The 288,358-nt window shown below is 42.5% G+C and overlaps 1 protein-coding gene across 1 annotated transcript; it reads left to right on the top strand.

The window, feature by feature from the left end:
* Nucleotides 1-101,711: 101,711 nt before the first annotated feature.
* LOC124776888 (J domain-containing protein) lies at nucleotides 101,712-204,757 on the top strand. The gene is made up of 4 exons (XM_047252074.1): nucleotides 101,712-101,924; nucleotides 109,269-109,370; nucleotides 180,824-180,940; nucleotides 203,497-204,757. Exons 1-4 carry the CDS (start codon nucleotides 101,838-101,840, stop codon nucleotides 203,710-203,712), a joined length of 522 nt encoding a protein of 173 aa, XP_047108030.1. The 5' UTR covers nucleotides 101,712-101,837; the 3' UTR covers nucleotides 203,713-204,757.
* The last annotated feature ends 83,601 nt before the right edge of the window (nucleotides 204,758-288,358 follow it).

Genomic DNA, 288,358 nt, shown 5'->3' with positions numbered 1-288,358 from the left:
CTTATTTGCTGATACTGAAATTGTGATGGGTCGAAAATTACGAGTGACGGTTCATATTTCCACGGAAACCGTCAGCTTGCGTAATTAGTAGGCCAAAACTATTGGTTACAGACGACTTCAATTTGAAAGATAGCTAGCGGTGACCAGACTATTTGCACGAAAAACGAGATCCTTGTTATGGTGATATCGAAATAAAGCAGCTCACACTTACAGAACAATTACATGTATCACGTCGAAGTGTCAAGGAGAGAGAGAGAGAGAGAGATAAATCAGCCCTGAATCATCCTTTTGGAATGATTACATGAAAAATAATGTCGGCACAATGATGAACATCAGCCTACTTTATTTGGATTACGGTTACATTTCTTTGACAAATGACAGTGTTATCAAAGTTACTTTGACGCTCCCATAAACACTTTACACCATTTATTTAACATACGTAGTTGCAAACAACGGATTAAAATATGTAACTGGCTAAAATAAGCAAAAGGAGAGCCACAGCGCGCGTTCCGTTTCATATGGCTTTGTAACGTCACGCCCTTGATATTCATTAGTGTTGTTATATCAAGCAGCACATCACTAATATTTTATTTTAAAATCAGATGAATGAAACAGCGGGATCTGTTTTCCAGTCTGCTAATTGCTGCATCAAATAATTTGAAGCACTTTAGCTGAGTATCGCTGCAGTCCTCAACTGGTAGAAATCCTTAGAAATCTGAAGCCTTTGGTCAAATAGCATATTTGCTTCTGCACTCGCTCGCCAACCTTCGAGATCCTACGATATCTTATTGAAGTACCAGCAGGAACGAGGGATGAGAAAAACCGACTGGTTAAAATCAGTACCAGTATTTTAGTTCCCAATAACCGAAATTTTTCGGTATTTGTTTGGTCTCGGTTATAACAGGTATTTTTATTGTTTACTGACAAACTGATATATCAATCGCCATAGTAGCGGTGCTAAAATTTTTTGCTTCTAATTAGAAATTTCTTTTAAAAATGAATTTTCAGGTAGTTCTCCGACTTCTGATAAATTGGTATCATCTTTGTATGATGATGTTTCTGATGAAAAAAGCCAACTTAAAGATCAACACATTATAGAACGAGTATTTATGAACAGATTGGAATATAAATATTGCTCAATGGATTAATTCATTCTTGAAATTTTAATTATTGGCACCTAATTATTTCTGGTAAATGTTACACTTTGCCTACTATCTAAATTGTTCAGCTGTATGTCTGAAGAGCATTTTTTGTTTTCTCAGTAAAAAATCATTTGTATTAAAATTCCCACTAAAAAGGAAGGACATACATTTGACAAAAAAATGGGTTTTCCATTCGTAATAATGAAAGAGACAGAACACAACTAATTGCATACAAAAGCTTATTATTTGTCAGTCATTTATATGAAAAAAATAAAGGAGGAAGGAAGTTACGACAAAATCAATAAATTAAAAACTTACCAATTCATTTATTGTAAGCGTTCAAAATAGAAAGTAGCTGATCTACTGTCTGTATCTCCATTACTGATATACGCCTTACCTGCTTGTATTCCTTGGAAACGGGCAACTTAACAAGAAATATACCGTTCTCCAGCCTCAATTTTCACCCAGTATCACTCAGTATTCGTAATCACCAAACGGTGGTATGATCCTCGATTGGAACAAGATTTTTCAACGGAGATCAAAAAACTTATAATCTCTAAGAGAATACTTGTGAATTTTTTGTGGTGTTCAGTCTCTCATTATTTGCCGAGAAAAGAGGCGGACGAAGGACAAACTAACTTTTGTTTGTCTATTTTATTTGGTATTTTGATTCTATGTATCTTGAAACGTATAGCGCAGAAGCCTAAGTCAGTTTTCCATTTTTTAAAAGCTTCTTCGATGTCTACGATAATTGCTGGAGACATAGCAATAAAAAATTGAAGATCGATAATTCCAGAAACCGATTATTTTGAGCTGTTTAAAAGTCAGGTTAAAATGGAAATGAAAAAATAACGGTATAACCGAAAACCGCCATCCCCAGCAAGAACTCCATTGTTGAGCGACCTGTGTAGACGGCAGCTGCTTAAATCAAGCGCATTGTTGCCACATAAACTATGTTAACGGTAGACACGTCTGTTGTGTAGTAGTCCCTTCTTTATGATGCTACTTGGACGAAATGACTCTGTAGAAACGGTACTGTGACAAGAGAGCGCGTTTAAAGTTGCGGGACGAGGTAAAGACTTCTCCTCATAGAAAAGGGCAGGAAGAGGAACCCACGTTCATCTCCTTGTTTAATTATAAACCATACTTCTTTTTCTGGTCTGTTTTTGCGCCCCTCTCTGTGTCTGCGCCCTTGACGGAAGCCTATCTCGCCACCCACTAGGTACGGCCCTGTATTACACCTGTGATGCCTGGTTTGGGACGGCAGGGCCCAACAGTCACTTCGTAACCATTACGGACTTACACGGTAGACACGGGTACTGTATTGCTAGATTGACACTAACGGTTTCGGTTAATAGCCATCATCACACTGTTATAGTTCATGTATTATTTACATATACTGATATGCCACGACATTGAAGGGTCCCACACATAAGACAATACCAAGCTTTCAGCAATATATTAAAGTTTTGTATGTCTTATTGACGAAAATATATACAAACTTAATTATGTACATAGATAGTTCATCCGTCCCTGGAATCGAGAATCTCGACGATTTTTGGCTGTTATCGATATCGATACTGGCAAAATATCGGTCCCAGGAACTCGAAGATCCTATCAAAATATTTGCAGTAGTCAAAATATATGACATAAATGGCAGTATCTTTCGACTGCAATGACATAGAAGCTTAACCTTTTTATTGCCAAGGGACCGTAGATCTCAGTATCTGACGTAAATCTGAACTTGATACGCCTTCCCGTTCCAGAGACAAAACGGAGGTTCAAAGAGACATAGAGAAGGACAACAAATAGATCCTATAAGGCAGTGGTCCCCAAGCTGGTGGTAATTACCCCCTGAGGGGTAAAATGAAATTTTCTGAGGGTAAAAGCCACTAGTTCAATTGTGTTTATCATGAAACTGAATTATTTTTAATTTTTATTACACTATTTCTAAGACTGTAATACTGATTGTGTAAGTTACCAAACAAAAATTTTTTTCTGCAAATACAAGCAGTTACGTATGATACAATATGGTGGAAGTTACGGCTTGTCAAACGAATGTATGGACTTCTTCTTCCTCCCATAGTCCACCCACTATACTACTATGTACTTGGTACTTACCGCTATGAAAGCAAAATTGAGACATATACATCATATTTGCTTAAATGATGAATATGGCTTCTACGAAGTGTTGGTAGTTCCCATAATGGATCAGAAATAGCTTTATCATTCGTAACAGATAAACGAAGTAATTAGCAGCACAACACAGCAGTAGCTTTGACTACTACACTGTTATAGGGCCAACACAGAATAATAATAATAATAATAATAATAATAATAATAATAATAATAAGGGCCTCAGTCTGCCTACGCATTGTGTATGACAAGTATCACTAATAATAATAATCTTTATTATTATTGTTATTATTTTATTATTATTATTACTATTATTATTATTAGTAGTAGTAGTAGTAGTACTTGTCATACACAAAGCGTAGGCAGACTCAGATCTTCAATCGCTGCCAGTTCAGAAGTAAGGGATAGAGCAATCAATTGACTTAAGAACTGTAAGTCAGGTTCGAATCCTGCCTCAGGCATGGGTGTGTGTGATGTCCTTAGGTTAGTTAGGTTTAAGTAGTTCTAAGTTCTAGGGGGACTTATGACCTAAGATGTTGAGTCCCATAGTACTCAGAGCCATTTGAACCATTTGAACTGTAAGTCATTCTATACAAAAAAAGGGTTGTTAGATATAGGCGGCACCAAATTGTCTCATTGACTTATTAATTAGCGGTTTAATAAAACACCTACAAATACTGAATATCATTTATCTTTCACCATTCCAAAAATAAGAGTTCAAAGAAAAATTGTGTTTCATTCCAATGTTTAGTTAGGCTCTAATGATGTTGATGGTAATGGGAGCGGGACGAGGCAGGGAAGGTAGTAGCTGATATGTGATTACACTCGGTGGTAATGATCTCATAAACGTAGGAAACCACTGCTACAAGCGTTCCGTTTTTACCGACTTTGGTACAGAACCCTAAAGATAAGGGAAAAGCATTAGATTCGAGTAGTAAGTGGATCAAAGCTCAGGCACGTTAATTTTAAATTTCATCCATAACCAGGCATCTGCTAAATACGTTCAGCCGTTGCCTCAGATATTCCAACTATACTCCGTTCGTCATAAGAATAAACCAGATGTAAACAAACACAAACGCGATGATTGGTCAGAAGCCAGAACACACGTACACTGGTGTTGTTACGCTCTTGAAAGTAGGTCCTACTTATGTGTTAGATATCTTATTACTAAGTACGTTGAACGAAACTATAAGATATTCAAATGTATTAACAGCCATCAAAGTTTTTCTTAATCACGCTTTAGCAACGTAGTTTTTATTTCAAAAATCATGTACAGTCACAGGCTCTACAGCGTTGTACTCTGATTGTCACGTTGTTAATGCGCAATATAAAAATGGCTGAAGTTGAGTTCTGTTCCGTAGTGAAACACGTGCGTGGAACACGGTTAAAAAGTAACGAGCAATAGGCTGTTCTATACATTTTTCATAAATTTACGGAGATAATCGGCTATGAAGTTTTCCCAGCCTTCTGTATACCGCAGTCGGAAGCGCAATGGAATGTGAAACGAATGTGGTTATTTGTGTGTTGTTTGAAATCTTCCCATAATCATTTTTTTCTCGTTCAATGTGAAATACCTACGTCTCGTAATTACAAAACTCATCATCATTTTTTATGAATAATGCACGTCTTCTTGTTTCTAATTACATATTGGACACAAAATTCCTGTTTCCATTTCAAATATAAATTCTTAATCGATGTTTTATGAAGGACTGTTCATGAAATTTCTTTAAATTAAGAAAACTTGACAATTTAATTTTTAAGGCAAAAATGAAAAACCTCTTTATTTGGACTATGTCCGTCGTTTTATACCATAGAGGTAAGTAACTATCGTAGGAACATGAAAAACAATCATTTTCACAGCATCGAGGACATCATACAAACGCCACATTTTTACATTTGCTACTGTATCATTACAACATGAACCCAAAAGAAATGATCTGGAGCCAAGCTGCGGGACTTGACCCGAGAAGTAACAAGACTGTTAAGCTGCCAGACGTACTGGAACTAACGCACACAGCTTTCTCACAAGTCGGTGCCGAACACTGGCCGGAGAATAGAACGGATCGTCATAAAAGAAAAAGAGAAAATGCTGCGCCTGGTTGGCTTCTTGGATTCTGTTGTTGATAGGCTCGTTATCAACGTAGCAGGTGACATTTCCAGAACTGAAATATATTTCTCGGATTCGAATAAGGAAGGAGCTAAGAGATTACCAGACGATTGTCTGTAATCAGTATCTTCAGTGGCATCAATATTTAGCTATACGGTGAAACCCTTCAATACTCTCTTACTTACACACAGCTTAGGCAGAAAAATTTCTCTGTGGTTAAGTCAGGAATTTTCATCATTCTTGTTTTTAATTACAATAGTACATTAGCTAAAAACGATAACATGTTGCGGTTTTCGTCTAGTCGTCTAAGGAGCGTATTGTGGGAGATTTGCAGTGCATTATTTCATTCTGCTTTAAAGAGATTCAAAGCTGTATTGCTCCTGTGCTCGTCCCTTTTTACGTGTGAGCTGCAGCTGGCCACGTCACTGTAGGCTAGCTGTACTATAGTTCAATTCTTTTATCTTGGCGGTTCGCGCATGCCCGCCCAGACGCGGGAGACTGCTGCGTTGCCAGTTGTACGCGGCAAGAGAAGCAGTGCCATAGTATAGTTCGCAAACTTACGTTTAGGGGGGAGCGCGCAGTTTATGAAGTAAAGCCACCACGGCCGCATTAACCCTTTCGCTGCTACAGAGACGTGCTCCCCGCATTACGCGCTGTGCGCGATTTTGTCATCATTGCAAGCCTGTGCAGACACATGGTGTTTCGACTGCTTTGTAACACTTTTATCATTCGATTTCACAAAACTTATTTGGCCGAAAAATTTGATTTTTACGTATCTTCTTGACTGATACCTTCCCCCCATAAATGACTTAATTTTGTTTCGATGTTCAACGCATTTATTGTGCAGCATTAGATGTAGTAAACCATTGCACGCAATTTTGAAGAGTTTGCAGTGGTAAAGTCCATAGCGTATACTTTCCGTATGGTCGATTTTAGTTGCTACTAGAAATTTCAAAAAAATACATTCAAACTAATAAAATTCGTGAAGTAAGACACTTCGATATTGTTTTTAAACAAAGAAAATATTAAGCACTGAATAAGGTTTGAACTCAGGACCTTTCACTTAGCAGCCACACACTTTAACCATTGCACAAACACAGCTTGGTATTCTATAGAATTCCCAGAGGACTTTAAAATGTCACGCAAAATACCAACAAACACTGTTGGTATGACTATGAATTACTCACGTTTCGTCGAAGTACAATAGGAAAAAAACAATTACCGCTGTTCTTTATTGCGAAAAAGCGGTTAGTGAGAATGATATAAACACCTTTCCTTGCTATCGCCTGAATTAGGACACTTATTGCTTGTTTGGTTTAATTAATTATGAAGCAATTGGTATAAAGAATGCTTTTTCCAAACTTTCTATAAAACAAAGTCTGCTATCAAGACATTGCTTTTATTCAATTGCTTTATTTATGACTGAACGTTTCTAAAACTGAAGACACTCGTCCGTGCTCTGCACTGCAGTCGAGCTCTGGCAACGTCGTTCTCTCTTCATTGGCTGACTGTGTTTTGCGATGTCAGATGTGCAGAAGAACCTAAACTCGGCCGCCGTCGTAGATGACGCGTACTTTAGCTGATCGGTCAGTGCTGTCCAAGTTAAATGCGCCGGTAAAGGAGTTGTCCCATATTACCGCCCAGTCGATGTGCGCGTAATGCACAGCACGAAACGTACCCTTATTATCGTACTTGACAGTACTTGAGACAGCTTGGCTGCAGTTCCAAGTGAAACGGAAATCGAATGAGATTCCAGCAGATGCGGAAGAATACAAAGTGCAACGTTTACATCTGGTTTATTCTTATGATGAAAGGATTATAGGAGGAATGATCGCAGCAGAGTATCGCGCTGTGCACGATGACTGGCGTCTGAGCCCCGTGTGAAACTTCTAGATGGACACTTGAAGTTGGGACGAGTGACTAAATTGAGGGCGAACGCCAGTGTGGAGCTGAAGTTTGGCTGAAATCGGTCACATGATGTCCCTCGTTCACTACTTTTGAGATGCCATATTGGATTCATCGTATTTCGTTGTTTCTGTATTACACCTGGTGTGTTATAGCGGTATGGCGATTCAATGTAGTGGCGCACTGAAGATTTTTTCACAAACAGTTCACTTTCGGTGTCATTTGTAATAATTATGCTGTCAGTTAATGACCCAGTGGCGGAAAAGCCTTTCTGAGACCTCAGAGTTCTAATCGATTGCTATTGTTAGAGACGTGCAATTATTGAGGTGAAGGAAGTAGGTTCACATCTTGGTGCATACTAATACAGGGTTATTACAAATGATTGAAGCGATTTCACAGCTCTACAATAACTTTTATTATTTGAGATATTTTCACAATGCTTTGCACACACATACAAAAACTCAAAAAGTTTTTTTAGGCATTCACAAAAGTTCGATATGTGCCCCTTTAGTGATTTGGCAGACATCAAGCCGATGATCAAGTTCCTCCCACACTCGGCGCAGCATGTCCCCATCAATGAGTTCGAAAGCATCGCTGATGCGAGCTTGCAGTTCTGGCACGTTTCTTGGTAGAGGAGATTTAAACATTGAATCTTTCACATAACCCCACAGAAAGAAATCGCATGGGGTTAAGTCGGGAGAGCGTGGAGGCCATGACATGAATTGCTGATCGTGATCTCCACCACGACCGATCCATCGGTTTTCCAATCTCCTGTTTAAGAAATGCCGAACATCATGATGGAAGTGCGGTGGAGCACCATCCTGTTGAAAGATGAAGTCGGCGCTGTTGGTCTCCAGTTGTGGTATGAGCCAATTTTCTAGCATGTCCAGATACACGTGTCCTGTAACGTTTTTTTCGCAGAAGAAAAAGGGGCCGTAAACTTTAAACCGTGAGATTGCACAAAACACGTCAACTTTTGGTGAATTGCGAATTTTCTGCACGAATGCGTGAGGATTCTCTACAGCCCAGATTCGCACATTGTGTCTGTTCACTTCACCATTAAGAAAAAAATGTTGCTTCATCACTGAAAACATGTTTCGCACTGAACGCATCCTCTTCCATGAGCTGTTGCAACCGCGCCGAAAATTCAAAGCGTTTGACTTTGTCATCGGGTGTCAGGGCTTGTAGCAGTTGTAAACGGTAAGGCTTCTGCTTTAGCCTTTTCCATAAGATTTTCCAAACCGTCGGCTGTGGTACGTTTAGCTCCCTGCTTGCTTTATTCGTCAACTTCCGCGGGCTACGCGTGAAACTTGCCCGCACGCGTTCAACCGTTTCTTTGCTCACTGCAGGCCGACCCGTTGATTTCCCCTTACAGAGGCATCCAGAAGCTTTAAACTGCGCATACCATCGCCGAATGGAGTTAGCAGTTGGTGGATCTTTGTTGAACTTCGTCCTGAAGTGTCGTTGCACTGTTATGACTAACTGATGTGAGTGCATTTCAAGCACGACATACGCTTTCTCGGCTCCTGTCGCCATTTTGTCTCACTGCGCTCTCGAGAGCTCTGGCGGCAGAAACCTGAAGTGCGGCTTCAGCCGAACAAAACTTTATGAGTTTTTCTACGTATCTGTAGTGTGTTGTGACCATTTGTCAATGAATGGAGCTACAGTGAATTTATGAAATCGCTTCAATCATTTGTAATAGCCCTTTATTTTTTCCATCCTTGTATCACATTAAGGAACTTTCTTATCCATGTTGCAAGAACGCGTCATTCGTACTAAAACTCCATAAATGTCTCAGTTTAGCCTGTGAGTCATGCTGGTATAAGGGCGTACAGTACCACTGGCCACGTGTTCCCACACGAGTTTTGTGATAATTAAGGCAGTCCGTCCTTGAACTGCTTTAGGGAGCCGCCTCATAGGAATTCTTCATACGTGTTATGTGGAGATGCTCTCGTAGTTTTATGTCCCCTCGCATAGCAGTAGCAGCGCCATCGAATTCTGACAGTCTAGTACTACTGTCTACGATTTAGGTAACGAAGTGGGGAGAAGCTTTTTGTACAAATCATTTTTACACGGAATGCCATTATGGTGCATTTATTTAAGAAACGCCGTAGAATGGACTTGTGCACTCTGATTATAAGGTAGAAGAGCACAAGAGCATGGTCTACCGCATGACTAGATCGAAAGACATCAAAAATGTTCAAAAGTGTGTGAAATCTTATGGGAATTAACTGCTAAGGTCATCAGTCCCTAAGCTTACACACTACTTACCCTAAATTATCCTAAGGACAAACACATACACCCATGCCCGAGGGAGGACTCGAACCTCCGCAGGGATCAGCCGCACAGTCCATGACTGCAGCGCCTTAGGCCACTTTTTTTTTTATTTTATTCGTTGTTCAAATGGTTCAAATGGCTCTGAGCACTATGCGACTTAACTTCTGAGGTCATCAGTCGCCTAGAACTTAGAACTAATTAAACCTAACTAACCTAAGGACATCACACACATCCACGCCCGAGGCAGGATTCGAACCTGTGACCGAAGCGGTCTCTCGACTCCATACTGTAGCGCCTAGAACCGCATGGCCACTCCGGCCGGCGTTCGTTGTTGATCGTTGTGTTTTGTCGTTGCGGACGTCATATGACATCCGTTAAAGTTCGTTTTGTTGATCCTTCCACTCAGTTTTTTATCACAGAGGCTAAAACAGCTCTCTGGCCAAACACTACCGTGCCGGCTGACCGCTCGGCTAATCCCGCGCGACTCGAAAGACATCCTACTGACGATTACAATCGGTATAGTTCATAGAACAGTGTACATCTTCGGTTATGCCAAAATAATTCATTTATTTATTAATATCAACGTTTCCTGCCATTGTAAAATTACTGAAAGATAGTGTTTACGACCTGTAGACTCTTCCTAACGCCTAAGTCACAAAAGGCAGCTTCTGTTAGCACATTTTTAGTAATAAAAATTACCTGACTAGCGCCAGAATAAATGTCCTTACCCTATGTATTCTTCTGCTGACGTCACGAGCGATTTCTGCATCGTCACCTCATCCCACCGGCTCTGAGAGCGCCACATGGCCAACCGCCTCTGCCAGCCAGTGAGGCAACCTACTGCAACTCGCTCCTTACTCTATCCGTAATGCTGCGCTGATACATCCACGTGAAAAGCAGAACTGGAAATAAAGTAAAATGCGTTCTTGCCTGCGAGTAAGGCCTACCTTACAACGTAATAGAAGTATGTTTCGCAATGTTCGGTGTTATTTAAATTTAAGAGCGTGCTGTCTTTGGAATGGGTTTCTTCGATTTTGTGATTTCAGTCTGACCAAGAAACGGAAGATAAAACTGCCCTGAGTGATACAACCAGCAACACTTTCTTGTCAAAATATTTGGCCGTTTTTCCGAATATGTCGTGGTTTCCAAGTGTATGATAAGGGAGGAACATAAGATCAATACGTTTACGGTATATTTTTGCTTGGCACAAATATTTAGGTGCGATCAAATCCTTAACAACGCTTTCGTAAATACGGCGCTCGAAATAACAATGGTCGCACCACACAGAGACCAAGAAAGGTCACGTGACCCGAACGCCAGCCATTTATACCTGTGCAATTCCTCCTGGCAGAGGGTTCTTCGAACTGTATTCAGACCATTTCTCTACCATTCCACTCTCTAACACCGTATGGGAAAAGCGAATACTCAAATTTTTTTGTGCGATCTCTGTTTCTCTTATCTTATTATGATCATTTCTCCCTTTGTAGGTTGGCAATGATAAATTATTTGCACATGGTGATCGAAATTTCGTGAAAAGATTTCGCCACAAAGAAAAACGTCTTTGATTTACTGATTGCCATCCCACCTCGCTTATTATATCCGTGACTCTCTTTCCCCCATTTCGCGACAACACAAAACCAGTTGCCTTCTTAGTACTTTTCCGATGTCCTCCGTCAGTCCTATCTGGTAAGGATCCCAAACTGCACAAGAGTACTCTAGCGGAAGACGAACAAGCAGAATGTACAGACTCTTCTAACTCTACTGCCAATAAAACGTAGTCTTTGGTTTGCCTTCCCCACAAAATTACCTATGTGAGCGTTAGAATTTAAGTTGTTCGTAATTGAACGTCCTGGGTATTTATTCGAATTGACTGACTTCAAATTTATGTGATTTATCGTGTAATCGAAATTTAACGTTCTCTTTTTATACACATGTGGATGACCTCACACTTTACGTCCGCAGCTCGTGGTCGTGCCGTAGCGTTCTCGCTTCCCGCACCCGGGTTCCCGAGGTTCGATTCCCGGCAGGGTCAGGGATTTTCTCTGCCTCGTGATGACTGGGTGTTGTGTGATGTCCTTAGGTTAGTTAGGTTTAAGTAGTTCTGAGTTCTAGGGGACTGATGGCAATAGATGTTAAGTCCCATAAATGCTCAGAGCAATTCACACTTTACGTCATTGAGAGACAATTGCCACTTTTCGCGCCAGTCAGATGTGTCTAAGTAATTTTGAAATTAGGAACATTAGAGGACCTATAACACTTCCTTGGGGAAAGCCGGATATATCTTCTGTTTTACCCGATAGTTTTTCGTTGACTGCTACGTAATGTGGCCTTTCTAAGAGGATATATCGGATCCAGTCGTACAGCTGAAGAAATACTCCATATACGGTTGAAACTGCTTCGCTACACCAAGGATATCTACTTATAAGTTGCTCATGTTGGCAGCTGTTCTTGATTTGAATTATGGAATATTTACTTCACTTTTGTGAAGGAATTTCGGTGAACTGTGTTTAAAAACTACGGTTTACTGGCGCTGTCATCCGTAATATTACCACCGGTGTCGCACAGTGAAGGTATTGATTGTGAATTGCCACTGGTGTACTTCACACACGACCAGAATCTCTCTGGATTTTCTATCAGATTACGAGACAGAGTTTCATTATGAAAGCAATTAAAAGCATCTCACATTGAGGTCCGCACTAAGTTTCGAGCTTCTTTAAAACATCGCCAATCTTGGAGACTTCGTGTTCTTTGAAACTTGACATGCTTTTTTTCGTTGCTTCTGCAACAGTATTCTGACCTGTTTTGTGTACCATAGGGGATCAGTACCATCTTTTATTATTTCTTTCGTATAAATCTCTCAATTGTCTCAGAAACTACATCTCTACATGTCGTCTACACTTACATAGTTGGGAAGTAGTGGAGGCTGTCTCTTACGAAAGAGTCAAGTGAATTTTTATCTGCTTTTTTTGAATAGGTATATTTTGCTTTTACTTTTGGTGGATTTGGATGTTGAGGTGGTCAGTCTCGCTACAACGGTCGCCAATTCCTGTATCCGTCATGATGTTTCGTCCTATCTGTTCAGGATTACTTGTTGGTAAGAGGTCAAGTGTATTCTCACAACCGTTTACACTTCCACTGGTCTTCTGAACTAATTGTTCAAAATAATTTTGGAAGAACATGTTTAGAAAAATTTTTGGCGATGTTTCGTATCTACCCTGGCTTTGAAGACGTATTTCAACCAACAAATCGAGGGTCGATAGAAGTCACCGCCAACTATATCGTAAAGTGGGGCTTTGAACAAAGCGGTGCAGGGAGGGGGGAGGGGGGGGGGCGTTTTCTGGCCACGAAGAAGATGAGTCGTTGGAAGATATATGATAGTGAGATACTGGGCAGTCAAGTTGTTATGGTGAAAGGAGATCCATCGCTAATCTGGTGAGATCACTCCATTACAAATTAGCTTGCATTGTAGAGGATTTTATAGTCTATTTTGTTTTTCTTCTGCACTTAGGTATCTCGGCAGTAATGATGTAATGTATTTGAATTTACCTTTTCAAAGAAAATGATTGTGGAAATTACAAATGTGATTTTCCTTCTGAGAACACTGTGGCCTTCAGGTGAGTGAATAAGTTAAATTTTTTATTTAAGTTACGCATTGTAAAGTCACACACTTTAGTTATGTTATCTAATGCTGTGAGAAGTTGTCGCACATGCGTAGCACTGGAGGTCTTATCAAATTGCTTGTATGGATTCATGTGGTAGTTGACTCAGATCCATGGGTACTGCAGTCCATATTCGCACTGGTTGTGCATTTAATAATTTATGCAACATCTGCTTCATAAGAGAGTTCGTGAAAGTACATTTTATGTGTCTCCTGATTTATAGGTAGCATTTCTCTGTCTTTGTCCAAGCGACGTGCTTATTTGAGACGTGTGGGAAATGAATTCTTATGTACAGTGGATGACTATCTAAGCAAGAGTGTGTTTATGAATAGTAACTCGAATGCTCAGTGATTTTTGTGATTTCAAATAGCTGTATGTCTTTCTTCTTTATTTTGATGTGAAAGTCGTAAATTCAGTTTGTTTCGAGATATTATGGCGAGTGTTGCAGGAGAATGGAACTGTAACATTCAGCGCACGGTCTGTACAAACACGCATGCACGCTGCTACTCTTTATTTCAGGTGGCAGTCCCTGCTAACAATATAGCAGTTACAATGATTATAAGTTAGTCGAGCAACAAGAGCAGTTTAAAATAGACACGGAAGCAGTTTCAGTAGTCCAGTTTCATTTCTGTAGCGCGCTACGTTCCTGAAAAAAAGGTGAGTTTTTGGTGGCACTCAGTAACTTGTTCATGACTGTATGCCGGTGCATTCTATTTTACAAGTGTTAAATATTTACTTATTTATTGCTTATTTAGCCTGAATAGATTAGGGCCTGAAAGCCCTCTGTTACATCTGACCAGGTACAGCACGCATAGCAATATATTACATAACAATCACAATAATAATAACTTGTCTTATTTATATAAACAGTAACTGGCAATAATAAAAGTAACACTAATAATGATGCCAAAATAATGAGGAATTAAGAATGAAATAAATTAGTTATTACATAATAACCTCAAATAATAATAACTTGCATTATTAAGAAAAGTAATAACTTGTAATAATAATAGAGATATAAGAATGATATTGATTAGATTAGCATTATGAAAACCTTCTTTGGTATTAGAAGTGGAAGGGGTAATGAAGGAGGAGAGGACTGAAATTAAAGTGATAACGGCTACTATGAAAGAAAAGAGTTTGTGGATAATTCTGAAGACAGCAAGAGAGAAAAGTGAGAGGAGGGAGGGTTGATGAGAGTAAGCTGCAAGAAGAAATAGCTGTTGTGACCGAAGATGGGCCATTAGCTCTCTATTGAAGTCTGAAAGATTTTAATTTCTTCAAAATTATGAGGACTATTGTTCCAGAGTCGGGTTCTCGATACATAAAATGATTTAGAGAACATTGTAGTGACTGTAGTGGTACACAGAGGATATTACTTTATTAAGAACTTGTATTTCTGCTATGTTGTTCAGATACTAGTGTAAGGGTTGTTGAAGATAAATAGGCAGAAGTACAATGTTTGAGAAGACGATACAGCGAACACAGGTATGACAATCATTAACATAAAATAAGAAAAGTAATGTGTCTAATACTGATCCTTATGGGACCCCTGACATTACAGTCTTTCATTGTGGGCTCTTTGTTCCGATCATTAAACATGTAAGGTATGAGTGGAACGACTGTATAGCACTAGAAGAAAAGTTTTGACTTTTATGTTTAGCAAGTAGCTGAACTCCAAAAAGCACATAATAGTCGCCCCTTGTTTCGCCGTATTTTAGTTCACGAGAAGCTTTTATAAGAGCAGTTGTCGTGCTGCGATTTTTCCGGAAACCAGATTGGTTTTCATCCAGAAGGTTATATGAAGTTTAGTAACTCGTAAGCTGATCGTGAATCATGTATTCTAGAGCCTTAGATAATGCTGGTAGAATGCAAATGGGCCTATAGTCAAAAGGTTCTCTGGCAGATTCATTATTGGGTAAAGGTTTTATGAGTCCCTTTTCCAGACTATTGGGAAGATGCTGGAGGTCAGAGAATGGTTAAAAATATACGTTATTATCGACGGTAATGAATGGAGGAGGAAATTAATCATTTATATCGTAATACTGTCGTGTCCTGCAGTTGCAGAACGAATTCATGTAATTGACTTCCTGGTTGTTTTTAAGGCTTACCAGCTAGAGAAAAAATGTTTCTTTTGTACCCAGCGCAGATACTTGAAGAGAGTCGACGGTCTGTGTTCTTGACCGTTGGTCAAGTAGAGAAATATTGTCAGAAGCGTTCTTTTCTATTCTTTTGGGTTTGTCAGACAATAGTAACTTTCATATCTTTTGGGTTGATTAATTATGAGTGTGTGATTCTAGATGTTCAATGATTATATGACAATGCACATCTCAATAGTCAGATTTCTAATATTCCATTGCATAACTTCCACGCTGAGAAAAGAGTAGAAAAAAAATCCAGTTACACTCACTACATAAGCGTAACAACATGATAACGTAAATACTGTACGAACTTTAATACAATGATTATAGTTGTTATTCAACCTACTAGTGATGATAAAGGACATCGAGAAAGCTGCATGCGGTGCATTTCATACAATATAAAATCTTAATTACTCGTAAAATATCCTCTTAACTGATTGTTTTTAGATTTTGTCATTGGTAAGGAAAAACAACGGTATGAACATTGAAAGTAAACCATACGTATATTTTACTGCTCTAGCGAACATGTTCAGATAAGAAAAACGAGTCGGCCGCTGTGACCGAGAGGTTCTAGGCGCTTCAGTCTGGAATCGCGCTGCTGCTACGGTCGCAGGTTCGAATCCTGCCTCGGCCATGGATGTGTGTGATGTCCTTAGGTTAGCTAGGTTTAAGTAGTTCTAAGTCTAGCGGACTGAGGACCTCAGATGTTAAGTTCCGTAGTGCTTAGAGTCATTTGAACCATTTTTAAGAAAAACGAAACTGTCTTTAAAATGGCACTAGCAATTGTAAAGGACACTGCTTTTATTTTGCGCATTGTCTGTTCCGATACATCAGCAAAGTAAATGGTCTACCGCTCTGGAACTGGTACTTTAATGAGTTGTTAATTAATGTCTCGTTCTTTCGCGATAATTGTTTATGACATCACTGTGACCATGTTTTTAGCTGGACCAAAAATGTATTTGACAAAATGTAAAGCGATTCACCTGTCAAAAGATAAGCTGGCCACGATTTCATACTATTTAGGCAGTTCGTTGTGCGTTGGCAATCAGTAATGGAAATATAGACATATTCTGCATCAATCACAGGTGAGTTGTTAGAGAACGAATTTAAAATTACATGCAAAATTAGCAGATACACCAATTAGTCTCTCTCTCTCTCTCTCTCTCTCATACACACACACACACACACACACACACACACACACACACACACATTAAAAGTTTAAGAGTTGTACGGTTGACAGCATTCTCTCAAAACAAATCTATTTAAAATAGTTCCAATTGCCCAGTTCCAACAAAGTTTTTGGGAGCTTTCCCTCGTCGTTTCGCGAATGTCAGCACTGGAAATATTCTACCACATATTTACAGTTTGGAAGCTCTTTGCCAACTTTCCAGGTCGGTGGGTTTGGCTGAAAGGAACCAATTTCTACAGAAACCCAGTCTACCCTCTTCGGTATGAGATGGAAGATGCAAGGAAATAAAGGGGTCACATACGGGCTTTTAAAACTGATGGCCCCTCAGAATAAAGCCAATCCACATGCAATAGGCAGCCAGCCAGATTCAACTTGAAAGGAGAAGAAATACAAAAATAAATGACATAAAATAGAAATATAGGATGCGGCACCTAAAACAGGTGTCAGATGGCTATTTTTTTGATGTTGTTATTGGATGTGTTAATATTTGTACAGGAAAATGATGTATTTGAAGAATTGTGGTCAGAGAAACACTTGTTAGGCAACAGTATCTACGTCTGCGACGGCAGCAATGTGGAGTCGTAGAATCTTTGACAGTTTGTAGTGGATAACTGCGGTGTGCAGCAGACGGGATTCGTTGAATATAAGTGTAATAATATACAGTGTAATGCATGAACGCACTTCTGGAACTACATGAGTTGCAGATTTATTACGCAGAGAAATGATGAGTCAGAACAATGGTCGGATAGCAAACGAACGTGAAAAAGGTTTTGAAATAAACAAGGTATTATTTGAAGAGATAAAAAGTTTATTTTTAATTTTGTAGACCGCACTGTTGGTCCACCTCGTCATAATCGAGTCTTTGATAATTCTTCTACTGATTGATCTTCTGAGGACATTTACTGTACCATGGGAGTTATTAGATTAAATAAATTTTCGTATTAGAGTCTATATTTTTTTTACAAGTTTCTTCCTAACTGAAATTTCAGAAATTAAAGGTTGAGTCATGTGTTTCATTGGCATTCTGTTCCAAGATTATCAACCCCAATATTCTTGGACAAATTGTAGTTTTTAGCAGTATTTTTTTAGCCGTTGCGGAGTCTTTCTCTGTTGCTGTTTCTGCCAGTACTTGATTTTGCAGGTGAGATTCATAATACATGATTGTATTGTTTCCTTTCCTTTGCGCAATGTAGTTTCTGTCAGTGTCATTATTTTACCAGGGCCATATGTCAGTGGAGAAATTTTCGTGTATTCATGTTACATTCTTATACCGGTCGAAATTACAGTTTCTTTCTTTTTTTTTCGAACAGTTCGCAATGACCAAGCCTACTGAGCGTGAAATTTTTGGTTTGCTTCTTTATTTGCTTATGAATGAGATCTGTTTTCACACACACACACACACACACACACACACACATAATTTTCTTTTCAATTTGATGTGAATGATGTGGGTTTGAGCTCAGTAGCACATTTAGGTTGTCAGTTTACATTCCCTAGTTTGTATTTAGGATAACACAAACACAAGTAAACGCTACCCACTTACGCCGGCCCGTAACTCATGTGCATAAAATGAAATATAATGTCTTGAATACCATTACTCACCTTCACAGTAGCCGCTGAAAGTATTCTCCGCCCGCTTCAGCACACATGTGAGCACGCTTGTCAGTTCTTGTGTTGTGATGCTATTGATGACAGTCTGGATCCTTGTCTCAAGTTCTTCAACTAGTGTCGATTTGTTTCTTATGCTCTTCCCTTTAACAGTCCCCACAAGTAAAAGTCCCAAGTGGGCAAGTCTGGTGGCCGAGGAAGCCACAAGCCTTTGCTTGACTGTCTTCCGGTGTGAACATCTCATGCACACAGGGCAATGGTGTAACTGATGTATGGCATGTTGCACCGACTTGCTGAAAGTAACGTAACTGGCGCTCTTCTTCTGTCAAGTTTGTAAAAACTCTTCCAGGATTCCCAGATACAAGCCACAGTTCCTTCTCGACTCAAAGAATATGGGCCCCATAACGCTTGTAGTGGAAATGGTATAGCAAATAGCAATCTTTTCGTAATGCAAGGGTACCTAGTGTATCACGTGTGCGTTTTCTGTCTACCAATTCCTGCTCTTTTGGGAATTTATGTACCCAGACAGGTGTAACCAAGCCTCGCCATTCATGATGAAGTTCAAATGGCATTGAGCACGATGAGACTTAACATCTGAGGTCATCAGTCCCCTAGAACTTAGAACTACTTAAACCTAACTAAGCTAAGGACGTCACACACATCCATGCCCGAGGCAGGATTCGAACCTGCGACCGTAGCGTTCGCGCGGTTCCAGGCTGAAGCGCCTAGAACCGCTCGGCCACACCGGCTAGCCCAACATTTCTCAACAGCCATGAACAGAAACGCAGTCTCTTCTGCAGGTTAGGCTGCATCAGTTCTTGCACAACACTTATCCGGTACGTTTTGCGTCAGTCCCCTTAAAACACGTCTGCGACTTCTCTCACTCGCATGAACCTGTTAACTCAGTCCCCGGCTGACTTACGAGGACTTCTTGTCATTGTCTCCTGCACTTACCTCTTTAATTCAGGAGGTGAGCTGTTCCTGGTAGCGTATTGAAGCAATCCTGTACCCTGCCATTTCTCAATCAATTCCTGTGTGGCGCTTTCCGCTGGCACAGAACGTCCTGGAAATTCCTCCTGAAACAAATTCCTTGTTTTCGCAAAAGATCCAGTGCGAATGAACGCTGCATCAATGGCAACACGCTCAGGTAACGAATACGGCATTATCATACATTCACACTAACCCGGCTTGACACAACGAGGCCTTTCTCTCATCTGGTCTCGACAAGTTTTACTGGCTGCGGCTGCAGCTGCCTTACACAGCAACAAAGATCCACGCAGTATCGTTACACGGGAGAAAACGGTTAGTCGTGGGCGATTGCTTAGACGCCGCTTCTCGTTTTCCATTATTATTCCACGCACTGCAGCATTAAAGTTGCTTATGACAGGCTGGTTTTCCGTGCCGCACCCTGTGCTACGTGTAAGAGTACACGGCCATTTACAGAGGGAGTGTCAGAGATGAAAGTATTGCTAGCAGCTAGAGTGAGGTTTACGTGAGAGCGAGGAGAGTGTAGCCAGCAGGATGGAACCTACCGTGGAGCGAAGGGGAGCGCTGCCCTAGCTGGGCGCCGTGCCAGCTCATAAAGACCTTCCAATATATCGGACCGCAGCACAGGGCCAGCGCGGATTTACGTCGTTCGCCGCCCGCTAGTTGAGCGAGCCGTGAATCAGCCAGAACGTACTGCCCAACTGATGGCGAGATGTTGCGTAATAGAGGGGTCGCCAATTTAATAACCACTCCCAAGACGTAACTACACTAAAGTGCCAAAAAAAAACTCCTATAAGCATGCGTTTTCAAATACAGAGATATGTAAACAGGCAGAATTCGGCGCTGCGGTCGGCAACGCCTGTATAAGAAAAGTGTCCAGCGCAGTTGTTAGATCATTAGCTGCTGCTACATCTACATCTACATCTACATACATACTCCGCAATCCACCATACTGTGCGTGGCGGAGGGTGCCTCGTACCCCAACTAGCATCTTCTCTCCCTGTTCCACTCCCAAACAGTGTAGTCTTTCCGCGAAATGTAAGTTGACGGCAGTAAAATTGTACTGCAGTCAGCCTCAGATGCTGGTTCTCTAAATTTCCTCAGTAGCGATTCACGAAAAGAACGCCTCCTTTCCTCTAGAGACTCCCACCCGAGTTCCTGAAGCATTTCCGTAACACTCGCGTGATGATCAAACCTACCAGTAACAAATCTAGCAGCCCGCCTCTGAATTGCTTCTATCCCAAACGCTCGAGCACTACTCAAGAATAGGTCGTATTAGTGTTTTATAAGCGGTCTCCTTTACAGATGAACCACATCTTCCCAAAATTCTACCAATGAACCGAAGACGACTATCCGCCTTCCCCACAACCGCCTTTACATGCTTGTCCCACTTCATATCGCTCTCCAATGTTACGCCCAAATATTTAATCTACGTGACTGTGTCAAGCGCTACACTACTAATGGAGTATTCAAACATTACAGGATTCTTTTTCCTATTCATCTGCATTAATTTATATTTATCTATATTTAGAGTTAGCTGCCATTCTTTACACCAATCACAAAACCTGTCCGAGTCATCTTGTAACCTCCTACAGTCACTCAACGACGACACCTTCCCGTACACCACAGCATCATCAGCAAACAGCCGCACATTGCTGACCACCCTATCCAAAAGATCGTTTATGTAGATAGAAAACAACAGCGGACCTACCACACTTCCCTGGGGCACTCCAGATGACACCCTCACCTCCGATGAACACTCACCATCGAGGACAACCTACTGGGTTCTATTACTTAAGAAGCCTTCGAGCCACTCACATACTTGGAAACCAATCCCATAATCTCGTACCTTAGTTAGGAGTCTGCAGTGGGGCACCGAGTCAAACGCTTTCCGGAAGTCAAGGAATATGGCATCCGTCTGATACCCTTCATCCATGGTTCGCAAGATATATGAAAAAAGGACGAGTTGCGTTTCGAAGGAGAGATGCTTTCTAAAGCCGTGCTGATGCATGGACAGCAACTCTTCTGTCTCAAGGAAATTGATTATATTCGAACTGAGAATATGTTCGAGAATCCTGCAACAAACCGATGTTAAGAATATTGGTCTGTAATTTTGAGGATCCGTCCTTCTACCCTTCTTATACATAGGCGTCACCTACGCTTTTTTCCAGTCGCTACAGTGGCAGGTTGTCAAGATTTAAGTTAGTCTGAACGTATTATTATAGTCACAGCACGAGCGATACGACACAGCGTCTCCGAGGTAGCGATGAAGAGCAGATTTTCCCGTACGACCATTTCACGAGTGTACCGTTAATATCAGGAAACCGGTAAAACATCAGATGTCCGACATCGCTGCGGTCGGAAAAAGATCCTGCAAGAACGAGACCAACGGCGACTAAAGAGAATCGTTCAACGCGACGGAAGTGCAACCCTTCCTCAAATTTCTGCAGATTTCTATGCTGTGCCATTGACAAGTGTCAGCGTGCGAATCATGCAACGAAACATTATCGATATGAAACTTCCTGGCAGATTAAAACAGTGTGCCAGTCCGAGACTCGAACTCAAGACCTTTGCCTTTCGCGGGCAAGTGCTCTACCGTCTGAGCTACCCAAGCACGACTGACACCGCGTCCTCACAGCTTCACTTCTGCCAGTACCGCGTCTCCTACCTTCCAAACTTTATAGCTCTCCTGCGAACTTTGCAGAACTAGCACTCCTGAAAGAAAGGATATTGCAGAGACATGGCTTAGCCACAGGCTGGGGGATGTTTCCAGAATGAGATTATCACTTTGCAGCGGAGTGTGCACTGATATGAAACTTCCTGGCAGATTAAAACTGTGTGCCAGACCGAGACTCGAACCTAGGACCTTTGCCTTTCGCGGGCAAGTGTTCTACCATCTGAGCTACCCAAGCACGACTCATGGGCCGTCCTCACAGCTTCACTTCTGCCAGTACCTTGTCTCAAACCTTCCAAACTTTACAGAAGCACTCCTGCGAACCTTGCAGAACTAGCACTCCTGAATGGAAGGATATTGCGGATACATGGATTAGCCACAGCATGGGGGATGTTTCCAGAATGAGATTATCACTCTGCAGTGGAGTGTGCGCTGATATGAAACTTCCTGGCAGATCAAAACTGTGTGCCAGACCGTGGCATCAGCTATCCAGGGTTAAAATTTCGTGACACTGTTTTTCTCCATCCCATATAGGCGTTGCCGACCGCAGCACCGTATTCTGCCTGTTTACATATGTCTGTATTTGAATACGCATGCCTAAATCAGTTTCATTGGCACTTCAGTGTCTATGACTTACGATTACCAAATTAAAAACATAAACATGAGCTTGAGTATAATTGACGTAATTAGGGTTTTGCGTTTCCAGCTACAAAGCTTTTACATGGTTAACGTCAAACATTTAACATATTTGCTCTCTTGTATAGTTATTAGACGTCTGAGGATGTTTTATACAGGGGAGTATGATTCTTCAAAAATCGGGGCTTGGGGTGGGGGGTATGTAAGAGAGGTTACTGGTTATTTACTATTATAGGTTCTGAGTTGTGTTGATTGGCCGTTGTTACTTTCTAAAAATTAGTTACATCTTTTATTGTTATTCATGTGACATCCAATGGCTATTTCATGTTCGAAGTTTGAAGTGGCTGACAAATCCATTCTGCTGTTCAGCGTCTCTACTGACAAAAAAAAAAAAAAAAATACTCCCATCGCCTCCTTTTATATTGGCGGATGTGCCTCTCTGACACCTGAAAGTGACGCTTAGGAAACAATAGCCAGACGCTGTTCACAGATTATTACGAAACACATTTTACAAACCATTATTATAGTCTTTATCGCTGTCAGTTCTTTATAGGTCTTGCCAGGAAGACAAATCTCGGAAAGGGCTCTAGAGTCACACATTTCTGATCAGCGTTTTCTTTAATCGGAAGTTTCTATGTAGCTGTATTTTTATCCTTTTGTATCTCTAATATTATTCTACGTATTTGTGTAGTTCTGTAGCTATATTTGTGCCACATGTTACCTTGTAGTGGTGTGTGTCTGTTTCTGTACCGCTATATGATGTTTCATTTTTACTATTGTTATTGCTGGCTGTGTTTAGTCTGGGTGCGGATCTATACGGCTTGTCTCTTGCGTATTTCTTTTGTAATACTGTTGAAATATTAATTTTCATGAATCATTGTTTCCCATTTAATGCGTACCGGCATATCTTAGTGCCACAATAGGAATAGAGACCCCCGGCCGGTGTGGCTGAGCGGTTCTAGGCGCTTCAGTCTGGAACCGCGCGACTGCTACGGTCGTAGGTTCGAAACCTGCCACGGGCATGGATGTGTGTGATGTCCTTAGGTTAGTTAGGTTTATGTAGTTCTAAGTTCTAGGGGACTGATGACCCCAGAAGTTAAGTCCCATAGTGCTCAGAGCCTTTTTTTTTTTTTTTTTTTTTGTACATGACTGGCTGTTGTACCAAATGCTGGAGCCAGACACAAATGACGGTTGCGTGGTTGCATGGACAGAACGCGCGTAGCGGTTCTGCCTGCTCCCGAAATTCACAGGCGTGGAGAACCGTAGAAAGCGTGTTGGCCAAGGGAACGGACCTCGTGACGCAACAACACACGTCACTTTCACACAGCTAGCGCCGGCAGCCCAATCTCACTGTCTGCAATGTGGAACAAAAACCCAGTCGCCAAGTTCATATGTGATACAATCTGCGGGAAACGAGAACAGAATTTCGGACACTGGTTTTCGCTGTCGTGTTTACAAGTTACGCTGCGGTCACAGGGGCACCGATAACTTCGGCTGACAACTTCGTCATAGTGCGTTCGATCTCCTCCGGCAGTTTTTGGCGGGATGAATGTCCCGGCGAGTGTGTGTTTATAGACGTGTACTTATAGACGTGTACTGTATTGAGGCTTTTCCGAATAAAGCGATGCCGAACGTATATGAATGACTGAGAAAAACTTCGCGAGTACCATACATTCTCTCCTCAGTTACTAAAACAATCAGATAGTTTTTATGAAAATATGAGAATCAAGAGATAAACGATTTGTAAAATGATTAAATGATGATGTAAGTCCATGTGGAGAGCATGTAGATAAATTTTAATGGTAGGAGGACTACACAGGATGGAACGATAAAGAAATGCGAGAGGGCAACCCAGAGTAGTGCTACTGCAGTGGATGACCGCTACCTACGGATTATGGCTCGGAGGAACCCTGACAGCAACGCCACCATGTTGAATAATTCTTTTCGTGCAGCCACAGGACGTCGTGTTACGACTCAGACTGTGCGGAATAGGCTGTATGATGCGCAACTCCACTCCCGACGTCCATGGCGAGGTCCATCTATGCAACCACGACAACCTGCAGATGGGCCCAACAACATGTCGAATGGACCGTTCAGGATTGATATTACGTTCTCTTCACCGATGAGTGCCGCATATGCCTTCAGCCAGACAATCGTTTGGAGGCAACCCGGTCAGCCTGAACGCCTTAGACACGCTGTCCAGCGAGTGCAACAAGGTGGAGGTTCCCTGCTGTTTTGGGGTGGCATTATGTGGGGCCTACGTACGCCGTAACGGCTGTACGATACGTGAATGCCATCCTCCGACCGATAGTGCAACCATATCAGCAGCATATAGACGAGGCATTCGTCTTCATGGACGACAATTCGCGCCCCCATCGTGCACATCTTGTGAATGACTTCCTTCAAGATAACGGCTTCGCTCTACTAGAGTGGCCAGCATGTTCTCCAGTCATGAACCCTATCGAACATGCCTGGGATAGGTTGAAAAGAACTGTTTATGGACGACGCGATCCACCAACCACTATGAGGGATCTACACCGTCTCGCCGTTGATGAGTGGGACAATCTGGACCAACAGTGCCTTGATGAACTTGTGCATAGTATGCCACGACGAATACAGGCATGCATCAATGCAAGACGACGTGCTGCTGGGTGTACAGCAATCTGGACCACCACCTCTGAAGGTCCGCTGTATGGTGTTACAGCATGCAATGTGTTGTTTTCATGAGCCAAAAAAAGGGCGGAAATGATGTCTATGTTGATCTTTATTCCAATTTTCTGACAGGTTTCGGAACTCTCGGAACCGAGGAGGTGCAAAACTTTTTTTGATGTGTGTATATACACAAAAGAACAGTAGCATTCACGTTAAGAAAATGATAAAACTGAGGCCTTGTGGTCTTATCCCACATTCAGTCTGCAATCTACCAAGCTATGTTGCTAATCGCAGAAACTGCTACAACATTAACATGCCCTTATACCAAGAAAAGATGAGAATATACCGTGAAAGCAGAATATTCTCCCCGTCCCTTTTTTGATAAAAAAAATTAAATAAATAACACTAAAGTGCCTCTAGAAGATATAAGGTGAAAGCATTACACTGGAAACTCAGGCTAAAGTCAGTTAAAAGAAACACCAAATAAACTACGTATCCCTAATGGTTGAGAGACAGCTGGTATAGCAGAGTTACTTAAACCTAAAACTCTAATAAGCAACATGTTGCGAGGGAAACAGTACAATTTTGAATAGGAATACAGGGCGTAAAATACACAAGGGAACTGAAGTTGCTTGTTCCAACAGACGACCTGAATTACTGTGCTTAGGCCAGTCCCCTGCACCACAGCAGATGTTAACAAACAACAAGACAGTAGCATTCACGTTAAGAAAATGATAAAACTGAGGCCTTGTGGCCTTATCCCACATTCAGTCTGCAATCTACCAAGCTATGTTTAATTAGCCATATGAGCACCTGAGTCTAAAGTCATTTAAATTTACTAGTTGTATTTACTGCAGCTGGTTATTTTAGCGGTTACGTTTTTATTTTTTTTATTTGTGGGCGTGTGGATTTAAACATGATGCGTAGAGAAGTTGGATGCAAGCTGGCTCAAGTTAGTGCTGTTAACAAAAGGCACTACATAAGTGAGGGCCAAGGACAGCTTAACAATTATACATGAAACCCTTACGAGAACATATCGAAGTGCGCCAACTTGTCTTTAACTCTCGTAACAAAGATCTCGATTCAAGAAAAGGGAACATGAGAATTAAAGGCACCCTCAAGTTTTAATCAACTGGCTAGTCACAGCTATAATCAGAGGCTTTGCGACAAACACAGGCGATAACCGTTGGGCCACCAAGCCGTTTGTTGGCGTTTATTACAATAAGGCTAGAAGAAACGAGCTTACTTCTACGGAACTGGAACCACACAGATTCTCATGAACATTAGCTGCTTACGCGACACTTTAAGCAAGGAAATCTATAACACAATTTGCACACGCATTAGACATACAATGTTTAAATCCACACGCCCACAAATAAAAAAAATAAAAAGGTAACCGCTAAAATAACCAGCTGCAGTAAATACAACTAGTAAATTTAAATGACTTTAGACTCAGGTGCTCATATGGCTAATTAAACATTTCAGTTCAATCAGAATTTCACACAGCCATCCATAAGAAAAGTCAGACCCAGTTACACTACAAAGTTGTTTATAGAATACTAAAGGACTGAAGTTCAATTAACAACAGTATTATTAAGAAAGGGTGGCCACCAACATTTAAATAAACATGGCAAACCTCAGAGTAATTACCAATACGATAAAAGATGTAGATAATTTTAATGGTAGGAGGTTGCTTAACTTCTGTAAGGTTCCGAAGTGTACTGTTCTGAATGGTCAATTCTAGCACAAAGAAATTCATAAATACACTTGGGCTTATCCGTCAAGGAACCTAAAATCAATCATAGAGTATTTAAAAGAGGAAAGACAGTGGATGATAAAGGTACAGTAATAAGAGTAAAACAAGAAAGAGTGTGCCTCAGATCATCACATAGTCACTTCAAAAATTGCTTTTCCGTTTAAGACCAAGATAAAACAGGAGAAGGAGAAGTGTGTTGGAAATATACTACCAGAGGATTCAAAATATAGGATATACTAACCACAAGCAGAAAGTGTGAAAAGTTTGTATCAGCAAAGATTAAATCTAAGAGCGGATGCTATGGAAGAGGACTAGAGAGCCAATGAATTACACGGTTTCCTGAGACAGTCGATTAAGGAAGCAGCGGTGGTGGCTTTAGGAAGGGAAAGGGAGAGAAGAGTAAGAACTGAATGGACGACCAGGGAGTTGTTGGAAGTGGATGAGGGAAAGAAGGAAATTTATCACGTATGTTTAAGCTGTGGGAATGAAGGAGATTGGAATAATTACAAGGTATACAAAATGACGGCTAAGAAATAAACAGTAAGGTGTAAGGAAAAGGCATAGGAAAGACTTCGTGGGGAAATAGGGCGTTCGCTTGGATACAGGAGATCGGCGGAGGCATGGAGAATGATAAGGAAGATGAAAAGTGCTATTATGGTAGCAAAAGGAAGGAATTGTGAAAATATGGGCCCCCCTCAAAATGTGAAACTTACGCGTAAATTATTCAGTCATATTGTTGGGGGAGAGCAAATAAAAAATGGAAACCGAAAGTACCCAACCAGTTTTAGCGGGGACAGTGTTACGGTATCTACAGCAAACATTTTAGTGCTATACTGAAAAACAGGCTGAAGGGAAGATGAGAGAGAGCGAGGCAAATCTCACGGTTGTACAAACTGGTACAGAGCATATTTGTAGCTTTAAACAAATAAGTGAGAAACCGCATTCGAAGGGTCATGAGCTAACTTAGTATTAATGGATTTAGAAAAAGCGTATGATTCAATACTCATTAACGCGTTTAGGGAAGCGATGGAGTGTATAAGTGTAGAAGCACAACAAATATTCCTAATTTGGAGAATACATCAGCAATCGTATGCAGTAGTTAAACTAATGTGAAAACTGAGTGGCCCAGTCCGAACATCGAAAGGACTTAGAAAGGCCAGCAGTATGTCGCCGACCCCGTTTAAAATTTATATGCAGTATATGTTGGAACGATGGAATCAATCATAAGGAGGTATGAGAATTCTTTTCCAGCACGGTAGTATCTACTCATTATTATTTGCCGATGATCAAGTGCTAATAGCACACAGTAGAGAGGATGTCAAATTTATGATGAACAATTTAATGTAAGCATTTGAATCAGGCGGGCTTAGAATAAATATGAACAATACAGAATACCCAGTAGTGGGAGGAGACAGAAGGGATATAATATGGCGGCAAGGAACTGTTAAAGCAGTAAAGTAGTTTCAATATTTAGGATCTATTATCCGTACCTCAGGAAGCTGCGAAGCAGATGTGAAAGGCAGGATCCAGCAAGCAAGACGAGCAATTAAGATGCTAAATGGAGTTATGTGGAGCGGGGCAATACCGAAGGAAACAAAGAAAACGATTGTGCAAACAGTAGTTGAAATCGTACTATAGTATGGTCCCGAAGAATGGACTGTGGTGGAGCGGCAGGGAAGCAGAGTACTCGCATTAGAGATGGATGGAATGAGGAGGGCAGCCAGGATATCCAGAACAGAGAGGAGAAGAAATGAGGCAGTTATGGAAATGGTGGATATGGAACAACCAGCGCTGCAAAGAAATGAAAAAAAAGCTCTTCAGTGGTGTAACCATGTACGAAGAATGCAGCATGACCAAAAGCAGTCCCGCAATGGTCGCCGCCGGGAAGGAGTAAGTGCGGGCGGACGAGGTCAACGCGGTGATAAGGAAACTTAGGAACGATGAAGAAGATAGGACTGAAAGAGGAAGACTTCCATGTTCAGGAATGCTGGCGAATGGTAATACGGGGCAACTGATGAAGAGTGAAGAAGCGCTTGAACGTAAAAGTAAGAGGCAAACCTTCTATTGTATACCCCAAATTTTTCGTGGTGACACTGGAAAATAGTCCAGTAAATGCATCTCAGTAAAAGAGAGACTAGTTGTAACCATATGGTAACTTTTTTTATTAATTGTATTTAGTATCTTATTTCAAAATTGAGGTTGCTCTACATTTCTACTAGAGTGTGTAAGTAGGCTGTTTATGTTTTCTCTATGTAAGTAGGCTGTTTATGTTTTCTTATTGGCAACGTTACAAGTAGGCTGTTTATGTTTTCTTATTGGCAACGTTACGTAGCGCTCAATATGAAAATCACTGGCTGTGCTGTGTGCAGTCTGTGGCTAGTTTGCATTGTTGTCTGCCATTGTAGTGTTGGGCAGCGGCAGCTGGATGTGAACAGCGCGTAGCGTTGCGCAGTTGGAGGTGAGCCGCCAGCAGTGGTGGATGTGGGGAGAGAGATGGCGGAGGTTTGCAATTTGTCATGAACTGATATATATATTATGACTTGTGATGATATTAAGGTAAATACATTGTTTGTTCTCTATTAATATCTTTCATTTGCTAACTATCCCTATCAGTAGTTAGTGCCTTTAGTAGTTTGAATCTTTTATTTAGCTGGGAGTAGTGGCGCTCGCTGTATTGCAGTAGCTTGAGCAGCGAAGATTTTTGTGAGGTAAGTGATTTGTGAAAGGTATAGTTTAATGTTAGTCAGGGCCATTCTTTTGTAGGGAATTTTGAAAGTCAGATTGCGTTGCGCTAACAAAATATTGTGTGTCAGGTTAAGCACAGTCATGTATAAATTGTTCAAAGGGGAAGTTTCATATGTCGACCCTTAGCCGAGGATACCTCACTGGAATCTTCTGATTTTTTCTTGTAGTTTGTGTAATTGATGTAGCTATTGTTTATTGGTAGCGCGTAATCATAGAGAGAATTTCCTTTGTAGTTGTAGTTTTTCATTGTTGTACAGTAAAACAGTTGTGGCATGCATGTAGATTTGCACCAAGTATTTCGCAGCTGCGCTTGCAGTTAACTAGATATTATTTTCAGTGCTATGTTAATGTGTTCTCTTATTTTTGATCTTCAAATTGTGTTTTTCTGTGTTGTCGTGTGAAATACTGTGACAATAATGGCGTGTGAAAAACGTAATACTAGGCTCCAAAGTAAACTGAGAAATGACAGTGAAAATGAAAGCAGTGTGTTAGCGCCACCGAGTAATGAATTAGCTGATGTTCAAAGTAGTAATTTGGTAACTGTTCATAGGGAAATGGAGCAGGCGGCAAACAATGGCGTGGACAGTGAAACAATTAGTGAAGGGGGACGCATTATCGATCGATCGGTCGGCAACAGCTTGCCTCAGGAATCGGGAATGTCAGGACACAATTTTGCGAATACTGTAGACTCAGGTTTTGGGTTCTCGCCGTTTTCTCAAATAAGTCAAGACACATTTTCTGCATGTCAAAATGTCAATGTTGCCGGTGCAAATTCACTGCCGAAAAGCACTGAGGAACATGTTTCAGACACCAGTGCATTGTTATTACAGTTAATGCAACAAATGGGACAAAAGCTACAAAAGTTAGACACAACACTTGAACAAAATCAGAAACAAATGGGACAAAATCTTAAAAAGTTAGACACAGTGGAACAAAATCTTAAAAAGTTAGACACAATGGAACAACACCAGAGACAAACACAGCAACAGCTTCAAAAGTTAGACTCATTGGAACAAACTCTTGAACAAACGCGTGAAGATTTAACTACTGAGTTACATAACATTGAATCGAAATGTCAAAAAGTCTGTAATGACGTAAAAACACAAATTTGTGAGCATTTTCAACCTATTTTTTCGCGGCATGAAAATGCATTACAGAATCACGAAGCAGCCATAAAAGAGCTGCAAACCATTGTTCATGAAAATCATGAGACCTTGTGGGCTAAATTTGACTCAGTTGCATCTACCGATTCGGTTACGCAACTTGCAAAAGCTCAGGAAAACTTAAAGGACAAAGTAGATACTCTGAAACTTGGTTCAGAAAAACACGCTGAGGAAATAAGTACACTATCGGAGAAAGTAGCCGAACTTTCGGATCAATTCACTAACTTATCTACAAAGGTAGATGATGATCTGAATGACACAAGACCCGTAGCCTTCACTGACACAGAAGAGTATGAACAAATAAGAAAATTCAAACAAAATCAGAATCAAATTAATACACAACACCAAAGAGAAATCCGGGAAGTACAAGATCAGCTGACACAGGTAATACAAGAATTACGTATTTCAGAGGACACTCGCGCTCCAACACGGGAAGAGGGACTTAGAAACACGGAAAAGCTGCAAAATAATAACACAGGGCATTTCGGAAGTAATGAAAGAAATTGGGAATGTGCACCGAATTTTGAGATGGAACGGCCGACACGACCTAACAATGACCGATATGCGACTCGCCGACATGATGATTTTGACTATAAGCTGTTCATTACTACACGTAAATTCAAAACATTTAAGAATTCTGGCAACGACATTCATCCACAAGCATGGCTCCATCAATTCTCGCATTGTTTTCCTCCCAACTGGTCGTTGGAACACAGATTAGAATTTATGTGTGGCTACTTGGAGAATGAACCAGCTGTAAGAATGCGATCGGTAATTCACGATTGCCACAGTGAGGGAGAATTTTACCATGCCTTCCTCTCAGCATACTGGTCTCAAGCTACACAAGACCGACTAAAACATAGCATCATAATGATGAAACGTTTCGAACAATCTGAATTCTCCAGTCTTGTGAAATATTTTGAAGACATGTTGCACAAGAATCAGTACCTGTCAAACCCATACAGCCCCTCAGAACTCATCCGCATTTGCTTAATCAAATTGCCTGACCATTTACGACATATTATTTTAGCAGGACGTTGCAAAGACGACATTGAAGCATTTCAGGGACTGTTACAAGAACTGGAAATTGACACATACCGTCGCGGGATGCGAAAACAGGAAAACAATCACTACAGGTCACATCCGTCACAATTCCGTGACGACAGAAATGATAATTGGACGCGACAAGGCTATTATCACAACACAAATCGTGACCAAAACAGACACCACCCGTATGACAACCGTTGGCAGAGTAGTAATAACTACAGGGAAAGATCACCTCTCCGTGGTAATGACTATCACAGAGACAATAAGAGAAACAGACAATATGGGAACCAAAATAAATACTATCAAGGGAGACAGAATAATTTCAGACGCAACAGTTCAGCGCGCAGCTACGATTCAGGGAGAAATTCTCCACCACATGACCGACACGAAAGAGACTGTGTAAACTACCGACAAAACGACAGACCTGAATTCCATGAGAACTGGCGAGCTTTAAACAGAGCTGGGCCCTCTCGGCAAGGCGAATTTGTAGAAGTTAGGTCTCCTAATCCCAATAACAACGCGCGCCAACAAAGAGACAGACAATGACTCGCACCGCAGGCATCCGCGTGCGCCGGCTGGCTCAGAGAAAAATAACATAGACGCTAACCTTGAGAAAAATTCCGGTATTCTTTACCGACGTATACCACATGATAATTGCGTTGAAGTTGAAACTCTGCGTACTAGGAAGAGTAAAGGTTTACACCACATTTCACATGTAAAACCGTTTATTGAGAGATAATCTGCTTTTTAACTTTGTCTTTGCCATAAAACTTTTCACTTCACATCTCTAGTATGCTTTGTCAGACTTAAGAAACTGTTAACATGCAACAATGTTTGAAGTTAAATATCCAGTCTAGAACCTAGAGAACTTATTTAAACAGAAATGACGAATGCATTGTTATAGTGAACAGACGTCACAGTGTTATTGTGTGTGTACATTCTTGCTTGTTTGTTGCACGATTATGGAACGACTATAAGGCTTACATACTTAGAACATTTACCAGTACTGCTAATGAGATTTTAATGCAACATTTTGGTTTACTTGAAAATATATTCTGGATTTAAAGTACTTTCAGTGAGATACCAGATGGCACAGTGGTTAGTTTATGTGACAGCTACACGATTTTTATCACGACGCTACTAATGAGTGACAATTTACAATGTTGCTTTTGCGGTGTATCTGTTTTATATCTGCACAGTTTTCTGAATTCTTCTGGAAAGAAAAACATGTTTTAGTAGTAACTTTTGTGGTATAGCAACAATGAGACAGCCTTTTTCGTGGCACAACATTACGTTACTGTACAGTACTTTCTTCATCACGCCAATAAGCATAATAACTACGATATCTATACGCAAAGCATTTCGCTTTTGTTTATCATGAGGTAAGTACATTGGCTTCTGCAGAACTTAGCTTTCGGAGGAAAATAACTACGACACTTCCACAGAGATTATCTTACAACAAGATGCACATTTAGCGCTACAGGACATGCATTTCAGTGATCAATTTTATACTTAAAACATTTATTTTTAAAGATTTTTGAATTACAAAGAAAGTTTTCCGTGATATATTTCATTCCATTGGTGTAATCTGTAACACCTGAGGGTATAATTACATTAATCCTCAGGGGGGTACATGCTTACTTTGTGTACCATGTGTGTGGCAACCACAAGGAACCCTAGCTAATATGGTATTTGCTTATACAACTTTACACATCGGTACCATATTTCTCTAACACACAATTTACACAGCTATCTGATCATTTAACTGAGAGAGACAAACATTTATTTTTACTACATCAGTGACACATGTTTACGTAATTACACCGTTGGATAACTTCACACTTACGAAATTGTATTTTGTCTGTACTGTGTGAACTCTTCATATTTTTTTGGAACCATTGTGATACTATGAGAGCTTTGAATGATGTATTTGGTAAAGGGATTATGATTTTTAAAGTACGTTTGAGGCAGATGACACTTTTGACATGAGCAGAGAATTTTTTTAATTATTGGAGGAAGCTACGACGATTTTGAGATTTGACCGAGGTGTTATGATGTTATTTTTACGACGACGATGTGTATTATGCTGCTGAGGTATGTTTACGATTAATAGGCTGAGGCTATATGAGTTATTTGATTATGCTTCATATTTATAATGACGAAATATTGACGAGTGTCGATGGATACGTATATGTGTAATAAGGTAAGGAGTAATGAATAGTGGGTAGGGACTCTTGACTTGTGAAAAAGGATGTTGGAAACCAAGAATCGTACTTTAAGAGTTATGACATGTGTGAATCATGTGTGAATGTATCACAATGCCACTGAACATTTTTTGGACACTGTTATATTCATAGGATTTTGTTTCTACAGATTTGCAACGCTAATTCTTGACCTGTGAAATATTTTTATGTGAGGCTGTCACTGTAGCGGTAAATATTTCCGTAAGAAAGTTAAGTGACCACCTGCACGTAATGCGTCGCGGGCACCCAGCTGTGTCAGATGCCTGGAGAAAAAGCCATTATTGCGAGCCCTTTTCAGCGGCACAGGTAGAAAAAAAAAGGGGACGTGGGACGTGTCAAACACCTGGAGAACAAGCCATTAGGGTGTGCCTTTCATCGCTAATGCGACACCCTCGTTACTTGAAAACATATGATTACTCGCACTTTGTGCTAATTACTGAAATGCTTATGAATTGATGGGAAATATTCGTACATCTGCACACCTGATTACGACAAGCGTCTTTCTACGAGAGTTGAGAGAATTTCTACTAACTTATGAAATGTCACATGACTATTGAATGATATTTTTATGCTTTGGTTTGCGTAACTGCTTATTTCATTTGATACCTGTTTTTCAGCTGTGTTGCAGCATTGCTTTTATAAAATGAAATGCATTTGCTAATGTGAACACTTTCTGTCAACAGATCTATTAAATAATTATTTTATGATCCACATTCTTTAAAAAAAAGGAGCACTTGGAAAGGAAAGAACAATAAGAAGGAACTAATAACAGTAACACATAATTTTCTTTTCAAGTACTTGGTAATTTCTTTTGTAGAATAAATTGTGATGCATCACTCTAATGTTAAGATGTGACATAGGTATTAGACATGGCCATTTTAGTGTAATATTTTTTCTGCTTGCGCTATGTCATGTTTAGGTATAAGTTGCTGCTGTTTGCCAGGCATAGTGTTATTGAATTTGACTTTTGCTCATTTATGCTGCTAGCTTTGCCAATTTGCATTTTTTGCATTGCTGTTTATAATAATTGTTTTACGTGCTGCTGCATTGCCTCGTCCCTTAGTTTAGCATCTGAGCTCAGTAGATTTAAGTTAGCTTAAGAGGAGGTAGACTATATGAGAAACTGACTATGGAGAATAGGTAAAGAATGCATTGCGAAGTTATATAAAAAGGATTTGGGCCCAAATGAGTATTGTACAATCAGAAATAATTATTTTGAAAGAAATATGAACAGAATACAGAAAGCATGCTTGGATAAGATTTTTTTGGGGGAAGCAAAGGTTGAAATAAGAGGAAAGATATATGAAGTTTTGGGTTGGACTGCAGTACCAAATGTTACACTGAAAACGAACCCTGTCCTTTCCTATTGGTGTTATCCCACTATGAGTTTGTGTACCCTTGAGTATTTGTTTTCTTCCTGTCTCTGTGTAGTTTCATAGAATTTTTTCTTCTTTTAATATTAAGCTACATTCACTATGATGAGGAATACTGTTATCCTCAAATATAATTGGCATTAATAATATGTTATTTACTTTGTAAAGATATTAGACATTATTCATTCTGTTTAAATGCTCATGTGTGAAGTTGATGTTTCGCAAGTTATTCTGATCTTCTATGTATGTACTCATGTCATAATTCCACTGATGTATATGTTTATTTCTATTCTTTTGTAAAGCCTCTATTACTACAAATGTTATCTGTATTATTATGTTTTTAATGATGTATTTTGTACCTTTGTTATTGTATTCTTATGTTATAAAATTGTAATTGTCACCAGTTCATGATATTATTAACTTGTTAGTTACATTTCACTGCACACGTTTCTGTTGGTCATAGTATATGGACAATATGTGAGAAGTTGGGACTGTGAGTGTTTGCACGTGTGTTAATAACTCAGCAAGGGACTGGATAACAGCATTGCTGGTTCTAAGGACAATTCCAAAAACTTTGTGAGCGCACAAGTGGTGGTTATGGACTTGCTACATTATCCGCAAGACACTTCAATGGTGATTGTGCACCTGCACAGTCACAACAGATGGCTGCTGGCTATCTCTACAAGGACTACAGTGGGTCTACATCTTTGATGATCCATCAGTATCCTTATTTCTACAAGGACTGCAGTGGGTCTGCACCTCTGATGGCCCACCAAACCTGTAATCTCTACCAGGACTACAGTGGGTCTGCTCTGTGATGACCTACCTACAACATTCTTCAAAACGTCGAATGAACTCTGCTGTGGGTTTGCTCTGTTGTGGCCCATTACCTGTCAGCATGTCAAGAGTCAGCACTGTCTTTCCGTTGGAAGGACAACACTACTTCTTCAAGACTGCATGGAAATCCACTACTTCTGTGTGCATTGTCTTTTACTGCTCAGACTTTGAGAAAAGAAACGGCAGTTTCACTGTGATGAATGATCAAGACTGTCTTTATAGACTGTGAGAAAATTTGAGCTTTTGACCAACATAATATCAATAAGTGTGTGCATTTGATTTCTTTGTTATTGTAATTACGATGGTGAAAAATTTTAACAAATATGTATTGGCCACTGCCCAAAAATATTTTGTAAAATTTTTTGTGGGGAGCATGGGGGCTATGTAAGTAGGCTGTTTATGTTTTCTCTATGTAAGTAGGCTGTTTATGTTTTCTTATTGGCAACGTTACAAGTAGGCTGTTTATGTTTTCTTATTGGCAACGTTACGTAGCGCTCAATATGAAAATCACTGGCTGTGCTGTGTGCAGTCTGTGGCTAGTTTGCATTGTTGTCTGCCATTGTAGTGTTGGGCAGCGGCAGCTGGATGTGAACAGCGCGTAGCGTTGCGCAGTTGGAGGTGAGCCGCCAGCAGTGGTGGATGTGGGGAGAGAGATGGCGGAGGTTTGCAATTTGTCATGAACTGATATATATATTATGACTTGTGATGATATTAAGGTAAATACATTGTTTGTTCTCTATTAATATCTTTCATTTGCTAACTATCCCTATCAGTAGTTAGTGCCTTTAGTAGTTTGAATCTTTTATTTAGCTGGGAGTAGTGGCGCTCGCTGTATTGCAGTAGCTTGAGCAGCGAAGATTTTTGTGAGGTAAGTGATTTGTGAAAGGTATAGTTTAATGTTAGTCAGGGCCATTCTTTTGTAGGGAATTTTGAAAGTCAGATTGCGTTGCGCTAACAAAATATTGTGTGTCAGGTTAAGCACAGTCATGTATAAATTGTTCAAAGGGGAAGTTTCAAGTGTCACACGGTATAACATCCCGCACTAAGCCTTGTGAAGTAATACAGGTTGCCCATAAAGTAAGTATCCATTTTGCAGAGAACGTACATCTACATCTCCATTTATACTCCTCAAGCCACCCAACGGTGTGTGGCGGAGGGCACTTTATGTGCCACTGTCATTACCTCCCTTTCCTGTTCCAGTCGCGTACGGTTCGCGGGAAAAACGACTGCCGGAAAGCCTCCGTGCGCGCTCGAATCTCTCTAATTTTACATTCGTGATCTCCTCGGGAGGTATAAGAAGGGGGAAGCAATATATTCGATACCTCATCCAGAAACGCACCCTCTCGAAACCCGGACTGCAAGCTACACCGCGATGCAGAGCGCCTCCCTTGCAGACTCTGCCACTTGAGTTTGCTAAACATCTCCGTGTGGATTATTTCTGTTACAGGTTCCGAAGAGACATCACAATGTTAACAACTGCCGAAAGAATCACAATTGTGGAACATCGTTTACGTGGCGAAACCTAGGCTGAGGTCTGGAGGCTGTTTGAGAGAAAGTATCGGAAGGATACCCCTACAACACTTGCCATTCGGAATCTCGTCAACAAATTCCTGCATACACGATCTGCAGCTGATGAGAAACGCGCTGGGCGACCACCGGTCAGCCCACAATGCGTACAGCGTGTGAGGAGAGCCATCGAAAGAAGTCCAACGGCATCTACCCGCAGGCTGAGTCGTGAACTATCCATGCCGAAATCCACAGTGTGGAAAGTGCTTCACTACACCCTTAAAAAGAAGGCATATCATATCCAGGTGCTACAGCAGCTAGAGGATGAAGACCATGTGGCACGAGCAGCCATGTGTCATGATCTGTTGGGGGCTGTAGCTGAGGAGGATCTGATGAATCATGTTATGTTTAGCGACGAGGAGATATTTCATGTCTGCGGCGTCGTCAACAAACACAACTGCCGGATTAGGGCAGAGGAGCAACCCCATGAATACACTGAGTGGCAAAGGGACTCTCCAAAAGTCAATGTGTGGCTTGGTCTCATGAAAAATGAGATCTATGGGCCGTTTATGTTTGCTAAAAAGGCAATTACCAGAGCAATGTACCTGGGCATGCTGCAGTTGCTCTTGGAGCCACAGTTGTAACAGGATGGTATCCTTGCCTCTGCCATGTATCAACAAGATGGAGAACCACCCCACTATACAGACATTGTCCGAGAATAACTGAACGAGATCTTTCCTAACAGGTGGATAGAGCTGCAGTCGCATGTGGCTGCTCGCTCCCCCGACCTCACTCCCCTGGACTTTTTTGGTGGGGTTTCATCAAGAGCCGAGTTTATGCTACGGGGTGCCACATTTGAGTAAACTGAAATGGCGAATACGACAGGCATGCTTGCCCGCTCAAATGTTACAGCGCGTGTTCCACGCAACCACAAGGTGATGTGAACAGTGTGTTGCCAATGAAGGTGGACAGCCGGCTGGAGTGGCCGAGCGGTTCTAGGCGCTTCAGTCTGGAACCGCGCAACCGCTACGGTCGCAGGTTCGAATCCTCCCTCGGGCACGGATGTGTGTGATGTCCTTAGGTTAGATATGTTTAAGTAGTTCTAAATTCTAGGGGACTGATGACCTGCGCTGTTAAGTCCCATAGTGCTCAGAGCCATTTGAACCATTTTGAAGGTGGACATGTTGAACAGTGTGAGCTACTCTCTCTAAATACAATGTTTATTTTGTTGTAGCACATCTGGAAAACGAAAATTGATACTTACTTTGAGCGCACCCTGTATAATGTACAAGATCATTTATTTTACTGAATTTGCTGGCAAACAACTGCATTCCTCTACTGATGCCATCAGTTAATGATATGATAATAATTTTAATTTACCTAAACACATATTCATATTTAATAAAGAACCAGTGTTGCGTATTTGAAATGACAATGGTATGAACGCAATTTTGTTATAAAAATATCGAATTACATTTTACAAATCATTTCACAATGTAGAAAAAGATATTAGTCATTCGGTCAAATCAAAGAAACGTGTTACATCGTTGTGATATTTCCCATCATTACTCATAAGTTTCTCAGAATCCGTGTTTTGCATGTAGAGCCGTTTCCCGATTCGACAGAAGAAAATAAACTGGCTTGAATTCCGCCTTTTGTCGTTTCAAATTTGTACTTTCTATCGCTGAGATCGATTACACTGAGACAACGAACGTACTGGCGTGCTAATTTGAAAAGATCGGCCGTCTTCGGCCAACGTCGGTCGTCGGCGGAATACCAAGATTTCAGTGCCATTACGACCGCAACCTTACGAATGAGTCTATTTTTCTAGCCCAGTCGAATACCAGTTTATTTAGCATTATTTGTCTTACACCAATGGTGTCTATAAATCAACTGTTCAGGATTTATCGCCACGATGAAACGAGATTATCAACACTTTCGGAAATTTTTTTAATAAAGAGAGATAATTATTTCCTTACGAACGTCACTGAACTCTTACGGGAGGAGGGGGAGGTAGAAGAGGAGGAGAATGGAAGGATTGTTCAAGGAAACATGTTTGAAAATTTCGTCAACGCCAATTACTGCGTGCAAAACTATTTTAGGACACCCGCGATCAGATTACGCGTATTGTGGAAAAGATGCTAAGTCCTAACTTGCCGAAAGTTCCAACGTTCTGAAAGCCTGAAACGAAAACTTCTTCGTGAGATGGTGTTCATCTTAATGATGTACAGAGAATTAGCGAGCGTTCTGTCACCAGCCACTGACTGTGTGCAAAATCCTTTACTCATTAAAAGCGAGAGTGGGAGTAAAAATTTACAAATGAACCAGTTAGCTAGGACTCAGTCTCATTTTGCTAATGCAGTAAGTATCAGAGCATTCAAATATTTCTACCCCTCTTATAAGGAAAAAACATGCGAAACTGTTCACAGGTGAACGGTTGGATGCCAGAGTTCAGTTGTCTGTTTGACAGTGACATGAGGCGGTTCACCCGTGAGCTATTTTGCTATAAATTACACCAGGAAAAGTTGAATAATCACACAAAAAATGAGCTTCTCGGCAATTAAATACAGAAAATAAGTGGTCAGTCCAGTTTTACTATTTTCCCGTCACTCCATACAAAATCATTTTGTCCACATTCGCAAACATTTTAAAAAGGAAATAACAATCTAACAACCAATCACGAGTCAAACGCGGTATGGTGTTTACATGGAGCGAAAATCAGTTTTGTATAGTGGTCGGGGAGAGAGGTAATGTGAACGGTTCAGAGCTGACGAAGTTATACTAATGCATGTTTAGCCGCTCCAGAAATTGTAAGTACAGAAACGCACGTAGGTATGGATGCGTGCGAGTTAAGAAACGTTGTGGGAGTTCTGGAAAAGTGGTTGAAGATCAATTCCTTTGAGTTTCAGTGTACTGCTTCATACAATACTGGCCATTAAAACTGCTACACCAAGAAGAAATGCAGAGAATAAACGGGTATTCATTGGACGAATATATTATACTAGAACTGAAATGTGATTACATTTTCACGCAATTTGGATGCATAGATCCTGAGAAATCAGTACCCACAACAACCACCTCTGGCCACAATAACGGCCTTGATGCGCCTAGGCATTTAGTCAAACAGAGCTTGGATGGCATATACAGGTACAGCTGCCCATGCACCTTCAATACGATACCACAGTTCATCAAGAGTAGTGGCTGGCGTATTGTGACGAGCCAGTTGCTCGGCCACCATTGACCAGACGTTTCCAATTGGTGAGAGATCTGGAGAATGTGCTGGCCAGGCCCGCAGTCGAACATTTTCTGTATCCAGGAAGGCTCGTACAGGACCTGCAACATGCGGTCGTGCATTATCCTGCTGAAATGTAGGGTTTCGCAGGGATCGAATGAAGGGTAGAGCCACGGGTCGTAACACATCTGAAATGTAACGTCCACTGTTCAAAGTGCCGTCAGTGCGAACAAGAGGTGACCGAGATAGGCTACAATCCGACCTTTATCAAAGTCGGAAACGTGATGGTACGCATTTCTCCTCCTTACACGAGGCATCACAACAACGTTTCACCAGGCAACGCCGGTCAACTGCTGTTTGTGTATGAGAAATCGTTTGGAAACTTTCCTCATGCCAGCTCGTTGTAGGTGTCGCCACCGGCGCCAACCTTGAGTGAATGCTCTGAAAAACTAATCATTTGCATATCACAGCATCTTCGTCCTGTCGGTTAAATTTCGCGTCTATAGCACGTCATCTTCGTGGTGTAGCAATTTTAATGGCCAGTAATGTATTACGGAGATAATTATTTCTGTTATGATCATTACAACTATTGCGGATATTATTATTGTTCCCGTTCTGGTATTCATTTCACTTGCTACTGTTCGAATTATGTGGCTCGAATTTCAACGCCTGTACAAATTTAATAAAATCTAAACACTCGTCAGTGAAATTTGTCAGACTGTGGACAAGATCCCATTATAAAAATTCCAGTAGCTGTCCCTTGAGCGTCGTAATCTCCGTCAACACTCCCAGCGGACGATTTATATGAGTCAACTTAGATAGTTCACACACATAAACTATTGCTCTCAAGACGTCTTTTCGCGAATTTAGCTTTTGCCTCTTCTGACATTCCTCATACAAAACCATCTCTACATACAGCAGCCAAGTCAACAGGATGGTACTTTCTATCGCCTGCAAAACATTTCGTTGTTCCAAAATTACCCTACGGAACACCTATCACTGTAGTATACTGACTCTGTGAAAAGAATTTAATCCAGCCCTCATGTCTTTAAACTGCTGTTCATGCTGTACAGCTTCTTTATTTAATACAGCTTCAAAATGTATCTGTTATTAAGCACGTCTTTCTCACATTCTACTGCTCTTTGTGATAAATTGTTAACCGATTTATTGACCACTTCCTCAAGTGCATTTGCCTCAGCATACAATTCTTAGCATCGTCACGCAGCTCGTGCCCCATCTGTTCCAGCTTTTCCCCGAAACGTTGTTAGTAGGCTGTTTATGTTTTCTTATTGGCAACGTTACGTAGCGCTCTGTATGAAAATCACTGGCTGTGCTGTGTGCAGTCTGTGGCTAGTTTGCATTGTTGTCTGCCATTGTAGTGTTGGGCAGCTGGATGTGAACAGCGCGTAGCGTTGCGCAGTTGGAGGTGAGCCGCCAGCAGTGGTGGATGTGGGGAGAGAGGTGGCGGAGTTTTGAAATTTGTAAGACTGGATGTCATGAGCTGCTATATACATTATGACTTTTGAACACTATTGAGCTGGCAGTAGTGGCGCTCGCTGTATTGCACTAGTTCGAGTAACGAAGATTTTTGGTGAGGTAAGTGATTTGTGAAAGGTATAGGTTAATGTTAGTCAGGGCCATTCTTTTGTAGGGATCAGATTGCGTTGCGCTAAAAATATTGTGTGTCAGTTTAAGCACAGTCATGTATAATTTTTCTAAGGGGACGTTTCATATGTCGACCCTTAGCCTAGGATACCTCACTGGAATCTTCTGATTTTTTTCTTGTAGTTTGTGTAATTAGTGTAGCCATTGTATATTGCTAGCGCGTAATTGTAGAGAGAATCTCCTTTGTAGTTGCAGTCTTTCATTGTTGTACAGTAAACTAGTTGTGGCATGCATGTAGATTTGCACCAAGTATTTCACAGCTGCGCTTGCAGTTACCTAGATATTATTATCAGTGCTATGTTAATGTGTTCTCTTATTTTTGCTCTTCAAATTGTGTTTTTCTGTGTTGTCGTGTGAAATATTGTGACAATAATGGCGTGTGAAAAACGTAACACTAGGCTCCAAAGTAAACTGAGAAACAATAGTGACGACGAGCGTAGCTTATCAGTAGCACTGTGTAGTGAATTAACAGACATTCGAAGTAGTAATTTGGTAATTGTGCATAGGGAAATGGAGCGGGCGGCAAATAATGCTGTAGACAATGAAACAAGTAGTGAACAGGGAAGCATTATCGATCGATCGGTCGGCAACAGCTCGCCTCAGGAATCCGAAATGACAGAACACAGTATTGCGAATACTGTAGACTTAGGTTTTGAGTCCTCACCGTTTTCTCAAATGAGTCAAGACACATTTTCTGCTTGTCAAACTGTGAATGTTGCCGGTGAAAATGCACTGCCAAAAAGCATAGAGAAACAGATTCCAGACACTAATACATTATTATTGCAATTAATGCAACAAATGGAACAAAATCAGAGACAAACACAGCAAAAGCTTCAAAAGTTAGACACAATGGAACAAAATCAGAGACAAACACAGCAAAAGCTTCAAAAGTTAGACACAATGGAACAAAATCAGAGACAAACACAGCAACAGTTAGACACAATGGAACAAAATCAGAGACAAACACAGCAAAAGCTTCAAAAGTTAGACACCACACTTGAACAAACACGTGAAGATTTAACTACTGAGTTACATAACATTGAATCGAAATGTCAAAAAGTCTGTAATGAGGTAAAAACACAGATTTGTGAGCATTTTCAACCTATTTTTTCGCGGCATGAAAATGCAGTACAGAATCACGAAGCATCCATAAAAGAACTGCAAACTATTGTTCATGGAAATCATGACACCTTTCAAGCTAAAATTGACTCAGTAGCATCTACCGATTCGGTTACGCAACGTGCAAAAACTCAAGAAAACTTAAAGGACACAGTAGATACTCTGAAAACTGGTTCAGAAAGACACATGGAGGATATTAGTTCATTATCAGAGAAAGTAGTTGAACTTTCGGATCAGCTAAATAATTTATCTACGAAGGTAGATGATAATCTGAATGACACAAAACCGGTAGTCTTTAAAAACATAGAAGAGTGCGAACCAATTAGGAAATTCAAATAAAATCAGAATCAAATTAATATGCAACACCAAAGAGAAATCCGGGAAGTACAAGATCAGCTGACACAGGTAATACAAGCATTACGTATTTCAGAGGACACTCGCGCTCCAATATGGGAAGAGGGACATAGAAATACGGAACAGCCACAAAATAATAACACAGGGCACTTCGGAAATTATGAAAGAAATTGGCAAGGTGCACCGAATTTTGAAATGGAACCGCCGAAACGACGTAACAATGACCGATATGCGACTCGCCGACATGATGATTTTGACTATAAGCTGTTCATTACTACACGTAAATTTAAAACATTTAAGAATTCTGGCAACGACATTCATCCACAAGCGTGGCTCCATCAATTCTCTCATTGTTTTCCTCCCAACTGGTCATTAGAACACAGATTAGAATTTATGTGTGGCTACTTAGAGAATGAACCAGCTGTAAGAATGCGATCGGTCATTCACGATTGCCACAGTGAAGGAGAATTTTACCATGCCTTCCTCTCAGCATATTGGTCTCAAGCCACACAAGACCGAGTAAAACATAGCATCATAATGATGAAACATTTCGAGGAATCTGAATTTTTCAGTCTTGTGAAATATTTTGAAGACATGTTGCACAAGAATCAGTACCTGTCAAACCCATACAGCCCCTCAGAACTCATCCGCATTTGCTTAATGAAATTGCCTGAACATTTACGACATATTATTTTGGCAGGACGTTGCAAAGACGACATTGAAGCTTTTCAGGGACTCTTACAAGAATTAGAAATTGACACTGACAATCGTGGAACGCGAAAACAGGAACACAACAATTACAGGTCACATCCGTCGCAATTCCGCGATGAAAGAAATAATAACTGGACACGACAAGGCTATTCTCACAACACAAATCGTGACCAAAACAGACACCACCCGTTTGACAACCACTGGCAGAGTAATAGTTACAGAGAAAGATCGCATTTCTGTAGTAATGAATATGACAGAGACAATCATAGAAACAGACAATATGGCAACCAGAACTGTTATTATCACGGGAGACAGAATAACTTCAGACGCAACGGTCCACCGTGCAGTGATAATTCAGGGAGAAATTCTCCACCACTTAACCGACAAGAAAGAAATTACAGGAACTATCGACATGACGACAGACGATATAATCGTAACGACAGACTTGAATTGCATCAGAACTGGCGAGATTCAAACAGAGCAGGGCACTCTCGACAAGGTGAATTGTAGAAGTTAGGTCTCCTAATCCCAGTAACGACTGTCAGGCTTACATACTTAGAACATACACTGGTACTGCTAATGAGATTTTAATGCAACATTTTGGTTTACTTGAAAATACATTCTGGATTTAAAATACTTTCTGCGAGATACCAGTAGACACAGTGGTTAGTTTATGTGACAACTACACGATTTTATCACGACGCTACTAATGAGTGACAATTTACAATGTTGCTTTTGCGTTGTATCTGTTTTATATCTGCACAGTTTATCTGAATTATTCTGTAAAGTAAAACATGTTTTAGTAGTAACTATTGTGGTATAGCTACAATGAGACAGCCTTTTCCATAGCACATCAATACGTTACAGCACAGTACTTTCTTCATCACGGCAATAAGCGTAATAACTAAGATATCTATATGCAAAGCATTTCACTTTTGTTTATCATGAGGTAAGTACATTGACTTCTGCAGAACTTAGCTTTAGGAGGACGATAACAACAACACTTCCACTGAGATTATCTTATAACAAGACGCACAGTTTAGCGCTACAGTACACGTATTTGAGTGATTTATTTTGTACTTAAAACATTTATTTTTAAAGATTTTTGAATTACAATGATACAAAGGTTTTCCCTGACACATTTCATTCCATTGCTGTAATCTGTAACACCTGAGGGTATAATTACATTAATCCTCAGGGGGGTACACGCTTACTTTGTGTACCATGTGTTTGGCAAGCACAAGGAGCCCTAGCTAATATGGTATTTGCTTATACAACTTTACACATCGGTACCATATTCCTCTAACACAGAATTACACAGCTATCTGATTATTTAACAGAGAAACAAACATTTTTTTTACTACATCAGTGGCAGATGTTTACGCAATTACACAGTTGGATAACTTCACACTTATGAAATTGTATTTCGTCTGTACTTTGTGAACTGTTCATATTTTTTCGGAACCACTGTGATACTATGAGAGCTTTGAATGATGTGTTTGGTAAGGGAGCATGGTTTTAAAGTACGTTTGAGATAGATGACACTCTTGAAATGAGCAGAGAATTTCTTTTAGGTTTTGACATTATTGCAGAAAGCTACGACGTTTTTGAGGTTTGACTGAGGTGTTATGATGTTATTTTTACGACGACGATGTGTATTATGCTGTTGAGGTATGTTTATGATCAATAAGCTGATGTTATATGAGGAATTTGATTATGCTATGTATTTATTAAGATGAAATATTGAAGAAGTGTTGACGAATATGTATATGTGTAATAAGGTAAGGAATAATGTGAAGTGGTTAGGGACTCTGACTTGTGAAAAAGGAAGTTGGAAACCAAGAATCGTACTTTAAGAGTTATGACATGTGTGTAAATGCATGAATGTATCACAATGCAGGCAAAAATTTTTTGCACACTGTTATATTCATAGGATTTTGTTTCTACACATTTGCAATGCATATTCTCGACCTGTGAAATTTTTTATATGAGACTGTCACTGTAGTGCAAACTGGTGTCGTAAATATTTCGGTAAGAAAGTTAAGTGACCACCCGCACGTAATGCGTCGTGGGCAACCAGCTGCGTGACAATCGCCTGGAAAAAAGCATTAGTGCGTGCCTTTCAGAGGCACAGGTGGAGAACAAAAAAGAGGCCATTATCCTCGCTATTGACATTCCTTTGTAGAAAGCATCGCAAATACGACACGCTCAAACTTGAAAACATCTGATTATATTGTGGAGCGTGTACTTTGTGCTACTTACTGAAATGCTTATAAACTGATGGTAAATATTCTTATGTCTGCACACCTGATTATGACAAGTGTCTTTCTAGGAGAGTTGAGAGAATTTCTACTAAATTATGAAATGCCACATAGCTATTGAATGATGTTTTTATGCTTTGGTTTGCGTAATTGCTTATTTCATTTGATATCTGTTTTCCAGATGTGTTGCAGCATTGGTTTTATAAAATAAACTTAAATGCATCTCCTAATGTGAACATTTCTGTCAACAGATCTATTAAATAATTATTTTCTGATCCACATTCTTCGAAAAAGGAGCTCTTGGAATGGAAAGAACAATAAGAAGGGACTAATAACAGTAACTGCATGTATAATTTTCATTTCAAGTACTTGGTAATTTTTTGTAGAATTAGTTTTCGTGGTGCACCACTTTAATTACATAGAGATTAAGATGTGAATAGACATTTCCCTTATCTGCATTGTTGTCTTTAGTGTAATATTTTTTCTGCTTGAGCTCTGTCATGTTTAGATATAAGTTATTGCATTTGCTGCTGCTCTTTGCCAGGCATAATGTTACTGAATTTGACTTTGTATTACTCTGTTAAGCCAGTTTTACTACTGACTTATTTTTATTGTTTGCTGCACATTGCCTTATATTAGTTGTAATATTGCAATTGCTTTGCTAATATCTATAATGCTGCTTGCTTCGCCAATTTCCATTTTTTTTGTCATTGCTGTTTGTATTAATTGTTTTGTGCTGCTGCATTGCCTCGTCCCTTAGTTTATGCATCTGAGCTCAGTAGATTTAAGTTAGCTTAAGAGGGGGTAGACTATATAAGAAACTGACTATGGACAATAGGGAAAGGATGCATTGAGAAGTCATACGAAAAAGATTTGGGCCAAAATGAGTATTGTACACTGAGAAATAATTATTTTGAAAGAAATACGAATAGAACGCAGAAAGCAGGTATAGATAGGCCTTTTTCGGAATAATGATGAATGAAGGGAGATCTCCAAGAAGTAAAGAAAGTTTTGTTTGCAAATTACTGCAGTAAAACAATCCCTGTCCTTTCCTTTTGTATTATTCCGCTATATGTTTGTGTACCCTTGTGTATTTGTGTACATCCTGTATTTATGTGTTTATCTGATACGATTTATGTTGTAGAATTTTTCTAATACTAAATTCACTATGATGAGGAATACTGTTATCCTCAAATATAATTGGCATTAATAATATGTTATTTACCTTGTAAATATGCTTAGACATTATTTATTCTGTTTTGTTTTAATGCTCATGTGTAAAGTTGATGTTTCAAAAGTTATTCTGATCTTTTATTTATTTACTTATGCCATAATTCCTGTAACACTCATGTATATGTCTATTTCGTTTCTTTTGTAAAGCCTGTACTACAAATGTTATCTGTATTGTTATGTTCTTTAATGATATATTTTGTACCTTTGTTATTGTATTCTCATGTTATAATATTGTAATTGACAACAGTTCAGCAAATTAAGTAACTTGTAAGCATTCATTTCACTGCACACGTTTCTGTTGGTCATAGTATATGCACAATATGTAAAAAAAAAGAGGACTGTTAGTGCTCCCACGTGTGTTGATAAGTCAGCAAGGGGCTGGTTAACAGCATTGCTGGTTCTAAGGACAATTCCAAAAACTTTGTGAGTACACAAGTGGTGGTTTATGGACTTGCTATATTCTCGGCAAGACTCTTCGATGGTGATTGTGCACCTGCACAGTCGCAACAGTTGGCTGTTGGCCATCTCTACTAGGACTACAGTGGGTCTGCATCTTTGATGACTCACTAATACCATTATTTCTACAAGGACTGCAGTGGGTCTGCACCTCTGGTGGCCCACCAATACCACAATCTCTACCAGGACTACAGTGGGTCTGCACCTTTGATGACCCACCAATACCATTATTTCTACAAGGACTGCAGTGGGTATGTACCTCTGGTGGCCCACCAATACCATAATCTCTACCAGGACTACAGTGGGTCTGCTCTGTGATGACCTACCTACCAATATTCTTCAAAACGTCGAATGACTCTGCTGTGGGTTTGCTCTGTTGTGACCCATTACTTCTCTGCATGTCGAGAGTCAGCACTGTCTTTCCGTTGGAAGGACAACACTACTTCTTCAAGACTGCATGGAAATCCACTACTTCCGTGTGCATTTTCTTTTACTGCTAAGACTTTGAGAAAAACACTGCAATTTTACTGTGATGAATGATCAGGACTGTCTTTATGGACTGTGAGAAAATTTTAGCTTTTGACCAACATTGTATTAATAAGTGTGTGCATTTGATATCTTTATTACTGTAATTATGAAAAAATTTTTCAAATCTGTATTGGCCAGTGCCCAAAACAATATGTAAAATTTTTTGTGGGCAGCATGGGGGCTATGTTAGTAGGCTGTTTCTGTTTTCATATTGGCAACGTTACGTAGCGCTCTGTATGAAAATCACTGGCTGTGCTGTGTGCAGTCTGGGGCTAGTTTGCATTGTTGTCTGCCATTGTAGTGATGCTCAGCTGGATGTGAACAGCGCGTAGTGTTGCGCAGTTGGAGGTGAGCCGCCAGCAGTGGTGGATGTGGGGAGAGAGATGGCGGAGTTTTGAAATTTGTAAGACTGGATGTCATGAGCTGCTATATACATTATGACTTTTGAACACTATTGAGCTGGCAGTAGTGGCGCTCGCTGTATTGCACTAGTTCGAGTAACGAAGATTTTTGGTGAGGTAAGTGATTTGTGAAAGGTATAGGTTAATGTTAGTCAGGGCCATTCTTTTGTAGGGATCAGATTGCGTTGCGCTAAAAATATTGTGTGTCAGTTTAAGCACAGTCATGTATAATTTTTCTAAGGGGACGTTTCAACGTTTTTCTACTGCATCGACTCTGGTGTTTATCAGGCCAGCCTCCTCAAAATACATGCCGATATCTGTCCTTATAACGCCTAATTTTGTATCAATAACCGCTTCAATATCTGATTTAATTTTTTCACTTCAGCTGTTACACTTTCATTATTTGGATTGAGACCAGAATTTCTCTGTTCCATCTTGTATTCAATGCCCCTATACTAGATTGTATTCCTAGCAAAATTTGCCTTAATTGTGACAATGTATTGCCTAAAGCTTACTTTTCCTCTTTTATTTTGGACTATCTGCCTCACTAATATCATCCCTATCAACACCACCACGTGTAAGGTGTCAAACAAATAACACACCTTACATTGAATTCCTGAAACCATTCCGGTTAAGTCGAGATGTCACACGACATAGTTGCGTCAAACTGAACGAATGTTATTAAAATGCTGATGAAATAAATAAGCCAGCATTTTGTGAATATGCACCACTAACACTCACATTAGTAATTGCACGCAAGTAATTTCCCCAACCGGAGCTGTGAGGCGCAATTCTAAGGGAAAGAGAATTTTACAGCCGCAATGCCTGTCCCACGTAGACCAACATAGTTCGCCAAGGGGCATCTAGCAGACACAATGAGATTCCCGCCGCCACTTCGTAAGCTGTCGGCAAAAGCCGCTCCTTTCCATGCTTTTAACGACGACGCTTCGGAAAACCTTTCCACATGAACACGGTGGGATATGCGAGGTAGGACGCCCGGAGATAAAACTTCCGGAATAACCCAACACAAAACATAGTTGACCCATTGTAGCCACCTGCATTAAAAACTCACGAGAAAGAAAAAGCTGTTTATCTCGGTATTATACCGCAAAAGTTAAACTCCGCTCTATGAAAGAAAATACACCTGTGATAGGCTGCAAAAACTCTAGTGGGTGCAGCTATAACAAAGTACAAAAGTTCTGATTGGCCAGATAGAAAACGCGTGGCCACCAGCTTTGATATAGGCATATTGTGGACAGAGTAATTGTCTCTTCTCTTGCAGAAATCGTCGGGCGTTTGTGTAAGGCGACTCGTATCGCACTGAGACGATTGCGAGAGTCATTATGTGAACACTTTTCACAGGTTCATCTTAACTCGTAAGGAGTTAACCTGCAAAGTCTCCTAGTATAGAAATAGCACCGAGCACTGACAGTTAACACTTCCGAGCGATTTGAGAGCAATGACGTACGCGCTATTCCAGCCAAATAGCATGTTCAAATGGCTCTAAGCATTGTCGGACTTAACATCTGAGGTCATCAGTCCCCTAGAACTCAGAACTACTTAAACCTAACTAACCTAAGGACATCACACACATTCATGCCCGAGGCAGGATTCGAACCTGCGACCGTAGCAGTCGCGCGGTTCCAGACTGAAGCGCCTAGAACCGCTCGGCCACACTGGCCGGCCAAATATCGTGTACCATGTCAATTAACTTAGTTATGGAATAACTCGGAGTCTCATCTTCACCGAAGATGCAGGAAATGTATCCGAGAGATTTAGAATAGATTTTCAGGTTCACATTTCGCGCTGACAGCAGCCACTGCCGCCGCCGACGAAAGGTAAACACACGCGCGCCCACATTGAGATCAGTGTCTGATTACGTCACTGTCCACACTGCTGCACTCTGCGTGTGTGAGATGGTGTCGTTCTACCTTGCAGGTCATACAGGGTGTTTCAAAAATGACCGGTATATTTGAAACGGCAATAAAAACTAAACGAGCAGCGATAGAAATACACCGTTTGTTGCAATATGCTTGGGACAACAGTACATTTTCAGGCAGACAAACTTTCGAAATTACAGTAGTTACAATTTTCAACAACAGATGGCGCTGCGGTCTGGGAAACTCTATAGTACGATATTTTCCACATATCCACCATGCGTAGCAATAATATGGCGTAGTCTCTGAATGAAATTACCCGAAACCTTTGACAACGTGTCTGGCGGAATGGCTTCACATGCAGATGAGATGTACTGCTTCAGCTGTTCAATTGTTTCTGGATTCTGGCGGTACACCTGGTCTTTCAAGTGTCCCCACAGAAAGAAGTCACAGGGGTTCATGTCTGGCGAATAGGGAGGCCAATCCACGCCGCCTCCTGTATGTTTCGGATAGCCCAAAGCAATCACACGATCATCGAAATATTCATTCACGAAATTAAAGACGTCGGCCGTGCGATGTGGCCGGGCACCATCTTGCATAAACCACTAGGTGTTTGCAGTGTCGTCTAAGGCAGTTTGTACCGCCACAAATTCACGAAGAATGTCCAGATAGCGTGATGCAGTAATCGTTTCGGATCTGAAAAATGGGCCAATGATTCCTTTAGAAGAAATGGCGGCCCAGACCAGTACTTTTTGAGGATGCTGGGACGATGGGACTGCAACATGGGGCTTTTCGATTCCCCATATGCGCCAGTTCTGTTTATTGACGAAGCCGTCCAGGTAAAAATAAGCTTCGTCAGTAAACCAAATGCTGCCCACATGCATATCGCCGTCATCAATCCTGTGCACTATACCATTAGCGAATGTCTCTCGTGCAGCAATGGTAGCGGCGCTGAGGGGTTGCCGCGTTTGAATTTTGTATGGATAGAGGTGTAAACTCTGGCGCATGAGACGATACGTGGACGTTGGCGTCATTTGGACCGCAGCTGCAACACGGCGAACGGAAACCCGAGGCCGCTGTTGGATCATCTGCTGCACTAGCTGCGCGTTGCCCTCTGTGGTTGCCGTACGCGGTCGCCCTACCTTTCCAGCACGTTCATCCGTCACGTTCCCAGTCCGTTGAAATTTTTCAAACAGATCCTTTATTGTATCGCTTTTCGGTCCTTTGGTTACATTAAACCTCCGTTGAAAACTTCGTCTTGTTGCAACAACACTGTGTTCTAGGCGGTGGAATTCCAACACCAGAAAAATCCTCTGTTCTAAGGAATAAACCATGTTGTCTACAGCACACTTGCACGTTGTGAACAGCACACGCTTACAGCAGAAAGACGACGTACAGAATGGCGCACCCACAGACTGCGTTGTCTTCTATATCTTTCACATCACTTGCAGCGCCATCTGTTGTTGAAAATTGTAACTACTGTAATTTCGAAAGTTTGTCCGCCTGAAAATGTACTGTTGTCCCAAGCATATTGCAACAAACGGTGTATTTCTATCGCTGCTCGTTTAGTTTTTATTGCCCTTTCAAATATACCGGTCATTTTTGAAACACCCTGTAGGTTCAACACCAAATTCCTAAAACACTCACAGAGCGTCCTTGCGCAACTGTGGAAGAAAGATAGATCAGAAGCACTCACACATGTGTTAGACACTTTCAGATTTTGGACTAACTGGGAAACTAACGTTATCTGAACTACACATGCTGGGTGGTTGTTTATGCATTGGAAGCTACATCACTGACAGTAACTCCGTGGGTTCACACGTATTAACACTATCGGCGCAAGTACTCGACTTGTTCGTCATTCTGGGTGCTTCTGCTGTACTGTTGCCGTAATTGTTGATACTGATGAACTCGAATTCCCCGCCGTTTCCCTCACTGCTGTGGCCGCCACAGCCGCTACGCTGCCGCTGAGGTCTCTGCTGTTACTGGCCTCTGCAGACTCGATCTCAGCTCGCCTCTGCTTAGCCTTCTTCTTCTTTCTTGAAATTCCGCGGCGAACTTCCCGATAGCAAGTTTTAGCTACCGATTCTCACATACACGACAACTGCAAAATTTTATCCTCAAAGCCACCACGCATACTGCCTATCACACAATAGATAATGGACCTGAATAACAGAATATTGTTACGTATTAGAATTACAACTTCAATTCTAAAAGGATTAGACTCATATCCCTGATGAGCCCCAAACTGCGACTGTTCCTAAAGGTTACTCATAGCGTAGTGCCTCTTCTACACAGCATTCCTTACAAGCAAATCAATTGCGTCTTTACCTGTGGTTACTCGTAGTGTAGTTACTTCTACAGCTACCTGCGTGATTACTCTGCTAATCACAATAAAGTGCCTGGCAGAGGGTTCAATGAACCACATTCAAGCTGTCTCTCTACCGTTCCACTCTAGAACGGCGGGCGGCAAAAACGAGCACTTAAATTTTTCTGTGCGAACCCTGAATTCTCTTATCGTGATGATCATTTCTCCCTATGTAGGTGGGTGCTAATGTTATCGCTATCGGAGGAGAAAACTGGTGATTGAAATTTCATGAGAAGATCCCGTCGCAACGAAAAACGCCTTTGTTTTAATGATTGCCACTCCAGCTCACGTATCATATCTGTGACATTATCTCCCCTATTTCGCCATAATATAAAACGAGCTGCACTTCTTTGTACTTTCTCGATGTCATCCGTCAGTCCCACCTGGTGCGGATGCCACACCGCGCACCAATACTCCAGAATAGGGCGGACAAGCGTGGTTTAAGCAGTCTCTTTAGTGGACCTGTTGCACCTTCTAAGTGTTCTGCCGATGAATCGCAGTCTTTGGTCTGCTCTACCCACAACATTATCTATGTGATCGTTCCAATTTAGATTATTTGTGATTGTAATGCCTAAGTATTTAGTTGAATTTACAGCCTTCAAATTTGTGTGACTTATCGCGTAATCGAAATTTAGCGGATTGCTTTTAGTACTCATGTGAATAACTTCACACTTTTCTTTATTCAGGGTCAATTGTTACTTTTCGCACCATACAGATATCTTATCTAAATCATTTTGTTAATTCTTTTCGTCATCTGGTGACTTTACAATACGGTAAATGAAAGCATCATCTGCAAACAATCTAAGACGGCTACTCAGATTGTCTCCTATGTCGTTAATATAGATCAGGAACGATAGAGGCCTATAACACTTTCTTGAGGAGCGCCGGATATTAATCCTGTTTTACTCGATGACTTTCCGTCTATTACTACGAACTGTGACCTTTCTGACAGTAAGTCACGAATCCAGTCGCTCAACTGAGGCGATATTCCGTAGGCACGCAGTTTGGTTAGAAGAAGCTTGTGAGGAACGGTGCCGAATGCCTTCTGGAAATCTAAAAATATGGAATCAATCTGACATCCCCTGCCGATAGGACTCATTACTTCATGAGTATAAAGAGCTAGTTGTCTTTCGCAAGAACGACATTTTCTAAAAATCCGTGCTGACTACATGTCAATAAATCGTTTCCTTCGCAGTACTTCATGATGTTCTAATACAGTATATGTTCCAAAACATTACTGCAAATCGACTTTAGTGATATGGGCCTGTAATTCAGTGGATTACTCCTACTTAACTTTCTGTGTATTGGTGTGACGTGAGCAATTTTCCAGCCTTTAGGTACGTATCTTTCTGTGAGCGAGCGATTGTATGTAATTGCTAAATGTTGAGCTATTGTATCAGCATACTCTGATAGAAACCTGACAATCTGGACCGGAGGCCTTGGCTTCATTAAGTGATTTAAGCTGCTTTGTTACACTGAGGATATCTACTTCTATGTTTGTCATCTTGCTGTTGTTCTTCACTGGAATTCAGGAATATTTACTTCGTCTTCTTTGGTGAAGGAGTTTCGGAAAACGGTGTTTAATAACTCTGCTTTAGTGGCACTGTCATCAGTGACTTCCCCGTTGTTATCCCAGAGTGAAGGTATTGATTGCGTTTTGCCACTGTTGTGCTTTATGCATGACCAGAATCTCTTTCAGTTTTCTGCCAGATTTCGAGACAGAATTTCATTGTGGAATTTATGAAAAGCATCTCGGATTGAAGTGCGCGCTATATTTAGAACTTCTGCAAACATTTGCCAGTCTTGGGGATTTTGCGATCTTTTAAATTTGGCATGCTTTTTTCGCTGCTTCTGCAAAAGCGATCTTACTCGTTTTGTGTACCATGGGGGTCAGTACCATCACTTACTAATTTATGTGGTATATATCTCTCAATTGCTGTTGGTACTATCTCTTTGAAATCATTCCACAACTTTTCTAAGCTTACATGATCAGATCAAAAGGAGTGAAGACTGTCCCTTAAAAAGGCGTTAAGAGAATTTTCATCAGCTTTTTCAAAAAATAGATATACTTTGCGTTCCTTTTTGATGATTGTAGGTGTTACGATATAATCCCTGTATTCGTCACAATACTCACTATCTGTCCAGGATTATTTGTTGCTAAGAGGTCAAGTATGCTGTAGCAGCCAATTGCGCTTCGAGTGGGCTCATGAACTAATTGTTCAAAATAATTTTCTGAGAAACCATTCAGTACAATTTCGGATGACGTTTTATGCCTGCCTCAGGCTTTAAACGTATAATTTTTCCAGCATATCGAGGATAGATTGAATTCACCATCGACTATAACTGTATGAGTGGGGTACCTATTTGAAATGATACTCTGGTTTTCTTTAAACTATTCAGCAACTATATCTGCTGACCCAGGGGATCGGTAAATTGATCCAATTAATAGTTTAGTCCGATTGTCAGGTATAACCTCTACACATACTATTTCGCAGGAACTGCCTACTTCAATTTCACTACAAGGCAAACTACTTCCGACAGCAGCAATAAATACTCCACCACCTACTGTATTTAATCTATCCTTTCTGAACACTGTTAGATTGTTTGAAAAAATTTCGGCTGAACTTATTTCCCGCTTTTACCAGTTTTCTGCACCTATAACTATTTGAGCTTCAGTGCTTTCTATTAGGGCTTGGAGCTCCGGTTCTTTCCAAACACTGCTATGACAATTTACAACTACAATACCGATCGCTTCTGCAACTACCTTACTGTGTTTTACCTGCCCCGTTTGAGACGGATGCCCTGTCTGTGGTTCCCTGAGACCCTCTAATCTAAAAAACCGCCCAGTCCCTTCCACACAGCCCTCACTACCCGTGTAGCCGCCTCCTGTGTGTAGTGGGCTCCTGACCTATTAAGCGGAAGCCAGAAACCCACCACCCGATGGCGCAAGTCAAGGAATCTGCAGCCTACACGGTCACAGAACCGTCTGAGCCTCTGATTCAGACCCTCCACTCGGCTCTACACCAAAGGACCTCAGTCAGTTCTGTCGACGATGCTGCAGATGGTGAGCTCCACCTTAATCTCACAAGCAAGACTGGCAGTCTTTACCTTTTCCGCTAGCCGCCCGAAACCAGAGAGAATCTCCTCCGAACCAAAGCGAGACACACCATTGGTACCAACATGCGTCACCACCTGCAGTTGGCTGCACCATGTACTCTTCACGGCATCTGGAAGCACGCTTTCCACATCTGGAACGACTCCCTCCGGTATGCACATAGTGCACACTACCTTCCTCCCCTTCCTTTGCAGCCATGTTCCTAAGGATCTCCATTATGTGCCTAACGCTGGAGCTGCCAACTAACAGCACATCCACCCTCTGAGAGCGCCCAGACCTTGCGGGCCGAGAAGTTTCCTCTGGAACAGGGTGGACGACTGCATCCGGCTTAGGGACGTCGTCAGCGACAGGTATCGCCCGAAATCTGTTCGTCAAACGAACTGGGGAGGCCCTACGATCGGCTCCTCAGATAGTTTTTCGCTGCCTGCCAGACTTTGGAATGATCTCCCACTCAACCACGGGTGAGGGATCAACCTCAGTGCAGGCAGTACCTGGGGCGGCCACAGCAGTGGACCGATCAATAGACATGTGGGACGAGCTCGACGTTTCTCGAATCCCCGCGTCTAACCCCCCCCCCCCCCCCCCACAGTGATGCCCCTTGACAGCAGCCTCAAGCTGTGTGACGGAAACCAATGCTGTGGTGTCACCGCCAGACACCACACTTGTTAGGTGGTAGCCTTTAAATCTGCCGCGGTCCATTAGTATACGTCGGACCCGCGTGTCGCCACTGTCAGTGATTGCAGACCGAGCGCCGCCACACGGCAGGTCTAGAGAGACGTCCTAGCACTCGCCCCAGTTGTACAGCCGACTTTGCTAGCGATGCTACACTGACAAATACGCTCTCATTTGCCGAGACGATAGCATAGCCTTCAGCTACGTCATTTGCTACGACCTAGCAAGGCGCCATTACCAGTTTATATTGAGATTGTTATTGATGTATCAACAAGAGCGATGTTCTCCAATTATGGATTAAAGTTAAGTATTACATCAACTACGTACTTTATTTGCTACTATTAATTCCCTTAACTGTTCCAGACCTCAAGCCAGTCTGCGTGAGCTAAACGCGTGCCTTTCGGCTACCTCCGAGTGGCTTGGCTGCCTTGCCAAGTCACTACAAATGCAGCCTGGAACTGTGAGCAAAGTGTCGCCAACTCAGCTCGCATCTGTACACAGCAATCACAGTTCCTACCCACTTCTGCAGTCGCTCCTGTTTGAAGCTCGTAAAAATATGTAACAAACGAACGGTGTACTCGGCTTATTAACAGCAGGAATTGTAAGTACTCTCTCACTGTTGGTCTAACCGATACTGGGCTATTCTACGAGGGTCGATAACAATGGCGATACTGTATGCTATACTGTTATTAAAATTAAAATAAAAGATTGTGCCTAGTAAGCACTCGTACTCGCAAGAAACTACAAAAATAATCTGGTAACTACACAGGTACCTGTAAATAATTCGCTCCTGTTAGGAAGGTCTTAAAAATATATAACAAACGAATGGTGTACTCCCCTTTTTAGCAACAGGAACACGAGGTGCTCTGTCTCTGATGGTCTATCCGACACTTGGGATATGCTCTGTTTAAAAGAATAGCTCGTGTAGTCATAGGATCGAGTTGCGCACGTCTGCTTTCATCTGCCACAGCTATATACGCTGCAAATAGTAACTCGTAGCTGTGATCCTGCAGTCAAATAGCCTATGCATATGCTAGGATTGTGAATTAATAAATTACACATAAATATAAAATGAAAGTTAAATATTTAATTTAATAACAACGATTCTATTCTAACGTATGTAATTGATGTAGACAACAGGGAATTATGTTGCATAATGTTTATTCAAGGTAGGATACCCCAAATAAACGGGAAGCGGTCCTATGATATTCACTTAAAACACAGACAGAAAATATCTTCTTCAAATGCACTAAACTTGTATTGAGAGCGTTATAAGAGTGGTAGCAAAATCCCCAAACTAAATTGTCATCAAAGATACATGAAAACTAAGTCCATTTTGTGATCATAGTACATGAAATATTCATCATCTCAAAACAGTTCAGAGTTCAACATGGTGATTCACAAACTGACACGTGTGATACAAAGAACAGTAACTCATCCTCTGTCTATCCTCAGTTCCTTAGCACAAGCGGAATAAGTTGGAGTCCTACGCCGGAGCACATTCAGGCCCGTCGCGGCAGTTAACCGCACACAATCAATCACCTACATGACTGATTCACGCTCGTTACATGATAGGCAGGTCTGTCTTCTTGCAGCTCTCGACACAGTGTCCAGAATCGCTCCCTTGCGAAGAGTCGAAGAGGCCCAGTCTCCACTTCCACAGTGTTCTGCTACTATCTGCTTTTTCACTGATTGACGGCCATTCCCACCGAAAATACATAGTTCTTACGTGTTGCAGACATGATTTGACTCATCTTGACTACTTTCCCGCGCTAAACTAATATATTACAATAATATTTAAAGAACAAGTGTTATATACAGGGTGTTACAAAAAGGTACGGCCCAACTTTCAGGAAACATTCCTCACACACAAATAAAGAAAAGATGTTATGTGGACATGTGTCCGGAAACACTTAATTTCCATGTTAGAGCTCATTTTAGTTTCGTCAGTATGTACTGTACTTCCTCGATTCACCGCCAGTTGGCCCAATTGAAGCAAGGTAATGTTGACTTCGGTGCTTGTGTTGACATGCGACTCATTGCTCTACAGTACTAGCATCAAGCACATCAGTACGTAGCATCAATAGGTTAGTGTTCATCACGAGCGTGGTTTTGCAGTCAGTGCAATGTTTACAAATGCGGAGTTGGCAGATGCCCTTTTGATGTATGGATTAGCACGGGGCAATAGCCGTGGCGCGGTACGTTTGTATCGAGACAGATTTCCAGAACGAAGGTGTCCCGACAGGAAGACGTTTGAAGCAACTGATCGACGTCTTAGGGAGCACGGAACATTCCAGTCTATGACTCGCGACTGGGGAAGACCTAGAACGATGAAGACACCTGCAATGGACGTGGTAATTCTTCGTGCAGTTGACGATAACCCTAATGTCAGAGTCAGAGAAGTTGTTGCTGTACAAGGTAACGTTGACCACGTCACTGTATGGAGAGTGCTATGGGAGAACCAGTTGTTTCCGTACCATGTACAGCGTGTGCAGGCACTATCAGCAGCTGATTGGCCTCCACGGGTACACTTCTGCAAATGGTTCATCCAACAATGTGTCAATCCTCATTTCAGTGCAAATGTTCTCTTTACGAATGAGGCTTCATTCCAACGTGATCAAATTGTAAATTTTCACAATCAACATCTGTGGGCTGACGAGAATCCGCACGCAATTGTGCAATCACGTCATCAACACAGATTTTCTGTGAACGTTTGGGCAGGCATTGTTGGTGATGTCTTGATTGGGCCCCATGTTCTTCCACCTACACTCAATGGAGCACGTTATCATGATTTCATACGGGGTACTCTATCTCTGCTGCTAGAACATGTGCCTTTACAAGTACGACACAACATGTGGTTCATGCACGATGGAGCTCCTGCACATTTCAATCGAAGTGTTCGTACGCTTCTCAACAACAGATTCGGTGACCGATGGATTGGTAGAGACGGACCAATTCCATGACCTCCACGCTCTCCTTACCTCAACCCTCTTGACTTTCCTTTAAGGGGGCATTTGAAAGCTCTTGTCTACGCAATCCCGGTACCAAATGTAGAGACTCTTCGTGCTCGTATTGTGGACGGCTGTGATACAATACGCCATTCTCCAGGGCTGCATCAGCGCATCAGGGATTCAATGCGACGGAGGGTGGATGCATGTATCCTCACTAACGGAGGACATTTTGAACATTTCCTGTAATAAAGTGTTTGACGTCACGCTGGTACGTTCTGTTGCTGTGTGTTTCCATTCCTTGATTAATGTGATTTGAAGAGAAGTAATAAAATGAGCTCTAACATGGAAAGTAAGCGTTTCCGGACACATGTCCACATAACATATTTTCTTTCTTTGTGTGTGAGGAATGTTCCCTGAAAGTTTGGCCGTACCTTTTTGTAACACCCTGTATATTGTCACACTCAGATAATTTACGATACTTATAAATAAAGGTCTGTCCATAAAAAAATAAGCCAGTATTCTGGTGCGGGTGCGCTCATGACAAATGACAGCAGACTGTTCTCATACATTGTTTTTTAGGCCTCCTTGATGGAAGCATCTTTTGGTTCTTTGTTCAATTGTGGTGTCCACTAACATGTTTTGACTGATCACTTTTTAAACTATCACAGTTCTTTAATAGCACTTGCAATCAACATTTGAATAAAGTTACTGGCAAAAGAGTAAGTTAGTTAGTTAGTTACGTGTTCCATTGATCAATAGCACGGAAACCGTTATGATGTGGAACGTGTCAAATGCACAAGAAATGAGCACAGGAAACAAGTTCTTTTTTAATCTATTCATTAAATAAATACGCAAGTATGACAATATGAGAGGCATTCGTGCTGTATTCATTAGCTGTGTAAATGTGGAGAATACGATGTTCTGACAGACACCTGGATAATAGAAGAGTTATAAAAGACGTCATAAGACAACCCATAAAATACAGATGACCGGGTTTGTTTATAAATAAATCTTCTGCTACCAGTCACGATTTTTCTGTATTTTACTTTTCACACGAGGCGTTTCGGGAAATGACACCCATTTTCAAGTGCGTTTCTTGTGTATATTAAGCCATTTCTATTGATGTTGTCAATGTGTGAGAGTCTGCTTCATTTCGTTGACTTTTGAGTTTTCTAATGGTCCATTTGTGCAGTCTCACACACACTAAACATTACACACAGATGGAGCATTAGAAAACTTAAAAGTCAACGAAATGAAGCAGACTCTCACACATTGACAACATCAATAGGAATGGCTTAATGTACACAAGAAACGCACTTGAAAATGGGTGTCATTTCCTGAACCTTTTCGTACGAAAAGTAAAACAAAGAAAAATCGTGACTGGTTGGTTCAAATGGCTCTGAGCACTATGGGACTCAATATCTGAGGTCATCAGTCCCCTAGAACTCAGAACTACTTAAACCCAACTAAGGAAATCACATACATGCATGCCCGAGGCAGGATTCGAACCTGCGACCGTAGCGGTCACGCGGTTCCAAACTGAAGCGCCTAGAACCGCACGACCACACCGGCCGGCTCGTGACTGGTTGCAGAAGATTTATTTATAAACAAACCTGTTGTTTTCACAGACGGAGGCTTTCAAAAACCATTTATAATGGATAAAATCAGAGACATGACTGGCTTTCAGGGACAATAGCTATCGAGCAATGCTATCATCGGAGATATCCCATGTTGAAATCGCATGAAGCGTTTACAAGTTGTTAATGCAGAGGTTCAATGTGAAAATGTTTATTCGCTGTGAAACGTTAACTTCTGCAGTTTTAAAGATATTGAAATACTGTTGTGTCGTCGGATGTGTCTCATTTTTCTGAGATCGCAGATGTATTCAGATACGGTTTAATATGTAACTGTGATTCATTGTCAAAGTTCAGGGAGCTGTAACGCAGCTGTCTTTAAGATCGTCAGACAGTCCGCCATTTCTTATCGTCTGCCCTCACCGACCGTCTGTAGCCAAACTACCCCGTACTGAGATTTACCCGCATCCGGACCTTCGCTGGTGCAGCTGGCTCGTGTGGGACCGTCGCGGCGGCCCGCCCGAGCGCGACATGCTCTTGGCCCTGGGGCCGCATAGCTTCGCAAACAAGTTCACTCTAAATTGTACCAATTCTAGGTGGCCGATTAGCTCGCCCAGATACACGTAACGGTACAGGCTGCACAATACGTGGGGTACCCAGAAAGCAATCCACCTCTATTTTTTTTTTTTCTCAGCCGAAAGCTATGCTACGGATGTGAAACTTTACGTAAGTATTATTTGAAGTCTCTTGAGTGAGCGTGCCAAGTTTCCGTCACTTCCGACAGACACCGTAGCTGCAGGACAGTTTCAAAATGGCGCCTGTAGCTGACTTACGTTACAAGCAACGTGCCGTCATCGAATTTATCACTGCACAGAAAGAAATTGTGGGGAATATTCACAAATGCTTGTGCGAAATTTATGGAGCATCTGCTGTCGACAGAGGTACAGTTAGTCGCTTGGCACGGATGGTGAAGTCATCAGAAGACGGTTCGGCCGAGCTCCAAGATTCGCAAGGGACTGGGAGACCGTCCACGGCTGTCACACCTGACATGCTGCAGGGAGCTGATGTCATTTGGGAGGACAGATGCATTACTACTAGGCAGTTGGTGCTGCATCTGTCAATCAGGAAAGGAAGTGTGGATCCCTTTATGCACACTCTTGGACATTCAAATGTGTGTGCAAGATGGGTCCCAGGATGTCTAACCGTGGATCACAAATCGCACAGAAAAAACTTTGTCTTGATTTGTTGAGAATTACACATAGGAACGAATGGTGTTTTATCTACACATTCTATTCCACGTTATCTCCATCCCGTCGTATAGCAGCAGCAGTGTTTATCTATAGCCAGTACTGTGGTACTATCTTTGATGCCAAGGCTAGTATTCCGGGTCGTCGTGTGTGTCAGGCAGTTCGGCTTGGGCGGAGCAGCGAGGAGGTCCGCAGCACGGAGACAGGCCGGGACAGCTGGCAGCGTGCAGGCACTGTCGGACCGAAGGGCTGTAGCCAGCGACCGAACCCAGGACGTTTGAAGTTGAGTGAACCGTATCCAGAACTGAAACCTCCACTGTTTCAGATCTCGCTGTTGTTTGCGTATGGCTGCTCCCAGGATCGGTAAGACCAACTGCAACAAGTCGAGTCTGTCAGGTTGACGGAAGCTACTGGCCGTCTTTCTACTCCTTGATGTTAGTTTGGATTTAGTATTATTCTTATTAGTGAAGTGCAACCAGCGGTATTTTCTGCCTTGTGGCCGCTGACGCCCCAGTTACCTGCCCTGGAGGTTAGCGTACTTTTCCGGCAGTGTACCTTTCGGGGTTGTGTTGATGATGTCCGACACGGCGTGCAGTTCGATATCCTCTTGAATTGTACTGTGGATATGTTTTTGGGAGGTTTACCTTGGTTCTAGAGTTTCCTTCGGCCTTGGGTGTGTTTCCTGAAGACGTGGTGCTGCCCATCTCTTCGCCCTTGCCTAAAAATATTCCATCGTTGTACCGGTGATCGGACGTTAGGCGGATTGGTTAGTCGGTCGGTCAGTGCTTAATCTATCCCTAGTGTGAGTTGCTATCCTGTTACATGAGTACAACTCTTGGCTGCCTGTCTCACCACTTACACAGTTGTAGTCACCTTCCTCAGGTCGTTCGAGGGAGCAATGTCTGTGGATCACTCCATCTTATTTGGTTGTTCGAGATGGTCTCGATGGATGGGTCTCTGCGAGAAAACAGGCACCGAAGCAAGGCGACGAGCAGCGCCCGGAGTTGACACGACGCAGGTGCACCACAAGCTCGCGACCGTCCTGCAAAGTAGACCTGCCGAGCCGCTGCTGTCCGAGCCTCGTGTTTTGCTCCTTCGTCCCCTCAAGCACGTCTTAGCGCCTCGTAGCGAGTCCGGCGACCAACTCGCCGAGCGCAAATACCCGCCGCGAGATCACAACAGGGGCAAAGATCGTAGTACAGCCGGGTAATCGATAGTCGTGCCAAAGAGCTGGTGTGCCAGAAAAGGCGCCCCACAGCTCACCTATGTTTCTAGCATTTGTAGACTTAGAGAAACCTTTGAAAATGTTGACTGGAATACTCTCTTTCAAATTCTGAAAGTGGCAGGGGTAAAATACAGGGAACGTAAGGCTATTTACAATTTGTGCAGAAACCAGATGGCTGTTATGAGAGTTGAGTGGCACGGAACGGAAGCAGTATTTGAGAAGGGAGTGAGACTGGGTTGCAACAGCTGAATCTGCCAAGGTCATATTCAAATAAAGCCAAATATGAAGAACATCGCATAGAATGTACGACACGATACCAACTGTTAAAGCTTGTGTACACGGCCAGAATTTTAGTTCTTCTGTTGGAGGCATTTCGTAATTGGTAAGTGCAGTCTCTGTTCTAATAGACATGACTTTCTGCCAAGGCTATTCCTTGAATGAAAAATATATCTGACCGCATTTGATCTCTAATGCTTAAGCGCATCTCTCCTACCTCTACTAAAAGAGCCTTCGTAGGCGTCGAAGGCATGGCACCAAGGAAGGTACGAATGGTTCTGAAGATTACTTTGAGAAGTGAATCTTAGGCACATTGGTATATAGCATACAACCATAATCCAGTCTCAAATTGGTGGTGGCAGGAAAATAAAAATGCAAAATGTCGGTGGCGGTAATTTAAAAATGCAAGATGGCTTTAGTTGGAAACTTAGAAAGTGTAGTACGCCTGAACTAGGATAGTTTTCATTTGTGACCTCTCCCCTCTCCTCCACCACATCAATCACTGCTCCTCTTCTGACCCTATCAGTGTAGTATAAAAATTAGAGGTATTACAGCAAAGAGCTCTAGAGAGAATTAAAATGTATTCACAATGAAGCATCCGAGCAGGCATCTTGACTGTGCTCAAAAGTACATGTAATATATTACTTTCCACATCTAAATTCGTCTATGATGCTTATCAAGTACCACAATGTTGTTTGCAAGTATAAACTGTCTGAAAAAATTCCTCAGCAATACGAAACGTTCACTGTTTGTGTCAAATCTCACAATATTATTTCTCTCAATTTAAATATTTTCCACTTCTAAATTATTTTATGATGCTTTTCATGTGTCACAATGGACTTTGCATGAATAGAAAGTCTGCAAAGCGCGCACACACACGCACACACACACACACACACACACACACACACACACACACACATCCATCAGACTGATGTCAGTGTGGACTCTCAAAGTAATCGCTTCATTGCTATTTTCATACCTAATCACGTATGACGAAAAATAACACGCTACACATACAGTTGACATTTCGAGCTAGGAAACACATGGTGCGTGAAAAAACTACACTAAGCAGACAAGCACACAAAAAAATCGATAGTCTGAATTACAGTGGGCTACTGCAAGAACGTAAATAATTACATTATTTAGGAATGCACTTAATGAAAGATACAGTGCACCGTCAAAATAAATATTTCCACATCTAAATTGCTCTATGGTGCTTGTCGAGCGTTACAATAATATCTCCACGTCTAAAATACGTCGAGGATGTTCTCATTTCAATCTGAGGTTCATAGAACGAACTGTCATCACCTGTCGGTTTCAAAAGTTTATCAGTAATGTTTTAACTAAACAAATCATTTTACGAAGAGGGAGGCAAAAGTAATGCATCATCTTCTTGAACAGAAAATGTAATCGATGATGTTGACTGGTATTATTACTTTTTCTTATAAGCGATTGGGCCTAGTCCTATTGTACAGTAACAACTTTCTAGGAAGTTTGCAATTTTTACATATCGGAACTATGCTGCCACAGCTCTATAAAAATTTATTTCCCCTATTTTTCCAAAAACTAATACAGCCGAAAGAAAAACTGACGATACACGCTTTTTGCACGGAAGGAAGGAAGCTGGTGTATGATGACATTTTTACTGTTGTTGATCACTTAAACTGCATATTTTCGTAATACAGAAAAAGAACTTCCGCTATGTTTACACTCAACAAAACATGACGAAAACTAGTGTCTTACAAGACAGAGTGAAATATAGCTGAAGATGATGATGCAACAGGAGTGAGATGGAAGGTCGATAAGTCGGAAATATAACATTTGGCAAGAATATAAAATTATTTATTGAGTTCATACACACACACTGTGACGTTACAGTGCCTGGTTTCGATGTGTAAGCGTAGCAGAATTTCAATTGTCAGTTAATCAGCCATGCACTCAATAAAATATTTGAATTAGTGTTTCTTGGGAGCGTTCGGATCTCTGACACTCAGGGTGCAAGACGCAACTAAATTATTTTAAGTCTTCTGATAAGTAATTAGCACATTAGAGTATCAAAAGACTATCTTGAGCAAAAGCACTTTCAATTGCCCTGGTAAAAATGTTAACTTCACCAATGTCCTCGTCTATCGTGCCGCCTCCTTTCTTTTTTTCACCTACATGGTTAGCGTACGGCTGAGCGCAATAATAAGCATCATCGTTAGTTGTCTTAGTAACACGCCAATCAACAGGGCTAACGTTAAGCAAGATTTGAATAGGAATTTATACATGATAAACATAGAATCGACTGGGCCGCTGCTGTTTTCCAAATTTTAGACGATCCGACAAGATTCTTCGAAAAAGAGAGTGATTACTGACCCTGAAGTAGCCAGGGCATTTCATTTGGAGCGCTGAATGTAAAATATTACGACAGAAAAGTTATTTACTTAAATTTTGAAAAATTTATTTCTGAAGTCACTGTTCATTCTATGTACCTTTCTTTAAGTATCCCTTAACAATCATTTAAAGCACATAGATTCGGTGAGGCTTGCAGATTGGTGTATTTTCTGAGAATACTGAGTATGTGTGTTACAGTGTCCCTTAGAGTGGTGTAGACTGTAACTGGCATGAAAACTACATTCATATTACCACAACTTGTATTATTCAACTGCTTCAGAATGCACGCTAAAATTAAATACCAGACAAAATTAATATCTAAAATCTTTAAAAATATTTTCAATTTTTATAATATTCATTGAACATAAAGATTTTGGACGGACATCCGATTTAAGACATTGCTTCCGTCTTCTGATGTTCCCCAAGCTAACAGTTTTTGCTATTGCTTTCATAGCAGAAAAGTCATACTTATTAAATTATTCCAGGCTATTGTGTTGTGGTCAGATGAATTTCTTGTTCAAAACCGACAGCAATAAATTCATCCGACCATGACATAATAGCCCAGGATAATTTAATAAAAACCACTTCTACATTTTTTCTGACTCTCACATTGTATCAGTTGTATGCGGATACATAAATCCATTTGGATTTTTAGTCCCCCTGTAGAGAAACGTCACTTCAGACTCAGCATCATAATCCTTATTCCTGATCATTTTACCATTATAATGACTTCAGCTCTTGTCATTAAAATCTATTAAAACATAATCGATTCGTACAGCTGGTCTAGTGTTTTCTTCTTTACTCTCATTTTGACCTTTAAGATCTCCGTTGCCTGAGTAAATTTAAGACTCACATATTTTGTCTCTCGTTGTTCCAGGCAAGTCAGAGTCCTTAGAAAACAGAATTCGCTTTTTGGTTTTAGTTTTCTTTTCCTGTATCTTGAATGATCCTCAGACACCATTTCTACTGGCTTATTCCTTGTAATTCAAGTTATTCCCCTCTTTTTGTTTGTTTGCTCGTTCTTTCGTGAGCTTAACGGAAACCTCGAAAAATACGAGGAACAACCAGATCTTAGCTTCTCAGATGGTATATTATTACATAGAAGCGTCTTCCTTTCACTCAATTTGACTCTCATCATTTGACTCCTGGAACAAAAGTTGCACTGTTCACATCACAGTAACTGTGCTACACTGTGCTTCACACTGAAACGGTACACTGTGCCCCGTAGGGCAACTTTATATAGTTTCTTAAGTCTCGAAAAAAATTCAACGCATTACGAATTTTTGGCAATGCAGTATGCTGCACTAGTATACGGCTGTGGCTATAATACTCAAAATTACAGCAATTTTTCGTAAGTAGGCCTATAAATGACAAGGAGATTACTATACGTTGATAATAATTTACTTCACATACCTCAAAACATAATTTTTGCACTACACAACAAATATGAATTTTAATCGCTTCCAAAGTACAAAGTGGTAACAAACGACAACTGTAAAAAGGTCAAACACAAGGCTACCAACATAACAACTTACACACAAATAGAAATGTTACACTGTGCCCCATGTCACACTATACCCGACCTTCCCCTGCGAGTCGTAGCACTGCACGTGCCTCCCTGTTGGACAGGAGAGCAACACTTTAAAAGCCCCCTTAGCAGCGCAGCGCGCCTTCTGCTGTCGATCGCGGCCAGACGCGGCGACCTTCCCAACTGGGAGAAGGGACAATTGCGGCCCAGTGCCCTTGATCGAGTTCCTCCATTGGCTTCGCTGCCACTTAACAGCTGGGTTGCTGCAGAACGCCGAGGCTCGCCACAAGGGAAATCGGTCAGCTGGCGCGTAGTTCGGCTTCTCGCCGCATCGGTTACGCTTCTGGCAGCACCATTGTTAATAGCTACCACTGATCAACTCAGCACTCACGAGCTGTTTATCTCGTAACCGTGGAACTAATTTTGCGGCATGCGGCACGAGACTGTGACACAGTTTATTTGACACTGACACGGGAACCACACCTACATGTCATCATCGATCTTCTCCAAATCTGTGGTATGTGCATGGCTTGACCAGAAATGAAAGTGAAAGAACTGTGAGTTCCAGATGGCCATGCGTTTAGAAAAAATAAAGTAGCGTTTCTGGCATGAGTCGGCTGAGGAATGAGCCATTTACGTTAGTGGCATTCGCTGGCATCGGTTGTCGCAGACTACAGAATGGTAAACCGAAGGTCATGGTTTCGAGTCCCTATCCGGAGACTTTTTATTTTCATTAGGTTTCCGTGCCTCAGTCTCTAAAAGTCCGTGCCTCAGACTCTAAAAGCAGAACGCTTAGGATCGCTTTGTTATTCTTATGTCTCTCTGTCTGTCTGTTCGACTGTTAAGAACTGTTTTTCTCAGGGACGGATAGATGTACTTATTACAGTCCATGGTCCATTGGCGGCGTAAAAACTATAAACTGCTAAGTCAGTGAAATGAAATGAGGGTTTGGCATCGTTGACCGGCAGCCCCCTTACGGGGCAGGTCTTATTACATTCGACGCCACATTGGGCGGCCTGCGAGCCGGATGGGGATGAAATGATGATAAAGACAATACAATACCCAGTCCCTGAGTGGGCCAGAGTTCTGCATCACGGGTCGCTGTGCGGAGGTCACGCGAGACGACTGGGAGAGTGGCCAGTAAAGTGCGTACATCCGCGCTGGTTCCTATGATATAAGTCATGTGTCGTGGAGCGCTAGGTCACGTACCAGTGTTTGTAGAACCGGGCATGGGACGTAATGCGGTTTCTGATCCTCGGGCCGCAGAACACTGTTAAAATCCCAGCCCACTATGTAATGGTCCATATTTCCTTGCAGAAATGGGGCTACCTCCTCCGAATAGAAGACAAACCTGTCACCGCGGTGCGAAGTACCGGTGGGTGCGTAGACGTTAACGAGGCGGACTGCGCCAAGTGTGAGAGCGATGTCTCGCCCGTTGGGTAAGTACGTCACGTCCGTCGCGTCTAAGCCATCTCGGAGAAGGACGACCGTTCCTCCAGCGCCATCACCAGAGGGTAGGCTGTAGGTGGTGTAAACATATAACGCAGCTCGGGACGGACCTCCTGGAGAAGGGCAATGTCCAAGTCTGCCGCTCTGATCATGTCGTGTAACATGTGGATCTTGACAGTGAGTGGACACCACTGACACTGACTGTTCCCACACGGTATGACTGAGACACATCAAGTAGCGGAGGCAGTGTGCTGGGGCACGCCCAAGGTGAGTTCGAACACCACACAGTCATCCAGCCTCATGACGTGCATAACTGTGCCACATGGTCCCTTGATTGGCAGAGCCGTCCAGGCTCAATGTCAGCCATGGACCACAGAGGAGGTATCGATGTGTGCTGTGCATCGTCTGCCCAATCACTAAGACAGGATTGGGAGGTCAGTGGTGGCTGGCCACTTTCACAGGAACGCACACTTTGGGAGTCGATCCGACGCGCCTCGTTTTCAGGGCCACCAGATGTAGGAAAGTGTTCCTTATCGTCAGGCGCCTTCTGGTGAATGAGACCACTGGAATCCATTGACGCGTCAACAGGGCCGGTATCTTAACTTTGGTGTGGAGTCAACTTGGACTTCCAGTATGTGGTTGTTTGCAACTGGAAGTCCAAGTTGACCCCACACCAAAGTTTCAAGCTAAAATAAGAAAATGTCTCAACGACAGTAACTTCCTTTTCAGTATGACTGAAGTACGAGACCTTATTGTGATGAACCCATCAGACCCCAAACACAGAGCACAACCGAAAGTCCATAAATCCAACACACCTGTCAGGCCTATTTCAAACTCAATTAATAGCCCAGCCCCAAATTAATGAGAGAACTAAATGACATACTTGTAGAAAAATACACATTTGAAAAATCATATTCCATAAAGAACAGCTACGAACTTATTAACAGTTTGAAAGATTTGACAGTACCACCTCAAGCCAATCTTCTATCCCTAGATATTGTTAACCTTTGCAGCAGTATACCTGTAGATGAAACAGTTGAGATAATAAGAATGAACCTATTGAGAAACAAGACAATGAGCAAACCAGAAATCATAGAACTTGTAGATGTACTTAATCTAGTGCTCTCACATAATTACTTCTCTTTTAACAATAAAATTTACAAGCAGGACCAAGGACTAGCAATGGGAAGCCCTCTCAGTGACCTATTAGCTGAAATATTTATCAACAATATAGAAAACAAAATACTAACACTAAATGATAATATCACAAGCAAAGTTAAATTCTATAAGCGATGTGTAGATGACACTCTCATTCTATTTGATGGCACAGAGGATGAAGTGACAAGCCTTTTTAACAAATTCAACAGCCTATGTAAAAATATTCAATTCACGCTTGAACATGAAGAAGACAACACCATACCTTTTCTTGACATAAAAATATCAAAACAGAACCAAAGGTAGCTTTCAATGTTTACAGAAAACCTACTGGCACTGACACCACTACACCAAACTCCTCGAGACATCCCTCCTCCCACAAAGAAGATGCTTATAGATCAATGCTGTACATAGCACACAAATTTCCACTTCAACATACATAACTCCAACAAGAAATAGAAACCATATATATACTGCAATAAACAAAGGATATGACCCTTCTCTAATTAATACCAAGTCACAACAGATAAAAAATAAACTGAACAAACAACATCAAACTACACTCACAACTGACAGTGCTCTGGCAGTCAAATATGTAAAAATTCCATATCTTGGAATAGTATCTGACAAATTAGCAAGAGTCTTCAAAAACACAGAAGTAAAAATCAGCTTCAGCACCAACAACAACCTAAGTAGGGAGTTTATTCACAATATAAAACCACCAGGTACAAGTCTTGATGCATCTGGCATTTACAAAATTACCTGCAGCCAATGTAATAAGTATTATATCGGCCAAACAGGCAGAAATTTCAGAACTCGATTCAAAGAACATTTAGACTGCTACAGGCTTGATTAATGTAACAAATCAGCAGTAGCAACTCACATTAAACCACCCTTTGAAAATCTAAGACAACCTCGAGATTTTACACAAAATAGGAAAAAGTAAAAGAATGGATATCATGGAAGAAATGGAAATTTTCATACATAACACAAAGCATGGAGACAACATTCTTAATGAAATAATCGAATTAAAAAACTCAAAATTCTTCAACGGTCTTAAGCCAGTTCTAACTCGATAGATTCAAGATATGTCAATGTAAATAATTGACTACAAGTCTGTCAGTACCAAGAATACCGATACAAAACCTCGATAATCGAAACAGACTCAGATGCTACAGTCCGCCATCTTGAGTTGTGTGTATAACATCGAAGCAATTTGTGCAGTGAATTACGTTGGCAGTCAGTGACAAAATATAATGTGCAATAGTGTAATGTCAATCAACAGCTCCGCCATTACACCAGTGATGCAAGTGAAGCAGCAATATGATGAAATTGTAAGTGATCAACTGTCATATAAAAGCCTTTCACACTATTTTCGTAACACATAACTAATGCAAATCTATCTGCATCCTATACAGTTTGTGATACACATAGTCAACCACAAGGAAGAAAACCAGCAGAAGACATCACTGATTTCGATCTCTAGCCATACACTGCCCCCTCCTTCCCCCCAAATGCCACACCAGCAGCTACAGTAAAAAACAGTGGACAAAGAATTCTAGATTAATCTAGTTTGTTTATTCATAAGTAACATTTCTCTATATGTATGTATGTATTTATGTATGTATAAACGCCTGAAGATGAACAGAACATGTTCGAAACACGTTGCATTAAGTTACATTAATCATAAAATAAAAAGTGACTGGTAGCAGAAACTTGAAATAAATAATTATTCCACACAGTCACGGTTCACAAACATAGCCATCATGGCTGAAAATAATCATATACATGAACGCACATTCATGGACTTCATGTTCCCTAATAATGACAGAATTTTTATAGATGACAATGTGCTATACCGCTGGGCCACTATTATTCGTGATTGGTTTGAAGAACATTTTGGATATTTCGAGCGAATAGTTTGGCCACCCAAATCGAAAATACGTATTTAGAGGACCTGATGATGACGAGGTGTATCGTTGAAACCGGTTGGCAATAAACTAATAACGAAATTACAGCTGATGGTTGTGTTGAAAATTATAATATCCCTATCTAAGTAGTCCATGCCCGGAGCAAGGCTGCTGCAGCACGGCCCAGACATTGGTTATTTCAGTATTTAAATCTGTTACATATATTATAAGATGATGTGTCGGAACATCCAGAAGGGTTTTAATATTTTTTTCCTGTGGCTTTTTCTTCAGGACCTGTAACAGAACGCACATTATTTCAGCCGCACACAGCTCGTTTGAAAATCTCACACTTGCATATCCGCCATATACACGCTCACCATGATTCTGAATCAGAATGTACATTACTTTAGCCGCACACACCTCGTTTAAAAATTCCACACTTGCACATCCGCCATATATATGCTCACCACTATTCTAAAACAGACATCCTCGTCATGTGAGAGTTACAGAAGACTCATGCCAGGTCGTTTTATGCAATCTGGGCTTGCAGAGAGATATCTGAGTTCTCTCAAATGACAGCCTAAGCCGTGAACTTGCAACTCTATCCTACAATACCATCTGCGCTCACATTACACGAGCAAATCCCACTCGTAGAACGAGTGCTGCGTTTCATCGTTCTAATCAGCTTTGCTCAATCCTCTTACACATTCGCTCTCCGAAGGTTCATCCTCCCATTTCCTCGAATACTGTCTTCTGACTGCTGAACATGTACGCTCGTGGGCAACGCATTTAAGTACACCTTTTTAGTGGCATGCTCAGACAGACGTTCCTTAAAGTGTGCAACAAAATACGTACAAAGTGAATAGGAAAAGGCGCGTGTGGTTTGGTGCGCCACACAGCGCACGTCACTGCCGCACGGACAGAGAACAAGCTACCATGCGTCGATTACTTAAAGAAAATCAGCAATTCTTATTATCTATGCGGCCGGTGCATCATACTCTATGGCAGTGAGCAATACGAAAAGAAGGAAGCGATCACTATCAGTGAAAAATTAGACGCGTAGGCGTAATGAGAGGGGTAGGTTGACGCCTCTTCTAAAATAATTTCTTTTAGAGGAAGAAAAGTGCCAGCAAGTACAAATATCGTTTCGTACTATATGTTGTGCAACAAAATTTTGAAGCAAGTCACTGTGATGGGAAGAGTAGTTACTTTTTCTGAGAAGTTATTAGCTATTTTAAGATTCCATACCGCTTGTGAATCGTAATCTATCAAAAAACTTTACTTTTGGTACGTAAAAATACTAAATGCCAGCAGCACTTCTCTTTGAAGTCTCACGAACGTGTCTCTCTCGGCAGTATTTTGAAAGCAGAGCTTTTATTTTATTTTTAACGTCATACACTGTTTTCTGCGGCTTACATTCTTTTATAGTCCAGCACATTTCGTTAAATCTTGTATCATGTTTTTCAGAAAGACTCAACTTTCGTTCATTTTGAAATGTTGAAACACATGTTCCTTGCACAATGTTGCCGCATTCTCCTTTTATTGGTCTCTATCAACGTGTCAGCGCGCCATGGGAGCTGCTAAGTGCGTAGCTGCACACGTCTTCATCCAAAAATAAACGAAAAATATACCTAATCAAAAAAGTAAATAAAAATTTACTTCACGCCTTTTTGAGAGACAACCTCCACTCCTTCCAAATTAACACTGTAAGTGTAGACCACATATGCCTTGAATTCAAATAAATAGTTCGGCAGAAATTGAGAGATTTATACCAAATAAATTAACAAACGACAGAGCTGATCCCCCTTGGTACACAAAACGGGTCAGAAACAACGAAAAAAGCATGCCAAATTTAAACGAACGCAAATCTCCAAGATTGGCGATTTCCTCAGAGGCTCGAAATTTAGCGCGGACGTCAATGCGAGATGCTTATAACGGTTTCCACAATGAAACTTTTTCTCGAAGCCTGGCAGAAAATGCAAAGACATTCCGGTCGTATGTTAAGTATGCTAGCGGCAAGACACAAGCAATGCCTTCTCTGCGCGACAGCAATGCAATGCCAAAGCGGAGTTACTAAACACAGCCTTCCGAAATTTATTCACCAAAGAAGTAAATATTTCAGAATTCGAATCAAGAACAGCTGCCAACATGAGTAACTTAGAAGTAGATGTCGTCGGAGTAGTGAAGTAACTAAAATCACTTAATAAAAGCAAGTCATCCAGTCCACTCTGTATACCAATTAGGTTCCTTTCAGAGTATGCTGACGCAATACCTCCGTACTTAGCAATCATATACAACCGCTCGCTCGACGTAACATCCGCACCCGAAGACTGGAGAGTGACACAGCTCACAGCAAGGCAATAGGAGTAATCTACTAAACTACAGGCCCTTATCATTAGCGTCGATATGCAGCAGGATTCTGGAACATATAATTGTGTTCGAACATTATGAATTACCTCGAAGAGAGCGACCTATTGACACATAGTCAACAAGGATTTAGAAAACATCTTTCTTGTGAAACACAAGTAATTCTTTACTCACACGAACTGTTGAGTGCAATTGACAAATTGATTCCGTATTTCTAGGTTTCCAGAAGGCTTTTGACAGTGTACCACTTTCGCGGCTTGCAGTGAAATTGTGTGCTTATGGATATCGTCTCAGTTATGTGACTGGATTCGTGATTTCCTGTCCCGTTCGTAGTAACTGACGGAAACTCATCGAGTAAAACAGAAGTGATTTCTGGCGTTCCCCAAGGTAGTGTCATAGGCCCCCCGCTGTTCCTGATCTGTTTAAGCGATTTAGGAGACAATCTGAGCAGGCGTATTAGGTTGTTTGCAGTTGAAGCTGTCGTTTATAGTCTAGTAAAGTCATCAAAAGATCAAACCAAATTGCAAAACGATTTAGAAAAGATATCTGTATTTTGCGAAAATTCGCAATTGACCCTAAATAATGAAGAGTGTGAGGTCACCCACATGTGTGTTAAAGGAATCCGTTAAACTTCGTAAATTCGACTAAATACCTAGGAATTACAATTACGAACATTTTAAATTGGCAGGAACACATAGACAAAGTTGTGGGGAAGGCAAACCAAAGACTGCGTTTTATTGGCAGAACACTTAGAAAAAGTAACAGATCTGCTAAAAAGACTGCCCACATTACGCTTGTCCGTCCTCTTTTGCAGTACTACTGAGCAGTCTGGGATCCTTACCAGATAGGATTCATAATTACCGTCTTTGCTAAAGCTTATGATCTATTGGTGTTTCAATTTTTTGTTTTTTAATAAATATTAACTTTATGATATCCTGGAGGCCTTTCATCATGTACCTACAGAGTACGTTCAGGCTGTGCCAGACAAAATAAATTTTCGTTGTATCGGACTACATAGATAGCACAAAAACTTAAATTTTTGCTGTTCATTTTTTAATAGGCACCGATGGAGAGGGCAGAATATAAATGTGGAGAAAATAAAATGAAGGAATCCGTAGAAAAACTCCCTGAAATGACGACTGGGGAAACGAGATGGAAATACACAAAGCTGTAGACTTACAGTTGTGAGGCAAAACAAAGAGGTAACCTTCAAAACTGTTTTAGAAGATAACTGAACGGAAAACAGTATTCTACGATCATGTTAACGGTTTAAAAGGCCAGCTTATGCCTTTGAGTAAAGATGTGTAGGCTACTTAAAAGTAGTGTACCTGCAGTGTATAAGGGGTATAAGTGCAGATACTTATGTTGGTGACTGAGGACAGTTACTGAACAACATTGCATCAGTATTTACTTCATTTTCAGACTAAAAATTGTAGCTATAAGGAGTAGTATGTTTTAGGTTGGTTAGTACCTCCAAGTACATGTGCTACAGGTCAAGTGCACGTGGACGCCAAGTGGTTAGTAAATTACATGAGATGTTTGCGGGAAGACTGTTAGATGCAGTGAAAAAGCAACTAATATATTAAAGTGGGTACATATTAATGTACCTATGATCACAATATCTCCATTTATACCACTAACCCAGTGTGTATGCAGCGTATATGAAAAATGAAGCATCCTTTCAATAAGACAAAAATTAAAGTGCTTAATCACTTTTAAAGTAACTTTTATTGGAAGACATGAAGATTTAAGGCTGATGACAACTGTCTCCTCAAGTCTGCACCGAGCAAGAAGATTCATCAAGGAACAGCTCGACAAATTCTTTGAAACACTAGGTGAACTGATGGACAAGTTCAGGTTTATAGCCATTTACCATTCAATTAAAACTCTTTCGAACAAAAATGAAATTTTTACACATTATAATTTCAATGTGATACAACCCTTCAAAAAATTAAACGACCATGTTGCAAAGGATGGAAAATGTATTACATAACCAAAAAATTATATTCTTATAACAGTTATTTTTGTGTACCTCTTATATAACTATCATAGTATTATACAGAGGTGTCCAAGAAAATGTATCCACTGTTTAAAAGTCCACAACTTGCAAACTAATTGACAGAGTTGTCTCATTTTTGGTGAAAGTGTAGCTCGAAGTCCAACTTAAAGTCACTGTAGGTGTTCAAAATGGTCACCATTAACATCCACACACAAACGATGCCGTCGAACTGCAGCACGAACTACTGACTGCAACGTGTTCAGCTGGATATTTACACATGCATGTACGATGGATTCTCGAAGGTCATCCAATGTGCGTGGCTTTTGTCGATAAACGACGTCCTTTAGTGTTCCCCACAGGTAAAAGTCCAGAGGAGTTATGTCTGGGGAATATGGTGGATACTCCACAGCACCTCTACGGCCTATCCATCTTCCTGATAGATTTTCGTCGAGATACGCCCTAAAACGATTTTGGTAGTGGGCTGGGGCACCATCTTGTTGAAAGTAAACTCTTCCGTCTCCATACAAGTCTCGGATGGTAGGTAAAATGGATGTCTGAAACTTCTGAAGTACATCTCACCGGTAACTGTGCCGTCAAAGAAGAATGGCCCAATCAAGCACACATTTACTCCTGGCAAATTCTCGGCTTTGTCTACATGGACGTTCGGATTTTCGGCGGCCCAGTAGATGCAATTGTGGCGATTTACTGTACCATTGAGTTTGAACTGTGCCTCATCAGACCATACAATCACCTCTGCAAACTCATCATCGTTGCGCACCATGTTAACAAACCACTCGCAGTGCTCCATTCTGCGATCTGGGTCGTCCTCGTTCATTGCGTGTAGCAATCGTGGGATGTAGCACTTCCACTTTGCTGTCATCAAAATTCGCCGAACACTTGAGCGACTCACTCCAGTTTCACGGGCACACTGTCTCGCAGACTTCTGTGGTGAACGAGTGAATTGTAACACACGACGGAAGTTAGCTGGACTTGTTACTGTTACAGGTCGTCCAGATCGTTGTTTTTGTACATCTTTAACACAGGCTTCGGCTTCAAATTTGTCTCGAATGCGACGAAACTTTAAACGTGTCGGTGGCTCTGTTTATACTCATTTTGCCATTGCCGTTGAACCTCATTAATTTTTTCGTACTTAAAATACCACTTCAAAACTAACTTCCTTTCATCGAATGTAAGCCTTGTGCCAGCCATGTATACTCGATTAACTAGGTGCAACTAAGAACAAAACACTGACTATCTGGCGCCGGCCGGAGTGGCCGAGCGGTTCTAGGCGCTACAGTCTGGAGCCGCGCGCCCGCTACGGTCGCAGGTTCGAATCCTGCCTCGGGCATGGGTGTGTGTGTTTGTCCTTAGGATAATTTAAGTTAAGTAGTGTGTAAGCTTAGGGATTGATGACCTTAGCAGTTAAGTCCCATAAGATTTCACACACATTTGAACATTTGAACATCTGGCGAATGTCACCTCACAAAACAAAACAACGCAATACAACGCTTGTGTGGCGATTGCCGGAACTACAAACTATTACACTACCAAAGATGAGACAACTCCGTCAATTAGTTTGCCAGTTATGGACTTTTAAACAGTGCATACATTTTTTGGACCCCTCTGTATAATGTGACGAATGTTCTAATACAATTTTCCAAAAATATTATATTTTCGAAGAGGCTTGCATATCTGACACTACCATACTCCCCCCCTTGAAGTGTTTCAGGAGGAATACTAAATATTTATGAGATGGTAGTATAGGTAAATTCGGGTGAAACAGTCCACATAAGGCATGTCCAGTTCTTTTTAAAGAACATCATATTCGCCGTTGGCAGCAGAAATTATTTATTTCACAACTGCAATTTCATCCTTAGTGTAATTATCAAGTGGCGCTGTAGAAAAAAATTGTATTGTACTACTGCCTACATGTTTGTGCAAGTCTATACAAATTCTCTGTCCTTTATTTTTGGTATTTTTAAGCTTTTGCAGTCCCGCTTGATAACGGCCCAAAGATCGAAAATGCGTCTGTGTAATAAATAATTTCTACAGTCAACTGTGAATATGATGTCCTTCAAAAAATTCTGCGTGACTCTGAGCCCCGCACATGAGAAGTTACTATAGGTTTATTTATCGATTGTCATTTTTGTTTCTAAGATCAAGTTTTGAATCTGTTCTTGGCTTTACATAACTGAATTATTAAACGGTGACTACAATTGTAATTTGTTGGACATTTCTACTACTGTACCATTTGAGACTGCTGCAGGTGGTTAAAAATCCTGTCGTCGCCGACATGCTATGTGTGCACTGGTTTTGTAATGGAAACGCTGATGCTGCTTTTAGATAACATAGTAGATGATATCCTAATCGCAGAGTACCATTTTTAAGAGTGTTTACTCGTATTTTTACTAAATGTCCAGCAGCCATTTCTCATCTGAACGTGTCAGTAAGGTTAGAATAAAGAAGAGATGTTATCTATGATGAGCACAGACGTCAGTTGAAGCCTTTTCGCCATCTTGCGTGAGTCTTATCGTAGTGCAGAGCTTCATTACGAACACTTCGCTGACACTCAAACCTCCAGATATCAGACACTCAGATCTGGGCCAAACGTTGTATGTTGGTAGAGTATCAAACAAAACACTGATTTAGTTCGTGCTATGTGCTGTCGTCCAGCAGAACAAGCGTAAACGTTAATTAAAAGTGACACCCGAACTACCAGAGCACAGAAAAAGCCTGTCTGTGAGACGCATTACTTGTGGCTTCCGAGGGTGACTTGGTAGAGCGATAGTTCGTTGAACCAAGGGTCTCGGGTGTAAATCCCAATGATGACAAATTTTTTTACTGTATTATGTGTGAAACGGTTACATGGGACAACATTTTCCTGACACGTAAAAAGACTTTTCGGAGTTGTAGAAATTTTCTTTCGGCAGTCTGCTTTCGCTTCGTTAGTTGGAAGTAGCAAACCTATAGAATACATTTGTATAGATAGATGTGGCGTTCTGTCGGACATGTGCGACAGAACAGACACGATTAGTGATGAAGTGCATTTGTAGTTTCACAGAATAATCAGAAACAATTGAACAATAGAATAAAGCAATAATTGGGGAAGTACTAATAGTGATAATAATAATAATAATAATAATAATAATAATAATAACTGACTGCATATGGCAGCGCGGTGTACACTAGATGCATTATTTTCTTTCTGTTTACAACTGTCAGTTTTATTATGTGTATTATTATTATTATAACTTCCGCACGTGCGATGCAATTGTTTCTGTATTTTTCTGTTCTGATTGTATATTCTGTGGTATTACAAATGTACTCTACATATTTGCTACTTCCAAAGAAACTAAGCGAAAGCATACTTCCAAGGAGACATTGTTGTGAACTCTAAACAGCCCTTTTACATATCAGGAAAATGTCCCATATAACACTTTCACATACAACACAGTTAAAAAAAATATCATCATTGGGATTTTAACCGAGGACCCTTGATACAATAACCTATCTCTCTACAAGCAATACAGCTCAAAAATTATCAGCATTGGGATTTGAACCCAGGATCCGTGACCAACGGCCTACCGCTCTACCAATTTACCCTTTTTTTGTTTGTCTCATTTTGTTCTATATTGTTCGTTGAATTTGTTAAGGGCGGACGTCCGAAGAACCCGTTTAGGTTCTTAGTTGATCCATTCACTCAGGTGGTTTTTTTTTTTTTTTTTTTTTTTTTTTTTTTTTTTTTTTTTTTTTTTTTTTTTTACAGAGGGTAGCTATCCCTCCCACTGAACACGCTGAGCTACCGTGCCGGCATCTCCATAGAAGCTACGCTTACTAGGTATCACAGATACTCTTTTCCTATGCTCTGATAGTTCAGGTGTTACTTTCAATTAACGTTTACGCCCGTTCTGTTGGACGACAGCACATAGTACAAATTAAATCGGAGTTTTGGTTGATAGTCTATCGACATACAACTGTTGATCTAGATCTGAGTATCTGACATCTGGAGGGTTTGGGTGACTCACCAAAATGGCGAAAGCAGTCTTCACTCTTTGGGCGTAAAGGCGTCTCCCTTTGGAACGTCGAAATGAACTATGTTATGCAGTTGGTAGAACGTAGTTCTTCAATGAGCACACTCCGAATTTCTGCACGTATCGGCGTTCAGCGTTCAAGAATGTAACGCACAATACGTATGCGCGGACTCTATTCTTATCACTGACAGTGCATTCAACATTTACTAGAAGGAAATGAAGGTAGACGATCGGAATTTTGACGTCGGCTAATGGCAAGTCATCCGAGTAATCCTATTAACTGATGAAGCCACTTTCACTCGCGACGGAATCAATAACACGTCTAACTCACATCGATGGTCTTACAAAAACCCATATGCCTTTGTGGAGATATATTTTCAAGAACGCGTTTCCGTAAATGTTTCGTATGACAGAATCATTTGATGGTGTCTTGTGTTACGGCTTCGTCTTGTAGAACTCCATTAGCTAGACTTCCTTGAAAAGGAGCTTCTTGCATTAATGGAAGAGAATGGGTATGTCCGTCCCACATGAGTGATCCCCTGCTCAGTCTAGTCGTCATGTAATACATCACCTAAACCTGAAATTTCCCGGAAGGTGAGCCTGGAGAAATGGTCATGTTCATTGGTCAGCAAGGTATCCGGATCTTATCCCTGTATATTTTCGCCTGGCGGATGGCTGAATGGCGAAGTCTACAAAGGAACATAAACACAGGAGGCGAAGTGATCGGATTGTGAATAGAGCTGCTCTCATAAAAGAATGTCAAGACGACCTCAGATAGGTTAGGGCGTACACGTGATTTGTCCAGAGAAGCCGAACGAACGCTGAGTCGGAGACGGAATTTACGAAAATCAGACTTAATCACTTTCCCTATCTTATAATTTTCTATGAGTATTTGTTTTTGTTACATACTGATAGTTGTATATCTGTACCCCACTAAAACTGAGTACGTATTACATGGAATGTTTTATTCGAATTTCTATACTTACTAGGACTGTTGATAAAATATCGGCACACCGACGTATCGATATATCGAAGTTTATCCCACAAAGCACCGATATACTCGCATGTCGAAGATATATTTCACCGATACATCGATATCGAAACAGCAATATTGCGTGCCGATATTTTTATTATATATTATTCGCAATTTTCGGTAAATATTTGAAGTTGTTATTTTGAAATTGTAGTAGAACATACACTACTGGCCGTTAAAATTGCTACACCACGAAGATGACGTGCTACAGACGCGAAATTTAACCGACAGGAAGAAGATGCTGTGATATGCAAATGATTAGCTTTTCAGAGTACCTACAACGTGCTGACATGAGGAAAGTTTCCAACCGATTTCTCATACACAAGCAGCAGTTGACCGGCGTTGCCTGGTGAAACGTTGTTGTGATGCCTCGTGTAAGGAGGAGAAATGCGCATCATCACGTTTCCGACTTTGATAAAGGTCGGATTGTAGCCTATTTATCGTATCGCGACATTGCTGCTCGCGTTGGTCGAGATCCAATGACTGTTAGCAGAATACGGAATCGGTGGGTTCAGGAGGGTAATACGGAACGCCTTGCTGGATCCCAACGGCCTCGTATCACTAGCAGTCGAGATGACAGGCATCTTATCCGCATGGCTGTAACGGATCATGCAGTCACGTCTCGATCTCTGAGTCAACAGATAGGGACGTTTGCAAGACAACAACCATCTGCGAGAACAGTTCGACGACGTTTGCAGCAGCATGGACTATCAGCTCGGAGACCATAGCTGCGGTTACCCTTAACGCTGCATCACAGACAGGAGCGCCTGCGATGGTGTACTCAACGACGTACCTGGGTGCACGAATGGCAAAACGTCATTTTTTCGTCATCGCCATACTGGCATATCACCCGGCGTGATGGTATGGGGTGCCCTTGGTTACACGTCTCGGTCACCTCTTGTTCTCACTGACGGCATTTTGAACAGTGGACGTTACATTTCAGATGTGTTACGACCCGTGGCTCTACCCTTCATTCGATCCCGGCGAAACCCTACATTTCAGCAGGATAACGCACGACCGCATGTTGCAGGTCCTGTACGGGCCTTGCTGGATACAGAAAATGTTCGACTGCTGCCCTGGCCAGCACATTCTCCATATCTCTCACAAATTGAAAACGTCTGGTCAATAGTGGCCGAGCAACTGGCTCGTCACAATATGCCAGTCACTACTCTTGATGAACTGTGGTATCGTGTTGAAGCTGCATGGGCAGCTGTACCTGTACACGCCATCCAGGCTGTTTGACTCAATCCCCAGGCGTATCAAGGCCGTTATTACGGCCAGAAGTGGTTGTTCTGGGTACTGATTTCTCAGGATCTATGTACCCAAATTGCGTGAAAATGTAATCACATATCAGTTCTAGTATAATATATTTGTCCAATGAATACCCGTTTAATATCTGCATTTCTTCTTGGTGTAGCAACTTTAATTGCCAGTAGTGTAATTTTACTTTCACTGTGTGAAGGAGTCTTACTACTTTCTGAGCTTTCACCACCTCCAGTCTTTCTCTTAGACTGTGGAAATCAAGTACAGGTGGCACAAAGAAGAAATCCAATTGTACTGGGGAGTGGTAAAGTGATGAGAAGAAACAGCTCACCATTTGCCTTTTTAACGCAACTAGTGTGTTATTTCTTCACATCGTCATTCTTCAAAAACAGCTGCTGAAAATGATGAACAAACATTCAAGCTACAACATTGGTCTTTGTGGAGTCACGAACGATGGCGGTCGTCTTTAGGCTTGTTCTGCGCACCTACGTCACGCATTCTGCGAAAACCAATGAGCGTTTAGTAGTATTGTGAGCGCTCTGCTGTTAATGCCGTAGCTAATGCGAGCATTAAACGTGATAATAGCGAATTGTTCAGTGAATTTCTATCCCATTTGTTGCGAATTGTCATCGCTGATGGTGGTGGTACGCGATGAATTCTGCAGAAGCAAGCGAGAGACGTAATTTGCAGGATATACGCTTTTTTCAAGCGGAAAGCACGTGCATGCGCGTACCGCGTTGTCGTTTAGAATGGCCAACAACACAGTCCCCATCTGTGCCTCGACATGCGCCATCTGCCGTAGTTGGTGGATCGGACTATAACAGAAACTGCAACGTTTGACTTCATCAGGCAATTTTCACACAACACCTGCTAGGAGGCTGGCGGTTGTAGAAACGAAGAAAAACGGGGAAGTCGACATGATGCGCTCCCGACAAATCCGCTATGTGACGAAAGCGAACTACGGGCCAATCGGACACCTTTTACTCTATCGCTTAATGGAGTTACCGTTGTTAGCAAAGAGGATATCGCCAAGTGTGAACGTGCATCGTTTTCCTTTCAATTCTTGCAGGCTGCTAGCTTGTTGATGTAGAGAATATCTAATAATAAATCAACACTTAAATATACCGTTCTAAAACGGGCGTATATTTACAATGTGCAACCGATATGTTTGCAGGCAATTACGTAGCTACTTTTACCGTCGATATATCGATACTTTCGTTCGATATATCTACAGCTGGTAATGATATTTTATTAAATTATCGATATATTGTATTCCCGATATTTTTAAAAATGTCAACAGTCATATGTACTAACACCAAAATATTTACTAAATCTCCTGAAATAGACTAAACGCACATATATTCGCAGTACTAAAAGTCGCCTGTCATCTATTGCATACACATAGTCCAGATGACAGAAAAGGTAATTGCAGAAAGCTTATGCCTATGCCTATGGAGAATCGTCGTCACAACTAGGGTGTCAAAATACAATATTTCGCAAGAGCTGTGGCCTGGCCGATATGAACGTGTGAGACAGAACATGCTACGTCGCGTACACGCAAGCGTTGAGGCACATGGAAATCATTTTCAACACATACGGTAACTGTGACTGCATGGTACAGCGCGTATTAAGCCGTAGAGTCTGTAACAATGTATGATCGAATAAAAATAAATGGTCTCTAGCATGGAAACCTTGCATTTCCGGGCAGAAGTTCATTAGATCTTTTTTGTTTCGTATCCTCTCGTCGATCACACGGTGGAAAAAATGACCCTGTGTATGTATTTATAGAAATTTATTTTGAGTATTCTGAAGCTAAAGCTAAAAAGTAACAAATTATCAAGAACTAGTAAGTTTATTGATATTTCGCCACACCGATCCGCTACACTGCCAAATCCAGGATCGATGGCTCCCTGTTATTCCCCGTCTCACAGGTAGTGCGGAAAGTTGAAGTTGATGGATTACTTCAGGGGTGTGCGGGAAGCAGAGGGAAAGTAGTACGGCCGTTTCGGGGGAGCGAGGACGTGAGGGGGGGGGGGGGGATTTTCTTCTTTGTCTTCCAGTGTGGACAGGTCACGGACATACAGGCTTCGTACCGATCAGCTGCAATGGCGAAAATGACGCACGCAGGTAAAATGAGTTTGTGAATGCACATTATAGACACTATCGTCTTTAAATGTGGCACTTGCTTGTAGCTGTTTATTCACCACAAGTAGAAGACACAATGTGTGGGTGACATAAAATTTCGACTCGATCCTAACGCCTTTGTGTCACATATGATTTTGTAGAGCCACAAATCTCGTGCACGTGATAACTGCCTGCGCAGTGTACGAAGGGTGGAGCTTGTTCCCCCGGGGCCAGACCAATTGCCGCGCAACTGATTACGAAAAAGAACACGATTCTGGAACCTGTCAAGTGCGAAGATTTTTTAATCGTGCAGAGGCTGGGAATTATCGTTAGAGTAATAGCTGTGTTTACATTCCGCCTGGTTTCACAGTATTGCAATGCAAACACATCAGTACTACATAGGAAGACATGTGAACGTTACAATGAATGCAAGTCAAAATGAAGGTCGTATAGCTAGGAATTGACTTGCTTTGTGCAATGCTCATACAGCCAAAGTTACATAAGCCTCGCTACCAAAATGTTCGTAGATGTACACAAAGTAAATATCCTATTGAATTAACTACTGTACTGTTGCCAACGTTTAAATAATTTCGTAAGGGCAGAAACATTGTCTTAGCAGATGAACGTTACTTATCTTGCTACGGCTGACATGTTGACTAGGGTGTAGGTTCCTTTTTATGCTTTCCAATTAACAAGTCCTAGGTTTTTTGTTTCAGTAAAAGGCGCTTGAATAATATTGCTTTTTGACATGGACAGCATTTATTCATAAATTCTTGACACTTTCTACAAAAACACCTCTTAAGAAAATGCATTGAACATCATTTCAGCATATTAGAAAGAATTTGTTAGTCACACTGACCACTCTCGACAACAACTGGAACTATTATAGTGCGTTTGGAGAGTAAAATTTCTATAATTATTACTTACGTAGCTTCCAGATCCTTCTAGAACAGGATGTATGGTTCAAATGGCTCTGAGCACCGTGGGACTTAACATCTGAGATCATCAGTCCAATAGAACTTAAAAGTACTTAAACCTAACTAACCTAAGGACATCACGCACATCCATGCCCGAGGCAGGATGCGAACCTGCTACCGTAGCAGTCGTGCGGTTCCGGACTCAAGCGCCAAGAACCGCTCGGCCACTGCGGCCGCCAACATGATGTAGTTCAAATGAATTTTATTGTGACTTTATAATCGAAATTACTTTTCAGGTATAATTTACGTAATGTTTACTGGAAATAATTATTTATATAAAGATTTATGTGCCTAATAATTAATAATGAAGGTTGCAAATTTTGAACGATATAAAAACTATTAGCTTCCTGTCTTTTATAATTGTCGGTTGAGTTACCGATGGTAATATTAGGAAAATTAAAAATGAAACAAAAATTTCGTTTACATGGAAACTAAAGCATAATGATATTAGTTTCAGTGTAAAGTGCTTTTTGACGCATTTCAGTTAACAATTTTCAGTGTTAAAGATCGATTTTGCTAAATGGATCAATGTGAAAAATAAAATTATATTATGTAAAAATTAGTGTGTTGGTGATCAAAAGTCTGCAAAATTATCTTTAGATGTGGAATATATAATTTAAGTATGGGAATTAACACAAGTCAGGCCAAATTTATACGGAATGGAACATTTCAATCGAAGTACGAAGTTTATGAGGAGGCAAGATTTATTACAAGTCCCATTTATAAATGTATTGTATCAGTATGAACGTGTCCGCCCCCGTTTACTGAGTGGTCAGCGCAATAGAATGTCAGTCCTAAGGGCCCGGGTTGGATTCCCGGCTGGGTCGGAGATTTTCTCCGCTCAGGGACTGGGTGTTGTGTTGTCCTAGTCATCATCATTTCATCCCCATCGACGTGCAAGTCGCCGAAGTGGCGTCAAACCGAAAGACTTGCACCCGGCGAACGGTCTACCAAACGGGAGGCCCTAGTCGCACGACATTTACATTTTACTTATTTTTTTAGTGTAAACGTGGATTTTAATTCCTTTGTTATGTCAAACATATATTTTGCTTTGCTTTCACTAAATTACTCAGTATATGAATTCATATTTTTTTCTTTTCAATAAGCTCGATCCCCCCATTTAGCGTTATCACGTTCACCTAGAAAGTCGCGGTCCACAGGTTGAGAATCACTAAAGTAAGCGATAGCTTTTTTTTTATTTCTTTATCTTGGGACGGAGGGCGGAAAGGTTTGAAATTACTTGTGAAGTTCGTTGGAACTGACTGAGTCCTCTCATTATGAAATATTGGATGAATATAGTCTGGCTCATTTGCGTGCCGTAAGTTACGCTACCTCATGACATACACACAGTTTCTAAGTTTAATACTCTGTCTTATTACGCTAAACCTTTAACGTAAGATGAAATGAAATGAAATGTGTGGCGAGGGCTTCCCGGCGGTTGGACTTGATCGCGTGGTACAAGTCTTTTGAGGTGAAGCCACTACAGTCGGCCGCTGTTCCGAGAGGTTCTAGGCGCCTCAGTCCGGAACCGCGCGACCGCTACGCTCGAAGGTTCGAATCCTGCCTCGGGCATGGATGTATGTGGTGTCCTTAGGTTAGTTAGGTTAAAGTACTTCTAACTTCTAGGGGACTGATGACCACACATGCTAAGTCCCACAGTGCTCAGAGCCATTTTGAACCAACCTTTTCCTATTCCAGTGCTACACAGCCCTCTAGTCCACCAATACACTTAAGTCTTTTTACTTCTCTCTTCTGCTACTCTCCCCACCCACCTACCATCGTCTAATCACACAATGGCACCTAGCTGCTCTACCCTCTCTCCAACTCGTCCCTGTGTGCTCCTACAGGCAGCACTTTACAGTCTCCCACCCCCACCCTGCTATCCCTCCCCCTCTCTGCGCCTACCTCCTCCCCCCCCCCCCCCACCAGTTTGCTTCTCCATTCAGGCAATGCACTCTTCACAGAATGCTACTGGCTACGAAAATGCTACTGACATCCAAAGATCACACTGCTTGTACTCAGAACCTCTGCGACGTTACCATGTTGACTATTGAAGTCTTCTGTTTGAAAAATATCCAGTGTACAAATACTTCATATGACACATGGAATAAAAATAGAGGTCACATCAGCGTCATTGAATACCAAAAAATAAGATAATAACCTCAAAAATGTAAGGGACATCGGTGACAAGAGGAAAAAAATTGAAAGTGTCTACATGTCCCACATAACCTAAACGCCATATTACAGTGTGTGGCAGAGGATAATTTTAAAGTCACCACAATTTCCCCCTTTTGTGTTTTACTCGCGAATGGTGTTGCAGTGTCACAAACTTACGAGGTGCGGCTAGAAAAAAACCGGACTGATGCTGGAAAAAAACATTTATTTACAATTATTTACAATTTCATGTTATCTCCTTCAACGTACTCTCCTCCTCGGTCTCTACACCGCTCCATACGAATTTTCCACTGTTCATAGCAATGCTGCAGATCATTTTCGGTAAGTCCATACATTACTTCCGTCGCTTTTTCTTTTACTGCTTCAACAGTCTCAAATCTAGTTCCTTTCAAAGCTGACTTGACTTTAGGGAAAAGAAAAAAGTCACAGGGGGCCAAATCAGGTGAGTAGGGTGGATGATCTAAGATGGGAATGTTGTGTTTTGCCAAAAACGTCTTCACTGACAACGCACTGTGAGCTGGGGCATTGTCTTGGTGAAGGATCCATGACTTTTTTCTCCACAAATCGTTCCGTTTTCTCCGTACTCGCTCACGTAGGGTAGCATGGACGCTAATGTAGTAATACTGATTCACTGTTTGTCCCTCTGGTATCCAATCAATGTGCACAATCCCTTTGATGTAAAAAAAAACAATCATCATTGCCTTGAATTTCGATTTTGACATTCGTGCTTTTTTTTGTCGTGGAGAACCAGGGGTTTTCCAATGCATCGATTGGCGTTTAGTTTCGGGATCGTAAGTAAAAAACCACGATCCATCACAAGTAATAACATTTTGTAAGAAGGTGGGATCACTTTCAATGTTTTCCAGGATGTCAGAACAAATCATTCTTCGGCGTTCCTTCTGTTCAATTGTGAGACACTTTGGAACCATTTTTGAACACACTTTGTTCATGTTGAAACTTTCATGAAGAATCTGCCTAACACTTTCCTTGTCAACTCCTGTCAACTCAGACACTGCTCTGATTGTTAAACGGCGATCTTGTCGAACAAGTTTACCGATTTTTTCAATGTTTGCATCAGTTTTTGCTGACAATGGTCTGCCAGTGCGAGTGTCATCACTGGTGTCTTCGCGGCCATCTTTAAATCGTTTAAACCACTCAAACACTTGTGTTCGCGATAAACAATCATCGCTGTACACTTGTTGTAACATTATTAACCTTTCACTTGCAGATTTTCCTAGTTTGAAACAAAATTTGATGTTAACACGCTGTTCTTTCTGTACACTCAACATTTTCCGACGCACAGACAAAACGTCAACTACTTAAAACAGACGCCACGGGCAGACTGAGTGCAGGAGGCAGATGAAACTCGAGCAGTAGGCGGAGCGAGAGTCACGTGACAGGCCACGCGACTTTCAGCCTTATTGCATTCGTTTTATTGTTTCACCAGTACTAGTCCGGTTTTTTTCTAGCCACACCTCGTATGTGAGGCACTTAGTACTTGGAAACAGCTGAATGCATGCACTACACAATTTTACACTTTTATTGTTTTGAACCAGATACACGTTTACTGTTTAACTACAAAAAACTGTGTTTTTATTTTCAGGTAACAGCTGTTCATCGGGAGAATGCTTTACACCTCTGAAGACCGAGCCGTGCTGTAGAGTGCCTGGTCACCAGCTCCGAAGCAGGGAAGGCTCTCTCTTCTCATAGAAGTGCTCGCGTTTTATCCCTGCAATCTCCAGTCAGTATCAAAGCACTAGAATGTTTATTATTAAAAATGAATCTGTATCATTTCTTGTTCTGGTCAACATGTTTTAACAGCTAGTTGATGTTGAGACTCTATCAAATTAACTTCGATGTGAATAAAAGTTTGATGTTGTGCGGAAGTTGATGATCAAAGACGCATATAATCAACACAGAGAGGCTATCTGTGCGTTACTGTGCTCCGGGTGGGAGCAACAAACAATGGCCGCCATATTTTGTAACGTTTACCGCACCGAACATATAATTTGGGAGGATCCAACAGATGCTGGAAAAACATACGTTTCTGTGATCGAAAGATAAATTTTTAAAAAATTTTATTCTTCATATGGCACAAATAATATATGTTCAACAGACAATTTTAGTAGGAATGAAACAGTTGGAATATCTTACTTTAGGTGAGCATCAGAACGTTTTCATTTATAACCTTTCTTGTACGTAACTATCGAATTTAGCAAATTTCTACATTGTTTTTTCTGAATCTCCATGGTCATCAAGAATCCCATTCGAAGCGCTTTATCAAGTTATGTCTCTGTACTGTGTTTGGTGTGGATCAGTACATCTATTTGTCCAGGGTAAAATTACAAGTGAGACGTGGGAAGCTGTGAAAGCAAGTGAAGCATGCAAAACAACGTATCTCAGGGATAAAGAAACAAACTGTAACTACGAACCGTTGGTTACAGGTCTATATATGAGGCTTCAAGGCTGTGGCTATAGTATTTGGGTGCGACGTTTTGAAACAACTTGTCTCATTGCAAGGAAAATGCTCCACTTCTGAATATCCCGAAGAAGTAAGATGCAGTCCTGTCTTCCATTAGAACTGCTGAAGTCTACACGACAGCTTCAAAATCAAAGATTATTAAGCCTTTGAATCACGCCTTAAAACATTTATTTACATCAACTACCGTTGTTTTCTTTATAAATATCAAAGATCTGTATAAATATACCTCTTTGATAAATTCGTAAGACAGCACACGCTAGCGTGAAACACCAATGCGCAATTCGAATCAGAGGTATAATAACCATAAGTAAACATTATAAACAAATTCACCAGTATTTATAGGAACATGCTTACATTACTGTAAAGTCACCGGAATAATGCAGCTGCTCGCACATCGCAATGTCACGCTGAAGATCTCACAACACCCGAAAAATGCACTTCATAACAGGGATCATTCCTCGAAAAGCGTCGTGCGGGAAATAGATAAAGAAAAATCTTGACTAGGAGTAGCATATGTTCTTGTATAACTAAGAAAACCAAATGAGTCCGTACTTAACAACGGTTAGCATCACTTAACATGACGTTGCAAAATGTGGCTGCTATTTTCCAGTTGGCTTTAAAATGACGGAGACTTCGTAGTTTATATTGCTTATAAAGTCATTGGCGGTGATGGTAGACCTCGGATCGGCTTTCGATCGGATGCCACACGACCTAAAGTGGTTAACGTTTCTAGAACATGACATCCCAGAGTGTCTTGTTAACTGGATACAGCTTCTGTGTGTAGAGCCGAGGATCTGCGTCCAAGCGGCTCCAGAGCATCAAATGACTTACGCGTCACTGCTCTGCCCTATCACCATTGCTGCTTATTCTTGCAATGGACACTATCACAACAAACCTGCACATGTCACTACTATGGACATTTTTCTACGCTGATGATGTCATGATGGCTGCAGAGGACAAATTTTATTTCCAGCACCAAACACAAGAGTGGAATGCCCAGACTTGCGCGATTTGGTCTAAGGCTGAACGAAAAGAAAACTAAGTACGTGACATCAGATCCACCATAAGATGGGACCATCAAATTTGATGGTTCTATAGTCTCTAGCGATGGCCAGCTTATAGACGAGGTCAACGCAAGAACGCAGGCAGCCTGGATGATCAGGCGAACGACAGCATGCGACACCTGCGATCGTCGGATTGTGGATCATCTGAAGTCAAAGATCTAATGGATTGTCATCCAACCCGTTGCTCTCATCGGCACCGTCAACATAAGAGGCAGAACGACTATTGCGGCTCACACACTAAGATCCTTAGATGGACAGGCAGCATCATTCGACTGGAACACGTTTCGAAGACACTATAAAAAAAATGCTTCTGCGCACTATGGGACTAAACATCTGAGGTCATCAGTCCCCTAGAACTTACAACTACTTAAACCTAACTAACCTAAGGACATCACACACATCCATGCCCGAGGCAGGATTCGAACCTTCAATCGTAGAGGTCGCGCGGTTCCAGACTGAAGCGCCTAGAACCGCTCGGCCAAGCCGGCCAAGATACTATCGGGAAAGGTTTTGGGGTCACACCGATCAAGAATAAAATGCAAGAAAGTAGTGTGTGACGGTTTGGATATGTGCTGCGCGCAAAGAACGCCACCATTGCAAAGGCAGCATATACAGTGAAAGTCACAGGAAAAAGACCCAGGTACCACCAAGACAACGATGGGTCAGCACACTGAAAGCTGTAAACTTTCATCCAGACATGGCTCACAATCGAACAAAATACAGAAAGGGAATCGATTCAGCGGACCCTGCCACCAGACGGAAAAAATGCTAAAGAAAAAGAAGAATATTGGTGGTGATCATTTATGTTAGACTAGTTGACTGATTTATTGAAATTATGAAGATTATTTTTCATCCACTTATGTACAAGGCGTATCAAAGAGAAATATCCTCTTTGGCATGTCTATATTTCTGAAACTAATAAACATATACAATGAATTTTGTTTTTTTGATGAACAGGAAACTCAATAACTTTTTTTTTCCATACCTTTTCAAAGGTGTTCAATAAGCCGTTCCCCTCCCCCCCCCCCCCCTTGACACGCATGGGATATGTCAATGCTGTATTCAAACTGTTTTGAGTTACAGCTTCCACTGCTGCTGTTATGCGATGGCTCAGTTCATTCATTGTTGTTGGTAACGGAGGCACATAAAGAGAATCTTTTATAAACCTCCACAAGAAATAATCACATATGGTCAGGAGAAGTTCTCAAGCATATCGAGATATATGCTTCCTGTAACAGTGTTCTCGGCAAACAAAAATGGACCATACATCTTTTCCCGTGAAACTGCACAAAACACATAAAATTTTGGAGAGTCCCTCTCATGTTGAATAACTTCATGTGGCTGTTCCGTACCCCGTATTCTCACATTAGGATAGTTCACCTTCCCGTTTAAATGGAATGTTGCCTCGTCACTAAACACTAAGCGTGGAAGAAAGCTGTCATCTTCCATCTTGTCAAAAATGAAATTACAGAACTCCACACGTTGTTGCTTGTCGCCTTCACGAAGAGCTTGCAGTAGCTGAATTTTTTATTGTTTCATGTGTAACCGTCGACGCAACACACGCCCGACGGACATCGGGGGCATGCTGAGATGTCGAGCTGCACGGCGAACGAATTTCTGCGGACTCCTTGTGATACAATGGCGGATGCGTTCGACGTCTGTGCCAGACGCTCGGGGACGTTCCGGTGATTTGCCTTCATACAAACAACCTGTTTCTCGGAATGGTTCATGCCATCGTTTGATGCTCTGTGCTGTAGAAGGATCCACACCATTCCTAGCACGAAAGTCACGCTGAACAGTTGTTACTGACCCGCATTGCGCAAAACTTACAACCCAAAACGCTTTCTGTTGACCCGACACGATTTTTACTAGAACTAAAATGGGCTCACACTGCTGCTACCTAGCGGGAACCATGTAAAACTAGAGAGTTTACTCCTTCCAACAGTAGGTTGTTCACGCACATATCTCAAGTAACGTAATAGTTATGGTTTTTTATACATCGAATGATTCTTTTTGATACACCCTGCACTTTCTTTTACAACCACTGAGCTCAGGAGAAGTCTGTACAGACTATTTTCAAGCAGAAGAATCTGAGTGCATTTTTACATGAGCGAAGAATTTTATTTACGTTTTTTACTGCAGAAAAACTACAAGTGGTAGAGAACTTCAAGTACCTGGGAAGCGTGATTGAAAGTAAGGGGGGAAACGCAATGGAAATAAATGAAAGGTGCAGAAATGCAGGGCAGTTCTACGAATGCATTAGGGGGCTTATTTGGAGCAAGGAGGTGCCACAGAAATCCAAGGGAATTATATACCGAACCTACTTTGTCCCCATATTGACATACGGAGGTGAGACATGGGTAACGCACAAAAGCGACAAAAGTAGAATACAGGCTAGTGAAATGAAGTTCCAGAGGAGCAGGTTGGGTGTAACAAGACGAGACAGATTGTAAAATGTGTATGTGAGGGAAAGACTAAAGGAGGAACCAGTACAGGACAGGATAGAAAAATCAAGACTGCAGTGGTATGGACACATGAAGAGAATGGATGAGGGAAGAATTCCAAAGAGGATGTTTGATCTGCAACTGGAGGGGAAGAGGCCCAGGGGAAGACCAAGAGATAGATGGGTGAAGGGAGTGAAGGAATGTGTGATGAGAAGAGGAGAGAACTGGACGAAGGTGGAAGAGGGGGAATGGTGGAAAGACAGAACACGATGGAGAGGCTTGTGTTCCCGACAGACCCAGCCAGTGGCTGGAAACTGTCCAAGATGAAGATGATGATGACTGCAGAAACAATCTCTTTTTCACTCTGTGACGAATAATTGAGTTAACTGACGACAATTCAAACTGAAGCAACTAATTAATGTTAGAATCTCTGCTACTCTCCTAACGACTTTCCTCTTTCGTGTTGGTGACAAGAAAAATTGCAGCACTGTTTCTGAAACTAAATTTTGATTCAGTGATTTACATCTTGAAGAGAATCGAGTTTCGTCGGAAAGAGAAATTATATACAAATGAATTATTAGACCTCTTTGCGACTGAGATGAATGTATGTGGTTATGGAAACACATGGTCAAGTACGAACCCAAATTTGCATTCAAAAACTAAATATCTAACATAACACCATAGTGTGCGACGAGAACTGTCGAGAAGCCTTCGTAGGAGCTCTAATTTGTTTGCTTTCCTCTTAGTGGTCATTTCGCGAGACCTGTGATGGAGGACGTAGCATGCTATCCGATTTCTTTGGAAGTACGCTCTCGGAATTTTAACAAAAATCCTCTCCGTGATGCCCAACTGCTGTATTGTTGTAGAGTCTGCCACTAGAGTTCGGTGAGCATCTCCTTTACACTCTAGCACTTACTAAACGACCACGTTACGAAATACACGGGTCTTCTTTGGAGCTGCTCTGTTAATCCTATGAATAAATGAAACGATAGTGTGGCATTGTTGGCCGGGAGACCCCAACTGGTGGAGTTCGGCCGCCGGTTGCGAGTCTTATTTCAAGTGACACCCTATTAGGCGACCTGCGCGTCGTTGATGTTGGGTACAACACAACACCCATCCCACGAGAAAGAGAAAATCTCCAAACTGGCCGGGAATCGAACCCGGGCCCGCTGCATGTTAGGCAGACACGTGCCCACCCAGCTAAGCAGGCGGCCATCCTACCCTGTTAAGTATTCCAGACAAACCAGCAATATCACGGATCGATCGAACGAGTGTTTTGTACGACACAATGGTGAATCATAATTCCTAAAGATTCCTCGAATGAATCTCAGCCTGTTACCTGCTTTTCCTATAGATAGTTTCCTGTGCCTATTCCCCTGTACAGATTGATCACAAAGTCCTATTAACCCCTACGTATTACACACATGTTAATCAATTGTTGCTTCTTATTGTTGCACGTGCTGATATATACAGGGTGTTTCAAAAATGACCGGTATATTTGAAACGGCAATAAAAACTAAACGAGCAGCGATAGAAATACACCGTTTGTTGCAATATGCTTGGGACAACAGTACATTTTCAGGCGGCCAAACTTTCGAAATTACAGTAGTTACAATTTTCAACAACAGATGGCGCTGCAAGTGATGTGAAAGATATAGAAGACAACGCAGTCTGTGGGTGCGCCATTCTGTACGTCGTCTTTCTGCTGTAAGCGTGTGCTGTTCACAACGTGCAAGTGTGCTGTGGACAACATGGTTTATTCCTTAGAACAGAGGATTTTTCTGGTGTTGGAATTCCACCGCCTAGAACACAGTGTTGTTGCAACAAGACGAAGTTTTCAACGGAGGTTTAATGTAACCAAAGAACCGAAAAGCGATACAATAAAGGATCTGTTTGAAAAATTTCAACGGACTGGGAACGTGACGGATGAACGTGCTGGAAAGGTAGGGCGACCGCGTACGGCAACCACAGAGGGCAACGCGCAGCTAGTGCAGCAGGTGATCCAACAGCGGCCTCGGGTTTCCATTCGCCGTGTTGCAGCTGCAGTCCAAATGACGCCAACGTCCACGTATCGTCTCATGCGCCAGAGTTTACACCTCTATCCATACAAAATTCAAACGCGGCAACCCCTCAGCGCCGCTACCATTGCTGCACGAGAGACATTCGCTAACGATATAGTGCACAGGATTGATGACGGCGATATGCATGTGGGCAGCATTTGGTTTACTGACGAAGCTTATTTTTACCTGGACGGCTTCGTCAATAAAGAGAACTGGCGCATATGAGGAACCGAAAAGCACCATGTTGCAGTCCCATCGTCCCTGCATCCTCAAAAAGTACCGGTCTGGGCCGCCATTTCTTCCAAAGGAATCATTGGCCCATTTTTCAGATCCGAAACGATTACTCCATCACGCTATCTGGACATTCTTCGTGAATTTGTGGCGGTACAAACTGCCTTAGACGACACTGCGAGCACCTCGTGGTTTATGCAAGATGGTGCCCGGCCACATCGCACGGCCGACGTCTTTAATTTCCTGAATGAATATTTCGATGATCGTGTGATTGCTTTGGGCTATCCGAAACATACAGGAGGCGGCGTGGATTGGCCTCCCTATTCGCCAGACATGAACCCCTGTGACTTCTTTCTGTGGGGACACTTGAAAGACCAGGTGTACCGCCAGAATCCAGAAACAATTGAACAGCTGAAGCAGTACATCTCATCTGCATGTGAAGCCATTCCGCCAGACACGTTGTCAAAGGTTTCGGGTAATTTCATTCAGAGACTACGCCATATTATTGCTACGGATGGTGGATATGTGGAAAATATCGTACTATAGAGGTTCCCAGACCGCAGCGCCATCTGTTGTTGACAATTGTAACTACTGTAATTTCGAAAGTTTGGCTGCCTGAAAATGTACTGTTGTCCCAAGCATATTGCAACAATCGGTGTATTTCTATCGCTGCTCGTTTAGTTTTTATTACCGTTTCAAATATACCGGTCATTTTTGAAACACCCTGTATCTATATCACGGCTGATGAATTCAACTACAGCATGGAAGAACGAATCTCAATTTGCACGTAGGCTCATGAACGACACCACACAGGAAATAATCAGTAAGACATATTCAGAAAGATTTCACTATAAGGTTTCACAAACCTTCTCTACCAAGACCAACAGTTTTACCGTGGAAGAAGAGGCTCTTTGAAACTGGTTGCAGAAAAGATAAGACCCGTTCAGGAAGAGCACCAACACGACTGGAAACGTGTGTGGAAGCTGCAGCATCTGTCGAACGTTTGTTCGCCAGAGAAGTCTATTCGTAAGTGGTCACAGGAAGAGGGACTTCCATACTCGACGTTAGAAAAACACATAAAGAATGATTTGAAGTAAAAGGCATTTAAACCTTCGTTTGTAAAAGCATCCAGTGATAATGACATAGAAAAACGTTATCAAACTTGTAGGCGAATGCTTGATGTCTCTACAACTTTTCCTTCCAGTGGAAAAGTGTTTTTCCCCAACGAGTGTGCAATATATCGTAATGCAAAAACGAGAAGCGTTTATTTCTGGGGTAAAGAAAAATCCACGTGAATACATCTCGCCACAACTCGTGACCTTGGCTGCAATATCTGCAACCCATTTGGTAAGTCCATATGTTTTTGACGCTGCTGTGGATCACGTTGCGAATCTCGCCATGTTACGTGATAGGTTTATTCCACGTCTGCATGATCAGGGACTGCTCGGTTGCGAATGGTTCCAGCAGGATGGAGCACGAGCCCATTATGCGACTGCCGTCAGACAATATCTCAAAGAGGTATTTCCTGATAAAAGGACTGGACGTAGTTCTGTTCATTTGCCCGTACCACTGGAGTGGCCACCCTGAAGTCCTCTTCTGTCATTTTGCTACACTGTATTATCGGAAGGTTACTGCCACTCGCTACGAGACACATTTACTTAAACCCTTCGGTGGGCGCGCTTGCGGCAGATAGCCGCAAGATTTAGTTTTCTGTTAGTATCACAGATAGCGTTACAATTACATCCACGTCCAGATACGGATTTGTTGTTCTCAACGGACGTCACCACCTGCTACGTTTGTGCGATTCATGCTTTCAGCAGTTTGGTCGCTATTGTTGTTTGAACCGTGAGTGTTGCTTTTGCGATGTGTTTGCCGCTCCTTATGATGTATTTTCTGTACTTGTGTTTTTCTTTCGCCTCAAGGCAATCTTTCTTTACATTAGTATATAATGAATATTCGAATCGAATCAAAGTTCCCATATGCAATTTTCATTACTTTTTATCGTCTTGGATATTGATTTGCTACAATATATTACTTTCACAATAACATGTGTTTCATTAGATCCCATAAAAGCGTGGAAATGAAGAAAAAGAAGGCATTTGACAGGCACCGTCTAATTGTGCGTCCTGAAGACTATGAGAAAGTACTGCAGAATTGTCAGAAGAAGAATTACAAGAATTGCCAGATTCATGTGAATCTGAGTCGGAAGAGGACGTTATTGAAGAAGAAAACCACAGCAGTGACCCCGAACAATCAACAGAGGAAACAGATGACCACCTGGTTGACGAGGGGAGACAACAAACAGAGGATTACCGATTTTACGTAGGATTCGATGAAACTGTTTGGATAAGTGAACCGTTTCGTTCTTCTTCTAAAATGAAGGCCAAGAACATCCTAAAAGTTTTGCCAGATCCAAAAGAAAGTGCTGAAATTACGGAAAAAGAAATTGATGCATTTTACCTATCTATTACTGATGGGATGATTGTTTCTCCTTAGGTTAAAATGTAAAACTAATTGCGGTGCAAAAGCCGCAACGCGCCCAGTCATGGAAGTATGAAAATCGCGCCCACCGAAGGGTTAAAGATGCTATTGACGTGCATTTACTGCCACGAAGTCGGCCATGTCGGGGAGAATTTCACGTCGTACATAGAGGAGAATCATATTCCGCGATTAAAACGATTGTGTACACACATACACTCTGGAATAAATAATAGTCTCATTCCTCGAAGTTATCCTCTGTAATGGTCTCACATTAATACAATGTGACCAACTACGAATATGAGGACACGCGATGGGGGGTAATTGGACCTTGTGTAGCTCTTAAGATCGAACCGAACTGTTACTTCTTGACTGTCTCCAGCAGTTTATCGCCGATAGAGTAATTGAACAGTGATGATCCGTTCGCATATTTGTGCCCAGTACATTACGTTTGTCGCTCTTGAAGGTCAATTTCTGCACAGTTGTACGTAATATACAAGCAAATACCGAAGTACAATACATCAAATAAACTCTCGATGGTTGTATCGTTAGTTCTATCAGCCATTTACTACATGTTCTTTAACTGTTCTACATATGTAGTTTAGTATTATACAGTAGTCTAAAATACGTGCATTTCTTATCTTACGCCGGCCGAAGTGGCCGTGCGGTTAAAGGCGCTGCAGTCTGGAACCGCAAGACCGCTACGGTCGCAGGTTCGAATCCTGCCTCGGGCATGGATGTTTGTGATGTCCTTAGGTTAGTTAGGTTTAACTAGTTCTAAGTTCTAGGGGACTAATGACCTCAGCAGTTGAGTCCCATAGTGCTCAGAGCCATTTGAATCATTTTTTTCTTCTCTTACGACATTGGCAAAGTCCAACTAACATTCTCGATATCGTTCTCTTTGAGCGTTATTACTTTCTGTGAAACGTGGACGTCAGACTGTTGCTTGAGACTTTTTATCATGAAAAAGACGCTTTACCTGGAAGCAGAAATTCATAAATCGTCATACTAGTCTTTCTGAGAAGCTTTTAGGAAGAGACAGGATAATTGACGTGGTAACTGTGGCCATCCGTACTCTGCGGGAGGATTGTAGCGTTATCGTAAAGAGTGTAGAATGAAGAGAGAGCCACGAGATCACTCAGCGATAGCTCCTTCACTACAAGAAATATATCAAGCGAAACCGCAAACTCGGCATGTCGTGGAACTGTGAAATTGTCGATACGGACACTCAAAGAGTTTCTTCGCCGGTCAGGCGTAATCGGCACACTTTACGTACAAACGGGGTCACGACCTTCACGAAGTGGTAAAAGCCACATGAATGTATCGGAATTTCTCAGGCAGCGTTACGTGTTCCAAGGACCTTACAGGCGGAGTGAACGCTAGTGCTTCCCGCACGGGTGCTGCTCCTGGCGGTGATGCTGCGAACTTGCCAGCGCTCGGCTGACTTTCCGAGAGCGAATCGGGCGTTGTCGCCTGCACCGACCAATGGCGAGACAGCGGCGGAGTTACGTCGTCTGCTGCCGCTCAGTGTCGGGGCAGAACCGCTAGCGAGCGCGGCGGTATTTCCACGGCTGCCCGTTAACAGTACAAGGAAGTCGAGCGCCAAACACAGGCGGAAAACAAGAGAACACTTCAAGATGAGCGCCATAGACAGCATTCTCAATTACACCCGCAAAGAGGAGGAGGATTTCTACGCACTGCTCGGCTGCGACGAGAATTCCACAGTAAGTCCGTCTTTGATTCGGTACGCAACTGTCAAATCTTTCTCGCAAATCGCCAGCAGTAAATTTTTTCAGCACAAACGCATTTCGCTTGCCCTGCAGCGTACTGTTTCTATCATACTACATCTATTACCATCTTTCTAATCATTCTTAAATTACTTGTATCTACGTGTATTCTCACTGCAAAGTGTGTGGTGAAGGGAACTTTTTTTAGTAACAGTATTAAGTTTTTCTCTCATACAATTCACATTGGAGAGGAAAAGATTTATTATACGCCGTATTCTACTTTCACGAACTCTAAGTGGGCTATCTGTAGGATAGGAGGGGCCGCCAGGGAGGTAGTGGAGTTAGATATTCAATTCTGCCCAGAGACTACCCAACTCGTACTTTTCTAAGTAGGTTTTCGCGAAATATTATAAACCGTGTATAACGTGTGTGTTTCATATTTCACACCTTTTCTGTTAACCCTTCGCCTTTGACTGCCCTCTGAGGTCATTTTTGATTGGATTGCACTATTTCTTAATTTTGTTCTCTTACTTTTTTCTGTAGTTGCTAATCCTTAATAGTTTAACATCTGATTGTATATGACTAAAATTTTGTGAGACTACTTCTTCGCAGACAGTAACCTCATTTAATAGCTCTGATGTAATGACAGTTTACATGTCATCGGCTGTTTTCAAATTAACATGAGCTTAAGCAGATTCTAATCAGGGTAATAATTACGTAGTGTCCTCCCACTTTGCATTTTTCGTAATTTGTGTCCGACAATATATATATTGCACCATCTCGTAGGATACTTGTGTATTATCTAATACAGCTTTTCTGAATTTACCCCGCATGTTTTTTAAAAAACAGTATATAACAAAGTATGTTAAATTTGGCGCCAACGTAGACGTCGGGCTATGCTACAGATAAATCTGTTGCCGCAATCAAGGTTTCAGGAGTGAGGAACACTGTTACAGTCTAGCGTCCAGCCAGTACTGAGTGTGCTATCTAATGCATTGATGGCAGTATTTGTCTTCACTGATAAAAATAGCACCTTATCGATAGTCTATTTCGTTCGTGAATTACGTTAACAACACAAATACTTCTTGTAAACAAACAGTGATAGATGACACAGAGGCCAAGGCGCGAGTCAGGAGAATTGGGAGTTCAGGTCCTAGTTTTATCACGAAGATTTATGTTTTACCGTAATTACCTTAAATCGCCTTCATCGTCTATGCTGGGATGTTTCCTTTGAAAAGACCAGACCGATTTTCTTTCCCACATCGTCCTTATGATTCATCTCTGTTGACCTCATCGACGGGTTAAGCTTTTTCCAAATGAAGTTAGTTTACCTCCCCTGTGGAGATTCCTTCATCTCTATATAGATATATGTGGTACGCTGAGCAGTCACAATGACCCTTCGCAGATTTCAGTCTTTTGCATTCCTGATTCCGTGAAACCCAGGTCACTAAATATCTTTTCTATAATATTAAATACATAAGTTGGTTGTGATCAACCATTGAGAAATCTTATTCTCGTTCTGAAACAAGTTTGTTTGTACATACGCTGACACAGAAGAAAAGAGACTATTACATCAGTTAGGAACTATTTGCCGTCACCTATTACTGAGCAACCTTTTTTTTTACCAGTCATTGCCTTCAGAGCGACGTATCATCAATTTTACTCATATGTCGCACTATTGTAGTACATATTTAGGTGTTAAACATGAAATCTTAGTATGATACGCTCCTCAAGCGTTTTTGAGCAATCGAGGTAAAAATTTTTATGAATCTGTTGAATACCATACGAGAGTGCCTACTACCGAACCGCGATCTTATTGAATTTGGCTAAGGCTACAGACGAAAAGTCTATCCGCACTGCATTAGATACACGTAATTTTCTTTGTTTCCCTAAACTCCCACCAAACACTAATATTGCTACAACGAATGATCTTTCTATGGAAAGAAAAAATAATAATAAATAAAATGTCATGTGACTAGGGCCTCCCGTCGGGTAGACCGTTCGCCGGGTGCAAGTCTTTCGATTTGACGCCACTTCGGCGACTTGCACGTCGATGAGGATGAAATGATGATGATTAGGACAACACAATATCCAGTCCGTGAGCGGAGAAAATTTCCGACCCATCCGGGAATCTAACCCGGGCCCTTAGGATTGACATTGTCTCGCTGACCACTCAGCTACCGGGGGCAGACAATAATAATAATAATAATAATAATAATAATAATAATAATAATAATAATGGCAGTAGAAGTTGTAGTACTGATAATCATGGTGTGACATTCGTGTATAATAATAAATCGTGATGAAACGAACATTTATTTATCGATACATTCAGGCGAATATCGCAATGGAGTCATAACGAGCTGTACCTGTTTCGAATAATGAACACTGCATTCGTATTGCTTTTGAAGCATCAATCGAAAGCAGCTGAGTGCCGTGTTCATGGAGTCGGCCGGGGTTACCTGCTGTTCTACCTGTTGTGTTGCAGACCGCATGAAGTGATCGTGTTGGCAGCCAACAGTTCGTAACGCTTATGATTAACGGAAACCATCTCAGCTGTATCATGTCACGACCGGTTTCGTTCGTTACATCTTCATATTGCCTGCAGTTAAACAGAACAGGAAAACGTCATCTTAACGAATAAAATAGGCGACTCACATTGATAAAAGCCTTATATTAAATCCTCACCGAGTTGGACTGAAATCGTGACACAAAAGGTTTGATTATCATATCTCATGTTAAAGACCAAATCCAAAAACACTGATCATAAACATTCTGCTGACTGCTTGGCAGAAGTGTGGCTGCGTACTGTAAATTGCCCAGCCAGGATCGCTCCACGTCGGAACTGAACATGTAAACATAGTACTTGGCCTCTGTCAAGTGCGATAGGCGACTGTGCGATCATAATCGTTAAAAGTAGTGACGAAACTTGAAGTACAGAACTGATATTAAAGAGTGCACAATTAATCCAAACAATTGAAAAGTAGAACCGAACAAAAGTTAACAACACAATTATGCGCAATAACAAGGCAACAAGAGACAGTGCATATACTACACTACATCGTCATTTGACAGCTATGACAGTAAGTGAATAATTATAAAGTATAGTTGCAAATGAATTATGTAAAGTTTATGAAAAACTATAATTATGATCTCACAGAACGAATTCATTAATAACGTAATTACAAAATATGCGTTGTCTCTGAAAATGTAAAAGAACTAAAGCAACCAAAGTGGTGATTATCGTATGCTGTTACTGTACGCAGCATGCTGTAGAATGCTTATGATCAGCGAGGTTCTTTAACATCACATACGGCAGCCAGGCTATTTGTTACGCCTTTAGTACAGCTCACTGAGGATTCAGTATAAAGCTGTTATAAGTGTGAGTTGTCTGCTTTATTTGTTAAGATGTTTTAGCTATAGCCTAATTCCCTGTTTTGTCCAACTTCAGGCAACCTGAAGACGCATAAAAAGTTCTCAATTTACTTGGCGCGTCAAATTCGGATAGCGAACGAAGCCGATCACACCACAATAAACGTGAAGTAATACAGCTGAGGTGGTTTGCAGTAGTATTAGTATCAGCTGTAGAGCTCGACATCATCAAAATTAGTTCGTAACTGGTCAAGACGATCGTTCATTGCTGTACACTGCAAAGATACAGGTATATTTACTATATTTCTGAAATTGAGCTGATACCGGGGCCTTCAATGGTCACTGAAGAATCATCATACGAATGTTTGATGGCAGATAAGGGGAGAGGGATAAAAAATTATGAGTCGAACGCAGTTAGAGCAGACTTCGCTGCCTTAGCCGGTTGCGCCAACATCGTTGCTGGACGGCTGGTACTCCCATAGGTCTTCAACATCCTCGCGAAATTTTAAACATTTTTCGAAAACGCTTGAGGAGTGCATCATACTAGGACTAACTGTGCACTACAATCGTAGTGAAAGGAGGGCAAAATCGGTGGCCTTTTGGATGTACGCTTCCATTGTTAGAGCCGTCGAAGTCCATCAACTCAAGCGGCAGTGGAAGGGTAAAACATTCGTTCTATTTCTATACTCCGCAGTCCACCTTGCGGTGTGTGGCGGAGGGTACTTTGTGAATCAGTGTCAGTTCCCCCTTTTCCTGTCCTAGTTGTGAATGGTTAGGACGATTTTTTGCAAGACACTGTGTGGGCTCGAATCTCTAGTTTTACGTTCATGGTCTTTCCACGAGATACACGTAGGAGGAAACAATACGTATATTCGTTGACTCTTTTAGAAACGTACGCTCTCGGAACTTCAAAGTAGACCATACCACATGATGCAGAACGCCTCTTGCAGAGTCTGGCACAAGAGCTGACTAAGCGTCTTCGTGACACTTTCACGCGAACTTAATGAACTATAACTAAGTGCGCTGTTCTTCTCTATTCGCTCTGTAAATCCTATCGAACGAGCTTGCTATAAGCTACCTCCGTTATGGGTGGACTAAATTTCATGAGGCTTATTCCAGTAAATCTGTTTGGCATCTGCCTTACCTGCGATTAGATTTATGTGCTCGTTCCACTTTAAATCGCTCCCTATGCATTCCCATAGATACAGTAGGGATCTTACTGCTTCCATTGATTGTTCTGCAACTGCGTAAGCCGGCCGACGTGGCAGAGCGGTTCTAGGCGCTTCAGTCCGGAACCGCGCTGCTACTACGATCGAGGTTCGAATCCTGCCTCGGGCATGGGTGTGTGTGATGTCCTTAGGTTAGTTAAGTTTAAGTAGTTCTAAGTCTAGGGGACTGATGACCTTATATGTTAAGTCCCATAGTGCTAGAGCCGTTTGAACCATTTTGCAACTGCGTAATCATACAGTAATGGGTAATTCTGTCTATTTACGCGCAATACATCATATTCATGTTGACGATCAATTTTCACTCCCTGCACCAAACGTCAATTTGCTGCAGGTCTTCCTGGATTTCGCTACGAGGGGTGCCCAGAAAGTAGTGAACCGAAAACAGTGCTACGAATGCGAAACGTTACACATGTATTATTTGAAGTCTTCTGAGTGCGCGCGTCTAGTTTTCGTCACTTCCGACAGATAGCGTAGAAGCAGGACAGTTTCAAAATAGCGTATGTAGGTGATGTACCTGCACCTTACAAGCAACGTGTTGTCATTGAATTTCTCACTGCAGAGAAAGAAACTGTGAGGAATATTCACAAACGTTTGTGCAAAGCTATGGAGCATATGCTGTCGACGGAAGTAAAGTTAACGGTGGGTGAGGCCATCAGAAGGCGATCGGCGGAGCTCCACGATTTGCAGCTGACTGGGAGACCATCGACGGTTGTCACACCTGACAGCCCTGGCCTAGACCCCGCGGGTTTCCACTTGTTTGGGCCATCAAAGGATGGCATTCGTGGAAGACACTTCGAGGACGACGAGGTGATTCACTGGTTCCGCCACCAGGGTAAGGATTGGTACCGACAGGGCATACACGCCCTTGTTTTGCACTGGAGGAAGGCCACAGAACGGTGTGGAGATTAAGTGGAAAAATAGGGTGTGTAGATGAAACGCCATTATTTCGTGTGTTTAATTCTCATCATGTTCAATAAAGAATTCTTGAAGAAAAAAAATGCGGTGCATTACTTTCTGGGCAACCCTCGTACAATTTTCTAGCGTTCCGACTTATCTGTATACAACAGCATCATCCTCGAAAAGCCTCATAAAACCTCCGATGTTATCTGCTAGGTCATGTATATACAGAGTGATTCTTATTAACATTTAAAAACCTCCGAAGCGACGAAGGTGACATTGTGACACGTAATTTGACACATGGGGTCGCAAATGTTGGGAATGTCGTACCTCGCCTCACTTGCGTCGGTGGAGCTTATCGGTCTGTCGCGTCTGATCATTCCAATCCAAGTCAAGTATTGACGTCGGTGTGACTCTGGGCCCACGTCTATGGTGGAGCTCACAGTTCGAGCCTTGTGTCTGGCAGGTTGTATTTTTTCATTGCGTTAGACAATTGTGTGTTTACATTTACGTAAGATATATTATTCCATTTACAGTCTCCGGTGTTTATTGTGAAGTACAGTACAACAAACCCTACCTGTCACAAGTAAATGAGTCGTTACCAGTTAGTGAGCTACGTCTTGTTTACTAAATAATGTTTGTAAACAAAAAGACCGGACAGTAGAAAAGGAACATAGAATAAGAAAAGCTTTTATTTGGTTACAGCGACGACAATAATTTTTTGACTTTGCGTTTACAACCAAGCGCATTTACAAAAGCTGTTGGAAGTTTGGACCGTTTTCAAATATTCCATCGCTCAGTTATCCCTTCACGCCCAAGCCCAACAGCTGCACTTGGGGCGAGGTACGTCATCTGGTGACGTCTCATATTCTACATTTATCTCCATTTCTGGAGTATTTCCCGACATATACGACCCCATGTATCGTATGAAATTACTTGTCAGGGTCAGCTACGTCGCTTCGAGGGTTTTTAACGTAAATATAAATCACTCTCGTATATTGTGAAGAGTAATCGTCCTATAACACTCCCTCGGGGCACGCCTGAAGTTACTTCTACGTCTGAAGACTTCTCTCCGTTCAGAATGACATGTGCTCTATTTGCTAGAAACTCTTCAGTCCAATCACATAGTTAGTCTGATATTCCCTACGCTCGTATTTTTTTCTCATCAGGCGCTAGTGCGGAATTGTATCAAACGCCTTCCGGAAGTCAAGGCACACGTCATATACCTTGCTGCCTGAATCTACTGTTTTCTCAGTCTCGTGGACAAACAGAGCTGAGTTGTTTTCCGAACCCATGGTGATCCCTATAAGGGGGAAATTTTTGGTACCCACAAACGTCATAATATGAGCGCATAAAACATGTTCCTAAATTCCACAACAGCTCAACGTCAGATGTAGACCTATAGATTTGTGCGTCTTTTTTCTCGCGTTTCGTCAGGAAATGTGTATGAAAACCGATAAAAACAATCGATCTATAGTGCAAATTTCTCTAATTACCAGTTAGAGGTGATCGACTTCAAAGTACCATCCATTTGAGTCCACTCTTGATTGGCTTTGGTAACTCCCGCTACTCAGAACATTCATGCATGTGGTTTTCCGTGAGGGTTTGCAGAAGGTCCGCAGTTTTTCCTCACAGTGTATCGAGTGAATATGTCTGTAGTTAGCTGCTCGGCAACCACCACGAAGTCGATCACTTTCGGTAAAACTCGTCACAGTAGAAGGTCGAAAAACAGACGCTGATTAATACGCGACTGCAATCCAGTCTGTTTTTTTCAAAATTATTTCACATGTTGAAGACTTCTGTACGAGTTTAACTAATTTCTGTCGTGTACTTTGTCTTCCAGACAGAACAGATTGTCGCTGAATACAAGGTCAGAGCTCTCCAGTACCATCCGGACAAGAATGAGGGCAACAAAGAAGCCGAAGCGAAGTTTCAGCAGTTGCAGGTAAGACATGCAGTTACTGTCTTCCAGTTTTTCCAGGCTCCTTGGTTGTTTTGATAACTTCCATCTTCGTCTGTGTGTCTGTGGTGTACGTAATTGTTTTCAGAACACTAGTGGTGTCTCATATCAGTCTTCGCAACTGCTAAAAACGCGTATTTACCCTCTTCATTTCACATCTACCTGCCTCCTTCGCCATTGCTCCAACTCATAACCAACCCACTTTCCCTTCCTTACTTCTGCATTCACCATCTTGTATTCGTCTTTGGCACTCCCCCCACCCCACCCCCAATTCTCACTGCTTCATTAATTTCCCTTGATGCCATTCACATAAATTAATATATAGCAACATAAATAAAACGATACATGAAAAGAGCGTTTCTGGACCAAAGGAAAACCAAATTGACGACACTAAAAACAGAAAATATAGGCTTATGTTCAGAACACACAAACATTAATGGTGCAATACCTCATAGTGTTTCATGTGAGAAAATGTGAAGTGCTGCAACACGATGATGATAGGCCACAGCCGGCCGGAGTGGCCGAGCGGTTCTAGGCGCTACAGTCTGGAGCCGCGCGACCGCTACGGTCGCAGGTTCGAATCCTGCCTTGGGTATGGATGCGTGTGATGTCCTTAGGTTAGTTAGGTTTAAGTAGTTCTAAGATCTATGGGACTGATGACCTCAGAAGTTGAGTCCCATAGTGCTCAGAGCCATTTGAATTTTTTGTTAGGCCACAAACATGAATGCTAAACCCAAGAATACCTGGGAAATGTGCGTTCACACGGAACTTCTAGATGTAAGCAAAATTAAACTATAATTTCGATGTCGTTTAAAGCGAACTGTTTTAGGTTTAGAGCCAAAAATAAAATTGTAAATATGTTCGATTCCAGGCAACTGATCCAGATATGGTAAAATAAATACTCATTTTTAGTAGTTGCAAGTACGGTTCTGAGATGCCTTTAGTATTTTCTTTTATATTTTGAACATAGCTGCACAACAGCAGCGGTTCCACGTAATAAAATTATAACCAGCCGACCTAGGTTCCGACAAATATAAATTTGTCTTCTTCAGAAGGTTGCAATTTTACGTTAGTAAGGACTAATGTACCATCGCCGTTTTTACAATTGTCGGCATAGACCCATTTGTCAAACATGAAAGATAGCCCTAGATTTGTCACGTAAATACAACCGACTCGTTTGTGAGCTCTGCAAGATCCATGAACTATTTTGTGTTTACGTGACAAACCCTAATTCTAGGGCTATCTTTCATGTTTGACAAATGGATCTATGGCGACAATTGTAAAAACGGCGATGGTACATTAGTCCTTACTAATGTAAAATTGCTACCTTCTGAAGAAGACAAATTTATGTTTGTCGAAAACTAGGTAAAGAATTTCTTGCAACTGGTCGGCTGGTATTAATTTTAATTTCTTTTATGTTCGTTGCTTTGAAATCTTGGCACAAACATGGCAGATTTAATGCGAGACGTAGTTCAGATTTCCAACAGGTGTTCGTCCGTGCGCCTAGCAGTGTTTGTCTCGTATGACAGAACAACGCGCTTTTGGTGAACGCCAATGTAACTCATCGCGCGCGAGCTTTTGGAATAACAGAGGAATCCCCCACTTAGTGTCGCCTGACCTTACTTATCTGCCAGGGCAGCTGAAAAGGCCTCGCTTATCGTTTGGATCCGTACTACAGACCTCAGTACTTAATTACAACGCAGTAATGTTTCCGGCGCGTCAGCGAAGTGACTCGTCGGGGAAACCAAAGACTAGTACTGTTCTGGAGCAGGGTTTGAAGCCAACACCGGCCATCGTGGCTTAGTTTTCGCTATTTATATAAACTGCTCCGTGTCAACGCCATGGTCACGACCTTGGCAAAGCCTCAACACGGTACTTCTACTTTTTTTTTCCATGACTCGTTTTGTGTTTATATCTTCTGACAAGGAAAGTACCGAAGCTCGAACTGTTGAAATCTAATAGAAATCATTTTAAAATACGAAGATGTCCGTTCAATCATCAGTAAGTTCATTTACGCGGAAAACCTTGCATTTCCGTATAGTCAGTGTTTGAAGGTTAACGACTTTCAAAAATACTCAAGGACAAGTCACTATAGAACAAAAAGCGTCTTGTAACAGACAGTCATGACCATCAGGTTCACAGGGGTCATAATAATAATGGCGTGTGACGAGGGCCTCCCGTCGGGTAGACCGTTCGCCTGGTGCAAGTCTTTCGATTTGACGCCACTTCGGCGACTTGCGCGTCGATGGGGATGAAATGATGATGATGATTAGGACAACACAACACCCAGTCCCTGAGCGGAGAAAATCTCCGACCAAGCCGGGAATCGAACCCGGGCCCTTAGGATTGACAGTCCGTCGCGCTGACCACTCAGCTGCCGGGGGCGGACACAGGAGTCATAAATAAGGTATTTGGGTAAAGTTAAGCATTTAGTTGAAACAATAAATGCTGGTACAAGCAGAAATAAGTCATATTTCCAATGATAAAAGTTGGGGTATCGTCATACATTGTTCCTTGTTCGTTATACAGCTGCATTTGTGCAATTTCAATGAAGTGATATGATAAGCACACAGCGAAATGTAGAAGTTTCCTCACTTGACACGAACGATACGCGGACACGCTGCATGAATTTCGGCATATCCTCGCTGCAGTAGTCGAGATCGAAATCCACAGCGGTCGTACTATCCTGAAATCTGAAACGAGCTGTTTCATTTCGCTATTTTATCACTTCATGGAAACTCCACACTTGCACTCTGATGACGAAGGACGTACAACAGAGCCACTTGTATTTCAGAAAATACAACTTTGTAAGTTTTGTTAACTACATACATACGCCAATGTTCAGATTTTTATGGTAAGCTGTTTATAATAGTCTGTTACACGCTATTGTTTTTCAATGACTTCGGCTTCTGTAGTGTTTAGAGTAGTTCATTGTCAAACATGGTTTGTACACAAACACAGAGGGCTGCAAATAAATATCGATGGGTGATAAAAATATACATAAAATATAAATGTAGTTGTTCATCTACCATTATGCAGAAGAGCAATCTCTGAATTTGAATAAAATGTAATCTTCTTACACAAAACATATACACAACTAGTTCCTTCAGTTGCTACCTACAGATCTAAAAAAGTATTACAACAAAATTTTACGGTCTAACAATCGTTGCTACAAAGAAGATATTCTAATACGTTTTATATACCATCTACGTACATAGACCATTGCACCACTCTGCGTACTGTACTGTCATTTAGCAATGAACATATTGCGGAACAACTGTAACATAAGTACAAGCAGTTATGGAAAATCCAGCGTTGAATGGCTAAGTGTTTTTGATCAGAAACTTTCGTATTTGGCACGATCATGATTTTATTGTATAATGTATATCGTCACCACGGAGTGTCTTCTTAAATGAGGTATGTTCACCTCAGTCATGTTACGTTTCATATTCTTCGCAGTGGATTTTCCATATCCGTTTTTACTTATTTCGCAGTTGTTCCCAAAGACTGAATGACACTCGACTACGAAGAATGACACAATGGTCTATATATGTAGATTATATGTAATAAATGTATTAGAATTTCTTCTTCATGACAAATGACGGTTATTAGACTGTAAAAAAATTCCTGCAATACTTGTTCAGATCTGATGCCAATTTAACATGCCAACAGAACAGCTGCTCGGCAACCACCACGAGGTCGATCACTTTCAAAATTACTTTACATGTTGAAGACTTCTGTACGAGTTTAACTAATGCAGATGATAAACGGGTATTCATTGGACAAATATATTATACTAGAACTGACATGTGATACCATTTTCACGCAATTTGGGTGCATAGATGCTGAGAAATCAGTACCCAGAACAACCACCTCTCGCCGCAATAACGGCCTTGATAAGCCTGGGCATTGAGTCAAACAGCCTGGATGGCGTGTACAGGTACAGCTGCCCATGCAGCCTCAGCACGATACCACAGTTTATCAAGAGTAGTGACTGGCGTATTGTGACGAGCCAGTTGCTCGGCCACCATTGACCAGACGTTTTAAATTGGTGAGTGATCTGGAGAATGTGCTGGCCAGGGCAGCAGACGAATACTTTCTGTATCCAGAAAGGCCCGTACAGGACCTCCAACATGCGTCGTGCATTTTCCTGCTGAAATGTAGGGTTTCGCAGGGATCGAATGAAAAGTAGAGCCGTAACACATCTGAAATGTAACATCCACTGTTCAAAGTGCCGTCAATGCGAAGAAGAGGTGACAGAGACGTGTAACCAATGGCACCCGATACCATCACGCCGGGTGATACGCCAGTGTGGCGATGACGAAAACACGCTTCCAATGTGCGTTCACCGCGATGTCGCCAAACACGGATGTGACCATCGTGATGTTGTAAACAGAATCTGGATTCATCCGAAAAAATGACGTTTTGCCATTCGTGCATCCAGATTCATCGTCGAGTACACCATCGCAGGCGCTCCAGTCTGTGACGCAGCGACAAGGGTAACCGCAGCCGCGGTCTCAGAGCTGATAGTCAGTGCTGCTGCAAACGTCGTCGAACTATTCGTGCAGATGGTTGTTGTCCTGCAAACGTCCCCATTTGTTGACTCGGGGATCGAGACGTGGCTGCACGATCCGTTACAGCCATACGGATAAGATGCCTGTCATCTCGACTGCTAGTGATACGAGGCGGTTGGGATCCAGCACCCTCCTGAACCCACCGATTCCATATTCTGCTAACAGTCATGGGATCTCGACCAACGCGAGCAGCAATGTCGCGATACGATAAACCGCAATCGCGATAGGCTACAATCCGACCTTTATCAATGTCGGAAACGTGATGGTATGCTTTTCTCCTTCTTACACGAGGCAACTCAACAATGTTTCACCAGGCAACGCCGGTCAACTACTGTTTGTGTATGAGAAATCGGTTGGAAACTTTCCTCATGTCAGCACATTGTAGGTGTCGCCAACGGCGTCAACCTTGTGCGAATGCTCTGAAAAGCTAATCATTTGCACATCGCAGCATCTTCTTCCTGTCGTTTAAATTTCGCGTCTATACGATCTGGGCAAATAAACTTCTCTAATGAGAAGTTTACATTATAAATACGATCAAAATATACACACATTCGATTGCAGCCATTAGGTCTTGAGCACTTGCCTTCTCCAATTATACTGGTTGAGAGAATGACTTAATGAAACCTGATGCGTGACAGTGAACGGCGATTGTTCAGCAGGAACGAGAGGAACTTGATGTATTGAATCGCTAATGTACTCAAGGTAAATATAAGTTTTATTAGGTACCATCAGTAACGCTCTCATTGTTCGGAGGTGAAGCAGTGGTAAGAAACTGGGCTCGTATTCGGAAGGACGTCGGTTCAAAAATCCCCGTCCGGCCATCCTGATTTAGGTTTTCCGTGATTTACCTGAATCGCTGTACGCAAATGTCGGGTTGTTTCTTTGAAAAGGACACAGCCGATTTCCATCGCCGCCTTTCCCCAGTCCGAGCTTGTACTGTCTCCAATCACCTCGTCGTCGACGGGACATAAAATCCTGATCTTGTTTGTTCGGTGAAAACGCTGCTGCATACGGGGAAAGTATTGTCCGGGGTCTGTTGGTAAGGAAAAGGAAATGGACGCTAATTCCATACGATGTTCTATACTGCAGCTTCCTTCAAATACGGTTAAATGCAACATGTCGTCGTCATTGGCCCAAAGGCCGGTCTATGCAGTTTCTATTCGCTTATTGCGTTCACTGTTTATAGTCCACATTTCACTTTCGTGCAAGACTGCACTTCAGGCAAATGCTTTCAGAATGGGTTTTCTGACGGATTTGTGTTGGATGTTAAAATATTTCTCTTTCTCTGAGACGCTTTTTTTTACTATTGCCAGCCTGCATTTTATATCCCCTCTATTTCGGCCATCGCCAGTTATCTCGTAACGCAGACAGAGAAACGCATATGCGACATTTAACGTCCCAGTTCATCTAATTCTCTCGGCATCATCTTAATTTTGCTGCATTTCCTTGCGTCTTTTTTGTTTTTATTGCCTCTTTTCAAGACACTGTCCTTTCCGTTCAACTGCTCTTCAATGTCCTTTGCCGTCTCTGACAGTTACAATGTTATCGGCAAACTGCAGAGTTATTTAATGTCCCTGAACCTCAATTTTCTTTCCAAATTTTTCGTTTGTTTTCTCTCTGCTTGCTCAATATACACATTGAATAACATGGGGATAGGCTACAATATTCTCTCACTCCCTTCTCAGTTGCTGCTTCTTTCACGTGATGCGACGCAGTAAGTACAGTCTGTTTCTGTAAAAATGGTAGATAACCTTTCGCTCGGAGTCTTTTATATATAATTGCCGACATATTTGTCGCTGTACATTCCCCAACTGTGTTGAAATTTCAGTTTAACAAGTATTTCACTGTCCCAGTTGCATATTCATTTTTACGGTCATAAAAAATTAATGCACAGTTGAAATGGTGGAAAAGGATAAATGTACGACTGCTATTGACATGGAATTCTTATGATTGAAATGAGGTAATACAGAATAATTTTTGCGTAGACCCCATGGCGTCTAACACTTACTTCAGAAGTGCGTGGAAATCTCGTGAGAGAAATTCATTTGGGTGTGAATGCAGCCATTCGTGCGTCGTGGTTTTCGCCTCTTCAGCACTTTGAAATGCTTACCCCCCTGAGTTGTCTGAGCCGTTCAAACACTTTGGGGCGACGTCCCTGACCTTCATTCTAGAAACTACGCATAGTCTCACAGGCGTCGACGCAACAATCTCAACTCAGCAGTCAACAAATCCCATCTCGCGGACACTTTATTGAATCGCAGCACATCGTGGACAATATTTTGTGGTGAACGACCACTAACAGTCCAAAAGAGAGGCTATTTAGATTGTAGTAATAGCCTTTTTCCTTGACCAGCTCTTCCACTGCGGCATAGTTTTCGTTAGTACTTGAATGGTATGCCTAATGCGAAGCATCTTCGACAGAAGTTCGCCTATTTTAAACTTTCTGCTTCAATCCTACATTTGCTGCAAGTACACACAAGAATCACTGTGCTGTTACTTCCAAACGTTTAACAGCTTCACAACTCAAAACAAGTAACACAGATTACTACTCCAGCGCAGGGCAAGTAGACAATCATAATTATTAATGAGGGGCTTACACCGGAAATGAAAACAGCGTCCATCGTTCCTCAAGGTAGTGATGGTAGGACCGAAGGACATGGCGTAGTTTGGACACCCATAATATTTCGTACACGGTTGTAGGTATCAACACGAAACTTGTGGCGTATGATGGTACGCAAAAGGACAAAACATATGCTGTACCACTAACAGTCATATCTGAAGAGATACTGAAGCAACAATAGACTAGTTTAAATGTCTATCTTCTCGTCCTTTTCTTCTTCTTCTTTTTGGCTTCTAAGGAGCTGTAAGCTCTCCTGCCGATATCATACTCTGAAGAGCCAAAGAAACTAGTACACCTGCCTAAAACAGTGTAGGGCCCCAGCGAGCACACAAAAGTGCTGAAACACGACGTACCATGGACTCGACTAATGTCTGAAGAAGCGTTGGAGGGAACTGGCAACATGAATCATGCAGGCGTCGATGAATCTATAAAGGTACGAGGGAATGGACATCTGAACAGCACGTGGCAACGCATCCCAGATACGCTCAATAATGTTCATGTCTGGGGAGTTTGGTGGTCAGTGTAAGTGTTTAAACTCAGAAGAGTGTTCCTGGAGTTACTCTGTAGCAATTCTGGATGTGTGGGGTGTCGCACTGTCCTGCTGGAATTGCCCAAGTCCGTCGGAATGCACGATGGACATGAATGAATGCAGTTGATCAGACAGGATGCTTACTTATGTGTTACCTGTCAGTCGTATCTAGTCGTATCAGGCGTCCCATATCACTCCAGCTGGACACGCCCACCATTACAGAGCCTGCACCAGCTTGAACAGTCCCCTGCCGACATGCAGGGTCCATGGATTCATGAGGGTGCCTCCATACCCGCACACATCAATCCGCCAGATACAATTTGAAACGAGACTCGTCCGACCAGGCAACATGTTTCCAATCAACAACAGTCCAATGTCGGTGTTGACGAGCACAGGAGAGGCGTAAAGCGTTGTGTTGTGCACTCAAGGATACACGAGTGGGCCTTCGGCTCCGAAAGCCCAAGCCGATGGTGTTTTGTTGAATGGTTCGCACGCTGACACTTGATGGCCCAGCATTGAAATCTGCAGAAATTTGCGGAAGGGTTGCACTTCTGTCACGTTGAACGATTCTCTTCAGTCGTCGTTGGTTCCGTTCTTGAAGGATTGGAGATTTGATGTTTTACTGGATTCCTGATTTTCACGGTACACTCGTGAAATGGTCGTACGGGAAAATCTCCACTTCATCGCTACCTCAGAGATGCCGTGTCCCTTCGCCCGTGCGAGGACTATAACACCGCGTTCAAACTCACTTTAATCTTGGTAACCGATGTAACAATTGCGCCAAACACTTGTCTTATGTGGTGTTGCCGATCGCAGCGCCGTATTCTGCCTGTTTACATATCTCTGTATTTGAATACGCATGCCTATACCAGTTTCTTTGGCGCTTCAATGTGTGTTACCTCCAAATCCTTCTATCGTATGCTGCTTCCTGGCAATTATTTACGTTCAACCGTCCGCAAATTGCTGCAGATTTCAATGCTCTGCCATCAGCAAGTGTCAGCGTGCGAACCATTGAACATCATCTACCGATGTATTCCTGGGTCTTCCCTTTGGTATCTCACCAAATACGATATTGCAGTGCCAGCGTTTGTAAGAAGTACGATGCAATGTGCGAAGGGACAATGCATAGTACTTCTTATAAACACAGTCCACTGAAATGTATTTATCTGCGAATACCAGGCGAGCGACTTTGTATTAAATGTCTCCCCTGTACAGGAATTACAGTACAAGGACGAAGACGTACGGAGATGGGTCTCCCCATGAAGTGTGCACGGGTAGCCGAAAGTTAAGACGACCGCTCGCGACAAGTGGGAAATGCCAGTCCGAATCCTGGGCTGGCACTAATTTTCAATGCCGCCATATCATTCTACAGTTGGAGGTTGCCCGTAATCGCAACTGCGAATATATTTCGTGTATCTTACCAAACGACTTTTTCATGAATGTTCTTGAAACCACTTGATCCTCTTTTAACTCTCATCTGCTGGTCTGCCCGTTAAAGTTTTCTGCAATTTATTATGCTCATCATTGGTGCTTGTTTGAAAGCATGTTGATTGATCTGTGTGTCTTGTCTTTCCAGCTTTGCGATTCATTAATATAGTTTCCTGTAAACTTTGTTTCAGATATTTGCAATTGATCTTCCGTTTTAGCTCAACTACTCCAAACGTTAAGACTGGTCTGGTAATTGTTTGTTTTTCATGTCAGTAGTTTAGACCCTAGAATTTTTTATGTGGAGTAGGACGCTCTATTAGTATTTCCAGTCTCATTTTTATTCTACTTATCTCTGATTTTGTTCGTCTATCATTCCGCCCAGAAATATGGACTGCTAAAGGCATCCGAATTTCTTTGCTGATTCTTTGAAACGATTGCTTGTCTTGTGCATCTGTGAATCCTTAAACAATAACGTATTTTGTTTTCAGATCTTTTAAGTAAAGTTTGCATGCTTCTCGCACGAGCTGCACAAATAAGTCTGATCTCTAGTTCACTTTTTCTAATGAGCACTACACCATCCGCATACGCTAAAACCTTAACTTTATTTCTTGGGAGGATCCCAGGGGATACTAATTTGTTTCGTCTTACGTCTCTCCAAGGCTACACTAAAGAGAAGAGGGAACAGAGCATCTCCTATCTTAGCTTAGTTTAGTTTTAAAACAGTCAGATTTTATTCCATTTAACAAAACGCTGCTTATGGTATCGTCCATGCAAATTTTACAGGAATTTATAAGTTTAATCACCGCCTTCTGCAAGCCATCCTAGGCGCCAACTTACACTGTTCCTTTCTAGAAGCCTCCAGGTAAACGAAATCGAGTATTCGTCTTCCCTACTGGCTGCCTTACAGGCTCGTTAAATTTCATGTCGCCTGGATATTTAATCGACTTGAGTGTGTCAAGCAGCAGCTGTATTCGAAGGTCAAAGGACTCTGCCTGCCGGAGTGGCCGAGCGGTTCTGGGCGCTACAGTCTGGAACCGCGCGACCGCTACGGTCGCAGATTCGAATCTTGCCTCGGACATCGATGTGTGTGATGTCCTTAGGTTAGTTAGGTTTAAGTAGTTCTAAGTTCTAGGGGACTAATGACCTCAGAAGTTAAGTCCCATAGTGCTGAGAACCATTTGAACCAAAGGACTCTTTTTCCCACTCACCTGCATTAAGTTCTATTGTCCTGCATTGGGAGCAAACTGCTGTTGATAAAACAAAACGAGAATTCTGTCCGTCACCCTGCGTCCACCTACAGTCTCTCAACCGCGACACCTTCCCATCACTACAGCATCAGCAAAGAGTCGCAGATGGCTGCATATCTCATCCGTCAGATCGTTTATGTGTACAGAGAACAAAAGCGGTCCTATCTTACTTCCGTGGGGCACTTGAGAAATAAAATATGCGAAAAGCGTATGCAGATAACGAACGTTTGGAAACGAATTAAAGGAACTGAACTAGATCGATGGGGGTGAAATCAGTGAATGTACACTGTGGCGACAGTCGTGGGATAGCAATATGGATATATACATATGGCGGAAGTACCGCGTACGAAAGGAATAAAAGGGCAGTGCATTTGTGACGCTGTCATTTGTGCTCAGGTGAACGCGGAATAGTAGTTGGAGCTAAAAGCATGGGACATTTCCACTTCGGAAATCGTTGGGGAATTCAACATTACGAGACCCACAGTGTCAAGAGTGTGCTCAGAATATCAAATTTCAGGCATTACCTCTCACCGCGGACGACCCGATGGCCGAAGGCCTTCACTTAACGACCGAGAACAGCGGCGTTTGCGTAAAGTAGTCATTGCTAGCAGACAAACAACACTCCGTGAAATAACGGCTGATAATGGACTTACAACGAACGTATCAGTTAGGACAGTGCGGCGAAATTTTGCGTTAATGGGCTACGGCAGCAGACGACCGACGCCCGTGCCTTTGCTAACAGCACGACACCGCCTACGGCACCTCCGCTGGGTCGTGAGCGTATCGATTGGACTCCAGACGACTGGAAAGCCGTGGTCTGGTCGGATGAGACCCGATTTAAGTTGGCTAGAGATGGCGGTAGAGTTAGTGTCACGCAGACCCCGCGAAGCCATGGACCCATGCTGTCAACAAGGCGCTGTGCACGCTGGTGGTGGCTCCATAATGGTATGGTATGGTATGGTGTGAACCGATCATTGAGTGAAAATGGTCATGTTCGGCCACTTGGAGACCCTTTGCGACCATTCATGGAATTCATGTTCCCAAACAAACAAGGACTATGGATGACAATGCGCCATGTCACCGGGCCACAACTGCTCACGACTAGTTTGAAGAACATTCTGGACAGTTCGAGTGAATGATTTGGCCGCCAAGATCGCCCCCGCGTGAATCCCGTCGAACATTTCTGGGTCATGATCGATAGGTCAGTTTTGCACAAAATTCCGCACCGGCAACACTTTCGCAATTATGGACGACTGTAGAGGCAGCATGGCTCAATATTTCTGCAGGAGACTTGCAACGAAATGGTGAGTCCATGCCACGTCGATAACTGCGCTATGCTAGGCAAAAGGATGTCAGACATATTAGCAGGTATGCCATGACTTTTGTCACATCAGTGAAGTAGATGGATTGTGGATGGAGCTCCTTGTTTATTGCCAGTCGAGTGTTAGTCATAGATATTTTATTGTCTCAGTTAGAAGGATAAGGTAAGATAGGAGGTTGAAGATACAGATGATTCGCCCCATAAGTAATGCCTGGGTTTTGCATGGCCTAACCTCGAGGAACCACCAGTTGCACAAGGAGTTAAACTAATTAAAAGTGGATTTAGAGGTATCGTTGCGATTTCTGGAGTGTAGGGTGGAAGGCTAAGAACGCGTTGTCATCAGCATATTGAAGGAGTTGGACCAACTGAGGTGGTTTGGGTGTATCGGCAGTGTGAACGCTATAAAGAAGCAAGGAAGGTTGAACCTCTCGTCGACTTCGTTGTCATTAGAGACGTTGCACAGGCTCAGACTGTGTCGAGGACTGGGAAGGAAGTCGGCCATGCCCTTTCAAAGGAACTACCCTGGCATTTGCCTGGAGCGATTTAGAAAAATTACAGGAAACCTGAATTTGAATAGTCAGATGCGAATTCGAACCGTCGTCCTTCTGAATGTGAGTCCAGTATGCTGACCACTGCCTCAACTGGTTCGGTAATACACTGTCCAATCACAATAATGTGACCAGCTGTCAGACGTCTGAATAATCACCTTTTCCAGCGCAGACTGCTGCGAGACGTGTCACTGAGGCTCTGGAAGCTAACGACAGGTATGTGGAGCCATGCTGACTCAAGTGTCATGGCCAGCTGCTCTAGGTTTCTCGGTTGAGGATCCGTTCCATGAACAGAGCAATCCGAGGTGGTCCCTCATATACTCGATTGGTACTAAATTCGGGGAGTCTGGTGGCCAGGGGAGTACGGTAAACTCATCCTGGTACTCTTCGAACTATACACGTACAATGTGAGTTGTGTGACACGTTGCATTGTCCTGCTGGTAGGTGCCATCGTGCCGGTGAGAAGCGAACTGCATGTAGTGGTGGACATGGTTCCCAAGGATAGGCGAATACTTAGTTGATCCATTGTGCATTTCAGAATGATGAGATCACCCAGTGAATGCCACAAAAGAATTACCTAGACCACAACGCTGCCATCTCTGGCCTGGCCCCGTGCGACGATCGTAGTGGGTGTTTGCTTCCAGGTGTTACACGCCAACGGCCATCTGCTCGATGGAGTATAGTACGTGATTCACCCGAAAAAGCCACGTGTCGCCAGTCAGTGGACATAAAGTATCGGTACTGGCGTGCAAATTCCGACCTTCATCCCCGATGGACAGCAGTCAGCATGGCTGCCTGAATCAGGCGTCTGCTGCGGAAGCCCATAAGCAGCAACGTTCGGTGAACAGTCGTTGAGGAGACATGTCGGTAGGTAACCTCTTGGTTCATCTGGGCGGTCAGTTGCTTAACAGTTGCATGTCTGTTCGCCAGTGCAGGTCTCCGCATATGTCGTTCACCCCTGTCCGTTATGGTCCGTGGTGCACCACATTTGCTTCAACGCCGGTTTTGGATAGCACCATTCTGTCATGCCATGTATACTTTAACCGTGGTGGCACGCGAACAGTTTACAAACTTCGCCGTTTCGGAAATGCCTCCACCCTTGGCCCGAAAGCCAATGATCATGCCATTTAGACGTCAGATAATCGCTCCGCTTCCGCATTACGACAACCACTGCAATATCTTCCGCGTTCCCCGACACGCTTTATATACCCTCCACTTCTAGTGCTGCCATCTATGAATAGTTGTTGCACTTTGACGTTGAACATAGGCGGTGGACGCATTGAAATGACTGGACTGTCTGTGAAGGATAGGAGGGAGGACAGAGCATTCGGGCACGTCCGCAATCGGATAGAAGGTATGGGACTTGGTACTGTTAATAGTGACGAATGAGTTATCGGTAAAATTACTCACGCTACTATAGGTGAGTCATCTTCATAATGACAGCATTTAGTGAAAGAATGAGGGACTGTTATGAAAATTTTGTCGTTAGGTAGCTTCCTGATTGATTGTTCCTCGCTGTCCTTGGCTGGGCAGTTGCTTCCTCGACGGCGGGAAGCCACGAAACAGGATGCTTACAGCCTTAAGCTGTGTTGAAATCGGCGTCATTTTTGAGAGACCTCAGCTGCTTCCTGGACGCTCCCTCTATATTACTTCCATTGACTGTCACTGGAATGTTATTAAAATCTATATCAAGGTGTGGTGGTGTTCCACTACCGCAGGTTTCACTTTGTTTTAAATGTATTTGAACTTCGTGATCTTTTACTTATTACTTTAATAGCTCTGCGTCTTGCCTATACAACTTTGCACAACCACAAGCCTCTTTAGGATCCAGCAGTGTGGAAGTGATCTAGCATTATCGATATAGGTCGGAATATGAAGAGGTCAGCTATCTTAGCAACTAACGGCAACCTTGCAGAATGACATGGTCCTCGTTCTGCTTTCGGCTTCGCAGCTTTCCGCCATCAAGGAAGTGGCGGGAACTACTTTGCTCACGTGAATAATTAATCACATACCAGTTCAAAGTAGCACCCTTTGTTACCTCGCAGTGCGACCGTAAAAAGTTATTGCAGCAAGTTGCTTCTCTGGAATCTGCAACAGCTTGTTGTTCAGTCATTAATTTTACTGACAATGAGAAGCAAAAAGGTGTCATAGTTGCGACGGAAGCTGCAAGCAAATGATAAGCAGAGGCTGGGTCAGTGGTGTGAGAATTACGGAATGAAAGGCACTATGTCGAATGGAGGATTCCGATATCTGCCCCTAAAGCACGAAGAGTCGACACAGTAAATGTTCATTATGATAGAGGTAAAGGTGTTATTATAGATAGATAATGAATAGTACAAGAAAATATCATATCTGCGAGAACTTCGTAGTTTTCGCACAGAGCTGAATTTGCAGACTAGCAAAGAAACTCCGAGAAAAACTGTTCCATTTAAGGAATTCACGTTTGTTTTAAAATTGCCAGAATGAACGAGTCATTATATGCGGAAGAGAGAAATAAAGTATACGACGTTAAATTTTTTTCGAAAAATATGAAGCATCAGAATTAAAGCGGTCAATGGTTTATTTCGACTAACTGTGGGTGTACACACATTATACTTGGGAACAAATGTTGCACAGTGGCAGTGTGCGAAAAGTATTGTCAAGAAAACAGTGCCAGACAACGTTAGATTGTTGTTAATGAAGAGTTTAGTTTCTTGTTCACATCTCGTCAATGGCTAAAACAGGAAAACTTCTGATGTAGAATTGGACAAGGAAAAAAAATAAAGAAAAACAAGGTAGGCCGAACTTTTGGCATTGATGGGTATCAACATTCTTCTTTCTATTCCACTGATTCAATTTTGCAAGGGAATGGCTACCCTCTTACTGCTGCCATACAATCTACACTTAAATCCTTCAGAACTGGTACGGAATCTTGCAAAGAATAACATACGCTATCGTAATACGTCTGGTACCTCACTCCCTAAACTGAATAAAATAACAGCTGATGCGTTTTCTGCTAATAAATAACAGTCGTGTCTCACCCAGCCTAGTAAAAGTCTTCCAACGGAACGCTACCTCGCCGACTTGAGCGTCAGTTTCTATGCCTTTATTTTCAAGCTGCTTCTGAGTTGGCCTCACAAGGCTGAATGGAGCACCTTACAGACCTTTCCACTAGACAACTCAGATGTGGTACCGGCAGTGAAACCCAAATTGTCATACTCTGCTCATTATGAGGTACAATATTACTTTAAAGGTTTTACACAATAAGTATTAAAATTAAAAACTCTGTATGTGTCTTCAGGTAACCCGGGGTCTAGGGTTAGCGTCTTTGATTCATAATCAAAACGTCTTCGGTCCCGGGTTCGATCCCCGCCACTGCCTAAACTTTGATAAATAATCAGCATTGGCTGCCGAAGACTTCCGGCATAAGAAGTCAGCCTCATTCTGCCATCGGCCTTGTCAAAGAGGGCGGAGGAGCGGATAGAGGTTCAGGGCACACTCTTGTCCTATGGGTGGGAAATTGCCCCTAAAGGCGGAAGAATCATCAATTATCAACGACATGAGGATGCAGAAGGCAATGGAAACCACTGCATTAAAGACACGTAACGTGTATCCACAGGACATGTGGCCTGTAATTGAAGAAGTGTCATGATGATCTCTCCATTGGCAAAAGATTCCGGAATAGTCCTCCATTCGGATCTCCGGGAGGGGACTGCCAAAGGGGAGGTTACCATGAGAAAAAGATTGCATAATCACCGAAAGGATAACGTTCTACGAGTCGGGGCGTGGAATGTCAAAAGCTTGAACGTGGTAGGGAAACTAGAAAATCTGAAAAGGGAAATGCAAAGGCTCAATTTAGATATAGTAGGGGTCAGTGAAGTGAAGTGGAAGGAAGACAAGGATTTCTGGTCAGATGAGTATCGGATAATAACAGCAGCAGAAAATGGTATAACAGGTGTAGGATTCGTTATGAATAGGAAGGTAGGACAGAGGGTGTGTTACTGTGAACAGTTCAGTGGCAGGGTTGTTGTAATCAGAATCGACAGCAGACCAACACCGACAACGATAGTTCAGGTATACATGCCGACGTCGCAAACTGAAGATGAACAGATAGAGAAAGTGTATGAGGATATTGGGAGGGTAATGCAGTATGTAAAGGGGGACGAAAATCTAATAGTCATGGGCGACTGGAATGCAGTTGTAGGGGAAGGAGTAGAAGAAAAGGTTACAGGAGAATATGGGCTTGGGACAAGGAATGAAAGAGGATAAAGACTAATTGAGTTCTGTAACAAGTTTCAGCTAGTAATAGCGAATACCCTGTTCAAGAATCACAAGAGGAGGAGGTATACTTGGAAAAGGCCGGGAGATACGGGAAGATTTCAATTAAATTACATCATGGTCAGACAGAGATTCCGAAATCAGATACTGGATTGTAAGGCGTACCCAGGAGCTGATATAGACTCAGATCACAATATAGTAGTGATGAAGAGTAGGCTGAAGTTCAAGACGTTAGTCAGGAAGAATCAATACGCAAAGAAGTGGGATACGGAAGTACTAAGGAATGATGAGATACGTTTGAAGTTCTCTAACGCTATAGATAAAGCAATAAGGAATAGCGCAGTAGGCAGTACAGTTGAAGAGGAATGGACATCTCTAAAAACGGCCATCACAGAAGTTGGAAAGGCAAACATAGGTACAAAGAAGGTAGCTGCGAAGAAACCGTGGGTAACAGAAGAAATACTTCAGTTGATTGATGAAAGGAGTAAGTACAAACATGTTCGGGGAAAATCAGGAATACAGAAATAAAAGTCGCTGAGGAATGAAATAAATAGCAAGTGCAGGGAAGCTAAGACGAAATGGCTGCAGGAAAAATGCGAAGACATCGAAAAAGATATGACTGTCTGAAGGACAGACTCAGCATACAGGAAAGTCAAAACAACCTTTGGTGACATTAAAAGCAACGGTGGTAACATTAAGAGTGCAACGGGAATTCCACTGTTAAATGCAGAGGAGAGAGCAGATAGGTGGAAAGAATACATTGAAAGCCTCTGAGGGTGAAGATTTGTCTGATGTGACAGAAGGAGAAACAGGAGTCGATTTAGAAGAGATAGGGGATCCAGTATTAGAATCGGAATTTAAAAGAGTTTTGGAGGACTTACGGTCAAATAAGGCAGAAGGGATAGTTAACATTCCATCAGAATTCCTAAAATCATTGGGGGAAGTGGCAACAAAACGACTATTAACGTTGGTGTGTCAAATATAAGACTCTGGCGATATACCATCTGACTTTCGGAAAAGCATCATCCACACAATTCCGAAGACGGCAAGAGCTGACAAGTGCGAGAATTATCGCACAATCAGCTTAACAGCTCATGCATCGAAGCTGCTTACAAGAATAATATACAGAAGAATGGAAAAGAAAATTGAGAATGCGCTAGGTGACGATCAGTTTGGCTTTAGGAAAAGTAAAGGGACGAGGGAGGCAATTTTGACGTTACGGCTAATAATGGAAGCAAGGCTAAAGAGAAATCAGGACACTTTCATAGGATTTGTCGACCTGGAAAAAGCGTTCGACAATATAAAATGGTGCAAGCTGTTCGAGATTCTGAAAAAAAGTTGGGGTAAGCTATAGGGAGAGACGGGTCATATACAATATGTACAACAACCAAGAGGGAATAATAAGAGTGGACGATCAAGAACGAAGTGCTCGTATTAAGAAGGGCGTAAGACAAGGCTGTAGCCTTTCGCCCCTACTCTTCAATCTGTACATCGAGGAAGCAATGATGGAAATAAAAGAAAGGTTCAGGAGTGGAATTAAAATGCAAGGTGAAAGGATATCAAAGATGCGATTCGCTGATGGCATTGCTATCCTGAGTGAAAGTGAAGAAGAATTAATCTGCTGAACGGAATGAACAGTCTAATGAGTACACGTATGGTTTGAGAGTAAATCGGAGAAAGACGAAGGTAATGAGAAGTAGTAGAAATGAGAACAGCGAGAAACAACATCAGGATTGATGGTCACGAAGTCAATGAAGTTAAGGAATTCTGCTACCTAGGCAGTAAAATAACCAATGACGGACGGAGCAAGGAGGACATCAAAAGCAGACTCGCTATGGCAAAAAAGGCATTTCGGGCCAAGAGAAGTCTACTAATATCAAATACCGGCCTTAATTTGAGAAAGAAATTTCTGAGGATGTACATGTGGAGTACAGCATTGTATGGTAGTGAAACATGGACTGTGGGAAAACCGGAACAGAAGAGAATCGAAGCATTTGAGATGTGGTGCTATAGACGAATGTTGAAAATTAGGTGGACTGATAAGGTAAGGAATGAGGAGGTTCTACGCAGAATCGGAGAGGAAAGGAATATGTGGAAAACACTGATAAGGAGAAGAAACAGGTTCATAGGACATCTGCTAAGACATGAGGGAATGACTTCCATGGTACTAGAGGGAGCTGTAGAGGGCAAAAACTGTAGAGGAAGACAGAGATTGGAATACGTCAAGCAAATAATTGAGGACGTAGGTTGCAAGTGCTACTCTGAGATGAAGAGGTTAGCACAGGAAAGGAATTCGTGGCGGGCCGCATCAAACCAGTCAGTAGACTGATGACCAAAAAAAAAAAATATGTCTTCAGGTAGCGAAACTCACAGCTGTCAGATTGCCCACGCTGTATTCTTCCAGTATTTGAGAATGAGAGTACTTAGCGACTGCCATCAAGCTTTACATTTAATTTCAAATCTTTTAAAAAATTTTACCACAACCCCACAAAATAATGAAAGCAAGTAAGTGTATCGCTTCCTACTTTTTCGTTGTCCATGTAGTAGAACTTCATCTATATCTATAGTCCGCAATCCACCTTACAACAGAGCATGGCGGAGGAACCCCATACCACTATTCCCCTTGCTCACCAGACTGCAGGATTTTGCGGCGAGAAAGGAAATTCATGGAGTAAAGGACCCTGGACCAACTGACCTACACTGAGGCCAAGAGGAAATTTGAATGCCTACATCCTGTGGCTATGACCTCCTCTTATGCCGCCGCTATGAGAACAGTTGTAGCTCCATCAGTTCCGGGAGACTACACCTGCCCCCTTGATGGTGAGGGGGGGGGGGCATTTCCCTCCCTGTTGTTCCCGCACCACCTACCTCGCACTGTCCCCCAACCATCGGGAACACCAGTCCCCACTTCTCAGCTGGAGAAGCGTAAGTCTTCTTCGGCTCCTCTCGCTAGGAAGGGGTCCCTTGGGTCACTCTCTTCCCAGGTTTCTGCTGGTGGGAAATATGACACCCACCAGTGGCTGAAGTGCCCAAAGGCAGCTGGTTGTAGGGCTTCACGATCACCCTCAGTCCCGGAGACTGAATCAGTGCAGCCCTCCCAGCCAGAGAAACCCAAGGATCAGCGAGAGAAATCCAGAAAGAAGACTCCCAAGACCAAGGGAATTGCCGTGGCACCCACACCACAGATGCCTACAAGCTCTGTGTCTGAGGATGAGGTGAAGATTATAGCCTGTTCAGGAAATAAGTTGATGGCAGCAGGTGACCCTGAGACGTAGACTGCCTCATTGAGTGTTTCATGCCTTCCCATAAGCTTTGCACCTGCTTTCTGTATTGCCCTCCAGGAAACCTGATTCACAGCAATGAAAACTCCTGCCCTTCACTGCTACAGGGGATATTGCAAGAACAGTAGCGAATGTAAGAGTGTTCCAGGTGGAGTTTGGGTTTGTCCTGAACTCGGTATGCAGTGAACCTGTGCCCCTTCACTCCTCTTGAAACTGTAGCTGTCAGAATACAGACGACGCAGGAAATAACTGCCTGCAAGGTATATCTCCCTCCAGATGGTGCAGTACCCCTGAATGTATTGGCTGCACTGACTGATCAACTCTCTAAACCTCCCCTACTTTAGGGAGATTTTAACGCCCTTAACCCCCTTGTAGGGTAGCACCATGCTTACTGGCCATGGCAGAGACGTCGAAAATTGGCTGTCCCAACTCGACCTCTGCCACTTAAATACTGGGGCCGCCACACATTTCAGTGTGGCTCATGGTAGCTACACGGCTATTGATTTATCAATTTGCAGCCCAGGAATCCACCCATCTATCCACTGGAGAGCACATGACGACCTGTGTGGTAGTGACCACTTTCCCATCTTCTTGTCACTCCCCCAGCGTCATGCCCACGGACGCCTATCCAGGTAGGCTTTAAACAAGGCAGATTGGGTAGCCTTCATCTCTGCTGTCACCGTTGAATCTCCCTCACGTGATGCCATCGATGTTGTGATTGAGCAGGTCACTACGATAATTTCTGCGCCAGAAAACGCGATCCTTCGTTCTCTAGGCTGCCTCCAGCGAAAGACAGTCTCTTGGTGGTCGCCGGAAGTTGCTGAGGCAATTAAAGAGCATCGGCGAGCTCTACAGCGACATAAGTGGCACCCTACCCTAGAGCATCTAAAAGCCTTTAAGCGACTCCGTGCCCGCATTCGCCTCCTTATAAAACGACAGAAACAGGAGTGTTGGGAGAGGTACGTGTCGACCATTGAGTGCCATACGTCACCTTCTCAAGTCTGGACGAATATCAGACGTCTTTTTGGGTACCAGACCCTAACAGGTGTCCCTGGCGTTAGCATCCTTGGCGTGCTCTCTACCGACACAAACGCAATTGCTGAGCACTTTGCTGATGCCTCTGCGTCGGAGAACTAACATCCCCCCCCCCCCCTCCCCCGCAGCCTTTCGCACCAACAAACGGTGGATGGAAAGGAAAGCCCTCTCGTTCACTACATGCCACAGTGAACCCTACAGCGCCCCATTTACACATTAGGAGCTCCTCAGCGCCCTTGCACATTGCCCTGGCACTGCTCCTGGGCCGTATCGGATCTACAGTTAGTGATTAAACGTCTCTCGTCCGACTACAAGCGACATCTCCTCGTCGTCTTCAACCAGATCTGGTGCGATGGCGTCTTTCCATCGCAATGGTGGGAGAGCACCATCATTCCGGTACTAAAACGCGGTAAAGATCCGCTTGATGTTGGTAGCTATCGGCCCATCAGCCTCGCCAACGTTCTCTGTATGCTCCTGGAACGTGTGTGTCAGCGGTTGGGTTGGGTCTTGGAGTCGCGTGACCTACTGGCTCCATGTCAGGGCGACTTCCACCAGGGTCGTTCAACCACTTATAATCTTGTGTCCTTCGAGTCTGCCATCCGAACAGCCTTTTCCAGACGCCAGCATATGGTTGCCGTCTTTTTAGACTTGTGTGAAGCATACGACACGACCTGGAGACATCATATCCTTGCCACATTGTATGAGTGGGGTCTCCGGGGCCCACTCCCTATTTTTATCCAAAACTTCCTGTCGCTTCATACTTACCGTGTCCAAGTTGGTGCCTCCCATAGTTCTCCCTGTATTCAGGAGAATGGCATTCTGCAGGGTTCCGCATTGAGTTATCTCTATTTTTAGGGGCCATCAACGGCCTAGCAGCAGCTGTAGGGCCGTCGGTCTCCCCTTCTCTGTATGCGGATGCCTACATGGAGCCATTAACAAGATGCTGTCATGGGCTCTAGCCCACGGCTTCCAGCTGCAAAGTCTTGTGTCATGCACTTCCGTCAGCGTCGTACCGTTCATCTGGAACCTGAACTTTATCTTAATGACGATCATCGATTCTTAGGACTGGTTATCGATGCCCGATTGAGTTGCCTATCTCACCTTCGTCATCTTAAGCAGGAGTGCTGGCAACACCTCAATGCTCTCCACTGCCTGAGCAACACCAATTGGGGTGCAGATCGCTCTACCCTGCTGCAGCTCTACAGAGCCCTTGTTAAATCCCGCCTTGACTATGGGAGCCTGGTTTACGGTTCTGCGGCGCCCCCTGCGTTGCGTTTCCTCGACCCAGTGTTCCTCTGTGGCGTTCCCCTAGCGACGGGAGCTTTCAGAAAGATTCCGGTGACCAGTGTCATGGTGGAGGCTGGTGTCCCTCCATTGCGGATCCGACGTGCACAACTGCTCGCCAGTTATGTTGCACGCATTCGTAGTTGTCCTGAGCATCCGAATTACCGACTCATTTTTCCACCCGCGGCAGTTCATCTCCTGAAACGGCGGCCCAGGCCAGGGCTCACGATTGCGGTTCGCATGCGACCCTTCTCTCGAAACTGGAGTCCTACCCTTAACGACCTCTACCTGAGGTCCATTCACGAACACTTCCATGGTGTACACCTCGGCCGAATCTTCGTGTGGACCTTTTGCATGGCCCTAAGGACTCCGTTAACCCCGCTGCTCTCTGCTGTCACTTCCTCTCCATTCTTGGCGTGTTCGGGGCTCTGAAGCTGTTTACATCGACGACTCGATGTCTGATGGTATTGTTGGCTTTGCCTATGTCCACAGAGGCCATATTGGACAGCATTCCGTGCCCACTGGCTGCAGTATGTTCACTGCAGAGCTTGTGGCCATATCTCGTGCTCTTCAGTAGATCCGTTGCTGTTCTGGTGAGTCGTTTCTTCTCTGTTCTGACTCCCTGAGTAGCTTACAAGCTATCGACCAATGCTACCCTCGCCATCCTGTGTAGCGGACGTTCCGGAATGCATCTCTGCCCTGGAACGGTCCAGTCGTTCAGTGGTGTTTGTGTGGACCCCAGAACACGTTGGGATCCTAGGCAACGAACTTACTGACAGGCTAGCCAAACAGGCTACACGGAAACGCTCCTGGAGATGGGCCTCTGTAAAGCTGATCTGCGTTCTGTCTTACGCTGCAAGGTTTTTCGGCTTTGGGAGACAGAGCGGCATAACAGTATGCACAACAAAGTGCGTGTCATTGAGGAGACTGCGAATTTGTGGAAGTCTTCCCTGTGGGCTTCTCTTAGGGAATCAGTTGTCCGTCGACTCTGCATTGGCCATACGTGGCTCACACATGGTTACCGCCTCTGTCGCGAGGAGCCACCTCAGTGTGGCTCCCAAATGACAGTTGTCCACCTCTTGCTGGACTGCACACTTTCAGCCGCTCTGCGGACTTTTAACTTTCCCAGCAACCTACCTTTGGTGTTGGGCGACAATGCCTCAACAACAGCTTTAGTTTTACGTTTTATTCGTGAGGGTGGGTTTTATCATTTGATCTGACTTTTAGCGCATGTCCTTTGTCCCTCTGTGTCCTCCACCATGGGCTTTTAGGGTGGAGGTTTTAATGTGTTGCAGAGTGGCTGACTTCTCCTGTTTTATTCTCATGGTCAGCCAGCCACGGTAATCTGCTTTCTTGTTTTTAATCTCCTCTCCCTGTTTCTTGCATCTCTCTGTGGTTTTGTTGTCCATTGTAGTGTTTGTTGTCTGTGTGTCGTTCTTCTGGTTCTTCCTTTCTCCTGTTATTGTGCCGTACTTGTTTAATCCTTTCCCTTGGGGTAATTGTTCTACTGGGAACAGGGGACCAATGACTCGTAGTTTGGTTCCTCCCCCCCCCCCTCCTTTCAAACCAACCAGTCACCACTGGGCTTCCTCCCTCTCTCTCTCTCTCTCTCTCTCTCTCTCTCTCTCTCTCTCTCTCTCCCTCCATCATCATCAACGTTAACAAAAACAATGATGATGATACACTGAAGTTACACACACACACACACACACACACACACACACACACACACACCCCGAACGCACCTGTGTCTTGTTGCGTTACGTTCCTGCAAGGGCCGGTTTGGTGAGGAATCATCACAGTAGACAGCAAAGTCGATATCTCCAAACAACTCCTATAGCTGCTAGTCACTTGCAGGCAGAACGCAAGTTACTGCTTAATGAGCTTCTCTTTTAGCCGCCGGTACACACCAAAAGCAAAGCAAATGGATTCTCTCTACGTCAGCAAACGCCGAACCCAATTCCTGTTCCCTAATGGCGTCGTTATCCCGGAGAGGCAACGTTGCCGTGACCTATGTCATAAAGCTGGAAGGGAAGAGGAAGTTTGCCCCCTTATAATTGAGATCAAAGGATGGGATGCACTCTGTCGGCACCAATTGCTGCCCTCTATACGTAAATAGTTATGGGCTTGCTCTACGGGTCAGTTCACTGGTTAACAAAAACCTAAGTTTTTAGTGTTCTGCGCCAGACTTATCTCAAGATATTTTCTGACATTCAGCTTGACTTTAAACTCGGCGCAAATGTTTGGTTGTTAAAAGCTGAAGTCGAGCCAATGTTCGAATTTGTAGTTTCATGTTAGGAACGGCTCAGCGGTCCACCAGCTGACATTTTCCTTCATCTGTAACTATTGGAGATTACCGATCGGACGACTGTGATAACTGAGTACAGTTTGCTCAAAATAACGTGGCACAGATGCAGAACCGCATTCTCCTCGTGAGTGCTTGGCGATTACATACCGTCGTTCCAAAGGGCTGCCTCAGTTGCGCGACGCGTGCCGAACTCACACTTAGATTTCCCGTTGCTATCTCTTCTGTATACAGCATGTAACTGCAGATCTTCATTATCTCGGAGACAAACGAGTAAGCAAACATCTCTCCAAAAACTGTATCTGAGGGCGATGCAGGAACCGGTAGCTATTGTATTCGCTCAATAATAAGAATAAAGCATAGCCAGTAGTACTTCCAAGGCTTCATATCTTCGGGAAAAAACGGAAAAAAGAAGGAAGTGGTATTTTTAAGTATTCTTCCCCTGTAGGTTCTCAGGGGACTGGTACACTGTTCCGACGTGACACATTCTCGTTATTTGACATTTGCAGTATCGCCGTTACGCTACAGTTTTGTACACCCTTATTGTACGATGTCCACTCAAAAAATTCCACAATATCCGTAATTTCGCGTCAGTGCTATGTTGAAGCGAAATGTGGTTGGCATCTCTGCGCGCGCACGTACACGCACTCACACACACCTATGTTTAATGTGTAACTGCCTAAAGTTACACTACTGGCCATTAAAATTGCTACACCACGAAGATGACGTGCTACAGACGCGAAATTTGACCGACAGCAAGAAGATGCTGTGATATGCAAATGATTAGCTTTTCAGAGCATTCACACAAGGTTGGCGCCGTTGGCGACACTTAAAAAAAGTGCTGACATGAGGAAAGTTTCCAACCGATTTCTCATACACAAACAGCAGTTGAACGGCGTTGCCTGGTGAAACGTTGTTGTGATGCCTCATGTAAGGAGGAGAAATGCGTACCATCACGTTTCCGACTTTGATAAAGGTCGGATTGTAGTCTATCGCGATTGCGGTTTATCGTATCGCGACACTGCTGATCGCATTGGTCGATATCCAATGACTGTTAGCAGAATATGGATTCGGTGGGTTCAGGAGGGTAATACGGAACGCCGTGCTGGATCCCAACGGCCTCGTATCACTAGCAGTCGAGATGACAGGCATCTTATCCGCATGGCTGTAACGGATCGTGCAGCCACGTCTCGATCCCTGAGTCAACAGATGGGGACGTTTGCAAGACAACAACCATCTGCACGAACAGTTCGACGACGTTTGCAGCAGCATGGACTATTATCTCGGAGACCATGGCTGTGGTCACCCTTGACGCTGCATCAGACAGGAGCGCCTGCGATGGTGTACTCGACGACGAATCTGGATGCACGAATGGCAAAACGTCATTTTTTTTCAGATAAATACAGGTTCTGTTTACAGCATCATAGTAGTCGCATCCGTGTTTGGCGACATAGCGGTGAACGCACATTGGGAGCGTGTATTCATCGCCATACTGGCGTATCACCCGGCGTGATGGTATGGGCTGCCATTGGTTACACGCCTCGGTCACCTCTTGTTCGCATTGACGGCACTTTGAACAGTGGACGTTACATTTCAGATGTGTTACGACCCGTGGCTGCTGGCAGCGGTGGTCACGGGAGTACACGGTTACAAGAAGACAGGCCTCCAGACGGCCATGTGGCACTCCAGATAGGAAAGACCATCGTGTTCCGTGTATGGCTCTACCCTTCGCTCGATCTCTGCGAAACCCTACATTTCAGCAGTATAATGCACGACCGCATGTTGCAGTTTCCAACCGATTTCTCATACACAAACAGCAGTTGAACGGCGTTGCCTGGTGAAACGTTGTTGTGATGCCTCGTGTAAGGAGGAGAAATGCGTACCATCACGTTTCCGACGTTGATAAAGGTCAGACTGTAGCCTATCGCGATTGCGGTTTATCGTATCGCTACATTGCTTCTCGCGTTGGTAGAGATCCAATGACTGTTAGCAGAATATGGAATCGGTGGGTTCAGGAGGATAATACGGAACGCTATGCCGTATCCCAACGGCCTCGTATCACTAGCAGTCGAGGTGACAGGCATCTTATCCGCATGGCTGTAACGGATCGTGCAGCCACGTCTCGATCCCTGAGTCAACAGAAGGGGACGTTTGCAAGACAAAACCATCTGCACGAACAATTCGACGACGTTCGCAGGAGCATGGACTATCAGCTCGGAGACCATGGCTGCGGTTACCCTTGACGCTGCATCAAAGACAGGAGCGCCTGCGATGGTGTACTCAACGACGAGCCTGGGTGCACGAATGGGAAAACGTCATTCTTTCGGATGAATCTAGGTTCTGTTTACAGCATCATGATGGTCGCACCCGTGTTCGTGTTTGGCGACACCGCGGTGAACGCACATTGGAAGCGTGTATTCGTCATCGCCATACTGGCGTATCACCCGGCGTGATGGTATGGGCTGCCATTGGTTACACGTCTGTCACCTCTTGTTCGCACTGACGGCACTTTGGACAGTGGATGTTACATTTCAGACGTGTTACGACCCGTGGCTCTACCCTTCATTTGATCCCTGCGAAACCCTACATATCAGCAGGGTAATGCACGACCGCATGTTGCAGGTCCTGTACGGGCCTTTCTGGATACAGAAAATGTTCGACTGCTGCCCTGGCCAGCACATTCTCCAGATCACTCACCAATTGAAAACGTCTGGTCAATGGTGGCCGAGCAACTGGCTCGTCACAGTACCCCAGTCACTATTCTTGATGAACTGTGGTATCATGCTGAAGCTGTATGGGCAGCTGTACCTGTACACTTCATCCAAGCGTATCAAGGCCGTTATTACGGCCAGAGGTTGTTGTTCTGGGTACTGATTTCTCAGGATCTATGCACCCAAATTGCGTGAAAATGTAGTCACATGTCAGTTCTAGTTTAATATATTTGTCCAATGAATACCCGCTTATCATCTGCATTTCTTCTTGGTGCAGCAATTTTAATGGCCAGTAGTGTACATTGTCGTATGTCTGTTAGTTGTTGTTCAGCGCTGTTTTGAGTAGAACGTTGTGTCGCACAGTTTGCGAATTTCGAGACTGCAGAGTTAGAGGAGCAACGCGTCTGTATTAAAATTTGAAACTGAAGAAAACTATTACAGACACACACACCAAATGGTGCAGGAAGCCTGCAGTGAAGAGTGCTTCAGCAGTACTCGTTGTTACAAATGGTTCACACAGTTTAAAAATGGCCAGACGGAAGTTAAAGACCACCTCGTTCAGGACGGCCTTCGACGCCTACCGATGGCACTCCTGCCAAGAATGTAAACGAAATTATGCTTGCCGATCGAAGACTGAGTGTCCGAGAGATAGCAGAAGAATGTAACATTTCCGGTGGATGATGTCATGAAACCGTGACACAGCATCGTTGGATGCATCGTGTTGCCGCCAATTTCGGTAAGACCTTCGCGTCGTGAAGAGCTTTTGGGTCGCGCAAATGAGAACAAGCTGTTCCTTAAGACTCTTAACTCGTGATGAGATGTGTGTCTGCGGCTATGATGTTGAGACCAAGATTCAATCTTCAGTGGGGTTCAATCTTCACAATGGGTCAGCAAAAGCTCTCCAAGACCAAAAAAAAGCTAGTCAGGTCAGGCCAAATGTCAAAGCCATGTTGATAGTCCTCTTTGACTTTGAACGATTAGTTCGTCATGAATTCGTTCGACAGGGACAAACTGTTAATCGATGGCACTACTGGGACGTGTTGCTACTCCTGCGAGAAAATGTGAGAAGGAAACGGCCTGAAATGTGACGAGACAATTCATGGCTCTTGTTTCACGATAACCCACTCGCATGTTCATCCCTGTTGGTGTGTGACTATTGCACAAAAAACGAAATCGCTGTGCTGTCTCATCCTTCCTACTCTCCAGACCTGGCCCCTGCGGACTTTATTTACGAAAGTTGAAAACCCCGTGGAAAGGACGAATATTTGCAACGACAGACGAGATAAAAGAAAATTCGCAGACGGCGCTTCGCGAAATCCAGCAAGAGGCTACCAAGACTGCTTCCGGAAGTGGAAACGGCGTTGGGAGCGGCGTATCAATTGTGGAGGAGAGTATTTTGAAGGATACCATGAAAAATAAGCAAAAGGTAAGGGTAGAAAAATTTTGTTACGGAATTTTTTGAACAGACGTCATATTGTGTGTGAGATTGCGTGGTCGACGTTGTTTTGCGTTGTTTGGCCACTTCAGTACAGGCAACGAAGACCACAAAAGACTGACTGGTGTCAAAAATTCTTCAACTTGAAAATTTTGCACTGTGGTAGTAGGAATGTCCTAAGGAACATATAGCCGGCCGGAGTGGCCGAGCGGTTCTAGGCGCTACAGTCTGGAACTGCGCGACCGCTACGGTCGCAGGTTCGAATCTTGCCTCGGGCATGGATGTGTGTGATGTCCTTAGGTTAGTTAGGTTTAAGTAGTTCTAGGTTCTAGGGGACTGATGACCTCCGATGTTAAGTCCCATAGTGCTCAGAGCCAAGGAACGTACTAAAGATCCTAACCGATGCGGTGTGGGCATGGGGATGATGGGGCTACACCTTCTTAGGTTTTTCTTGAATATCACGAAAACTGCAGCTTCTGGCGAAAATGTTTCTCATTACAAAATGAAACTACATTAAATTTCATGCAAAAAGTTCATTTTCATTTTTACACTACGACCAATAGGTTCCGTGTTGTAGGGGGTGTAACAATTATGAAAAAGTGTCGTAATGGTGTAAAATTAATGTTTATTGGGTTGTTTGGGGGAAGAAACCAAACTGCGAGGTCATCGGTCTCACTGGATTAAGGAAGAACGGGGAAGGAAGTCTGCTATGCCCTTTCAAAGCAAATATCCCGGCATTTGCCTGGAGCTATTTAGGGAAATCACGGAAAGTCTAAATCAGGATAGCTGGGCACGGGATTGAACCGTCGTCCTTCCGAATGCGAGTCCAGTGTGCTAACTACTGAAGTGGGTTAAGAAGGAATAGTAAATGTGTGTGCCACGTTTAAGTGCAGAAGAAAGGGATTTATTGTGTTCTGGGGGAATGACAGGACAGAGGGGCGTGGGTGGAGGGCAGAAGCGCGAAGGAACGTAGGTCGTCTGAATGGGGTCATACATTTCCCTCCATCATAGGTTTGCACCGCGCCACAGGAAGCAATTACTCGCCGCTGCACAGAGTTACACCGATCCCCCAGGAGGCGTTTTATGAATCAGTGGCGACACAGTGTGCAGACATGACAGGTGGGAGGGGGGGGGGGGAGGGTGTTTGTTTTCCCGAAAGTGCGTTAACACTACATCGAATTCAGATATGAATTACTAATTATATGTATGTAGGAAAAACATGTGGACGTAAGTTTCTGCACACTGTTCTAGGTACGTTGATAGAGGTGAAGTTCATTCAGGAAAGGCTGTTCGTTCTTCAGGTTACAAACTGTACCTCCCCAGTATTTCCTGTGTACTTATGCGAACAAATAAAATTACTTCTCTGAACTCTTGTTTATGTAGTGAAGTTATTTCCATTTTATTAAAGGAGTACTTAATACCAGTTGTGAAGTGAGCTATTACGTAAAGAAGTTATAGTCGGACCTTCCAACTGTCTACCACACTTAAGAGCCTGTCCCAGGTGTAACGTGCTGTCAATCTGTATTTCACAATGCCGATTCCATTGTCTCTTGTCTCCTCCTTGAGAGGTGTCAAATGCGTTGTCCCAACTTCATCTCTCCCAACATCTGAAGAAGCAAACTCAAAATTTCTCTCTCTCTCTGCAACAGATGTAACTCACCTAGAACTCGTGGAACTTCAGCTATGAACATGAGTCAAGCAGTCAACTACAGCAGATTAATGTTCTGGACTTGAACATGATCAGTCCCATTCCATTATACAGTGTGGTCCATCGATCGTCACCAGGCCAATATCTCATGAAATAAGCGTCAAACGAAAAAACTGCAGAGAACAAAACTTGTCTGGCTTGAAGGGGGAAACCAGATGGCGCTATGTTTGGCCCGCTAGATAGCGCTGCCATAGGTCAAACGGATATCAACTGCGTTTTTTAAAATAGGAACCCCCATTTTTATTACATATTCGTGTAGTACGTAAAGAAATATGAATGTTTTAGTTGGACCACTTTCTTCGCTTTGTAATAGATGGCGCTGTAATAGTCAGACATTTGGCTCACCATTTTAGACGAACAGTTGGTAACAGGTAGGCTTTTAAATTAAAATGCAGAACGTAGGTACGTTTGAACATTTTATTTCGGCTGGTCCAATGTGATACATGTACCTTTGTGAACTTATTTCTGAGAACGCATGCTCTTACAGCATGATTACCTGTAAATACCATATTAATGCAATAAATGCTGAAAATGATGTCTGTCAACCTCAATGCATTTGGCAAAAGGTGTAACGACATTCCTCTCAACAGCGAGTAGTTCGCCTTCCGTAAAAGTTCGCACATGCATTGACAATCCGGTGACGCATGTTGTCAGGCGTTGTCGGTGGATCACGATAGCAAATATCCTTCAACTTTCCCCACAGAAAGAAATCCGGGGACGTCAGATCCGGTGAACGTGCGGGCCATGGTATGGTGCTTCGACGACCAAACCACCTGTCATGAAATATGCTATTCAATAATACCGCTTCAACCGCACGCGAGCTATGTGCCGGACATCCATCATGTTGGAAGTACATCGCTATTGCCGGCCTGTATGGCCGTGCGGTTAAAGGCGCTTCAGTCTGGAACCGCGTGACCGCTACGGTCGCAGGTTCGAATCCTGCCTCGGGCATGGATGTGTGTGATGTCCTTAGGTTAGTTAGGTTTAATTAGTTCTAAGTTCTAGGCGACTGATGACCTCAGAAGTTGAGTCGCATAGTGCTCAGAGCCATTTGAACCATTTTTTGAACATCGCTATTCTGTCATGCAGTGAAACATCTTGTAGTAACATCGGAAGAACATTACGTAGGAAATAAACATACATTGCACCATTTAGAATGCCATCGATAAAATGGAGGCCAATTATCCTTCGTCCCATAATGCCACACCATACATTAACCCGCCAAGGTCGCTGATGTTCCACTTGTCGCAGCCATCGTGGATTTTCCTTTGCCCAAATGTGCATATTATGCCGGTTTACGTTACCGCTGTTGGTGAATGAAGCTTCGTCGTTGAACAGAACGCGTGCAAAAAATCTGTCATCGTTCCGTAATTTCTTGTGCCCAGTGGCAGAACTGTACACGACGTTCAAAGTCGTCGCCATGCAATTCCTGGTGCATAGAAATATGGTACGTGTGAAGTCCACGTTGATGGAGCATCCCCAACACCGACGTTTTTGAGATTCCCGATTCTCGCGCAATTTGTCTGCTACTGATGTGCGGATTAGCCGTGACACCAGCTAAAACACCTACTAGGGCATCATTTGTTGCAGGTCGTGGTTGACGTTTCACATGTGGCTGAACACTTCCTGTTTCCTTAAATAACGTAACTATCCGGCGAACGGTCCGGACACTTGGATGATGTCGTCCAGGATACCGAGCAGCGTACACAGCACATGCCCGTTGGGCATTTTGATCACAATAGCCATACATCAACACGATATCGACCTTTTCCGCAATTGGTAAACGGTCCATTTTAACACGGGTAATGTATCACGAAGCAAATACCGTCCGCACTGGCGGAATGTTATGTGATACCACGTACTTATGCGTTTGTGACTATTACAGCGCCATCTATCACAAAGCGAAAAAAGTGGTCCAACTAAAACATTCATATTTCTTTACGTACTACACGAATATGTAGCAAAAAATAGGGAGTTCCTATTTAAAAAATGGTTCAAATGGCTCTCAGCACTAAGGGACTTAACTTCTGAGGTCATCAGTCCCGTAGAACTTAGAACTACTTAAACCTAACTAACGTAAGGACATCACACACATCCATGCCCAAGGCTGGACTCGAACCTGCGACCGTAGCGGTCGCGCGGTTCCAGACTGTAGCGCCTAGAACCTCTTGGCCACCTTAGCCGGCTCCTATTTAAAAAACGCACTTGATATCCGTTTGACCTATGGCAGCGCCATCTAGCGGGTCAATCACAGCGCCATCTGGTTTCCCCCTTCAAGCTAGACGAGTTTCGTTCTTTGTAGTTTTTTCGTTTGAGGCTTATTTCGTGAGATATTTGGCCCGGTCACTATCAATGGACCACCCTGTATACATGGTGTTCGGAAATCCCCGTTACAAACTTCAAGGACTTGTAGATGGCAGTGAGTAGATAATATTTTGAATTGGAACCCTTGTCCGAAAACGTACCTTTTGAAAACATGTTGGTAAGCCGACCATTTTCGTAAGTAATTGATTAGGCGTAACCCAGTACATCACTTAATTAACAGCCGAAGAAATTGCTCGGTGTACTCGTTGACTGGTTCTCTTCAACGTGATGCAAAGTGCGGCCTCCGCCAGTTCTGGTCTGCGGCGTCTCCTTGGAGCACCAAGATATCTTTTCTCGAGGCCGTTGCATATTGTGGCGGAAAGGGTAAGCGATGGAGTCGGACGTTGTGGAGAGCGATCCTGATAAAAGCGACATGCAGCTCTTCAACTTACCGTGAGCTTCACCTACCAGAAGGATAATGTCTGTGTATTCTGCAAACGTGTACTCAACCACGCTGTCCATCTCACAGAGGTAAGATAGACGTCAAATGACATGAGCCGATCTGACGTAACAACCGCCCACCATGACCACAATGTTGCATACGTACCTATCAAACATGTTTCCAAACGTCCGTAGCGCGGAAACGATACGCTCCAGACGTGGGTTGCTATTCAAAATGTCATCTATTCACTCACCCTTACAAGTTCTAGAAGTTTGTAACCGGAATTTCCGAACACCCTGTATATACATCTCCACCTTCGGTTGGGGTTGTTTGGGGGAAGAGACCAAACAGTGAGGTCATCGGTGTCTCATCGGATTAGGGAAGGGCGGGGAAGGAAGTCGGCCGTGCCCTTTCAAAGGAACCATCCCGGCAGTTGCCTGGGCGATTTAGGTAAATCACGGAAAACCTAAATCAGGATGGCCGGACGCGGGATTGAACCGTCGTCCTCCCGAATGCGAGTCCAGTGTGCTAACCACTGCGCCAGCTCGCTCGGTCCCACCTTGGAAGATACAATGCAGATGTGTGGTAAGTGACTCCACTCACTGCAGCCCACACTGTATCCTTCCAAGATGGGTGTCAATATGTCTGATGGAATAAGACTGGTCATGTTCAAATATGGAACAGTAATCAGCTGTCTGTCGTTCGTTGCTTGACTTAGGTTTCCAATATCTGAAGTTCCATAACTTGCCAATTGAAGCCTCTCTATCTCTACAGATGTTGGGAGATCTGAGGCTGGTGTGATATATTTGGTACCCTCAAACTGCGAAAAGTATTCCAGCCACTGATAGTGGAGACAATGAAACAGAAATCGTCGGATACATATTGCCAACGTGTTACACTTGGACAGGCTCTTCAAAGTAGTACACAGTTGACAGCTCCAACTGTGGAGCTGTTTTAAGTACCAACTGCACGTAATTGTTTAATAAAGTGAAAATAACTTCACTGTAACATGAGCTCAATGAAGGTTTTTCGTCCACCCACACGAGGTAAATGGACTAGAAATGATGGGGTGTTAAGGTATTTCCGTAAACTGAAAAGCGAGCAGCGCTTCTGGTTGCGGAAGTTGACTTCCCCCAAAGAACGTTAGCTGCTTTGTCGGATGACAAAGAATAGATTTTCCTCTAGCAATCTAGAACTGTGCAGAGACTTTCGTAGAATCCGTCCATATGCGCTTCTTGCGTTAGTATTGTTAGTAATTCATATCTGCAGCTTGTATGTTATGTGACGTATGCAGGTTTCAGCTATCGAACTGCACCTCCCCAATCACGCCCCCTGCGCAGGTACGGACCAAGTTCTTTCGTGCGCTGTCTACCTTATGCTGGGCACGGAGCGGCTTTTCGTGAGCCACAGATATCGCACCGTTACAGTCGGTGTCGCAGACTTCGTCCCATTGAGTAGATAGCAATGGAATTTGGAACGGAGACCAATCTCATAGTCTAGGGGTAGCATGAGTTTCTGGAATCGCATACATATGGTGTATCTAGAATGAGATTTTCACTCTGCAGCGAAGTGTGCGCTGATAAGAAACTTCCTGGCAGATTAAAACTGTGTGCCGGACCGAGACTCGAACTCGGGCCCTTTGTCTTTCGCGGGCAAGTGCTGTACCACCTGAGCTATCCAAGCACGACTCACGACCCGTCCTCACAGCTTCAATTCTGTCAGTACCTCGTCTCCTACCTTCCAAACTTCACAGAAGCTCTTCAGCGAACCAGAAGGCATAGATCCCGAGTTCGAGTCTCGGTCCGGCACACAGTTTTAATCTGCCGGGAAGTTTCATATCAGCGCACACTCCGCTGCAGAGTGAAAATCTCATTTTGGAAATATCCCCCAGGCTGTGGCTAATCCATGTCTCCGCAATATCCTTTCTTCCAGGAGTGCTAGTTCTGCAAGGTTCACAGAAGAGCTCCTGTGAAGATTGGAAGGTAGGAGGCGAGGTACTTGCAGAATTGAAGCTGTGAGGACAGGTCGTGAGTCGTGCTTGGGTAGCTCAGATGTTAGAGCACTTGCCCGCGAAAGGCAAAGGTCCCGACTTCGAGTCTCGATCCGGCACACAGCTTTAATCTGCCAGGAAGTTTCATATGGCGTATCTGTTACACCCTAAACGCTTTTTGATTTCAATCGATTGAAGAAGTCACAATCTACAAGGTTGGTTCAAAAATTCCAAAACTTTTTCTAAAAAATTTTTTTGTTCTTGCGTTTTAATTTTTACGCATGGTCTTCTTCGAAATACTCTCCTCCGCAATTCATACACCGCTGACAACGCCATTTCCACTTCCGGAAGCAGTCTTGGTACGACACTTCTGGATCGCGCGCTAAGCGCCGTCTGCGAATTTTCTTTTATGTCGTCTGTCTTCGCAAATCTTCGTCCTGTCAACGGGGTTTTCAGGGGCCAGATCTGGAGAGTACGGGGATGTGGCAATGATTTCCCTTTTTTGTGAAACAGTCTCGCACCAACGAGGATGAATGTGCGGGTGCGTTATCGTGATGCAAGAGCCATGAACTGTCTCACAACGTTCGTCAGTATCGTTCTCACATTTTCTCGCAGGCGTCGCAACACTTCCCGATAGTACCAACGATTAGCAGATTCTCCGTGTGGCACGAATTCATGATGAACCAATCCTTCAAAGCCAAAGAAAACTCTCAGCGTGGCTTTGACATTTGACCTGACCTGGCGAGCTTCCGTCCGAACATTTATACACCGCGTAAACGATTCTTAACACAGAGTACGGCTTATAGGTTTCCTTCATCGTTTGGTGCGTCTCTGTAAAGGTTTCCTTGAGTTTCACGCAAAATTTAATCCAGATGCATTTCTCCTCTAACTCTGCCATCTAGCAATACGCGAACTATGCGACACAATGTTCTTCTCAGTACATCACTGAACAATATCTAACAACCGTACAACAATGAAATTTCCGGCAGTTACACATTAAACACAGGTGCGTGCACGGGTGCCAAACGCATTTCCTTGCATCACACCATTGCGAAACTGCGAATGTTCCGGAATTTTTTAGACAGACCTCGTATATAACTAAAAATGTTAATGTTAGTTTGTTCAAAATCGTGTATCTCCGAAAGTTCTTGACCGATCGTTTTGAAATTTTGACACAACGCTGCATTCTAATACAGGCGTATTTTGGGTACCATATCTTTAATATATGTCTACATTTACCATATGTAATATATTAATGTAATATATGAAGGAAAATATAATCACCAAAAATCTTAAAATGTGCCTTTCCGATGGTACACATAGACTATATACTTTTACTATATAATGAAACGTTCTTAGCAAACAGGGAAGTTGTATTAAGGCTTATTGGTTTGATTGGAATACCACTGTAGAATCTGAATCTGCAACAAGGCTCAAGGACAGAGAGAGGGGGAAGAGGAGATGGACAGAGAGGAAATCTGAAAAGGGAGATCGACAGATAGAGGGGGCCAGGAGGAGATGGGTAGAGAGGGGGAAGGAGCTGATGGAGTGAGAGGGGGGGGGGGGGGAAGAAGGGGCAGGAGAAGATAGAGGGGGAAGGGGTAGGGGAAGAGGAAGAGGAGATGAAGAAGAATGAAGGAGACATGTACCATACATACTATAAACGTGTGCTTTCTCTTTTTTCTTTCCCATTTTAGCAGACAGTAAAGTGTGGCCAGTTGAGTGTCCTTCACCAACATGTTAATCATCATTGACACGCAAGTCGCCGAAGTGGCGTCAACTAAAAAGATTTGCAATACGGCGGCGGAACCCCGAAGGGGATATCCCGGACAATAAATGCCGTACGATCATTTCATTTCAGGTGCAGATAGCAGTCTCATAAAGTAACGACCAGTGTGTTTTTCGTAACCTCCTTAATTCTAAAGATTGTGGATATGAAATATAGGAATCGAAAGGTTATTTAATACTTTTACAGAAACCAGCTTGCAGTAACAGGATCTGAAGGACGTGAAAGGGAAGCAGTAGCTGGGAAAGGAAGGAAAAGGGGTTGTAGCCAATCCTCAAAGTAATTCAATCTGTACGTTGATCAAGCAGTAAAGGAAACCGAGAAGAATATTTGGAAATGGGATTAAAGTTTGGGGAGAAGAAATAAAAACTGATGATATTGTAATTCCGGTCAGACAGCAGTTGAACGAAATGGATACTGTCTTGGAAAAAAGTGAGATGAACATCAACAAAAGTAAAGCAAGCGTAATAGAATGTAGCCGAATTAAATCAGCCGAAGCATAAGGAATTAGATTAGGAAATGAGACACTGAGAGTAGATGCTGAGTTTTGCTATTTAGGAGCCGGCCTTTGTGGCCGAGCGGTTCGAGGCGCTTCAGTCCGGAACCCCGTGACCGCTACCGTCGCAGGTTCGAATCCTGCCTCGGGCACAGATGTGTGTGATGTCCTTAGGTTAGTTAGGTTTAGGTAATTCTAAGTTCTACGGGACTGATGACCTCAGCAGTTAAGTCCCGCAATGCTCAGAGCCATTTGAACCTTTTTTGCTATTTTGGGATCAAAATAACTGTCAGTGAGCGAAGTAGATAGGACGCAGATGCAGATTGGCCATAGCAAGAAAATAATTTCTGGAAACTGTGAACTTGACATCTAATAGTCGGTTAGTTGATTTGGGAGAGGGGACCAAACAGCGAGGCAAGTAGGCCCATCGGATTAGGGAACGATGGGGAAGGAAGTCGGCTGCGTCCTTTCAAAGGAACCATCCCGGCATTTGCCTGAAGCAATTTAGGGAAATCACGGAAAACCTAAATCAGGATGGTCGGGCGCGAGTTTGAACTGTCGTCCTCCCGATTGCGAGTCCAGTGTGCTAACCACTGCGCCACCTCGCTCTGTAACATCTAAAATACACATATTTTAAGTGTTAAGAAGTCTTTGCTGAAGAAATTTGTCTGAAATGTATCCTTGCATTGAAATGAAACATGGACAACAAATTGTTATTGTTCATATGAGAATACAAACTCCTTAAAGGTGTTGAGACAGAAGACAGAAGAATTAAATGGGTGGCTCGAATAATTGTGGAGGTATTGAATCAAACTGAGGAAAGAGGTTTATGGCAAACGTTGACTAAACGAAGGGACTAGTTAATAGGGCATGGCGTGATGCATCAAGGTCTTGTCAATTTAGTAACGGAGAGGAGTGGGTGGGGTAAAAATTGCAGAGGAAGAGAGGCATGAAAACAGTAAACACGTTCAAATAGAGGCAGTTTGCAAGCTTGAAGAACAGTGTCAAACCAGTCTTCGATCTGAAGACAATAGCAACAACAACAGCAACAGCAACAAAATTAAATGAACACTTTGTATAATTCAACCAACATATTACTGTACCTGGCTGTTGCCAGAAACACGGGTTTACAAGTACACTGGTGTTTATCAAGAAGCCATCGCACTGTCTGTGGTTTCAGGTCAGTTGTGTACACACTACCAGCTGCGATTTCGCGCTGAACCAAGATAGATCGATCTAAGCGCTCTCTCTCCTAGCTGCAATAATATTGTGGTTGAGTAACAACCGGTACCAGGCGGTACTAAGCAGCATTTCTGTGAACCTGTTCCTCACGTCATCTGGAGCGTCTGGTCTGAGAATGCTCTTACAGACAGAAACTTATCGCGATCTGGACTGATTTTTATTAAAACATTAAGTTCTATCACTGTTGCCCCACAACAACGCCAAAATTATTACTAAATACAGTTTTAGGCATGAATTTTTTTTCCTAAATGAAACTACGTGGAATCTTGCTTGCAAAATACTGCTCTTTGGACTTGGTGACATTCTCCGTAAGTTAGTGCCATGTCAAGCCATTTTCCATTAGTGAAAATTATTTTAGACCAAAAATAACTATTCTACACTGTCCTTTGAGTTTCTGTGAAATCATCATCGTCTGTGAACAGCCTCGCGGAGCTTCCGATGTATAATCGTGAACAGCATAGAACACTACCGTCGGCATTCCCGATATTTCATTTGCATCATACGATTTTGTCCCATGAAGAAGTGCAATCTGCTACAACGTCTTGAATAAAGTCACAAGCTGGTCCGATGTACAGTAAGCTGTTCATTGGACAACAGACCGGAACCGAATCAAATATCTTTTGAGTCATTGAAAGTGAAGGAAAGTGGTATCAATCTATTCTAATGGTCAGCAAACGCACTAGTTAACAGATCCAAATATTAGCATTGCAACGACTGAAATTTCGTTTGAGAGCCAGAGTTTATAAACTTACACTGTCTAGGTACATATTAAGGCAGTTGATAAAATATCGATATACCGATATTTTTTGAAGAATATCGATGTTTTTAGCCGATGTGCTTACATAGATATATCGATATCTAAATGACGATATCCAACGCCGATATTTTTATTTTGTATTTTATTTCTTCGCGGTTTTCGATAAAAATTTGAAGTTTTTCGTAGAACAACATAATTTTACTTCAACTGTGTGAAGGAGTCTCAGTACTTTTTGAGCTTTCATCACTTCCACTGTCTCTTTGACTCCGTGAAGCAAGTATAGGTGGCACAAAGTAGTAGTCCGATTGTACAGGAGGGTAGCGGTGTGAATGAAATAACAAGATTTCTGATGTGAAGTAATAGCACACCAATTGAGTTAAAAATCAATTTTTAACGCAACTAGTGTGCTGTGTCTTCACATCGGCATTCTTCAAAAACAATTGCTGAAAGTGATGGGCAAAAAATCTAACACTGGTCTTCGTGGTGGGCGGAGATGTGTGAGGAGAAATGTTGAAGTGACCGGCTCTCGGCGCTACTGACAGAAACTGCAGCGTTTAACTTCACCACGCAATTTTGACACTGCAACTGCTTTCTTCTTCAGGTCTTGCGACGCAGACCACTTGAGCTGTAAATTAAGTTCGCGTCAGCTTTTCTCTATTGTTTCTGTTTCAGCACAAAGACGTTCAAATTTAGAACTCCACAATCCTTGCTTTTAAATTCAGCAGTTGCGTTTCAATGTCTCCTGTGCCTACATTAACTGGAAAAGAATTCAGTTGCTTTACAGTAAGATCAATAGATTTTTTTAAACAAAGGCTAACGACGTCCTTCATATTTGAAAGTGTTGTTTTGAAATAGCAAATTTCAATATCAGAATTATTTTCTTGGCGATTTTTCAACAGGCTTGCTCTTTCAAAATCTTGAGCAAAACAGATAATTTGTTTTAGAATGAAACAACTTCTTCGAACACTTACGACATTGTTTCTTCCCCCTGTAGTTTACTACTAAACTGATTTAGATGGGACTTAACGACTACAACGAAGCAAATAGACTAGTCCAATTCGAAAATCGACTTAAATGCATGTCATGCCAACTTTCAATCGCATTTTACGTGCACGTTCGCACGATGTATTGTTGAGAACGCTCAAGTGGCTTTTTTTTTAGTTGATTCCACTTGTGTATGAGTGTTCAGTGTTTTTCACCCTTCGACAAGATAAATATTGAAATATTCCAGTTTGTAAACGACGTCGTCCGCTATTTTACATTTTTCCACCTTTTTGTTTTGAGATTTTTCTGGCAGCGCATGATCGGATATACTTTGCTTTAGTTAATCCTTTGTTGATGAGGCTATTCATTTTTCAGTACTCTGAGAAACTATTGACTTCCAATGTCTGTTTGTCTAATTACTGATCGTACTGATATAACCTGATAATACGATCGTTTGCAAACGAGCAGGCTGTAACTCAAAATGGTTCAAATGGCTCTGAGCACTATGCGACTTAACTGGCTGTAACTCACAGGTCATGCAAGATAAGCATTTCTGTGTAGGTTTCAGCAGTCGAAATGCACCTTCCTTGCCGTGTGTTGGTCTTCCTTGTCGACACCCCCCCCCCCCCCCCCCAATCACTATGTACATCTACATCTACCCTGGCAGAGGGTTCACACTAATTCTCTCTTATTTAAATCTCGAACAACGCGCGGCAAAATCGAATACCTCTATCTTTCCGTGCGAGCTCTGATTTGCCTCATTTTATTATGATGATTATTTCTCCCTAAGTATGTCGGCGCCAACAAAATGTATTCGCGTTCGGAGAAGGAAGTTGGTGATTGAAATTTCGTCAGAAGATTCCGCCGAAACGAAAAACACCTCTGTTTTAATAATGTCCGCCCCAAATCCTGTATCATATCAGTGATATTCTCTCCCATATTTCCCGATAATACAAATAGTGCTGCTCTTCTTTGAACTTTCTCGATATACTCCGTTAACCCTATCTATTAAGGATCTCAGACCGGGCGGCAGTACTCCAAAAGATGGACATGTTCCGGTGTGGGCGATCTCTTCAGTAGATCTGTTACATTTTGTAAGTGTTCTGATAATAAAATACAGTGTTTGATTCGCCTCCCCGCATCATTTTCTGTGTGTTCTTTCCAATTTAAGTTGTTCCGCAATTGTAAATCATAAGTATTTAGTTGAATTTAGATTTGATTGACTTATCGTGTACCCGAAGTTTTATTCCTTTTAAAACTTACGTGGATGAAATCACACTTTTAATTATTTAGGGTCAACTGCCAATTTTCCCACCATAGAAATCTTTTCTGAATCGTTGTACAATTTGTTTTGATTTTCTGATGACTTTACTGGACGATAAACGATCTATGACAACTGCTCAGATTGCCGCCTAAATCGTTTATATAGGTAAAGAACAGCAGACGGACTATAACACTACCTTGGGAAACGCCAGAAATCATTTCTGTTTTACTCGATGACTTTCCGTCAATTACTACGAACTGTGACCTCTCTGAGCTGTGGGAAAGGACGCCCACACGGTAGTTTGCAGGGGAGAGGAGGACCAGAACTGGGGGCATGAATTATTTTTAATATCGTGGAAGACAAATGGCGACTTGCAAGCGGCCAAAAGAAAAGTTCCAGTTCCGATGTTGTTAAAAACCCGCGAATACAGACTTTTAAATCATTGTCTTGAAAGAAACACAGCTGACTACAAAATTTTAGTGGCTTCCCCTTGCCCCGGGTACTGGCGCCCTTCTCTGTGCCCATTTCCGCTCAGTCTACGAGGGCCAAGTTATTTCGAGCACACGTCATTTAAAATTTGTTTGTTAGCTGGAAGACATTGTCAACGAAACATTTTCTCTGTTATGTACACTACTGGCCATTAAAATTGCTACACCACTAAGATGACGTGCCACAGACGCGAAATTTAACCGACAGGAAGAAGATGCTGTGATATGCAAATGATTAGCTTTTCAGAGCATTCACACAAGGTTGGCGCCGGTGGCGACACCTACAACGTGCTCAGATGAGGGAAGTTTCCAACTGATCTCTCATACACAAACAGCAGTTGACCGGCGTTGCCTGGTGAAACGTTGTTGTGATGCCTCATGTAAGGAGGAGAAATGCGTACCATCACGTTTCCGACTTTGATAAAGGTCGGATTGTAGTCTATCGCGATTGCGGTTTATCGTATCGCGACACTGCTGATCGCATTGGTCGATATCCAATGACTGTTAGCAGAATATGGATTCGGTGGGTTCAGGAGGGTAATACGGAACGCCGTGCTGGATCCCAACGGCCTCGTATCACTAGCAGTCGAGATGACAGGCATCTTATCCGCATGGCTGTAACGGATCGTGCAGCCACGTCTCGATCCCTGAGTCAACAGATGGGGACGTTTGCAAGACAACAACCATCTGCACGAACAGTTCGACGACGTTTGCAGCAGCATGGACTATTATCTCGGAGACCATGGCTGTGGTCACCCTTGACGCTGCATCAGACAGGAGCGCCTGCGATGGTGTACTCGACGACGAATCTGGATGCACGAATGGCAAAACGTCATTTTTTTTCAGATAAATACAGGTTCTGTTTACAGCATCATAGTAGTCGCATCCGTGTTTGGCGACATAGCGGTGAACGCACATTGGGAGCGTGTATTCATCGCCATACTGGCGTATCACCCGGCGTGATGGTATGGGCTGCCATTGGTTACACGCCTCGGTCACCTCTTGTTCGCATTGACGGCACTTTGAACAGTGGACGTTACATTTCAGATGTGTTACGACCCGTGGCTGCTGGCAGCGGTGGTCACGGGAGTACACGGTTACAAGAAGACAGGCCTCCAGACGGCCATGTGGCACTCCAGATAGGAAAGACCATCGTGTTCCGTGTATGGCTCTACCCTTCGCTCGATCTCTGCGAAACCCTACATTTCAGCAGTATAATGCACGACCGCATGTTGCAGTTCCTGTACGGGCTTTTCTGGATACAGAAAATGTTCGACTGCTGCCCTGGACAGCACATTCTCCAGATCTGTCACCAACTGAAAACACCTTGTCAATGGTGGCCGAGCAACTGGCTCGTTGGCTCGTCACAATACGCCAGTCACTACTCTTGATGAACTGTTTTATCGTGTTGAAGCTGCATGGGCAGCTGTAGCTGTACACGCCATCCAAGCTCTGTTTGACTCATTCGGGAGGACGACGGTTCAATCCCGTCTCCGGCCATCCTGATTTAGGTTTTCCGTGATTTCCCTAAATCGCTTCAGGCAAATGCCGGGATGGTTCCTTTGAAAGGGCACGGCCGACTTCCTTCCCCATCCTTCACTCACCCGAGCTTGCGCTCCGTCTCTAATGACCTCGTTGTCGACGGGACGTTAAACACTAATTTCCTCCTCCTCCTCCTCCTCCTCCTCCTCCTCTGTTTGACTCAATCTCCAGGCGTATCAAGACTGTTATTACGGCCAGAGGTGGTTGTCCTGGGTACTGATTTCTCAGGATCTGTGCACCCAAATTGCGTTAAAATGTAATCACATGTCAGTTGTAGTATAATATATTTGTCCAATGAATTCCCGTTTATCATCTACATTTCTTCTTGGTGTAGCAACTTCAATGACCAGTAGTGTAATATGCATATATGCGGTATTTGGTTCACGTCAGTGACGAGTCGCTACGTTGACGTACGTTAGTATGTAACACTCTCGCACGGTTTCATATGCGTCATCTTGCAGCTCATGGGCTAAAGATAGCCACTACTTTATGTTCTAAGAGCACTTACCAGAATTTGCACGCAGACTTATCCTGCGAAACGCAGCAGTAAAAGTGGGTCGTGAAACTAAGTTAACTCTCCGCGCTTTAACTGCACGTTCGAGGCTCGAGCGGAGCTCGTTAATGACGGTTGCGATGGACACTCGTAACTCGATCAAATAAATGTCCGGCCAGGCCGTCGTAAGCGAGAGATTTAATGATGGTGTCACCGTGACAACGCATTAGCCGCTGTGGCAACCCGCGACCTCATCTGCTCGCCAGTGCAAAGTATGGCTGGAGATGATTTGTGTGAATCAACTCAGCAAGTTCAGGCTTACGCCTCCCCGACTCGGCAAAAATCTGAGAACTCCTATTCGTCGCTCGTAAGCATGAGTGTAACTAGTTTCGATATCGAACTGTTAACAAGTATCAGGAAACTGCTCGGGCTGTTGGGCGTAAGTCTTGTTTATTGCACTTTAATGCAGTACTAGATAAAATAAGTGGCTGTAGCCTATTATACGATAGAATGAGATTTTCACTCTGCAGCGAAGTGTGCGCTGATATGAAACTCTCTGGCAGATTAAAACTGTGTGCCGGACCGAGACTCGAACTCGGGACGTTTGCCTTTCGCGGGCAAGTGCTCTACAAACCGAGCCACCCAAGCTCGACCCACGCCCCGTCCTCACAGCTTTACTTCTGCCAGTATCTCGTCTCCTACCTTCCAAACTTCACAGAAGCTCTCCTGCGAACGATACCTTATTTTACTCGAGTTGTGCCATAAATTTCTTCTCGCTTCAATTCGGTTCAGTAGCTCTCCATTACAATGAGGTGAGAGGTCATGGGATAGCGATATACAAATATGCATATGGCGATAGTATCACGTACACGAGGTGCAAATGGCCAGTTCATTGGCGGAGCTGTCATTTGTACTAAGGTGATTCATATGATTATGGCCGCACTACGGGATTAAGACTTCGAACGCGGAATGGTAGTTGGAGCTAGACTCTTAGGGCATTCCATTTCGGAATTGGTTAGGAAATTCAATATTGCGAGATCCACAGTGTCAGGAGTGTGCTGAGAATGCCAAACTTCAGGCGTTATCTCTCACCACGGACAACACAACGGCCGATGGCCTTCACTGAAGACCGAGAGCAGCGGCGTTTGCGTAGACTTGCCAGTGCTAAGAGACAAACAATCCTGCGTGAAATAACCGCAGAAATCAATGTGGGACGTACAACGAACGTATCCTTTACGGCGAAATCTGGCGTCAGTGGGCCCCCTAAGGGCCCGGGTTCGATTCCCGGATGGGTCAGATTTTCTCCGCTCAGGGACTGGGTGTTGTGTTGTCCTAACCATGATCATTTCACCCCCATCGACGCGCAAGTCGCCGAAGTGGCGTCACATCGAGAGACTTGCACCAGGCGAACGGTCTGCCCGAAGGGAGGTCCTAGTCACACGACATTTATTTAACTCCTCCTTCGTTTTGAGATTGTTTTCCGTCAGTGTATTCAATGGCATCACTAGCAGAGAAGCTCTCTTGAGCTTTGAGTGTCCAGCGCAGAGGCGCAAGAAAATATTACAGCGACGGAAGACATACTGGAAATATTCAAAAAGATTTCGGGCTTGCAGCCGGTCGTCGTTAGCTTCCATCCACGATATTTCGACTGGACAACTGCCAGCCATCCTCAGGTGAGCCATCGAAGACTGACGAAGACGCCCCTCGATTCCGCAATACAGGGCCATTACAAATGATTGAAGCGATTTCATAAATTCACTGTAGCTCCATTCATTGACATATGCTCACGACACACTACAGATACGTAGAAAAACTCATAAAGTTTTGTTCGGCTGAAGCCGCACTTCAGGTTTCTGCCGCCAGAGCGCTCGAGAGCGCAGTGAGACAAAATAGCGACAGGAGCCGAGAAAGCGTATGTCGTGCTTGAAATGCACTCACATCAGTTAGTCATAACAGTGCAACGACACTTCAGGACGAAGTTCAACAAAGATCCACCAACAGCTAACTCCATTCGGCAATGGTATGCGCAGTTTAAAGCTTCTGGATGCCTCTGTAAGGGGAAATCAACGGGTCGACCTGCAGTGAGCGAAAAAACGGTTAAACGCGTGCGGGCAAGTTTCACGCGTAGCCCGCGGAAGTCGACGAATAAAGCAAGCAGGGAGCTAAACGTACCACAGCCGACGGTTTGGAAAATCTTACGGAAAAGGCTAAAGCAGAAGCCTTACCATTTACAATTGCTACAAGCCCTGACACCCGATGACAAAGTCAAACCCTTTGAATTTTCGGCGCGGTTGCAACAGCTCATGGGAGAGGATGCGTTCAGTGCGAAACTGTTTTCAGTGATGAAGCAACATTTTTTCTTAATGGTGAAGTGAACAGACACAATGTGCGAATATGGGCGGTAGAGAATCCTCACGCATTCGTGCAGCAAATTCCCAATTCACCAAAAGTTAATGTGTTTTGTGCAGTCTCACGGTTTAAAGTTTATGGCTCCTTTTTCTTCTGCGAAAAAAACGTTACAGGACACATGTACCTGGACATGCTGGAAAACTGGCTCGTGCCACAACTGGAGACCGACAGCGCCGACTTCATCTTTCAACAGGATGGTGCTCCGCCGCACTTCCATCATGATGTTCGGCATTTCTTAAACAGGAGATTGGAAAACCGATGGATCGGTCGTGGTGGAGATCATGATCAGCAATTCATGTCATGGCCTCCACGCTCTCCCGCCTTAACCCCATGCGATTTCTTTCTGTGGGGTTATGTGAAAGATTGTGTTTAAACCTCCTCTACCAAGAAACGTGCCAGAACTGCGAGCTCGCATCAACGATGCTTTCGAACTCTTCATGGGGACATGCTGCGCCAAGTGTGGGAGGAACTTGATTATCGGCTTGATGTCTGCCGAATCACTAAAGGGGCACATATCGAACATTTGTGAATGCCTAAAAAAACTTTTTGAGTTTTTGTATGTGTGTGCAAAGCATTGTGAAAATATCTCAAATAATAAAGTTATTGTAGAGCTGTGAAATCGCTTCAATCATTTGTAATAAACCTGTATATAGTGTGCAGCGAGTATTCCGCTGCACTGAACATCAGCGCTGTACTCGCCTTTTGCAGCCTAGCAAGTCTGCAATTGCTGAGCACTGCATTTCCACTGGAGACTCAGTGGAGTATGGCACGACAACAATTTTGGCCACAGCAACATCCTTTTGGGACTCCGTCATAAAAGAAATAGTGGAAATTCGCATGACAGACAATCTTATGAACCGTGACAATGGCTACCAGCTAGATAATGCGTGGGACCCCGTCATCTCTAAGATCTGCTCCAGACGAAGACGTCAGAGGACTCCGATGGCTGCGGCAATTGACAACGCCGAAGACAGCTGAGTTCTGCAGTTCCACCAGCGAGGGCGCTGCTGGCGGGTGGTGTGGTTAGTCTGTTAATATGATTTTGATGCATGCGCGGAATACTCGGTGCATGATATATATTGCGGAACGGAGGGCGTCTTCGTCTTCTGTCGCTGGGTGTGATTTTTTTATCTGTTGCGAACAGAAACCAGACTGTTGCCATGTTTTTTTATCTGTGTGTCTACTATATTACTTGTCTGATTCCTGTGTCTTTTATTAATATTGCCAACCCCTTTTGCTTTCTGTTTTAACTTTCCGCATTTTTCCGCCATTTTTACACTTTGTCACCGTTTTCTCGCCTGTTTCTCTTGTTTTTCTTCTTCCGTTTTTAAAAAAGTCTGTAGGCTGTAGAGCAGCGTACTAAGCTGCTGCCAGCCCGCCCCCTTCGAGGGGAATTGAAAATCAATTTAAAAAAAGCGTCTTCGTCGATCTTCGATGGCCCACCTGAGGATGGCTGGCAGTTGTCCAGTCGAAATATCGTGGATGGAAGCTAACGATGACCGGCTGCAAGCCAGAAATCTTTTTGAATGTTTAGTTCGCCGGGAAAATTTTAAATTTCACGACATACTGGAAGTTTGAAGTCTAATGGCACTTCCACGTCATGAAACATATTAGGGCTGAAAGGCGGAAGATTTTATTGCAAGCACAAGCAAAAAGCTTAATATATAGGAAGATGGATGATGATGATTCTGCATATTATTCCTCTACCTCCTTCTGCATGTTATCCCGGGCCGGGAGGGGAGGGGGGGAGACCAGGAGGAGTTGTGCGACGTAAACGGAAGTTGTTACACGTGTTTCTATATCTGAAAGATGATTTTCATTCTATTTTCGCGTAAGTAGCGCCACTATGACGATGCAGATCAGGCTTGCTTTCAATACGCGCTATAACGGTCGTGACAGTTAGCTATCTCTGAGATTAGTTAGACATGGTGAGTTGTTAGTCCAGAACGCCTTTAAGGCGACAAAGACTCCATATGCTATCAACACATCAGAGTTTGAACGAGGTCTCGTAACAGGGCTATAAGTAGCTGGACGTTCCTTCTGCGATACTTTAGAAAGACTTGGCAGGAATGTAGGCACTGTACACAGCTGTTGGCAGTAGTGGTCACGTGAGCGCACGGTTGCAAGAATACCGGGCTCCAGACGGCCATGTCGCACTCCAGAGAGGAAAGACCATCGTATTCGGTATATGGCTCTGGCGCACCGTTCTGCATCTGCAGCACAAATTTGAGCAGCAGTTGGCACTACAGTGACACACGAACTGTTGCTTCAAGGACAGATCCCAACCACACTGACCCCAAATCAGTAGTATCAAGCGAGAGCTCATTGGAGGGCAGGGTGGGGATCTATTGCGTTTTCTGTGGGAGCTAGTTCTGCCTCGGTGCCAGTGATAGCCTTGTGTTGGTTAGGAGTAGGCCAGTTCACGGCCTGCATCCGACCTGTCTGCGTGTTAGGCTCACTAGACCTACTGGAGTAATGACGCGGGGTGCGATTTCTTATGACAGCAGGGGCACTCGTGGTTATCCCAAGCAACCCTACTGCAAATCTATACGTGAACGTAGTGATTCGAACTGTCGTGCTGCCATTCGTGAACAACAACAAAAAATGGTTCAAATGGCTCTGAGCACTATGGGACTCAACTGCTGAGGTCATAAGTCCCCTAGAACTTAGAACTACTTAAACCCAACTAACCTAAGGACAACACACACATCCATGCCCGAGGCAGGATTCGAACCTGCGACCGTAGCGATCGCGCGGTTCCAGACTGTAGCGCCTAGAAACGCTCGGCCACCAGCGGCCGGCTCGTGAACAACAACGCCGGTGTAACCCAACATGCTCGACACAGTATGTCTACATGTTGCCTTGTCCTGCTCGATCACCAGATCTGTTTCCAATGGAGCACAAACAGCATTAACCGTTGCCGCATTGAAGAACCAAGCGCAACAGGCGTGGAACTGCATCCCAAAAACTGATATGCGGCACCTGTGCGACATAATGAATGCACTTTTGCGTGCTTGCATTCAACATTCTGGCGGTAACACTGGTTATTAATGTACCAGTATTTAGCATTTGCGGTGGCTTATCTTGCGCCTACATTAACCAGAGGTCGTGCAGTGTTAGTGAACCGTGACGAAATGTCACGGTTGGTTCTCTGTTTTTCCTCCTTATCTGTAGCGCGTTCCATTTTGAAATTCCCGCTTCGCGCTCTGCTGTTTTCTTACGCTAGCCAGTGAGCGCTTTGGCGTTGCTGCGGCTAGAGAGCCTGTATAGGGAGAGAGTGGCCAACCGGACGATAAGGCCGCCATTTTTCTGCCAAACTGCGGGCGGGACTTTTGAATAGCCAGTAGTGGAGTACATACTCACCGAATCAAAAACACAAGACAATATGGCGAAATCATTCGTTAAATGCCTTTCTTTACAGCTATAATATACTCATAGTAGCCTACTACGTACAGTACAGTAAAAGTGATACAGTGGCTGTAAAAATTGTTCGTTACTTGCGTTTATCTCCTTTAAAGTTCGTTTACTAGACATATTGCAATGAAAGTAACGTAAATAAAAAAATATAGTGTATAGCATTTGTTTTGTATCGGAAGTGCATAACGCTAAAGATTTCATTGCATGGGAATGCTAACATGCGAAATCCACCTTCGCCTCTATTGGAACAACCAAATGCAGCACAATCTGGCATCGTTTACGAACGTCTGCAGAACGAATTACAGATGTCAAAAACAATACTGTACAATTACTAACGTGTTTACTTCAAACATGTAAGCCTACCGACTTCATCACAAAATGCTTCATTATTTCAACAAGTATTTAAGATCGCAAACGCTAATTACGTACTAAAAACGATATACAGTTAAATAGAACATGCATGCACAACGCATAACAAGTGTCTCAATAATTCAAATACCTTTTAAACGTTTCCAAAAGTCCTCTGAACTTCAACTCAAAAGCACGGCGAACATAGGAAGCGCGAGGGACGTTTGGCAGAAAAATGGCGCCAAAGCCAATCAACCAATCACGGGCAACTTCACCTATGGCCTCTCTCTCTCTCTGTATATAGGCTCTCTCTCTGCGGCTGGCTGCCTGCCGTGTTTGCGAGAGAGAGTCGGTCGGGAGGAAGAATTCTGATTGCGGACGTCTGGGAGTGTACAGGCGGCCACGCCGTTTTGTTGATGGTTTAGCGTGACTCGTGTCAGGTGTGATGCATCGTTAAAGCCGTGATAGCAGCCAATATTACTGTCTTGGTCGCAGGTGGATCCAAGGGGAGAAGGACTGGTTGTCCATTGAAACTCCTATCCTACGGATGTCATCGGACTTAAAGTAAGACGTTTTGACCATTATTTGCGTCATTTGCAAGCAACGGGGGATTCCGGCGTCTGCAGTAATTCGGCGAAGATTATTTCGTCGGTGTGTAAATTATTGAACAAGGAGCAGTTTATTTAATACTCAATTTATGCTCGTGCTCTGCGTGTGCTGCTCGTTAGTGTAAACTTGACTCTCACCTTTGTTGATTTTAAGCGCGTCACCAAATACTGAATCCAAGTAGCGACTTTGAATTAGCTGGATGCTTTCTTTCCTCGTCACGAGGCGTGTTAAATAGCAAAGTACAATTGTAGACCTTAACTTCATACCTCATTTGCATGGCATCAATAACAGAGCATAACCTGTTAACTAATTAAGACTTGTGGTAAACAAAGGTATTTAAGTATGTTGTTTTAAAATATCTGAAATGTGTGAATGATTTATGTTGCGCTAGTTGATTCTGGGGTATGAACGGAAGAGTTGGCACGTCTGCCGTGTAAGGGAATCCTGCTAGTTTTGATTGTTTTGGAAACTGAGAGAGAAACTAGTGTGCTTTAGTCCTGCCTTGCGTTAGGGCTACATTCGGGCTCTGGCATTCGTACTGCAAGCTGCAATATCCTGTTGTTTCATGGTTGTTTTGTTCTCAAAATAGGTGTTTGCGCTAAACATGCTTTGGGCTGGGCGTTTCGTCCCTTAGAATTATACTTGGGTTTCAGCTGAGTGTTCAGTCTACTGACTGTCCATCGTACGCCACATCGGTAATGGTTAACCTCTCATCAGTTGATTTCAATGCTGGAGTTAGTTGTAAATTAATACTGGTTCCATTACCTTCTGACCAAGGTTCTTGCTCGACGCTTGTCTTTAAATACGCCGCTAACCTGGTTAGCGTATGTTGTGGCTAGCTTAATCACTGCTCAATAGCCCAACACAGTTTGTTGGCCGTCAGAAGCCTTGTATGTGTTATTTATTCCTTTATTCTAGCCAATCTATAAGTATGCTATTCTTAAGTTGGCTACTCTAGGTAGCCATTAAGTTGCCATTTTTAGGGTGCTTAGATGGAGTGTGGCTCCTTTGAGTATAGATTTGTCGATTTCCAATTTAGTGTTTTTCCACAAGTTTTCAGTCGTGCTTATGCGCGCGCATAAATATATATATATATATAATATTGCAGGGAGGTCTGCGTGTCTCAGTAACTTAGGTATGTTACCTAAACAAATTTATTGCCGAAATTTCATTACTCAGCACCAATTATTTTTTAGTGCTGCGATGTTCTTCCTTGAGTGTAGATGCTGATTCTTATTAGAACAGAAAATAATTTTTAAGTGATGCAGTTTTATAGTAGCCATGCGCTAATTACACTCGCCATCCGGAACTCAAAGGACGCTTTGAAGACGAGCGCTGCGTATTCAAACAAATTTTTGAAATCCTTTACGAAGTAGCTTCAGACAAATCGGATAAAAAGAACTTAGAGAGATCCTTTAAAGACGAGCAAGGTACCTCTTGAGCTCTTTGATACGTCCTGTATCGCTAGTCAGATTTTCATTATGCTATCAACTGCCGCAAAGCAGTTACCTCCATCTGTTCTAATAATAAATTAGTCATAGTCGTTCTTCTGGTTTACTCCAGACAAAAAAAATATGAAGCCCGCAGAAGACATGGTCAGATGCCAATGTAACTTCGTACCTGTACACACCATCGGCAAGTATGTTGCAATTCTCAGTGACAGAGCGGCCAACAGAGAGCATTAGTGCTGTCCATGTTTAGGTTATTAACAGGCCTGATAAGGTATATCAGGCGCATAAATAGCTAGAGATGCTGGGTGATGACTTTGAAGGACAAGGAGATGTCGCGTACTCCTCAAAGATGACTACATCAGTATTTCCATCCATATCAAGCCTATCAACCACCAACAATACCTCCACTTCGACAGCTACCACCCATTCCATACCAAGAAGTCCCTTTTTGACGGCGTTTGAAAGGGAACTCATTGTGGGTCTCCATTTGGCCGGCTGGTCGAATTGTGCAGTATCCAGGTCTGTGGGGCATTCGGATGTCACAGTAACCCGAAGTTCGACTGCGGGCAGGAATACTCGTCCGGTTGACCACTTCTGACCACTGTGGAGGACCGACGTACTTTGCACAAAGCACATTGAAAGCCCTTCACATTTGCCTTTGCCCTTTGAGAATAAGTAATGGCCTGCCTGCAACACTGTCATTGCGTGCGATTGGTCAGAAGGTAGCAGCAGCTGGGCTAGAGGATTACCTCCCCGTGTGCTGGCTGTCGTTAACGATGAATCACGGTTCTGCTCTGTTGTGTACAATTTAGTACACAACGTACGAAGGCACAGGGTACTTTCGGTACCACTATCTGATCCCTCCAACCCTGTTCCACTCACGAATAGTGCGTGGGAAGAATGGTTGTCTGTCATTCTCTGTAATGGCTCTAATTTCTCGAATTTTCTTCTCGTGGTCAATACCCGAGATGTACACTATGTTATCAAAAGTATCCGGACACCCTCAAGTGCGTATTAAGTGCTGCCACCTATTGACAGGTACTCCATATCAGCGATCTCAGTAGTCTTTAGACATCGTTAGAGACCAGAATGGGGCGCTCCGCAGAACTTAGGGAGATCGAACGTGGTCAGGTGATTGGGTGTCACTCGTCATACGTCTGTATGCGAGAATTCCACACTCCTAAATATCCCTAGGTCCACCGTTTCTGATGTGACAGTGAAGCGGAAAGGTGAAGGGACACGTACAGCAGAAAAGCGTACGGGCCGACCTCGCCTGTTGACTGACAGAGACCGCCCATAGTTGAACAGGGTCGTAATGTGTAATAAGCAGACATCTATCCAAACCATCACACAGGAATTCCAAACTTCGTCAGGATCCACTGCAAGTACTGTGACAGTTAGGCGGGAGTGCGAAAACTTGGGTTTCATGGTCATGCGGCTGCTAATGAGCCACACATCACGCCGGTAAATTCCAAACACCGCCTCGGTTGGAGTAAGGAACGTAAACACTGAACGATAACAGTGGAAAAACGTTGCGTGCAGTGACGAATGACGGTACACAATGTGGCAATCCGATGACAGGGTGTGGGTTTGGCGAATGCCCGGTGAAAGTCATCAGCCAGCGTGTGGTAGTGCCAACAGTAAAATTCGGAGGCAGTGGTATTATGGGTGGTCGTGTTTTTCCTGGAGGGGGCTTGCACCCCTTGTTGTTTTGGGTGGCACTATCACAGCACAGACCTACACTGATGTTATAAGCACCCTGTTGCTTCTCACTGTTGAAGAGCAGTTCGGGGATGTGATTGCATCTTTCAACACGATCCAGCATCTGTCCATAATGCACGGTCTGTGTCGGAGTTGTTATACGACAATAACATTCCTGTAATGCACTGGCCTGCACAGAGCCCTAACCTGAATCCTCCAGAACACCTTTGGGACGTTTCGGAACGCTGACTTCGTGCCAGGTCTCATCGACAGACATTGATACCTCTCCTCAGTGCAGCAATCCGTGAAGAATGGGCTGCCATTCCCCAAGAAACCTTCCAACACCTGACTGAGCGTATGCCTGCGAGAGTGGACCTGTCATCAAGGCTAAGGGTGAGCCAACACCTTATTGAATTCCAGCATTACCGATGGAGGGCGCCACGAACTTGTAAGTCATTTTCAGCCAGGTGTCCGGATACTTTTGGTCACATACTGTATGTAGGGGGAAGTAATATGTTGTCTGACTCGTCCTGAAAAGTGTTGTCCCGATATTTCAATAGTAACTCTGTGACGCACAACGCCTCACTTGTAACATCTGCCAGTTTGTTTAGCATCTCCTTAACGCTTTCTCGCCAGCTAAACGATCCCGCGACGAAACGTGTCGCTCTTCGTTGTATCTTCTCTACGTCCACTATCAGTCCTACCTGACAGGGATCCCAGACAGAGGAACAATACTCACCAATCAGGCGAACGAGCCCCTAATAAGCCACTTCTTTCGTGGATGAGTTACGTTTCCTTAAGATTCTTCCGATGAATATGACTGGTATCTGCTTTTCCCACTATCTGTTTTATGTGGTCATTCCACTTAACGTCTGGATAGTGCTCCTAGATATTTTATGGCAGACGTACAACTGTTGGTCATCAATAGTGTTGCTGTACAGTAGTGGATTCCTTTTCGTATGTATGCGCAATATGTTACATTTACACTGCTGGCCGTTAAAATTGCTACACCAAGAAGAAATGCAGATGATAAACGGGTATTCATTGGACAAATATATTATACTAGAACTGATATGTGATTACATTTTCACGCAATTTGGGTACATAGATCCTGAGAAATCAGTACCCAGGACAACCACTTCTGGCCGTAATAACGGCCTTGGTACGCCTGGGGATTGAGTCAAACAGCCTGGATGGCGTGTACAGGTACAGCTGCCCATGCAGCTTCAACACGATGCCACAGTTCATCAAGAGTAGTGACTGGCATATTGTGACGAGCCAGTTGCTCGGCCACAATTGACCAGACGTTTTCAATTTGTGAGAGATCTGGAGAATGCGCTGGCCAGGGCAGCAGTCGAACATTTTCTGTATCCAGAAAGACCCGTACATGACCTGCAACATGCGGTCGTGCATTATCCTGCTGATATGTAAGGTTTCGCAGGGATCGAATGAAGGGTAGAGCCACGGGCCGTAACACATCTGAAATGTAACGTCCACTGTTCAAAGTGCCGTCAATGCGAACAAGAGGTGACCGCGACGTGTAACCAATGGCACCCCATACCTTCACGCCGGGTGATACGCCAGTATGGCGATGACGAATACACGCTTCCAATGTGCGTTCACCGCGATGTCGCCAAACGGATGCGACCATCATGATGCTGTAAACAGAACCTGGATTCATCCGAAAAAATGACGTTTTGCCATTCGTGCACCCAGGTTCGTCGTTGAGTACACCATCGCAGGCGCTCCTGTCTGTGATGCAGCGTCAAGGGTAACTGCAGCCATGGTCTCCGAGCTGATAGTCCATACTGCTGCAAACGTCGTCGAACTGTTTGTGCAGATGGTTGTTGTCTTGCAAACGTCCCTATGTGTTGACTCAGGGATCGAGACGTGGCTGCACGATCCGTTACAGCCATGCGGATAACATGCATGTCATCTCGACTACTAGTGATACGAGGCCGTTGGAATCCAGCACGGCGTTCCGTATTACCCTCCTGGACCCACCGATTCCATATTCTGCTAACAGTCGTTGGATCTCGACCAACGTGAGCAGCAATGTCGCGATACGATAAACCGCAATCGCAATAGGCTACAATCCGACCTTTATCAAAGTCGGAAACGTGATGGTACGCATTTCTTACACGAGGCATCAGAACAACGTTTCACCAGGCAACGCCGGTCAGCTGGTGTTTGTGTATGAGAAATCGGTTGGAAACTTTCCTCATGTCAGCACGTTGTAGGTGTCGCCACCGGCGCCAACATTGTGCGAATTCTCTGAAAAGCTAATCATTTGCATATCACAGCATCTTCTTCCTGTAGGTTAAATTTCGCGTCTGTAGCACATCTTCGTGGTGTAGCAATTTTAATGGCGAGTAGTGTATTTACGATCAGGGTCAACTGCCAGAGCCTCCACCATTCATCAATTCCGTGCAGGTCGTTCTGCAAATTCTGACTATCTTCTGGCTTCGCTACTTTGGTATAGACAACTGCGGCGTTACTCCTGGCGTCACCGTACCCGATTCCTTTGGGTATGACTCCAGTCACGGCTCGTAGCGATTGAGGAAATTGATGGCTCAGTTGTCTGTCACGGGCAACCTGCGTCCTCATGTGAATGCGCGAAAATGGCTCAATTTGTATTCTACATCTGCATCTACACCCCGCGAACCAGCTTACGGTGTGTGGTGGAGGGTACTTCTTTTTTTCATCACTGTTCCACTAGCGAATGAGAAAAATGTTTGTCGGTAAGCATCCTTATCAGCTCTAATTTCTTTGATTTTTTTTATTGTCATCATTTCGCAAGAGGAAGCAATATGCTGGTCCGACTCTCCGCAGAACGAACTCTGTCGGAATTTCAATAGTAAATTACCCCGTGATGCAGAACGCCTCGCGTGACGAAACATGTTGCTATCCGTTCGATCTTCCATCTTCTACTTCCCTAATCTGATAAGGGTTCCAGACTAATAATCAGTACTAAAAATTTGGTCAAAACCCACCAAAAAAACGAAAAATACGTATATTTAAACAAGCAGTTAAAAATTCGCTTTACGCGTTCCTAAGAGACAGTTTCAACTCCTTCCAGTCCAACTATGTAAGTGTAGACCAGAGACGGTTTAAATTCAAAGAGTATCGACGGAAGTTGAGAGATATACACCATATAAAGTAATAAAAGATGGTGCTGGTCGGCCATGATACACAAACTAAGTCAGAACACTGTTCCAGAAGCGACGAAAAAAGTGAACAAATTTCAAAGATCGCAAAATCCCCAAGACTGGCAAAGTTTTACAGAAGCTTGAAACTTAGCATAAACTTCAATGAGAGATGCTTTTAATAGTTTCCACAACGAAACTCGGTGTCGAAATCTGGCAAAAACTCCAGAGAGATTTTCGTCGTATGTAAAGTACACCAACGGTAAGACACAATCAGTATCTTCACTGCGCGATACGAATGGTAATATTACCGATGACAGCACCACCAAACTGGAGTTATTAAACATTTTCCGAAATTTCTTCACCAAAGATGACGACGCAGGTATTGAAAGATTCAAATCAAGAACATGCGCCAACAGTAGTAACTTAGTAGATATCCTCGGTGTAACGAAGCAGCTTAAATCACTTTAATAAAGGCGAGGGTTCCGGTCCAGATTGTATACCACTCATGTTCCTTTCAGAGAGTATGCTAATAAAATAGCGCCATACTTAGCAGTCACATAGAATCGCTCGCTCGTCGAAATATGCGTACCAAAAGACTTGAAAGTTGCACAAGTCACACGAATACCCAAGAAAGGAAATAGGAGTAATCCGCTGAATATAGACCCATATCACTAACGTAGATTTGCAGTAGGATTCTGAACTATATATTGCGTTCGAAGAGTACGAATCATCGCAAAGAAAACGATTTATTGACAAACAGCCAACACGGATTCAGAAAATATCTTTCTTGTGAAGCTCAACTAATTCTTTATTTTCACGAAGTAATGAGTTCCAATGACAAATTGATGCCATTTGTTCCAGAAGGCTTTTGACACCGTTTCTCACAAGCGACTTCTAATAGAATTGCGTTCATATGGAGTATCGTCTCAGTTGTGGGACTGTATTCGTGACTTCCTGTTAGAAAGGTCACAGTTCGTAGTTATTGACGGAAAGTCATCGCGCGCATCAGAAGTAATACCTCTTGTTCCCGAAGGAAGTGTTGTAGGTCCCTGCTGTTCGTGATTTACATAAACGATTTATGAGACAATCTGAGCGGCCCTCTTAGATTGTTTGCAGATGATGCTGTTATAAAGTCATCAGATGAGAAAAACAAACTGCAGAACGATTTAGACAATTTATCTGATCCGAAAAGTGACAGTTGTCTCCAAAGAACGAAAAGCGCAAAGTCATCCACATGAGTACTTAAAGGAATCCGCTACATTTCGGTTACAAGATAAAGCACACAAATCTGAATGCTATAAATTCAACCAAACACTTAAGGATTACAATTCAAATGTTCAAATGTGTGTGAAATCTTATGGGACTTCACTGCTAAGGTCATCAGTCCCTAAGCTTACACACTACTTAACCAAAATTATCCTAAGGACAAACGCACACACACCCATGCCCGAGGGAGGACTCGAACCTCCGCCGGGACCAGCCGCACAGTCCATGACAGCAGCGCCTCAAACCGCTCGGTTAATCCCGCGCGGCAAGGATTACAATTACGAATAACCTAAATTGGAACGATCACAAAATGTTTTGGAATGTGGCTGGTCCTCGCGGAGGTTAGAGTCCTCCCTCGGGCATGGGTGTGTGTGTTCGTCCTTAGGGTAATTTAAGTTAAGTAGTGTGTAAGCTTAGGGACTGATAACCTTAGCAGTTAGGTCCCATAAGTTTTCACACACATTTGAACATTTGTTTTTGGGGAAGCAAACAAAACACTATCATTTGTTGGTAGAATACGTACAAAATGCAACAGCTTGCTAAAGAGACTGCTTACACTGTCCTTGCTCGCCTTCTTCTGGAGTACTGCTATGCGGTGTGGGGACACGCACCAAATAGAACTCACGAAGGACATCGAAAAAGTTCAAAGACGGGCAGATCTGAAAGGAGGGCAGCTCGTTCTGTATTTTCGCGAAATAGGGGACAGTGTGTCAAGGATATGATACCTGAAATGGGATGGCAATCGTTTAAGCAAAGGCGATTTTCGTTGCGCTAGGATCTTCTAAAGCAATTTCAGTCGCTAACTTTGTCCTCAGGATGTGAAAATATTTTGTTGGCGTCCATCTGCATAGGGAGAAAAATGATCAAAGTTAAATCAGAGCTCGCACGGAAAAATTTGAGTGCTCGTTTCTCCCGCGCGCTGTTAGGGAGTGGAACGGTGAAGAAATAGCTTGAAGATGGTTCGATGAAACCTCTGCCAGGCATTTAGTTGTGAACTGCCCCGTAATCAAGTAGATGTAGATGTTTTATAAGCCTCTTCTTTCGCGCATGAATTAAATTTCCTTCATATTCTTTCAATGGTTCCCAGCGTGACGTACGATTTACTTAGTTTGTTTGCACACACATTAAAGTTTCTGAAAACTGCGATGCCGAGATCGATATCTGCGAATGTCGTGAATTTCAGTGGATATTTACACGTTACTTAAAGTGCGCTCTACACCGAATGCAATGCGGCCTTTGTATTTAGACCACGGATGGGCAACCGGCGGTTCCTGGGCCGCATCCGGCACGCGGTTGGTTGAGGTCCAGCTCACGGCAGAAATTACGGGTGGACGTAAAATGAATGTCTAACATTCTGCATGGTGTCTGTTTGTTCTAAGTCGTGTCTTCCTACCACTTTCGCACAACGACGCTCTGAGCGTGTTTTTTAGGGAATTGACTAGTTTGAACCTGGGACCTGTTGCTGGTAAGGAGACGCCAGACCACACATGACATGCAGAATTCAGAAGAGTTCAGTGAGACTAGCGATGACATTATCAACTACTTAATGATTTCAGCGTCAGCTCCACTGCACTCCCTGTAAAAGAATCTTAATACTAACTAAATTTAGTGGAAGGGGTTCAAGGCTTTCCTATTTTTAGTTAGCTGGTAAAATAACGTCGAAAAAGCAGTTAAGTTTACCATTGGAATTTTTATTCTACTCACAAAACATTGTTTATAAATTGCACTATCGATAAAAGGAAATATTTTAATACAGGATGATAAAAACCAACTGTGTTCAACAAAAATGTGAACGAATATTCCCTGAATGGGTTTCCAAGTTCTACAATGGATCGAAGGATGACCTATGCCATATCACATCTATAATCTAGGTTTAAATTAAGTTTGATAAAAGAGAAAACTATCAAAAACGGGCTACAGTGACTCTCAATTATCTTTAATTACTTATGTAACTTGTTGTAAATTACAGTGGCTGATGTGGCTTCTCAATAATTATATAACAGAAAAATCATCACGTTTCAGATTTTAACTTCTAGTAGCAAATCTGAATACCATGAACTTTAATTGACGATCGACATTAGTATTATGCAAAAAGGGGGTGTAACAGATGAGACTTCTGCAGTTCTGAGTGAAGCCTTATGCGGCATTTTTATGCATTATTCAGAAGTGATCATTCAAAGCAAGAGTTAATTAATGGCATACCATTTACATAATTCATCTAATTATAGTAATCATTGGCACTCGTTGGCCAGTTACAAACCATTTTTATGCTTTGTTCAGAAATCATCATTCAAAACAAGAGTTAATGAGTGTAGCATCGAGCTGCTGGTATTCGTATATAATAGCATGTAAGTGACATAAGACAAATTTCTTCTTCTTAAGTTGCCAATCCTAAGATTGATTTGCAGCAGCTCTCCATTCAGTGCGATTGTCGGCCAGCCTCTTCAATTCCGTGAAACTTCCGCATCCTAGGTCCTGCATTATCTGGCTTATGTACTTTCTTCTAGGTCTGCCTCTTGCCCTTTTGCCCTCCACAAGGCCTTCCGTTATAGTGTGGAGAAGACTTTCATGTCTCAGAATGTGTCCCATCCATATATCTCTCCTCTTCTTGACCGTCTTCCAAAGAACTGGAACTTCCTCCGCTCTCTGCAGGACTTCTTCATTTGTCATCCTGGCCGTCCATGGAATTTTTAACATCCTTCGCAGACACCACATTTCGAATCCTTCAATCCTTCTTCTTTCATCCTCTCCAAGTGTCCAGGTTTTGCTGCCGTAGAGAAGCACACTCCCAACAAAGGTCTTTATTAACCGCTTCCTTAACGACAGACTTATCATATTTGATGTGAGGAGTCCTTTCCTTTTATAGAATGCAATCTTTGCCTGATTTATTCTACTTATTACATCTTTCCTACTACGACCATCTGATGTTATTCTTCTTCCCAAGTAGACAAAGTCTTGTATTTCTTTCAGCTTCTCTCCATTCAGCCTTATATTCGTAATTGCTTGATTATTTTGTTTGCTTGCAACTAAGATTTTTGTTTTTGACTTATTAATTTTCATGTTGTACCGTGTAGCAAGAGTGTTTTCCTCCAACACTACTTGTAATTCTTCCTCATTTTCCGCTAGGACAGCAATGTCATCCGCAAAACGCAGCATATCAACTATTTTTCCCTGGATCCTGATTCCATTAGCTTGTCCTAACTTTTCTCTGACCTCGTCCATTGCTTTCTGTATGTACATATTAAAGAGGACAGGGGAGAGTGCACATCCCTGTCTCACACCCTGTTTAATTTTTGCTTGTTGTTGATGTTCCCCACATCTCACTATTGCCACCTCTTCTTTGTATATGTTCCATATCGTTCTCCTGTCCTTGTACTTAGCTCCAGTTTCCCTCAATATCTGGAATAGTTTTTTCCATTCAACCTTATCAAAGGCTTTTTCGAGGTCAATAAATGCTATGTAGATGTCCTTTCCTTTTTCCATTCTTTTTTCTATTACGAGCCTTAGGGCCATAATGGCTTCTCGCGTACCTCTCCCTCTTCTAAAGCCAAACTGGTCTTCTGTGAGCATGCATTCCACGTTCCCTTCAATTCTTCTGAGGAGGATGGTCGTCAAAATTTTTGATGCATGTGATGTTAGGCTGAGGGTTCTGTATTGTGCACACGATTTTGCTGGCATTTTCTTTGGTAATGGAACAATAATACACTTTTTGAAGTCCTCAGGCAGCTCTCCAGTATCATATATTTGGCAGATTAATTTATACAATTTATCTTTTATTTCTGTTCCAGCTACTTTGATGATTTCTGCAGGCAATGAGTCAATTCCTGGTGCTTTTCCGTGCTTAAGTGCCTGTAGTGCCTGATCAAATTCAGACCTTAGTATGCTGTCTCGTAGTTTATCTTTATCTACTTCGTCCCCACTTTCAATCATGTCATCTTGTACGTTGCCTCCATATAATTTCTCTAGGTATTCCTTCCACGTAAGTGCTATATCTTCATGATTATACACGATCTTATTATCCTCTCTTATTAGGGCATTACATCTAATCCTTTGTCCTCCTGAGAAGAATCGTTTCACTGTTTTGTATGCTAATTCAAGGTTCCCTTTCTTCAGAAGGTCTTCAACTTCTTTGCATCTGTCTTCAAGGAATCTTTCTTTTACTTGCTTCAACTTCCTGTTGATTTTGTTCCTAAGCACTCGGTATGCCGTTTTCCCTTCTTCCGTTTCATTATTTTTGAGCTTCCTTCTTTCCTCAAACATAACTATTATTTCATCAGTTATCCACTCCTTCCTCTTTTCAGGTTTTTGTTTTCCAATTATCTCTTCAGCTGCTTTTATTAGGCCATCTCTCATATTTTCCCAATGTTGTTCTACATTCTCTATAGGATGCTGTTGAATTAGATCCTTAGCCCTTTCTTGGAACTCCTTCTGCGTCTCACGGTTTCCAAGCTTCCCTATATCCAGTTTTCCATTTCCTATTTTCTTCCTTATAAGAAAGAGTGGCATTCATTGGCCAGTTACAAAGTATTCATATAGTTTTATAAAACATTTTTCAGTATTATTCAGAAGTCAACATTCAAAAATGAGAGTTAATTATTGGCATAGCATTTATAGAGTATAACAAAAATATTATTTACAGAAATTATTGGCATAGCATTTATGCATTATTACAAAACATCATTTAGTATTACTCAGAACTCATCATTCAAGTGACATAGGACATATTTAAAATGTAACACACTGTAAGTATTACTCAAGTTCTGTGTTCCAATAATACATAGATATAATGGATTCAATACATCTGACAAATCTGCATTATATTTAGTACTATAAATATCTCTTAAACTAGTAGCATTATTTGGGACTGGTAATACATTTTTTTTGTGCCAGCAATGCATTCCTTTGGGATCGATAATTAATTGCTGGGGCATGCAAATATTTGCTTTTGACTTATTGCTGCAAATAACGTCATTCGTCATGAGTCAGCTGTAGCAAGGTTATGAACAAGTAGAGTATATGTGATCACATTCTTGAATGACACACACAAATGGGTAAAAAAAATGCAAGTACTAGATCAGGTTTAATAACTAACTGCTTATAGCACATTAGTTTCATGAATAGCTTCTCCTGGAAAAAATACAAAATGGATTATTAAGCTGAAAGAAGAAACGCATATTATGCTGAAAAGTAGTGAACTTCAAATTAACAGGTAATGAAACGTGTACTCAATATGTGTGTATTCCAGCTGTCCTTTCCAAAACATTCAGTCATTATACCATGCGACACAAGACATACTGTCAAAACGAACTGCAACAAATACTTAAATAACTACTAACAGTAAATATAAAAACTTCATCATTATCCTCATCTGCAAAGAAAAACTGCATTATTCATATTACCATAACCTCATTACTATCATCACCTGCAAAGAAAAACCTCATTATTCATATTAGCATATTCTTCATATAACTATTCATCATCATTCGTTATCATCTGCAAAAAAGACACTTCATTATTCATATTACCATTTACTCATACAACTATTCATAGTATAGAATTTCTTATTTCTAGCATATTTCATCACTAAAACTAAGATGTATGGTTCTGTCTGACAGCTTGCATCAATCGCCTCGTATTCTGAAAGAAAAAATTAGTTAGGACTGCTATCATACGATGTGTATAGTATATTCTTGTTAATGCTTGTTAATTCTGATCCATTTACTCTTCATCACAAGGTATTCCATTTTCTTTCGTTCATTCCGAAGGTCAAATTCCCATTTCATAGTAATCCACTGTGGTTTGTTTAATTTATTTCTTTTACACGTTATTGCTTTCTGCAAATGATGAAAAAGGATTAATACCTTGCATTTAAATCATATACCCATTAAATAAAAACTTGTTTCTAGTGATATAATTAAGCATACAGCATAGCATGACAGAAAACGTATTATGTCAAAAACATAGTGTTCAGGTGCAAAAATGTACACACAGTATCATAATGCAGTAGCAAAAGAAGTCACGATGTTGAGATATCATAAGGCAAAATGTCGAAAGTCAACTGGTGTTTGTTATATCTTAAAGAGTTCGTAGTGCATACAAACAAAACAGGAAAACAATCATACATACACGAAAAATGGAAAATATGCACTGTCTGATGTGTAACGACAAGAAAAGCGACCTGCTAACCTTACCTTGCCGGGCACTTGCCAAGAAAAAATATGATAATCATCAGTAATTGTTCATATAAATATAATTACATAAGTGGTCACATAAAAATCAGAAAATGGCATTACAGTGTGATAAATCATCAAGTATGTTCATTCAATAAAGGGTTTAATATTGGAGACATGGTGATTGCCTTTACTTTTTCTGTTTCTCAGTTTCGACGTGTACTACATTGGGGTGAGGAATGCTGCGAATTCTATATGGACCTGCGTATAGAAGCTCAAATTTACTGCATCTACTCTTTCCTCTGTTGGATAAATAGTGTGTACGTACTAATATCTTCTGTCCAATGTGAGAGTCACGGCGTGTACAAACCTGTTTTTGCTGTCTTCTCCGGCCCTCTGCGGCACATTTGATGTTGTTCAGCGCAATGTCAATTATTTCATGGTGTCGTAGTCGACGAGATGTGGGAAAGGATACGAATTCTTTAATTTTGTTAGGTGATTCAACATTTTTCATTATAACAGTCGGAGATAACATAGTAGATTCATTTGGTATGGAGTTAATTACATCCTGGAATGACAGTATGTGTGTATCCCAATCAATATGTTTTTATAGCAGTATATTCTACATAGTTTACCAATTTCTTTCATTAGTCGTCCACAAGGGTTCGAAGAAGCGTGATACTTCGATATATAGTTCGGAGAAATGTTTCTTGTTCGTAACATATGTGTCCATATAGCAGATCGAAACTGTGGTCCATTGTCGGAAATTACTTTCAATACATGCCCTACATGGAATAGAAAATGTTTTACAAATGCATTCGAAACAGATTTAACAGTAGCTTTGCGTAATCGAGTGAAGTTAACAAATTTCGAAGTGAGTTCAACAGCGACAAAGATGTAACAAAAACCTCTATTAGATCTGGGAATCGGACCAAAAATGTCTACAGCGGCCATGTATCTCAATTTAACGGGTACAATGGGATGTAACGGAGGAATATGTGAAGTCGTGTCTGATTTAGCTTTCTGGCAGATTTTACATGACGCTAAAACTTGAAACGGTCCCCTTTGAACAATTATACAGGACTGTGCTTAACCTGACACACAATATTTTTAGCGCAACGCAATCTGACTTTCAAAAATCCCTACAAAAGAATGGCCCTGACTAACATTAACCTATACCTTTCACAAATCACTTACCTCACCAAAATCTTCGTTACTCGAACTACTGCAAAACAGCGAGCGCCACTACTGTCAGCTAAATAAAAGATTCAAACTACGGAAGGCACTAACTACTGATAGGGATAGTTAGGAAATGAAATATTTTAGTAGAGAACAAACAATGTATTTACCTTAATAGTGTTGAAAAATCATAATATACATAACAGATCATGACATCCAGTCTTACAAATTTCCAAACTCCGCCATCTCTCTCCCCACATCAACCACCGCTGGCGGCTCACCTCCAACTGCGCAACGCTACGCGCTGTTCACATCCAGCTGCCCAACACTACAATGGCAGACAACAATGCAAACTAGCCACAGACTGCACACAGCACAGCCAGTGATTTTCATACAGAGCGCTACGTAACGTTGCCAATAAGAAAACATAAAACAGCACAGCCAGTGATTTTCATACAGAGCGCTACGTAACATTGCCAATAAGAAAACATAAACAGCCTAATTACAAACTCATCGAATACGTTTCTCCATGTTGGCAAAATAAGTTCTGTCATAGTATAAGAAAACATTTTCTGGCTCCATGATGTGCGTAACAGTTTAAACAGTGTTTCACCAATATTATTGTGCAAATTTATTTCAGCAAACCATTGGATAGCTTTATTTACTTCTAATTTAAATTTTATTAGCAGATTTTCTGTATCACTATCCCTAAATAGTAGTTATACCATCTATGTAAGTAACTATATTATGATAAATGTTTGGGCTGGGATTTGTGTATAAAGTGAACACCAATGGGCCAAGTATGGATCCCTGTGGGACACAGTAGTGTTAACCCACATGTGACCATCACAGCATGGAAGGCTGAAGTGGGACTCCTGTGAAAACACTAGATTTGCCCACTCTGTATGCCAGTGGCGGCATTGCTATATCAATTACTGAAATAAGACGTTTGTAACTTCTACTCAGTGGAAACTGGCGAGAATGAATGTGGGGCAGGAGCTGAGTCCTCTGTAGATAGTTAAAAAAAGAAAACACCATCCAAACAGTCCTCAAGGCCCAAGAGTATCGACCGGCCCCCGTGGCATCCTCAGTCTGTAGGCGTCACCGGATACGGATGGGCATGTGCTCAGCACACCGCTCTCTCGCCTGTTGTCAGTTTTCCTGACCAGTGTCGCTACTTGTGTCAAGTAGCCCCTCAATTGGCTTCACAATGGCTTTCACCCTGCTTGTCAACAGCACTCGGCAGCCCTGGATGGTGACCCATCTAAGTGTTAGCCAAGCCTGACAGTGTTTAACTTCGATGAACTTCCAAGGACTGATGTTGCCACTATTGTAAGACCGTTTGCCTGTTGACAGTTAAGAGAAACAACCACTCACAACGGGTCCAACGTTTTCTAGTGCTCAGGCTTTGAGTGGACACTGTGAGCGTTGCAGTACGGTCTTTCACAGCCATAAGGACAAGTAGGTGATCAGTGGGCATTTTGTCCATTGGTATGGGTCTAGTACCCGCTTGTGACTCTGACTGACAATTTTTCATTGGCTTGCCAGTTCGATTAAATGAAATTTAATACATGAATGTTCAAATGTAGGCATTGCAGGAAAATGTAGAACTTCAGTGCCTAAAATGTAGAACACCACGAAAATGTCAAAGATCAGAAATTTGTCACTAGTACATTAGTTTATTATTTTACTACGAAAGTTTCTTCTGTGATGTAGTCTCGCATAGCAACAGATTGGTTGAAGTTTGTTACATTTTACCAGGCAACTTGCCTTAGTCTTTTGTGTGCTTGCTTTGAGGTATAGTTGAAATATCGAAGTAAATAACGTTCTTGACTTACGTTGCATTATCTAATGCCCGTCACTGAGTCCATATTAAGTCAGCGGAACTGAAATAAGTGAAAAAAACACACATTGCCTGCTGGAAAATCAAAATGCTGAACAACTTTCATAGTTTGTGTCCTACTAGGGCAAGTTACACATTGTGATTCGCATAATGTCACGTAGTTAAACAGATTAACAATGAAATTCGCCTAACAGCCTTGCAGTTGAGATGTTATTTTCGCTACGAGTTTGGCAAATTCATTACGCCATATTCAGGCCCCTTACGCATCTCTCAAAAATAATACTGGAAGCTGTAGGTTTCTGGATGGGGTGAATTCATAGCTGAAGTAGTTTTTCGAAGAATTGACTGCAACTGGTAGTTCGTCTGTTTCTGATATATATCTGTACTTCCAATATCTAACTTCATTGACACTGACAACTTATATATATGAAGTTCTTTGGGGTTGGTCAGAGATATAGTTTTATGGCATAATTGTCATTTAAGGCTTCAAGCATTTTCATTATGTACAACCAAATGCTTTAAATTTAGATTGTAGGCCTATCCTCTGTTTTACACCTGTTCTGCAGTAATTTGTTTCCTTGTAAGTTAGTTACTTCACTGGCAGAATAAACTGTTCTAGTTGTTCAATCCAGTGCATTGTCAACGAATCCATTAAACCCCCGATACATTTTTTCAGCATGTTTCTGTACTGAGTTAAACATTTAAAGTTCCTAATTGAGATATGACACTATCTGTTCATCTGCATTGACGAAAACACAAACCTATTTGTTTTAGCTGCCCTCTGCACTTGGTAATCTTCGTTGCTGTTAGATTTGAACCAATATTTTTCCATCGTGAGTAGGCTTCCAATCTAGATATCACTCAGATTAGTCATTTATTACTGTTTGGCAGGACGTTTCGTCACGTCAACCACTTACAGAATTGTTATATTCCAATTGATTGATGGATGATTAAAGTCTACTTCAATGATGACAGTGTGATTGGGGAACATAAATATGAGGTTTACTGAGATTTCCTCTAAGGTTTTTGTTGGCATGTGGAATGAGTCTGGTAGTAGAAAGATCTAATTATAAGTTTATACCCACCATGAATACTGATTTTTGCCCAAACAAACTCACATGCATCTTCAATTACCAACCCAGTGAAGTTATCGCCCGTCCACAGGGTCAGATCGAGAACTTTTTCCACACAACCGAATTATCTTTCGGCGCCCCCCCCCCCCCCTCCTTGTACTCTCTCACTGTCAGTTTTCGGAACTAACTGTGATACACGTTGTGAACAAATCTGGCACTTGGGTACGCCTGGTGCACCTCTCTCTCTCAGCTGGCGCCCCCAACCGGCTGCTAGTTGTTAGGATGTACAGAAATCTCACACTTGCCACGTCTCTGGCGCCCCCTGTTTGGTGTCCCAAGCAGCAGCTTTTGTCACCTGGGCCTTAAACCTGCACTGACTATCTACTACAAAATATACACCCTCCATTTTCCATTAGGCTGTCCTTTGGATACACACTTCAATTGTCCGCAAGAGCCTCCCTGATATCTACTTTGGGTTTTAACTAGCTTTTTGTACCCAGTACTGTGGGAGTCGCAAGTCTAAGAACTAGCTTGTCACTTAACCTTTGCAGCAACTGGTTCAAGCCTTCCGCTCGACACAGGACCAGTGGGGGCATGAACAGTTCCACATACAATGCTACAGACTTCGTCGAAACTCCGCAAGTATTACTGGTCCTCACAACTTCCTCAGCCAGTCAGTAGAACGATCCAATTATTATCGCGGAACCCAGTCGGCAGTTGCTTGCACCGTGTTTCCTCAACGTCCACTGGACCAGCTTCTTCAACATGCTGAATGAGCCCTTGAGGCAGAGAGACAGAATGTACGTGGAGATCATTCTCATTCACTGGTATCTTTTCCCTTAGGGAAATGGTCACTAAACACCATCCTTCGCTTTTGCTGCCTCTTGACACGGAACACTGCAGTTTCTCCAAAAGGTGAAGTCATCCTCGCTGGACTCAGTTTGTTACAGTTTCAGTGGGAGGTACAGTCGAGACAATGTAAGAGATCCCTGACAGCCCGTTGTGCTGTTAGCTTTCACGGTTATAGGCAAAAACTGTAGCCGCCTATAGAGCTGTGACAACACCGAGACATTGCCAGAGAAATGTTTATATAATCGAGTTACGTCACTGGTTGGAGTAGGCCCGTAAATCAACCGCGCTCAGCCTACCGCAACTGTCAGGAATCAACGCCAACTCAACAATAGCACCTCAAATTTGTTGGGTTCAGGGTTGTATGTAATACCCTGAGTACTGCCTGCAGAAAAGGGCAATATGCACAGTAGACATTACTTCACGTACTTTTGGTATTCTGGTACAAGTCTCTTGGTAGACTTCTAGAACACTGATCTGCAGCTGCTTCCAGTTGTGTGACGATAGTCACTGAGAATCCCACCTTCTTGTATACAGCAACAAAATCGTCCTGCGCCAAGGATAGCATTCACATGGGGTTGCATTGTCGCTGGCGCAATGTATTATACAAATGTCAACAAATAACTTTAAATACACTTGCTTGTTCTCTTTCAGTTTCCGTATCCGTTACGCTACGAGTGATACCAGTTCTCTTAAAGAAGTGAAGCGCTGAGCACCCAACAAAGAGATTTTTATCATACCACGAACGGTAATAAAAACTACTGATACACTGAAACTTTGTGGAATTAACAAATGTACAGATCAGACTCTAAAACAGTGGATATGTAAGATTATCGCTGACAATATACAGTATTGTTGGAAGAGAAAACTTACATTTAACACGATACGCTAGTTAAAATATACGCTGCAGTAACTGTAACTCACAAAATCCGATATACAAAGAAAAATGCAACACACAACACGTGTAAAACTTCCTTAACTTGTAACTTCTGAACATTGTAAAAAAATATAAATTGAAATTTCGGATCAATGCTTTTTTTGGACGAGATTACTGCTCCGAAATTTAAAAAATAAAAGTAAATTTATGTGACATTGTGTTCGATTACACTCTATCATAATATACACAGATACGTTTTGAGAAAGTTGTGAAATTTGGGTTCTACAGCGGACGGTGAATCACAACTAATTATCTAAATCTCTCTATCCGGTAGACGAATATTACACATGTCAAGAACATGGAGGAGGAGCAGACTGAGTAAAAACCAAAGATATACAAAAGATATGTCAGGATATCGAGTTCAGAGTTCTTTGTGTTGTGTGTGGTCGCCGCACAGTTAACACAAGACATTTAAATTGTACATGAAAATTCAGGATATTTGTTTTCAAGCGAATATATCTGTCAGACAAGTTTCTACTCAGACACAAAGGAAATACTAGAAGTCGGCTTGTATATATAAACATGTTTAAGTCAATGTGCGAAATGCATCAATTTTGCACTTAGCTCGTTTCGTCACAGCTTCTACTCCAGTATGGCAAAGATGAAAACTGTAGCTACAGTATATCCCAAGAAAAACAACTAAAATTGGGAACCACAACAAAGTACGCCTTCGGGATGAGGTGCTAATAATGCAATATACCTAAAACACTTAGGTTTTCTTAATTTAAATATGCCCTTCCGAATTTCGACACATTTGCGTCCAAAAATTCAAGCAGTATATTTCATTTTCAGCTTTTACGAAAATTCAATTTGACAGCACCCTGCAGGCACAGGTCATAGAGTGAAATGCATGTTGCAAACACAACTGATTATCAGAACAATAATACTTCGATAATATGTTCTCTCTTCTAGGCACAGGAGCAAATAAGTTTAAAACAGTATTTCATAATAGTTTGGTTCTTTCAGGAAGCAAAGGAAGTCCTTTGTGACCCCGAGAAAAGAAGCAACTACGACAAGTGGCGCAACAGTGGCATTGCTATCAGCTACAAGCAATGGGTTGGAATGAAGGAACACGTTCATTCGGTAAGTACCTACAGCGAAGATAAGTTTGTAGCGTAGTTTACTATTACAATTTTTTCACTTTCGTGTACTATATAAATTCTTGGCTAACAATATTAAAAATGGCTGAAAACGTGTAATGTTATAATTACGCTAACCAAAGATCACAATTCAACTGTACCAGACACAGATCAGATGACGGCTGAACAAGCTCACAACAGATTAACTTTTAATCTCACAAGACTCACATTGCGCAATTCCGAATGAGCAAATACGGCCTCATTTGCTATATGCAAATCTCTGTCTAAATTTCCATGGATTATGACTGGATAACAAGTTAATCAACACATCGGCAACTAATCAAGCAGCTCAGATCAGCATGTTTATTTCTTAAAAGTACAGTACCACTCACTGTATGACCCTAAATATGTACTGTGATTTATTTTGTATTTTATCACTCCTTCACTTACGAAATTCTCGTCTTGTGAAAAGCACCTAAATAAAATATTTTTGTTGCCAGAAGTCAGTAGTAACAATAATATGGAACTATAACCACGCCTGCAATGTCCTTCTGAGGATACTGGGATTTTCTGTTAACTGCCCATTTCATTTACTGTCAACTGGTCTTCGTAGCTGACAATCATCTGGTGACAGTTACACTTGAGTAATGTTCACTTATTGCATTGCTGCTCATTTATGTTGCTAAACGGCAAACCTAGTTCATAGTGCACGACCTCAGTTGCTGGTTGTCTGTCTGACGGCTTTCAGGGACAACAAAAATTTCATTTTCGATATTAATATAATTTTTGAGTGAATTTAAAAATTTCAAATGCTGTCATATTATGAAGAGATATAATCTGATGTTGTAAATTTAACACAGAAATTGCTGACATTTCCTAAGGCAGCGTTAACTCATGGCGCGCAAATTACCCAGAATATATTCATCCAGCACTAGAGAATGAGTGCACATAGCAAATTCCAACGAACTTCTTCTCGCTTACATTCTTAATGACAAATATTTAACAAACAAACTCAATGGTAATCAGACTTTTGAAGCTGTTTTGTAAATAGGTGTTAGATTCTTCTGGTATTGCTTATGTTAAGTTTAAACTCTGCTCTGTACAATTTCTCAGTTACAGAAGTTCCGTTTAATTCATTTACGGCTATAGCAATTTTGGCAAATATGTACCTTCAAAATACGTGAGTAGTGATAGTTGTTACGAAGCAACACATTGCAGCATCATTATTCATCAAATCTAAGTGTTAATATTTCGTTCTCGAAAATATCAATAGATTTGTGCAATCAGTAGATCGGTTGATCTTCGGTATTTCACAGAACTATTAGTTGAATGTAATTTGACAAGTTATTACGATTGTTCTCCATTCAGGAAGCAGAGATAAGGGGTGCATAATTCCTAGGATTAAAACACTTTCGCTAGAAAGACAGAGATCTACGTAATTCAGAGGAAAGGCTATACTCAAGATTTGCCCCCCAGGGGGTCCACAACTCTTTTGTGGATACGTGCGTAGCGAGCACGGGACCCCGAGCTAATGTGGCCCTCCTTCCTTTCCGGGCTGCATACCTTCCTTTTCCGCATCCTTCCCTATCCCCCATCTTCGCCCACCCTCCCCTCACCTCTGGCTCTTTCCTTCTCTTTCTCCCCCTCTGGGAGTATGGTTTGTGCCTACGTCCGGAGACAGACGCTCGTAAATGTAATGCATTCTTCGCCTTCTTTGCTTGTATGACTTCATCCTTCCTTTGTCCTTCCCTTTCCTTACCTCTTCTCTTTCCCCTTTTCTCCGCTGCAGCGTTTGAGACCTTTCCTTTCCCTTTCTTTGTTTTTCCCTTTCTCTTCCTTCCTCCCTGTGCGTGTCTGACGGCCGACCCACGCATTTTCGTGTGTAGCCGGTGACGGGGTAACGCGTAATTCCCCGCCCCGGGTAGACAGGTAGGACATGTACGTACCCCCTGGTAACAGCCAGGCCCAGGGAGGGGTGATTACCCGAGCTGATACCTTCCGAAAGTGCCGATTGGTCCCTTAGTCCGTTTGTCGGGAGGTGTGACCTGAGGTGTGAACAATCACCTAAGGTGGGAGTGCCCTCAGAGAGGGCCCCCACAAGGGAGGAGCGCGCTATCGGAGACGCCGGTAGTCATGGGGGATTCTTCCGCAATGGTTTCCTCATCTTCCACTATGTCTGCTCACAATCGTAAGTTCACTGAGTCTCAGCCACAGACAGTTCTTCCATCGTTGCCACAGTTCCTGGTTGTTTCTCGGTCTGACGAAGGTCACGACTTCTCCACTGTCAACCCTTTCATTATTCAGAGAGGTGTCGACGCAATTGCAAGTCCTGTAAAGTCTTGTTCCAGATTACGGAATGGCACCATGTTGTTAGAAACAGTCAGTGCCCTCCAGGCACAAAAATTGCTGCGTACTTCACTGCTCCACACCTTCCCTGTCCGGGTTGAAGCGCACCGCACTTTAAATTCCTCACGTGGAGTCGTTTATACACGCTCCCTTGACGGATTGTCTGACGAAGAAATTCAGCACTACCTGTCTGACCAGGGCATAACGGCTGTTCATAGAGTTATGAAAAGGGTTGATACAAACATCATTCCAACCTGCACTGTCTTCTTCACATTTGAAAAAGTTCAACTCCCATCGAAAATCAAAGCAGGCTATGAGATAATTTCCGTTCGCCCTTACGTCCCAAACCCTACGCGTTGCTGTCGGTGTCAGCGGTTTAATCACACCAGCCAGTCCTGTTCCAATCCGCCCAAATGTGTTACGTGTGGCAAGTATGCCCATGAGGGTGCTTGTCCACATCCATGCCCTCATTGCATCAACTGTATGGGTGACCACGCTGCTTCCTCTCGAGATTGCCCCATTTTTAAAGACGAAAAGCTCATTCAGGAAATCAGAGTGAAGGAAAAGGTGTCGAACTTTGCTGCTCGAAAACTATTCGCCAGTCGACAGCCCATCGTGCCTCAGACAGGAAACTACAGCACTGTCCTTGCTTCTCCTCGGCCAACAAAGGAGGCGGCCACACAGACTTGCGACCTCACCTTTAGTGCCACGGTCGTCAGATCGGCAAGCGCAAAGATCGCCCGTTCAACCTCACCACTTTCGCCTGCCCACTCTATAGCTCACCCTTCATCAGGTTCTGCTAGATCTCGAGCCCAAAAGTCAGACACCAAGACTTCGAAAAAAGAGCATACTCGTGAAGATTTTTTACATGCCCCAGCTTCACAACCATCGGTTCCTCCTTCATCTAAACATCATGTTTCCAAGAAGGCTAATAAGAAACCCAGCTCATCTCCTTCTCCGCCAAGGCGTGTTTCATCTACAGCACCACCTGGCGGAAATCGCCCTCGGCCGTCTTCTGCGTCGCCGAGGCGCACTGCTGGCGGCCGATCAACCGGCCGATCGCTTGTGGCAGGAGCTGCTCCTGAACAACCTATGGATCAAAATCTTCTGCCTTCGGCTGAATGCCATTCCATGCTGTCGGTCGCAAGCACTGTGCAGTCGTTGAGTTGACGGCAACCTTGGTCACATTCCTCCCTTTTCTGTTCACCCTGTGTCCATTATCCACTGGAATATCCGTGGCATTCGAGCCAATCGGGATGAATTGTCGATCCTCTTACGATCCTACTCGCCGGTCATCTTCTGTCTTCAGGAAACAAAGCTGCGTCCCCATGACCGCGTTGTTCTCCCCCATTTTCAGTCTGTCCGATTTGATCTCCCCTCTGTTGAAGGCACTCCAGCCCATGGAGGACTCATGATTCTTCTCCATGATACTCTCCATTATCACCCAATCCCCTTAAACACTTCCTTCCAAGCTGTCGCTGTCCATCTTTCCCTTTCTGGATATACCTTTTCTCTTTGTACTGTATACATTCCATCGTCCACACCAATGGCACGAGCTGATCTCCTTCATCTTCTTGGTCAGCTTCCACCTGGCTATTTGCTGGTTGGGGACTTCAATGCCCACCACCCACTTTGGGGATCTCCACATCCTTGTCCACGTGGCTCACTATTGCTAGACGTCTTCCACCAAGCGGATCTAGTTTGCCTCAACACTGGGGTCCCTACATTTTTGTCTGCCTCCACGACAAATTTCTCTCATTTGGACCTTTCGGTCGGTTCTGTTCCGCTAGCTCGTCGCTTCGAATGGTTCGCCCTTGATGATGATACACACTCGAGTGACCACTTTCCATGTGTCCTTAGACTGCAGCCTCAACTGCCATATATGCGCCCGCGACGCTGGAAGTTTGCCCAAGCCGATTGGACACTTTTTTCGTCTCTAGCGACATTCGATGACCGTCATTTTCCTAGCGTCGACGATGTCACACATATTACAGATTTTATTCTTACAACTGCGGAACGTTCAATACCACGCACCTCCGAATTGCCCCAGCACCCCCCAGTTCCGTGGTGGAACGAGGCATGCCGTGACGCAATACGTGAGCGGCGACGTGCTCTTCGCGTTTTCCGCCACCATCCTACTTTGGCCAACTGTATCCGCTATAAGCAGTTCCGTGCGCGATGCCGTCGCGTCATCCGCGATAGCAAGAAGGCAAGCTGGAAATTCTTTATTAGCTCATTTAACACCTTCACTCCCTCCTCGGAAGTTTGGAGTCGGATTCGACGGTTATCAGGCGCGCCTAGTTTCTCCCCGGTCTCTGGGCTCACTGTCGCGCGTGATACGTTAGTGGACCCCGTCGCAATTTCTAACTCATTGGGTCAACATTTTGCTGGGATTTCGAGCTCTTCAAATTACCCGCCAGCGTTTCTCCCGAAGAAGTGTGCAGCGGAAGTGCAACCTCTTGCTTTCTTCTCTCAAAATCGCGAAAGCTATAATACTGTTTTCTCCACGCGGGAACTCCAACATGCACTCGCTTCTTCTCGCTCCTCCGCCCCAGGACCGGATGGTATCCACATCCAAATGTTGCTGCATTTATCATACCGTAGTCTGCGTTACCTCCTTCGCCTTTATAATCGAATTTTGACCGACAGTACTTTTCCCAGACGATGGCGGGAAGCTATCGTCGTTCCTGTTCCGAAACCTGGAAAGGACAAACATCTCACCTCTAGCTATCGCCCCATTTCTCTCACGAGTAGTGTATGTAAGGTTTTGGAGCGTATGGTGAATTGCCGTTTAGCTTGGTGGCTGGAGTTCCGTAGTATTTTAACACCTGCCCAAAGCATCGTTCTGCAGTTGACCATCTTGTTGCTCTCTCCACTTATATCATGAACAATCTTCTCCGGAAACGCCAAACAGTAGCAATATTTTTTAATCTGGAGAGAGTGTACGATACCTGTTGGAGGACAGGCATCCTCCGCACACTGTTCTCTTGGGGCTTTCGAGGTCGGCTGCCCCTTTTTGTTCGCGAATTTATGGCAGAGCGCACATTTCGAGTGCGGGTGAACACTACTCTCTCCCGTACTTTCTCCCAAGAAAACGGGGTACCCCAGGGCTCCGTGCTAAGTGTTGTACTGTTTGCCATTGCCATAAATCCAATTATGGATTGTCTCCTTCCTGATGTCTCGGGCTCCCTCTTTGTGGACGATTTTGCGATCTACTACAGCTCTCAACGGACCAGCCTTCTTGAACGACGTCTTCAAGGATGTCTCGATCGCCTCCACTCTTGGAGCATCGAAACCGGCTTCCTTCTTCCAGTAAGACCGTTTGTGTTAGTTTTTGGCGACGTAAGGAGTTTCTTCCACCCTCCTTAAATCTAGGACCTGTCAACCTTCCGTTTTCGGACGTCGCTAAATTCTTGGGTCTTATGTTTGACAGAAAACTGTGCTGGTCCTCTCACATTTCCTATCTTTCGGCTCTCTGTCTGCGATCGCTCAATACCCTCCGTGTCCTGAATGGTACCTCCTGGGGAGCGGACCGAGTGGTCCTTCTCCGCCTCTATCGCACCTTCAAGCATAGTGGAAGCATAGTTTACTCCTCTGCTCGGCCGTCTGTTCTTCGGCGTCTCGACTCTATCCACCACCGTGGATTACGTTTAGTGTTTGGAGCTTTTTACACGAGCCCTGTGGAAAGCCTTTATGCCGAGACTGCTGAACCTCCGCTGTCCAATCGGCGCGCAGTCCTTCTGAGTCGTTATGCTAGCCATCTGTCTTCCATGCCTGCTAATCCAGCCCGTGACATTTTTTTCGACGCCTCCTTGGATGTAGGGTATGCAGGCCGCCCCTCCTCCCTACTACCACCGGGAGTCCGCTTCCGTCAACTGCTCCATTCTCTTTCCTTCCGCTTTCCTAAAACCTTCTTGACAACTTAGGGTACAGCACCGCCTTGGCTCCATCCCCGGATCTGCCTGCTCCCTGACCTTTGTCAATTTCCCAAGGATGGTACCCCTTCACTTGTTTATCGTCGGGCATTTGCTGCTCTATGTGCACAAATGAAGAAAGCCACATTTATTTACACTGATGGCTCGAAAACATCGTTAGGTGTAGGGAGTGCCTATATTGTTGGCGACACCCCAAATCTATTTCGGCTTCCCGACCAGTGTTCGGTTTATACTGCGGAGCTTTACGCTGTTCTCCAGGCTGTCCACTACATCCGCCGCCATCAGCGGATACAGTATGTTATCTGTTCAGACTCTCTCAGCTCTCTCCTCAGTCTCCAAGTTCTCTACCCTGTCCACCCTCTGGTCCACCGGATTCAGGACTGTCTGCGCTTGCTCCACCTGGGGGGCGTCTCGGTGGCGTTCCTCTGGCTCCCGGGACACGTTGGTATCTGTGGAAATGAGGCGGCCGATGTAGCGGCCAAGGCTGCAGTCTCTCTTCTTCGGCCAGTTATTCAATCGATTCCCTTCGCCGATCTACGGAGCGTTTTATGTCGTCGTGTTGTTCTTTTATGGCACGCACATTGGTCGACACTTCCCCATAATAAATTGCGGGACGTGAAAGCTCTTCGCTACGGTCGCAGGTTCGAATCCTGCCTCGGGCATGGATGTGTGTGATGTCCTTAGGTTAGTTAGGTTTAAGTAGTTCTAAGTTCTAGGGGACTGATGACCATAGATGTTAAGTCCCATAGTACTCAGAGCCATTTCGTGAAAGCTCTTCCCTGTGCTTGGACCTCTTCCTCCCGAACGCGTCGTCGGGAGGAGGTAATTTTAACTAGACTCCGGAAAGGGCACTGCCTTTTTAGCCATCGACATCTTTTAACCGGTGATCCTCCCCCACTCTGTCCCCACTGCTCTCAGCTGTGGACGGTAAGACACCTTTTAATTGGGTGCCCCTATTTCACTCCGTTACGCGCCCGTCTACAGCTGTCTCCTGATATATCGTCCATTTTAGCAGATTACACGCGCTCGGCCGATCGCGTTCTCGAGTTTATTAGTGCCAGTGAGATGACGTCAGTCATTTGAAGCTTTCTTTGGGGCAACCAACCCCTTTCTGTAGTTGATTTTTAAGCCTTCCTTCTGCTTTTAGTTTCTCCATTTTTTGAATTTCGTTCCCATTGCTGCTGGTTTCCATTTTCGATTTTTACTGTTTCCTAAGTTACGGACCGGGCGCTAATGACCATAGCAGTTTTGCGCCCTAAAACCAAAACAAACCAAACTCAAGATCTGGAATTCCATTGCCACCAGTACTGTAAAATCTTTCCGTCTGTTATCAAGAAAATAGAAATGGTGTATTTTGCTCAAAAAATGCAACTCTAAGAATAAATCGAAGAATATTTAGCCCATTAGTAAACAAGAAACAAACAAAAATAGCGATGCTAATGAACATCACCCCTCAGAAAATAGCTCTGGTAGAAATGACACTTTGAAAACATTGGTCACCAAATGCAATTAATACTTTTCACAGCGACGGCAAACACTGCACACGGAAATACACCACCAAATACAGATGCGTCACATTTATTTATGCAGACACGGCATACACTACCAACTGACATTAGTCCCGAAAATACAGACACTAAGGAGATTACAAAATTCATCTGGTTTGGCCGGCCGCTGTGGCCGAGCGGTGCTATGCGGTTCAGTCCGGAACCGCGCTGCTGCTACGGTCGCAGGTTCGAATCCTACCTCGGGAATGGATGTGTGTGATGTCCTTAGGTTAGTTAGGTTTAAGTAGTTCTAAGTCTAGGAGACTGATGACCTTAGATGTCCCATAGTGCTCAGAGCCATTTGAACCATTTTTCTTTTCTTTTCTTTCCTTTTCTTTTCTTTCCTTTATTTTGTGACGGAAATCTTAGTTTCTAGTTGGAAGATATGGTCGATTACGTCTTTTCTGTGTGATTCAGTTTTTTACAGTTGCAATAAGCATTACTCCAACAACTGATTTTGGTTCTTTCTGGAAACTAAATGAAGCATGGTTTCACCTTATAAAGGAATGGTCTGTAATTACCTGCGAACAAGAGTTCTCTGTTTTAAATTATAATTTCAAATTATAATGGCAGCCCTTTATATGCAAAGTATGACTTACAAACTACTCTGTGAATAAGTTTGGTTATGATTTTATGTATGCCTAGACAATTTTCAGAGTTTGAATCTACAATAGATAACAACATATTTTAAATTATAACTTCCGATAATCTCGTCGATAAGGTATAATGGGCAATATATAAATTAATCTAAGCCTGAAAACGAAAAGAAGGGTAGTCATAGGGCTAAAATGCGATATCGTACGCCCCCCCCCCCCCCCATCCGACCCTACCCTATGAAATCTTGATTGTGGTGAAACTGACATGTATCAAAGCCTAATGTTTACCTTCGCTCCTTATTTAGCCACACTTTTCCAAGTTTAATAATTCCTCTAAAACAATGTTCCATTTATTAACTGGCATCCACCTTTCATCAATTCCTATTAGTTCAAAGCTTCTATGGTTTTTAGCGGTGCTGGGTCTTTCCTCTGTTTAGCAGCAATGTCAGTTAACAAAGTCATGATTGAGATTTCATCCACAGAGTTGTTTCGCTAGGAAGAATGCCTTGAAAGCTAGTTGGCAGTCCTGTTTGTGTCCGTTTTGGTATACCATTGTGACCTTGGTCTCCGGATGCCAAAGGGCCCGTCTCACCAGATGAACGGGCGGGATCCTTCTGGCTAGTCAGCCAGCACAGACAATAATGAACCGTCACAACGGTGAATGGTTTGTCAAGCAAATACCGCTGGAGTTTTTAATGGCCCAAACAACTGCAAGGCACTCTTTTTTTGGTTTTAGAGTAGTTCACCTTGGATTTGGAAGTACTGTGTAAACGTAAGCTGTATCCTTTTCAATGCCATCCTAAATTTCCGCTACAACTGCTCATATCCAAAAACTACTAGTATCAATGTGAAGTTCTGTCTCGACATTCTAGTCACACAGTGTTAAATGTAGAGATGATAACAGCTCCTTAAGGCCAAGATAAGATCTTTCTTGCACCTCGTTTCTGGAAAATTTAGCTTCTCCCTGCAGTAGGTCTTGCAATGGACATACCTTGCAGTAAAAGTCCTTTATGAATCGTCAGTAGTTCGAGCACAGTCCAAGACAACTTATCACATTACGAATGTGCTGAGGTATTGGAAAATATGTGACTGCTTGTAAATGGTGTGAAAAACTTAAGGACGCCAGAATGTCTCACATGATGGGTCACTACTGAGTAACATAGCTGAATAACTTAGATCATACATAAAAAGAACTCCTACATTATAGTACAGAAGGTAACTGACAGAAATACTCAGTGAGAACAGAATGACACATAATGAGGTTCGCAGGAGAGCTTCTGTAAAGTTTGGAAGGTAGGAGACGAGATACTGGCAGAAGTAAAGCTGTGAGCACCGGGCGTGAGTCGTGCTTCGGTAGCTCAGATGGTAGAGCACTTGCCCACGAAAGGCAAAGGTCCCGAGTTCGAGTCTCGGTCGGGCACACAGTTTTAATCTGCCAGGAAGTTTCAGAATGACACATGTATACAGAGGCAATAATTGCACTGAAGTTACCGCAGTTTATGATGGTCCACTGGACATTCCAGAGGGTAAGACACTGTTCTTAGAAGGGTGTCTGATCACCGCAGATGGCACCGGATTCTCTGCAGTGTGCTCCCTTGCTGGCCACAAGGTTGATAACGAGTTCCTGTGGTAGGGCGTTCCAGTACTCCACCAGCGCACTTGATAACTGCTGGACGGTCGCTGGTGCATTTGGACGTGCAGCAGTATATACCCACAACGTATCCCACATGTGCTCGATGGGATGGAACGAGTAGGCCAGTCCATTCGCCAGATATCCTCGCATTCCAAAAGCCCCCCCCTCCAGGGGGTCCACAACTCTTTTGTGGATTCGTGCGTGGCGTGCATGGGGCCCCGAGCTAGCGCAGTTCTCCTTCCTTTCCGGGCTGCCCTACCCTCCTCGTCCCAAATCCTTCCCCCCCCCCCCTTATCTCCCTTTCACACTCCCTCTTCTTGGGAGTAATGCATCAAGCCTACGTCGGGAGACGGACGTTTGAAAACTCCAGGATCCTGTTTCCTTTTTTTTTCTCCATCCTCACACTTTCTTCCTCTATTGGTCTTTCCCTACATTCACTCTTCTCCTTGCTTTCATGCCCTTACTTCTATCTCTGCCACATTCTCCTTGTCTTCTTTTCCGTGTCTTATTCTCCGCTTCGGCGTTTGAGATTCTTTCTTCTATCCCTCTATCCCGCTCTCTCTTTCCTCCCTGTGCGTGTCTGAAGGCCGACCCACGTGTTCACACGCGTAGCTGGTAACGGGGTAAAGCTTAATTCCCTGCCCTGGGTGGACAAGTAAGGCACTCACGTACCCCCTGGTAAAGGCCAGGCCCAGGGAGGGGTGATTGCCGATTGGTCCCTCCGTCCGTTTCTCGGGAGGTGTGACCTGAGGTGTGAACAATCACCTAAGGTGGGAGTGCCCTCTGAGAGAGGCCCCCACAAGGGAGGAGCGCGCCATCTGAGACGCTGGCAGTCATGGGGGCTTCATCCGCAATATATTTCTCTTCTTCTTCTTCTTCTTTTCCCTCCTCTTCCTCCCTGTCTTCTGCCCAAAAAAGAAAGCTAGATGAAACTCCTGTTTAGAAAATTCTACCACCAGCAACGAAGTTTCTTGTTGTCACAAGACCTGACGGTCACGATTTCTAAACAGTCAACCCTTTCGTCATTCAGAAGGGTGTAGATGCGATTGCAGGACCAGTGAAATCTTGTACTCGGCTGCGCAACGGTACCTTGCTGTTGGAGACAGAGAGCGCCTTCCAGGCCCAAAAATTACTTCGAGCCACTCTCTTACACACATTTCCTGTACGGGTGGAGGCCCACCGCACCTTGAATTCGTCGCGTGGCGTGGTGCATACCAGGTCACTCGACAGGCTAACTGATGAGGAGATTCTGTCTATACTCTCTGATCAGGGAGTGACGGCCGTCCATCAGGTCATGAAAAGGGTCGACAAGGACATCATACCGACCCGAACCATCTTCCTGACATTTGACAAAGTGCAATTACCTTCATGAATTAATGCGGGTTATGAGATCATTTCTGTTCGGCCGTATGTACCAAGCCCTACAAGGTGTTACCAATGTCAGCGGTTTAACCATACACGGCAGTCTTGTTAAAGTGCGGCTAAATGCGTTACCTGTGGCAGGGACGCCCACGAGGGTGACTGTCCACCTCCGTCCCCTCGTTGCATCAACTGTATGGCCGACCATGCTACCTCCTCTCCTCATGCTACCTGCCTCGTCTACAAAGATGAGAAAAGTATACAGGAAATTCGAGTGAAAGAGAAGGTGTCGACCTCGGTTGCTCCCAAGTTATTAAATAGCAGATAGCCCACTGTGCTACCAGCAGGAAAATACAGTACCGTTCTCGCCTCTCCTCGGCCTACGAGGGAGATAGCTACACAGACATGCGATCTAACATTTAGCGATTGGGTCGTCAGATCGGCCAGTGCTAAGATCGCCCGATCAACGTCTCCTCTTCCTCCCACCAACCCTAAAGCTCAAACATCATCTGCTGCTGCTGCTAAGAAGAGGACCTCTAAATCAGATGCTCGGACCTTCAAAAAAGAACCGACACGCGAAGATTTCTTGCGTACACAAACCTCACAGCCATCAACTGTTCTTTCGGCCAAACGTAATTCTTCAAAGTAGGCTCATAGAAAAAAGAGTTCTCCATCTTCGCCGTGGCACGTTTCTTCTCCTGCGCCACCCAGCAGTTGCCGTCCCCGGCCACCTTCAGTTTCGCCAGGCCGCACCGCTGGTAGCCGATCATCTGGCCTTTCACCGGCGGAGGAAGCTGCCCCTCCTGACCAGCTCAGGAAGGTGGCAGACGCAACTGTTGAGTTGATGGACCATGGCTCACCACCTATCGATTGCAGCAGCAGTGCTCCCTCGAATCCAGGCCCTCAGCGGCCATCGAGGTGACCCTTTCTTGTTTCTTCATTTTCTTTTCGTTTTCATAATGGCACTTCTTCAATGGAATATTCGCGGCATTCGGTCCAACCGAGAGGAACTAAAATTGCTCCTTCGAATGCACTGCTCGCTTGTCATAGGTCTCCAAGAAACGAAGTTACGCCCATGCGATCGTATTGACCAGGCACACTATACTTCGATGCTTTTTGACCTACCCCCTGTGGCAGGTATTCCAGCTCAGAAGGGTCATGTTGCTGGTTTAGGATGATGTCTACTACGATCCAATCACATTGCACACGGATCTTCAGGCAGTTGCTGTCCGAATTACTCTCCCCAATTTCATATTTTCCATTTATACTGTTTACACTCCATCATCGTCTGTCTTTACTAGGGCAGACATGATACAACTGATTGCTCAGCTTCCTGCACCATTTTTGTTGATCGGACTTTAATGCCCACCATCCCCTTTGGGGCTCTCCAGCATCCTGCCCGAGAGGCTCCCTCTTGGCAGACCTTTTCAACCACCTCAGCCTAGTCTGCTTAAATACCAGTGCACCTACCTTCCTTTCGGACGCAACGCATACCTATTCCCACTTGGACCTCTCAATATCCACTATCCAACTTGCACGTCGGTTCTAGTGGTATGCTCTGTCTGACACATCCTCGAGCGACCATTTCCCCTGCGTAATCAATCTCCTGCATCACACCCTTTCTCCGCATTCCACCAGCTGGAACATCTCCAAAGCCGACTGGGGGCTTTTCACCTCCCTGGCGACCTTCCATGATCAAAACTTCTCCAGCTGCGATAGTCAGGTCGCATACCTCACGGACGTTATTCTCATTGCTGCTGAATATTCCATCCCTCGTACTTCCTCTTCTCCACGTCGAGTCCCAGTCCCCTGGTGGACAACAGCATGCAGCGACGCTGTTCGTGCTCGGCGACGTGCTTTACGCACCTTCCAACGCCACCCTAAGATGGCGAACTGTATCAGTTACAAAAGACTTCATGCACAATGTCGTCGTGTTATCAACAAAAGCAAAAAGGCTTGCTGGGTGGCTTTCACCAGCTCATTCAACAGTTTTACTCCTCCTCCGGTTGTCTGGGGTGGCCTGCGCTGGCTATCTGACACCAAGGTCCACTCCCCGATTTCTGGCCTGACAGTAGCGAATGAAGTCGTTGTGGATCCCTAGGATGTCTCAAATGCCTTCGGCCGCTTTTTCGCGGATGTTTCGAGCTCTGCCCATTACCACCGTGCCTTCCTCCCCCGAAAACAAGCAGAGGAGGCTCGGCCACCTTCTTTCCAGTCTTCGAATCGTGAAAGTTACAATGCCACCTTCACCATGCAGGAACTCGAAAGCGCACTCGCCCGGTCCCGATCCTCTGCTCTGGGGCCCGATGTTATCCAAATTCAGATGCTGAAGAACCTTTCTCCTGCAGGTAAAGGCTTTCTTCTTCGCGCCTATAATCGCATCTGGACTGAAGGTCATGTTCCCACACGCTGGCGTGAAGCAATCGTTGTTCCCATACCCAAACCAGGAAAGGACAAACACCTTCCTTCCAGTTATCACCCCATCTCCCTTATCAGCTACGTCCGCAAGGTGATGGAGCGCATGGTAAATTCTCGATTGGTTTGGCTCCTTGAATCTCCACGCCTCCTTACCAATGTCCAATGTGGACATTCTTAGGCGCCACTCTGCTGTTGACCACCTAGTTACCTTGTCGACCTTCATTATGAACAACTTTTTGCGTAAGCGCCAGACGGTGGCTGTGTTCTTCGATTTGGAGAAGGCTTATGACACTTGTTGGAGAGCGGGCATTCTCCGCACCATGCACACTTGGGGCCTTCGCGGTCGCCTCCCTCTTTTTATTAATGCATTTTTAATGGATCGAATGTTCAGGGTACGTGTGGGTTCTGTTTTGTCAGATGCATTTCGTCAGGAGAATGGGGTGCCCCAGGGCTCCGTTTTGAGCGTGGCCCTTTTTGCCTTGGCTATCAATCCAATAATGGATTGCCTTCCAGCTGACGTTTCAGGCTCCGTTTTCGTGGACGACTTTACGGTTTACTGTAGCGCTCAGAGAACATGTCTCCTGGAGCGCTGTCTTCAGTGTTGTCTAGACCGTCTATATTCATGGAGTGTCGCTAACGGTTTCCTTTTTTCTGGTGAGAAAACGGTCTGTATGAACTTCTGGCGTTACAAACAGTTTCTTCCACCATCCTTCCATCTCGGTCCCGTTGCTCTCCCATTCGTGGAGATTTTTAGGTCTTACATTTGACAGGAAACTTTGCTGGTCTCCGCATGTGTCTTACTGGTTGTTCGTTGTATCCATTCCCTAAATGTCCTCAGTGTTCTCAGCGGCACGTCATGGGGAGCAGATAGAATGGTCCTGCTTCGCTTATATCGGTCCATTGTCCGATCAAAGCTGGATTATGGGAGCTGTCCGGCCATCCATCTTACGCCGTCTAAACTCTATCCACCATCGGGGGTTACGTCTGGCGACTGGAGCATTCTACACCAGCCCTGTTGAGAGTCTGTAGGCCGAATCTGCCGCATTACCCCTAAACTACCGCAGCGATATGTTGCTTTGTCGGTACACCTGCCGACTGAGGACAATGCCCGACCACGCGTCATATTTCTCCTTCTTTGACGACTCTCTCGACCGCTAATACGGACTGTATGTCTCTACCCTGTTACCTCCTGGAGTTCGCTTTCGTCACCTGCTTCAGCAACTTAATTTTACCCTCCCTAGGACTTTTCAAGTGCGTGAGAGCCCGACGCCACCTTGGCTCCAGGCTCAGGTTCGCGTTCTCCTTGAACTCAGCTCGCTCCCAAAGGAGAGGACCGCGGATTCTATATACCGCTTGAGGTTTGTCGAACTTCGTTCGAGGCTCGCTAATAATGTCTTTATTTACACAGACGGCTCCAAGACTACTGCTGGCGTCGGATGTGTCTTTGTCGCTGGGGATGATACCTTTCAATACCGGCTCCTTGACCAGTGTTCAAGCTTTACAGCTGAGCTTTTTGCTCTCTAACAGGCTGTTCAGTATATCCGCCACCATCGTCATTCTCCCTATACCATCTGCTCTGATTCTTTGAGCGCCATTTAGAGTCTCCATGACCCATATTCGGACCACCCTCTCGTGCAACGAATTCAATGGTCCCTTCAGTCGCTAGCTGATACTGGTGCTCATGTCCTTTTTTTGTGGATTCCTGGCCACGTTGATGTGCCTGGGAACGAAGCTGCTGATCCTGCGGTCAAGGCTGCTGTCCTCCTGCCTCGGACAGCTTCCTTTCGTGTCCCATCAACTGATGTTAGTGGGGTTCTTTGTCGGCGCGTTTCATCATTGTGGCATGAGACTTGGTCCTCTCTCAATGAAAATAAGCTTAGGGCCATCAAACTGATCCCGACAGCTTGGACGACCTCCTCACGCCCTTCCCGGCGAGAGGTCACTTTGGCCAGGTTGCGGATTGGGCATTGCCGATTTAGCACCGCTACCTGTTGTCTGGTGACCCCGCCCTGTAGTGCCCCTGTGGTCATTCATTGACGGTGCGCCATGTTTTATTGTCCTGTCCCCGTTTTTTCGCTTTCTTGTTGTCCTGTGTCTGCCGTCTACCTTACAGGAACTTTTAGCTGATGACGCTCGAGCAGCTGCTCGTGTCCTTAGTTTTATTACATTGATGGACTTAACCAAAATAAAAGAGTTAGATCTCTTTGGTCATCTGCATCTTTGTAAGTACTTTATGGTGTTGCCCCCTTGCGTTTTTTCTACGCTATTAGTGCACTAACGTTTGTGACTGGCCGCTAATGACCTTAGTAGTTGAGCGCTCTAAACAAAAAAAAGCATTCCAAGAGCTGCTCCACCTGCACTGTTCCCTGTCACGCACTCTCATCCACAAATATGAAGTCAAGACCGAATGCACCGCTATAAAGATGCGAATTGGGTAGCTGTATAGTGTCACAACATCAACGGTGATTATTTGTTCAGACATTTGGAGGTCAGTACGCCAATGCAACATTATGCCAGCCCACACCATAATACCTGGAGCACTAAAATAAAGTTCAACATTGTTCATGGGTGTATGGTGTGTTCCCACATCGTGCCTTATGAAGGTAGTTGTAGTCTTGCTGATCATGATGGTTTTGGTAGTCCAGGTGCTACGGTGTGGATAGGCATAATGTTGCATGGGCATACTGGCCTCCAAATCTTTTTAACAGGGCACACCCGCCAGTCAATTTTATTGTTGTTCATCTTTTCAGGGGTGCATTCGCCCCTGGCTTCACATTTATGGATGACAATGCGTGACTGCGAACAGTGAAAGTAGGGCAGCTCTTGGAATGAGAGGATTTCTGGAGAATAGACTGGCCTATCCACTCCACATTCCCACTGGGTGGGTCATGTTGGGGAGACACATTGCAGCACGTCCACGTGCAACAATGACCGTCCAGCAGTTGTCAAGGGCACTAGTGGACGAATGGATTGCCCCTCCACGAGAAATTATCAATCAGTCTTGTGGTCAGCATTGTAAAACACTGCAGAGAATTCATTGCCTTCTGTGGTGATCACACACCCTAATAAGAATAGTGTCCCAGAGTCTGCAATGTCCAGGGGACCAGCATGAACTACAGTGACTTCAGTGTAGTTATTGCCTTTGAATAAAAGCGTCACTCTGTTGGTCTTAATGCGTATTTCTTTCAATTACCTTCTGTACTACAATGTGGTGGTTTTTTCTGTGTGGTCCAAGTTTGAGATAGCTATGTTACTTGGCAGTGATATCACCCAAAAGCCACTGTCATCCTTAAGTTTTGAACACCAGTGTATTTTCTCTGGATCAGGATGGACACCAACGTAATTCACTAGGTGCCCCCAAAACTTTCTTGGGCAAAGAACAGCCACTGCTTCGGATTAAGGAAGAGACTTTCAATGTGAACGCACTACAGCACGGTTGTCAGGTGGCTTAGATGGTCTTAAAATGTCTTAAACAAAAATGTCATTCAGATAGTGACAAGTCGTCCACTTAAGGTGTCGAAGCGGGTTGTCAGTCACGCATTCGAAGTTGGCTGGAGCATTACATAGTAAACGGCATAACTTTGAACTCAGATGTCAGGGGTATTAAAGGTAGTCTTCTCCTGGTCAGCCTCGTCAACCTCGATTTACCAATAGCCTGTCTGCATGACCATAGTTGAGAAGTACTTCACTCCTTCCAAGCGGTCTAGAGTGTCATCAGTCCTCAACGATGGAAAGACCTCTTTCTTCATGATTTTGTTCAGTCATTGATAGTCAACACAGAAACGCCATCTACCACACTCCTTCAGAAAGATAACAGCATAGGACCAAGGATTCTCTGAATGATCAGTGATGTCATTTTGTAGCATCTTCTCCACTTCCTCCCTGGTTATCGATCGTTCAGCTGACGACACTTCATATGAGCGCTGCTGATTGGTGTAAGATTCCCGGTGTTGATACGGTGTTTTACCACAGGCCACTTGGTTTCTCTTACTCCACTCCAGATGTGAAAACATCGGAAAACTGTAGCAGAATGACTTGCTCGCTGACATTGTTCCTCTGTCAGGCCAGATCTTACTGACAGAAGCAGCTTTCTCCACCGTCTTGTGGTTCAAATGGCTCTGGGCACTATGGGACTTAACTTCTGAGGTCATCAGTCCCCTGGAACTTAAACTACTTAAACCTAATTAACCTAAGGACATCACACACATCCATGCCCGAGGCAAGATTCGAACCTGCGACCGTAGCGGTCGCGCGGCTCCCGACTGTAGCGATTAGAACCGCTCGTCCACTCCGGTCGGCCACTGTCTTGTCTGTAACAGTACTGGAACACTGGCGTGAGACTAATCTGCCCGTCCTGGACTGGTTCCACTGACCCGATGTACGTAACTGTAGAGATCAACTGTGATTGCTTGTGGAAAAAAAATCTTCACAATTGTACTTAGCATCTCAATTGATGACGACGATGATAACAACAGCAAATAAGCTATCTTTTGTATGTGTTCTTGTTGTAATAGCTTCGTCAACCAGGATCTCTGATCATCCATAGACTTCTTGGGATGCCTGCAAGAAGTCTCATTTGAGAATAACATCATGACTATGTTGTTGTTGTTGTCGTCTTCTGTCCAGAGTCCTTGGATGCAGCTCTCTATGCTACTCTATCCTAGTCAAGCTTCTTCATCGCCAAGTAACTACTGCAACCTACATCATTCTGAATCTGCTTAGTGTATTCATGTCTTGGTCACCCTCTGGGATGTCATCCATGATACAGCAATGAGCTTCAGCCCATTGGTAAACTATAATCGTCTGCAGTTGGCTGGTATGAGTGGTTGACTTCTTGTGGCTTAACAGTCACTGAACATTCGTCTTCTTTTCTGTACAAGGGTATCCACAGTGAAAATCGACTGACATATTGTCCTCCAGCCCCCAAATACTTGTTCTTCTAGGGGGCGTTCTACTTGGTAGAGGATTTGGTTGTAGTTTCTTTGGTTGGTTGCTGGGTGTGTGTGTGACAGCTGCGGTGTAAGTCCGAGATGGCAGTCACTTCTCCATGGCACGTTCGTGCGGTGGTGGAGATTGGAGCCCACGATTGATACATACGCAGTCCATCAGTTCTAGGTGCCATAAAATGCTGTATCTCTTCTCTTACAACATGGCATATGAGAGAAAGCGAGATCATGGTGGTCTTACTAAGTTGCCAAAGGGACCACATTCGGTAGACGTTTATAACTCTTCGTCAGACTTTTATGACTTTTTCTTGTTGCATTTCCTTGTACCGCTTGATGATTCTTCTGCTGTTGTGACATCGCTAACAATACGTGTTTGGTACATGCCTTCTGCGACTCGTTTCATCCAATGTGATATTTTATTGGCTTCTATCATATTCAAATTCACAATGTTGCAAAAGTCCAAAACATTCTGTACATAAAATTGTCATTCGCCACGACATTGGGTCACAATCAACTGCTAATAGAGCTTGCTGTTGGTTGTCATCAAATGTTTCCTTCAGTTCGGCCTGGAATTTGTCTCCTATAGAGCTACTCTTCGTTGTTCTTGAACCTTGCTGGGCTGTGCCATCCAAGTGAAAGTACACATTTGCCAAACTCATCATGTTATCCTACCAGTCGCATTTGGTGATTAGGTCAAATCCTTTTAACCATTTCATCATATCCTGACTAGCGTCTCCAGAAAACACTGATGGATGCCTCATGTGCAAGTGACTTACTGCTGGCTTCAGATCTATGGTTGTCTCAAATAAACGGACCTACGGGACCACGTACTGCTTGTATTTTAGTTCCTGTCCACGTAGGCGATGGCGTTACGTGGCATAATTGGAAACAGTGATGCAGATGTTTTGAAACAATGTCACGTCGTAACAAGAGTAGAGTCAAAATCTGAAAGTGGTGTCTCCGTTGAAATACAATACTCAACAGTGAAAGCACGTTCATTATGAACACCGACGTACAGCAAGAACTCGATTGATCGCCTGGACAGAATGTGCAGATATTGGTACAAAAATATTCCGTATTGCTGGCATTCAAACAAGCATCATATATTCCAGAATATACAAAAACAAAATATTTCAAGAACCTTCCAGAAATTATAATTACTAAACAGCAAATAACTCCTGGCGGTCGGGTCTGAATTGTCAACATGTAGCATACCAGGCAGTGACGCTAACCACTACATTACACGATACTACACTGCATACACCACAGCTCATGGCAATATAACATTAAAATAAAAAGAAAAAAAGGGTGTCATTGACACAACAATTAAGCCTCCTTTGTAATCAGTCTGTGCAGAGTTCTTATTTTCTGGCAGATTTAAATACGCTGTAATAACACCCATCTTCTAATTTGGAGATAAACAAAATACCGGTATTTATAAACCTGTATTATTGCTTCCAAAAGTGTTTGAGAAAGCAGCCTATGATGATACACTGACTTATTTACCAAACAGAACTGCCCGTCAATTTGCCTTCCATAAAGGATTCTCTACATAGAAAGCAATAAGAGCTCACAGCTGGAGTTGTAGCAAAGCTAAACAAAAAGGTTACCCTGTACATATGTTTTCGTCTTCTTCTTTTTCCGTCGGCCATTCGGCTTTCCCTCAACCTGTTGCAGCTGCACCTGGTCCTTCCATCGTTTTGCAGGTCTTCAAATACATCTTTATCCTTGTGGAATATAGCGCCAAAACCAGAAATGTAGTGGTAACCTTGATTTGTCCATTCGTAACAGGTGCGATATCCATTTTTGTCAGTATTCGTCAACCTTACTGTTTATATCGAAAATATTTAATTCCTTCCTGACAACTGTGTTTCTTTTGTAGCCTAGCTTGGTGTATTCTGCTATGTACCTGAGGAATTTCATTTCATTGGCTTGTAATCTTCTTTTATCTTTCTTTTTCATTACCCAAGATTCACTTCCATACAGTAATGATGGTATTGACATACCTTTATAAAAATTTTAAGTATGATTCTGTTCTTACTTTACGTTGGAAAGCTCTTCTGATAGTGCCATTTAAGTAGTTAAATTTCACAATTTTGTCTTTTTGATCTAGGTCTCCCCTGTACAACAGCAAGGTTCGTAGAAATTTGAATCTATCTACTTGCTCTATAATCTTGTTGTCTTTAATTATTTTTTTCTTACTGGATTTTTTCCACAGAAAGCCATGGCTTTTGTTTTTTGGATTGATATTGACATATTATATATCTGGCATGTTTTAGTTCGTAGGCAGCTCTCTGCAGACCATCTTCATTATTCGAAATTAACACTTGGTCATCTGCGAATAACAGTCATAATGTAATCTTTTTGGTTCAAATTATATGTATAGTTCTTCAGTTTCATTCTCCATTGCCGTATAATGTCGTCAATGTATATGTTAAAAAGCAGTGGAGAGGCTGCAACCTTGTCGAACTCCTAAATTAATAACCTTTGTTGTTTCTTCATTATCCCCAGTTATTTGGATTCTTGTATTAGCATAGATCTTTCGAACTACCTGTACAATGTGTCACCACAGCCTGGTGGAAGTCTTTCAGTGGGGCACCACTTCGGTGACATGCACATACTTGAGCCAATGTTCCTCGAAAGAACGAGCATGGGCTAACCTTGCTTAACTTCAGTGACGAGGCGGGATTGGTTTTATCAGATATTAACAGGGAGTTGGCTGCTTCTTGATGAGATCTATAGAGAAAATGAATAAAAATCAGTTTCAGCTTATTTTCACAATCACAGTTGAATCACCAATTCAGTAAAATACCTATGCAATATAAAATGAAAATCCTCTCTAAAAATGAGTATGGTAATATCAAAAACACCTGTAAGAGGTAAATTAGAAGTGGATGGTGTGTCAATTGGACAAGTAATGACTTTTTAGGGACTCTTATCACCAGCTATAAAGACATAACCATGGACGTGAAAAACAAGGTGACAATGGCAGTAACGATAGGCAGATAACTGCAAAATACTATATCGTGAAATAAATTTGACAACTATGGGGAAAATAAAAATATATAAAAAACAATGGTGCATACTATTATGACATCCAACAGAAACTAGAGTGGAAATGGAAAATATAAAAAAATGTTAAAGGCAATGGAGGTGAAGATACTAAGTCAGATCCAAGGAGTAACATTGTGGGACAAGAGAAAAAATTTATGTATAAAGCATCTGTGTGGGATAAAAGATATATGTAAATACAGCGAGATAGGAGAACGAAATTGGAAGGATCACAAAAGGTGGACCCCCACAAGACTAGTTAAAATTTGTAAACATGGAACGACCACGAGGAAAAGACTGTCAGATGATCACCCAAGAGATGGGACAATAGTTGCTCCAGTACATCCACAGAATGAGGCCAACAAGCAGGGCAATCAATAAATTAATTTATAATTATATAACCTCATATTTCTTAATAATTATACAATAAAAATAACTATACAAACTACCATTTGTTGTTTTCTATCTCTTTGATTTTAAGGTAAAGCTCTTAAACTTTCTATGATTTACCGTTTTCTTGGCGACTTACCTAGCTTCTTCTCTTCTTGTTCTCCTGTTCTCCTTTTCTCCTCCTCCTCCTCCTTCTCCAATCTCCCTAAAGCAATTCTGCAGTACCATTAACTCATAATTTCCTTACCTTCAAAGTATGTTTGCTGATTCTTAAAAGTTTCACTTTATTTTGAAATTTTTTTCAGAAATCCTAATTTCATACTATTGAATATTTTTCAGTCAATGCACTGGACCACCCTGAAGACGAAAGATAGGATGCTGCCTGAAACTGCAGGTGAAGGTGGCAGCACAAGTGGCTCAGGGAGTGCTCCCCAGGCACACCGCCGGGCTTCAGAGGGAGGTGCAAATATACACTGGGGTGCTCGTGGCACTGTCAACTGGAAATCTGATGCTTCTAGTGAAGTTGTCAGCAAGTTCCGCAACTATGAAATTTAGACTGCTTTGCTATTGTAACTAATTTCCTGTTTGTGTCACAACCTGTAGAGAACTACATTCCATGGGTGTGATACCGTCTCTGTGTTGTACCGTACTTTAGACAATCTGCATGCTGTCTGTAATATTTCTGATATTTTCATACAGCAAGAAGTATTTCTATTGTCTTCCTTGTAACTCTACGATCTTACACATTGCAATTTTTGTTTCATATAATATATTTTATATATTTATATAGCCACCAACTATACACTTTTATTTTTCAGTGGCATCCAAATGAAAGTATTTTTAAATCTGCCACAAATGTAGAAAGCAAACTATCACCTTTTGCATTCCACTGACAGGTGTCTGAAGGCTAAAACATGACAAGTTACGATAATCAGTATTTTTATTTTTGTGATAAAGCATTATAATCAACAAAACATGAATTTAAGTATTTTGGAAACATGCTCAAGCATTTTTCACTATGAATAATGGAATTCCTATATTTTAAACTGAAGACTATTTTAAGTGAAGTGCAAGAGACGGGTCCTACGTAGAAATTTCCTGTGATAAACTTCCTTCTTACTGAATGTGGCTCCTAACCTGTAAATTTAATGTTACAATTAATGTTTGTTGTTAGGTGATATTAGTACCCAAATCTGAAGATAACTAATTGTGTCATTCTATAATAAGTATTTGATGTGTGCATGATATGTTGGACATGTTTCAGAGTAGTACGAAAACAGGGTTCTGTTGATGAATGGTTATTAGGTAACTGAAAAAGGATTATAATCTATTATAAATGGTTTCAAAATTTATAACAAATTTGCAAGCTGGCATTGCAAATTTAAATTAGTGAAGTCACACTGTAAAGTAGTCATTGTTGTTTATATTACTAATTAGTATAATCTGTACCTGTGTTTTGGAGCTAAATGTGTTGCTACTTTGATATCCTGGGAAATCAACTCCACTTAAAGACACCATTAATTCTCAATGTGTGTATTTATCATATACCTTCCATAAGTGTGTTTCCTGTATGTTTCAACAATAAATGTCTAACAAACTATAGTTTGCATTCTGACAAACAGTTCATAGTGTACAAGGTGACATTTATATTCATGAAATATTTCATGTATGGTGAGTTACATGTAATTTTATGCTCAGATTTCAGTGAAGCATTTATCTATAGGCCCTATGTATGTTGGAAAATCGACAATTGGGTTCAAAATGTAGTGTGTGTGGGGGAAGGGGGACGGGCGGTCGATCTCCTTAAAGGCACAGTTTTCATTACTTATTGTGTGTCTGTCTATGACTCATTACTTCCACCATTTTGATGAGTTGTCTTCTTTAAACCCAAATCATTCACGTTCTGCCAGAGCTTTCATTAACATAACTGTACACAATATGCTTAGCTTGAGTATATAATTAAGAATTAAATGTCAGTTTTTGAACAGATATCTTCCTAGCAATAACATTAAGATAGCTGTCCACTGCTCACAGAACATCGCTCAGTTTTTTAATATTTTCATTTATGCTGCTATGAGGGTCTGTCATCAGCTTTATCGCCTCATAAAGTTACAATATATCACCTAAAATAATAAATTTTTGGAAATATAACTGAATATATAAAAAATCTTCTCACCAAAGGGCGGCAGGAGACAGCACGTAGAATAATTATGGAAATGTGCCAGCTTCCGGAGCAGAAGAGGAAGATGGATGAAGGAAAAGGTTATTACGTAAACTCAAGGTGGAGGAGAGAAAGGAAAGGAACAGAAGAAACTGATATCAGCTGCATCAGGGCTTTATATGAAATCGGCGGCGACGACTGAAAATATGTACCACAACGAGACTCGATTCTGGGATCTCCTGCTTCCTAATCAGTTGCGTTAACCATTGCGTCATCCACACACTGTTTATCACAAATGCAAGGGCTATGAAAGTCCGAAAGAACAGATATTACACTTGTATATAATTCATATATACACATTAAAAAACGTTTTGCATCACCTCGGTTACGAGAGTTCCGGAACCTGTACAGAAAATTGGAATAGAGATAAACATTAACTTCACTCCCGACCTTTTTATTGCTCATGAAAACCACACATTGCATGTTGTAAAACCATACAGCGAGACCTTCAGAGGTGCTGGTCCAGAATGCTGCCTCTAATACCCAGTAGCACGTCCTCTTGCATTGATGCATGCCTGTATTCTCATGGTGTACTGCCATAAGTTCATCAAGGTGTTGGTCCAGATTGTCGAATTCCTCAACGGCGATTCAGCGTAGATCCCTCAGAGTGGTTCGTGGGTCACGTAGTCCACAAACAGCCCTTTTCAATCCATCCCAGGCATGTACGATAGGGTTCATGTCTGTAGAACATGCTGGTCACAATAGTCGAACGATGTCGTTACCTTGAAGGAAGTCATTCACATGATGTGCACGATGGGGGGCGCGAATTGTCGCCCATAAAGACGAATGCATCGCCAATATTCTGCTGATATGGTTGCACTATCGGTCGGAGGATGGCATTCACGTATCGTACAACGATTACGACGTCTTCCTTGACCACCAGCGGCGTACGTCGGCCCCACAAAATACCACCCCAAAAGAGCAGGGAACCTCCACCTTGCTGCACTCGCTGTACAGTGTGTCTAAGGCGTTCAGCCTGACCAGGTTGCCTCCAAACACGTCTCCGACGACTGTCTGGTTAAAGGCATATGCGACACTCATTGGTAAAGAGAACGTGATGCCTGTTCTGAGCGGTCCATTCGGCATGTTCTTGGGCCCATCTGTACCGCGCTGCATGGTGTCGTGGTTGCAAAGATATACCTCGCCATGGACATCGGGAGTGAAGTTGCGCATCATGCAGCCTATTGCTCACAGTTTGAGCCGTAACAAGACGTCCTGTGGCTGCACGAAAAGCATTATTCAACATGGTGGCGTTGCTGTCAAGGTTCCTCCGAGCCTTAATCCGCAGGTAGCGGTCATCCACTGCAGTAGTGGTCCTTGGGCGGCCTGAGCGAGGCATGTCACCGACAGTTCCTGTCTCTCTGTATCTCTTCCATGTCTGAACAACATCGCTTTGGTTCACTACGAGACGCCTGGACACTTCCCTCGTTAAGAGCCCTTCCTGGAACAAAGTAACAATGCGGATGCGATCGAATCGCGATATTGACCATTTAGGCATGGTTGAACTACAAACAACACGAGCCGTGTTCCTCCTTGGTGAGGAATGACTGGAACTGATCGGCTGTTGGAACCCCTCCGTCTAATAGGCGCTGCTCATGCATGGCTGCTTACATTTTTGGGCGGGTTTAGTGACATCTCTGAACAGTCAAAGGGACTGTGTCTGCGGTACAATCTTCACAGTCAACGTCTATCTTCGGGAGTTCTCGGAACCGGTACGATGCAAAAAAAATTTTTAATGTGTGTATTATGAATGAAGGAACAGGACTGGCGAGATTTAGGAAATGGGGAGAGTTATGGGAAAGTCGCCTAGAACCTCAGGTAAGGGAAACTTACTGGACAGGATGAGAAGGAAAGACTGATTTTTGGGGACTGCACCACACGAGATTTGAAGCTTAAGTGCTTGAATTTGGACGACAGGGTAATACGCAAGACCTTTAAGCTCTCTAGTTTTCAAATCTCGTCCGGTGCAGTCCCCAAAAATAAGTCTTTCCTTTTAGTCCCATCGGTAAGTTTCCCATGACTTGATGTTCCGACGACTTTTCCGTAACATTCCCCATTTTCTAACCCTCGTCAGTCCTTTCCCTCCTTCCCTCATCCTTCCCCTCCACTCTCTCTGCCACAAGTAGTCACTGGCTCCTAAAGCTTGTGCATTTCCATGGCTTTTTTTGTGTGTTTTCTCCTGCAGCCGCTTGGTGAGTTGATTTTTCCTGTGTCCAATTATACTGAAGTTACAATAAGGTTCATTCGCAAGTACTAGTCTGAAGCCCGGGTTAAAATTAAAACCGCTGTATGGCAGTACCTTAGCATGCTGTTAACGAGCTAAAATAAATTGTTCAGCCTACTGATAAAGTCGAGTACTGTGCGGTGTCTAAAGGGGAACAATACTGCAAAAATTCCACCCGAGTTTGTGGAAGTGTATGGCAACACATCATCATACATCGCAGTTTCTCACGTAGTGCAGACGCTTCCAGAGTGATCAAACAGGTCTGAATGATGAATAATGAAGTATCAGATCATCTCTCCGTGAAGAACCAGGAACCGCCAGAGAAGTGAAGGCTCTGGTGCTGGAAGAGCACCAGATCACATTCGAGGCGGCAGTAAAAAAAACCGAAAATCGGTAATGGAATAGTTTCCAAAATGTTGCATGAGTTGTTGAGCATGACAAAAGTTGCTGCCCACCGGGTTCCACGACAACCTACACTCATTTAAAAAGCATAAAGAGTGTAGTGTGAATGTTGCAGCGGCGTCAGACTAATCCATAACCACCTAATCGCTACGGCCGAGATCTGTGTGTATCATGACTCCTCACAAGGACGTAGGCAAAGGGCTGTCCGCATCAACTCATCCCATTCACGTAATTGAAATTGCACACGATCTAGTTGCCGAGTAGTGAAATTGAAAAATATTTTGATTTTCAATCATGCGACAAAAGAGGGCTACACTATCGATAGTCAGCAATGCCAACAATAGATTTAAACCCTTTATACATCCATAACACTTTCAGCTATCTCCCATCCCTATATTAGCCAAGACCAATTGTTGGCCTCGCTTGAGCTCAGTTGTTAGTCAGTTCAGTTTTACTTGCAGCTGAATTTAATCCAAGTGCTACCGTGTGTTACTTTTGTGCTGTGTTTTGTTGCGATAGTTTCTAATTGTGTGTGAGTTTGTAACAAGAAAGAAGAGGAAAATCGATTTTCATTCGTCCGATAGCATTACGGTAAGTAAAAATGTGTATGCACTACTGTAATAACAGATTTACCTATCTATAGTAGTTAAATATCAGCACTGGAGTTATTTGGAGGCTGGTAGAACTCTGAGGTTGCAATATTTCAGTATTTTCTAGGCTACGGAGCGGAAAATGTCATTAGAAACATTATATTAAAATTACATTGGGTTTGCTTGTGTCGCCCAAAAATTACGTTGCTCAACAAAAATATCACCCAAACGGCGATGATTGCACGTATTCAGAAAATTTGGACAATATCCTATTATTAGTATCCGAAAAGGCAAAGTATCGCTCCATCTGGTCACCTGATGAGTATTCACTTATGAAAACCATTTCCGATACGGAACGATGGAGAGGGGTTTGTGGAGAGCGGAAATGGTATGTGATGACAGAACGTTCTTTAGTTCGTTCGTTTCTAAAAGAGGGCTGCATGAATTGGTCAGAGTCGATTGCATCACGCATCTCCCCCACCCCCTTTTCGTTCAAAGTCTATTTACGCTCTTGTAATACTATAATAACTGAAGCCAATAATTCCATGCACAATTAAATCTTAAAACATGCATGTATTCATGCACTATCAAATGACAAAACATGCACAATTAAAGGAAAAACATGCAATGTCAGAATTCAATCTTTCCTTGTGATGCATTTTATTTTGCTTTGAAACAATGTGAAACAACCAGTTTTTTCCAAATTCTCCATCGTTTGTGGTAGCTCCGCGTGTTGAGCCACTGATCTCTGGATTCTGAAGAAGAGGTGGTTTGAACCCATCTGCCAGTAAGCTTGAAAATCTTTTTCTGTGGTTTTTCATTTTCAATTTATGCAAATGCCAGGATTGCTCCCTTACTACAGAGCACAACCTTCCGAATACCTTTCTTTCTTGACAGATTCCAATTCCCTTAAAGATGCAGTCGCTCAGTTTAACTGAAAAGAGCTACATCGAAGGTGATCCAAGCATCTCTTTAGAGACTCCTGGCACCAAAAGCCACGTGATAAATATGTAATAATCCAAATTCTTCTCACTTATGTTCGTGCATTTGTCTCTCACGACACCCTATAATGCAGAAAAGAGGTTTCTTACATTCCAAGAAGTACAAATGCATACTTAAATGAGGAAATTTGGAAAAGTGTAAGGATGAATACTTACAGACCCTCTGCATTTTCGCCACCGAAAATTATTCTAGCTTCTCTATCGAACAGAGATCACTTTATTCCAGAAGCCCGGTCGGTAATAATCACGGTGCTCTAAAAAATTAGCGAACTTGCATTCCTGATCACTTTCTCAGCTCGAATCCAGACTGAAAGAGTATAAAATGAATTCGAAGGGTGAAGGGAGATTGTAGCATGACTGCATCTTATCGGTTTGCAAAAAATACAGCACACATAAGTAACGAGATTGTATCTCCGCTTGGTGTGAACACAGATCATTTTCAAATAAAATGGTTTACCGTTCTTTATGGAAATGTTCAGAATAAATGATAAAGAAGTCTCTCTGAGATTCTCAACAAATCGAATCCCCTCCCCCCTTTCGACAAAATCCTGGTTACGTCCTTACACCACAGACATCAAGGCTGTCAGTGGAAATGTGTGGTTTCATCATCACCGAAAAAGACAAAGATGCAACCATTATCGGACAAGGTGATGCTAAGTACCTTTTGGGACTGCCAAGACGAATCACCACGAGAAGCTGTCAAAGGTGTGATTTTGCTCCACAACACCACGGCTCTTTCTGCTAAGGAGACGTTCACACAGACTTTCTCTGGGATACCAAATTTTTCGCCACCTCCGCCCCTCTCCTCCCTCCACATGGCACATATTGACTTCTTTCTCTTTCCTGCTTGGGCAGCATTTTCAGAATGACAGTGATTTTTAAGGTAGAATTTTTCCCGGAGAGCTGAAAAGGCAGTTTCGGAACCCAGGTATCCAGAGTCCACCCACCGTCGGAAAAAATGTGTTATATTGAAAGGTGAGCATGTTGTGAAGGCACTAACACGATCACAAAATTTTACTGTCGCAGTTTTGGTTAATACTACCCTAAACATGAGTATAGGCACTTTCTTAGCTATTTCAAAAAGTATTACATCTCTGCTTCATTCGAATGGCATATAGTTTGTAAGCTGACCAGTCCTCAAGTCTGTACTTATACACAGATTGAAAGACTCACCCCCTCCAGTTCTTTTTTACACATGTACTGATAAAAAAATAATCGCAACACTAAGAAAGAGTTGTGCGACATAAACGAAAGTTGATAGGCATATTTCTGCACCTGAAAGATGACGTCTGTTCAAATTTCGCGCCAGCCGCAGAAGAGTGCGCTAATAGTGAAACGTCCCCTTAGAAAAATGTATGAATTACTGTGCTGGTAAATCCCTTACGTTATTTGATTTTCAAACAGCTGAGCAAAACTGAACGAACTCGGACATTTCTCTCTTTACTTATTCTGATCATCACTAAAGTGACACACACTATTTTTTTAGCGCAACGCAATCTGACTTTCAATAATCTCTACAAAAGAATGGCCCTGACTAACAATCTATACCTTTCATGAATCACTTACCTCACAAAAATCTTCGTTACTCGAAGTACTGCAATACAGCGAGCGCCAATACCTCCGGCTAAATAAAGGATTCTAACTACTGAAGGCACTAACTACTGATAGGCATAGTTAAAATGAGAGATTTTGATAGAGAACAAACAATGTATTTACCTTAATAGTGTTCAAAAGTCATTAATATATATATATATCTCAGTTCATGACATTGTCTTACAAATTTACACTCTCTGGTGGACACACGTCCAGATCATCCGCTCTCAAAACTCCGCCATCTCTCCCCCCACATCCACTACTGCTGGCGGCTCACCTTCAACTGCGCAACGCAACTCGCGTTAACAGCCAACTGCCCAACACTACAATAGCAAATTCCAACAATACAAACCAGCCACAGACTGCACACAGCACAGTCAGTGATTTTCATATATAGCGCTAGGTGACGTTACCAACATAAAAACCTAAACAGCCTACTTACAATAGCTCCACTATGAGAGTGAAAGTCAGGTTTGCTTTAAACGCACGCTGTAATGGTCGTGAGCGTTAGTTAGCTTTGACATTGGACGTGGTAAGCTGATGCTAGTCAAGAATGCCTTTAAAGTGACAAAGACGTCATTATCAACACCTCACTAAGTTTAAAAGAGGTTGTGTATTATGGCTACGAGAAGCTGGATGTCTCCTCTGCGATATTGCAGAAAGACTTGGCAAGAATATAGCAACTGTAGATGACTGCTGGCAGCGGTGGTCACGAAAATGTCTCGGAAAAGACGGGCTCTAGAAGGCCACGTGGCGCTACGGAGAGGGAAGACCGTCGTGTTCAGTATACGGCTCTGGCGCAATGTACTGCATCTGCAGCAGCAACCTGAACGGTAGCTGGTACCACAGTGGCATAACAAACTGTTTTTTTTTCTTTATTGTTATGTCACCTGATACAAAGGTGGGCTGGCAGCGAATAAATCGACTCCACTCTTTACCCACAAGCATTACAATAAAAGAGACAAGAGAGAAAAGAAACAGATGGGTGGTTAAAAACAGTAGATACAAAAATGTAAAAACACGAAGCCGTTCACGTTCGACGAAAAAAACACGAAGAACTGTCGGCACTGCGCACACACTGATGACTGAGACGGTACAAGTGAACGAAGGAGCGTGGCGGCGAAGAACACTAAATCACAAACACGATGGCACACACACGAGAAACTGATGGCAATGATCTCCGGCGCGCGAATGTCCACTTAACGTGTAAGAGTCTGGGGACCTGCCAAGAGGGGAAGAAGGTGGTGGGGGAGGGAGAGGGGGGGAGCAAAGATGCCAATGGCAGAAGAAGATGGTGGGAGGAATGAAGGTATGGGGGTAGAGGAAGCCCGGGGGAGGAGGGAGGGAAGGGGGAGAGAGGGTGCCCATGGGAACAAACACAGGAAGAGGGAGGGGAGTATCAAAGTTGGTAGGAGGGGTAGATGGAGGGGAGGAGGGCATCATCAGGGAGGGGGAGCTGGCGGAAGCCACCTTGGGAGAGGATAAGGAGAGTGGAGAGATGGAGAGCAGGTGGGACATGGAAATACAGGCATGACAGTGGACGGGGGCGGGAGAGGATCGAGGAGGATCGAGTTTACGGGAGGTGTAGAGGATCCGTATCCAATAACAGACTGTGATATACAGGACATAAAATACCGTCTGAGGCCTGCGATCATTTTTATGTTAATAATTGCTGTTAATGCTGTACAATCGCATTAAAGTCATGAGATGTTCAACTGACTCTTTTGTTAGAACATGTTACGCGTTTTGGGATTACACCCATCTTCAGACATCTCAAACTTCAACACCTTCCTAACCAACCACGCGTACAGCCTTGACAACTCAAAAGTCGAATAACATATGACTGCGACGCAAGCAGTCTCGAAGCAGAGCTGCTTCAAGACTGCTTGTGTCACAGTCATATGTTCTTTGACACTTTCTTTGAGTTGTCAAGGCTGTACACGTGGTTGGTTAGGAAGGAGTTGAAGTTTGTAACGTCTGAAGATGGGTATAATCCCAAAATGCGTAACATCTCATGATTTTATTGCGATTGTAGAGCATTGGTTGCCAATTTTTAATGACAAACTGTTACAAATTGACTACTTTAAAGACAGCTCGGAGTCAGACGCCCTGTAGTGTGCATTCCACTGACACCAAATCACCACCTTTTGTGACTTAAGGGGTGAAAAGCAAGAGCTCATTGGAGGGCAGGGTGGAGGTCTGTTGCCTATTCTGATGACAGGTGGTTCCGCCTGGGTGCCAGTTGTGGCTGTGTGTGTGTGGCTGTGTGTGTGTGTGTGTGTGTGTGTGTGTGTGTGTGTGTGTTAGGAGGAGGCCAGTTGAAGTCCTGCAACCAACCTGTCTGTGTGCTAGACACTCTGGACCTACACCTGGAGTTATGGTCTGAATTGCGATTTCATATGTCAGGAGGAGCACTTCGTGGTTACCCCACACACCGTGACTGCAAATCTGTACTTGGATCTGGCGATTCCACCTGTTGTGCTGCCATTCATGAACAGCATTCTAAGGGTTGTTTTCCAACAGTATAATGTTTGCCCACTTACCGCTATTGCAACCCAACATGCTCTACATAGTGTCGACATATTGCCTTGGCCTGCTCGATCAACAGACCTGTGTCCAGTTGAGCACACATGAAACCTCATCGGACAATTCCAGCGTCATCCACAGTGTTAACTGTCTTGTATGGACAGGTCATGTGCAACAGGCATGAACTCCGTCCCATAAACTGACATCCGGCACCTGTACAACACAATGCATGCACATTTTCATGTTTGCATTCAAAATTCTGCTTTGACAACTAGAATTCAGTATGCTCGTGGTAGTTTAAACATGTAGTCATTGGAGAGTTGTAGGTTTTGAAGCAAGTTGTGGTTTGAGTGCGCGTATCATTTCGTTGGCGCTTACAAATATCACGTAGTATGAATTTCATTCTTGCTTTACAGATATGAGGTGAAACAAAGTTGGTTATGCTGTGATTGTAGGATGAATGTTGCTGCAGTAGGGTCAGATGTGACAGACCGAGGATTTGTTGAGGTGGTCTGTCAGATGATATTGGACCCAGGTGAATGATTAGACTTTTGGGCAGGCAAATTGATCATCAAACTAAGGTATGACAGTTCTCCCAGAGTTTCTGGTCTCTTACGTTTGCCTCACACAGCATCGAATCGGTAGATCACATCAAACAATTGTACAGTTGGGTTACTACTACATAGAGGAAACGTTACACAAGTTACATTAAAAGAAAGTTTGGTTAGACTAAAAATAGCAAGTTTTTCTTTGTATGATCCATAACAATAATATGAATTCGTGGCACATAGAATGGATTCGGGTTTCATTTTACGGTCATTTTGTTTACACAGCGTTCAGGTACCAAAGTTCGTGCTGAACTAGTCTTTGAAGCAAAATTATTTTATTTAATGCCTATATAACATGTACTTCTTTTAGTATCTCTGTCAGCAAGACCTATTTGTTTCCAAAACTTGCATTCCTATTTAACACTTAACGTCCAGGTGCGATCTCACAGACTGCTAGCGTTTACTGTTACTCTGTTGCTAGTGGATAGGGGCGGGCTAGGTTCAAAATGGTTCAAATGGCTCTGAGCACTATGGGACTCAACTTCTGAGGTCATCAGTCCCCTAGAACTTAGAACTACTTAAACCTAACTAACCTAAGGACATCACACATCCATGTCCGAGGCAGGATTCGAAACTGCGACCGTAGCGGTCGCACGGTTCCAGACTGTAGCGCCTAGAACCGCTCGGCCACCCCGGCCGGCACGGGCTAGGTGATTACGGCGATGTCTAGTTGTTCTTTCCCGAGGCTGCCGTGTTTTACTTTGTCTGTAGCCACTTGAACGTGACGAGAATCGATACTGTTACTGCTTCTTTCGTGCTAGCGGTCTCTGAGACCGCACCTGGGACTTTCCGTTATGCACTCGGTAGTCAGGTCTTCGTCTGCTGTTCGTGTTACAGACTCTGACTTCGATGCTATTGTTTTAAAATGATTTGAGGACATTTTAGGAAGTGATGTTGGATCAGATAGTAACAACGAAATTGAAAGCGAACGTAATTCAGAATCACAACAGCGTGAAGGCGAAGACGGAATTGTTTTGCCACCTCCGAATTCCTTGAATGAAACAAGTGATCAGAGTGATGAGGACAGAAGTGTAGAGATTGAGTGTTTAGCTAAAAGTTCTGCTAGAAATATATTTGGTTGAAACAAATACCGCTGGTGGTCAAAGATTCTTCTCAAGTGATTTCGTGTTCAGCAGCACATCATTCGTTTGCTGACATGCGACCGCCTGTTCTAGTAGGTAATATCCAGACCCTCTTAGTATCTGGAATTTTCTAATGACTGACTATGTCTGAGTGTCATATTGAAACGGAATAAGTTAAAAATAAACAAAGAAATGCCCGAAAATGATCCAAATATTTCGTATGGAGCTGATTTGTGTGCACTTAAAGGATTTTTCGGTATACTATTCATAAGAGAATATTACAAATCATTTTATGCCACAGATGGTACTGGATGTCATATACTTACAAGGGGAGGCCGCCAATCGTGAAATTCAGATTCGATTCATACTGGGCATAATAAAAGCTCATGGCCAGAGGTGTAATGTGGCAAAGCACCAAGATGCACTTCTCAGCCGTTGTCGAGAAAATCGACAGTTAAAAGAAACCGTTGCGGTGAAATACTCTCTGCGATTATTAATTCTCTACAGCGTCGTGGCGCAGCGGTAAGCGCTTGGGTTCGTAATCCGAAGGTAGGCGGATCGAATCTCGCGCCATGCAACCTTTTTTTTTTAGTATTTGTTTTTTATAATTCATTTCCCGGCAATCAGTTGCAACAATTATGCATATAATAAGTTGTTGAAAGTCGTTTGTCGTGGAAAAACTGGCGACTTCGAACATCATTATGTTTTCCGCAAACAAAGTTGTATTTGACAAATGTTATTAATTGTCTTCATAATGTTAACCACTTGTAGTTAACGGAAGACGTAGAAACGATATTCCGAAACGAATACGTATAGCGTAAGTCAAACGTTCTAATTAGAATAGAGACCCCACGAACACAAATTTGCTGTGTCAGGTATGAAATATAAACTCCGTAACTCGCTCGTTACACTTGAATGACAGATGTTGAATGGGCCGAAACGAGCCGCCGCATAACAGCGTAGTTGCCTGCTAACTTCGAAAGAAGGTAGATGCGGTCCCTAGCGCAACTTAAAACATTGTCGAAAATCAGTGCGGACGGGAGAGCTTTGGTACACCCTGTTAAAAAAAACGGAAAAATGGAGGCGGTACAATTGGAGAGCGATCCGCCTTCACCAACATGCATAAGCAATTCATTAATACTTATATATATATATATATATATATATATATATATATATATATATATATATATATATATATATATATATTTGAATTACAAAAAACTAATAATAAAAAAATGCATGGCGCGAGATTCGATCCGGCGACCTTCGGATTATGAACCCGAGCTCTTACAGCTGCGCCACGACGCTGTAGAAAATTATTAATCGCAGTGAGTATTTCACCGCAACGGTTTCTTTTAACTGTCGATTTTCTCGACAACGGCTGAGAAGTGCATCTTGGTGCTTTGCCACATTACATCTCTGGCCATGAGCTTTTATTATGCGCAGTATGAATCGAATCTGAATTTCACAATTGGCGGCCTCCCCTTGTTAGATGCTTTACATCCTAAAATCGGTCTGGTATACTCCTAACATGCTTGAGATTCGATGACCCTGCAACCTGTTTTGAGCGCAAGCAAAATGATCCTTTGGCTCCAATGTCAAAAATGTTTACAACATTTATTGACATCTGTCAAATGTTCTACAGTATTGGAGAATGTGCATAAATCGATGACACGCTGGTATCATTTAGTGGCAAATACAGATTTAAAACGTACATTCTGAACAAACCATGCAAGTATGGCTTGAAAGCCATGTGCCTTACTGATGCTCACACTGGTTGCCTGTTTAATGCACAGTTTACTCAAAAAGGGATCCAGATGTCCTGTAGTGTACATTCCATTAGCCCCAACCCACTGCCATTTGCCACTTCAGTACTGTTAAGCGAGAACACATTGGAGGGCATCGTGGAGGTTTGTTGCGTTTTCTGATGAAAGCTGGTTCTGTGTTGGTTAGAAGGAGTCCTGTTGAAGACCTCCACCCAACATGACTGTGTGCTTCACACACGGGCTAACACCTAGAGTTGTGGTCTAAGGGTGCAATTTTGTAGACAGTAGGAACACACTGGTGGTTATCCATGCAACATGACTGCAAAATTGTACGGCAGTCTGCCGATTCGACCTGTTGTGTTGCCATTCATTACATGGGGTGCTCTTCCAACTCCAGCGCCATCCTCAAATGGCATTAAGCGTCCGTCAATTGACCGACCAAGTGCAACAAGCATGGAACTCAATCCCACCAACTGACATCCGACACCTGTGCAACACAATGCATGCACGTTTGCATGCTTGGATTCAAATTCTGCCGGTTACGTCATTGTTAATGCACCAAAATTTCACATTTGCAATGACTTCTCTCGCACTTACATTAACCTGTGGTCTTTCAATGTTAATATCACTTAACTACTCGTATGTTACTAAGACAATTTTATTCCGGAAATTTCATTACCCTACATTATTATTTGGTAGCGATTTTTTTTGGTCAGTGTACAGGGTGATTCAAAAAGAATACCACAACTTTAGGAATTTAAAACTCTGCAACGACAAAAGGCAGAGCTAAGCACTATCTGTCGGCGAATTAAGGGGATACGGAATCGGATTTTGGGTTAAAAAATCGAATTTTTTTTATTGGCGTATTATATTCTGCCATGTTTCCTCTTTAAAATGACGTATCATACATAGCTCTACTACAATTATAACTATTTTATTTTTATATATTTGTGAGATCGGGTATTGCGCTTTAGTTATACACGTCTCTCGTGGCTGACCATGAACTTTTTGGCAGTACCTTTAAAGTGACATGAATTCAAATATCCCGGTTTCCAGCGACTATTTATACACTAGTTGCCCGAAAATGTTTCTCTCTGGTTTCCTCAAGTTACTCTTTGACTTTGTGGCGGGACTGTTTTGTAAACAGTGTGATATAAGAAAGTAGTTGTTGTTGAGTTATTTCGTATTTAGTGCTTCATTTTTCGCAGTGAAAATGCCTAGAGCTAAAGCAAAAGTATTTAAAAAGCGTGTGAACTGGCAAAAGAAAAGAAATAATGATTCATTAGCAAAGCAAAGCAGTTCATCATCATCACTGTTGGAAAATGTGAATCCACTTATTACTGATTTGCCGAACGAACTTACACCAAATGAAAACAGTGCTTCTCATAAAAAACTAAGAGATTTGGAAGAGAAATATAATTTACTTGATAGAGGGAATGAAGTTTTTGAACTCATTGATACGAATATATTGTGTGAAGCTCTTGAAAACAGTTTGTGCTGCAAAAAATGTCATGGAAACGTTTCTCTGAAAGTAGAATCCCATGTTGGCCTGGCTGCCCAGTTTAATTTAATATGCAGTGTTTGTAAATACAGCTGTAAGTTTCCAAGTTCGGTTTCAGTAACTGTAAATAATGGATACAAGAAAACTGAACTTTATAGTGTAAATATTAGGTTAGTTTATGGATTGCGAGCAATTGGTAAGGGCAAAGCAGCTGGTGATATGCTATGTGGTGTTCTAAATCTTCCAAGTGCACCTTCAAAGTTTGAAGCTTACAATTATGTACTAGGATCTGCAGTTGAAGATGTAGCACAGAAGTCAATGCAGGTTGCTGTGGAAGAAGCAGTGGAAGAAAATGACGGCAGTCGTGACCTCACAGTGGCGTTTGATGGCACGTGGCAGAAAAGGGGTCACACCTCCAACAATGGTGTTGTAACAGCAACTAGTGTTGATACTGGCAAGGTTATTGATGTTGCAATAATGTCTAAATACTGTAGGTGCACAGGCAGGCTGAAAAATGAACACAGTGATGACTGTATTGCTAATTATTATGGTAGTAGTGGTGGCATGGAGGTTGCTGGGGTGAAGAAAATTTTTCATCGGTCTTCACAGTGGTATAATGTTCGCTATGTCAAATATCTGGGAGATGGTGACTCTAAAGCATTCAAAGAAGTTTTGGAAAGCAAACCATATGGGAACAGTGTAAATATAAGCAAACTTGAATGTATAGGACATGTGCAGAAGAGAATGGGTGCCAGGCTGAGAAGGTTAAAATCAGTTATGAAAGGGAAAAAACTAGATGATGGGAAAACCTTGGATGGCAGAGGAAGATTGACTGATTCCATAATAGACCACATTCAGAACTGCTATGGCCTTGCAATCAGGCAAAATACAGGCAATCTTGAAGAAATGAGGAGAGCTATATGGGCTTTATATTTCCACACCGCATCCACGGATGAGCATCCACAACATGGTTTGTGCCCCAAAGGTGAAAACAGCTGGTGTAAATACAATAGGGGACTAACAACAGGAGAGAAATACATTCACCACCACAGTCTACCATCAGCCATCATGGCAGAAATAAAGCCCATTTTCAGAGATCTGGCTGACAGAAGTCTTCTGATGAAATGTCTTCACGGAAAAACGCAGAACCCCAACGAGTGCTTGAATAGTGTGATATGGCATCGTCTCCCAAAAACAGTGTTTGTCGGAATTAATACACTACATTTTGGTGTGTATGATGCTGTGGCAACCTTCAATCTTGGAAATATAACTAAATGCCAGGTCCTTCAAAAGTTGGGTATGTGTGTTGGTTCCCGTACGGTACGTGCTATGTTCTTTTTAGATCAGCACAGACTAAGGCATACTGATAATATAATCAAGACATTAGTGAAAAAAGCAAGACAGGTGCAGAGGGGTGCCAAAAGAAGACTTGAAGATGATTATGAAGACTGTGAAGGGGGTATTAGCTACGGATCAGGAATGTTTTAATCTTCTTTCTCCGTTTCCCGTAAGTTTACTTTTTACTTCATCTAGGAACATTATCTCAGGTACTGGTCAACCTAGAAGTCTGAAATTTTTATGACGTAGTGACATAGGTCCCTATTACATACTGAAACAACGATTTTTTAATTACTTGATTTACAAAAGACTTAGGGGTGATAGTCTAGTAAAAAGCGATGGAAAAAATTTACTTAAAAATAAATGTACAATATCTCTGTAAGAAAATACTTTGACAATAAACTGTTGTTTCAGTATTGTTGTAACATATGAATGCACATACAGTAAAATTTTTACCTCTCTGTCTCCAGTAGTTTGTGAGAAAATGTTCCCTATAGTAGGCATATATTAACATTGCGGGGATAGGTGATTCCGTATCCCCTTAAGGGAGCTATAAAGTTTCATTTAGTTGTACATTTGTTCGCTTGAGGCGCTGTTGACTAGACGTCAGCGTCAGTTGATGCTAAGATGGCGACCGCTCAACAGAAAGCTTTTTGTGTTATTGAGTACGGCAGAAGTGAATCGACGACAGTTGTTCAGCGTGCATTTCGAACGAAGTATGGTGTTAAACCTCCTGATAGGTGGTGTATTAAACGTTGGTATAAACAGTTTACAGAGAATGTGTGTTTGTGCAAAGGGAAAAGTTCTGGACGGCGGAGAACGAGTGATGAAAATGTAGCACGCATCCAGCAAGCATTTGTTCGCAGCCGAGGAAAATCCACTCGCAGAGATAGCAGAGAGCTGCAAATTCCACAATCAACTGTATGGAGAGTCCTACGAAAAAGGTTAGTTATGAAACCTTATCGTCTGAAATTGGTTCAAGCACTGTCTGCAGCTGATAAGATTAAAAGAATTTATCTGGAGATGTTAGAGAATTGGCTGTTCCCTCAGCTCGAACAAGAAGCACAACAATTCATATTTCAGCAGGATGGAGCGCCACCACATTGGCACTTATCTGTCCGTAACTACCTGAACGTCAACTACCCGAGGCGATGGATCGGCCGCCAGGCAGCCCGTGACAGAGCACTTCATCACTGGCCTCCAAGAAGCCCTGATCTTACCCCCTGCGATTTTTTCTTATGGGGTATGTTAAGGATATGGTGTTTCGGCCACCTCTCCCAGCCACCATTGATGATTTGAAACGAGAAATAACAGCAGCTATCCAAACTGTTACGCCTGATATGCTACAGAGAGTGTGGAACGAGTAGGAGTATCGGGTTGATATTGCTCGAGTGTCTGGAGGGGGCCATATTGAACATCTCTGAACTTGTTTTGAGTGAAAAACAACCTTTTTAAATACTCTTTGTAATGATGTATAACAGAAGTTTATATTATGTTTCTTTCATTAAATACACATTTTTAAAGTTGTGGTATTCTTTTTGAATCACCCTGTATTTTGAACATCTCTCACAAAATAAGCACTGTTGAAGCTTACGTTCGAGTGAATATTATACGAAAAATAGGTATTATGATCGAAACATTCCTATATCGTTTCTTTTCTCTGAATTCTGTCCTTGGTTTTGTCTAACGCAATATAGAATCACTTTTGAATCATTCTGTAAAATTGCTGGAGACGTTCGGGATACATCTTAATTCATTAGGTCGAATATGCTACTTTTCGTCCATTTTCAACAATAATGGAAGTGCTCAGTATCTTATTTGCTGCTCAGCATTTACAAGTTAGAGACGACCCAGTGGATCAATATGTTTGTCTGATGATTATGTATTCTGATTAATTCGTTGCACGACCGTCCCGCATCTCACGGACAGCGCCACTTCAACGTGAATCACTCACTTCCCGTCCACACCACGTGCGTGACTCACCGCCGCCAGACATCCACACCACGCGATTTCTGTGTGAATGGGGTCTTACGTTACCTTGATAACTGGCGTCCTCAGAATGGCATCCAAGTTAAAAATTAAAACAATAACTGTCAATTTCTGAAATACTGGATCCCATACTATATGGGATGAACACTACAGGAAAGAAGTATTGTAGTTTACTGGTACAGGGAAAAATAGTGTATCAGTAAAATAAACGTGTGAACCTTAAACATGTATTACCTATACCGGGGGAAAGGAAGTAAAAACTTCCTATAGCGTTACTGAGAATAATATTGCCGATACGGAATCTACTTGCCCGACTCCACTGTCAGTTCCGAAATTCCCATTATTGTGAAGAAGAGCGCTTACTTTACCTTTCACCTACATATTCTTCAGTAGGCTAACTTAGGCGTCATTCTGTGCTAAGTGCTCCACCCTGGAAGATGCTGCCAGCTCACCCATCCTCGATTTTGTTGAAATTTACACAGAGTGTTTATAAGAGACAAGTACGAACTTCCGCGAGTTTCAGCCCTATTGCTTATTTGGTATTAGTGCTGTTTCCTTTTCTAAAAGGCTATTTTATTTGGATTAGGAAAAGTGCGTAAAAAATGGTTTCAGCGAGTCTTGGTTTCTGACCTAGTACAGCTAGGGTCCTGTAACTTGCCGTCCTGCAAGCTTTTTGTACACATTGCGGAACCACGAAATCACTACACACGGCGCAATTTCTCTTCAGATTTGATGACAAATTTTGTGACAAATTTTCCCCGTATTTTAACAATCAAAAGATAGTAAGAAGCAACTGATAGATGATCATTTTTCACTGTCAGAAAATTAGTGAATTGCGAACTTTTCCATAAATGTATTCACCCTGTTACGCTTGTCGTAAACGCTGCAACAGAAAAAAATGAATGCATTCCTGTGATATTCTTTCATTGTGGACGTTATTCTCTACAAGTGATGCACAGCCTATTTTACATCTGTATCTGTACTCTCCAAACCATTGTGAAGTGTATGGCAGAGGGTACATCCCAACGTATCAGTTGTTAGGGTTTCTTCCAGTTCCATTCACATATGGAGTGCAGGAAGAATAATTGTGTAAATGCCCCCGTCTGTGCTGCAATTGACCTATTCTTGTCTTCATGATCCCTTTGGGAGCATTTTGGAGGGGCTGTAGTATATTCGTGGAGTCATCATTTCAAGCTAGTTGTTGAAACTTTGTAAGTAGGCTCTCTCTTGATAGCTTACACCTGCCGAGATTTTGGCAGTTCAGTATCTTGAGCATCTCTGTGACACTCTCCCATGGATCGAACAAACCTGTGATAATTCATGCTGCTCTTCTCTGTATCCCAAAAGTCCTATTAGTCACGGCGCAAACACACTTGACCAATATTCTAGAAGAGATTGCACAAAGTACTGAAACTGGCGAGACGCCTGATGGACATAGTGCTGCTGAAATGGTTCCGCAAAATACAGAAAAGAGCCATAACCAAAGACTTGTGTTATGCAACATGAAAAAACCAGAAATGAGGGATCCCTCGTCTATATGTTTTATTATCAGGTGAAGGCAATAGCTATGCATGTAGTACTAGGGGAAGGTGATGATGGTTGCCAATCATACACATGCAATGTTTCTTCCAACAAGATGTTGAATAACTGCAGTGTACTAGGTGAGTTTTTATTGGTAGTTCTATTATTTCAAAATACGGAATCATTTACAGTAATATGGCAAGCACTGAAACGTGCACATGTGGATGATCCCCATATGCAACAGCATAAAATGAATGTACAGGTTCCCTCTATTCTAGAATGCGGGCAGTAGTAATCTGACGAAAAAACTGCAACACCAAAAAATAATTTTGTAGAGTAATGAAGTTTCGGGAATAGGCTACATTTGTCCAGGTAACAAATATTTAAGTGATTACAGGCTAATATAAGGGGCGTTCAAAAATAAACGAGCCTGGGGCATAATTATAGAAACCAGTACCTGTATGCTAGAAGTATTGACCCTGTCTGTGGACACACTTGTCCCACTGTGACACAAGGCGGTGAATGGCTGTCTCATAAAATTCCCTGGGCTGCGATGTTAACCAGTTGCGCACGTACAGCTGGACGTCGTCGTCCAAGGTGAATCGTTTGCCCCTCAGAGCATTTTTAAGGAGACCAAAAATGACCCCCTTCTGATTCACTTCCTGCAGCACGGGACAACAGTTACTGTCCAGCGTTACTCGCAAACCATGACCACCTTTCGCCAAGCGATCAAATCAAAACGACCAGGCAATCTCGCCCGTGGGGTTATTCCGCTCCACGACAATGCAAAGCCTCATACGGCCAAGCTAAATACAGGATATGTTACTGATGGGAACGTTAAACTGTACGTGGTCTTGAAAACAATGTGCCACTACTTAGTACCAAGAAATTTGGGAAGTGGAGCGCTGGGCTTTAAGTAGAGGATAGGTCCGGCCCACTCAAATTCCTTTTATTAATCGTGTCCTTTTAAATTAACGCATTCAAAATTGCAGTTCCACAGAACTCATGAGTTCTGCATCTCGACCCAAAAATGTGCTGGAGAAAGAGACCGGACACCAAGCACTGTTGCACGGCGCCACTGGGTCACGAGTTGTAGGTGGGGGGAAGAGCGCGTCTGTAAGAGCTCCTAGGGCAGCAGCAATTGGGGACAGAACATTGCTCTACAACAGAAACCTGAATAATCACGAACCATCAATCAACATACCTAGCTATCAGGTCTGCCCCTTTTAAACATACAATCAATAACACCAAAAAGTGACCGAGCTTACTAATGGAATTAATAAAACAATAAATTGAGGAAACTCATGAACTCTCCAACTTACATAATACACTCACAAAAAAAAAAAATCGCGACACCAAAAAAAAAAATTAATCTAGAGTAATGAAATTTCGGAAATACTTTTCTCTAGGTAACATATTTAAGTGATTAACATTGCAAGTTGGAGAAAAGAGAACAACTTGTATGAATATCAAGAGCTCAGATGGAAACCCAGTTCTAAGCAAAGAAGGGAAAGCAGAAAGGTGGAAGGAGTATATAGAGGGTCTATACAAGGGCGATGTACTTGAGGGCAATATTATGGAAATGGAAGAGGATGTAGATGAAGATGAAATGGGAGATATGATACTGCGTGAAGAGTTTGACTGAGCACTGAAAGACCTAAGTCGAAACAAAGCCCCGGGAGTAGACTTCATCCATTAGTACTACTGACAGTCTTGGGAGAGCCAGTCCTCACAAAACTCTACCATCTGGTGAGCAAAATGTATGGGACAGGCGAAATACCCTCAGACTTCAAGAAGAATATAATAATTCCAATCCCAAAGAAAGCAGGTGTTGACAGATGTGAAATTTACCGAACTATCAGTTTAATAAGTCACGGCTGCAAAATACTAACGCGAATTCTTTACAGACGAATGGAAAAACTGGTAGAAGCCGACCTCGGGGAAGATCAGTTTGGATTCCGCAGAAATATTGGAACACGTCAGGCAATAGTGACCCTACGACATATCTTAGAAGCTAGACTAAGAAAAAGCAAACCTACGTTTCTAGTATTTGTAGACTTAGAGAAAGCTTTCGACAATGTTGACTGGAATACTCTCTTTCAAATTCTAAAGGTGGCAGGGGTAAAATACAGGGAGCGAAACGCTATTTACAATTTGTACAGAAACCAGATGGCAGTTATAAGAGTCGAGGGACATGAAAGGGAAGCAGTGGTTGGGAAGAGAGTGAGACATGGTTGTAGCCTATCCCTGATGTTATTCAATCTGTATATTGAGCAAGCAGTAAAGGAAACAAAAGAAAAATTTGGAGTAGGTAATAAAATCCATGGAGAAGAAATAAAAACTTTAAGGTTCGCCGATGACATTGTAATTCTGTCAGAGACAGCAAAGGACTTGGAAGAGCAGTTGAACGCAATGGACAGTGTGTTGAAAGGAGGATATAAGATGAACATCAACAAAAGCAAAACGAGGATAATGGAATCTAGCCGAGTTAAGTCGGGTGATGCTGAGGGAATTAGGTTAGGAAATGAGACACTTAAAGTAGTAAAGGAGTTTATCTATTTGGGGAGTAAAATAACTAAAAATGGTTCAAATGGCTCTGAGCACTATGGGACTCAACTGCTGTGGTCATCAGTCCCCTAGAACTTAGAACTACTTAAACCTAACTGACCTAAGGACGTCACACACACCCATGCCCGAGGCAGGATTCGAACCTGCGACCGCAGCAGCAGCGCGGCTCCGGACTGGAGCGCCTAGAACCGCACGGCCACCGCGGCCGGCTAGTAAAATAACTGATGATGGTCGAAGTAGAGAGGATATAAAATGTAGACTGGCAATGGCAAGGAAAGCGTTTCTGAACAAGAGAAATTTGTTAACATCGAGTATGGATTTAAGTGTCAGGAAGTCGTTTCTGAAAGTATTTGTATGGAGTGTAGCCATGTGTGGAAGTGAGACATAGACGATAAATAGTTTGGACAAGAAGAGAATAGAAGTTTGCGAAATGTGGTGCTACAGAAGAATGCTGAAGATTAGATGGGTAAATCACATAACTAATGAGGAGGTATTGAATAGAATTGAGGAGAAGAGGAGTTTGTGGCACAACTTGACTAGAAGAAGGGATCGGTTGGTAGGACATGTTCTGAGACATCAAGGGATGACCAATTTAGTATTTGAGGGCACCGTGGAGGGTAAAAATCGTAGAGGGAGACCAAGAGACGAATACACTAAGCAGATTCAGAAGGATGTAGGCTGCAGTACGTACTGGGAGCTGAAGAAGCTTGCACAGGATAGAGTAGCATGGAGAGCTGCATCAAACCAGTCTCAGGACTGAAGACTGCAACAAGAACAACATTGCAAGATCACAGGTTAATCTAAGTGCGAGATAAGCCATTGCAAATTCGAAATGCTGGTACATTAATAACCGATGTAACCCGGAATGATGAATGCAAGGATGAAAATGTGCGTGCAGTTGTCAGTTTGTGGGATGTAGTTCCATGTCTGTTGCACTTGGCCGGTCAATAAAGGGACTGTTAATGCTGTTTGTGGATGACACTGGATTTGTCGTCCGATGATGTTCCTTATGTGCCCGACTGGTGAGAGATCTGTTGATCGAGCAGGACAAGACAACATGTCGACACTCTGTGAAGCACGTTGGGTTGCAATAGCGGTATGTGGGAAAGTTTTATCCTGTTGGGGGAAAAAACCCTAGAATTCTGTTCATGAATGGCAGCACAGCAGGTCGAACCACCAGACTGACTTACAAATTTTGCATTCAGAGTGTGTGGGATAATCACGAGGGTGCCCCTGCTGTCATACGAAATCACACCCCGGACAGTAACTCCAGATGTAGGTCCAGAATGTCTAGCACGGAGACAGGTTGGTTGCAGGTCCTTCACTGGTGTCCCTCCAACCATCACAGCTTCCATCGCAAAACACAGCAGGCTTCCACGCTGCCCTCTATCGAGCTCTCGCTTGACACCACAGAAGTCGCAAATGGCAGCGGTTTGAGGTCAGTGGAAAGCACGCTACTGAGCCTCTGGACCAGAGTTGTCCCTGAAATAACCAATTTATAACAGTTCGTTATGTCGCTGTGGTGTCAACTGCTGCCGGCCGGTGTGGCCGTGCGGTTCTAGGCGCTTCAGTCTGGAACCGCGTGACCGTTACGGTCGCAGGTTCGAATCCTGCCTCGGACATGGATGTATGTGATGTCCTTAGGTTAGTTAGGTTTAAGTAGTTCTAAGTTCTAGGGGACTGATGAGCACAGATGTTAAGTCCCATAGTGCTCAGAGCCATTTGAACCATTTTGTCAACTGCTGCTCAAATTGCTGCTGCAGATGCAGTAAGAAGATGCTCCAGAGCATACGCCGAACACGATTATCTTTCCTCTCGGTAGTGCCACGTGGCCGTCCGGAACCTGGTCTTCTTGTGAACATACATCCTCCTGACCACCGCTGCCAGTAGTCATGTACAGTGACTATATTTCTGCAAAACCTTTCTGCGGTATCGTAGAAAGAACATCCAATATCTCGTAGATCTGTTACACGACGTCGTTCAAACTCTGCCTTAAAGGCATTCTTGACTAACATCAAATCACCACGTCCAAACTCAAAGGTTAACTAACGCTCAGGACTGTTACAGCGTACATTTAAAGTAAACCTGATTTTTATTTTCATAGTGGCACTACTAGCGCCTTTCTTATGCACCTGGTATGCAACTTGAATAGACATCATCTTTCGGATGTAGAAACACGTCTACCAACTTTCGTTTATGTCGCACAGTCCTTTCTTGATGTTGCGATTTTACGAAATCATTGTAATTATAAATCTCTCTTAAGAGGCAAAACTAAATAGTTTCACAATTATTATTCTGATTGAAAGTTCTTTTAATAAAGATTCTAAAACCCACTTAAATCTCACAGTAATGTGGCGACACGTTCTAAAAAACATCTGTCAGACAGTGACAAGCGAATACAAAACACCAGATTTCGGCATACGAGGACATCACGTTTCACAGGGTTGACACACACCACACAGACCTCAGACGGTTTTAAGTTACACACATAGCATGTGTCTTCTTCGAAAAATTGTCTCAAAAATTCAGATGGGTCTTATATTTGAAATTAATATAAAGATGTCCAGTGTTTCCTTTGAAATTCCCGACAGTCTTAAAAATGGCCATATATTCGATGCCGCTGGAAACCTATCTCTAATTGGCAACATTGGTTTCAACTGGCAGCAGCAATGCACCGATGCTACGAACATTAGTTGCAGAGATTCATAAGTTTGCTAACAGTGTCTCCCTCCCGCCCCACCAACACAAACCCAGAACACTGTATTGCCTTTCATGCAGCATTGCAGTCTACGATACCAGTGAACTTGAACTGAAAGTGATTTGTGTTATCGGTAACAGTACAATATTTTTGTTGGTAGCTTGTTTCGTTATGAAAAAAAGATATTCATATGTACGGGCTATAGATTGAAAGTAACAGCATATGCAAAAGAACATGGAAACAGAGCAGGTCCTCTACCACCAGAAAACACCATTCGCGACTGGTGGCCTAGTAAAGAAGAACTGATAAAAATGAGGAAGTCTAGATGTGCAAGTAGAAGACTGAATGCAAAAATCTTCGTTGATCCATTGTGGATGGTGGGACGACGGCTGGCATGAACTTCTTGATGCAATAATTTACCAACAGCCGCATGTATTGTAGAAATTTATTTTATTTTATGAACTTGTATGTGCTACAAGTTTCGGCATTACATTGATGCCATCTTCAGGCCCCACTCGTCATAGTCGTTCAATCGCTGTACACGGAAGGAGCCATATAACTGGATCCGTGAATCAAATCGTCCTGCAACAGCTCTTGGTGGCCAGGTGACACAGATAGCGATTTTACGACTATGACGAGTGGGGCCTGAAGATGGCATCAATGTAATGCCGAAACTGGTAGCACCTAGAAGTTGATAAAATAAAATAAACTTCTACAATACATACGGCTGTTGGTAAATTATTGCATCAAGAATGCAAAAATGGCCAAAACTACAAGGTGACGAATTGAAATGGATTCGAGGAGACGTCAAAATGGCATTTGAACTGATACAAAAATGACGCAAATACACACTCGTAAGCTAGCGTTACAGAGGAACATATCAGATTTCATGGGTGGAGTTGGTTAGTGCTACAGGCTTATGAAGCTTCATGGACTTGCAGGTGAGCCAAAACCAAAACATCTCAGAAAATTTCACAAGAGTATGAAGAGAAAATATTATCTTTCCATCACTTAATTATTCAACATTGAAAGAAGATTAGCGTGAAACTAAGGCAAATAGCGAGTATGGATGAAATTCCTCTGACATCTCATGCGCCGAGTAACAGAACTGTTGCCATGAAAAGTGCTGAAACTGTAACTATACAAACAAGTGGACATGAAAAAATGCACTACACTGTTGTCCTTCCATGTTGTGCTGATGGTACTAAACTTGCTCCAAATGATCTTTTTCAAGCAAAAAACAATGCCAAAACCTTCTGAAATACGCTAGATGTTGTTGTTTACGTACGTGACAAGTGTTGGACTGACGAGGCTGGTGTGAAATTATGGATTAACACAGTGTGGGAGAGAAGAACAGATGTTTTATAGAAGAAGAGTTCTCTTCTTGTGCTAGATCAGTTTAGTCGTCACTTGAAAAATTCTGTGAAAGGGAAAGTGAGACAGTGAAATACAGAGCTTCCTGTTATTCCAGGAGGACTGACTTTATAATTGCAACATCTTGATGTCTCGATAAATAAACCATTATGTATATGAGAGACGAATGAAACAAATGGATGATGTATGAAACTAACCAAACAAGTGAGTCAGTGGATAGAACAGTCGCGGACTAGAGTGAGAGAAGACATTGTCGTTAAATCTTTCAAGAAGTGCAGCGCAAGTAGCGCTCTCTATGGCAGTGAAGGTCATCTTCTATAAGAAGAGAACAACGATGACGACGAATAGGAAGAAGAAGACGAAGAAGAAAAAGAAAGTTCAAGTGATGATTTTCAGCGATTTTAAAGGTCAGTTTGATTTTATAAGCTAAGAATTTTTTTTAGTCTGTCTTTACAGTCTAACAATAAAAATGGTAAAAAGGTTATTTCTTAAAAAAAACGTGCTTAAAAATTGAGCTGCGTCTTATAGTCGGTAGCGTCTTAATAGTCCGCAAAATGCGGTACCACAAAACCACAAGTAAGCAGCAATCATCTCTGAGAATATTTCTCGTGGAGAAACGCGGTAAAATATTTATTAACCGGTAACCATTGTTAATCAATTTTTTATTGCAGCCGAGACTATTTTTAATCCATTTTTAACAGCAATAATTTCTAGGACTCCCAGTCTACTGGACACCGATTTACTGATACCCACATTATAGCCCACATAGTTTCTTAAAACTGCTTGTCTCAATAGCTATAATATCACATTTAGACATTAAATTCCATTTGATCTTATAATATACGAGTAGAAGGAATAATACTTTATTTCTACTAGCACTAGCCGTAGCTTAATTTAGATCTTAATCCTTGGCGGGTTTTAGCCCCTTATCACTAGGTAGGCACTAGCCCTGTGAACACAAGTTAGCATCTGCTTAAGACGATAGCTTGCGCGAAGGCGGAAAATTTAGCCTAATTAACCATTGGCTTACTAATCCGTAATATAACACACTGGGCAAGGCAGTGAACACTTTTCACGCGTAAGCAGGACATACAACAACTGTGCTCAACAACAGATGGTTGAGTATCGAACAACCATTTTATGCCCTAAAGCCACCTCAGGTAACCCAACCTTGTTTTCCTCAGTGTTTCGCTCAGAAACGCAAAGCCACAACAGTACGAATTAATACAACAATATCACTAGGCATGCTGACAGTGAGTGCTTTCAAAACCATTTAAGTGATACAAGATCAAACAACAAATAATGCGGTTGATAATGGCTCCGAAAGCTCACTAGCTTTCTGTACCGTCACAGCTCATGTCATCGGTCAATACAACGAAGACAGTTTGACGCCAGGACAACTTAACCTTACGTGAGTCAACTGCTAACCTTTCGCAACAGCGATGAAGGAGCCACTTAAAATAATAAAAGGAAGCAGGCTTATTTATTCTATCCTTTCGGTGAGTAACTGACATCACTCACCGTCGCTTGACCGCCTGGCCGGATAGAGCCCAGTTACAAGGAGGTGAATGCCTTTCTCGCCGCAGTTCAAAGATACCAAACTCAAAAATACCATTGACAGAACAGGGTATTAGATCAACAACCGTAACTCGTGGATTGTGCCATAGTGGCACACAAACCACAAACAAGTGTCTCCCAACTAGCAACAATGCGTTAATGTGGAACCACTCAAGCAGGAACAGATTTCAGTTTCCCATACGGGACTATGCAAAGTGTGAACGATTACCATCAAATGTTTTGAGCCAACAAACTAAGTACATCCACGTATCTGGAAGATACCCTGTGGCATATCACAACACTCTGCTCTGCGAAAGACCGCCCCAAAGACCTCTAGAAAAATAACCTCACGTCTTACGTGCACCAGACAACAACAAGCACTACCCCAAAGACCATCGACCAACCTCCGTACTGTTCCACGCCACAAACAAAGAACACCAAAACCACGTTGGCTGACCCCAACTCGTAGTAACGAGCTATCAGCAACTACGCAACTTTGGCGAACGCACTTGTAATAACGGAACACCTACAATAGAGTAGACAGTTCCGCAACCACCTATCAATACTACAATGGCTAGTCACAACTCGTAGTAACGGATCATTCAAAATAGAGAAGACTCATTTCTGCACCGACCTATCAAAAACTACACTGGGTAGTCACAAGTCGTAGTAACTGAACATTTACAACAGAGCAGACAGAATTCCACACCTATCTATGAAAACTACGTTGGCTAGTCACTAATAGTAACGGAACACTAGCAACAGAGCAGACAATTCCGCACGTTGCTATCAAAACTTCGTTGGCTAATTACAAGTAGTAACGGAACACTCAGAACAGAGCAGACAATTCCCGAACGAGCTATCGAAACTACCCAACGTTGGTGAACAGTCAGAACCACAGCAACATGTGACCGTGTGAATCAGAAATCAAAGTCCACAACGCACACGCTACCGCTGTATGTCAACACAGTGGAAGTTGGCTTCTAGCTCCGTCAACTTTTATTTTAGGACTTCGTCATCAGAATAGAAATTGTCATCCCAGACTGGTGTTCAAGGTGGCGCAACAGAGGATGTAGATCGATTGAATTTTAGAATACTCGAATGTTATTTCCGTATCGCGATTTGTTAGTCGCTCTATGTTGTTTGTTCGACTAAAAACAAATTAAAGAAATATATGACTTCTTTTCTGAACCACTGAAGGTTCCGCACACACATTGAGTAAGACGGACATTGCAAATAGTAATGAAATCTCTCCAAGGCCGATTGGCACCACATCGAAGCGCCGATTGCGTCTTCCATGGTGGAAACGCTGAAAGATACAGCTCATGATACAATGAATAATGAAATGAAACAGGTGGACCGGGGCATTTATCACAAGTAAATCATTTGAGTAACTCGAAATAAGTTACACCACTGGCCATTCAAATTGCTACACCAAGAAGAATGCAGATGATAAACGGGTATTCATTGGACAAATATATTACACTAGAACTGACATGTGATTACATTTTTACACAATTTGGGTGCATAGATCCTGAGAACTCAGTACCCAGAACAATCACCTATGGCCGTAATAACGGCCTTGATACGCCTGGGCGTTTAATCAAACAGAGATTGGATGGCGTGTACAGGTACAGCTGCCCATGCAGCTTCAACACGATACCACAGTTCATCAAGAGTAGTGACTGGCGTAATGTGACGAGCCAGTTGCTCGGCCACCATTGACCAGACGTTTTCATTTGGTGAGAGACCTGTAGAATGTGCTGGCCAGGGCAGCAGTCGAACATTTTCCGTGTCCACAAAGGCCCGCACAGGACCTGCAACATGTGGTCGTGCATTATCCTGCTGAAATGTAGGGTTTCGCAGGGATCGGATGAAGGGTAGAGCCACGGGTCGTAACACATATGAAATGTAACGTCCACTGTTCAAAGTGCCGTCAATACGAACAAGAGGTGACCGAGACGTGTAACCAATGGCACCCCATACCATCACGCCGGGTGATACGCCAGTATGGCGATGACGAATACACGCTTCCAATGTGCGTTCACCGCGATGTCGCCAAACACGGATGCGACCATCATGATGCTGTAAACAGAACCTGGATTCATCCGAGAAAATGATGTTTTGCCATTCGTGCAGCCAGGTTCGTCGTTGAGTACACCATCGCAGGCGCTCCTGTCTGTGATGCAGCGTCAAAGGTAACCGCAGCCATGGTCTCCGAGCTTATAGTCCATGCTGCTGCAAACGTCGTCGAACTGTTCGTGCAGATGGTTGTTGTCTTGCAAACGTCCCCATCTGTTGACTCAGGGATCGAGACGTGGCGGCACGATCCGTGACAGTCTTGCCGATAAGACGCCTGTCATCTCGTCTGCTAGTGATACGAGGCCGTTGGGTTCCAGCACGGCATTCCGTATTACCCTCCTGAACCCATCGATTCCATATTCTGCTAAAGTCATTGGATCTCGACCAATGCGAGCAGCAATGTCGCGATACGATAAACTGCAATCGCGACAGGCTAAAATCCGACCTTTATCAAAGTCGGAAACGTGACGGTAGGCATTTCTCCTCCTTGCACGAGGCATCACAACAACGTTTCACCAGTCAACACCGGCCAACTGCTGTTTGTGTATGAGAAATCGGTTGGAATCTTTCCTCATGTCAGCACGTTGTAGGTGTCGCCACCGGCGCCAACCTTGTGTGAATGCTCTGAAAAGCTAATCATTTGCATATCACAGCATCTTCTTTCTATCGGTTAAACTTCGCGTCTGTATCACGTCATCTTCGTGGTGTAGCAATTTTAATGGCCAGTAGTGTAGTATATTCTGAAATCCCTACAACGACAGCTCATGAAGCTTACATCATGGAAGTTGAGAACAGAAAGCTAAGTTCGAACAGCCAGGATTCTCCTAGCTGCTGTTGGGTTGGAAAATGTTTAGGCTAATTTTTACGTAAACTATAGGTTTAAAAAAGGATTATTGCAATAGGCGCCGGGCCTGTTCACCAGCCAGAACTATTCTCTCCGCAAGACGCTCACGCATTCTCTACCCTCCTCGGTGCAAGGGCCTTCGGTCGCCGTCGCCAACGCAGGATGGAGCCTCAAGACACCCGCCAAGAGCCGGAGGGGCGGGAGTTAGAATTACCGCAGCGGACCTACAGCTGCCTCAATCTCCCCATTCCAATGCTGGGCTACCGATACTTCGGTGAGTCCAAGGTTACCCGCAGAGTAGATTTAATTGGAGAAAGATTTCAGTTGGGATACGTGAGCTTGGTCTCTCCTAGTGCTCTCACTCTGTACAAGCGTTGTATCGCAAAGTGTCCCTTGAACCTTGGCGAGAACATTTATACACATTCGCACTGGCTTTGCTCAAGGCGGTGAAGTTCTTAAGAAAAACTTTATCCCCAATCTGATAGGTACTGAGTTTCATCTGTCTTACCGTTCCGTTTATTATGCGTCGCCCTTCTACATCTACATCTACATTTACACTCCGCAAGCCACCCAACGGAGTGTGGCGGAGGGCACTTTACGTGCCACTGTCATCACCTCCCTTTTCTGTTCCAGTCGCGTATGGTTCGCGGGAAGAACGACTGCTGGAAAGCCTCCGTGCGCGCTCGAATCTCTCTAATTTTACATTCCTGATCTCCTCGGGAGGTGTAAGTAGGGGGAAGCAATATATTCGATACCTCATCCAGAAACTCACCCTCTCGAAGCCTGGACAGCAAGCTACACCGCGATGCAGAGCGCCTCTCTTGCAGAGTCTGCCACTTGAGTTTGCTAAACATCTCCGTAACGCTATCACGGTTACCAAATAACCCTGTGACGAAATGCGCCGCTCTTCTTTGGATCTTCTCTGTCTCCTCTGTCAACCCGACCTGGTACGGATCCCACACTGATGAGCAATACTCAAGTATAGGTCGAACGAGTGTTTTGTACGCCACCTTCTTTGCTGATGGACTACATTTTCTAAGGACTCTCCCAATGAATCTCAACCTGGCACCCGCCTTACCAACAATTAATTTTATATGATCATTCCACTTCAAATCGTTCCGTACGCATACTCCAAGATATTTTACAGAAGTAACTGCTACCAGTGTTTGTTCCGCTATCATATAATCATACAATAAAGGGTCCTTCTTTCTATGTATTCTCAATACATTATTTTTGTCTATGTTAAGGGTCAGTTGCCACTCCCTACACCACGAGCCTGTCCGCTGCAGATCTTCCTGCATTTCGCTGCAATTTTCTAATGCTGCAACTTCTCTGTATACTACAGCATCATCCGCGAAAAGCCGCATGGAACTTCCGACACTATCTACTAGGTCATTTATATGTATTGTGAAAAGCAATGGTCCTATAACACTCCCCTGTGGCACGCCAGAGGTAACTTTAACGTCTGTAGACGTCTCTCCATTGAAAACAACACGCTGTGTTCTGTTTGCTATAAACTCTTCAATCTAGCCACACCGATGTCCATCAGTGGGAAGCTACAGTGCCTCGTGTCTGGTCTCCTTCGACAGCACACCACTGGGTCCGAAATGCAGGACTCGGAGTTATCAGGCGACAGTGCGGAACTGTATCGAACGCCTTCCGGAAGTCAAGGAAAATCGCATCTACCTGGGAGCCTGTATCTAATATTTTCTGGGTCTCACGAACAAATAAAGCGAGTTGGGTCTCACACGTTCGCTGTTTCCGGAATCCTTGCTGATTCCTACAGAGTAGATTCTGGGTTTCCAGAAATGACTTGATACGCGAGCAAAAAACATGTTCTAAAATTCTACAACAGATCGATGTCAGAGATATAGGCCTATAGCTTTGAACATCTACTCGACGACCCTTCTTGAAAACTGAAACTACCTGTGCTCTTTTCCAATCATTTGGAACCTTCCGTTCCTCTAGAGACTTGCGGTACACGGCTGTTAGAAGGGGGGCAAGCTCTTTCGCGTACTCTGTGTAGAAGTGCCTTCCTCCAGTGCTCTTTAATGCCATTCTGTGAGATCCTTTGTGACAAAAGGTGATCAGTTTCCCATATATTACTTAGGGCAGAGTTGGGTGCAAAAGCAAACGTCAAGCTCACAGGAATTCTCTAGTGACTTTCATGCATAGCAGTGTTACAAGCATACGCATAGCAGTGTCAGAAGCATACCAACTCAATGTCTCATCCCATTTCGTTTGACTGTGGTGGTGGTAGGCAACAGAGGATGTAAATCAACGCCGTGCGCAAATTACATTTCATCCTCTCGGCATACTATGGGTTGGGGTAGTAAGGAGTAGTTCTATGATGACTAACCCAATTCCAAGCCAATTTTCTTAAATAATCTGGAGGTGAAAGTAGTCGCGTTATCGGACTCCACAACCTGGCTCAGACCATTCGGAATATTTGCTTTAAGGAACTCACGGCTGCCTGAGCCGTGGCTGCCCTCTTGCGGAAGAACCATGTCAGTCTAAAACAAAAGCATCAACAACGACGAAAATATACTGGTTTCCGGCTTCAAATGAGAAAAAGGGCCTTTGAATTCAACATACATCCCATCCATCGGCTTCTCAACCAGTCTGAAACACAGATGACCTACTTTGGTATGTTGGGTAGGTTTATTTACAGCACATTCCTCACGAATTCCTTGATATCAGTATCCATTCCCGGACAGACGTAGTGCTCCCTAACCTTTCCTCTTGTTTTTTTGGTTGGTTGGTTGACTTGGGGAAGAGGACCAAACAACGAGGTTCAAAATGGCTCAAATAGCTCTGAGCACTATGCGACTTAACTTATGAGGTCATCAGTCGCCTAGACCTTAGAACTAATTAAACCTAACTAACCTAAGGACATCACACACATCCATTACCGAGGCAGGATTCGAACCTGCGACCGTAGCGGTCGCTCGGCTCCAGACTTAGCGCCTAGAACCGCACGGCCACTCCGGTCGGCAAACAGCGAGGTCATCGGTCCCATCTGGTAGGGGGAGGATGTGGAAGAAAATAGGACGTGCCCTTTCAAAGGAACCATCCCGGCATTTGCCTGAAGTGATTTAGGGAAATTACGAAAAACCTGAATCAGGTTTGCCGGACGCGGGTTTGAACCGATGTCCTCCCGAATGCGAGAGCATTGTGCTAACCACTGGGCCACCTCGCCGGTTCTAGTTTTTATGAACTCCCAGATTCCCACCAACATGAGATAAACCACACTTTTGGGGACCACCATCTTATCTATTCCAACAATACAGTACAAAATGGATAGCATTTGTCTGCTTGGTTAAGTTTCTCTTTGATCTCCTGGATTTAAACATCCTCTCTCTGACATTTCCTCTCTCTGACATTTTTCAATTCCTTCAAAAAGTTTCGGAACTACGACAATATGATGTTAACTTGGTTAGTCTGTTGATATTCAGGTACCGACACGGACTCAGGATCACTTTCCTCCTGTTCTGCGAACTTCCAGCTAAGGGCTTCGGCCACGGTATTGTCAATCCCTTTGATATGTGTAACCTGAAACTGAAATGTCAGTATGCGAGTTGCCCATCTGGCTATCCTCCATGTTCCTCGTGGTCATTCCAACACCCACTTCAGCGCTTGGTTAACCGACGTCTCTAGATCGAAAGTGGTATGCTCCATGTGTGCACTGAATTTCTCTAGCGCAGATAGCACTGTTAATGCCTCTGACTTGTAAACCGAGTATTTCTGCTCTAGCTGGTTCGAAGCTCGCAGTGCAAAAAATATCAGATTTTGGCACCCTGCGTGCTATTGTAAGATAGCCGTCCCGACTCCGGACTGGGACGCATTCGTCTGAACATAAACCGTTTTTCGAAATCCAGAAGAGCCAGGACAGACACCGATAAGAGATCTTCCTGCAAACTGATAAAAGAGGCTTCGTGACTGTTCGTCCATTCTCTCCTTAGTTGGTTGAGCGGGACTGCCTTCTGGGTAAACGTTGCTATGAACTTATGAAAAAAAAAAAAAATACACATGCCGACGAAACGGGCTACTTGTTTGAAGGCGGTCGAGGTGGATAAGTTGATGGCCCTATGGGGTCAACAATCACGCCCTGCGCGGACGCTATAAGACCAAGAAACTACATATATACACACGCAAATTTAACTTTTCCTCGGGTAACTGTAATCCCTACCTTTTGCAGCCTAATGGAGACTTCCTCTAAATGCCTGACACGTTCATCCATATCTGTGCTAACAATAACATCATCGAGGTAATGATATACAAACTCGAACTTAATCCCACCAAAGACTGAAAATTTCATATATATTTAAACTCGTGTTTGTAAGTGTCATGTTGATATCTGAAAAATGTGTAAAACTTATATTTGATATCGAAATATGTAAATCTCAGTGCAGGGCAACAGAACTATGTGAAAGTTTATTTTGAATGGAAATATGTGGAACTCACGTGACACAGTGCGAAATCCGGGCTAGCCAGTACATCAGACAATCAGATTGCGAGAAAACAATCTCTGGTCTCAAACATGGTCTTACAAAGAATATGATTACATTGATATTACAGAGGTTGAGTATGTTTATCAAATTTGCAACTTCATTCACATTTATTGCCAAAACTTCCTGAAAATCGTCATGGCAAATACGACAGCCCCCTTTCAAGATCTTATCGAAAAGTTGGGACAACACCGCGTTGCCGGTAGACAGACCAAATAACACCCTACCAAATTCAAATAGATTCCAATCGGTGCTGAATGCAGTCAGTGGTTTGGATGCTTCATCTAACAGGATCTGATAGCACACTTGATTCAGATCTAACGTCATAAATATATCGGTTTCTTTAAACCAGTCAAAATATGAGTATAAATCAGGCATAGGAACAGATTTCAAGACAACATTTTTGTTATGTTCGCGGAAGTCAAAGACGCCGACTTGAGGTCTGTTGGCTGTAAATATCGGGACGAGTACAGTGAGAATGCTGGGCACACTACCCTTGCTCAATCATTTTTTCCACAGTCTGCTTTAATTGCCCCGTCCGTGGACGAGTCAACCTATACGGGGGCCTGTTCACGGGTGTGGAATCCATGAGCTCGATGCTGTATTTCACGATAAGGTGAAGCTCAACTTTTCCGTCAGTACGTCCTGAAACTTTTCTCACTACCTCTGAATATAGTTCCTGTCTTGTTCCAGTAAACACAGCAAGTGCACAACAAGCCCACGTCCTCGATCGGATGTAGAGGCATTGGTGCCTGATTCAAGCTCCTTATCAGGCTAACGTGACCTTGATGCTGATGAAATTATAAATGTTTGAAGGGGTTAAACCTGAACCGAAAATAACAGTTGGCCCAGTTAGAAAGTACACCGATCCTACCGATCAGGTCAGACCCAATAATCACTTCAGAAGTGAGATTTCCACTGTTCTAATAGGGTATTTCGACATGTTACCAGCAATCTTTAATATCACAACCACCGTTCCCAAAGCTCGAATTTGGGAGTTATTGACCCTAAATTGCTGATCACATTCAGTCTTCATACGCGGCATCTTGCAGTGCTTTTAATTCCGGCACACCAGAGTCTAGAGGGGTGCACATGGGCTCATGATTAATACAATAACATGCAAAAGGTAGCTGACCCATAGGGTGGTACACAACGCCAACTACTTGGTGTGCCTAAACCATGCAAATCCCTCCTTGGTTCTGTGATTGCCACTTGTCCCTACCCTTAAACTGCTAATGTGGCCAACCTGGTTACACCTAAAATGTCTCACCGTTGACCTCCCAGGTCTGATTTGCTGTAACCCACACTTCTTCTCAAGGGTGATGCTGGCCCCATTTTCTCGCCTCTGGTCGATATATCCCACACTCTGAATATGCCAAAGCAACCTATCTAGTTCGCCGAACATAGTAGGTCGTTGGCATAAGACTGTCTGTCCATGGGACTTAAGCCCTCAATTACATGATCAATCATTTGTTGCTCATGTATTCGAGGCACAGTGCCTTAACACTGTGCTTGACCCTCTGAACACACTCTCACAATGGTTCATTGGACCCTTGTTCTCTACCGAAATGTGAATCTATCAGTTCTTGCGTGGCACGCCCCGGAATCATCTCACTAGCAATCTGATACTGTTTTCTTTAATAAACCTCGAGAACCCACCTTCAACCTTAATCGGAATTACTGATAACAATTTTTGATCACTTATTCCTAACATCTCACCTATATCCAATAGATCAACCAGCACACACAAAAAATTAACAATATTGGTACTGGTTATATAGTCATCACAAAAAGACACGTCATTTCTAACAAATTTCTATAACGGGTTCTCGATATTAGTGAACATATTACTACTCTCACTTGATCGCCCCCAATATCTATCATTTATACGCTCCCTCAGTGGATCTAGGAGTCGCATTACTTGTTTATTTCGGGATCCTCCTTTTGGTTCTTCCACCCTGCTGCCTACAGCATATCCCAACAGCGACTGATCCATGCCTGACTTTTGTATAACAGCCTGTCCTCCACTAGTACCTTCCATTGCACATCCATCCACCCACTCTCCAAGTTCCACTAACTGAGCCTTCAACAGTTCACTACGTACCGAGTGTCGCTGTTTTGCACATCACCCACTAAAATTTGAACATCTCTTCTGAGAAAGCATGACTATAGCTTTTATTCTTCGTTGCTGTTCTACTGTTTCGGACTCTCCATCAAATGACTCTCTACAATCCTGTAGTTCTTCGGCAGCTGCTTGACAGGGTCTAGTTTATCACTCACCGTCTTAACTATATAGTCAAGCACTGTGATCGGTACCACCGACAGCTGCCTCGACCACTACAGTTATTTAACCATGGTTCTGTCACAATGGGACCATCTGACACACAGCTCGTACTGCATGCAGCTCATGACATCGCAGCAGCTGAGGATCACATACGACCCGACATGCTAAAACATGTACACGCAGTCTTTAGATAGATGCTTAAGTCTTTCTGCACAACCTACCCCACTCCTCGTTATCATAAACCAAACTCTGCTACCAGGAAATTGTGCCACACATAGCACAAAGGAATCTGGGGTGTATAGCGCTGGGTTTTAAATCGATGATGCATGGTGTTGACTCAAATTTCTTTTAATAATCTCGCTCCTTTTAAATTTATGCATCCAAAATTCCAATTCCATAGAACTCCGAGTCCTGCATTTCGGACCCAGTGATGTGCTGTCGAAGGAGAACAGACACCAGGCACTGTAGCTTCCCACTGATGGAGACGCGACATCGGTGGCAAGAACAGCTCGTATGTGAGAGTTCCTAAGGAAGAAGCAGTTCCAGACAGAACCTCGCTCTGTAGCAGAAACCTGAATAACTAATCACCAACCCCCAACCACCACATCCAGCTATCAGGTCTGCCCCTTTTAAACGTACAATCAATAAAACCAAAAAGTTACTAAACTTACAAATGGAATCCATAAAACAATAAATTGAGCAAACTCATGAACTCCCAAGTTACATAATATTATAAATCTCCGGTAAGAGCCATAACTAAGTAGTTTTACAATTATTATACTGAATGGAAGTTCTTTTAATAATGACTAAAACCCACTCAAAATTCACGATCACATGGCGACGCATTAAAAAAAACACCTTTCAATTAGTGAACACAAAACACTGTATTTCACCGTGTAAAGATGTCACTTTTCACAGCGTTGGCACACACCACACAGAGGGTTTTAAGTAAGTTACGCGCAGACCATGCACCACCAAATCACACGTTGCCAGCAATAATTTCTAGAACTGCCAGTCTAGTGACCACCGATATCCTTATGCCCAGACTACTGCCCACGGCAAACTTTCTTATTAGTGCGTAGTCTCAATAAATGTTAACATCACGTGAGGCAAGGCATTAAATTCAATTGGTTCTTATAATTTACAATTAGTGGGAACAACACCTTATTTCTACCGGCACTAGCAGTAGCTTAACTTAGATCGTATTACTTATCACCAGGTTAAGCACTAGCCCAGTTAACACAAATTAGCCCCTGCTTAAGGTGATAGCTTGCCAATAGCCAGGAAATTAAGCCTGTTTAATCACTGACTTGACATTCCATAATTAAGACACACTGGTCAAGTCGGTGAACACTTTTCATCCGTTAGCAAGACATACAACAACTGCACACAGCAGCAGCGTTACGCTCATGAATCTATGGTAAGATACAGAACAATCATTCTATCCCTTGAATCCACCTGAGGTAAGCAAACCTTGTTTTCCTCTGTCGTTCACACGGAAGCACGAAGCCACCACAGTACAGATTAATACAACAATATCACTAGGCACGCCTACAGCGTTTGCTTTCAAAACCTGTCAAGTGATACAAGATCAAGCAACAAATAATATGGTTGATATTGGTTCTGAAAGCTCGCTCTGGTTCTATACCGTCACAGCTCACGTCATCAGTCAATACAACGAAGAGAGTTTCACGACAGAACAACTTAATCTTGCGTGGCGCACGGGAGTCAACTGCCAACCTTTCGGAACAGTGTTGAACCATCCACATAAAATAATAAAAGGAAGCAGGCTTATGTATTCTGTCCTTTCGGTAACTAACTAACATCACTCATCGCCGCTTGACTGCCTGAGCGGAAAGTGTACTCTTTCAAGGAAGCCAATGCCATTCTCGCGGCAATTAAGCATTACCAACAACAGAATATTAAACTAACAGCAATAACGCGTGGATTGCACCATAGTTTCACAAAACCACAAACAAGTGTCTCCCAACTAGCAACAATGCGTTAATATGGAAACACTCAGACAGGAACAGAATTCAGTTTCTCTTGCGTGTCGTCAGCTGCTCAGGAGCGTACACTACTAACGCAACAAACTATGCAAAGTCTGAACGATCGCCATCAAACGTTTTGAGACAACAAACTAAGCACATCTACCTATCGGGAAGGTATCCTTGTGGTATGCCACAGCAGTCTGCTACAAACATCAGCGCGGTCGAAAGGCTGCGGCAACGACATCTACATACTACATAAACTAACCTCAAGTCGTACGTGCTCCAGGCAATAACTCGCATCACTCGAAAACCAGTGGCCAGTGCTTCCAGTAAGCCCACGCTCTTCACCACCACAAACCAGCCGGCTGCTATGGCTGAGCGGTTCTAGGCGCTTCAGTCCGGAACCGCGCTGCTGCTACGGTCGCAGGTTCGAATCCTGCCTCGGGCATGGATGTGCGTGATGTCCTTAGGTTAGTTAGGTTTAAGTAGTTCTAACTTCTAGGGGACTGATGACCTCAGAAGTTAAGTCCCATAGTGCTCAGAGCCATTTGAACCATTTGACTGGTCACAACTCGTAATGGACCACTAACAACAGGAAGACACAATTCCGTAACGAGCTACGAAAACAATGTTGGCTGGTTGCAACTCTTAATAATGGAATACCCACAATAGGGCAGGCACTGTTCTGTAACGAGCTATCAAAACTACGTTTCGTTGTCACAACTCGAAGTAACGTAGCACTCACAGCAGAGCGGTCAAAATTCTGCCAATCAAAATTACGTTGACTGGTCACAACTCGTAGGAGGGAACGCTCACAACAGAGCAGGACACAATTCAGCAACGAGCTATCAACACTACTCAACGCTGTCCGGTCACAACTCATAGTATCGGAACACTCACAAAAGAGCAGACACAATTCCGCAACGAGCTTTCAGAACTACGTTGACTGGTCACAGGTTATAGTAACGAAACACTCACAACAGAACAAACACAACTCTGCAACGAACTATCAAAACTACGTTAGCTGGTCACATCTCGAAGTAGGGGAATACTCACTCTAGAACAGACACAATCCCGCAACGAGCTGTCAAAACTACCCAGCGTCGTGGAACAGGGAGTCACAGCAACAGGGGTCCATGTGATACAGAAATCGTAGTCCAAAAGGCACATACTACCGCCGTATGTCAACACCGTGTAAGTTAGCTTCCACCTCCGACAACTTAAATATTTTAGGATTTCGTTACCAGAATGGAGATTATTTTAGACGTTTCATGTTAATGCAAGAAACATAAGAGACAGTAAACTCTCTACTGAATTAAATATTACAGGGCAACAACTAATACTACTGATGATTACCGTGTTACATGAAAGTAAACCCGCAAGAGATTATTGTTGAATCAGAGCTTCCATACTGACGCCAATAATGTCACCATCCATTTAAGGGGGGGCAGCGTAAGTAACTATTTCAATGTCAAATACAAATATTGCTATATATTTGTACAGCAATCACTGATGAAAATTACTACAATCTTTTATAAATAAGAGAGACACGATTCGCCTCGTGTCTTTTGGCATCACTTCATCTTCGCTGTCCTACTTCCTAACATCAGCTTAGCATGTGACTACACTTCTAATAGCATTTAAGGAGTGGAATAATAATAATTGTAGTTTATAACTTTGTCTATGTTTCACTTTCAGAGCACTGTGCTAACCTTTGTCAATAATGATTTAATGTAATTGAAATTGGAGGAGATCAGTTCGGTGACGTGTCGAGTTGGGCTCCAACCACGTGCCATTACAACAACGGTTCGACACTTGATTACCAGCACATGCAGCGAACGAATCGATAAAATGGAATATTCGTAGTAGAAATTATAATGCATCTGATTTATATCTTTCATCCCTGAAGTGATCACTATGATTCATCCCTACTTCTGAATAATCATGATTCAGAAGAAGAATACATCAGCAAAATTTTTTCAGGTTTAATTCTGGTTTTCTTTTTTTTTCTGTAATTTATTTGGATGAGTTACATGGTGTTGGTTCAGGTGTTTATTGATGCAACAGGAGAGAATGGATTCAAAGGCATTTACTAAACACGGGGCTGAGGCAGATGGAGTCGTAGCAAGAAGTATCAGTAGGGGATTTGTGTCTATGATGAAAGAGACGGCTGATCTTTTGCAAACATTTGATCTACATGAACCTCCACAGACTCATCAACAGGATATTCATAACGGCAGGAAGAGGGGATGCCTCCAGGAATAAATTGATCAGAACAGTGAAATCAGACCTGGAGCAACTTGAAATTCAATTAGAAGCAATGTAGGATCAGCCCAGATTCCAAAGGATCGCTCTAAAAAGGGTATTCTCAATGTCCCTTATCAGCCAAAAGGGCACAGCAACCAGCAGACGCCGGCCGGGGTGACCGAGCGGTTCTAGGCGCTATTCTCTGGAACCGCGCGACCGTTACGGTCGCAGGTTCGAATCCTGCCTCGGGCAAGGGTGTGTGTGATGTCCTTAGGTTAGTTAGGTGTAAGTAGTTCTAAGTTCTAGGGGAATGATGACCTCAGAAGTTAAGTCCCATAGAGCTCAAAGCCATTTGATCCAGCAGACCGAAGTGGACAGAGGGGAGGAAGCTTGCTAACAGACAGAAGATTAGAGCCTTCTGGTTTAAGTAGCAGCAGAAGTCTCGTGTACAGTCAAAAAGAGCCCCGTGTTTCTAACCAGACCCAAACGAAAAGAATAAGAAGACATTAATGTGTTAGTAAACAGACATTTCTAGGGTTTTCATTTCCAGATTGCAGCCTGCTCTCTTTTTTAAAGAAGTTAATTATAGCTTTTAACTGAAGGAAAATAATTACGGGAGAGTTCTGTTGATGTAAGCAGCTGGTTGCAAACCCGACCAATTTGCACACACTTGGTGATCGAAAGAAAGCACGGTTAACTTGGTGTATATTTACTGAGTAAGGAAAATAAAAATCAATTTCACGTGATTTGGATGCAAGTTTCACTTGTATTGTGGCAGTGGCGATTTGTCAGTAGTAATTCTGGTCTCCCAGTGTGTGACACGGCGAATGCCAAGAAAATTCTTCAAAAATACGTACCGTATGTATTTTTCTGCGACCTACGGACTACTTGTTACACACAGGTTTTGGCCTGGTATGCTGACGACCGAATTTTAAATATTTACTACACAAATACTCCGTTCGCCTAATTGTCGAAGTTCGTACCACAGCTCTCTGATCTAACAAGGTTTTATGAGGAATACGGCGCAATGAAATTCTTTAAAATAGTCTCGCAGAAAGATTGTAAAGTTTTATTGCAATTTATCGTATGGAAAACCTGCAAACCTTAGGCTTTTTCGCAAGTTCCGCTGATTTAACGCCATAATTTTCTTTACAGGATCAAGTTGACAGTCGATAAGATGTAGGCCAGCGGTCCTTTTGTTCTTGTCAGATGTTAAATGGCGTAGTGTATCATGTTTGGCACCGTGAAACAGAAAAATTCCCATTACATATCTTGCACCGTACTTCACAAAGTGTCAAACACTTTTGGAAAAAACGGAATTCGCTTCACAAGTCCCCGTGAATTTGCAACTTCTCTTTTTCACGGTCGGGGGGAGTGCAAAGCAAAACGGAGAAATGATCTAGCAAAACTGGGTAAAACAGAGTCGTCTCACTGCGCCAATTAACGGTAATTTAATACAAAACAAAATTGCAACTAAAGGCACTTTTTGACTTTTGCTGGTCTGCAACGTTTCTTTTGACAGGCACTTGTCGACTTGTCGGGCAAAACTATTGCACTTACACACAGAGGCTGCGTCGCGAAGTTTACTCATACCTCGTATGAAACACGCAAATAGATAGGTTTGGTGCGTGTGTAATAGGGATGTAATAATTATAGGAACGTGAGACGCATTAGGCGATATGTGGAACGTTTTAATCAAACATCGACTGAAACAGAAAACTATTAATAAGTTTCGATCACGTATTGCGTTGGCGACACTGCCGCTGTAAACTTTGTGAAAAATTGTGGGAGGTGTTGAATTTTGATATCGTTTATCACTAAAAAGCTGCTGTTCCAGTGGTAGTAGATGATTAGAAGTTCAGTTTTACCGTACGTGCAGCTGAGGAAGTGTTGGCATATATGTGTTTACTTTAATGAAGTGACAAATAGTGATAATACAGTTGTCGGAGTTCGTAGGACAACAAAGGTGAGTTTCGTGTTATTGTTGGAACAATAGTCACTAGTCAGTACTATTTTCATAGCAGTATTTTGTAGAAAGCAGTCATGAACTTTTTATGAAGTTAGAGAATAAAAATATCAAAAAGCGGTACTATATTTTCGGCAATGTTTGTTCACTTTATATTCATGTGACGAACGCAACGTGATCTCCGTCCCTGGGACAACGGCAGTGTTTCAGGAAAAACAACTTGTTTTAAAACATGGTTTTGTAACTGCAAGTTTTACCTATCAGCAATTTGCCCTAAATCGGGAGCGATGGGTATGCCTACGACCTTTTAGTATTGTGAGTATATTTTAGAAATTCCTTTATTAATTTTAATATTCTCAAAATGGTGACACTGTACTTTCTCTTTACCATGTAGATTGCACCTTATGGTGTGGCTTTCGGCCGCCAAACCATGTGTTTTTCGATAAACACCAATTTTACCAGCCGTTATCGGAAGTCTTCATACTTTTCAACAGCTGTAGATGCCCAGAACATAAAATAGTTTGAGAAACACAATTAGAACACTTGCGAACTGCAGTTAGCAACGGTAAAGCTAGGACTCGAATCTGCCAGATCAGACAAGAGGTTCAAGAGCTGCTGCAAGTCTTCCAGCTTCTGTCTAGATCCAACAGGATCGCCGTTTTGAAGAATGTGGAGTAAAGTGTAGAGAACGCACAAGCATTTCGGGAATACGCCAACAAGACAGAGATAAAATTGCAGGGTAAAATTATTAGTTGTTACTGTAGGGTTGAAACGTACCAGTGAGGCCGTTGTTCTCAGAGGTAATTATTGAAGGGGAATATCTAAGTAGTGCAGAACTCCTTAAGGAGGGAATATTGATGAGTACTAGTTGTAAGCAGAGTGCAGGACTCTGCAGTGTAACCTGTGATTTAGGCTCGATGGGGCAAGATTTTGATAAAGATCATTTAGTGGTTACTGGGAGTACCAGGAATAGTCTGGACAGTAACTCCAACCAAACACTTGAGGATGCCTTAGGTACATTCCTGAGAAGATTCCTCCACCAAATATGAAGACTGTGTCACACCTTAGATGAAGGGTTCCATTGAAAATGTAAATGTAGAGCTTCAGAAGTTGCTCACCATGGTTAGCTGATCACACAAGGATGCGATTGATGCATCACCTCTCATACAGTCATACCACATTTAGCATCTACATCTTAATGTTTCTGGTAAGAAGTTACTTGCACCACTAATTTCCAGGAGGCGCTATGTGAGTGCTGTATTTCAGTAATAGAATTGTTTACATATAAGATAACAGTTCTGACAGTCCATAGATCACCAACAGGCAAGGTGTAAAAGGAGAAACTAATAAGACATAGCAGAAGTAATTAGGAGGTAAGTCTGTGTGGAGATTTTAATATAGATTTTATCTCAGATAGTTCTGATCAAGGGCGTGCATAATTATTGATGTTGAGGGTTGGTTTGATCCCCATAGTAATATTCCCATCCCAACAGGAGTAGAAGAAAATAATTTATTTCTAAATTCATTTTACTGTGTTTCATGAAGTAGATGCGAGTTCCATAACAAAACTGAGCAAGGTGGTGCAGTGGTTAGCGCACAGGACTTGCATTTGGGAGGATGGTGGTTCAAGTCTGCATCCGGCTGTCCTGATTTAGGTTTCCCGTGATTTCCATAAATTGCTTCAGGCAAATGCCATCCTTTCATAGGATGGTTCCTTTGAAAGGGCACACCTGTTTTCCTTCCCCATCCTCTCCTAATCTGATGGGATCGAGGATCTCGGCAGCAGTCAGGTAACTTAACTTAGAATGGAAAAGTAAACTGTCGTAAAATTGTAGATGATGACCCAGTTACACTGTCTAGAGAGACTTTACTGGATGAAAAATGTAAAGGACTTTACCAAGAACACACTGTAGATGAGAAGTTTAATTATTTCTAAAAGATGTTCTTCCAATAGTATTAATCCAGTTTTTCTTCACAATGGGGCAGGTGATTTTGCAATGTTAGTAGAGAAAAAGGATCGGATCAAAATATCTTGTACTAGGATCATTTAATGCAAAGTGCTACCCCTAATCAAAAACTTCAAAATCCTCTACCATCAGTATCGAAAATTTCAGCTCATCTGAACCTGTCAGCATTGGATGTTGGCTTTGTCCCAAGACAATGATGTGGTGTATGTTGTCATACATGTGAAAATGACTGCTCACTATAACTGTTTTTTATGTCTTTATTATTTATTAGAGTTATTTGTTTATTATTTTCTTTTAGTTTCTTATCTAGACACAAGAAAAGACCTCATGTTTCAGATGAATTGGTAGGAATATATTACATAATATTTCAACATAATTTCAAATGTGTTAGTATAACTAAGCTTTAGGTGTATAAGGGGAAAAAATCTACATAAAAAGAAAAAAATGACTCTCACACAATTAGCTTTTGGCCAACAAGGCCTTTAACAAAATCGGACAACGTACACACCGTCACGCAAACACAACTCACACACCCATATGACCACAGTCTCTGGCAGCTGAGCCAAACTATCCTTTTCATTACATTGTTGTAAAATATTATGTGCTATAGCCATGCCATTAGTGTGCAACTTTTGGTCTGTTCATGTATCTAAATAACAAAATAAAAGAAAATAATAAATAAATAATTTGTTGGAATGTATGTTGTGGTGACAGACTAATCTGTAGCCTAGTTTGAGGTATAGGTTAGTCTGAAAGATGACAGATTGGTTGTGAGTTGGTGAAGACAGTGAATGTGAATATGAATTCTTTGATTTGGTAACATAAAGATATGTAACATAGTCCAAGGCCTAAGTTGGGCTGAAAGGCAGCAGGTCAATTTTGTTTGGATGTGGTATCAGGTGATCCAGTTAATCTAAAAATTCAGCAGTGTGTCATCAAAAAGGATAAAAATCCAAGTGCTGTACAGAAAAATTTAAAATTTCAGGAGAAAAACAATGGCAATTTGGAGCATTATTAGGCATTAAACAAATGAACTCAGTAAGGCAAGTGATATTGGATCTCTCACATGACAATAACTGCAAGAATGGTTATATGAAACTGAAGTCATTGGCTTCTAAATTCATTAAGAAATGGTAGCTGAAAAAATGGAGACAAAAAGTAGTCCATCAAATGCAAAGCCCATAAATTCACATAGACAATGCATACTCCACTACCAGCTATCAGTTTTTTCAACTCATCTGTTAGAGAGATCACTAAAATTACTAGGTCAGTAAAATGCGGTAACTTTTATGGCTACTGTGTTTCCACATCCAAAGTACTAAAATCTTATGCCGACCTTAGGCACATCACCTTTGAGTTACCTTTGTAATCAGTTCATTAGTCCTGAAAGACTGAAGTACGCAATAGTAACAACAATATATAAAAATGGAGATAAGCAAGTGGCATCCAATTATAGACTGATGTCTCTATCCTTCTTGTATTCTCAAAAAAAAAATTGAGAAGGTAACTTATAGCAGAATATTAAGCCAACTTTCTGAGGAAAAGCTTTTTAAAACATCACAGTTTCGGTTCCATAAGGCCTTCTCTGCTGAGAATGCAATACAGGGTCTCATGAATTCGATTATATTACAACTAAACAAGAGCAATTGCCCTTTTAGCATTTTCTGTGAATCCTTTTAGCATTTTGTGTGATCCTGCTCGAGCTTTTGGTTGTGTAGATCGTAAAATACTGCTTGGGAAACTAAAGTGGTACAGCGTTAAGGGTCTTCCCCCTTATGGGGATGGAGTCATATCTCAACAATAAAAAAGAGAGCTCTCCTAGAGAAAGACAACAGGAATAAGATTAAAATTTCTGAGTTGGGAAGCATTAAATGTGGTGTAACACTGGGTTCAGTGCCTGCCTGCTCCTTACTTGGTCTACATGAATGATTTTAACGTAAAAAAGTCTTTCAACAGATGGTACTTGCTCCTTTCATCATTTCCACCTGCCACCATTGGAGGATGGCCTGAAGATGGACTGCAAATAGACTGAAGCAGGTCACCTTTGTAATTAATGTTTTATGTAATCAAGAATGTTTTAAGTTTTAACTTTAAAATTTTTCATTGAGATCGCTGTTATTCCAATAATACTTACTGATGACTTTGTAGGACCCTTTAAAAACTTCAAAGTTTGCTGGTAACACAAGTGCATTGATAAAAGTTCCAAAGACATCCACACGAGAGACAGCCAGGAGAACAGTGGAATATGCTTACAACTAGTTCACAGCTTACACTGTAATCATTAATCATGGAATAAAAGTAAGATTATTTTTATTTTATACATCAAGTTTCGTAGGAGTAAGCTGAGAAGCAGATCTCCATGGTTATGGAACAAGTCAATACTTGAAATTAACATAATAAAAGTTAATAACAGATGAAATGAAATTTACAGAAGTCCTATGTAGATGACAAGCTACTGAGTGAGTGTAGACTAGCATTACCAAGAATATAGCACAGGGATTTTCTTAATTTTTTTCCAGAATCTCAGGAACAAAATAGGAGTGATCCATGAGGAGATTCTTCAGTTTACACTTGAAATTCCATGGATTATTGCAAAGATTTTTTAATTGTGCAGTTTCAGAAAAATAATAATGATTTACAGGCATGAAACAATGGCAGGCCAGGCTGGAATAACAACAATTGGAAAGGGTAGATCGCTACTCACCAAATAGAGAATGCATTGACTTACAGATGGCACAGTAAAAGAGACAGCTAAAAAATTAAGCTTATGGACAGAGTCTTTCTGTCAGAACAGAAAACTAACACATATTTACACAGGCACAACTCTGGGCACTGGAGCCCAACTCAGTTCTAGCACATGAAGACATTATCCATGTGCTTGCATGACTGTGTGTGTTTTCTATTTTTGAAGAATGACTTTATCCAAAATCTTAACATATTAGCAATCTTTGCCATTGTGTCTGTCTGCGACTCAACACCTCCTCTTCGTGGTGGGTAGCAACCCATATTATTGTTACAGGTACCAAAGTAGATATCAGTGGGCACACACAAGATTAGGCTCCATCTACTTCTATATTTATAGCTATACTCTGCAAAACACTGTGAAGTGCATGGCAGAGGGTATCTCCCATTGTACCAGTTATTAGGGTTTATTCCCATTCCATTCACGTATGGAGTGCGAGAAGAATGATTGCTTGAATGCCTCTGTGCATGCTGTGATTATTCTAATTTTGGGTTAGATAGAGCAGCAATCAGTCGTAGAATTAAGTTGCTTTAATGTAACATTTATAGTCGCAACACAGATCAGATTTCAACCTGTGTCAGGTCATTATCAATGCAGTGCAGAATTGTAGCATTTGTTCATGCTCAAGTGAATGCTTACACAGTTCAACCACTCTAATTTTGTCCTTACAATTCCTATGTGAGCAATACGTAGGGCGTTATACTATATTCATAGAATCATCATTTAGTAGACTTTCTTAGGACAGTTTACATCTATCTTAAAGAACCTGCCAGTTCAGTTTCTTAGGCATCTCTGTTGCATTTTCCCATGGACCATTCATGCTGCCCTTCTCTGTATACATTCAGTTTCCTCTGGTAGTCCTGTTTGGTATGGCTTCCACATAGTTCAGCAGTATTCTAGAATGGTTCACACAAGTGATTTATAAGCAGTCTCCTTTGTACACTGATCGCACTTTCTCAATATTTTATTGGTAAACTGATGTCTACCATGTGCTTTACCCACAACTACACCAAGATATTTGTACGAGTTGGACATTCCCGACTGTGATTCAGTGATGTGCTGGTCATAGGATACTACGTTTTTCTGTTTTGTGAAGTGCACAATTTTACATTTTTGAACATTTGAAGCAAGTTGCCAATCTTTTCACCACTTCAAAATCTTATCAAGATCTGACTGAATATTTATGTAGCTTCTTTCAGACAGACTTTAGATAACAGCAACATCTGCAAAGTCTGAGGTTACTATTAATATTGTTCATGAGGTCATTAATATACAACATGAACAGCAAGTGTCTCTGAGTCACATCTAAAATTACATGTACATTTGACAATAACTCTCCATCCAAGATAATAGGCTGCATCCTACCGACCAAACAGTCTTCAATCCAGTCACAAATTTCGCCTGATACCACATATGATCGAACCTTTGACGATAAGCATAAGTGTGGCACTGAGTCAAATGCTGTTTGAAAATCAACAAACCCTGCATCTACTTTACTGCCTTGATTCAAAGTCTTCAGTATATGTGTGAAAAGTGCGAATTGAGCTTCACGTGAAGTTGTTTTTTGGAATCCATCGTAATTGGCGTGAAGGATGCCATCCTGTTTGAGATATCTCACCATGTTTGAACTTAGAATATGTTCCAAGATTCCGTGTGTGAAGTTCTTGGGTATCTAGATATCTAGTAAACTGAGGTGGCACCAGCATATAGCTAAGTTAACCAAAAAGCTTAGTTCTGTTTGCTTTGTATTCAGAAATATCTTTCACTGTGTTGACTTGCTAGTTTACTTCACTTATATTCACCACTCATTTCTGTCCTTGCTTTGTTGAAGTATTAGTTGAAAATGGCAGTTGAGTAGTATAGGAGGAAGAAAAGTGGTTTTTGTCAGAGCAGCTATTTTTCTCATAACATACATTATGAAATAATCTGGAGGTAATCACAATTTAAGGCCTCGACTGTAAACAACGATAAGGTATAGTGGATGAGAAACAGAATTATTGCTTGTGAAACATGGTAAGTGATGTACTTCATTCATGTTAGTTGATAGTTCCATGATAAACCAAGCAATAGATGTTGTATTTCTATTTTCAGGTTCTCTCAGTGGCCTCCTTGTCAGGACATGTGCATGTAAACAGTGGCAAGTGCCAAATAGTGGCTACGGTTAGTTGTAAGGTGTATGTTGTTCGTGTCAGGAAAATGCCTTTAAGAGACATGTTGTACAAATCGGAGGAAGATGTAGGCTGGGATGAACATCCTGAAGGAAAATGCACTTCAAAAATCGATGAATCGGGTAAGTGTGAGTAATTCTTTAAGCAACCTGGCAGAAATGTTAAGGCATATCATTAACACTGTTTACATGCCGTAGTAAGATAACAGTAAAATTAATTTTATATTGTGCTGAATCAGATTATTTTTTGAGGATGTAGCACTTCATTATTTCAAAAATTGGGAATCCAAATCTTAGTATCGTAAAGTGAAACAATTTGGACTTTTTAAATTTTTCAGAGGTTTCATTGTAATGTTCTGTTAACTCATCCAGCATGTAAACAGTGGTACATCAATGGTAACTCACGTTAAGTGTACTCAGTTTGCAAGGAAACAATATCAAGCCCCCTGTGATGTATTTTTAAGAATAGAAATATGTTGATATTCTAGCAATATTTGAAAACAAGAATATATCTATGTATATTTTAGAAGGCTATGTCTAGACTGACTGACTGACTGATCAACAGCGACCCCAAACCGTGAAGAAGGCTACTTAAAGTTGGAGAAGGTGGTGATCTTAAACTGTAGGGTAGTTTAAGAAGAGATGGAAGGTTTTTTGAAAATACATTTTTCTTAAGGCAATTTTGAAGCTAGACCTATGAACATTGGTATTTGGTTTCAAATGGTTCGAATGGCTCTGAGCACTATGGGACTTAACTTCTGAGGTCATAAGTCCCCTAGAACTTAGAACTACTTAAACCTAACTAACCTAAGGACATCACACACATCCATGCCCGAGGCAGGATTCGAACCTGCAACCATAGCAGTCACGCGGCTCCAGACTGTAGCGCCTAGAACCGCTCGGCCACTGTGGTTTCTTGGTCAGTAATAAAGAAATATGTATTTCAGCATTTTTCGAAAGTTGACCTCAGTGGGAGTGAAATAGTGGGTGAATTTTTTTTAAATAAATTATAATAAAGGAACTACTAAAATATTTTAAAGCTACATGTATGAAAATTTGTTTGATTCTTTGGTTAAAAATTTAAAAATTATATGTGTTTTTCAGTGTATTTGCAAATTCAACTTCTGGGGGGAGGGGGGGTGAATTAGCGGATAAAAGTTTTTGTCATTATGAAAGTCTCATTCTATAACCAATGTATAGTATTACAGAAGGAGAACAGCCACGCCAGTGACTGGACAGAAAGTTCATAATTCTGTGGGGAAAAAAGGGGGGGGGGGGGGTCACAAGGGAGATTTGAACATGGTTCTCCCACTTCACTGTCCAACACCAGTAGGCACTAAGCTAGTCTTAATTAAAAGATCTCAGAGGGTGTATTTGGAGTGTTTTATTTATGAGATTTTATTGAAACTTTACTATATAGTTTCTCAAAACAGTAACTTGTCTCTTAGCATTGTTTACAGAAGCGTTCTTCATATATCAGTTTCAGTAGATTAGTTTCTCGGTAGGAAATAAAAAAATATATATGTTTCAGTGTTTTTGGAAATTCAACCACTGTGCATGTGAAACGGCATGAAAATTTTTGTGGACATATTTAATTATGAAAGCAAGCATTTTTTAAGCTAAACCTATGAAAATTTGTATTTGGCTTCCGTGTTACAAATAACAGAACAAACATTTCACTGGTTTTGGAAAATCAATCCCTAAGAAATTGAAATAGGAGGTGAAATGTTTTATGAAAATATTTCATTATGAAAGCATTCTGTAAGCTAAGCCTATGAAAATTGGTATTTGGTGCCCCTGTTACTAATTAAAGAACATACATTTTACTGTTCTTGGGAAATCAACACCTAGGGAGTGAAACAGGACCAGATTGATTCACTGACTCATTGTTACCCAGGCCAAACTGCCAACAAGGGAGAGTCCCCATCGCACCCCCTCTGATTTAGTGGTAAGATGACCTAGTGGATAGCCCATCAAAAACTGAACACAGATCAAGCATGAAAGCAGGAAGATGATGATGTGAACTGTGAAATAAGGAGCAAAGTAGAAACAGTGAACGGTCCAAGTTCAAGTTGTGCGACATTGAGAGATTCTCAACAGCCAGGCAGCCATGGTTGTGTGGACACGGTGTTGGACTGTGAAGGGGAAGATCCCTGTTAAAATCTCCCTTGTGCCCCCACGCCCCTTTTTTCCCACAGTATTATGAACTGTCTGTCTCATCATTGATGTGTCTGTTCACTGAATTCATATATGTGTCTGTGATTTGGTGTAACATCTGTTTGCAACAGCGAGGTGTAAGGAAGGGATCTCTAGATGTGTGTACCTCCTACATTTGTTCTACAAAAATAACTCTTTCGTTCCATTTTGGAAGTTTTGTCTCTTGAATTCCTATGTTGTAACCTAGTTCTCACATGTTTATTTGTTGTTTTCATTTTTGTGAGAAGTCTATGTGGCATCTTGCCTTCTCTTATTATACACTCCTGGAAATGGAAAAAAGAACACATTGACACCGGTGTGTCAGACCCACCATACTTGCTCCGGACACTGCGAGAGGGCTGTACAAGCAATGATCACACGCACGGCACAGCGGACACACCAGGAACCGCGGTGTTGGCCGTCGAATGGCGCTAGCTGCGCAGCATTTGTGCACCGCCGCCGTCAGTGTCAGCCAGTTTGCCGTGGCATACGGAGCTCCATCGCAGTCTTTAACACTGGTAGCATGCCGGGACAGCGTGGACGTGAACCGTATGTGCAGTTGACGGACTTTGAGCGAGGGCGTATAGTGGGCATGCGGGAGGCCGGGTGGACGTACCGCCGAATTGCTCAACACGTGGGGCGTGAGGTCTCCACAGTACATCGATGTTGTCGCCAGTGGTCGGCGGAAGGTGCACGTGCCCGTCGACCTGGGACCGGACCGCAGCGACGCACGGATGCACGCCAAGACCGTAGGATCCTACGCAGTGCCATAGGGGACCGCACCGCCACTTCCCAGCAAATTAGAGACACTGTTGCTCCTGGGGTATCGGCGAGGACCATTCGCAACCGTCTCCATGAAGCTGGGCTACGGTCCCGCACACCGTTAGGCCGTCTTCCGCTCACGCCCCAACATCGTGCAGCCCGCCTCCAGTGGTGTCGCGACAGGCGTGAATGGAGGGACGAATGGAGACGTGTCGTCTTCAGCGATGAGAGTCGCTTCTGCCTTGGTGCCAATGATGGTCGTATGCGTGTTTGGCGCCGTGCAGGTGAGCGCCACAATCAGGACTGCATACGACCGAGGCACACAGGGCAAACACCCGGCATCATGGTGTGGGGAGCGATCTCCTACACTGGTCGTACACCACTGGTGATCGTCGAGGGGACACTGAATAGTGCACGGTACATCCAAACCGTCATCGAACCCATCATTCTACCATTCCTAGACCGGCAAGGGAACTTGCTGTTCCAACAGGACAATGCACGTCCGCATGTATCCCGTGCCACCCAACGTGCTCTAGAAGGTATAGGTCAACTACCCTGGCCAGCAAGATCTCCGGATCTGTCCCCCATTGAGCATGTTTGGGACTGGATGAAGCGTCGTCTCACGCGGTCTGCACGTCCAGCACGAACGCTGGTCCAACTGAGGCGCCAGGTGGAAATGGCATGGCAAGCCGTTCCACAGGACTATATCCAGCATCTCCATGATCGTCTCCATGGGAGAATAGCAGCCTGCTTTGCTGCGAAAGGTGGATATACACTGTACTAGTGCCGACATTGTGCATGCTCTGTTGCCTGTGTCTATGTGCCTGTGGTTCTGTCAGTGTGATCATCTGATGTATCTGACCCCAGGAATGTGTCAAAAGTTTCCCCTTCCTGGGACAATGAATTCACGGTGTTCTTATTTCAATTTCCAGGAGTGTACATCACATTTACTTGTGATGGTAATATAGTCTTGCCACAAGTCTCATATTCTATAACCAATGTATAGTATTACAGAAGGAGAACAGCCACGCCAGTGACTGGACAGAAAGTTCATAATTCTGTGGGAAAAAAAAGGGGGGGGGGGGGGTCACAAGGGAGATTTGAACATGGTTCTCCCACTTCACTGTCCAACACCATGACCACACAAGCACGACACTGTTGTTCTTGCCATTCTCTCTATGTTGCATATTTTGAGCCTGGACAGTTTACTATTTCGATTTTGCTTCTTTTTTCACAGTTCATTACACCTTCTTCCTGTTTTAATGTTTGATATTTGTTCAGTTTTTGACAGGCTATCCACTGAGCCATTTTACCACAAAATTTGGGGGGGGGGGGGTGATGGGGAGTTTCCCTTGAAAGCACAGAAACTTGAAATTTTGAGTATGTGTGAATCTTATTCTGTAGACATTCTTTAAGAAGGGATTGTTTGAAATTCCATTCCTAAGGGGGTAAAATAGAGGATGGAAGGGTTTTTGAAAATATTTCAGTATTAAGGCTATTTTGAAGTGAGAACTACGAAAATTGGTATTTGGTTCTTGGTCAGAAATAAAAAAATGTTTGTTTCAAACCTTTCGATAATCTTAACCGCTGAGGGGGTGGGGGTAACATAGTGAGTGAAGGTATTTTTTAAATAAATCATTATTAAAGAACAACTGAAGCATTTTTAAAGCTACATGTATGAAACTTAGTATTTGATTTCTTGGTTAGAAATTTAAAAAAAAAAGTTAAAAATCAAATAAAAACCATCTCGATCACATTTTCAGACTTTTATTTGTCAGCAGTTGGTTTCAGCCCTTTCCTCAGGCTATGTTCAAGCTTTTCCCCACTGCAATACAGTAACAATACATATTCAGTATAGAGGGATGAAAATACAGCTAAACAATGTCATAAAAACATAAGCTACAATAATTTAAAAAAGTACGATGTCATACCCATTCTGGCTACTGGTGGCGGCAGATGGAGCGAGATCCATAGAAGTAAGCATGTCACTGCTGAATAAGGCAGCTTTAATCAAAATTATATACTGTCAAAATCTTAGTATATATCAAAACTAATGAAATATTAGCATTTTAATAATTTTTATACACACTGCAGATTTTGACGAACTGTTTTTTATAGCAGTTATTTACTATTTTACTGGTGTAATTGACACATAATTTACAGATACTGAATGTGCTTCTTTCATTTACATGTTTTCCATCACCAATTACTGTGATGACAATTTTTATTTTATTGTTTTATATTTTTAGAGAACTTCACATTCATGTCATTTTACACAGACTTATTTATAAGACCAATATACTGTTTTTTATAGGAATATTTCATTAATACTAAGTAATACATAGAGATATTGAAGATAGTATTGTACAAGTTTATAGCCAGGATCTTTGGCAGTAATGTACAGTCCCTACAAATAATCGCTTAAGCTGATTATTCTGGCCATTAGAGGCCATACTGTGGCAGCCAGTCTTCGGTACTACCGTCGAGCAAAACTGAAGCATGAATGTTGACTTCCAGGTTACCAGAAATTCGCTTCCTCCTCAGCGCTCCATCCTTTGTCTTGCTATGTGTGGTGGGCCTCACTGCTGTGAACTATCGACACTGGCAAGCCATTGCTGTAGCAACCAAATATAGCTGTCTTTGCTGCAGCGAGTATATACAAATGCCCAAAGGGGCCAGTTCGCACACAATAGTGATTACAGAATGCCTGTTATTTCCTTTCTTTTACTTAAATTAATTATGATAAGATTAGATGCGTAATTCAAGAGAGTTTTATTTATGTAATTGTTGTATTTATTTCTGTACCTATTTTTCTTATAAATTCAATTAAACCAATCAGTGTAGCGTATCTGATGCATTATTGGTTGTCAGTGATGTAATGCTGTGTGCGATTGGCGGAGCTTACAGTATATAATCTCGACTTACGCTGCCTTTTTCAGCAATGACATCCTTACTCCTACAGATCTCATTCCATCTGCCGTCACCAGCAGCCATTTCAATTTTCAATTATTATAGCTTATATTTTAGACATTGTTTAGCCATATTTTCATTCCTTTACATTATTACTGTATTGCAGCAGAGAAAACCCTGACGATTGTCTGAGGAAAGAGCTGAAACTGGTTCCTAATGAATAAAAATCTGAAAATGCGATTGAGACTGTTTTTATTTGCTTTTCTGCATTTTATACAGGTCGCTGCTTTGCTCCAATTACGGAATGCTTTCTAAAATTAAAAAAAAAAAAAAAAAAAAATGTGTTTTGCTGTTTTTGGAAATTCAACCCCTGAGGGGGTGAAATAGCACCAGATTGATTCACAGGAACTTGAAATTTGGAGAGTATGTGGATCTCATACTGTAGGCATCATTTAAGAAGGAATTGTTTGAAGTGCCACTCCTAAGGGGGTGAAATTGGGGATGAAAGGCTTTTTGAAAACATGAAGTTACGAAGGCAGTTTTAAAGCTAGAGCTACAAAAATTGATATTCGGTTTCTCAGTCAGAAAAAAAAAAAAATATTTCAAAATTTGTGGAGATTCAGCCACTAAGAGGGTTAAATAGTGGGTAAAAGGTTTTTTTGTAAATAAATCACTATTAAAGAACAACTAAAGCATTTTTAAAGCTACATTTCTGGAACTTGGTATTTGTCTTCTCGATTAGAAATAAAAAATATCGTTATTCATTATGAAAGCATTTTCAGAGCTAAATCTATGATAATTGTCTTCACCTTCACCGTTGGAAATAACAAAAAATGTATGTGTTTCCATTATTTTTGGAAATTCAACCCATAGGGGGCTGAAAAAATTCAAGAAAATATTTCGTTACGTTAAAGAAATTTTACAGCTAAATCTATGAAAATTGTTATTTCACAATTCAGTTAGAAATAAAGAAATATGTGTTAGGGGTTGAAAGTTTCTGTGGAAATATGACCACAAGAACATACAAGAAATGATTAAGAAAAGCATAGGACTCCAGCTACCAGAATCACTTTTTTTGTTAGAAATGCATTCAGAAAAGATCATGCTTCTATAGCCTTAATTAGTGTGGAATTTAGAAAGCGTTGCAAGTTGATTAAAGAAGAAAAAAGTCTGTGCAGATAATACAGTCTACGTGAGTGAATCAGTAGGCACTTAGCTAGTCTTAATTAAAAGATCTCAGAGGGTGTATTTGGAATGTTTTATTTATGAGATTTTATTGAAACTTTACTATATAATTTCTCAAAACAGTCAACTTGTCTCTTAGCATTGTTTACAGAAGAGTTCTTCATATATCAGTTTCAGTAGATTAGTACTTGCCATAATTGTTGTTAGTATACAATACAGACTTGGCCAAATGTGGTTGCTTCTATGGTTTTGTCTGTTGGTGTATAACTTGACTCATTGTGCATCTTGCAGTCTCTCCTTCATGATGGGATGCACAGAACATGATGTATGTATGTATGAATTAATTAATTAAGTAATTAAAACAGAAGGGGACTTTCAGAACATACATCAAAATTTGTAGTGCAGATAAATTATTACCAAGAGAGGTGGCAGATTGATAGAGCACTTGACTCACATTTGGCAGGGGGGAGGGGGGGGGCAGTTCCAATCCCCATTCAACCATTTAGATTTAGGTTTTCTGTGATTTCCCTAAATTATATAAGGCAAATGCCAGCATTTTTGCTTCGAAGGAGCGTGGCTAATTTAATTCCCCACTCCAAATTTATTCTTGGTCTTTAAAGACTGTCTCTTCGATGGGACATTAAATAGCAATCTTCCTTTCTTATTTTAAATGCAATTGTTGTCTGCATATATTTCTTCAAAGATGTAACTGTGATTCATTTCTCATTCACCTTGAGACTCTACTAAATATTCTTTATCTTAGCCAAGAAGTCAGAGCTGAGTAGTAACATGAACACTGATTTCTTTGAAACCAACAGAGGGAAACAATTGTGACTGAATAACATAAATGCTGTCAACTTGAGGGAAGATATGGAGAATATAGTTGAAGATCTCACTGGTGACAAAATCATTAGAGCCAGAGCCCGAACTCAACTTGTATAAAGATGGGGAAGAATAGTAGCAGAAAGAGATTGCGAAGGATAGTATTGGACAGAGTCAAGGAAGGGTAGTAGCAGTGTCCTTTTTGGAGAACCCACATCAGCATTCAACTTACTTGATTTAGGAAAATGACCTACAAAATAAATCTGCAGGCTATGCTCACTTGGTGATTTGAGCTCGGCTCCACTACAGTGACACCTAACAAGGCAAACTCCCCATTGCATCCCCCTCAAATTTAGTGGTAAGAGAGCCCAGAGGACAGCCTGTCAAAACCTGAATGCTTACAAGCATTAAAACAGGAAGAAAGTGTACTGAACTGTGAAACAAGCAAAAGCAAGTATAAGGAGTGTAACATAGAGTAATGTGGAACAACCATGACGTTGTAGCTTTGTGTTCATGGTGTTGGACTGCAAAGCAGGCAACTCAAGTTCAAAGCTCTTTGGTACCAATACTTGGCTTTTTGTTTTCTTCCACTGTTTGCTGTAGTCAAATTTGCGTCTGTGTCATGATAAGAGAGTCAGGAATGATTATGTAAGGAGAGATCTGCAGGTGACATTGACTACAGAGGAGTGGATGAGCGCTTTGAGATTGAAATGGTTCAGTCATATGAAGCGAATGCACCCGACTCAAACTCCACGCCAGTATTTGGAGATGGAGGTACCAGGAAGAAGACCAGTTGGGCAGTCTAGAAAGAGGTTAAGGAAGATCTCAAGAGGAGAGGAGTAACATGAGATGTTGTGGAGAGGGGTAAGCTATGCCAGGAAAGAAATAAATGGCTCAAGGTAGGTTTGAACCCGGCTGTTTCCACTTTGCAGTCAAATACTGCGACCAGCTAACCATGATGTTGTTAAGCTAGGACTATGAACTGTTTCTAATTTGCTTTCTTTTCATAGTTCAGTACACTTTCATCCTGTTTTGATGCGTCATCTGTGTTCAGTTTTTGAACTGTCCACTGGGCCATCTTACCACTAAACCCGAGATGGGTGTGATGCAGAATTTCTGCTGTAAGTGCCTTAACCATCTTTTTCTTTCATAGAAACTGAAACATTTGATTCTACTCATTACAATACAATTGAGTAGCTTTGAAACATTTAATAGTGAAGGCAGCAGAGGAACAAATAGGCAAAAGAACGAGGTCCACCAAAGATCCTTTGAGAACACATGGAAACTGACAAAAGTAGAAAAGGGACCAAGCAAAAGAGAATACAGATGTTTAAAAAATGAGATTGACAGGGAATGTAAAATAGCAAGTGAGGAAAGGCTAGATGAGAAATAAAAGGGTGTAGACGCATGCATTTCTATGGGCAACATAGATCCCACAATAGGGAAAAGCAAGAGACTTATGGATAAAAGAGAAGCAGCTGTATGAATATTAAGAACTCAGATGGCAAGCCTGTATAAGTAAAGAAAGGAAGGTCAAGGGATGGAAAGAATTTGTAGAGGGTCTTTGTAAGCAAAACAACTCAAAAGACAATACACTGCAAAGAAAAGAGGAAGTAGATGTAGATAAAATGGGAGATGTAATAGTGTACGAAGAGCTGGACACAGCACTAAAAGTCCTAAGTTGAAACAAAGCCCCTGCCATAGACGACATTACCTCAGAACTTCTAAGGTCTTTGGGAGAGCCAGCCATGACAAAACAGTTCCATCTGGTATGCCTGTTTAGGGAACCAGGGGTACTAACGACTGCTTCCCAATATATTTATTCCTTAATGAAATCTTTCATTAATATCTCTTCTTCAAACAAACATCTCTGTTCATGGAATCAATACTAGAAATAAAAATAATCCTCACAAAGATTTAAAGTCATGTACTTTGGTCCAGAAAGGTGTCCATTATTCAGAAACATTCATTTTCAATAACTTGCCTGCAGCCATAATAGTTTAACTACTACAGTAATAAAGTTCAGTTTAAGAGGAGCTAAAGGGTTAGTTGGTGGCCAACTCCTCCCACTCCATTGATGAATTTAATAGTGCAATAACTGATGTTTATGTTTTGGTTATTTATATGCGCCATATTCCGATACAATGTTTGTAATGATACATGTATGTATTACATGTTTGTGGGGTGTGTAGTGTAACTTTGTGTTGTATAATGATGTTGGGAGAAGGGAGAGGAAGAAACACGGTGCTGACACATAGCCTACTACTCACCAATAGCACCAAGGGAGCTGCCAAGCTTAAATGTCCACATCTGATGGATGGCTCACGCTCAATGACACATGCCCTCACTTCATGAGACACTGTGGTGATGTTTGATATTTAAACCAGGACGCTGGCACAAAATCTGCCCTTGCCTGCCAAATACTGGCAGTGAAACTTTTTCCCACCACGAGGATTCGAACACATTTATCCCCAGCTCGAGCACCACCTCTCAAGTGTGCATTAGTGACATCGGCCATGGAGGCAGGTCAACTAACTGATGTGTATATGTTCCTAATAATAACAAATAATGCTTGTATTAGTAGTCTGAATCCTCCACAAATTCATTGTTGTACTGAGATCATTGTAAATAAATGTCGCAGAACAATTTTTCTATTTGAAGATGAATGGCTACAAAAGCCTGACAAGTTATTTATTACCTTTTAAATGGAAATATGTTTTAAGTGTTTTTAACACATTCCACACCCATGAGGACTATTTCAGTTGGAATCTGTGGAAGGTACATTAGCATAATTGTTTTTCTTTGTAAGTGTTTATTGACTATCTTCTTTTTCTGACATGTTCTGCATCATAGAGGATCTCCTCACTTTGGATGTATTGGAACAAAAAGTACATCTGATCTGCAAGATACTTTTGACAGACCCAGTACCTTCAGAATTCAAGGAGAAAGTGATTATTTCAATTCTAGATAAAGAAAGTGCTGGCTAGTTTGAATACGTTCAATAAGTTGTGGTTGCAAAATACTGACACAAATTATTTATAAATATCTCTATATATAATAGGCAATGTCCCAACTGACTGACTCGCTGACACCTCATCATACCCCACAGACCACTAAGGATAGAAACTTGAAATTTGCAAAAGAGTGTTGATCTTATACTGTAGGATTGTCTAAGACAGGATTTTTCAAAATTCCCCCTCTAAGGGGGTGAAATAGGGGATGAAAGGCTTTTTGAAAATATGTTGCTCTTGTTGTTGTGGACTTCAGTCCAAAGACTGGTTTGATGCAGTTCTCCATGCTATTCTATCCTGTTGAAGCCTCTTCATCTCTGAGTAACTACTCCAACCTACATCCTTCTGAATCTGCTTACTTTATTCATCTCCTGCTCTCTCTCTCTCTCTCTCTCTCTCTCTCTCTCTCTCTCTCTCTCTCTCTCTCTCTAAGATTTTTACCCCCCACACTTGCCTCCAGTACTAAATTGGAGATCCCTTGATGCCTCAGAATGTGTCCTACCAACTGATCCCTTCTTCTAAACAATTTGTACCACAAATTTCTCTTCTCCCCAGTTCTATTCAGTATCTCTTCATTAGTTATGTGATCTACCCATCTAATCTTCAGCATGCTTCTGTAACAATGCATTTCAAAAGCTTCTATTATCTTCTTGCCTAAACTGTTTATCGTCTGTGTTTCACTTCCATACATGGCTACAATCCATACAAGTACTTTCAGAAAGGACTTCCTCACACTTAAATCTGTACTCGATGTTAGCAAATTTCTCTTCTACAGAAACGCTTTTCTTCCCATTACCAGTCTACATTTTGTATCCTCTGTACGTCAACCATCGTCTGTTATTTTGCTTCCCAAATAGCAAAACTCATTTAATACTTCAAGTATCTCATTTCCTATTATAATTCCCTCAGCATCACATAATTTAATTCAACATCATTCCAGTACCCTTATTTTGTTTTTGCTGATGTTCATCTTATTTGCTCCTCTCAAGACACTGTCCATTCCGTTCAACTGCTCTTCCAGGTTCTTTGCTGTCTCTGACAGAATTGCAGTGTCATTGAAAACCCTCGAAAGTTTTTATTTCTTCTCCCTGGGCTTCAATTCCTACTCGAAATTTTTCTTTTCTTTCCTTTACTGCTTGCTCATAGGCTACAACCCTCTCTCACTCCCTTCTCAACCATTGCTTCTCTTTCCTGTTCCTCGATCCTTATAACTGCCATCTGGTTTCTGTACAATTTGTAAATGACCTTTCACTCCCTATATTTTATCCCTGCCACCTTTAGAATTTGAAAGAGAATGTTCCAATCAACATTGTCAAAAGCTTTCTCTAAGTCTACAAATACTGTAAACATAGGATTTCCTTCCTTAACCTATATTCTGTGAGAAGTCATAGGGTCAGTATTGCCTCGCATGTTCCTACATATCTCCGGAATCCAAACAGATCTTCTCCGAGTTCTAACAGTTATTCCATTCATCTGTAAAGGATTCGTGTTAGTATTTTGCAGCCGTGACTTATTAAACTGATAATTCGGTAATTTTCACACCTGTCAGCGACCTGCTTTCTTTGGAATCGGGATTATTACATTCTTCTTGAACTCTGAATCACCAGATAGAAGAGTTTTGTCATGGCTAGCTCTCAGAAGGCTATGTAGCCAGTCTAACAGAATGGTGTGTACCCACAGGGCCTTGTTTTCACTTAAGTCGTTCAGTGCTTTGTCAAATCTTCAAGCAGTGTCATATCTCCCTTCTCATCTTCCTCTATGTTCTCTTCCAGTTCCATAATATTGCCCTCAAGTAGTCTTCCTTGTGTAGACCCTCTGCGTACTCCTTCCACCTTTCTGCTTTCCCTTCTTTCCTTTGGACTGGTTTTCCATCTGAGCCATGCAATATTTTTTATCATTAGTTTATTAGTATGTATGTATATATATATATATATATATATATATATGTGTGTGTGTGTGTGCACATTTGAATTACAAAAAAAAGAGAAGAAGAAGAAGAAGAAGAAGAAGTTGCATGGTGCGAGATTCGATCCGGCGACCTTCGGATTACGAACCCGAGCGCTTACCGCTGCGCCACGACGCTGTAGAAAATTATTAATCGTAGAGAGTATTTCACCACAACGGTTTCTTTTAACTGTCGATTTTCTCGACAACGGCTGAGAAGTGCATCTTGGTGCTTTGCCACATTACACCTCTGGCCATGAGCTTTTATTATGCGCAGTATGAATCAAATCTGAATTTCACAATTGGCGGCCTCCCCTTGTCAGTTTACCGAGATCCCATTTCCTTAAACTCCTGCCTTTTTGCAGTTTCATCCCCTTTGATCTGTAGTTCATAACCACTAAATTGTGGTCAAGAGTCCATATCTGCCACTGGAAAAGTTTTACAATTTAAAACCTGGTTCCTAAATCTCTTCTAACCATTATATAATCAATCTGAAACCTTCCGGTGTCTCCAGGTCTCTTCCACTTACACAACTTTCTTTCATGATTCTTAAACCAATTAATTAAATTATGTTCTGTGCAAAATTCTGCCAGGTGGCTTCGTCTTCCATTTCTTTCCCCAGTCCATATTCACTGACTACATTTCCTTCTCTTCCTTTTGCTACTATCGAATTAAAGTCCTCCATGACTATTAAATTTTTGCCTCCCTTAACTATCTGAATCATTTCTTTTATCTCGTCATACATTTTCTCAATTTCCTCCTCATCTGCAGAGCTAGTTGGCATATAAACTTGTACTATGGTGGTGGGTGTAGGCTTCATGTCTACGTTGGCTACAATAATGCGTTCCCTATGCTGTTCGTAGTTGCTTATGCGTGTTCTTATTTTTTTTACTCGTTATTAAACCTACTCCTGAATTACCCCTATTTGATTTTGTATTTATAACCCTGTATTCACTTGACCAGAAGTCCTTTTCCTCCTGCCACCGAACTTCACTAATTCCCACTATATCCAACTTTAACCTATGATTTCCCTTATTAAATTTTCTAAACTATGTTCCTGATTAAGGGATCAGACATTCCACGCTTCGATCTGTAGGATGCCAGTTTTGTGTCTCCTAATAACGACGTCCTCCTTAGTGGTCACCACCAGAGATCCAAGTGGAGGACTATTTTGCTCCGGAATATTTTACCCAAGAGGATGCCATCATCATTTAACCATACAGTAGAGCTGCCTGCCCTTGTGAAAAATTATGGCTGTAGTTTCCCCTGGCTTTCAGCTGTTCACAATACCAGCACAAGTGGCTGTTCTGGTAGATGCTACAAGACTAGATCAGTCAATCGTCCAGACTGCTGCCCCTGCAACTACTGAAAAGGCTGCTGCCCCTCTTCAGGAATCACGCGTTTGTCTGGCCTCTCAACAGATACCCCTCTGTTATGATTGCACCAACAGTATGGCTATGTGTATTGATGAGGCACGCAAGCCTTCCCACCAACAGCTAGATAAATGGTTCACTTGGGGGGGGGGGGGGATATTATGTCGCCATCAAGGCAATTTTGAAATTAGACCTATGAAATTTGGAATTTGGTTTCTCAGTCAGAAATAAAAGAAATACTGTTTTTGGAAATTCTTTCCCCGAGGTGAAAAAGGGGTTGAAATTTTTTATGGAAATATTTCATTATGCAAACATTTCTTAAGCTGCTCTATTAGAAATAAAAGAATACGCATTACACTGTTTTTGGAAATTCATCCCCTAACGGGGTGAAATAGGACCAGACTGATTAACTGACTCATCATTGCCCTGCCCAAACTGCTAAGGACAGAAACTTGAAATTAGGGAGGGTGTGGATCTTATACTGTTGGTGCCTTTCACGAAAGGATTCCATCCCTGAAGGGGTGAAATAAGGTATGAATGGCTATTTGGAAATATGTCATCATTAAGGCAATTTTGAAATTAGAATTATGAAAATTGGTATCTGGTTTCTCAGGCAGAAGCAAAAAATACCTGTTTCAGCATTTTTGGAAATTAAGTCACTAAGATGTAAAACGGTGGGTGAAAGTTTTGTAAGTAAATCATTCTTAAAGAACTACTAAAGCATTTCTAAGGCTACACCTATGAAAATTGGTATTAGACTTCTTGGTTAGAAATGAGAGATACGTGTTCAGTAATTTTGGAAATTCAACACCTAAGGGAGTGATACAGGGTATGAAAAGTTTTATGAATTATTTCATTACCTGTACATGGGTGAAATAGGGGATGATAATTTTTCAGAAAATATTTTGTTATGTTAAAAAAACTTAAGAGTTAAATGTATGAAAACTGATGTTTCACGTCTCGGTTAAATAAAAGAAATATGTGTTGGGCTATAAAATTTCTGTGGCAATATCCTCAGAAAATTTCTATGGAAATATCACGACAAGAACGCAGAAACAATGATTAACAGAAACCTTGGATTCTAGCTACCAGAATAGCGTTTTGGTCAAAAGTACCTTCAGAAAGGACCATGTTTCTATGGCCTTAATTAGCATGAAAAGTTTAGAAGGTGTTTCAATTTGTGAACAACGTAAAAATTTTATTAAAGAATACAAAAAAGATCTGTACAGACCATTCTCCATGCAAGCAAAACACCAGGCGATAAGCTGGAAAGACCAGCAGATGGAATCTCAGGCGAGATCAGTTTGGATTCCTGAGAAGTGTAGGGTCATCTGAGGCATTACTGACTCCACGGCTTTTATTTGACGACACACTGAAGAAAGGCAAACTTGCACTTATAGCATTTGTAGAGTTAGACATTGCGTTTTCAGAAACCAGGCTGCAGTTAAACAAGGACATGAAAAGGAAACTATAGAGGTAGTGGTAGGGTTTTCTTATGACACTATAATTCTGCCAGACATGATGAAGGAGTTTGAAGAGCATGATGGATACTATATTAAAAAGAGATTATAAGATGAACGTCAATAAAAATAAAATAATGGTAATGGAATGCAGTCAGATTAAATCAGGTGATGCTGAGGCAATTAGAGTAGAAAATGAAGAACTGAATGTAGTAGATGAGTTTTGCTGTTTGCTCAGCAAAGAAATTGATGATGATGATAGAAGTAGAGATGGTATAAAATACAGACTGATAATTCCGAAAAAGAGAAATTTGTAAAAGTCAAATATAAATTAAAATTTTATGTATATAGACAAGAAACGGAGTGAAAATTTGTACTGAAGCCAGGAATGGAACCTGGGTCTCCAGCTTACTACTCAGGTGCATTATCCACTAAGCCACCTTGGTACAGCAGTTTCAGTGCCACCCCAGCCTACTTTAAATTCACTCTTACACATGAACAGAATTGCCAAGGCTGTCCATGTTCTGGAATAGCACCTCAGCATCAAATGTAAATATGGTATTCAGCCTGAAACACAGGTACAGGTACTTACACAAATGAAATGACACAATTTCAGATACTTTACTGGTCTCATATAAAATGATTTTATATAGATAGACTGAAACATCAAGTGAAAATTTGTACCAAGACAAACCCATGTCTCGTGCTTACTAGGCAGGTGCGTTAGTCCCTAAGCCACTTTGACACAGTGGTTAGCACAACTGCACAGATTACCCTGGCACACTCCCTCCTCAATCTAAATTCTCACTGCTTCCCCAGTCTACTTTAAATTCTCCCTTACACACAAACAGAATTGCTGAGGCTCTGTATGTTCTGGATTAATACCTTATCATCAAATGTAAATGGGGGATTCAGCCTGAAACCAAAGTGCAGGTACTTATACAAATGAAATTTGATTTGTGTAAATTTAAATATTAAGAAATCTTGTCTGGAAGTGTCTGTTTCCGTAGCTGTGTGGTCGTGTGGTCAGCATGGCAGAATGCCATCTGAGGGGCCCGGGTTCAGTTCCTGGCTGGGTCAGAGATTTTCTCTGCTTGGGGACTGGGTGTTGTGTTGTCTTCTTCGTCATATCATCCTCGTCATTACACAAGTCACCAAAGTGGCTTCAAATTAAAAGGATTGCACCAGGCGATCAGTCTACCCGATGGGAGGTCATAAACACACAACATTTCATTTCATTTTCATATGAAAGTATTTTTTGTGGAATTTAGCCTTGTACAGATAGATGTGAGACATGAATTATAAGCAGCTGAGACAGGAAGAAAATTGAAGATTTTGAAATATTGTGCTACAAAAAATGCTGAAGATTAGATGGGTAGATCGAATAACTAATGGTGAGGTGCTGAATTGAATGGGGGAAGAAAGATGTTTGTGGCACAACTTCTGTAAAAGAAGGATCAGTTGATGTGTTTTAAAGTTTCACCTTGTTACCATTGGACATACTTAAAAAACAGTTCACAGGCCCGCTTATAGAGGCCACCTGCATCGGCCCTCTGGCACGCTCTGGTGGCCTCCAAAGAAACAATATTATTTAGGCGATCGCAAACGTGTGCTCAGCCTATTCTATAACTGGTATTGTTGTGCAGTCAATGTGTTCAGTGCTACACACAACCTGTACTTCATTGTATCTGTAAAGTACTATGTTCCATAAATTGCACTTGTTCTTGGTATAGCAGACCTATAGCACATTACAGTAAAACCAATTAAATTAGCACCAAATTGAGAACAATTTGCGAACCATGTGGTGCTTTTTCTTGTTTTCCCCAAAATATTTGTATATTTACTGTATGTTGCCATCTTTTAGTCAAAATTTTGATTTTTGGGGGCATTAATGAACCGAGAACCACAAATAATTTTGAATTCACAAACCCCCAAAAATTAATTACAGAGATCCCATTTTTTTTTTTTTTTTTGTGTAGTAGCCCGAAAGATTTGATTTAAAAAAAAACTTGTGTCTGAAGGAATTCAAAATCATCTTCAAACCGTGTTTTCCCCTCTTCTTTGTTGGTTCTGGAGTATCTTGTTGCTCAGGTTTTTTGTCAGGATCTTCATTGCCACTGACCGGGAATTCTGGTTTAGGTTCTGGTTCTACTTCAGACATAGCATGTCTTTGTATTCTTCTTAACAGTAGGTCCTGATTTTTTTTTTTTTTTTAAGATAACCTTTTCATTGTCTTGTTTTTCCTGCTAGAATTACTGCATCAGAGAAGTCAATGGGTCCCATTGTCTTTAGGAAAGATGGAGTTGCACAAATTCATTCCCGTCAATGTCATTTTGCAACATACAATACGTTGGTAACTAATGTTCAATTCAAAGTGTTTAAATTATAGCTATGTGAGGTACTTTGTTAACATTGCTATAAGAAATTTAACCACTCATAAGTATTAACAGCAACTCCACCTTTTTTATTTCCAGCAACAATAGCACAGTTGACAAGGTTGTAGGTGTAGATTTCTCAATGCATTCAGTGAATTCTTTTCTATAAATTCCAAGTGCCCAGTTGTGCGCAAATTTCATATGGCCTACTAGCGTGAACAGTTTTCTTGTTTACTACAGCTTCTCAAAATGGAATATCATGATACAATATTGTTATTGTTATGTCCTGCACAAGTGTCAGCAGTGAGCATCAACAAACATTGCGTCTTCTCCATGATTACAGTTTACCAAATAAATGTGGAGAAAGACTACTGACCATGTTGGATCCTTTTGTTGTTCCCAGACTTTCTGGGAGTATATAGTGCTTGTTTGTTCAGTCTCACACATAGCCCTGAATATTCCAGTTGTGAATGGGACCAGGATATAAATAGGCCCAGGCATGGGTATGTGAACCTGTTGGGCCACATTGAAACTATAGTGTACTCAGGCTTTATTACCGCCTTCAGAATGTTCTTTAGTCTTGGTTGATAGTTCTCTTGTAAAAACTCCCTTTCTTTTGCAGCACGTTGTAGATGAAATCCCATTTTTTTCAATAGTTTCCATTATAGTTTTTACAGGCACTAAAGCCATTGCCATTCCAGATGTAAAATGCCTCTTGCACAATGCACAGAGATCCGATTTGGGCTTCATGACAACTATTTCTGTGCAGATATTCTTCCAAATATTAGAAAACACCATATTTGATATGGGTTTTAGGGATGTATCATTTGTAAAGTTTCAAAAATGTTGGCATTACTGTCACTTGAAGGTAGAAGTTTCAAATTGTGAGTAACAAACCTCTCTGCAGGTGATACACACAAAAGGGATGTGCTCTGCCTTGTCACCAGGCAGCAACCCGAGCACTACCTTAGGTCACTGGCCCCACAGAGCTTTTCTCTTCCACAGACCACGTGACTGGAAATAGTACCAGCATTATCGTGGAGCACAGGCAGTGTTCAGATCAACGCTCAGGCTACAATGAGCCAGTTCGATCCGAGTGAGCTTCGTGGGCCAGGTGCCGATTGTGAAAGCATACCCACAATCAGGGTCTCAGTCTGGAGCCACCACCACGGTGACATCGCCATTCATGTCTACCTTCTTATCCAGCAGCTACTAGCTTGGCCTCTACACCATAGAGACACAGCCCCCGATGCCTTGACCAGTAACTGGACACTCTAATACACTGCTGGAAAAAAATTGTACACCACTTAAGAGGTTTCCAGTTCAGTCAAGATTTACTGTTGCGACAGTGCATATGGAGTACATGGAGTGATGAGATTTACAAATAAGTAGCACAAACAGTTTTGAAGTCCAAGGTATCGACCCTTGCGGAAACATCCATATTAGTTCATTGTGTAGTCTTCACGGGCGACAATTCAGGCACTGACTCTGGCTTCCAGTTGATGGTACAGATAGCGAATACTGTCGTGGGATGCATCTAGCTGTGCCTGCTTGACATCTTCATGTAGTTCTGTAAGAGTTGTTGGTTGACGAGTCACTTCTCATCCCATCATATTCCACAAGTGCAAGATTTGAGGAAAGTCTGGAGATCATGGTGGCCAGGGAAGTTGCTGCACATATTGTAGAGCACGCTGAGTTTCACAGGCAGTGTGAGGCCGAGTATTTTCCTGTTGGAACTGCACATAACCTTCCTGTTGTGAGAATGGCATAAGAACAGTCTAACAGCATTCTGCATGTATCGAGCACTGGTTAGCGTTCCCTCCAGAAAACAAAAGGTGAATGAGAGTTGCAGCTTATCGCACCCCAGACCATAATGCCTGTGGTGGGGCCATTGTCGTGAACGAATGCACCCTGTAAGACGCTGAAGGACACGATGTGCCATTCCATCTTCCAACTGATCTTGTGACGGCACCAGTCAAACAGTGCAAGTCGATGCTGTAATGTGAGCGGAAGACAGGCTAGAGGTGTGTGTGCCCATAGTCTCACTGCTAATAACTTGTCCACAACAGTTCATGCTGACATATCTGGACTCGCAAGCTGTCTTATCTTAGCTGTACGATCTGCCAGTGATGCCCTTATAATATGATGATCATGGCGGGTGTCTGTGCTGTGTGGACCTCCAGAACCTGCTCTACAGTTTTGAGAATGTTCACGTGACCACTGATCACGTGCATCATTGCACAACTGACACAGTGTTCCAACTTGTGTGGCAATTCTCTGAAAGGACCATCCTGCAACTCAGAAGGCCACAATTTGATCCCTTTTAAACTCGCTCAGTTAGCTGTAGAAGCACAAGTGCATTTCCATGGCATGTTGCATTCTTGCTTCACACATTTGCACCACACTAAGCCTTTTGGCTGTGAGCATTCCCTGTTCAAGAGTTAACATAGACGGCACACAGGTAGCCATGCCACTCTGCTGTCTGTGGGCAGATGACATTGAAACTGTTTACTATCTCCCAGGTGGCGCATACCATCATTGGATTAAAATAGACGTCAACTTTCCAGTTGTACTATTTTTTTTTTCTTTTTTTTCCAGCAGTTTATTTCTCTTATTGTTGATTGGCACTATGCCATGCTTCAACTTTTGTATGTCCATTTGGGACCTTAACATTTGGTCATCCTCTTGGGATATTAACTTGTGCACATCTCACACAGGCTTTGATAGTGGTGTGCTTCGTGATGGGAGAGTTCTACACTCAAATTTACTGTGACAGTTTCAGTCTGCAAATATTGTTCTTGTTTGTGAGTTCTTCAGGAAGTGGTGTTTGCTCTGTTATTGTACCACACTAACTTCCATTATAGTTGGTTACAGACCTTCAGCCTCCTGTTATTTTTCTTGTTCATTAAGCATGGGGGTCTGACAGTTATGTATGTAACATATAATTTCAGTTCTTCTGTACAACCTGAAATATCTGATATCTTATGGTGGTGACCTGAAATGCATAATATTAAAGTCATACACCCACCAGCTGATGACAGTTTTTTAAATGACATTTTCAGCATTTGTGCGGTACTGTTCTGAGGGATAAGTAGTTGTTTTTGTGTCGCAATTATGATCCACAGAACATGCACATAACTAACTGTATAGGGTATTTGTAATGCCATATCAGTCCTATCCAGTACTGTAAACAAATCTGCAACAAAAACACTGAAGGACTGGTTTGAGGTAAATAAGTTAATAGCATTAAAAAACCTGAACTCCTACTTACATGGTGACGTTAGCAAGAGGTGTGCAACAATAAGATGGGTGGAATTACAGACTGGAAATTTTATCTTTAAGATATTTCTCTTCAAAATAGTTTCAAATGGCAAGATTCATATAATCAAAACAGAAACATCACTAAATAAAACATACTGTAGCACATGTTTCCTTTCCTGTAAACAAGATGTTATCTTTTTTGGATGATTTATTTTGCTCTCCTGTACTTCACCCCATTCTTTTGAAATTATATGGAAATGTGAACTTGGTCTAGACACTTAAATGGATCTTGCTACATTTACATCTATACCTATACTCTGCAAACCACTGTGAGGTGCATGGCAGAGGATACGTCCCATTGTACCAGTTACAAGGGTCTCTTCCCATTCCATTCACATATGGGGCGCAGGAAGAAAGATTGCTTGAATGCTTATGTGCATGCAGTTAATTGTTCTAATTTTATCCTCACAATCCCTATGTGAGTGACACACAGGAAATTGTAGTATATTCCCACAGTCATAATTTAAAACCAGTTCTTGAAACTTGGTTAGGTAAATACCTCGGGTTAGTTTACATCTATCTTCAAGAGATTTTCAGTTCAGTGCCTTCAGTATGTCTGACACTCTCCCATGGGTTAAACAAACTTGTGGTCATTGATGCTGCCCTTCCCTGTATACATTAAATATCCCTTGTTAGTCCTGTTTGGTTCGGGCGCCACACATGGGAATAGTATTCTAGAACTGGTCGCAGGAGTGATTATTAAGCAACCTCCTTTCTAGACTGATGACACTTCCCCAGTATTCTACAAATAAACCGAAGTCTGCCACCTGCTTTACCCATGACTGAGCCTAGCCTATGGGATCATTCCATTTCATATCCCTACAAAGTGTTACACCCAGTTATTTGTACGAGTTGGCCGATGCCAGCAGTGACTCATTGATATTATTGTCATAGGATATTACATTTTTGGTTTTGTAACGTGCTCAATTTTACGTTTCTGACCATTTAAAGCAAATTGCCAACCTTTACACCACTTTAAAATCTTATCAAGATCTGAATGAATATTTATGCAGCTTCTTTCAGACAGTACTTCATTATAGATAACTGCATCATATACTATAATCCTGATTTTACTGTTAATATGCTCTGGAAGGTCATTAATATAAACAGGAACAGCAAGGGTCCCAATAAACTTCCGTGGGGCACACCCAAAGTAATCTTTTAAGTCTGATGATGACTCTCCATCCAAGATAAAATTCTGCATCCTCCTACCAAAAAGTCCTCAATCCATCACAAATGTCACTTGATACCCCAAATGATTGTACTTTTGACTATAAATGTACAGATGATACTGAGTCAAATGTTTTTCGGAAATTAAGAAATACTGCACACACTCAAAAAGAGCTATATGACTAACTTTGTCCCGTAAGAATCTTTTTTTCCCTCAAATTGACTCTCTAAAACACCTTATACAACATATTTCTTAAATAAAATAAGGATAAATGTAGATGTAAGGAACAAAACGTTCTGTAACATTTTAAATCTGAATAGTTTCTCCTGTGAGACAAGTAGGAAAGTTATTGCTGTAATCAAAACATGAACTACAGTGTAGTAAACAGTAATGAACATTGAATAACAGCCATAGAAACAAAGAAGTGCTACATGCAAGATGACTGCAGATAAACCAACAGAATATTAACTCAGGTCACCCTAGAATTTATCGTTTATTTACCTACCACATGAAAGAAGGCAATGACAGGGGGAAATTTCTGTAAAATAAATCAGTTCCCAGAGTGAATTTCACTCTGCAGCAGAATTATTAGTAATTTGAAACTTCCTGTGAGATTAAAACTATGTGCCAAACTGGAACTCAAACCCGAAATCTTTGCCTCTACTTTGTCCATTTGTTGCCTAAACACCAAAACTCATCTGCCACTTTCAGTGTGTCATTTTCTAATATAATTTTGTTAGAGCCACTAAGAAATCTATTGGAACTTGAATTGGCTAGAATATTTTTTTCATTGCGAGAACATTTTTTAGCGAACAGCCAGGTTAGAATTTTGTCAATGAGAAAAAGCCTCAGTCTGTCTTATGCAGACTGCTGCTAACCTACATGGATTAAGTAAGAAATGCTATTTTGAATATTTGTGCAAGCAGACTAAGCTGATTCTCTTATCAAGGACATTGTATCTTATTAGCTAGTCTTTCTATAAATTATCTTCATGTCTAGATTCAAGTTATTTACATGGCAAGTAGCCATGTTAATTGAAAGCTACATGACAAGTCAGAATGTACTGAGAACAGGACTCAGTACTTACAGATGTAAGTAATATTTTCTTTGAAAAACATCACTATTGAATTAAATGGAAGGGATATAAATAATCAGTCACAGGTAGCAGACATGTTAAATAATCTTTCCTAAATGTAGTAGAAACTATAGGGATGAACAGTTCAAGAAAAAAATCACAGCAGTATGTTGAAAAAACAACTCTCATAAAAATCATATGAATGTGTCTACATCTACATTCTGCAAACCACTGTGCACTGAATGCCACTGGCACATCCCAATGTACTAATTATTAGTGTTTCTTCACATTCCTTTCCTGTATTGGAGGGTGGGAAGAAAGATTGTTTTTCTCTGGCTACATTTCCTTCACCTTGCCCTTCTCTACCTATCCACACTCCTTCCCCACTGCTCCTTCCTTCCTTCTCTTCTCTCATTGTTTTCCTGTATTGCTTGCAATGTTTTTTCTCCTGTCTTTTCTCTTTCATCCTTTTTGTCAGTTAGGTCTCCACTTAAGGCTTGACCTCCACTTCTAAATTTTCTGTTTTTAATGTGAGCCATTTGGGCATGGATTCCTCTGCCCCCTTCTTTCCCCTCTTTCTGCCTCTCTTCCTTCCTCTCTTCCTTCTCCACCACGGCCTCCCTCCATCCTTTCAGGTCACCAGCACGTGTAGCCAGTCCATGTGTGGGGCTGTAGTATACCCTCTGGCTGGGCCCCCTGATAACATAGGGATCACACTACTGATACCTGAGCTGTTCTCTCCCCATGAATGCCAAGGAGTGGTTGCTTGTCTTCCTGGAGCATTGGAACTCCCAGCAATGGCTGGGTGGGTGGTATCAGGGCAGATGCTTGATGCGTGAAGCATGTCAAGCTGCAAAAATCTGGCAATTCTCAAATGGCCATTTCTTGGAATAGTGAAGGATCGTTGAATGCTGCTTCGTATGAGCTGGCAGCCTTCCCTTTCTTGGCTACACCAAGGGAGGATGGCCAGGCTCGCCGTCTTGGGATGAAACATTTTTCCTGCTACCCCATCTGTTATAGAATGGATGGGGACACATTCACCACCACAAAGCCATTGTCTTTTGTGGAGAATATGTAGGACAAGTTCGGAAGTGAAGTCTCTCAGTAAAATGCGATCAGGCTCCCTGTTGATCAAAGCTTCTTCTGCCATCCAATCTGCAGCTCTTTGTGCTTGTGATCAACTTGGTACTGTCCCAGTGTCTGTTACTCCTCACCAATCTCTGAATATGGCCCATGGCGTGATTTGTCATAGGGACCTCATCCTGCAAACTGATGGGGAACTCCAGGGTAGTCTGGAGCAATGTGGCGTTCATTTTGTCTGCTGTGTGCAGAAGGGTCATAAAGACAACCACACCGATACCAGCTCTTCCATTCTGGCCTTCGAGGGCAATACCCTCCCAGAGAAGGTCAAGGTTATGTACTTCAAATGTGACGTGAAACTATACATTGCACCTCCCATTAGGTGCTTTCGGTGCATGCGTTTTATGCATATGTCTATATGTCTTCCCACTGTACAGTGGACCCTCTGTGCGGTGACTGTGTTCAAAATGTTCAAATGTGTGCGAAATCTTATGGGTCTTCACTGCTAAGGTCATCAGTTCCTAAGCTTACACACTACTTAACCTAAATTATCCTAAGGACAAACACACACACCCATGTCTGAGGGAGGATTCGAACCTCCGCCGGGACCAGTCACACAGTCCATGTCTGCAGCGCCTTAGACCGCTTGGCTAATCCCGCGTGGCAGTGACTGTGGACACCCACTCTGTTAGGGAAGCCCCTGTGTTCTGCCACCTGTGTGCGTCATTTGTCATGTTTGCCACTCTCCTCAGTCACCAGATTGCCCAGCTTACAAAGAGAAAAGAAGATCCAAGGGTAAAAGTCTTTGGATCACTTGTCTTATGCTGAGACTCGCCAAAAACATGAGAGATTTCACCCTGTGTCACTTTTTTCAACTCTTGCCTCTGTTATTTCTTTCCTTCCTCCTCCCTACCCCAGCCCTGTTCCCCTCCCCCTCCCCTGCAGTACCCATGTCCTCCCCTCCAAGAGCTGCCAAAGAAGTGCCCCCTTCTTTAGCAACTACTGGGGCTACCCCCCCCCCCCTGGTCCCCAAGGCCCCCCCCCCCCCCCCCCGGGTCCCCTCTCCCCACATCTCTCAGGCTGGAAGCCTACTACCACAAGACACACCATCTGTGCGCCCCAAGGTTCCAAGGTTGCCTGCTCTCTTTCAGTTCCAGATCTTGCAGTCTTCTTTGACCTACATAAGGCATACGACACGGCTTGGCACCATCACATTTTAGGTAGCCTCCATGACTGGGGCTTCTGTGGTCCCCTTCTGATTTTCATCTGCGAGTTTTCATCTCAGCGGCTCTTCTAGGTTCAAGTTGGCACTTCACTCAGGGCCCCACAGATTCAGGAGAACAGTATCCCACAGGGTTCTGTGCTAAGTGTCATACTCTTCCCCATAGCCATCAACGGGCTTGTAACCTGTGTTGGGCCTCTGGTTACACTGGTGTTGTACATCAACGATATTTGCATCTGGTGCAGCTCCCACTCGGTAGCAACTGTTGAGCACCGGCTCCAAGGAGCCATCCAATGAACCTCTGTGTGGGCCACCTCCCATGGCTTCCAGTTTTCTCCCTCCAAAAAGTGGGTTATGCATGTTTGTCATCGAGCCACAGTACACCCTGATCCAGAACATTATTTAGGCCAACAGCTCATCAATGTTGTAGCACAGTCTCGTTTCTTTGGCCTGATTTTTGATTAAAAGCTGCTTTGGCTTCCCCTTATTCTCCACCTAAAGACTAAATGCATGCGGAAGCTTAATGCTCTCTGCCTCCTGGCTCACAAATCTTGAGGTGCAGACCATACCTCTCTTTTCCATCTTTACCATGTTCTGGTCTTGCCCAGGCTAGATTATGGTAGTCAGGTTTATGGCTCAGCAGCTCCTTCCGTTTCACAATTGCTTGACCCTGTTCACCATTGTGGGATGCGTCTGGCTATTGGTGCCTTTCGCACTAGTCCCATTGACAGTCTCCTCACAGAAGCAGGAGTCCCCTCTACAAATATGACAGAGCCAAATGCTGGTTTCTTATGCAATCGCCATTCTCCTTTTCCCTGACCATCCCGTGTACCTTGTCCTATTTCCAAATGAGGGATGTCTCCCTCCTGACTCCCTCCCACTGATGGGATTGCTGGTTGACATGCATCTCACTCCCCCCTGTCAGGATCTCCATCTCCACTCACTGAAATGCACCCGATGTATTTCCTCCCACACCCCCCTTTGGATGTTGTCTAGACCTCAGATTAGGACCAACCTGTTCCAGGGTCCTAAGGCCTCTGTAGCTCCCATGGTCTTCCAGAATCTTGAATATTCCATCCTTTCAGATTTTAAAGGTGCCACCAACTTCTACACAGATGGTTCCAAGACGGTAGACAAGGTGGGATATGCTTTCACATCTCCTACTGGCTTAGAACACCATTTATTGCCGGGTACATGTGTGTTCAAAGGAGAGCTGCTAGCCGTTCACAGGGCCCTCCTTTTTGTTACTCAGGCCTTCCTCCACCATGTTTTAATATGTACTGACTCAACGAACAGCCTGCAGGCTATCGACCAATGCTACTCTTGTCACCCTTGGGTCTCTGCTATCCATGACTTTCTCCCTACCCTTTGCCATGCCGCCTGCTCAGTTGTCTTTCTCTGGGTCCCAAGTCATGTGGTCATCCCAGGGAATGAACTGGCTGACTGTTTGGCTAGTGAAGCAGATACTTACCCTCCTTTCCCTTTCATGATTCTAGCTACGGATATTCAGATCTAGGTCAAATCTCTCTTTGCCCAAAAGTGGAATGACATTTGGTGCACTACTACTCTCAGTAATCAACTCTGCACGATCAATGCGTCTACTGTGGTTTGGTGCTCTTCCTTCTGCTCCTCTCAGAAGGAGTCCACTGTCTTATACTGTTTATGCATTGTTCATACCAGGCTCATTCATAGTTTCCTCTCGTGTAACTAACTACCCCCATAATGTGGTTGTGGAGACAGACTGATGGTATCCCATTTATTGGTGGAATTTCCCCTTCTTTTGGCCCTTTGTACTAAGTATAGTCTTCCAGATTCCTTAATTTTAATATTAGCAGACGATTCATGGATGGTCAAACTAGTCCTCAGTTTCCTTCCTTAGAGTGGTTTTCATTTTCAGATATAAAGTTTTGCTTTACTCCTGGAGCAGCACAGGGTGGTTGTGGTTGGGACCTCTCTTCATGTTTTCTCAGTATGGGACCCATAACCACTCCCTATTACAAAGACCACTTTTTTATCCCTCCGTTTTCCCAGTTTTTAGATTTGGGCTACCCCTTTATGCCTTCTGCTGTGTGTTTTTTAACTTCCTCATTTTGTGGTTTGACTCCTCTAATTGGATCTGTCCACTTTCAGCGGACTGTCTCTCTTCCATGTCTGACTTTGGAATCGTGGGACTGATGACCTCACCATGTAGTCTCATAATCCCACCCAATTGATCAATCCGTCAATCAAGAATGATGATTTAAATGCCTCTGTGTGTGCTTTAATTTATCAAATTTTATCCTCATGATCCCTATTCGAGCAATACATAGGATGTTTTAGCATATTCCCAGAGTCATCATTTTTAAGCCTTTCCTTGAAATATTAAAGTAGACTTTCTCAGGACAGTTACATCTCTCTTCAAGAGTCTGCCAGTTCAGTTTCTTCAGAATCTCTGACTCTCTCCCACAGGTCAAACAAACCTGTGACCATTCTTGCTGCTCTTCTCTGTATACATTTAATATCCCCTGTTAGGTAGATGCAGTTTTCTTTATTTTCAAAAAGCATTTGACTCTGTGCCACACCTCTGCTTATTTCAAAAGGTACGATCGTATGAGGACTTTTTGTAGGGAGAACACAGCATGTTATCTTGGATGGAGAGCCATCATTCGGTGTAGAAATAACTTCAGGTGTGCCCCAGGGAAATGTGTTGGGACCCTCACTGTTCACGTTGTATATTAATTACCTTGCAGACTATATTAATACAATAGTAACTTCATACTTTTTGCAGATTATGCAGTTACTGTATCTGTAGTGAAGTACTGCCTGAAAGAAACTGCATAAATATTCTTTCAGATCTTGATAAGATTTCAAAGTGGTGCAAAGACTGGCAATTTGTTTTAAATGTTCAGAAGTGCAAAACTGTGCACTTAACAGAATGAAAAAACATAGGAAACTATGTTTACAATATTAATAAATCACTGCTGGAAGCAGCCAACTTATACAAATACCTGGGTGTAACACTTTGTTGGGATATGAAATGGAATGATCACATAGAATTATTCATGGGTGAAGCAGGTGATGGACTTCGGTTTATTGGTAGAATACTGGGGAAGTGCAATCAGTCTACAAAGGAGAACACTTGAAAATCTGTCACGTGACCAGTTCTAGAATATTGCTCATACCAAATAGGACTAACGGGAGGTACTGAAGTACACCAAGAAGGGCAGCATGAATGATCACAGGTTTGATCCTTGGGAGAGGGTCAAGAGATATTGAAGGAACTGAATAGGAAGACTCTTGAAGAAATACGTAAACTATCTGAAGAAAGTCTATTAACAAAGTTTCAAGAACCTGTTTTGTATGATGACTCTAGGAATGTATTACAAGCCCCTACATATTGCTCACATAGGGGTCATCAAGATAATATTAGAATAATTGCTGCATGCACGGAAGTATTCGATCATCCTTAGCGTGCTCCATACGTAAGTGGAATGGGAAGAACCCCTAATACCAAGTACTACAGGATGTACCCCCTGCCATGCACCTCACAGTGGTTTGCAGCAGAGTACAGATATAGATTTAGATGTAGTCCTGTTTGGTATGAGTCTTACACACTTTAGCAATACTCTACAATGGGTTGTCTGAGTGATTTGTAAGTAATCTCCTTTGTACATTGATTGCATTTACTCACTATTCTACCAATAAACCAAAGTGTACCACCTGATTTACCGTGATTGAGTCTACATGATTATTTCATTTCATATCCCTACAAAGTGTTACACTTAGGCATGTGTATAAGTTTGGAAGATTCCAGCTGTGACTCATTGATACTACAGTCGTAGGTTACCATGTTTTTCGTTTTGTTAAGTGCACAGTTTTACACTTCTGAACATTTAAAGCAAGTTACCAATCTCTTTCCACCACGTTGAAATCGTATCAAGATCTGACTGAAAATTTATGCAGCTTCTTTCAGACATTACTCTCTTGTAGATAACTGCATCAAATGCAAGAAGTCACAGACATCTCTCTGTGAAATTAAGTATTTTCTCAAAAATAAAAACTCATCTGCAACTGATCGTGTTTTAAACAGAGTACTAGAGATTTGCTCCCATATAATAATCCCTATCTTCTCTGAAATATATAATGCAAAACCAGCTCAAGGCACTTTTTTTCACAGAGATTGAAATATGCCATTGTTAAACTTCTCTATAACAAAGGTGATAGGAGAGATGTAATTACTATGGTACCAACATGTTTCACTATTGAATTTTTCAAAATTTCAGGAGATGATGTTTTCTTGAATAATACACCACCTGAGCAACAATAATATTTCAGTAAATCACACTTTGAAGTTCAGAAGATTTGCATTACTGAGAATGTCATTTACACATTCACTCACTGTATTTTTCAAACATTAAATAACCAGATAACACCGGTTGGTATTTTCTGTGACTTATCTGTGGCGTTTACCTCTGTGAATTACAGTAATATTGTAGATAAATTGAGGTTTTATGCAACTGATTTTACAGGCAACTAACAGATAATGTCATATCGAAGTAAAAGAATGCAGAAAATTCTAGTTATGGTATCTACTTGCCATGTAGTGGAAATGTTGAGTCGCAGAGAGGCACAATAAAAAAAAACTGTCATTAACTAAGTTTTCAGCCAAAAAGGCCTTAATTGGAAATAGATTAGAAATACACACACAACTCACCATGTGTGTAAACGATCTTCCTTCTAATATACACTACTGGCCATTAAAATTGCTACACCACCAAGACGACATGCTACAGACGCGAAATTTAACCGACAGGAAGAAGATGCAGTGATATGCAAGTGATTAGCTTTAAAGAGCATTGACACAAGGTTGGTGCCGGTGGCGACACCTACAACGTGCTGACATGAGGAAAGTTTCCAACCGATTTCTCATACACAAACAGCAGTTGACCGGTGTTGCCTGGTGACATGTGTTGTAATGTCTCGTATAAGGAGGAGAAATGCGTACCATCACGTTTCCGACTTTGATAAAGGTCTGATTGTAGCCTATCGCGATTGCGGTTTATCGTATCGTGACATTGCTGCTCGCGTTGGTCAGAATATGGAATCGGTGGATTCAGGAGGGTAATACGGAACGCCGTGCTGGATCCCAACGGCCTCGTATCACTAGCAGTCGAGATGACAGGTATCTTAACCACATGGCTGTAACAGATCGCGCAGCCACGTCTCGATCCCTGAGTCAACAGATGGGGACTTTTACAAGACAAATAGCATCTGCACGAACAGTTCGACGACGTTTGCAGCAGCATGGACTATCAGCTTGGGGACCATGGCTGCGGTTACCCTTGATGCTGCATCACAGACAGGAGCACCTGTGATGGTGTTCTCAACGACGAACCTGGGTGCACGAATGGTAAAACGTCATTTTTTCGGATGAATCTAGGTTCTGTTTACAGCATCATGATGGTCACATCCGTGTTTGGCAACATCGCGGTGAACGCACATTGGAAGTGTGTATTTGTCATCGCCATACTGGCTTATCACCCAGCGTGATGGTATGGGGTGCCATTGGTTACACGTCTCGGTCACCTCTTGTTCGAATTGACGGCAGTTTGAACAGTGGACGTTACATTTCAGATGTGTTAAGACTCGTGGCTCTACCCTTCTTTCGACGCCTGCGAAACCCTACATTTCGGCAGGATAATGCACGACCGCATGTTGCAGGTCCTGTATGGGCCTTTCTGGAAACAGAAAATGTTAGACTGCTGCCCTGGCCAGTACATTTACATTCTCCAGATCTCTCACCAATTGAAAACTTCTGGTCAATGGTGGCCAAGCAACTGGCTCATCACAATATGCCAGTCACTACTCTTGATGAACTGTGGTACCGTGTTGAAGCTGCATGGGCAGCTGTACCTGTACACGCCATCCAAGCTCTGTTTGACTCAATGCCCAGGCATATCAAGGCCGTTATTACAGCCAGAGGTGGTTGTTGATAATGTGATCACATGTCAGTTCTACTATAATATATTTGTCCAATGAATACCCGATTATCATCTGCATTTCTTCTTGGTGTAGCAATTTTAATGGCCAGTAGTGTACAACAATCATAAATAGTTTGTTATACACTCCTGGAAATGGAAAAAAGAACACATTGACACCGGTGTGTCAGACCCACCATACTTGCTCCGGACACTGCGAGAGGGCTGTACAAGCAATGATCACACGCACGGCACAGCGGACACACCAGGAACCGCAGTGTTGGCCGTCGAATGGCGCTAGCTGCGCAGCATTTGTGCACTGCCGCCGTCAGTGTCAGCCAGTTTGCCGTGGCATACGGAGCTCCATCGCAGTCTTTAACACTGGTAGCATGCCGCGACAGCGTGGACGTGAACCGTATGTGCAGTTGACGGACTTTGAGCGAGGGCGTATAGTGGGCATGCGGGAGGCCGGGTGGACGTACCGCCGAATTGCTCAACACGTGGGGCGTGAGGTCTCCACAGTACATCGATGTTGTCGCCAGTGGTCGGCGGAAGGTGCACGTGCCCGTCGACCTGGGACCGGACCGCAGCGACGCACGGATGCCGTAGGATCCTACGCAGTGCCGTAGGGGACCGCACCGCCACTTCCCAGCAAATTCGGGACACTGTTGCTCCTGGGGTATCGGCGAGGACCATTCGCAACCGTCTCCATGAAGTTGGGCTACGGTCCCGCACACCGTTAGGCCGTCTTCCGCTCACGCCCCAACATCGTGCAGCCCGCCTCCAGTGGTGTCGCGACAGGCGTGAATGGAGGGACGAATGGAGACGTGTCGTCTTCAGCGATGAGAGTCGCTTCTGCCTTGGTGCCAATGATGGTCGTATGCGTGTTTGGCGCCGTGCAGGTGAGCGCCACAATCAGGGCTGCATACGACCGAGGCACACAGGGCCAACACCCGGCATCATGATGTGGGGAGCGATCTCCTACACTGGCCGTACACCACTGGTGATCGTCGAGGGGACACTGAATAGTGCACGGTACATCCAAACCGTCATCGAACCCATCGTTCTACCATTCCTAGACCGCCAAGGGAACTTGCTGTTCCAACAGGACAATGCACGTCCGCATGTATCCCGTGCCACCCAACGTGCTCTAGAAGGTGTAAGTCAACTACCCTGGCCAGCAAGATCTCCGGATCTGTTCCCCATTGAGCATGTTTGGGACTGGATGAAGCGTCGTCTCACGTGGTCTGCACGTCCAGCACGAACGCTGGTCCAACTGAGGCGCCAGGTGGAAATGGCATGGCAAGCCGTTCCACCGGACTACATCCAGCATCTCTACGATCGTCTCCATGGGAGAATAGCAGCCTGCATTGCTGCGAAAGGTGGATATACACTGTACTAGTGCCGACATTGTGCATGCTCTGTTGCCTGTGTCTATGTGCCTGTGGTTCTGTCAGTGTGATCATGTGATGTATCTGACCCCAGGAATGTGTCAATAAAGTTTCCCCTTCCTGGGACAATGAATTCACGGTGTTCTTATTTCAATTTCCAGGAGTGTAGAAATGACGCTAGTACTGCAATCAATCCAAGCATATATACAGCAACAGAAGAAATGGTAAGCAATGTTTTTTTTAGTGAATGCTCTCACTGTCAATCTCAAAACTGCAGAATATTTTCATTTCTGTGTATCTAGAGATACTACATCAATGATGATACAAGTAACACATGGCGTGGAAACTGCAAACTTTTTTTATTTTCCAGATTGGTGACAGTTTGATCTGGAGAAAACATTTTTGAACTCCTAAAACAACAAAGTTCTGGCACATTTGCACATAGAATCATTGCAGACTTTGGGGAGAGACAAATTTGTAAGTTTAGATATTTTCATTCAGTAATGTGATACGGAATAATGTTCTGTGGTGACTCATCTTTAATAAAGAAAGTCTTCATTGCTCAAAAACATGCTTTAAGAATAA

Source organism: Schistocerca piceifrons, chromosome 2, assembly GCF_021461385.2.
Source record: "Schistocerca piceifrons isolate TAMUIC-IGC-003096 chromosome 2, iqSchPice1.1, whole genome shotgun sequence".
NCBI lineage: Eukaryota > Metazoa > Arthropoda > Insecta > Orthoptera > Acrididae > Schistocerca > Schistocerca piceifrons.
Note: the sequence above shows the minus strand (reverse complement) of the source record. Positions and strands in the feature narration are given on the sequence as shown.

What these genes read in the sequence shown, in the direction of transcription:
- LOC124776888 (XM_047252074.1), top strand. Translation starts at nt 101,838, where the DNA reads ATGAGCGCCATAGACAGCATTCTCAATTACACCCGCAAAGAGGAGGAG. An exon ending in GCTGCGACGAGAATTCCACA is followed by an intron (nt 101,925 to 109,268) that starts GTAAGTCCGTCT and finishes TTTGTCTTCCAG; the next exon opens with ACAGAACAGATTGTCGCTGA. An exon ending in CGAAGTTTCAGCAGTTGCAG is followed by an intron (nt 109,371 to 180,823) that starts GTAAGACATGCA and finishes TGGTTCTTTCAG; the next exon opens with GAAGCAAAGGAAGTCCTTTG.